This window comes from Oryctolagus cuniculus, chromosome 11, assembly GCF_051225735.1.
Source record: "Oryctolagus cuniculus isolate XC-2025 breed Fujian yellow rabbit chromosome 11, ASM5122573v1, whole genome shotgun sequence".
Taxonomy (NCBI): domain Eukaryota; kingdom Metazoa; phylum Chordata; class Mammalia; order Lagomorpha; family Leporidae; genus Oryctolagus; species Oryctolagus cuniculus.
The window spans coordinates 18293372-18581729 of record NC_142877.1 but is presented as its reverse complement, the minus strand read 5'-3'; the positions used below and the strand labels follow the sequence as shown (position 1 = coordinate 18581729).

The window sequence follows — 288358 nt, the reverse complement described above, 5'->3', positions numbered from 1 at the left end:
GTACTTGGAGACTTTCTAAGACAGGTGCAAGAGTTGGGAAAGCACAACAGTACAGTACCAGGGCACTGTGCAAGCCTCTGGGCCTTAGGGAAGTACACACTGAGGTCTTCCTGCAACCTGCTGCAGAGTTTCAAAGAATCGTACAGGTAGCATCCAGTCTCCTAGGGGAATTCGTGAGATTTTTAGCTTGGTGGCAATGATTGAGCCCTACTTTTACCCTTCCCCCATTTCTCTGTGTGTTTCTTTCTAGGCATTTGGGTACATGAAAGGCATGTGAAAGATTCGTTAAGTAAGAGGCAGAAATGCTTGCAAAGTTTTACTGCTCCTCCTGGATCTATAAACAGTTCCCCTCAATCCTTCTTCCAAGGCAATAAAAGTTAGGAGGTGAGCCCCAGGATTCCAGGGCTGATGGTAGATCTGCTCCCAACCTGACCCTGAACCCAGGGTGACATCAGGACATCCACCTTAGGAAGGAATGAGAGGGGGAACCCACAGAGCTGGACTGCAGGAAGGCAAGAAAGCATGATCCCCTCAAATTGTAAGTTAAAAGCTACAGAAGGAGGCCACCGCAGGAAGGCTGGATACAGCATGGGGACCCAGGCAGCATTTCGGAGCGGCTCTGCAGGCAGAATACTTTGGGAGCAAGAAGGGAGAGATCACAGACAATGAGTCAGAATGCTGCGTCCTGCTGTGGACTCTGCGCTTCCCAGCCAAGTCACCCTGGGTAAGTCATATGCACTCTTTTAGCCTCATCTGTCCCTGCAGGTAATGAGACATCCAGATGAATGCACACAGCCATTCGTGTAAAGCAACTGACGCCATGCAAGAATGACATGGCAAATTGCTCCTTAAACTAAAGCTCAAGCACACAAGCCCCATAGGATTATTAACACGAAGCCATACAGAGTTAATAATTGTGATCACAGAGGTCAGTTCCTAGAAGCCTGTGTTGGTGACACCAGCTTCCTCTTAGAGTTAGCACCCAGCTTCAAATAGCTCTGATTTTGCCCAATGAGCCTGGTGAGCCTAGAGCCAGCAGCGTTGAGCCTAAGACTGGGATGGACTTAGGGGCACTTCTTGCTCTGCATGCTATAGCAAGGAGGACTACAAGGGCCACACCTGGGCCCTGAAATACACCGATGCAGAGAAAATGGAGCATGTATTTAAAAGAGTGACCCCTGCATAGGACATCAGGTTTCGTCAGTGATTTCTTACATGGTTTGTGAATGATTTGAGTTCTCTCTCGAACTTCCTCTTGGTTAAATTTAAAATCACCAAAATCTATTAAGACACAGATAAGACTGAATCTTTGTTTTCAACTTAGTTGTAAAATGATTTACCAAAGTCAAAATTATTTTTAAAGTGTTCCTATTTGGGAGAAGCACCGTGGCACCTGCTTGCCACATCAGCCTCCCATATTGGAGCTCCCGTTCCAGTCCCAGTTGCTCCACTTTTTGGTTCAGCTGCTTCCTAGTGTGCCTTGGAAGGCAGTGGAGGATGGCCCAAGTGCTTGGGCCCCTGCCACCCATGTGTGAGACCCAGATGAACTTTCAGGCCACTGGCTTCAGCCTGGTCCAGCTTTGGCCATCACAGCCATTTGGTTAGTAAATCAGCAGATGGAAGATCTCTTTCTCCCTGTCTCTCCCCTTCTCTGTGTCATTTTGCCTTTCAAATAAATAAATAAATATATTTTTAAAACAGTTAACATTTAAAGTATATAGTAACAAAACGTAATGATAACAATAATTCTATACCAATACTTTATATGTAATATTAAAAAGTCTGTTAAAACTGCACATGGAAGAAGGAAATGGGTGGATAATAGAGAAGAAAGCAAAACTATGCTACAAGCCTTTGTTCAAACTGTTAGAGCTAAGTTTAATGTAGGTACATAAATTCCAAAAAAAAAGTTTTTAATACAATATAAAGGTATTAAGGATATCTTTTAAAAATGGCAAGAAACCAAGGAAAAGAGGGCATGTTAAATAAATTCTAAATCAAGGTGATAGAAGAATGAAAATCAGTTATAATCTTAGATATAACTGTGAGTATAAATATATAAAAACAAAGATTCTTACATTTAATCAGAATCAAAATTTAAATAATCAGCAACATTTTTAGAAGTGGATTATCTCGGGAATGGGCCAGTGGCCTGAAAGTCCATAAGGGTCTCTCACACAGGTGGCAGGGGCCCAAGCACTTGGGCCATCCTCTGCTTCTACAGATGAGAGAGCAGAGTGTGCACCTCTCTTCCCAGCAGTGTGAAGCAGCATCAGGGTGGTAACTGAAATCTGCAGAAAGGGAAACATGGACACCAAGGAACCAGGCAATCCTGCAGATCAAGGCCTCCCCTCCCCAGCCAGGGCCAGTTGTTAAGCATCTAGTAGCACACCGACGTCTATGCTCCCAGAGGTCTGTGCACGTCCTCTATAATGTTTATCATCTTCCACCAGAATATTTAACTTGGTTGTTTTCCACCACTACTTCATGAACACTTAAGAGGTAAGACAACTCCTCAGTTACCTCTTATCCTTACCACGGCACCTAGCACAGGTTGGTGGGAGGAGAGAGAAAAGAAAGGGAAGGAAGGAAAGATCACAGAGAACAAGAGCAGAAGGGAGGGAGGGAGAGGGAAGATCACTGCTTTCTTCGACAAATGAAACAGAATTGCTGATTACTCCCCAATATCAACCACAGTCTTTGGAGCATGAAAGTCTCCAGCAATGTCCAAGAGAAAGGTTAGGCCTCCTCACTCTTGATTCCTAAAAAGGAAACGGATTCAAAAAGCAGTTCCTAACCTTTGGAACCTACAGACAGCATCATGTCAGGAAGGTTACTACAAAGCTTTTATTGAAAAAGTATCCTTGTGTGGGGAGCAACTCGGACTAGACTGTTACTGGAATTAAGACTTATTCTATGCATCTGCTCTCCCACAATATGGCGCTGAGAAGGGAGTAACAACTTCTACGCAGCTGCCTCTCGCCAACTTGAGTGATGACCTGCAGGAGCTGATCCTGCTCCTGATTGGAGGAGAGCAGCGTACTCGGCGTGTTGGTAGCAGAGTTGGGATTGGTGGAAGAGGACTATAAAGGAGGAGAGAGACAACATGCACAGGGAACATCTAAGAGGAACACCTGAGGAACATCTGAGGAACATCTGAGCAGCCCCGAGAGAGCCGGCCGGTGGTGTGCCGCTCCCCCACGGAAGTGGGGAAAGTGGCAGGGGGAACCGCCCTTCCACGGAGGTGGAAGGGATAGTAGCCAACCCGGGAAGAACCAGCAGCAAACCCGGGGAGGGCCGAGCAGACAAAAGAACAGCGCAGGGTCCTGTGTCGTTCCTCCACGAAGAGGGGGAGCGACATAATGGTGCCGTGACTCGGATAGGAAACCTAGGCAGGGTTTAGTGTCGTTCCTCCACGAAGAGGGGGAGTGACACCTTGAGTCCAAATTATGATGACAAATCCCAGTTTTGTTTAGGACACTTCCTGAGGATTAACAGTTTTGAAGGTTGCTTCCTTCAGCCCATGTCTTCTTCATAGCTTCTATCACTTCACTGAAGGACCCGGTACTGAGAAGGGGTTACAGAAACCAAAAGTACTTGAAAACTACCTGTCTGGCTCCTACCCCCTTTCATAATGTGCAGGAATCTCTTCATGAATCATTTTATTGTTGTTACTCATTAGGTATCTTCTAGGTAGTTATTTTTGTCCAAATACTGTGCTCATTAAGTTCATATACCACAGTATATCATCATTAATATAAAGTTCCCCTTCTCCATGAATATGTAGAGTTAAGCTAGAAGAAGCATCAGAGGCCAAGGAACCTGGTGAAGTTAAACAAAACAAGACAGAAAACAGTAGCTAGCTCAACTGGCTTAGCCAGTTTTCCTGATGCATGCTAAATACAACCACTGAGCTGTTATTTCCATTGTCCAAGTCAAGCTCCTTCAGGTTGCATGTGCCAGAATGTGTGTATGGCAACTCTGCTTAGAGGAGGAAAGGAAATGGAAACCACTAATTACTGAGTAGCCACTGGCTTCACTCACTGGTTCAACAAATATTGACTGAACTATGTGCCAGACACTGTCCTTGCTCCTGAGGATACAGATGAATGAGACAAACTTTGAGAGTCCTCTATCCATTGGAGAAATGGGGGGGTGGGGTAGAGAGAAGTAATGAGATCACAATAAGCTCCTGTAAGGGGAGTGGGATGCACATATTTAAGAGGGACAGGAGAGATACAGTAGGAGACATTTAAGCAAATGCAAGAAGTAAAGGGTCAAAGTTGGTCATGCAAAGAAAGCAACATTTTCAGCAAAGAAAAAGAGCGAGGGCTATGACCTTCAGGTAGAAAAGAACTCAGCGCCTTCAAAGAACATAAAGGGGTTCTGCTTGGCTAAAGAAACTGAACAGAATGAGTGTAGGAGATTATGTTAGAGAGGCAGACGGGTACCAAACACACAGCGCATGGTAAAGAGTTCAGATTTTGATGGAAGTGCAAAGGGGAACAAGTGAGGCAATCAAAACCGCAGAGAGACATGAGCTGGCTCCTGTAAGCGCTTTCATGTGAGTGTTGCACTGAGAGTGGACCAGAGGGGTCTAGGATCAAAGCAGAAAGACGAGGTGCACCACCGTGTGAGCCAGTGCATGCTCACTGGACCCACTGTTCTAAGGAAACATTGGTAGCTCCCTGCATTTCTCATACTCTTGGCTGTGAAATCTTGGGCAAATTACATCACCCCTGAGAACCCCGCTGTCTTCATTTGTAAAAGTACTTTAGCTAAAACTTCCAGAGTATCCAGTAAATGTTGTACTCCTTGGTTTCTTGGAAAGGAAAATGACTCAGATCTGCTGGAAATAGACCAGGTAACCCCAGGCAGTTCCCTGGGCCGGGCCCCAGCCAAGCTGGGGTGGAGCCTGAAAGGAGTCTGGGTGGAGACGCAGAGGTCTGGGCACCTGATCACCCTGTGCAAAGTCCCACGTCCCAGACTGCAAACCTGGAGCTCAGGAATGTGGCTTAGGTGGGGCCTACTGATGATGGAAACAGCAGAGAAACAAAACAAGAGTACTGGAAGAAAAAAATACAAATGAATATTCAAAGAACCATAGGGTGGGGAAACATTGCTAAACTGGAAAGCAAAGACAGAAAGCTTGAAAGAAAAGACTGACAGAGCTTACTTTATGAAACGTTCAAGGTTATCAGACAAATCAAAAATAAAACCATGAGTAACCCAATTAAAAGCAGGCAAAAAGCACGAACATTTCCCAGAAGAATGTGTGGCTTATAAACCCTTGCAAAGATGTTCATCAGGATTAGTGATCAAGAAAATACAAACCAAGACAACTATGACTCATAATTTACATAGATTCAATTGCAAAATTGGAAATTTACAATACTACATTTTGGAATGGACTTAGACCTACAGAAGTTCTTCAATACTTATAGCATAATGAGAGGTTGCCACCTTAGAAAATAATTGAGTAATGTCTTCTAATAATATTAAATATTTGTATAGTCTATGATCCAACTTTTCTGTTCCTGGGTATAATTATACACATAGATCAGGACTCATGGCCAGAAACATCCAGAGTTTTACTGTTCACGATAGGAAAGCCACTCAAATATCCATTAGTGAGAAAATGAATCAGTAAAAACACTATAGTTATACAGTGAAATGCCATGCATCAGTTAAAATTAATGAACCACAATGGCATGACAAGTAAACATCTGGAGAAATTTTAGCAAAATGATTTTAGGAGAAATAAGTACTATAAGATTGCATACAAGTCCTGTATGCTAGTGGAAATGTCCTATTATTTATGGTATAGGAGAAAGTTACATCAGATTTTTGTCAATAAAAACTAATTGTGTATATGTAATATTTTATGCACCTTATTTTAGGTACATTATGAATTAATAAGTGTTTTTAAAAGAATGACATATACTTTTTATAAATTTACAAACCAAAAAAATTAAAAATCAACCTTTTGAGGCCAGCACTGTGGTATAGCATGTTAAATCGTTGCCTGCAATGCCAGAATCCCATGTGCATGCCCGTTTAAGTCTTTGCTCCTCCACTTCGGATCCAGCTCCCTACTGGTGCTCCTAGAAGGGCAGCGGAGGATGGCCCAAGTGCTTGGGCCACTGTCACCCACGTGGGAGACCTGGAAGAAGCTCCTGGCTTCAGCCTGGCCCAGGCCTGGCTCTTGCAGCCATTTGGGGACTGAACTAGCAGATGGAAGATTCTCTCTCTCTCTCTCTTTCCTTCTCTCTCTGTAACTCTGCCTTTCACATAAGGAAAGAAATCTTTTCATAAACTTACATTTTAATACTATAATTCAAATTTTATTTAATAAAACTAAATAAAAGTGGGTTCCAGATGATAAAGATCTCAGAGGAGAGGAGGGAGAAGGATCCACTATGTGTAAAAGTAGCTTTTGTCAGGGGACACCCAAATTTGGGGAGGTAGTTCACAGAAGTCTATTGCATACTTAAAATAACCAAATAAAAATGATGAACACAAACAAAGCAACCAAACACAAGGATTGTGTTATGACTAACCTTATGTGTCAGTTTGACTGGACCTCAGGGTACCCAGGTGTCAGGATGTGTCTGTTGAGGGTGTTTCCAGATGAGAGTACATTTGGACTAGCAGGTCGAGTAAAGATCACCCTCCCTAGTACAGGTGAGCCTCATCTGATTTGTTGAAAACCAGAATAAAATAAAGACTGTGTATGAAAGAATATTCTCTATCAATCTTTGAACTTGGAGCTTGGATATCAGTCTTCTCTTATCCTTGAATTCACACTGGACTATCAGCTCTCCTGGAACATCAGCCTACCCAGTGCAAATGCCTATAGTTGTATCTATCCATACATAGATATGGATAAGAAATACAGATAGATCTATATATGGATATGTATGTAGGCTGTATATAGTTATATAGATAGAAGTGGAGAGACACTAGATGTAGAGAGATAAATGAAAGTACTTCAAAAAGTTCATGGAAAATGGAATTAAAAAATAATATGCATTTTCCATGAACCTTTCTAAGATCTTTTGGATATCACATTGTTTCTGTTCTTTTTGAGAACCCAGATTAGTGCAGACTCATGCATGAGCAACAGAATAGTGTGTTAGAACCATGGAGTGTGATACAACAATTCTGTATATCTGAAATCTAAAAAAAGAAGAAGAAGAAGAAGAAAAGAGATATGTCTTCCATTGGGAAATCTGAAGAGAATGAAAATTCAAAATCAAATGACTTAGAAGAAACATTTTAATATTTGTATATTTAAATATGCAGGAAAGAAGTTAATGCTCTGAACATATAATGAGGAATTCCAAATCCAAAAAGGAAAGCACAAACATCCCCACTGATAAAGCATGTAACAACAATTGACTGGGTTTTTTTTCAACCATGTATTAGACAAAATTGGAGCTTCAAACCTGAATGATAATCCAGTGAATAAAACAAGAATCCTTGAGTCTGTGGTGATGTAAATAAATAATAAATGGGTAAGACAGCAAAGAAAGGTCTTCCTTACTGATTACTGCTAACTTGTAAATGTAGAAAGAATAATGGAGTTAGCTAACCACAGATTGGCAGTAGAACTGGAGACTGAATGCTTAATGTGAACGAGTCCATTTGTGTATTCTCAAAATATTTACCTACAAAGGGAGTCTAAGTGGAAAATCCATAACTTTGTGGTGGAGTAGCCTGGCAAAAATCCCCTGGGCAAAATGACCAATGTTAATGGCTCTAAAATTGGACAAATGAACACCATCTGCCTCCTGATATGCTGTCTCAATAGTGACACGTTATTTCTTTGGTTTTCCTACTAAAAATGCCTAACCTAAATCAAATCATGAAGAAACACCATCAAACCCAACTTGAGGGACATTTTGCAAAACAATTGGCTTGTGTTTTCTATAGATATCAAGGTCAGGAACCATCAAGAAAAGTAAAGAATTATTCATGAGCAGAGAGGACCAGAGACATGACAACTAGTGTGATTCACAAGTGAGTCTTAGGTCAAAGTGATCTGCATTCCACATCCAAGCACCTGGGTTCACTATCTGATGCCAGCTCCTGTCCAGCTTCCTGCTAGTGCACACTCTGTGAGGCAGCAGGCAATGGCTCCAGCATTTGGGTCCCCACCACCCACGTAGGAGACCTGAATTGAGTTCCTGCCTTCAGACTTCAATCTGGCCCAGCCCTGGCTATTCTGGGCATTTGAGTAGTGAGCCAGTTGATGGGAACTCTCTATTTTCTATCCTTTCCCCTCCCCTCCCCTCCCCTCCCCTCCCCTCCCCTCCCCTCCCCTCCCCTCCCCTCCCCTCCCCTCCCCTCCCCTCCTCTCCTCTCCTCTTCTCTTCTCTCTCTCTCTCTCTCTCTCTCTCCTTTCTGTCTGGCTCTCAAGTACAGTTTTTTTCAAAGTGACATTCATTGGGGCCTACTTTGTGGTAGAGCAAGTAAAGCCATTACCTATGATGCCTGCATCCCATATGGGTGCTGGTTTGAGTCCTGACTGCTCCACTTTTGATCCAGCTCCATGCTAATGGCCTGGAAAAAGCAGCAGAAGGTGACCCAAGTGTTTGGGCCCCTACCACTCACATGGGAGATCCAGATGAAGCTCCTGGTTTCGACCTGGCCCAGTGCTGGCCATTGCAGTCATCTGGGGAGTGAGCCAGCGAATAGAAGATCTCTCTCTCTCTATCTCTTTGATTTTCATGTAAAAATAGATTTTTTTAAAAAGATATTCATTTATGAATAGGATTGTGGAGTACATGTTAAATAGCAGTGCATTCTATCAATGTTAAATTTCCTGATTTTGGTAATCTCATTGTGGTTAAGCAAGAGGATGTCTTTGTTCTTATGAAATATACTTATTAAAAGTTACTTATTAAAAGAATAGAATACCTCCAAATAGGGGATCATATAAAAGAGTGAGAGGTAGAGAAAAACTATGTAAAACTATATATGTATATAGACAAGTACCTAAAATGCTGATACATATATACAACAAAGGGAGAAAAACAGGAAACAGCATCCACTGAGAGCCTGTATAAAAGGTATATAGTAGTTCCTAGCAGTGTGATCACAAAATAAAAAGTTCCTTACAGCAAGTACATATACATGTACACAATTGACTATACCCAAAGGAAGGGGGAATTCCAGGCACTAGAATACACTGCTAGAGGGGAGCAAATAAATTGAAATTACGTCTCTGAATGTAGACAATTTGACAATCTATGTCATAACCATTTAACTTTGACCTGGTAGGATAGAAATACGAACATGGGTACAGATAAATCCAAAGCTGTAACCATCACTAACACTGCAAATCTGGAAACAACCCAAGTGACCAAGAAAAAGAAAACAACTGAACAAATGGTGGAATATTCAGCAGAATAAAGATGCAATTCTTAAAAGTTTGAGTGCAGAAAGCTATTGTATTATGTGGGAACTTTTTCAACAATATATTAAGCAAAAACAAAAAAAAACTAACAGCAGAATTTGTAACTTGAGTCTTTTTTTTTTAACAAAAAATTAGATGTTACAGGAGATTGTTAATGGCCCTCATTTTGATTCCTTTCTGAATCTTCTCCCTTTGCCTGGCTTTGGATCTAGTCTTGTGACTTGCTTTGAGCAATTGAATGGGATGAAAATGTGAGTATGCCAATCCCAGCCCTAGTTCATAAGAGCCTTTGCACATTCCCACTTGTTCTCTTGCATTTCCGCTCCTCTCCGAGAGAGATATAACTGGACTGGGTTTCAGGGAATGAAAGGGCAGAGCTGCCTGGCCAGGTCCAGCTAGAATCAGCCAACTACCAGCCACTCCTTAGATTCATGGGGAAAAGTGGCTGTTATGGTCAGTCCTGAGACTTGGAGTTCTCTGGCAATAGATCTGAAGTACATAACCTTAATCTTCCAAATGCTGCCTCCAGGTTGTGCTGTTTCAGGTGATTTCATTTTATATATATTTTTTTTCTAAGTATTTCAAGTGTATGTACTTCAGAAAGTTTCTGGGAAAATGAAACTAATAAATAAGTTTCTGGGTCAGGTGTTGTGGCGCAGTGCGTTAAGCTGCTGCCTCTGATGCCGCCATCTCATATGGGCACCAGTTCAAGTCCCAGATTCTCCACTTCTGATCCAGCTCTTTGCTAATGCTCCTGGGGAAGCAGTGGAGGTTGGCCCAAGTGCTTGGGCCCTGCACCCACATGGGAGACCTGGATTGAGTTCCAGGCTCCTGGCTTGGGCCCGGCCCAGCCCCAGCTGTTATGGCCATTTGGGGAGTGAACCAGCAGATGGATGATTTCTCTCTCTCTCTCTGTGTGTGTGTGTGTATGTGTGTGTGTCTGTCTCTCCCTCTCTATAATTCTGCTTTTCAAAAAATAAATGAACCCTTTTTTAAAAAAATAATGTTTATGTTGGTAAAAAGCATGAAATTTATGCATGGTTTTCTGTTGCAAGAAAAGGTTTCTATGAACTTTTGAATAATCTTCATTTTTCTCTCCAATTTATTCTCTTTGATACTTTCTTCAATTTATCGACTGTCGATTATGAGCCAACCACTTTAATAAGGGTCTCTACTTCTTTTTGGGGGGGATACGATGTACTATGATCTTTGCTATTCATATAGCAATATAGTTAGATATGATTATTTCCATTTCACAATGGAGAAAGGTGGCATCTATATAGGTTAAGTGGCATGCTTAAGCTGCTCAGCCATAGTATCAGAGTTGATATTCAAACATGTCTCTGCCTATCATGAAGCCATTACCTCTAATAGACAGATGCATACACCAAATCCCTGGTCCTGCCAGAACTGTGCTGTTACCCTCAGGAATTTAACCCTCTGAGTTAGATGGGGGTCTGAATGTGCAGCATTGCTCTGTCGCTGTGAATTTGTGCACACTCTATACCCACTTCCCATAGGTCAGAGATTGTCGATTAAAGAAAAATACAAATCCTTTGCTGCTTTTCCTAATCATAAATGGAGTCCATTCTCCAACCTTTAAATCTAGGCTGGCCAAACCAACTGAATGCTATGGAAATGAAGGCTTGGGCTTCTGTGATGTCCTATGCCCTTGAGCTTCTGCCTGGACTTCTTGGAACCCCATCACCCTGCTCTGGGGAAGTCTGAGCGGCACCTTAAAGACACATCCTTAAGAGAGTTTAATCTCCCAGTTGACAGCCTCTGTTGAGCTTCTAGCACCAATACGTCAACCCTGTGAGTAGACCATCTTGGAAGCGACCCTGCCATACCCACTGGAGCCATCTCAATTGACACTGTGAGCAGAGAGGAACTGACCTTTGATGCCTTTTCTCAGTTGTTGATGCCTGAGCAGAGGACGGGAGGCTGTTCATATCCACTAAGTTTGGTGTGGTTTGCTATGTTGTAGTAGATGACTGGGTTAGTGGTTATCCTTTCTGAAGTAGAGAAAGGAAGAAGGAAAGGAAAACAGGGAGAGAAGGAGAGATGAAAAGAATAAGAAAGAAGTGCTTGTCATTCATTCTGTGCATAAAATTACATAAATGAGATAATTCTCTTGGCGAGCAAATGTTCCCTGACTCTTGGGGTTCTGGAGCCCCAGGGCACAGGGCACTGTTTGGCTCTGCATCAGGTTCCTCTGAACTTCTCTCCTTGTTGTCAGCAAGGTCAGCATGGTAGAGACAGAAGGTAGTGGTACAAACTCACCCTTGTCCAGCTGACTGCCAGAGCAATGTCTACAGCAAAGAAGCACAAGTTTTACTTATGCACTGTGTTGTATATTTATTTATTCTGTGAATGGCATTTTCAAACTTGTCATTTTAACCACAAGGAATTTTTTATCCATTGTGGAATTTCAGTCACCACTTCACTGAGAGGTAAAGGTGACACAGAGGTAGTCAAGCTCTTTTGAGCAGCATAAATTCCATGGTCTCAGCCTCAAGGTAGGCAAGTCCCTGGTGACCTGCTGCCAGAAGTATTCAACCAGAAGAAGATGGACCCTGGCCATGGGGTAGCAGTCTGGTGCAAGATACTCAACTGAATGGTGGTTTGCTTACCCCTGAGCTACAATTAAATCTAATAATATAGATTCTCCTCTAGGGGTCTCTAACTTCCCCAAAGTGGCAAATGGAGTCCTTAGGGTCCATCTGGTCAAGAAACCTGACTCAAGATTCAGAAACAAATAAACATTCCAGTACAACTGGCATCTGTTTGCTCTCAGATCCATTCCCCACCCTTCCTCTGCTCAGCTCTCTATTGTATAGGGCTGAGGGGTCAAATGGCCAACCCTAATTGGAGGTACTAGTGGAAGATTAGAGGAGAGAAAGAAGGGAGAAGCCAGAGTTCCTCCTCACTTCACTCTTTATTTTGGTCCAGTGCCTGGAAATCTTCCCTCAGCCCTGTTGGTGCAGAGTATCACTGACTTGTAGGCTCCAGGCTGTGTCAGCTCCACCTTTTCCCTTTTATTCATGGATACCACGTCAAAGATATTGAGATCCTATTCATGATGCTCTGGTGCCAACATCAGGGTTTACCATAATTTCCTAGGCTCCTTTTCCCACAAATTCCCACAAACTTTAAAGTTGTTGAGGTAAATACAGTATAAAGAGGACCTTTGACCATTCTACTCTTCTTTAGCCATGTATAGTCATGTGTTCTTCCTACCTATGAGCTTAGATCTTCCACTGAAACCCATGAGGTCAACAGTGCTTGAGTCTGAGTTCCTTGATCCAGGACTTACTTAGTTCTCAAAATATCTCCTTAGGTAGGCAAGCAGCTACAGAATAATTTATGTAAGTCTGTGAAGATTTGGGAATGGGATGCATAGGTATTTTTTCTCAAAAGCACCCTGTCATCAGCATGTATAGAAGGAAAGTCCAGGCCCCATCCACCCTTCCTCCTTTCCATCCATCTAATCATCATCCACCCATCCAACCCATCATTGATTCAAGTGAGCTTTCCAATTAAGTATAGATATTTTAGGAACAGAAACAATGAGAATTAAAAAATCTTTCACAATTTATTTAACTGTGTAATAATGGCAAATTATTTTATATGAAATGAGGATACAAACAGGATAGTGTGAAGATTAAAACTCATGATGTATAATGTTCCTTCACTCATGTTAATTATTTTTTTAATTATTCATGTGAATTATTCTGCTAATGTTATTTATTCTTTTGTCCTAATAAACATCTATTCTCTGGTTGTCTCATGTATACCTGGCTTTATGCTGGGTGGTGAGGCATCAAGTCTTCTCAAGATGACCTCTGACAGTATTAGAGAATCAACAATCAGGATGGAATAAGTAATTTTTCTACTCTAAGTCTCAGTCCTCTACTTGTAAAATGGAGTTGATAGTAATACCTACGCACTAATGGCTATTCCAAAGAATAAGTTGGGCAGTCCCTGTAAATTACCTAACACAGGACTTGGAACATGGCTAGCACTAAAAAAATGTTTGTGGTGGTGGTGGTGGTGGTGATGATGATGGAGGGCAAGGAGGAGGAGGAGGAAGAGGAAGAGGAACATAGGAGGAGAAGGTAATGAAGATGACAATGCTATTCCTAAAAGCAAATCACACAGGCATCTCTGCCAGGAAGAGAGTTCATACAAACATCAAAAGTTCCCATGAAGGGGTGGAGGTTTGGCACACTGGTTAGGACATCTCTTAGGATTCCCACATTCTATACAATAGTGCCTGGGTGTGAGTCCTGTCTCTGTTTCCAATTACAGTTTCTTGCTAGTGCACATCCTGGGAAGGTGAAAACTCGAGTATTTGAGTCTCTGCCACCTATGTAGGAGACTCATTGAGTTCCAGGTTTCTGGCTTCCATGCCTCAGCTGTTGTGGGCATTTAGGGAATGAACCAATGGATGGGAAATTCATTCATTCATTCTCTCTCTCTCTCTCTCTCTCTCTCTCTCTCTCTCTCTTCCTTTCAAATATTTTTTTATCTACCCAACTCCTGTGGTCTGAACAATGCCAAAGGCTCATAGAAAGGGCATGCCAACCCTGTGCATGATGAATGCCAAGAGCTAGCTGCCCCTCTCTGAACCTGACTCCTCTCTGTGAAAAAAGGCAAAAGATACCACAGACCCAGACCCAATGTACAGTAACAACACAGATGGATTAGATAACGTCTACAGAGCACTTTGGACTCCTTGGAGAATAGTCATCTATAAATAGCCAGTGGTGGAATTATTAGCAGTCAGGCCAAGCCTCCCATTGAAGCTAATTGCTACTGAGGTTGATGGGACATTTATCTGGGTGTAGCCTAGGAGTCAAGCTCCACAACAATGATCCATTATTTATTCATCATTAGATTAGTGGCCAAGAAAGGAATACAGCTCATAAAAAGCAATGGTATTTATTTTCTATGCAAAGGTACAACAGTGAAGAACTGTCATCTGGTTTTCTGGTCATAAAGACTTGGATTCCAATCTAACCTGCAGCTCTGATCGGGTACATGATAATAAAGTGAGTTATTTAATTTTTCTGAGCCTCTGTTTCCTTATCTGTACAGGGATTATGAAGATGAAATGAGGTGATGAGTGCCTAATCCAAAGCCCACAGCAGGGGTGTGAGGTAACTGTGACAACTTACAAGACTCATTTCAGATGCTTAGGGCTTGACATTTGTTACCATAAACTAAACTGTTATGTCTACACCATGCTTTGCCTTATCAAGTCTGGATTTTTGTAACCCAGGAGTGGGTCCAGTTTTCAGGCTAAAGAAAGAGTAGGGTGATGTCAGAAGCCCAAGATAATATATGCATTGTTCTCCTGTACCTTAGTCTTCTGTGAATAAGGTTGAATGTCCACTCCCTAATTCCCTGTCCAACTATGACTCCAACCAATGAGGAAGGAGTATAAGCAATGGCAGAATTTTCTGTTGCCCAAAATCTAGCCAGTAGCTTCCTTTTTGCTAGTGTTTGGAGGAAAGATAGGCATATTTGTTGGGACTGATCAATGAGTGAGAGTCAGAAGCCACAAGGAGAAACTGCCCTTTAGTTCTGCATAAACTGTAAAGTTGCTGTAAATACTGTCGACCCAGCTTTTATCCCCCGTGAGCAGCCATGGATCCCCTCATCATCATTTTACATGAAAAACTCCGTGGGGCCCAGCAGAGCACAGGTAACAAACACAAGAGGAGGAGGAGGGAAAAGAGGAGGAGTAGAGAAAGGAAGAGAGGAAAGAAAAGTGGGGGAAAGGAAGGGAAGAAAAGGGAAAAGAAATAACCAGAGGGCCAAATTATTAATTCATTGTTTCTATTATAGCAAATAGCCTCAAACGTGGTGACTTGACACAGATCTACTGTCTTAGTGGGTTATGTATATATAGGCTAAAAGTCCAGCATGGAGCTCTCTGGGCTACAATGGAGGGAGGTGTCAGCAAGGCTGTACTCTTTCTAAAAGCTCTGTGGAAGAAACCATTGTCTTCTGGATGCCACTCGAATAGATTTCTCCTTCTCTCACCAAAGCCACTGAATCTCTCTAACCCTTCTTCCAATGTTACATTGCCCTCCCTGACAGCCAGGAAGCTTCTCTGTTTTTAAATGTTTGCATGATCTTATCGGACTTGCCCAGGTAAATCAGGATAATCTCCTCTTTTTAAAGTCAGCTGATTAGCAACTTAATTGCATCTGACACCTTAACTCCTTTTTGCAAAGTAAAACAAAGTTTTCACAGGTCCTGGGATTAGGAGGCTGACATCTTCAGGGGGTCATCACTCTTAACTACCACAACCACTAAGCCCATTACTCCTAAATTATGGTACCTGGGCTATTTTCATCTGAATCACCAGGGTAGGTTGATAAGCATGGATATTCAAAGGCCACACACCCAAAACCTTCAGAATCTGACACTTCTAAGGGTAAGATCTGGGTGGTGGATGTTTTACAAGTTCCCCCAGACACTTTGTATGTGCTCAGTTGGGAGAACCTCTGTTCTAAATAGTCCTCAACAAGGTCATCATCTTCCATTGACAAATCCAGAAGTTTCTACATATATTTGCTTTGTTTGAATGTGTTTCTCTAAGCAAGTATGAGGCTGATTGTGTTTAGAACAAAAAGATTCCAATTTTGGATTGGATATCTAACAATGTATCAAGTGTATACTCTGAAGAAATTGATAACAATTTCAGTCTGCTAAATGTACCATCTGTACCACCAAAGAATTTCTGTCTTTATTTTCTTCATACCTGGAATAAGCATTATCAAAAGCTTTGTGTGGCGGATTCAATACCATGCTTGCTGTTAGGACACAAGTCAATCTGTAGCTTATAGGTAAGGAACTCTACCTCTACCAAATGGATCATATGAGATTGCTATGAGTTTTGAGATTCTGGGCTACAAAGATTTCTGTTGTTTGCTTCCCTTTATCCAGTGTCAGTCTGAATAGGGGTACTAAGCTTGTATTCTTCACTTTTAAAAATGAAGTGCCGTGTGTGCACCTCTTAACTGGCTGCCTTGGAAATCATCAGGACACCTAGGCAGCATGCAGTACTGCCTCTACCCTGTGTTTCCCCACCCCCTCAAGGTTGAAACTGTCTTCTTGCCTGTTGGGGACTCTGTGAATGCAAGAAGACTACAAAAAAAAAAAAATGAATGCAGATGAAGAACCTGCTAATCTGGCTCTTCACAGGTATTACTTCATTCACTTTTCACAACTCTGGAAGGAGGACCTTGACTGTGCAAATTTGCCCCCGAGGGAACTGGAATTGGAAAGGCATTCTCTTTCCCATTAGCAGTTTTTAAAAATATTCTGAGAGTCAAGCAACAAGTTTTTTGTCCTTTCTTGGTGATGGAGAATTTCTGGAGAGTGCCTAAACCCTGACAGTCATCCATCCTCTACTCTACCCCGGTTTCTGAAAAACAAACTCAAAGTTTAAACTAATTGCTTAGAAAACCGGGGAGGGCAAGATCTCTTGTTGAAATACCTAGATTTGGGGAGATAAGATTTTTATTTATTTATTCAAGAGACAGAGATAAACTGAGAGAGCAAGCTCTCACCCACTGGTTCTCTCTTCAAATACCCACAATGCCAAAACCAAGAGCCAGGAACTCAATCCAGGTCTCCCAAATGGAGGAAGGAGCCTAACTACTTGAGCCATCATCATTATTTCCCAGGGTCTGCATTAGCAGAAACCCGGAATCAGGAGTCAGAGCCTGGAACTGGCTATGTGGAACTGCTATGGAAAACAGGTGTCCCAATCAGTCTCTTCACTGCTAGGTCTTATGCCCACGCAAGGTGGATAGAATGTTTTTACTTCCCTTAACCAGCTTACATCAGAGAAAAGTGTGAAATTCGGGATGCTTATACAACTCTCAGCACTTTGGGATATGCATAGTCATATCCCAAACTGGAGAGTAAAAATACAAATGGGTTACAGTCCATCAATTAATTCATTTAATTAAGTTTTATAATTTTAAGAGATTTACTTATTTATTTGAAAGCCAGAGTTAGAGAGAGAGAAAGGATCTTCCATCCACTGTTTCACTACCCAGATGGCCACAATAGCCAGGGCTAGGTGAAGCCAAAGCCAGGAGCCAGGAACTCCATCCAGATCTCCCATGCAGGTACTTGGGGCCCAAGCACTTGGGCCACCCTCTGCTGCTTTTTCAGGTGCATTAGCAGGGAACTGGATTGGAAGTGGGGCAGCCAGGACTCAAACCAGTGCTCATGTGGGATGCAGGCGCAGCAGGCCTCACTTTACCCACTATGCCACAGTGCCAGCCCCTTAATTAATTTTCAAAAGAAAATGTTAAGCATCTACCATTTTCTGGGCAGTATACTAGACACAATACTTCACAGAGCTTAGAGTCTAGAGGTGACTCATCACACTACAATTATTTGTTTGAGTCATATGAAATTGCCAATATTTGACAACCTCACCTATATAGTAATGGCATTTCATAGAGTTCAACCTATAATTACAAAATGGAATATATTAAAATTGTGATACAGCTTAAACACTTCAAAACAGACTCTGTCTGAGGCCGCTGTCTGCTATTTGGGGACCCTCTGGAGCCTGTCCCTACTTCAAACAGGCATCTTCCTCTGCCAGTGGAAGGACCAGGAGTTGGCAGGGCCCAGCCTAGGAGTTCCATGATGTTCTTAGAAAAGGAGAATCATATGCCCCAAACGTCTTTGTGGAGGTCATGTCTGCATGCTGGATGGCTGGGCTCAGGGGTTCAGGCAGCTCCTGGAACGATAAGCCCACTCCACTCCTTGCTATCATCCAGAGAGTTCCCAGGGCAATGGCCAGTGGCCTAAACTCACACTTCTGCACCTTAGTCCATCCCTAGTGCTAAATGAGTGCCTGAGGAAAAAATCTCAATGACTATTGGAGGCTTTTGACTCCTTGCTGTGCCCTTGAGAGCTGTGGGTTTTAACAGGCAGTCCAGGAGAAAGCTGACTTTCACAGGAAGGTGCTGTCACCCCATCTCTGGCTTTGAGTGCCTTGAGGACATGGATTGCTCATCTCCATACCCCACACACAGATGGGCAGGAGCTGGTTAAGGAAGGAGGATCAGCAAGAGGACATCCCACTCACCAGACATTTATTAGATTCAAAGCACCAAGCTGAGCACAGGAGACAAAGATGCATTAGGCACAGGCCTTAACTAATGAAAGAGGAGGAATGAGCAGTAAGCAAATAAGTTGCAATGCCACAATGCCATGATGGCTGTATGCAAAACGCTGAATGGTGGCAAGCACCCACGAGGTCAGACATGGGTTCCCAGGGCTGGAGACAGACATGTGAGCTGGGTGGATTACTGACCAGGTGGACCTCAGGTAAAGGTGGGAGCAGAATCTGCAAAGGCAGGAGGGCTTCCTGCATGGGGACAATCTTCCCTCTGCAGACAGCTCATTATATGGAAATGTGGTACTTTCCCATACACCCCAGATGGCAGAGCAGAACAGACTTTGCAGACACAACAGAGAGGTCTTAAACTATTAGACACTTTTCGTGTCCCACTTCATTTCTTCCTCTTCTCATGCTCTTTGCAGTGAGTGACAACAAGTGGTAGCAGAAAGGGCAGAAGCTGTAGGTTCACATCTTAGCTCTGCTTTTAATGTCTGTGATGCTGGGAATAAAGTCTTTCAAAGGCAGTTGATGATCGCCGTGTTGTGAGCATGAAGCGAGATAATTTATGATCAGGGTAAACAGTGATAATAACACCTTATCTATACTGAGTTCTTACCAGCTTGAGCCAAGAACTTTACACGACTTTCTCATTTGTTCCTCACAACAGAGCAATGTACAATATGGTGTCATCATTTAATTCATTTTAGAATGGGAGGAAACTGAGGCATGGGGCTCAGCTAACTGGGGAGAAAGTGTCATAGCCAGGAAGGCTGATGCCACAAACAAAACATTTAACATGAGCTATGTTAAAGGACACTCTCTTTCTTAAAGATTTATTTTATGTATTTGAAAGACAGAGTTACAGAAAGAGGGAGAGAAAGAGAGAGAGAGAGAGAGGTCTTTCATCCACTGATCATTCCCCAAATGGCCACAATAGCTAGAGCTGAGCCTATCTGAAGCCAGGAGCCTGGATCTTCTTCCGGGTCTCCCACATGGGTACAGGGGCCCAAGGACTTGGGCCATCCTCTGCTGCTTTCCCAGGTGCATTAGCAGGGGACTGGATTGGAAGTGGAGCAGCCAGGACTCGAACCAGCACCCTTATGGGATGCCAGCACTGCAGGCCAGGGCTTTAACCCTCTGCACCACAGCGCCAAAAGGATACTCTTAATTGTTTGTGGATCTTGGGCCCTTTCGAGAATCAATTTCTCCCCCCAGTTAAATGTTGGTAGTTTCATATGCAAATTCAGAGGATTCCCAGAACCCCCCAAAATCCATCTGTAGACTCCCAAGTTCATAACCCCTGGGATACCCAACCATCAGGCCATGCTGCAGAACTCACTCACAGTCTCCTGATGGGTGAGAAGAAAGAACCAGAAGAGCAGCCGGCCCAGGGAAGGTGTCTCCAACTTGCCCAGACTAGTGGAAGATGGAGTCTGCCACGGGAGGGGAGCAGGCACTGAGCCTGCCCCAGGGAGGAGGAGGAGGATGCATGAGATGACAGCCAAGTGAGGGTAGGGCAGGCTGGCCCCCTGCCAGAGCTGCACCTCCTGGGAGCCCAAAACACTCCTCCAACTCAGGGTGGGGGTCACCGAGGCCGTGGCGCCTGCCAGGGGATCACAGGGGAGAAACCCGAGAGGGGCCAGAGCTGTGGGCATGTGGTAGCAACAGCAGAACTCAGCCTGGGCTGCAGGGCCAGGTGGGGCTGGCCCAGCCCAGCCCAGCCTGTGTCTGCAGCCCAGACCAGCCCTGGCCTGGGGAGGTATGGGCGGGGCCTCAGGTGCTAGCAGAACTCCCTCCTAGGAGAGGAGGCTGCAGAGGATAGGATCCCAGAAGGGCTGGGACAGGGATGGGGCTAGGCCAGGGCAAGGCCTGTTTCCAAAAACCAACGGGAATGGGCGGTCCCAGGGTGCCTCGGGAGGATGGATGAGCCCATATCCCGCCGCAGGCTGAGGGAGTTGCTTTCCTTGAACTCCTAATCCAGAAAGGCCTTTAAAGTTTATTTTTTCTCGCAGGGGTTTCAAGCATTCATGAGATTTTTTTTCAACGTTTTTTAAAATTTTGAAATGACTACTCCACTGAAAGTTGTGACAATGGTAATGACAGTAGGGCTGCAACCCTCTGGCCAGCTCTTTCCAACAGTGACATCTTTCAACTGAATCACAATACCAAAAGCAGAAGATGGATGTCGGCAGAATGCTGCTAACCCAGCGATGGTTCTGAGTCAGTTTGCAACCATGTATGAAGCTTTACGTTGGTGGTTTGAGTCTCAGCACTACAGCACCTCCCAGGCTGATGAAGTAAGGTTGGTGTGGGTTTGACTGGGACAGGGGCACACAAGAGACAGAGATGGGTCAGGAGAAAAACAGAGAATGGGCCCCCAATATTTCTTTTTAAATATGTATTTATTATTTTTTTGAAAGGCAGAGAGACAGAAAAAGAGAGATCGTCCATCCATCCTCTCTCTGGTTGACTCCTCAAATGTTCACAACATCCAGGGCTGGACTAGGCCAAAGTTAGGAGCCAAGAACTTAATCCCACTCTCACTTGTGGGTGGCGAGGACCCGAGGACTTGAGCTATCACCTGCTGCCTCTCAGAGTGCCAGCATTTCTGAGGTTGTAATTGGGACCATTCCATCTGGTTCAGACCAGTCTGACTTGACCTGGACCTCCTAAAAACCACCATCATTCTGGCTCAGGCCTGGTGGGATCCATAGCACATACCTGGGGGCTTCCATGCCCCTACCCTTGGCCTATTCTAACTATTCGTTTTAACTATATTCCCCTTAAAACATGTCTACTTCTTCATCCCCAGAAACTATGAACATGACCTTGCTTGGAAAATATGGAGGGGGATCTTTGCAGATATACTTAATGATCTTGAGGTGTAATCATCTTGGACCACCCACATGGGTCTTACAGCCAATGACAGGTGTTTTTCTAAGTGACACCCAAAGGACAGAGAGAAGAAGAAAAGGCCAGGTGATGACAGGCAGACTGGAATGATGCAGCCACAGGACTACAGAAGCTGGAGAGGTAAGGCTGAATCCTTTCCTAGAACTCCATAGAGGGTGGGACCCTACCAACACCTTGACTTCAGACTTCCACCTCCAAACGGCAATGGAGCAAAATTCCCCTGATTTAAGCCATGTTTGTGGTAATGCGTTATAGCAGCCCTAGGGAGTGATCACCTACTAGAAAAAAAAATGGCTCATACGCACAGCCCTTCACCTTCCACAATGCAGGCGAACAGACATTATCGGATCTGTTCCTTTACCTGAACCTCGGGAATCGGGGCATTTTACCAACAAAGAGACTGAGACATGGAGCACTTCCCCGACTTGCCCAAGGATGCAAAGCTGCAAAGGGATTGAACTATGACTCAAACCCATCTTTGGCTCTCACCCCAGCCCATGATCCTCACTAAGGTCATTGAGGGCTGTGGAGAGGTACAATTGATTGCCTGTTGGGGCAAGTTTTTATCCTAAAGCTTTGACCTCACTGTTACAAAAGAAAAAAAAAAGCCAGCCAACAGACGTCAGGAATATGAAAAATGATCCCTTCCCTTGCTCGTGTCTCGATCTGAACAAGAGGTGAAGTGAGAGCAGCCCACACGGTAAGCCCTGGCAGAGGAGGTGGGAGCCCGTATTCCTCCAGTGACCAGCGGACTGTCTGCTGGCTTCCACTGCAGCTGTGGGCTGCTCTGGCCCGGGGGAACCCTAAAGAACCTGCCAAATGTCAAGTTCTAAGCCAGCCAGTCCCCTGTGTGCCTCTGAGGACCAAGTCAGGCCATGCTGTCCTCACAGCCCTGTTCTGACCTGTTAGAGCTTGCTCCTGTTACACCAATTTCCCCTGGAGTCCAAAGACTTTCTGTGTTTTTTCACTTCCCCCCATCCAGGACACCAGTTCTTGACTTCTCCTTCCCAGAAGAAACAACTACTACCAGGTTCCTGAGTTTCCTTCCCACGAGGCTAAACCTACCCACTTTTGTACACAGGAAGGAACCCTACCGTCACAATTCTTCACCTGCTTCCATTTGACACAGCTTGAGGACATTCCCAGAACACCATACATTCTGTACATCAACTCCCCTAGTTGTCTATCCCCCAAGTAAACTGCAATTCTTTTTTTTTCTAAAAATTTTATTTATCTATATAAGAGGTAGAGTTACAGAAAGAGAGAAGGAGAGACAAAGAAAAAAAAAAAGTCTTCCATCTGCTGGTTCATTCCCCAATGCAACGGCCGGAGCTGGGCTGACCCGAAGCCAGGAGCCAGGAAGACAGGAGCCTCATCTGTGTCTCCCACATGGGTACAGGAGCCCAAGCACTTGGGCCATCCTCTGCTGCCTCCCCAGGCACATTAGCAGGAGGCTGCATCAGAAGAGGAGCAGCCAGGACATGAACCCAGCCCATATGGGATGCTGGCACCACAGCGTCAGCCTCTAAACTGTAATTTCAATAGCCTGCCCCCTTTGCTGTCACGTGTAGTGTGTTTCCAACATTTGCTCATTATACACAGAACCGTGAGGCATCTCTTGCACATCCTCTTTGCACATGTGAGTGTGTCTGTCAGATCACTTCCTGAAGGAGAAGTCATCACCTCCATGAGTACATATGCATTTTGAAATCTAATAGACACGGTGAATTCCTCCAAAAGGCTGTGGGAATTTATTCACCCAACCAACACTCAGTATCTGTTTTCCTGCAATTGCGCCATAATGGTGTGTGATCAAATCACTTATCTTTGCACATCAGATAAGTCACAACAAACGTGTGAAGAATGTGAAGAACCTGATGGCGTGATAGGAGTGTGCAAATAGATATGCACTGTAAAAACCACCAGACTACACACATAGAATGAGTGCACTTGCAGCACTTTGTGTGTGTGTGTGTGTGCTACACATAGATAAATAGGAGAATGAAGCCACAGAAGAGGAAACAAGAGGCTGGGATTCAGGAAGGGGAGGGTCTCCTCCTTAAATAGGCTGGTCTTCAAAGGTCTCCCTGAAACTTTTTTTTTTTTTTTTTTGACAGGCAGAGTGGACAGTGAGAGAGAGAGACAGAGAGAAAGGTCTTCCTTTGCCGTTGGTTCACCCTCCAATGGCCGCCATGGTTGGCGTGCTGCGGCCAGCGCACCGTGCTGATCCGAAGGCAGGAGCCAGGTGCTTCTCCTGGTCTCCCATGGGGTGCAGGGCCCAAGCACTTGGGCCATCCTCCACTGCCTTCCCTGGCCAACAGCAGAGAGCTAGCCTGGAAGAGGGGCAACCAGGACAGAATCTGGTGCCCCGACCGGGACTAGAACCCGGTGTGCCAGTGCCGCTAGGTGGAGGATTAGCCTAGTGAGCCGCGGCGCCGGCCTCCCTGAAACCTTAATAAGGGTGAGGCTCCCACACAGGAGACCAACACGTGGAAGAGGGTTTCAGACACAGGGAAGAACATAGACAAGGGACAGGGAAGGAGGCTGACTTACTTGAGGAAGTGAAAACAGCAAGCTAGGGGGACTGGTCCCGGAGGAGGATGGAAAGGTTATCAGGGGGCAGATCAAACAGAGCCTCCTCGCAAGAGGTTATTTTTCTCACTGAAATGGGAAGCCATTGAAGAGACGGAGGCACGTGGGTGGACGGTCCTTGCAGTGCCTTGTTTTGTTTTCAATCACAAGGCTGCTCTGTGGAGAACATGGAGGCAGAGACAAGTCAGAGGCTCCTGTGTTATTAAACGGAGAGACGGCTGTGGCGTGGGTCAGGGTGGTGATAACAGCAGGGGCAGTGGGAATGTTGTGTATCTCTCCTGGAGGGATGAGCTTTGAGACATCCACACAGATCAAGAGGTGGTGAGCTTTCCGACTGGGCCAAGTGGACGGGTCGTGGTGCCATAGCCAAAAATGGAGAAGGCTTTGATAGGCTTAAGCTGAAATCAAGGGAAAAGAATCAGAAGTCTGGTCTTCATCACATTAAGTTGGAGATGTCTAAAAGGCAGGAGGCATTGTGCTGGACTCACCCAAGAGAGATGACAAGGGGGGTTGCAGAAGGTCTGTCTCCACATGCATTTAATCACAGAGCCAGACCACCACCACCACCCTTCTTAGGCTGAAATCCTAAGGTTCTGGGGGCATGTTTTGTTGAGGGGTTTTGTTTTGCTTCGGTTTGCTGTTTTTCTTTGTTGGTTAGCTGGTTTTGTATCTGTGGAATCAGAATGTCTCTGCTTCCCAGGGACAGTCCTGTCACCTATGACTCTAAGCTCTTCAGGGAAAAATCAAGTTACACCTTTTCAACCCCAGGACCATAGCATGTGCTTCCCCAAATGGCTATGCTGCTTTATTGATGGCTCCTCTGAGATTCAGCTCAAGGGGCTGCAGATGAGAGACAGATGAGCTCAGAACATACTACAGGAAGGGGAACACGGGTCTGGCCTTTGGCAAGAGGAGAGCAGAAAGCCCAACTGTCTGCCCCATTGGAAGCTGACCCTTTGTTGCACTGCATCCAGCATCTGCATGACTGGACCCAGAAGAGGTCATTGCTACTGGTGGTGGGCCTGGCGCCACATGCACCAGGTAGAGCCTGTGGAAGGTTCAGGAAATCCCACAAAAATCTTCTTCTTCTGGGTCAAACCTCAGTCAGTTCCATGGCAAATGTGCATTCAAGAAAGTATAGGGGCCAGCGCTGTGGCGCAGCAGGTTAAAACCCTGGCCTGCAGTGCTGGCATCCCATATGGGCACCGGTTCAAGTCCCAGCTGCTCCACTTCCAATCCAGCTCTCTGCTATGGCCTGGGAAAGCAGTGGAAGATGACCCAAGTCCTTGGGCCCTGAACCCACATGGGAAACCTGGAAGAAGTTGCTGGCTCCTGGCTTCAGATCATCTCAGCTCTAGCCATTGTAGCCATTTATGGAGTGAACCAGTGGATGGAAGATATTTCTTTCTTTCTTTCTTTCTTTCTTTCTTTCTTTCTTTCTTTCTTTCTTTCTTTCTTTCTTTCTTTCTTTCTCTCTCTCTCTCTCTCTCTCTCTCTCTCTCTCTATCTCTCTCTCTCTCAGTAACTCTTTCAAATAAATAAAATAAATCTTTTTTTATTAAAGTACACATAGTTCCCCAAGTTGGCTTCTTTTGTCTATCTCCGCAACTATCACCTCTGTTTAATTAGTCCTTTAGCTCTGTCCCCTGAGGGGCTGCAAACACAGATCTGATAGTTCTACCTCTTTCCTTAAAATTTTGGGTGGTTCCCATTGCTTGTCGGTGAAGCCCAAATTTCTTAACCAGGCACTCAGGGACTTTTATGATCTGACCTCTCCCACCATTTCCATCTTTCCCCCTCATGCACCTGCACTCGAGACTCACAAGCTTGCTCCCTAAACACTCCAGGCCCCATAACCTCGTCTCTCATATTTCCTCAAAAGGGCTAGTTCATATTTAAAAAAAAAAAGATTATGGGAAGACACTAAGGCTTGTCAGTGTTCAAGGAAACACAGAGTAGAATAGAATAGTCATTTCTACCTTCAAGTAGGAATAAATTTTGAAAGATTTATAAGGCTTAATGGTTAGAGAAATTATTTAATAATGATTTTTGATTACTGTGTTAGCAAAAGCATAAGTAATCATGACATAGCAACTAAAGGTAGGTGGGGGGCAGCATTTGGCACAGCAGTTAAGACACAGCTTGAGATTCCTGTATTCCTTTTCAGGAAGCCCAAGTTTGAGTCCTGGCTCCACTTCCACCTACAACTTCTTACTAACGTGCACCCTGGGATACACCAGGTGATGATGCAAATACCTAAGTCCCTGTAATCCACGTGGGAGGCCCAGATTGAGTTATGAGCTCCCGGAATCAACTTGAACCAGCTGGGGCTATAACAGGCATTTCACACAGGGGAGTGAACCAACCGATGGAAAATTCATATTCATACTCTCTCTCTCTCTCTCTCACTCTTTCTCTCCCTCCCCCCCCCTCAAAATTTTAAAAATTTAAATAAATGGCAGACATGTTTTTACCTCAGCCATTAAAACCTCCAGGATTTTTCCCTTTGAAGAACTTGGACGATTAAGTAAATAAAACACATTTACTCCAGCTTATTCAACATAGCAAAAAACAGAAGACAACTTAAATTTCCAAGAAAAAAAACAGGACAGCCAAATCATTTGTGGTTCATTCAAGCTGGTAAATTCTATGAACTTGTTAAAAAGAACCAAGCTGAGTTATATGGGCTGATTTGGAAGGATGTGCACACTATACTGTTAAGGACAAAAACAAAGTTATAAAATGTGATAGCATGACCCCAGTTTTGGCATTAACCAAGAGAGGACTGAAGAGAACTACCTGGATTACACATTGTTTCTGCCCATCATTGTCCCCTGGGCAGAAGGGGAGAGGAAATACAAGCAGCCAGGAAAGATTTTCTTTCACATTTTACTTTGCACCTTGCTATACAATCAGCATATTTCCACAAACACGTACTTCTTTGGAAAATGAAAGATATATATATATATATGCATATATATATATATGTATACACACACACACACACACACATAATATAAAATCCTTAAAGGTCCCCCTGTCAAAGCATTAGCATAGACAGTTGATGCTGAAAATTCAAGAATCAAGACTCAGAGAACATGGGAGACTGTTCCCCAAGATGTGAAAGGAGATGGTACAGGGGGAAGAGGCAGGGAGACCTCGAGTTCAAAGGAGCTTGCAGGGAAGACTCTTCCACGTTTGTGCAACGCCGCAGCACGGAGACCACACCCCAGGAGCTAACTAAGATCAAAATGAGAGCAGTAGGTGGGCCCTTGTGAGGATCGCTCAGGATGACTGGTCCCCTAGGACCCAGCATCTGACCACTGCTTATAGCTATCATCCCTGTATCTGGCACCCTGCTGGAGCCAAGCCTTGCCCTTGCTCCTGTGACCTGGGGGAAGCCTCCATCAGAAATAAGTCTTGGATGAATGTGTTGGGAGAGAAGGGACCTCAAACTTATCCTTGAGCCTGCCCCAGTGCTGTCCGGGTCCTGGGAAAGGGGCAGGGCAGGGAGCTTGAGAATGAGTGGGATATTGGTCCCATTTTTCGTCTTGATTTGGGGGCTAGTTCCATGGGTATCTCCACATTGAGAAAATTCAGCAGCAGCGATGCACTTGAGATATGTGCATGCATGTATATTACAATCAACAAAAATTATTTATAAAACAAAATATGATCTGCATCAGCTTTTATTAAAAAGCCACAAAGGATAAGAAGGAAGGATCCTCTGGGCTTGTTGTTCACTGTGCCTAGGCATCCCAGCATCCACCTCAGCATCAGCGGAAGCCACGGTGATGGTGGTACCCCACGCCATGCTTGTAAATACCCAAGCCCAGTTACAGGTGCAGCTGGAGCTACAGATACAAACAAACTTATATGTCTGGGAATTTAATTCATATATTTCATGTTCGCCTGAAAATGTCTGAATGGTCACACAGTAAACACAGGACCCTGGGAACCATTTTTACATTTTATTTCAATTATGTCCTCTCATTTGATTATGTCTACAACAAACATATTTTTGAAATTACTTTAGAGTGTTTCAAGGGCTTTTCTCCTGCTTGTTGATAAAACCTTACGCATCCCTGAAGGTGCCATCTTTTGCCCGTGATGGTTGTTCTGACACCTTGTTAGAGATTTGTTTCAAGCCTTGTCTTCTCGCACAGACCTCTTGTCCTGGCTTCACATGGAGTGAAGTACAAAGACCCCTGGGCCCCTTCCCAGACTTGCCGAAGTAGAATATTTAGGACCCACACTTCCATGTTGTAAGCCAGTTCTGTTGCTTGCTGTACTTTGATCACCTTTGGGTTAAGTGTGAGCTTCTCTCGTTTCTAAGTACCACAGCCTCTTTCTTGCATTCGTTATGTGGCCTAGGTTTTATCCAATCCCATGTCTGCCTCCTCCACTAGACTGTGAGCCCTGGAGAGCAGGGACAGTGCCCAGTTCAACAGAAGACCTGTGATGTGAGGCATCAGAACCTCAATCATCACACAACCATTGGATTCCCAAGAATGAGACTTACATGGTGGACCCAGAGCAGACTCATCACTGGGCTTAGTTCTAAGGTGTCTAATCTCTGGGTGGAGACAGCCATGCATGGCCAGACAATGGGGAAACCCCAGAGCCAGTGGAACCAGCTTAGGAGGAGGAGTGACCCAGTAACCCGGATTATACTGTTCTGTTTCATGAGTTGAGTTCCCTGTCCATTAAGCTTAAAGGAACCATAAATCACAATCTATATGGTAAGCAAGATTGAGGACCCCTAAGACCAGCAAGTCCGAACTCCCCTCATAGCAGAGTTGGGACAAGCCTGTGCTGTGGAGCTAGGGACCTCGGTTCAGTTCCTCATTCAACTTGTAACTACGTGGTTCGGGGCTGTCTCCTTTTTGAGCCTCAGCTGCCCCATTTGTGCATGGAGAAAAAAGCACTCAAATCAAAAGATGTTATGTTGCATTAGATACTCAAGGCAACAAGTGTTTGTGAAATGCCTGCTGTGAGTCCAGCACTGTTCCTTGTGCTCAGGACACAGCAGTAAGCAAAACAAGCTTAAACCTGTTCTCCATGGAGTTATGGGTATAAGGCTGAGCCCCTTGCACAAGGTGCCTGCTGCAGATAGTCAAAGGAGATTCCACCCACAGACCTGGCTGGCCTGAAGAGGAGTCCTGAAACTGACTAGCAGCGGCTGGATCCCAGAGGAAGTTAGCAGAAGTTCCCACTAGGTCCTGGCAGTAACTGAGGATCATTCTCCATAAATGGCCACTAACCAGGAGCCTTCAAACATTGCAGCTCTGTTCTGCTCAACTCACTCAGGCAGAGCACAGAGACAGTGCCTCTTAGGGCCCTGAAGCCCAAAGAAACGGGAGCTGTGTAAACAAACCTCCCGGGAGGAAGGGAGCCAAAATGTGTCCCCAGCCACCACCGCGCGGCCTCAGCAGACTCCCCTGGCTCCACTTCTTGGAAATAAGTAGCTCCCTTTCGCCAGAAGAAAATAACCTTAAACAGGAAAGGGCTTCATGATTCAGTGGGTAACTCGGGGCCCTTGAGGTGTGCCGAGCAGCTCTGCAGCTGTCCGCAGCCGCTTTCCTGCACCCCGGCGCGGGGGAAGAAGCGGGCTTCCTGGAAGTGAGCGTGGCTTGCAGCTGTGTGTTTGCATCTGTTGCCCTGGGATCTCCACGTGACCCATGTGCCTCTCAATAGCGTGTGTGTGCATGTGTGTGTGTGTGTGTCTGTGAGTGCCCGTGTGTAAGTGAGTGCTCCCACATGGGATTCTGGGGACAGGTGCCCACGTGTGGTTTTCCCTGAGGACCTCAGATTGCAGCTTCCACTTGCATTGCTATGCCTGTGTGTGTGTGTGTGTGTGTGTGATGCATATTTTATTTGTGTGTGTCTATGTGTGAGTGGGTAAATGGGCATACTTGATTGCTGAACAGGGAGAGGAAAAGGGAGGAAAAGGACAACAAGGAAAAAGTTCAGAGTCTGCCAGGAAAATGGGGAGCGTGTGCTGAGCAGGGATTCGAAGAGCTGTTGGGAGAGACATAGAGCCACAGACTCCAGAAGGGACCTCTCCTGGTTGCAGGGACCTCAGGGAATAAGGCGGCATTCAAAAGTCCAGCAGATGGGGCCAGCGCTGTGACGTAGCGGGAAAATCCACCACCTGCGATGCTGACATCCCATAAGGGCCCCAGCTCAAGTCCCACTGCTCCACTTCTGATCCAGCTCTCTGCTATGGCCTGGGAAAGCAGAAAATGGCCCAAGTCCTTGGGCAACTGCACCCGCTTGGGAGACCCAGAAGAACCTCCTGGCTCCTGCTTTGGATCAGCCCAGCTCCGGCCGTTGCAGCCAATTAGGAAGCAAACCAGCAGATGAAAGGTTTCTCTCTCTCTCTCTAATTCTTTCAAATAAATAAGTAAATCTTTTTTAAAAAAAGAAAGAGTCCAGCAAAATCTCCAGGGAAGTGGGGGAGCTGGCCATCAAGTCCCACACATCCTCATAAAGGGGCCTCATGAGGCTACCTCTTAGACCCACGCTATAGGATTAAGACTCCAGAAGGGGGGATATAATTTGTGGGCACTGACCAAGGGACCTTGGGAGCAGCCCACCCACCACGACCTCCGGTTCCTCCTCAGCCAGGGAACAGGGAAGTGATGTGGATGACACTGTACATCCTCCAATACCATCGGGCCTACCCCAGGGAGCTGGGCCCAGGCTGGACAAAAGAGAATGAGTGATTCACAGTGGGAGTACAGTGCTGGAGGCGCTGATGGAGGTTAAGCAGACAAGGGGAGGGGGAGCACCTCTTGGGAATGGAGGCATTAAGGACAGTGAAAGGGCCAGCTCTTGCCAGTGGAAAGAGGACAGTGAGGTGAGCGCAAACACCCACCACGAGACCCTGAAGGACCCTCCCCTGCAGGGAAGCCAGGCCTGCAAGGTTTGGGGAAAAAATATCAAAGAAAATTTGGTCCATTCTGATAGTGGCAGCTGTCCTGAGCTTGCCCCCAAGTTGGCAGGGCCTGGCAAAGCAGTCTACAAGGACAGTGACCTAGACACCACTGCTTCTGTCCTGGAGGCTAAACAGCCCTGTGCTGTGACCTCTACTTCCTTTCAGTCTCTTCCGAAATCTTCCTGGATGTCCAGTGGTCATCCTGACCAAGCACACAGGGCTTCGAGAGTAGGATCAGTGTGCTCTGCCTTCCCGCTCCAAGTTCAATGCCTACACATGAGATGACCTTGAGACCTTGTTCTGGTATTTTCTTAGGGACTCAGCCTCAGTGTCTATTTCTAGTGGGAAAGGCAAAGGGGCTCAAGCCTCAAGCTGAATTTTTGGAAAGTTTAGAATAACTATAGTCCAAAACAACCTAGTATATATTTCAAAATAATACAGAGCAGAGCTTGGATTTTCCAACACAGAGAAATGGTAAATGTTTGAGGAGATGGGGATACTAATTATCCCAATCCAATTTGAGCATCACACATTATATGTGTGTATCAAATTACCATGTTGTGTCCCATAAATATGTACAAATATTGTGTGTCAATTAAAAATAAGACAAGGAAGCAGGCATTTAGCCCAGCAGTTAAAACATCTATGTTCCACATCAGAGTCCTTGGGTTTGAGCTTCAGCTTCCGACTCCAGCCTCTGGCTAATGTAGACACTGCGGCAGTAGTGATGCTGGACCCCTGCCACCAACTTAAGAGACTTGGATTGAGTTCCCAGCCCCCAGCTTTGGCTGTAGTCCAGCCCCAACCTTTGTGGGCATTCAGGAGTGAACCAACAGATGAGAGCTCTGTGTGTGTTGTGTGTGTGTGTGTCCCTCTGCATCTTACAATTTAAAAATATATTTTTCAATTTAAAAAAATAAAATAAAAATTTAACTTAACAAAGCTCTATATATCCTTCCACCCCCAGAAAGAAGTGCAGCAAGAATGAGGTTGGGACGGAGACCCTGGCTTCTCCGAGAACACACTCAGAGGATACTAACGAGAAGCTGCCAGCTGCAATTCGGGCTGGTCCTTCACCTGCTGCTCAGCCCTCCCAGGAATCCTCTGTTCCATCCACAGGCAAGGCACCCTTTCTCTCTTCTGTCCAAAGGATGCTTTAGGGCCCTGGGAAGCGCTCCGTGCGTCTGCCTAGGATTCAGAACTCAAATAGAAATGGAACTCAGGCCTGGGCCTTACATGGCCCCAAGCTTTATCCCTGTGTGTGAGTCCCTTCAGAGACAGCCTGAAGCTAGGGACATGGTCATTTCACTCTCATGGAATACCAAATACTGTCATCAGGGAGAGAGAGAGCGAGAGAGAGAGCGCTCTGTGCCCTGGCACTAAGACCAGTGAAGGGTAGTGAGCATGAATTATGTATTACACAAGCAATAGAGATAAGAGTGGAACGGGGAAAATCATAACCCTATTAATAATGGAAGTGCAGTTTGTAAACTCTCCACCAGGAATAATTTGCATTGCAATATAAACAGGGAGTATAACACAGAGCAGCCGGCAATGGTGCTTCAGTAAAATGTAAAAGCCACCATTTCAAACATTAAAAGTCATGATTAAATTATAAGAATTTGTTCAGCAGAATGTACAGGGAAAGGATATGTGCTCTGCCTCTATCTGAGCCCAGGGTCAACCCTTCCTCCTCACGTCTGCCAGGAGCGTGGACCAAGGACTTGGGTCCTTGAGACCTTGGTGGCTACGATTCTGTTTTGTCGTTACTGTTGAGTGCTTTCGATGCACATCATTCTAAGCATGTCCCATGCAATAACTCATTTAATTATTGAAGCAGCACTACGAGAGAGGTACCATAGCATCTCTGTTTCATAAAGAAAACTGAAGCACACAGCTGACTCCTCTCATGCTGCAGAGTTGCAGGAGCTGCAGTGCAAACCTGGGCAGGCTGAGCACTGAGCCCGCTGTGCTCTGAACACAGTGATTGGCAGCTCTTTCACATGCCTCCCAAACAGGGGCTGCTGGAACAGAATCTTGGAGCCATCCATTAAAAAAATGATTTGGTAACATGCTAGAGTTGGATCAACTTTTCATAAAGTTGTCCTCTATGTCTAGGAATCTCTTCTGAAAAAAACTTAATATGATGACTTTTGATATCCGTTGAAGTAGAATCACAATAATGTTATAGTTATGTATAAAAGTTTGGGTACAAAGATGGGCTTTATTATCAAATTATCATGTGAAAAGATTGGGAACCCAAATGTGCCCAACACTCATCAAATGGTTAAATGAACAGTGAAGTCTTATGCATTCCAAAGGGGAGCAGGGTGGGTGACTGGCCTAGTGGTTAGGACATCGGTCAGGATGCCCACATTCCACGTTTGACTCCAAGTTCTGGCTCCTGATTCCAGTTTCCTGCTAATGTGGACCTTGGGAGGCAAAAGTGATGGCTCAGGTAGATGGGTTCATGTTGCCATGGGGGAGACCTGGCTGAAGTTCCTGGCTCCTGAGTTTGGCCTCAGCCCAACTCCAGTCATGGTGGCCGTTTTGGGAGTGGATCAGCGGATAGGAGGTCTCTGACTCTGTCTCTCTGACTCTCTGGCTCTCATATAACTTTTTTAATGAATTGTTTAAATGGGGTGGCTGTTGATAAAGAAATGCAATAGCATGAAAAATACGCCTGTTAAAAAAGCAAGCAAGACATAAAAGGATAGGGCCAACATAAACTCTACTAGGTAAAACAATACACAGACAACGTGCACGTGCGCTTATAAGGCTAATAAATCTGTCAAAAGTATGGGCATTTCTTTTAATATATTCTGCATTTTCTAAGCATGCATTACTTTTATAATAGAGAATTATTTAGCTGGTCATATTGATTGATATATTGGTTCTGGTACTCAATATCCATAAATCTGAGAATGTTGTTATCTCAACTGTAGACACCAAACAGAAAACAGTCTTTTTGTCCTCAGCTGGCCTTCCCCGTCCTCAGGTATGTGTGGTTCCCACCATTCCGGGAGTGGCCCTCACTCTCTGTGAACGCCTCCTTTACTGAGCTGTCAGCTCAGCACTTCCAGAACTAAAGGACTGGAGCACTGTCTTCACACAGCGTGCGCAGAGCCCCTGGTATCAGGTGCTTTCTCCTTCCTCTTCTTTCCATAAGCAGCAGCCAGGGAGGAAGGCCCCGAGCTCTCTGCACTGCAGCAGCCCCACCCATAGGAGAAGAGCATCTGCCTGGTCCTTTCCTACCATCAGGCTGTATAAACAGAGGCTCACAGGCATTTGAGACAAGTCTCAGTGTGAGATGTTGTCATGCAGGTGTAGAGTTTTCCAGTGCACAATAAGCTCACAGCCTGGCTCCCTTGCCAGCCTGGTGGCTCTGGGGAAGTAGTGAGGGAAGGGGCTGGTGTCACGGCACAGCAGGTTAAGCTGCTGCATGGGAGGCCTACCTTCTATATCAGAAGCAATTTAAATCCCAACACCCCCGCTCCCATCCAGCTCCCTGTTAATGTGCTTGGGAAGTCAGTGGAAGATGATGCAAGTACTTGGGCCCCTGAAATCCATGAGGGAGACCCAGATGGAGTTTCAGGCTCCTTGCTTTGGCCTGGCCCAGCCCTGGCTTTTGAGGGCATCTGAGGAGTGAACCAGCAAATGGAGTACTTTTCTCTCTCTCCCTCCCTGGATCAAAGTCAATTAATAAGCATCTTAAATAAGAAATAATGCAGACAGTTGGATTAGAGTAAGATAGAGCATCCATGTGAGACTGAGCGAGCCTCGAGCAGGTCCAGGCTCCTGGCCTCCCTGACTGGCTAAGGCGCTGTCCACTGGACAAGCTGGACTTTGTCCCTCACAACTGTTGCCCCATCCAATGACCTTGTGAGAGACTTTATGACGAAAACCTAGGAGAAAAGGCCTCCTTCTGGTGGACAGTGGACACAGGGAAGACAACTAGATTCTCCAGGAGGGGAGGGACATCTAGAGGCAGGCTGCCCCAGGACTGGGGACTAGGAAGCACCAGAACTGCCAGGAGGCTCCGAGACTCGGTCCAGGTTGCAGACGGGGCAGGCAGCCAACGGCACTCCCCACTGCTCTCAGCACATTACTGACATTCCAGAGAAAGAGGCAGAGAATTAATTTCATGCCGACTTCCTCCCCTATGCGGAGACCTCTCCCCTGCCCACACATTCCCAGCTAAGTCCAACTGAGGGTATGAAATTTGCAGAAAGTCCAGTGATCACAAGTAGCAAGATATTCAGGGGGTCCCCACATTCCACTCCTCCATGCCTCCCTCCTCAGCACCCCACATGAGCCTGGGCATAGTCGCATGCAGCCAGTGCTTAGCAGGTGCCTATTGGCCCTGAACGATGTGGGGGCTCTCTTAGCTCTGCGGCCCTGAGCCCTGATCTTGTCTGCTGAAACAACCCCTTCCCTTCTTTCATGCCTCTTCCTTCTTGCCAGTTTGCACCATCCTTTTGTATCCTCTTTCTCAAATCCTAATGATTTTCTCAATAGTGAGCATCATTCATTCAAGTCATTGTCTCTAGTGACTGGTCTTAGAAGGAACAGAAACATGGGTGAGTTCAAGGGGTTCAATATCTGAATGAGAGAAAAGAAAATTGATAAGGTGTTCTAAAGAGAAGGTAGAGGAAAGAGACAACACCCACTAGGATGATTATGCTCCAAGCACTGTGCTTTGATGTTTGATTTTATTTACCCACGGCTGTAACCTCACCAAGTAGGCATTATTCGCCCCATGTGAAAGATGAGAAAACTGAGGCTCAGGGATTAATGTCACTTGAGTGTAGGCCTCCTTTCCCCTGCCTGGTGATGAATAAGCTGGTACAGTCCTGAGTTTTACTACTCAGAGTGGGGTCCAAGGGCCAGCCTTTGTACCATCCTGAAGTTTGTTTTCAGAATCTCAGGTCAAACCTGAATCAGAGTCTGCATTTTAACAAGATTCCTAGGTGATTCGTGTACACCCAATGGCTCAAGAAACTGGAATCCAGCATGGTGGTTCTCCACGTTCAGGGGTTCCGAGTTGCTGGAAGGGATTCCAGTCCAGACTTTCTGGCCCAGTAGGTCTGTACCTAGCAGGAGGCCGAGAATTTGCACCTCAAGCAAGTTGCTGGCTGCTGCTGCTGCTGTTGCTAAAGGTGGCCTTTGAGAACTTCTGGTCTGAGACATCTCCAGGAACTTGAACCATTCATGCTTTCTCCTTTAACAGGCACTTGTTGAAATACTGCTGTGCATTATTGATAAGCTATTGCAGATTCAAACATGAGAGCGTTCCAGCTCACACCCCAGCAGAGTAAGCACAGATATGACGGCAGTCAAGTACAAACCACCGCTGAACGCTGATGGACTCTGAATGCTGTTGGAGCACTGAGGAGAGTGATAGGAGGTGAGCCAGGGGGCTGAGCAGAGAAGGCCCAACCACAAGGAAGTTCATATTTGTGTTCAAAGTAAGTCAGCATCCCTGTTCTACTTATCCCCAACTCCAGCTACTTGTACTGTGCACCTAGGAAGCAGCAGGTGATGACTCAAATACTTGAATCCCTGCCACTCAAGTGGGAGACCTGCCCTTGATCTTAGCCAAAAGACTGAGAAGCATTAAGTAGGAGACCTGATTAAATTCCTTGCTCCTGTCTTCATCCTGGCCCAGGCCAGGCCATTAAAGACATTTGATGAGTAAACTGACAAATGGTAGTATCTGCCCCCCAAACATACATACATACATACATACATTTTTAAGTCTGCTTCAATGGCGGGCATTGTGGTACAGTGGGTCAAGCCACTTCTTGGGATGCCTATATCCCATCTCAAGTGCTTGTATGAGTCCTGGCTCCTCTGCCTCCCATCCAGCTTTTTGCTAATGTGCCTAGGAAGGCAGCAGGTTTGGACCAAGTAGTTGGGGCTCTGCCATCCATGTAGGAAGACCCAAATAGGGTTCCTGGCTCCTGGCTTCAGCCTGGCCTACTTGCAGCTCTTATAGACATTCGGGAATGAGCCAGCAGATGAAAGATCTCTCCCTCTCTCAGTCTCTTCCTCTCTGTCACTCTGGCTTTCAAATAAATAAATAAATAAATACTCCTTTAAGAAGCTAGCAACAAATCCCTTTCTGGGCAGATCATAAGATGAAGGGATCGATGTTTTATCCATTGGGCATTACAGACCCAGTGCTGTGGACTTAAAGTCTTTCAGAACTAACGACCTGTAAATATATGGATCCAAGAGGTCACCCGAGAAAATGTGGCACAGAAATCAGTGTGTTCATGAAATGTCTACAAAGCTATGTGAACAGCAACTACAGAAAGCGACTCCCTGTGTTACACTTGGTAGAGGAGTGCATGCATTCTCAAGTGATTTTGACTATGGGGGTGAGGACCCCCCAAAAGTTAAAGACCTCAGCACCTACAAACATCTGCAAACCCTGGGAGTGTGAGGGAGCATTCAGCATTGACTCGGTTCTCTCTGTAAAGGGCCCCTCCCCCTCACTGCCTCCACCTGCCAGTGTCCCAGGGGCCCCAAGCAGCAGAGTGCCTGGGGGCTTGCTCACAGCTGCCTTTAACATTTCCCTCTGGTGTCGGCCTTGCTCTTCTAGTGACTGATGCTGTTTGTCAGTCACCACCCAGGGGTCACGCGGAGCACTGGCCCGGGTGCTTGTCACAGTGCAGGCACGGCCATAGGTGCTGACACCTTGTCACAGCATCACCCTGACCTGATCTTATTGGCCTGTACAAGGTGCTGCCCAAAGAGACACCAGGAGACATCGGGGGGGGGGGGGGTGAGAGAGGGAGGGGTGGCTCTGGAACTTTGAGCTGCGTCCCTGAATTTGCAGCAGGAGGGAGGGAAGGGCTCAGCATCTGGGGGGCGCTGAGTACCCTGGGCTTCCGGGGACAATGAGCGTGGCTGAAACGGGAGGAAAGGTCAAGAAGCAGGGTCTCCAGGTAGGAGCACAAGGTCACATGCACATTCCTCTTTCCAGAACAGACCCTAAGGAAATAACCAAGCACACGCCTAAGGTTGATATCCAAAGACGTGCACTTCATTACCGTTTATAAGAGTGGAAAATGAGTAGCTGGTGTTAATATTGCAGTGGGTTAAGCCACCGCCTGCGATGCAAGCACAGAGCACAAGTTTGAGTCCTGGTTGCTCTACTTCTGATCTAGCTACCTGCTAATGCACCTGGGAAAGCAGTGGGGGATGGCTCAAGTGCTTGGGCCCTGCCACTCACGTGGGAGACTCAGATGAAGTCCCAGCCTCCAGGCTTCAGCCCGGCCCAGCCAGCTCTGACTGTTGCAACCAACTGGGGAGTGAACCAGCACATAAAAAAGATATCTCTCTCTCTCTCTCTCTCTCTCTCTCTCTCTCTCTCTCTCTCTAACTCTGCCCTTCAAATAAATAAGTAAATCTTTTAGGAAAACTGAAAAGGGGAAAATCAGAAATGCTATTGATTAAAATGCCACCGTGGGCAAGAAAACTCTCTAAGCCTCAGTTGCATTACCCGTGAAATGAAAAAAACAGCTATAATTTATGAATTTACTGCAAAGACTAAGCAAGACAATGCATGAAAATGCTAGACACAGAGTAAAGGTTCTAGATAGAGATATTGCTAAAGCCATATACAAAAAGATAGCAAAATAATAGAGCCATTTGAAGTTTTCCTTATCAAATTTATTGATAAGGGAGGGGGCAACTTTAGTGTATAATTCCTAATAATACACATTTGTAATTTCCTTATAAAAGTGCATACTTGTAAAGCGGGGCAAGGGGAGGCTTTATTTTCTTTTTGGAACCTCCGGGTTGTGGAAAAAAGCAACATATATGCAAGTTTAACTTCGAGGAGCAGGAAAATCTCCCCTGAGTGCAGGAGTGGCCCAGGAAGTCAAGTGGAACCAGGGAAACTGGTCCCTTGAAATCCTGCTTGCCCTACACTGATTTAGTCTGTGGGGAGGGGGAGGAATGTTCATTGGTGTGACTGTGATTCTGATGAGTGTAGATGTGGGTGCAGTTGTGTGTGAATGTGTGGGTGTGGTTGTGTGTTATTTTCTGTATGAGGCATGTACAGGGATGTGTGCTTGTGTATATGTGTGTGTTGTATGTGTCCATGTGTGTTGGGTACGCTTTGTGCATGTACGTGTGTTTCATGTGTGTTTTGTATGTGTACATGTATGCATGTGTTTGTGTGCGGGTGGGCCTATGCCTCTGTGTGTGTCCCCTGTGGCATATGGAGTCCCGGGGCAGTGTGTGCAGGTTGTTCTCCATCACCATGGGGCCTGTTCAACAAGGAGAGTCAAACTCCAGATGCCTGATGACAATCTCCTGGGAGAGAAGAGGGCATCTGAACTCAGAGTGTGTAGCAAATCTCACAAGGGATGCACAGGCATGGACCATGAAGATGGCAGATACATTACAGGCTAGGATCTTATCTTGCTCATTTTCAAATCACAGTGCCTAGCACTGGACAAAGCACATAGAAGCCTCAACAAATGGTTACTGAATACATGAATCAATCACTCAATCAATCAATCAGTTCATGCTCCCCCCCACCCCCGCCGCTTTAAGAAAGATGCACAGCACTGATATGTACAGACTCTAATTCCCCTAAGGATAAGAACCAAAACCATCCTATATGGAAGGATAGGTGACCAACAGATCTAGTGAATTAATTAATTTTTACCAATATTGATTGGAAAGAAGGCTCTGAGGCTCGTCTTTCCCTAGAAAGGCTGCCTTCCTACCTGAACGCAAGGCCAGCGTAGAAACACTCAGCAGCAGGGAGTCCTCTTGGCAGTGCCTCCACGCCAGGGCAGACTCAGTGGCTCTGACAGTCAGTGGTGTGAGCACAGGGTGCGGTGCACGTGAAAGTGTGGCCAAGTCTCCCTGTCATAGAAAAAGGCTTAGTAAGATAACAAGGCTGGAAAATGCAGCTGCAACCCCACGTCAGCTTACATGGTGCTCCAGAGAGGTCAAGGTGCTTCACTCATCTTGTCCAAGACACTCTGGGCCGGCGCCGTGGCTCACTAGGCTAATCCTCCACCTGCGGTGCCAGCACTCCGGGTTCTAGTCCAAGTCGGAGCACCGGGTTCTAGTCCCGGTTGCTCCTCTTCCAGTCCAGCTCTCTGCTGTGGCCCAGGAGTGCAGTGGAGGATGGCCCAGGTGCTTGGGCCTCTGCACCTGCATGGGAGACCAGGAGGAAGCACCTGGCTCCTGGCTTCGGATCAGCGCATAGTGGCCATTTAGGGGTGAACCAACGGAAGGAAGACCTTTCTCTCTGTCTTTCTCTCTCACTGTCTAACTCTGCCTGTCAAAAAAAAAAAAAAAAAAAAAAAAGACACCCTGGAGTGAGTCCTGCTTTCATAGGTAAGAAGGTCAAATGACTTGTCCAGATTTCTTCAGCTCCTCAGTAGCATCACCAGACCATGGGCTCTAGTTGCGCAGCTCCACTTTCTGAATCCATTGTTAATACTGTGACAAAAATGCCATAATTTTCCTGTTTTCTCAGCCCAGCCACAGACAGTTCCCCACTGCAGAATGCCCCAGCTATCTGTGTCAAACATACCCATCTGAAGATTTAAGCAACAAAGGATTTTTTCGCAGGTGGCAGGGCCTCTGATTCACCAGCTTCTGATGGCTGGACTGGTTTGGCTTGTTTATACTCAAATGCAGAAGCCATCCCAGAGCCCCAGTTCCAATACCATCAGTTTTGTTGCCTTACCAATGTTCCAAAAGACTCTACTAGCTATCCAGAACTTAAAAATCACAAAACAAACGTAAGTTACAGAGAAGATAAAAAATAATAATGGTAATGCCAGAAAGGAAAAGAAAGAAAGACAATATTTTTCAAATATTTCCCCAACTGTCATTTTAATAATGGCCTAACAACAAAGTATGCTAATTTCCCTTCACAGATACCTGTGAATGCAAATGCAAAACAAATAGTAATTAATGTCTCGGTGTGAAAATCAGGCAATTGGCATTAATTCTGCATCAGACCTGAGATTATGCACGTTCAAAATCATCGCCTCTTTTTAGCAGCAACAGTGACAATCTTCACAAAAAAGTGGCAAGACGAGGCTCTGGGCTTAGCAGAACCACATGGACATCCTAACGTGACCTCTCCCAGCTTCACACCAAAGTACTCCACACTCAAATGCTCTCAGAGCCCAGAATCCCAATCAATGACATCTCAAACACTGGGCAAAATTTTACGAACTATGGCATAAAAGAGAACAGATGAAAATAAAATCACTCTTGACGACACATCCTGACTTCTGAAGCTGAGTATCAAGGCAGGCAGGCAGCAGCTCACAAGCAGAGACCCAGGGTCTTGGCTAATTAAAAAGATCAGTCCCCTAGGAGTATACTCCAGGAGACTTGCAAACATTGACGCCACCAGGCATGGGTTTCCATTTCAATGTAGAGGCTGTCATCCGACAACAGCCTCACAGGAGAGGGAAGGGAAGAGATCCATGGTAGAATATGAAGCAGATGTTGGGAAGAGAATGATGGAACAAGGAGGCCTGGATGCGATAATTCTTAACAGTTGTGAGGTTTCAACTATTATTTTAGCAAAAGGAGATGGAGAGATAATCTCTGATAACCAGAAATGAATTATCTGCTTCACACTCAAAGTGGGGAACAAATGACCAAAATGCTCTGTAGCCAATGCTTCAGGATAAAATGAAAGCCCCCACAGTTACATTTCCTGTACAGTAGGTTCTGTCTAGGAAGCAGTTTAGGGGTGGACATTCAGTACAGTGGTTAAGACTCTACTTAGGACACCTACTCCCATCTCGGAGTGCTTGGGTTAGAGTCCTGGCTCCACTTCTGTTTCCAGCTTCCTACTAATGTGCACTCTGGGGGGCAGCAGGTGGTGGCTCAAGTACTAGGGTCCCTGTGGCTGATGTGGGAGACCTGGGTTGAGCTCTGGGGTCCTGGCTTAAGCTCAGCCTCAGCTTTTTCAGACATGTAAGAAGTGAACCAGGGGCTGGAGCCATGGCGTAGTAGGTAAAACCGCCACTTGCAGTGCCAGCATCCCATATGGTGCCAGTTCGAGTCTGGGTTGCTTCACTTCTGATCCAGCTCTCTGCTATGGACTGGGAAAGCAGTAGAAGATGGCCCAAGTCCTTAGGTTCCTGTACCCATGTGGGAGACCCAAAAGAAGCTCCTGACTCCTGGCTTCAGATTGGCTCAGCCCTGGCCATTGTAGCCACATGGGGAGTGAACCAGTGGATGGAAGACATCTCTCTCTCTCTCTCTCTCTCTCTCTCTCTCTCTCTCTGCCTCTGCCTCTCTGTAACTCTGCCTTTCAAATAAATAAATCTTAAAAAAAAAAAGAAGTGAACCACAGGGGAGATCTCTCTCTCTCCGTCTCTGATTGTGTCTTACTCTGTCTTGCTTGCAAATAAAACGATTTTTTTTTAATTTTGTGGAAAATTGAAGTAAAGGATAAATTTATTTCAATGCAAAACATTTTTAAATCGATGCATAGGATTATGTCACATGCATTTTAAAACCTCTCATATAGGACCATTTAAATTTAAATTAATTAGAAGTCAGTAAAATTTAAAATTTGATTCCGAAGTTCATAGATACATTTCCAGAAGTCTGTGGCCTCAGGGAGACAGTGGCTATCATATCAGACAGTGTAACAGGGAACATTCCCATCATCACAGAAAGTTCCGTTGAACAGCTCTGCTCTAGAGCCTGAGAACATACACTGCCCGTGTTGGGATCTTTCTCTTCCTGGTCCTTCCCCACTGTGCCAGGCCCTAAGAGGCAGGCTTGTGTGGCAGGTGCAGATAATCGATCCTCGCCTCCAATTCTGGTTGATTTCGGCACTGAAGGGACACTCTAGAGCACAAGAGTAGGGTGGGACTCCTGCTCCTCTGGCCTCCCCTGGTTCCTGTGGCTTAGGTGCATCTCTCCAGGAAAAGCCGCAACTCCCGTCAAAGCAGTGTTCACCCTGCTGCTCTCCATGGGTTCTGGTAACACTGCCCTCCTGCTCTTCATCCGTCAGTGCAGGTAGGACATAACCTCTTCCCATACCTTTAAAAACAGCCCCCAAATAGCTAACCGATTTCCCAGAACACACCTGCTGTTTCCTGTGAGTACCCTGGTAGGAAAGCCTCCGCTCCCACTTAAGGCTGGAGGGGTGCCCTTATCAACACCCGCAGAGACAGCGGAGGCTACAGCCCACTGGAGTCGGACAATGCATTGAGAACTATCCTGCTTCGTTTAACAATGATTAAGCAGGCAAGGGTAGCACAGGGATTGGCAAAGACTTTTCCTAAATCACCAGATAATAATACTTTATATTTTGTGGGTTATACAGTCTCTGCTGTAATTATACTGTCCTGTGAAAGTAAGCAGCCACAAATGCTTTATAAATGAATGAGTGTGGCTGTGTTCCAATAAAACTTTAATTACAAAAGCAGGAAAAGGGCCAGATTTGGTCCATTGACTGTAGTTCACCTAAAGTTGCAAAGAAAAAGCACACATCTGAATTTGCTTATGCAGAAAGGAAGCATATAAATATATATGTCAAATATACATTTTAAATAGTTTGTGGAAAATATAATTAAAATAGATGGTCATTTTCCATGAACATTTTGAACACCCCCGCCCCCATGTATACATATGATTCTTGACACACTGCAAGAAGGTATGGCTTCCTAAGGAGCAGGGATGGGGAGGAGAGTGAAAACGAGAATAAATGCAAAAGCAAGATACAGACTGAAGTGAAGGAAAGCCTGTAGATACAAAGAAAGCAGAGAAACAATGTGTGTGCTCTTAGAATTGCAGTTCACATGAGAAACAATGCAGAGCAGAATTTGTATCAGAGAAAATTACACTTCAGAGAAATTATAAAAGTACCTTTTAGAATCTAGAGTTGAAAATAAAGAAAAAACAGATGGCATATATGAGAAATGCAAAAACTTAGAAAAAGAATAAAGACTAGTGTTCCCTTAAGAGGTCTTCCAAAAAAGTAATGACACTGGAAAACCACTCAAATCTATAGCAGAATGTTATTTTAATAATAATTGTACATACTTATGAGCTACAATGTGATATTTAAGTGCACATATGCAACGTGTACTGATCAGGACAGGTAGTTTTTTCAGTAGCTTCCGCTCTTTGACATTAGTTCATGAGCAGAGAATTGGAACTGTTTTCTTCCATTTGTTCATATAACACATCCTAGGAAAGGTTGAACTCTGCACTGGGTACTACTAGAAACGTATTCTCCAATACACCTGACCTAGCACACATTCTCCAAACTCCTTCTATCACACACCCCTCCTAATCTCTAGTAATTACCATTCTGGGTAGGATTGTGTTCATTTTTAGTTCCACATATGAGGGAGAACGTGAGGTATTTGTCCTTCTGTGTATGACATTTCACTTAACACATTTTCCTCCACTTCCATCTATTCTGATTCAAATGACAGGATTTCATTCTTTTTATGGCTGAATAGTATTCTGTGCCTCTGTAAACCACATTTTCTTTATGCATTCATCTGATGATGGACAACTTGTCTAGTGCCACATCTTGGCTACTTTGAACAGTTCTGCAGTTAACATGGTGGATGAGGTATCTCTATGATACAATGATTTCATGTCTTTTGAATATATACCCAACAGAGGAATTGCTGGACCATATAGTAGTTCTATTTTTAGTTTTTTCAGAAATTTCCATACTGTTTTCCATTTACCACCAACAGTGTATGAGATACCCTGTATTCTCTAAATCTTTCCCAGTATTTGTTACTTTTTCTCTTTTGGATAATAAGTATTTTAACAGAGGTGAGGTGATAACTCATTGTGGTCTTGACTTGTATTTCTCTGATGGCAAATTTTTGTGTATTTGTTGACCATTTTTATTTCTTCTTTTGGAAACTGTTCTTTCAGGTCCTTTGCCCATTTCTTAATTGGCTTGCTTGGGATTTTTGTTCTTTGTTTTGGTATTGTTGAGTTCTTTGAGTTCCTAATATAGTCTGGAAATAAATCCCTTTTTAGATAAGTAGCTTGTAATTATTTTCTGCCAATCTGTTGGATATTTCTTTACATCATTGAATGCTTCCTTGGCTGTGCAGAAGCTCCTGAGTTTGATATGATCCCGTTTGTCTAGTTTTGCTTTTGTTACTTGTGCTTTTGGGGTCTCATTGAAAAAACAAATCAGTGTCTACATCTATGTCTTGAAGTGTTTCCCCTACATTATCTTCCAACAATTTCATAGTTTTGGACCTTACATTTAGGATTTTGATCAATCTTGAGTTGATTTTTGAATATGGTAAGAGGTAGAACTCTAATTTCATTCTTCTACATATGTAGATCCAGTTTTGCCAGCTCCTTTTATTGAAGACTATCCTTTCTCCAATGGATGTTCTTGGTATTTTTGTCAAAAATCAATTGTCTGTTCCATGGACCAATGTGCTGGCTTTTATGCTGGTACCATGCAGTTTTGTTTTGTTTTGTTTTGTTTTGTTTTGTTTTGTTTTGTTTTGTTTTGTTATTGATAGGCAGAGTGGACAGTGAGAGAAAGACAGAGAGAAAGGTCTTCCTTTGCCGTTGGTTCACCCTCCAATGGCCGCCACGGCCAGCATGCTGCAGCTGGCGCACCGCGCTGATCCGATGGCAGGAGCCAGGTGCTTCTCCTGGGCTCCCATGGGGTGCAGGGCCCAAGTACTTGGGCCATCCTCCACTGCACTCCCTGGCCACAGAAGAGAGCTGGCCTGGAAGAGGGGCAACCGGGACAGAATCCGGCGCCCTGACCGGAACTAGAACCCGGTGTGCCGGCGCCGCAAGGTGGAAGATTAGCCTAGTGAGCCACGGCGCTGGTGGTACCATGCAGTTTTAATTGACATAGCTATGAATATGAGTTGATATCAGTTATTGTGATGACTCCAGCTTCCCCCATTTCAAGGATCATTTTGATTTTTCTGGGGTTTTGGTATTTCCATATTAATTCTGTTATTTCTTTTTCTAATTCTGTAAAAATGTCACTGGTATTTTGATATGAATTGTATTGACTCTGAAGGTTGCTTTAGGTAGCATGGACACTTCAACAACATTAATTATTCCAAATCCATGAGCAAGGAATACCTTTACATTTTTATGTGTTCTTGATTATTTCTTTCAGCAGTGTTTTATAATTTCATTGTAGAAGTTTTCTATTTCTTTGACTAAATTTATTCCTAAATGTTTAATTTTTGTAGTTATTGTGAATGGAATTTCTTTCTTGATTTCCCTTTCAACAAGATGACTATGGTATATAAAAATGCCAGTTTTTATATGTTGATTTTGTAGCCTGTGTCTTTACTGAATTGGTTTATCAATTCTAACAGCTTTTTAGTAGATTGTTTAAGTTTTTCCACATACAAAATACTGTCATCTGCAAACATGGATATTTTGATTTCCTCCTTTCCAGTTTCAATGCCATTTATTTCTCTCTCTTCCCTAATTGCTCTTACAATATTACACTGAATAAGAGAGGTGAAAATGGATATCCTTTTCTTGTTCCAAATCTGAAGAGAAATGCTTTCAGCTTTTCCCTTCAGTATGATATTAGCTGTGGGTTTGTCATATATAGTCTTTTTAATTTTGAAGCAAGAATCTTGCATACCAAATTTGATGAGAGCTTTAATCATGAAGGGATGTTGAAACTTATCAAAAGTTTTTGTACTCTATTGATATGATCATATGGTTTTTCTTCTAAATTCTGTTATTTATTGCACTATGTTATTCAAATGTTATTCAACATTTGTGAACCCTGAACCATCCTTGCATTCCTGGGATAAAAACAACTTGATTATGATGTATGATTGTTTTGAAGGAGTATTTTATTTGTTTTGTTCGTATTTCATTGAGAATTTTTGCATATTCATCAAGGATACTGGTCTTCAGTTTTATTTTTTAGTTGTGTATTTGTTTTTGATATCAGAGCAATAGTGGCCTCATAAAAACATTTTGGCAGTTTCATCCTTTTCAATATTTTGGAATAGTTTGAGAAGTGCTGGAGTTAGTTACTCTTTAAGTGTTTTGTGGAATTTAGTTGTAAAGCCTTCACATCCTGGACTTTTCTTTAATGGAAGACTTTTAATTATTCTTTCAATCTCATTACTTGCTGTTTAGAGTTTATATGTCTTCTTGTTACAATCTTGGTAGGCTGTATTATCCAGGCATTTATCTAGCCTTTTGAGGTTTTCTAATTTTTTAGCATATAGTTGTTCATGGTAGTCTCTTACCATCCTTTGTATTTCTGTGGTATCAGTTGTAACGGCTCCTTTTTCATCTCTAATCTTATTTATTTGAATTTTCTCTTTTTTCTTTTGTTAGTCTGGCTAAAAGTTTGTCTATTTTGTTTCTTTTCAAAAAACTAGCTTTTCATTTGGCTGACTTTTGTATTGATTTCTATAGTTAGTTTCAATTTCACTTATTTCTGCTCTGATCCTTTGTTTCTTGCCTTGTGCTAATTTTGGGTTTGGGTTTTTCTAGTCCTTGAGATGTATCATTTGATTCTTTATTTGAAATCTTTCTTTTTTTGATGTACTCACTTACTATTATAAACTTTCCTCTTAATACTACTTTTTCTGTATTCTGCAAATTTCAGTATTTTTTATTTTCATTTTCATTTGTTTCAAAAAATTTTATTTCCTTTTTAATTTCTTCAAAGATCCATTGATTATTCAGGAGGCAAACTGCTCAATTTTCATGTATTTGTAAATTTTGTATTCTTCTTGTTGATTTTTACTTTTATTCCTTTGTGTTCTAAGATACTTAGTCTGATATCAATTTTTTAAATTTACCTATACTTGATTTGTGACCTCATATATGGTTTATGCTAGAAAATGTTCCAAGTGCTGATGAGAAAAATGTATTTTCTGTAACTGTTGGATAAAATGTTCTGTAAATGTCTGATAGGTCCATTTGCTCTATAGTATTGTTCAACTCTAACGTATGGGATTATGCACTAGCAGGTAGAGGCATGGAGCAGAGGCATGTAAGTGTGATTCTGGGGCTTGTACCCTGGCCACCCACCACCCTGAGCCAAGAAATGCAGAAGATTCCTCAAGTCTAGTCCTCCAGGCCTGGGAATCAATTGCTTCTGACACTGAGTCCCAGGAAGCAGAAGGGTCTTCCCTGGGTTGCACAGGGTAGGTGAGCAAGCATGGCTCTGGGCCCTGTGCCCAGCAGTACCACAGCTGTAAGAGGCAGAGGGGCCAGCTTTCTGCCTTGTGAATCACCCTGGCTCTGGCTCTGGCTCCGAGAGGCTACTGGGAGTGACAGGTTGCTTGCTGTCACCTCAGATAGAATGGAGTTTAACAGCAGCTGCATCACAGTAGCACAAACCCGGGGCTCTGGGAAGAGATGGACACAATATGAGTTCCTCTCTCAGAGCAAAGCAGTTGCTCGGGCACCAGCCAGCTTCCTAGACTGAATTTAAAGACATTCTCCTGCCTTTAGGGCTGCAGATCTGCAGTGGGGGTGGGGGTCCTGGGGGTCTCTGTTTACCTTTTCCAGCAGGATGGCTGTGAGGCATCTTGCTCCTCTCTCAGGCTTTCAAAGTCTCTGTGCTGTCAGAGTTCTCGTCACTTCTTTACTGAAATCTTCCCTCCGTCCGTCTCCCAGAATGCAGTCCTTTCTTTACTGTCCCGGTTCTTCTCTGTGGTGGAGGTGACTGCAGGGCCTCTCTACCCAGTCGTCTTACATCTCAGGAGAACATTCTTCAGCAGAAAAGTCTAAGATTGCAAAACAAAGTGCAAAATCAAGAAGAGTTGATAAAAAAAATCCACTATTTGAAACTAAGGGGGAAAAAAGTGTATGTATCCCAGGCAGAAAACAAAACAAAGCAAAGGAAAAACAATGAAAACTCCATTGTTTATAAATGATTACAAAGAAAAGAAAAGTCAGGCTAGGATGACCTCATAACTCTCCTTGATGAAAAACTGAAAATAAACAAAATGGCCCACAATGTGGAAATGGTTAGATATACGTACAGTACAAACAGATGTTTGAATATTATGCAACCATCAAAAGCAATGTTAAGCATGTGTTCTTAATGAGATTGGAAAGTGTATGATAAAAAGGTTTGCAAAGAACTCTAGTCACCAAAAACACATATAATATGCATGTCTGTCATCTATCACGTTGCTTTATGGTTTTTGTGTACCTACACACACAGGGAGAGGAGCACCGTCAGTGTAATTTCCCTATTCTGTATTGCTCATGGCTTAATTCTCTCAAGAAATCAGTAATAGTCTGTCCACAGCACAGTGAAGGACACTGCAGATCACAGAGGTTATGAGGTTTTCCATCCAGAGAGTAGATGACATAACCAGGATTCCAGTAAAAACCTAGAATGTGTATTTTTCCCATTTCACTCCATTGGAGCATTGAGGGAGGACCAGAGGAATCCACAGCCTGAGGGCAGTTAGGGCCTCAGGGTCCTGGTGCTATCAGCACCAGAAAGGCTGGACAGTTGGGCCTAATTTTCCTTCACCCAGCACACATGGCAGTAGTGACCCAACTCCATCTGGTCATGATCTCACCTCCAGGGAGCCTGCTAGAACAACAGAATTCTGCAGAAACCCAGAGCTGAATAGCTGGGTAAATGATGGGTGTTCCACCAATTTGTTGAGATGTCAGTTTCCTGGTATAATTTCCTTAGGCCTCTGTGATAATTCTCTGTTTAAGGCAAGAAAACCCTAGGGTGAATGTTTCTGCCCACTCTTCCAGAAAAGCAGATCAGGAGTCAATTCACAAGATCATAGCCAGCTCTGAGATGGCCACGTTTTCAGAAGAAACATTTTGTAAAGTCAAATTCCCATGCTGGGTTTGCTGGGGACTCTTCGACTTCAGGGAGTTTAAAGACAGACATTGACAAAGCAACCGAAAAATATACCATCCCCCAAAAGAGTACCGGTTAGAGGAAAGAGTATTTGTTTTGGGCGTTCAAGTTCTTCACGATGCAAGAATCTTTATTCATCTCCTCCTTGACTCATTTATTCCTTTAACATCTTTATAAAGCACCAGGCGCAATGCTGGACTCACAGGGTGCAAAGAAGCTTCAAAACATCGTCCTCTGCTGCCAGGAACCAACCGTCTGGAAAGGGAGGGGGTGTGTGTTTAAAAAGGAAAACCAGTGACATAATCCCCCGTGTGGTTTAGCAAGTTGATTCTGTGAGAGAAGCAAGTGGGAGAACTGTCTTAAAGTGCAAAACCGTTTCTTTAAATTAAAAAAAATCCAAAGACATATAAATATAAGACATGAGCCAGATGTGTTATCACATTGATGACTTGTGGGTTCTTTGATCAAGAAGAAAGAACTAGAAGAATCAGAATATAAGGGTCTTCACATTTATCTTTTAAAATGTCTTTCTTAAAAAGAAGGTCCAAAATAAACACAATACGCAAAATATACACACAGTATGACTGCATTTACGTGAAGTTCTAATCTAGGCAGACAAACCCATGGACAGTCGTTAGCTTTGGTGGGGCGAGGAGCTGTGAGGGATAATGTGAAGGAGGCAACGGGAAGGTTGGGAATATTCTGGTTCTCTTTGTAGTGCTGGTCATATTACTATGTTCACTTTGTGAAAATCCAGCAGCTGTACAATTATGCTATGTGCACTCTTCCATATCTATGCCACACTTCAATTAAAAGATGGTTAGATAAAGATAAGATGACAAGATAGGATGGAATGTGGCAGAAAGCATTTGTTGATTTGGAATGACAGATACACTGATGTTTCTGTAACATCTCTGTATTTTGAAACACTTTCTGATTTTGTAAATAATAAAAGGTTTAAACCTCAGTTGCTCTATAGAGGGGTTAAACACTGGGATCAGGAAGACAGCTAAAGAGTCGGTGCGACAGTTATTCTTAAGTGTTGAAAATTAACTGAAATGTGATCCCTGTTAAACATAAGAGTGGGAATAAGAGAGGGAAGAGATGTATAATTTGGGGCATGCTCGGGCTGACTTGCCCCAATTGGTAGAGTTGGAAACATACCAGGGGATTCCAATTCAATCCCATCAAGGTGGCATGTGCCAATGCCATCTCACTACTCCAAGTGATCAATTTCAGTTCACAATTGATCATAATGAAAGGACTAAGAGTCAAAGGGAGCACATAAACAAGTCTAGTATCTGCTAACACCAACCGATAGAATAAATAAAGGGGAGAGTGATCCAACATGGGAAGTGAGATACTCAGCAGACTCATAGAATGGTGGATGTCCTAAATAGCACTCTGGCCTCAGAATCAGCCCTAAAGGCACTCGGATCTGGCTGAAAAGCCCATGAGAGTATTTCAGGCATGGAAAGCCAAGACACTCTGGCAAAAAGATCTCTGTGAGTGAGATCCCAGTGGAAAGAACAGGTCTTCAAAGAGGGAGGTGCCTTTCTCTGAAGGGAGGAGAGAACCTCCACTTTGACTATGACCGTGTCTAAACAAGATAAGAGGCTGAGAACTCAAGGGGCTTCCATAGCCTTGGAAACTCATAACTGGTGCATAGGGAGATTACTGATGCCATAAACAGGAGTGTCAATTGGTAAAGTCAACAACAGGAGTCACTGTGCACTTACTCCTCATGTAGGATCTCTGTCCTTAACGTGCTGTACACTGAGGCTTAATGCTATAACAAGTACTCAAACAGTATATTTCACTTTGTGTTTCTATGGGGGTGCAAACGACTGAAATCTTTACTTAATGTACACCAAACTGATCTTCTGTAAAAAAAAAAAAAAAAAAGAAAGAAAGAAATTATCAATTCCCAACTTGACTCTCACTGGGATTAAACATGACAATAGGTCTGATCTGATTTCATCATCATTTAAAAAAAAGCATCTATTATTTTTCACTTTATGTTTTTGTGTGGGAGCAAACTGTTGAAATACTTACTTAAGGTATACTAAGCTGATCTTCTGTATATTAAGATAATCGAAAATGAATCTTGATGTGAATGGAAGGGGAGAGGGAGTGGGAAAGGGGAGGGTTGTGGGTGGGAGGGACGGTATGGGGGGGGAAGCCATTGTAACACATGAGTCGTACTTTGGAAATTTATATTCATTAAATAAAAGATTAAAAAAAAAAAAAAAAGAGTCGGTGCGAGAGCCCAGGTTAGAGATGAGACTCAAGGTTAGAGAAGATGAGACTCAAGCGAGAATGACAATAAGAAAGAAGAGGAAGGGTTGATGAAGAATTTATGGGGCCTGGTAACCCCAAGCCATCCCTCAGATTGCTTTGCAGACTGTGATCAATCCATCTGCATGATCAATACTGCACACCAGGATCTCATCCAGCCTTGAGCTAGGAAACAGCCCCCATGATCTGTGAGGTGAGATGCATTTGGCCCTGAAACTCCCTTCCCCAAATACCTCCCTTCACCTGGCCTCTTCTGATCCCAAATGCTCAGTATGTCCCAAGACTTTCAATTGCTTTAAATACTAGATAGGAAATTCCTGGGAGGAGTGATCCATCACCAATTCGGGCAAATCAGAGGACACCAAGTCCACAGCAGCACTTATCCAAAGAGAACTAGAGGAGGAGCAAAGGAGTGGGATGGCCAGTCCTCACCTGTGACACTGGTGGAATTCCTCTCTCCATGCTCTCGTGGGCCCCTCCTACAGAAGAGGAATGACTGATCAGATTAATGAATACAAAGACGTTTATCCATTGTGCCATGTTTCCCAGGACAGGGCTGTTTCTGTCCATTCTTCCCTCTATTCTCTCTCCTTTTGGACATGCATACTCTCAATCAGAGCTTACTTCTCTATATCCTCTGTGAGGTCAGTCCATGGGACAGCTACCTGCCCAGAGCAGGACAAAAGGACCTCTGCTCTCTTGACCTTCTCAGCCTGTATCTGTTTGATGAAACTCAGCCAGCCCAGCACCAAAGACCTAGGGAGAGGGAAAGCTTAATGTTCCCTGGACTGGATGGCACCAGTGGCTCCAGTTCTCTACCCCTTCCTGCATCTATGTCCTCTGTGTGTACCTTGGCTTACTATCCACTAAAGACAAAAGATGCTCATATTTTTCTGCCCCACTGAGGCTGGACTTGCCCATGGGATTTGTTTTGGCTGAAGGAACATGGGTAGAAGTGACAAAGTGCCAGATTCAAGCCTTGATGCTGGGAGACTCAGGTGTTTCCTCTCAAATGCTTCTGCTCTGCTCCAGCCATTGCCATGAGGAGAGCAGGCCCCAGTCGGCCTCCTTGTCCTTGGAGAAGCAGGTCAGCCAACCTGAAGCATGGATTCAAGCCCAGTCTAGATCAGCTTGTCTGCAGATAGATGAGCGATGATAAATGACTGTGCTCTACCAGTTTTAGAGTGGCTTGTTATGTAGCATATTATGGCAAGTGCTAGATGATACATGGCTCTCGCCCTCTGTTCTGCAGGTCCGTCGAAACAGGCATTATTTTGGGTTGCAGTGCTGATATCTTGACCAATCTGGGTGAATTCTTGTTGTTTTCACTCCTTCAGTCAGACCCCCAGGAGGACATGGGGGGAGATGCTGGGGGAGATTTCAAACAAGGGGACAAGTTTAAGGGTCCCTGTCTGGGGCGACAACGTCTCTCCTGGGCCTGGGTAGGTTTGATTTATGACTTTCATCCCAATATAATTAATTGTATTACTCTTCTCCCTAAAATGTTTGGATGAATAAGTAACAGTGACTCCAGTCAAACTCAACAGGATCTGACATGAAACATGTCTGCATTATAATAACTACAGGCATCGCTTTATAGTCAGTAGATAAATACAGGATTTTTTTAAAGCCACATTTCGGAAGGCAGGAGGCCTGGACAATGATGCCCATGAGAGCAGTTGAGGTTAAAAAAATCACTCTTTTCCTAAATGTAGTCTATCTGTATAAGGTTTTATAAAAGTGCTACAGGGTATTTTCTGAGAAATAAACTCCTTAATATGACTTCATAGTAAGAGTTCTATTTCCTTTATTCTCAGGAGTCCTAAGAAAGAAAAATATGCCCCCTGGCAGTGTTCCATAAAACTAATGATGTGGGGGAATATGTGAATAATTGCCTGAATCGCCAGGTTATGTCTCTGTTAGGAAACCTCTTGGCAATATTAGGAAGAGACTCAGGACAGTCAAATTGGAGTCAAGTGAAATAAACTCTTGCTGCATCAGCTCAACAATCCTGGGGGTCAAGGGAACTATGGAAGCCATTTCTACATTTGAGCCTCCAACTATTCTGGGTTCACAGCAACAGAGACTCAGGACAAGGGGTGGAAACGGGGAATGAACAGGGATGGGCAAGATATTGCTAAGGCAAATGCAGGTGAGACACAGCAACCCATGGAGGGCGGTACCTGGGTCATGGCTGTTGGCTACACATCTGAAAGTCAAAGACTGGTGCCCCGAGCTTTAGTTCTAAGTGGCAGAGGGGCCAAATGTGGCATCTGGAGGGTGTACGTGGGGTCTTGTCTAACAGACATCTTCTGCACTGGAGATACTGTGTAGGCTTCTTGCTGATCAGGAATCAGTATCCAATCATAGGCAACGCAAAGGTCTGGGGGGACAGTAAAGAGGAGAAAATACATGATTTTTACAAATTGCCAATTCAAAGAATGGCATGACTTAGCCTAGCTTCATTCCAGTGTGTGATTCAGAGAACTTAATTTCCTGAACCATGGTACCTGATGTTGTTTGAAGAAAACACCACAACATAATTTCATCACCAATTGAAGAGGAGGACTGGGGATCTGGAATGCTTAACAAACATTTGGTGTGTGCATTAATGTATTCTATCAGTATTTGTCAAGGTCTATTTCTGTGCCAGATACTGTGCCTTTGTCACTGGAACCATGGCACCTGCCCTCATGGAGCCAAGTTATACACTGGTCATTTGAAGAGCTTTAATTAAATACTACCCTCTATTGTTGCCTCTCACTCACCCCCAACCCTCCCCGTGATGAGGTGTGGGGAGGCGGTGGAAACAAGAGGTTAGGCCAGTGTGAGGCCATTAGGGGATGCTAATACGGCTCTCTCAGGAACCCTATTAGTTCCTGCGAGAGTGAGTTGTTACAAAAAAGAACAAATCCCTCTGCTCTCCTGTCTCACTCCACAATCCCTCCTGCACAGCTCCCGCCATCATGATCCAACCACCTCCAGGCCCTCACCAGAGGCTGAGCAGATGAGACCAGCCTATCTTAAACTTGCAGCTGCCAAAGCTGTGAGGCTGGCTAACACCCCTCCCATGTGTGAAAGGTCAGAAAAGACAGCCTAGTTCAATCTTAATTGTGAATGACTTTCCAATGCCTCGTTCACTTCCTGCCACAAAGCAGACTTGGGGAAAACAATTTTTGAATGTTGATAAATGAGGACATCTGCTATTCATTCAACACATATTAACAGAGGGCTTGTGTCAGGTACAGTTCTCGGTGTGTAGGATATGTCAGTAAAACACACACACACACACACACATACACACACACACACACAACAACAACCACCACCTCCGTCCAGGGGGTGCTTACTTTCCAGGTGGAGCAACACATTTATTTATGTCTTCAACAAACATTTATTGGGCAAAGACTCACAGCACACATGAAAAAGATGAGGTGGCCTGGCCAAACATGTTCATGGCAAATTAGTGCTGAAATTATTTTATTTGTTTTTGGCTTCTAGTTCGGTGAAGACTATGTCATTGTTCCAGTGTTGTCATCCTGGGAGTTTCCAGGGTCCCTTTTCTGCTCAGTGCTTCTGTCTCACTGTTCACCACTGAACAGAAAGAGTAGCACACAATGTTTGTGCTCCACCCGGGCCTACGGAATACATAAATGGGCCAATATTTCCTAGAGCTCACTCAACAAAACGTGGAAACAAGTAAGAAGATAAGCCTTAGGAGGAGCGCTCTTTCAAAGCAAAAGAGAGGAGAAAGAAGCAATTTTTCAAACAGCCCTTCAAAAGAAGTTGGGTGCGGAGGGTAAAACATTTGCAAAATGCGGAGAAGCAGGAGTTGTGGCTGATCTTGATCCACTACAGAGACCCGAGAAAATGGCCGCCTGTCTCAGGCTTTCATACAAGGTGATTGACATCATGCCTAATTTTTATGTCTCATTACAGGAGGAAAAAGCAGCACGTTTTTTTCTATTCTCTATTTGCCTTAAAGTTCTGAGGGTAATAAACCTCTTAGTTTGATCCTGAATTAGCTTATGCTTCTTTCTATCTATTTCCTTTATAAAAAAAAATCAATACCAGGTCTGTGCCACCTTGAATGGAGAGGAGAGCTCTGACTGGGTGTTGTCTTTGCTACTGGGACAATCCGTCAATCTGGATCATCTCGGGGGCCCCAAGTGTGGCAGAGCCATAGTCAGTTTTCAGCAGTAAGTGTTAAGTTATTCCAAGAGTTAAAGTTTTATGAAAAATCTAAGTGTGTCAAGCTACACTTGACAAAAGGCAGTGCTTCTTTTGCAAAAACCGTGGGCTGTGGGTCCAGTCTCCCATCATCTTGGAAACTCTGTGCCCAGCCAGCCACTGCCCGCTGGCCTGGCCCAGCTCCTGCCCCCACCGAGCTTCGGGAAGTGACTGCGGCAGTTCCCAGGCAGTCTGACCAGAGGCAGAGGCCCCTGGTAACCTTAACCCCACGTGGGCAGGCTCTCCTCAGAGGCTCTGTGCAACCCTGAAATTAACCGACAAGTTTCTGCAAGGGGAGGTGGACAGACAAGTGTGGGGGCTGTGTTTGCTACTCAGAGCCCAGAGGACACGAGTGCCTGAAAACTGGCTCCCCAGGCCTGGCAAGCAGCGACCCTTGAATGCAGCTGGCAGTGGCCCCAGTCTGCAAGGCAGGCTTCTTAAGAGCCAGAACAGGTATATAGCATCCTTCTCACTCTGCTGTGCACAGGCGTCACCGTCACCGGGGAGGGAAGAGGGCAGAGTCGGCAAGTGACTGAAGCCGGGCTCTGGTGAGGTCACAGGTGCAAATCTCACTCACAGTCCCCATGCACCTCATCGTGTTCAGGGGGACCAAACAACGTGCCCCAGTTTAACCTCCGCAAAGCTTGTATGACATGTGCATTTTTCTTTCTGTTGTATAGATAAGGAAGTCAAGAGTTCAGAGAAGTTAACTAAATTCCCAAGTCCACACAGCTAAATGGCTTAGACTCACATCCTATCTGTTGTAGGTTTCATGCTGTCTTTACTGTGCCAAACCGCACAAGCAAGGACAGTCAGATGTACTGAAGAGCATGGGCTCTACAGCCACACGACCTGGGGTTGAGAGCTGACTGTGCCGCTTCCTGTCTGTGTGACTTTGGGCAAGCTTCTTACCCTCTCTGTCTCAGTTTTCTCATCTGTAGAAGAGGAACCTTCACCGTACCTTCAGTGCTGTGTGAACAGGAGAATTTAAATGTGTTAATGTTTGTCAGGTACTTAGAAAACCATCTGGGACATAATGAAGACGTTATACACATACTAAAACTGTACGTTCTAAATTGTTAAATAAATAAGCCAAGAGCTCACTTTCCAATCGCTCAATTCAGAACACGACTTACAGTTCCCTCACGTCGCAGTGTCCGCAAAGTGCTTTGGCTGCAGTGGCCCCGTCGGCAGTCACAGCAGCTGTCCAGAAAAGAAAGGGATATTAGAACCACATAACAGAAAGATACACTGAGACCGGACAACGTGAGAACCTCTCCAAGGTCATTTAGCCGGTGAATAACCAGTGAGGTCTCCAACTTGGTCTTCCTCACCCAAATCCGTGCCATGCACACACTCTGAACTTCATGAGCTCCCGGACTGCGTATGCTGCAAGGAGTTTCCCCAGCCCTCCACAGAAGCCACGACTCCCGGTTCCAAACTCTGCTGTGCACTGCCAGTAGATCTTGCCTCTGCATTCAGGAGACAGAGGATTCTCAGGTTGACACACTCATGGCCACTCTGAAGCAAAGATGACAGGCTTTTGTCTTTTTGCACACGCCCATGCCCCAGATGGAAACTTTAAGAGCATCAGTGACTTATGCAAAAGTCACATGAGTTCAAAGAGCAGGGAACTGCATCAAGAGGCTTCATTTCTAGTTAATTCTATGAACCTTCTATGTGTTGCTCAATAGGAGTGTTCAACATCATGGTTCCCTGTTTTTTTTTGTTTTGTTTTGTGCAACCAGTGATCAAAATTCTAGGGAAGTTGGGGTAGGACAAGTGGGGGACGGGGGAAAGAAAAAGAAGCAAAATGTGCTCAGTTCAGTTTGGAGAAGAGGAGAGGAAGCTGGAAGCAGGTGGAGAAAAAGTGAGGAAGGCGGAAGCATCACAAGGAAGGAAGTGGGACCGCATGTGAGAGGTGAGTGGGGAAACTGGGACCCAACAGAAGGGCCTGGGGGCAGGGGAAAGCAGGATGGAGGGCCTTGGGAAGAACTGAGGACCAGTGTCTCTGGGGACGTGGAAAAGCAGCTGGTAGCAGTGTTCACGGATGCTCCACTGAAAAAAGCACTACTGGGGCTCAGGGACCAACGCTGGCGTCTCAGTGTGGGTGATGGTCTCAGATTAAGGTGTGCTCTCTCCGGGAGTCACACCATTCTTGTGATGGAGAAACCGGCCAGCCGGCGCCGCAGCTCACTAGGCTAATCCTCCGCCTAGCGGCGCCGGCACACCAGGTTCTAGTCCCTGTCAGGGCGCCGGATTCTGTCCCAGTTGCCCCTCTTCCAGGCCAGCTCTCTGCTGTGGCCAGGGAGTGTAGTGGAGGATGGCCCAGGTGCTTGGGCCCTGCACCCCATGGGAGACCAGGAAAAGCACCGGGCTCCTGGCTCCTGCCATCGGATCAGCGCAGTGCGCCGGCCGCAGTGCGCCGGCCGCGGCGGCCATTGGAGGGTGAACCAACGGCAAAGGAAGACCTTTCTCTCTGTCTCTCTCTCTCACTGTCCACTCTACCTGTAAAAAAAAAAAAAAAAAAAAAAGAAACCAGCCAACAGGTGTGTGCACTCCAGAGCCCACCCTGGGCCTTGACAAGCCCAGCGTCCGCACCACCAGCTGATTCTGCTCCCCCTGCCACCCCTAGAGGCGGTGGCAAGCCCCAAGTTCTCCCAAGGAGGGTCAGGACAGGCTATGTGAGCAAGTCTGCCTCTCGAGGCGTTGACAAAATAAATGCCCACATTTTAAATGCTTGCATTCTACAATTTTCTGATTATAAAATCAATACAGACTTATTTGAAAAGAACTTGGAATCTGCTGGTATACATACATACTTTCTTTCCCAGTGAATCAAAGGATTTATTATCACTGGACTCATCTGGGAGGATCATAGATGGGGAGCAAGCGTTTTTGATAGTGTCTCTGTACTTGTTTGTGCTATTTTGAGTTGAGAACCAGGGTCATGTGGCCCTGTGTGTGTGCGTGTGTGTGTGTGTGTGTTTGTGTATGTTTCAAAAAGAAACTGATGGCCGGTGCTCTGGCTCACTTGGTTACGCTCTGGCTCACTTGGTTAATCTTCCGCCTGTGGCACTGGCATCCCATATGGGCGGCGGATTCTAGTCCCGGTTACTCCTCTTCCAGGCCAGCTCTCTGCTGTGGCCCAGGAGGGCAGTGGAGGATGGCCCAAGTGCTTGGGCCCTGCATCCCATGGGAGACCAGAAGAAGCAGCTGGCTGTTGGCTTTGTATCAGCACAGCACCGGCCATGGCGGCCATTTGGGGAGTGAACCAATGGAAGGAAAACCTTTCTTTCTGTCTCTCTCTCTCTCTCACTGTCTGTAACTCTACCTGTCAAATAAATATATATATTAAAAAAAGAAAAAAAAAACTGAGATGTGGAATGTGAGATTTGGGGCCACATTTTTTGCCTTGTTTTGTTGTCATCTACCTACTTCTCTATATTGAGAACAAGAGGAAAGACCTAAGTTAATCATAATCAACTTTAAATAATTTGAAAAGAAAAAAATTAAACTCAACAGCAACCATACCATCCAGACATGAACACTGTTATCATTTTAGTGCGTGTCCTTGGGGCTTAAATAATGAGGATGATGCTCTATCTAAACTCTAAATTGTTTTGTATTTGTCTTTAGTTTTTACTCTATATCATGCATACTTTCACTTATCATTAAATAGTCTTCAGAAGCTAATAGCTATGTAAATGCCTTTCTAGAACATAATTTGTCAAGTCTATAAAAGCTCATGTTCACTGAGTGCCTCGCAGGTACTCCTGCCCTGCACAGCTTCCGTGGTGAGGATTAGGTGGGAAGACACACACACAGCGCTTAGCCCCTTGACAGATGTGCAACCCCATGGATTGGTGCCAGAGGCACTGGGCTTAAGCACCTGACCTCCAGATGTAGCATGATTTCATCAGCCAACATTTTGCAGATTGTTTATATTTGTCCCACTTTGTTACTGCTGCATAATGATGTGAGGAACATCTTTGTCCATAAATCTTTATGTTTCAGAATATGTCCATAGAGAACACTCTTCGTGAAAGAACTGTTTGACTCATAGGAACAAAAAGTTTTAAGGCTCTCGATACATTTCCCTAAGTGACCCACTTAACACTTTCACAACAGGGCTTGAGAGAGTGAAAAATAGATCTCATATTTTTACTTTTTGTTTTACTTTATTACAGTTGAAGTGACTTTCCATTTTTTAGCCATTTGCTTTTCTTACTAGCTAATTCAGTTTCACAATAACTCACCTTATTGACAATAATAAATTTGATGTTCCTTTGACATAGGGATGATAAATCTCTTGTAAAATCAACATGTTAGAACAGCAATTTTGTCTAGTGGTTAAGAATCCGGTTAGGATGCCCACATCCCACAGAGTGTCTAGTTTCAAGCTTCCACTCTGGCACCTTCCTGCCAATTGAGACCCTAGGGAGCAGCAGAGATGGCTCAAGTGGTTGGGTCCTGCCACCCACATGGGAGACCTGCATTGAGTTCCCATCTTGACTTCAACCTCCCACCATTGCAAGCATTTGGGAAACGAACAAATCCACCGAGAAGCACTCTCTCTCCCTCTCAAATAAACAAAGGGTTTTTTTGTTGTTGTTGTTTTGTTTAAATCAACATTTTCTGGAGACCTGAGTGAACTGGTATTTTCTAGAATGCAGGTGCACTGTTTCAGTGAGGGTCCCGCAAGGAAACAGATGGTGGAGTAAATGTGCATAATCAAGAAGTGTTCGTTAAAAGGAATGTTTACAAGAGTGTGCACCTCAAAGGACTGATGCGCCTTCCTGGCCCTCCCAACAGTGAGGCACCACTGTCTCTCCTCAGCTTTCAGGAGGAGCAAGGAGCTGCAGGGGCAGGAAGAAGGCAGCCACGGTTGAGGAGAGGACCACTGGGCGGCTCAGGAGCTGTGCCAGATGGCCGCAGCCAACCTTTGGAAGGGGGTGTCCTCTTCTCTCTGTTATCTCTTCCTCCACAGGGAAGGGGGCAATGCCAGGCCATCTCCCTTGAGACTAGCGGTAAAGCGATAGACTCCCAGAGGGAGCCTCAAATTAGCGGAGAAGGAAGCCACTGACCCCTTATTTAGTGCAACAAAGTCATCCATCCATACAGACAGGCTCCCAGGGCCAGAGTGCTCTATCTCATTGGCTTGGCCTCGTCTGTGCATTGCCTTCCTTTGGGGCCCTCGAAGGGTGGGTGGGACTCAGTTCTTCAGTGTCGTCTGTAGTAAAATCCTCGGGGAGGGCCAGTCCCCCATCTCGGCATGCCCCTCGAGTCACCTCCAAATGTCATCCATCTCCGATCACAGAGACCCCAAGGGGCTGGCGCAGCAACTCCACCTGCTCTGAACCTGCTCCTCCTGGTGGGCCAGAGGCTCCTGTGCGTCTGCAGAGGGAGCCTGCCAGAAATCACCACACTTCACCCCAGGCGTCTGTACCCCGTCTCTTCTGCATGCTGAAAGGCAGCCCTGTGGAATAACAAGGGCTCGCACTTGGTGGGTCTTAACAATCCAGCGATGGAGACACTGAGTTTAGTCCCATTTTACAGATGAGAAAACAGGGTCCAAACAGGTTAGAACTTGCTCCCATTCATCCTGGTGACGTGTGAGGGACAGCTAGACCCCAAATCCTCCACACGTGGCCGTTGTAGTGCCTCACTCCAGAGACAACCGTAGGACTGCATCCACGCTTGGCCTCAAGCCATTTCAAAACTCTGATTTTAAAAACCCTCCTCTGTTAAAAAACAAAGTGACTTCTAAAAAGGCACTCATGGCCGGCACCGCAGCTCAATAGGCTAATCCTCCACCTGCAGCACCGGCATACAGGGTTCTACTCCTGGTCAGGCACTGGATTCTGTCCCGGTTACCCCTCTTCCAGTCCAACTCTCTGCTGTGGCCCGGGAAGGCAGTGGAGGATGGCCCAAGTCCTTGGGTCCTGCACCCGCATGGGAGACCAGGAGAAGCACCTGGCTCCTGGCTTCGGATCAGCGCAGTGCACTGGCTGGAGCGCGTTGGCCGCAGCAGCCATTGGAGGGTGAACCAACGGTAAAGACCTTTCTCTCTCTCTCTCTCTCCCTCTCTCTCACTGTCCACTCTGCCTGTCAAAAATAAATAAATAAATAAAAATTAAAAAAAAATAAAAAGGCACTCATGTTATTACTGCCCCCAAGATGTTGTCAAGGCCATAAGCACTGCCTGTGTTTCCCCCATCGTCACGTGACTGTCATTTGTCAGTCTCTGCTCACATGTCGGCTCCTGCAAGAGGGCCCCTCTGGTGACCCCATGGGAAAGGGAAAGACCTTCACTTCCCTGCTCTAACATGCGCTCGCTCACTCCTTATCCTATTTGTCTTAACAGCCCTTAACACTACCTGGCCCCACTATATGAGCGAGTCTCTCTGTGTGTGTACTGTGAATGTAGTCTGTGCATGTAGTCTGTATGCAGCATATGACACGTGTGTGCATGTAGAGGAGGTATAGGTGGTGTGCATGCAGCATGCATATTGTACATAGTATATGTGTAACATGGAATGCATGTAATAGGTGTTTAGTCTTGTGGTATGTGTATGTAGTGTGTGTGATGCTTGCGGAGTTTGTGCAACATGTGTATGTAGCATGTGTAGAAGGTGTGTAGAATATTGTGTGGAGTGTATGCAGCATGTATGTACTGTCTGTGTGTGTCATGTGTGCATACATGTACATATTTCAGTTGTAATGTCTGACTTCTCACTACTTGTTGAGCTCCAGGAAAGCAGAGACTTTGCCTGGGTTAGCCTGCAGTGTCCACAGCACTTCTAAAGACACCGCGCCTCTAGGAGGTCCTGAGCAAATATTTGAGAAGTAAACAAATAAATAATGAATGGAGAGTGAATATGAAACTAATTGTATGGTACTTGGCATACACTAGCCACTAAATATTATTTATAAAATTGATTTTATCTCAATCTGAATCCCAAGTGACTTATCATAAGAGTTCAGATGAAATTAAAAATTTTTAGACTTATCCTAAGCAAAAGACAGGAATTGATATATGGAGGATGAAGAAGTAGAAATATTCCAGGAACTTTTTGCAATGAGTTATAATTGAGTACAAACTTCAGTTATGAGCATCCTAGTAGCCAAGGCAAGGAGGTAAGCCAGATGAGACACTGCAGTTCTGTCATCTGCAGAAAGCAACACACTGTCACCCAACTCTGATGTCTCGTCGAGTGCCTCGGTGAGCAGAAAGGGATTATATGCGCCCGCCCCCGCCTGCTGGGCCAGACACCCCGAGGCTGCCATGCAATCTCCTGGCAGGACTGGCAGGACCAGGACCGACCTACAAACATGGCAATGTCCTCAAGAGTGCAAGGAGCTGCAGGGAGCAATCCCTTGGGAATCAGGAACTGGGGAAACAAGAAACACCACAACCGAAACAAGCGCCCAAAGACGGGCACCCTCGCCCCCCACGGAGACCGCGGACCGCTCAGACCAGAAGGCCCAGGAGGAGGGTGTGTGTGTGCGAATACTTAGTGCAGAAGATGAGAGGCAGCCCCAAGCAGCAGAGATGCTGCCCAGGTGTCCGGCTCTAGGAGGGGCCACAGTGCCATGGGAAGGAGCTTGGGAGCCCACCAAGCCTGGACTGCAATCTGCCGCTCACTCATCAGAGGGTCACTTGGCAGAGGGTCCCCTCTGGCTGACCCGTGCAGCCTAGTGGCTCTGAACGCAGCTCTGGAGTCCAGCTGCCAGCCTTGGACTCCTAGCTCACACCACAGTGCCCCTGGCCAAGCACATTTTTTGTTCCTGCCTTGATTTTCTCATCTAAAAAATGAGGGCAGGGATAAAACTACATCTATGACTACAGTAAGGACGACATGTGATCAGCCGTAGAAAACCTTTGAGGCAGCGCCCAGCATCTGGGAAGTGCACAGTAGGTGCTACTCTTGATTCTGTAGTAGCCTGGTGAGGCCAAAGAGCACGGGAATACCCCGCCCCTTCCTAACATCCAGGGTTTGCAGCCCTTTCCTGGGGAAAGTCAGACTCAGAGTTGGGAGGGTGGGAGCGGGGCTCCCCCTGCAAACCTGGAAAGTGTTCTCCGGGGGGTAGTCCGACGAAGAAGGCCCAGGCCCAGGCTCTTCCTTGGGTGTAGTCAGGGGAGGGGGTGCGCCGGGCAATGGCTGGCCGGTGCCTGCCCCCCAGGGAGTCACTGGAGCCGAAATAGGAAGCCCTGGCTGGGATTTACAGTAACTCCTCAGCCCCTGACCACATTGTCTTGTCTGTGGTGTATTTATTTTGGGGACAAGCACTGAAGTCATTGCTGCCCGGAAGTGCTCCAGGCAGGCCCGCCTCGCCTCTGCTTTCCCAGGAGAGCCCCGGGGTGAGGGAGCCAGACCCGGAGGCAGGCTCAGAGGGGCCTGAGGCTGGCAGGGCCAACCGCAGGAGTGAGAGCAGGCCCAGGCTCTGAGAGGCACCTCGGGCAGGAAGCTGGGAGGAAGAGGCAGAGGGAGGGGCCGCCCCGTGCGGCCTACCCCTGCTCTGCTATGCTCTCACTTTCTTTTTCCTCCAAGCGTTGCCTTCCCAGCCATTAGGGCTCCTGTTTCTCCATTTCTTATAACTCGGTGGCAGGGAGGAGTGCGGTCTTCATAGCCTCTGCCTTGCCTGGATGAGCAAACCTGAAATCCCAGGCCGGGACAGGCCTCTGCCAGCCACCCCTGCACCTGCGATGCCTGCGATCCCGACACCTGGCCGGCAGCAGGCGCTGAGCTGTAAGGGAGGCAGACCTCCCCCTCTGCTGTGATGGGAGACCAGACTCCTCCAAGACTGCTCACCAGGAGGTCGCCCTGACCACAGCCCCCTCCTCTGGTCCTGGCTTGTACCATTCTTTCTCTTTAAAGAAAATCTTACACAAAACCCTACTTTATCACATAGAGGTGTTTTGGGGTTTTTTATTTGTTGGTTTGTTTGGGTTTTTGTTGTTGTTGTTTTAACAATTTTTATTTATTTGAGAGGTAGAGTTACAGAGAGAGGCAGAGGCAGAGAGAGAAATCTTTCATTCTCTGGTTCACTCCCTAGATGGCCTCAATGGCCAGAGCTAAGTCGATCTAAAGTCAGGACCCAGGAGCTTCTTCCCCCAAACACTTGGGCCATCTTCCACTGCTTTCCCAGACCACAGCAGAGAGCTGGATTGGAAGAGGAACAGCCGGGGTACAAACCGGCACCCACATGGGATTCCGGCGCTGCAGGCGGAGGCTTAGCCTACTATGCCACAGCGCCAGCCCCATAAAGCTTTTATGAAGGCAAATGTGCACCTGCAGCCACATGTGCATTCCATCTTCCATACCCTTCTTTCAAGCCCAACTCCACAGAAACCCTTAGGAAGAGCTGCCATAGACAGTTGTGCAGCTTATACACTGCACAACCCTAAGAGATGCAGTTCACATTGCAGACTATGAGGATGGCTCTTCCTAGAGTTGTCCAGCGTAAAAGCAAACATGGTGGCTTCACTGTTAGAGCTTCAGGAAGCAGGGTTTTAAAACCACTGGACTGATGTTTGCCAGACTGGCTTGGAGAGCAGACACTCCTCTACCATGTTAGCATTCATGGGGAACCTCTCTGACTCTTACTAGAATGTGAATTCATAAGGGCTCCACCCACTAATGTTCCTTGGGGTATCTGCACATTCACTGGACACAAAGGCTTTGCAAAGCCCAGGTTTAAAGGAGAGAGTTGAGAAACAAGAGTTGTGGTGTAGCAGGTAAAGCTATCACCTTCAATGCCAGCATCCTATGGAGGCACCAGTTGGGGTCCCAGCTGCTCCACTTCCGATCCAGCTCCCTGCTGATGCACTTGGGAAAGCAGCGGAAGATGGCCTAAGTGCTTGGGCTCATGCACCCACAGGAGAAAAACTAGAATTTCCTGGCTCCTGGGCCGAGCCCCAGCTGTTGTGGCCATCTGGAGAGTGAATCAGCAGATGAAAAATTCTCTCTCCCTCTCTCTACGTGTGTGTATGTGTGTGTGTGTGTGTGTTGCCCTCTTTCTCTGTAATTCTGACTTCCAAACAAATAATTAAATAAAATTTTAAAGAGGAGAGTATTAGAGAGTTTGGGGCACTGTTTAAGACAGGAAAGGGATACTAAGGCCCAGGGTCTTCCTGTGTCTAACTATTCACCCAGAAGGGCCAATATCTCGCCTGTCTGTAGCTGGTGCTTCCCTAGGGGCCAGGAATTGGGCTCTCAGCCATTTTGACTTTCCCAGAAGATGCCTGTCATTGTCATTAAACCCACAAAGAAAGGGAACTCGGATCTATGCCACAGCTACTTTGAACCGCAATGGCATTAGCAGTGGGATCAACACCATCTCATTTCTCGACCCAATTACCCTCCAGCTCGTTAGTACCGCATTTTGCAAATAAATAAGGTGAGGCTGAGAACAACTAAGCATAGCTCCTAAAATGAGAGAGCAATCAGGAGGCAAATCAGGGATCCAAACCCAGGTCTGTGCAGGCCCAAAGCCTCTCCCACCTGTAGAGCAGGCAGCCAACTCCTTTGAGGAGTTTACCAAAGTACACATTCCACCCAAAATCTGAGCTTCTAGGAGGCAGCACCAGCAATGTCAATCTAATCCTTCCAGGGAATTCTGAATGATAACCTGGTTTGGAAACTAATGTCTGGGAAGGCAACTTGGTATTTGGTAGTAGAGAAACTATCTCACATAGACGGCTGATTGTGCCTTTCATGACACATTCTCCTCTACTTTGGGGGATGTCTTCTGTCTCCCATCCTGGAAGGCCCAATTCTAACAACCTCCTCCAGGAAGCCTTCTGGGACTGCTTGTCCAGCATATGGCCTCTCCTCTGTTTCCTGCAAAGATCTCCTTGAGTCTCTATAGACAGACTGTCTGCATGTTTCTCCCTCTCTTGGACCTGAAACTCCTCCTGGACAAAACTGGAGTCTCGCACGTTAGTCTCTCTTCGCTCTCACAATCATGAAGGACTCAGACCACTGGAAAGAGGCCTAGGCATGAGCCAAAGCATTAACTGACTTGGGCTGGATGGACTGAGCAGGGCCCTGCGCTAAACGTGTCCTTCCGTGAGACATCGGCGGACCCCTGGAAATCCCCAGCTGTCTCACGTTTCCTTGCCTTTCATCACCCAAATTCTTTCACCAGAAAAAAAAAAAAAAAAAAAAAAAAAAAAACTCTCTCTCCAACACATCCACCGGGTGAATTTTTCCTTCTACACTAACCATCATTTCCTTCACCAAATCATTCCTACCCAAGAGAGTGTGAATTAAGACCTGCCTCAGCAAAGCCTCTGACGGCACGGGACCCACCAAGGTATCATGCATTCTCTCTCTCTCTCTCTATTTTTAAATAGCCATTATATTGGTCTGGGCACTGATTTTTTTCTTTTATTTTTCTTTAAAATTTATTTACTTGAAAGGCAGAGAAACAGAGAGAGAAGGAGGGAGAGAAGGAGAGAGAGAGAGAGAAAGAGAATGCATCTTCCATCTGCTGGTTCACTCTCCAAATGACTACAATGGCTGCGGCTGGGCCAATCCGAAGCCAGGAGCCAGGAGCTCCATCCAGGTCTCCCTTCCAGGTGCAGGGACTCAAGGACTTGGGCCATCCTGCATTGCTTTCCCAGGTGTGTTAGCAAGGAGCTGGATTGGAAGTGGAACAGCCAGGACTCGAACCAGCACCCATATGGGATGCCGGCACTGCAGGCGGAGCCCTCGTATTGTAAATTTTCTTATGTGCCTTCCCCACTGGGCCACGGGGTTCCAGAGGATAGAACTGTGTCTTATTCACATTGTTTTTCTATGAACTTAGCCTGAGCACAGGCACATATCAGAAGCTTGTATGAAGAATGAGTGAAAAAATGGAGAAAGAATTTGGTACAGGATCTGGGTGACATCTTACTAGATGGGTCAGTCTCTCTCCCAATGTCAGTGTCACTATTAGGACATGAGTTGAAGGTGGCCATCCCACCACCAGGATCTGGGCTAGGCAGACTTTCCTGGGATTCAGCAGGTGGTTCTGCATGGAAAAAAAGAATACCCTGAAAATCAGCTGCCTCTCTGCCCTTCAGAGGCTTGGTGACCTTCAGCCTGCTGTCCAACACTTAGGACAAGGCCAGGAACGTGGTAGACTGCCCAAGCAACTTTATTTCCCTCCCTCCCTCCCTCCCTTCCTTCCTTCATCATAATACATGCTCCTGGGGCCGGCGCTGTGGCACAGTGGGTTAATGCCCTGGCCTGGAGTGCCGGCATCCCATATGGGTGCAGGTTCTAGCCTCGGCTGCTCCACTTCAGATCCAGCTCTCTGCTATGGCCTGGGATAGCAGAAGATGGCCCAAGTCCTTGGGCCCCTGCACCCGTGTGGGAGACCCAGAAGAAGCTCCTGGCTCCTGGCTTTGGATTGGCACAATTCTGGCCATTGCGACCATCTTGGGAGTGAACCCACAGATAGAAGACCTCCCTCTCTCTTGCTCTGTCTCTCCTCTCTCTGTATAACTCTGACTTTCAAATAAATAATTAAATCTTAAAAAAAAATACATGCTCTTGCCTATTGGAGCAATTCCCTGATTTAGAACCAGGGGTACCACAAGAATCCCTCTCCAAGCCACTGTACAACAAAACAGTGGCCTGGCACAGAACTGCTCACCCTGCCATCCCAGCCCCTGGCTTCCCCTCCCAAGTGCCACAGGCACCAGAACAACGTCCACCAAGGTTGCAGGGGCTCCGTCGGCACATTCAGATCCAAATCACAAGAGTCAATATCCTTCCCCAGTTTTGTCCATAATTACTAACAAATGCAGCAAACACTCCAAAACTTGCTTTTCTAGTACTTTTTAGAGGACCTTTAGTCACAGAATTTTTATTAGCTCTTTTTTTTTTTCACCATTTAACAAATGAGTAAATCCCTACAAATTGAAGCCAGACGCGTCTGTGCGGCTATCAAGAGCCGCTGTATTTTTATCGGGCTTGTTTTTCTTTCTGCAGTCTCCTGGGCTCTCCAGTCATGGGTTCCATGTTTCCGTGCTGGTGGGAAAGCCAGGAGAGTCTGGTGTGTCGCACAGCATGATCTCGACGCTCCACCAGGGCCAAGTGGCCTAAATAAAACCTTAGGATCTTCTTTGTTAGGGAATGTATGAGAGATGTATAAAGCTCCATCCCATTTTCATGTTCTCAGTTGCATTTACCATCCTGTGCCTGTAATGAAGCTCTGATAGATGTTGTAATTGTGAAACTGGCACAATTGCATATCACATTAAAGTAAATGGTAGGATGAGGCCTGGATGGCACCTACCATACACCTTCTTGCTCTCAAGGGTCCACCAGGCCAGGTCTTTTTTAATGGTGTCTCCAAGCTTTTACATAATCAGTCTATCCCAGGCCAGCCACAAGCTCCTGGCCTCTGCCTCGGTGGGCAGAGTCACAGCACTTACTCAAGTTGGCACCACACCTACCTGCTTGCTGATCAGACCCAACAAGATGCCATCAGTGCCATCCCAGCTGAGAGAGGAGAAAAATCAATATTCCTAAGTGGAAAATGACCCAACACGTTGCTGAAAAAGTTACTTCCATTTATATCTTTGTTGCTAACTAGGCACTCCCTCGGGCAATAAAATGGCAAAGTGGGCAAAGAGCAGAAGCAGCAGCAGCCAGATCCGCCTCCTTCTCTTAGCCTCACAACCCCAGAAACCCAGCTCGCCTCTCCAGTTCATTAGTATTTACTTATTTGATTTTCTGAAGCTTGCCCTTTGTGGTTAAAAAATCATTTCAGGCCACAGGCACAAAAGAGTAACAGTTCATTAAAATACATAACACAGAGCTGAGATGACTACCACCTCCAACTTAGAGACGTCTACACAAGCCTTTGGACAGACCTATCCCCTCCACTCACCAGCACGGGATGGGGAGGCCAGGGACACAGCAGGAAGAACTAAACAGGAGAAGTCTTCCACCTGCAGAGTAGAAATGCTAGCAGCCACACCCTGGCTAGGGGAACACACAATAGTAGCAAAACCTATCTCAAAAGCATGGAAGGTTCTTCTTGGCTTTGAAGTCAATGTTGGGGCTACTGAGAATCTGGAAGTCTGGTTGAGAATCTACAAACCCAAGCAAAGGAGCTCGGCACTATCAACATGAGTGACACTTGCGCCAAGCCGGAGCCTGCCACCAAGGGTTAAACAGAGGCAGAAGGGCTCAAAATAAGAAATATCCTCCAGAGAATGAGGATCGTCCATTAAGGGAAATGGGAGGACATGCTCCATCCCTGGCAGAGTGTAAGCAGCGATGGAGCCCTACTATATTCCAGGAACTTCACAAAGTTCCCAATGAACCAGAACACTCGGGTCACTCAGGTCACTGTCCTGAGCAGATGAGACACCGTTCAATCTAACACTAGCTCCCATGGTACTCTCAGCGTGCAAACTTCTTAGATCTTTTCATACGGCAGTTAACCATGCCTACTGTGTCATTTCACTGCCCTCTGTCTTTCCCACTGAATAATGTATCTTTGAAATCATTCCATATCAGTGCATGAAGAGTGACCGCAATTATTAGCATCTAAAATTTATCATATTTTGGCCGGCGCCACAGCTCACTTGGCTAATCCTCCGCCTGCGGCGCCGGTACCCCGGGTTCTAGTCCTGGTCGCTCCTCTTCCAGTCCAGCTCTCCGCTATGGCCCGGGAGTACAGTAGAGGATGGCCCAAGTGCTTGGGCCCTGCACCTGCATGGGAAACCAAGAGGAAGTACCTGGCTCCTGGCTTCGGATTGGTGCAGCGCGCCGGCCGTGGCGGCCATTTTGGGGGGTGAACCAATGGAAAAGGAAGACCTTTCTCTCTGTCTCTCTTTCTCTGTCTAACTCTGCTTGTCAAAAAAAATAAAATAAAAAATTAAAAAATGTATGATATTTTAATTTTAACCATCTCCCAATTATATGCATTGAGGTTATTTCCAGTGATCTATCATCACAAACATTAATTCAATAAGCAATTTTTCTCTCTACGCTACATAAAAGTAAGTCTTTAGGTCACTTTTTTAGAAACAGAGTTGCTGAGTCAAAGAGACCATATGTATGGAATGCTGATGGACACAATGCCTTCCTCAGGGGTTGTACCTTTACTGAATGTTCTTATGAACAGAATAGTGACATGGTGTCACCACACGCTGACTGCTAGCTGTGGTTCTTTGGCTGTCAGTGGCCCCTTCTGATAGAAGTCTCTCAAGACCATGAGCTCACACAGTGCATGGGGCTGTACCCACAGGTGCTGCATAGATCCCCTTCCTGGAAGTCTCTGAATGCATTCTGAGTCTGAGCTCAAGAGGACAAAGCTCAAAGAGGGAATCTCTCCAAAGTGCACCTTCCACTTTCCCACTTACTTTGTAGGATCTGTCTCTTCTTGAGCTTGTTCTTACCCAGAATATCCATTCCTTTCTCTTCCTCAGATGCAACCCTAGACTCACCCACTAGACAAATGCAGCTGAGCACACTGCACCAGCATCCCTACAGATCTACACATGCAATGCTTCATTCTTACTTTTTTCTCATTCTAGTGACTGCAGCCTTCTAAAGAAGGTGCATGAGGGCCTGGTGTTGTGGCACAACAGATAAAGCCACCACCTACGATTCCAGCATCCCATAAGGGCACCAGTTCAAGTCCTGGCTGTTCCACTTCTGATCCAGCTCCCTGCTAATGTGCCTGAGAAAGCAGCAAACAATGGCCCAAGTCTTTGGGCCCCTGCACCCACATGAGAGACCAAGATGACACTCCTGGCTCCTGGATCTTCTCCCTGGCACAGCCCTGGCTGTTGTGGCTGAGAGTGAACCAGCAGATGGAGGACTCCCTCTCTCTCTTTCTCTCTCTCTTTCTCCCTCCCTCCCTCACTCCCTCCCTCTCTCTCTCTTTCTCCTCCTCCTCCTTCTTTTTCTCCTTAATTCTGCCTTTCAAATAAATAAATCTTTTAAAAAGGAGATATGTGCCATCTAATAGAAGGTTTATGTCTTGCTGAGCAGTTGATACATTTGCATATATAATACGAATATTGGCCAGAAATAAAATTGGAGGTGGGGAAAGCCAAATATTCCTGCACTATCAAACCAGAGGAATTTAGAGATTTCAAGAGCATGAAGGAGAAGACAGGGAGGTGCAAAAGAGGAAAGAAATGAAAGAGCCAACGTGACACCAGGAGCCTGACGATTGTGTTGCCTGGGAGAGAGCCCAGCGAGGATTCCCCAGAGGTCCCAGGGCCCAGGTACATTTTGAACAAGGAGATTAGCTAGTGCTCCCTGTGAAGCAGCAGTTTGTGATGTTCTAATGTAAGCATTATCTTGATACTTCCCCGTAAGATATTTCTAAAGGCCACCAAACTTACAAATGCTCAGGAAAATCAGATTGTATGTGTGTGTATCAAAGCATATCTAGTCATAGACATGACCTATGACATAGATTATAAACTGCTGTTTCAGAGGTGGAACCCAGAGCCCAAGTAACCACATTAATATAAGTCCATGAGGATTCCCAGGTCTTAACAAGGGCCTCCTTTGATCTAGGGGTCCAGAGGCTGCAGCTTTCACCCACTTTCAGAGCAGTATCACACTGTGCATCTCTCCATGAGGGCTGGCCAAGATATCAAATCCTACCACCACAACTCTTTTGTCTGGTAGCATACAGCTTTCTCCCTTACTTCACTCAGGTCTCTACTCCAGTATCTCCTGGTCACAAAGTCCCTCCCTGACCACTAACTACAATCATACCCCTTGCCCCTTCTTTTCTACCCCAACTCTGCTTTATTTCTCATCACCTGGTGTTGTACATTTGTTTTTCTTACTGTTTCTTGCACACACCCCAAAATATAAGCCCAAGAGAAATTTCTCTCTCTTACTTCTTTATCCACACTAAGAACTAAGTCTGGCACATAGTAGGTGTTCCATGAATATTTGTAAAATCCACTATGTAGGCAAAGAATGGTCAGAGTAGTTGGAAGAGAAAACATTAAGGCATTTGGATATTGTTTAAAACTCATCAGATTAAAATTTTAAGTGTCTCAATGGAGCTGAGAAAACAACTATTTTATAAGGAACAGAGTGAAATTAATGTTTGATGGTTTAATTTATGAAAAAAGTCCCGTTATTCTCATGTTCCACAGACTAACAGCAATCACAGACTTTGGTACATAGAAAGATTTTATGAATTGCACATCTTCTAGCAGCATATGACTGCCCATTGTGAAAGGAGGGCATGAGTCCTGCTCCAGATAACTATGAACATTCATGAATAACTGTGACCAAGATGCTGTTACCAAGCCAAACTTAGCAGTAGGAATTAGGCATGTGTCGCTGAGGTCAGCAGCTGGCTCTCCCGTCTGCTGTTTTGTATCAGCCCAGACAACTTACACTCCTCCAGCGATGATACAAACTGTGCTATTACTTTTTTTTCCAGCTGCAGAAGTGCAGAACATGTGGTGGTTCACAGGGACAAAGAATAGAGCCCTGAGCTTAATCCAAGAGCTGCGTGCATTCCCATCAAGACTAAGCCACTCGCCACTGTCCCACACAGAAGAGCAGGGGGGACAATGCAGCCTTCGGAAATCACACTCACGAAACCAAAGGGAAGAGAAGGTCATCGGCAATTCAGGGTGGCAGAATCTCTGGTCCAAATGTCCAGGGTCACCCAGAGAGGAGCAAGGAACTGACCAACCGTGTCAAAACATAATAGGCAAACTTCCTAAACTACCTAAGTAGTTTAGGAAACTACATAGCCTAAGTTACTTGAGAATTGTTCTCTTAGGGGTCACTGATGCCATGGGAATAAATAGTGTAGATGGAAAAGCTATCGTAGAAACCCAACCCAACACATAGATGTTCTCCTTAGAAGGATAGCAATAAAGTCAGGATCACATTCCTTGATGGCAAGTATTGGCATTCTGGCACTGTTTAAGTGAATTTGACACATATCTGTTCAAATAAATTAACACTCATTTTGATTGACTTTTTGGCAGGAATAAACAGGTTGTCATGCCAATTTATGAGCTGACCTACAAGATCCCTTCTGAAAATAATAAAATATAAAAGCCATGCAAAGTACTTCATTATATTCTCACACCAAATTGAAAGCAATCAGCTTGTTCTTTTCCCTTTCTTTCTAATCACCTAAAATCCTATGGCCTATTACATGCTCTGTAATACAAATGTGCTACTGATAGCAATTGTAGGAGGAGAAAGAAACGAAAAGGAAATGGGTCAGGGGCAGAGAGGAGATGCATTTTACAATTTATCAAGGGAAGAGAATGACACCTCATTTTCTATATTAAGAAGTACTAGAAATAAATCAATCAACCATTCACTTATTCTCTCTGAACATCCAATATTATAACATGTATCTTCCCATACTTCCACGCTATCTTCTATGTGAATAGAATTGAAATTAAAAAAATAATCAATGGAAAAAATTTGAACATGAGAAGTTTGATATTTCTCCTATCTTTTCTAGTAAATTCTTTATTTTCTGTTTTTTATTGAGATTGAGCCTATAAACAATAAAATCTTAAATATATATGACTTAAAAATATATTGAATATCAATGAATTTTTGCCTATGTACAAATGACTACCAAGGCCCATAGGTTCAGGGAGTTTACTCAGACTTATTTTTGGCAATTTTACCACAGAGGTAAACATTTTGTGGCTTCTTTCTTCATTTAATTTTCCTCATTATTGAAATTCATGTACTAGAAGCATGTATTATGTTCTTTTGCATCTGTCTTTATTAGTTCAATGTGACCCTTCTAAGATTCTTCTGTGTTGCTGTATGTATCATTGGTTTATTGGTTTTTATTGCTGTGTAGTACTCCATTATAGGAAGATGTCACAGTTTGATTATCCATTTTCCTGCTGATGAGCATTGGGTAAGTTTTTGACTATTATAAAATAGATGCCATGAACATTCTTGTAACATCTTTTTGTGGACATATAGACTCATTTCTCTTGGGAATAACACTTCTAGGTCACAGGTTAGGCAGCTAACTAAGTTAATTAGAAACTACCAAATAATTCTCCAAGGTGGCTGGCATTATGGTTAAGCCACCGCCTGCGACACTGGCATCCCATATGAGGGCTTGCTGGAGCCCTGGCTGCTCCACTTCCGATCCAGCTCCCTGCTGATGGCCTGGGAAAGCAGTGGAAGATGGCCCAGGTACTTGGGCCCCAGCACCCACATGGGCGATCCAGATGAAGCTCCTGGTTTCAGCCTGACCCAGCCCTGGCCATTGCAGCCATTTGGAGAGTGAGCCAGCAGTTGGAAGATCTCTCTTTCTCTGTTTCTCTCCTTTTCTCTCTGTAACTCTGCCTTTCAAATAAATAAATCTTAAAAAAAACTAAATAAATAAAAAATGTTCTCCAGGGTGGCTCCTAGTCGCTCTTAAAATGACCACATTTTTAACTAAATACAACGCACAAGAACATTTCCTGTTCCGCCCCCTCCTGTGAATAGTTTGTGGCTGTACAGATGTTGAGGGCTAGCAGGGTACCACTAGAGAACACAGGCTTTGGAATAAGCTTCAAATAAACTTCAAATCCCGGTCCCCCCACTTATTACTTTGTGGACTTCAAGCAAGATATTATTTTTAACCACAATGGCTCTGTGCAAAATAGCTCCGTGGTGCCTACTGATTCTATAGGTTCATTGTGAGGCTGAAACGGGGTGATAAAAGCATGAAAATGTCTAGCACAGGTTTGGCACAAGGCAAGCCCTGATAAAAGCGAATCCCCCTCTCCTCTCACTCTCTGAGCTTACCAACACCTTCCCCTTCTATTAGGCCTTTGGGTCCTGCAGAATGGTCCCTATCTGTGTCTCTACCTCCTCCTCTCACCCCCACCCGAACCCCAGGCAGTGAGGAGGCAGTAAGTCTGGAAGACAAAACCCTGGGAGCAGAAGGTCAAGTGCCGAGTGAGGATGAGGCCCGGCCCTTCCCCGGCAGAAGGCAAAACTCCCTTTACAGTAGGACCCAGATGGAACTGATTTGTTCAGAGCCATCTTATTCCTGAGTGTGATATTTGTCCACATCATAAAACCACAGGCTACAATGTGTCTGACATTATACCAAGTGATATAACCCTTCCTAATGATATTATAATAAATCCCAAATGAGGCAGCCATCACTGGGCAGCCATTTCAAAGTGTTCCTGAAATAGTTTTTACAGAACAAGGAGTCTGCGTGCCAAATGCAGACGCTCACATGAGGCCGGAGGAGTCAGCTCAGGCACACACATGAACACAACTGTGGCTTTGCTCTTGGCTGGGAACTTTTTATATTAATCTATTGACTTTTATGAAAATCAAAATGTTTCCCTTTTTTTATTTTTTATATGAAGGATGAAATTGGACATTTTTCTAAGTGCAATAAAATGTCCCCCAGGGTGCTTTTTTATTATTCTTCTTTAAATCAGCAGTTTCTGCGCCTCTTCATTAGTAAAAGCCCATGACCTCTTCCCTCGGCTTCACCTCCCTCGGTGTGCAAAGACAGCTGACCACATTTCCTGCCATCCTGGCAGTGGTTTGTTTGGCTCTGCTTTTCTGCTAACATGCATAGGTGTGCTTCTGGGATGTCACATGATCTGGTTCCACAAGAGTGGGGCACTGCTGACTCAGGAAGTGGTGAACTTCTTGTAGGACAAAGGCACAGCCCTTTCTGCCCTTAAAGGTAAGAAACACGAGGAGTCGTGCGTCTCTTCAGTGGAGCTGGAGGCACCATCCTGTTGGCCTTGGAATCAATGGCATCTGGAGCAAGGAGTATCTATTCCCCTCACTCACACAATGGCAAAATCCCACCACTGCCATAACCACCATTACCGCCTCCGTGACCAAACTCACGGCAACACAATTGGGTCGGTCGGTCGGTGTCTCTCTCTCTCTCTCTCTCCTCCCCACAAATTATCCTCCAGCCCTCTCCACTGCAGGGGGTCATCTACTACCATCATCTTCCCAACACCACCCTTCCCTTCCTTTCTCTTATACCGTGTGGTTCCAACATTGGGCCAAAGTCTGGGCCCAAGATTTAGGCATGTTTGTTTCACCGACTGGGAAGGATGGCTATTTTTGAATTCTCTCACTGGGACCACAGATTGAACTGGGTAAGCCTAAAACTGCTAGAGATCACTTACTGCCACCATAGATAAAAGAGCTTTCTTCAACGGAAATACACACAGAAGGCATCAGGACAGAGAGCAGGAAAGCAGAGGAGCCTGATAAAGCGATTGCACCCTCTGACTCGGTGGGGCCTGTATTTTCAGGGATTTCAGACTGCTTCGTTTAAACTGGGTTGGGTTTCTTTCCCTTGAAAAAGAAGCAATTCTGACCCAAACAAGAATCCTTGTCACCTGGTCTGTGTTACCCACCTTGCCCCCAGATTCCTTCATTCCATATCAAAGCGTCAGCTGGTAAGCCAGAGAGTATACGTGGTTATACGGAATTTAATTAACATGGCTCCGTGCCATCCACGTAAGACGCCTTGTGGCAAGACGGCCAAACGGACTTTGAAGAACAGGAATGTCTCATGCGAGGGTTCCTAATCCAGTGCCTGTGGACTCCAAGTGTTTTGCAGCTGGAGCTCAGCAGGTCTTTGAACAGAGATGGCAGAAAATGCTCATGTTTATTTTCACCAACCTCTAACTGGAAATTAGCATTTCTTCTATTAGGAATGCAGACGACCCGTCACAATAGCATGGGTAATTTTGTGGCTGTGTGGTCAGTAGAAATCAGAGATTTCACAGCACATTACATTTGTTGCATAAATGCATACATCACTTACACTCATCACTACTTTGATGTTATATGGATTTTCTGGCCAGTCACCATGTTGTGTTATTTAATACATGATTAATTAAGAAGTGCCCTAGAAACATGTAACACATGAACAGAAATACTAATAATTACATACATTTGAATTTTAAATACATGCATAGTTATATTTATAATGTATGTAAATAAATAAATGAAATTCCCAAATCATGTTATAAATTTAAAATAATATCAATTAGTATACCCCCTCAAAATACAGCAGGACAAAATAATTCTAAAGTTTGTTTTAAAAAATATACAAGTGAGGGCTGGTGCTGTGGCATAGTGGGTAAAGCCACTGCCTGTAACTCCAGAATCCCATGTGGGCTCCAGTTCGAGTAACACTGCTCCACTTCTGATCCAGGTCCCTGCTAATGGCCTGGGAAAGCAGTGGAGGATGGCCCAGGTGCTTGGGCTCCTGCTACCCATGTGGGAAACCAGGATGAATCTCCTGGCTCCTGGCTTCGGCCTGGCCCAGCCCTGACCATTGAGGCCATCTGGGGAGCAAACCAGAATGGAAGCATGTTCTCTCTCACTCTCTCTCACTCGTGCTCTCTCTCTCTCTCTCTGTAACTCTGATGTTCAAATAAATAAATAAATCTTTTTTTAAAAGAATATACAAGTGTTTCCATGGCTCAGTAGGCTAATCCTCTTGCCTGCAGCACCAGTACCCCAGGTTCCAGTCCCAGTTAGGGCACTGGATTCTGTCCCGGCTGCCCCTCTTCCAGTCCAGCTCTCTGCTGTGGCCCAGGAAGGCAGTGGAGGATGGCCCAAGTGCTTGGGCCCTGCACCCCATGGGAGACCAGGAGAAGCACCTGGCTCGTGGCTTCGGATAGGCGCAGCGCACAGCGTGCCAGCCGTGGCAGCCATTTGGGGGGTGAACCAACGGAGGGAGGACTTTTCTCTCTGTCTCTCTCTCTCACTGTCTAATTCTGCCTGTCAAAAAAAAAAGTGTTTTTAAGTAAAAATTTTAAAAATTAATCAAAAAATGGGCTCATACTTTATGCTAACAACCACAGCATATGGTAAAGCCATAGTAATTGACATAATACAAACAAGGATAAGAATCAACAAGTGCTTCAACAAAATGCACTACCTAGAAATATTTTAGTATATAAAATGATAGATGATAAAATTAATGTGGCATAATGGGTTCTGCCTGCAATGCTGGCATCCCATATGGATGTCGATTCAAGTCCTGGTTTCTTCACTTCCAATCCAGCTCCCTGCTAATGCACCTGGGAAAGCAGCAGATGGTTCAAGTACTTGAAACCCTGTACAAATGTGGGAGGCCTGGATGAAGCTCCTGGCGTTAGTTTGGCCCAGCCCTGGCTATTGAGGCCATTTGTGGAGTAAGCCAGCAGATGGAAGATCTGCCCCCTATCTATCTATCTATCTATCTCTCTCTCTCTCTCTCTCATGCTTTCTCTCTGTAACTCTGTCTTCCAAATTAAAAAAAAATCTTTAAAAAAATTAACATCACAAATAAGTGGGGACTTAAAACATATTTTTTTTGACAGGCAGAGTTAGACTATGAGAGAGAGACAGAGAGAAAGGTCTTCCTTTTTCCATTGGTTCACCCCCCCAAATGGCTGCTACAGCTGGCGCTGCACGGATCCGAAGCCAGGAGCCAGGTGCTTCCTCCTGGTCTCCCGGGCAGTGCAGGGCCCATGCACTTGGGCCATCCTCCACTGCCTTCCCGGGCCACAGCAGAGAGCTGGACTGGAAGAGGGGCAACCGGGACAGAATCTGGCGCCCCAACCAGGACCAGAACCCGGGGTACCGGCGCCACAGGTGGAGGATTAGCCTAGTGAAGCCAAGGCACTGGCCTAAAAATATATTTCTATAAATAATACCAGAACAATTAGTTATATAGAAACCATACAGTCTAATAAACTTAAGATTAGTTATATTTTTATTGTGTTGTAAGAAAGTCATTAAAATGTTTTTTTAAAAATGCAGATCTGGGTGGGCATTGTGGCCCAGCAGGTTAATCTGCTCCTTTGGGTGCCCAAATTCCACATCAGAGGCTTTGGGATCAATTCCCACCTCTGCTTCCTATCCAGCTGCCTGTTAATGTGCCTGAGAGGCAGCAAATGATGGTCTACGTACTTGGGTTTCCACCATCCACATGGGAGACCTGGATGGAGTCTTAGCCCCCGGCTTCAGCCTGGCCCAGCCCTTGTTGTTACAGGCATTTGAGAACTGAATTAGCAACTGGAAAATCAATCCATCAATCTCTTTCCCCCTCTCCCTCTCCCTCTCTCTCCGCCCCCCTCTCCCTCTCCCTCTCCCTCTCCCTCTCCCTCTCCCTCTCCCTCCTCCTTCCCACCCGCCCTCCCTCCCTGCCCATCCCTCTCTGCTGTCACTCTTTCAAATAAATAAATATTTTTAAAAAATACAGATAAAGGTACAGGTGAAGAAAAGGTCAGCAAGTATTAGATAATGAAAGACTTTCCTAAGAACATAGAAGTAGAAAGGAAGATTGTCCACATTAAAATGCAAATTTCCTGAATATTACAAAACGCCATACACGAAAGTACTTGATATTTTCTTTAAAAGTCATTCCTCCAAAAGACTCTTTTGACCCCTGAGTATTGGGCAATTGCTCCTCTATAAAACTCTCCATGCCTGTAATTAATGCCCAGTGTCTCTTGCCCTGACAGATCACAAGCGTCCTGATGACAGGCAAAATACTTGTCATGTTCCCTGCTATGATTCCATGCAGCCCAGAGCCAGTTCATAATTCAGTCCAAAAATAATTTTTATTGAATGAATAAAATTTAAAAGGCGATGACAAATTGGGAAAAATAAGTTTAGCAAGCACAAAGACTAACATAGTACAAAGGTAAAGAATTCTTACAAGGAATAAAACAATGACTAACAAGACAATATATAAAAGTAAATGTAGATGGCAATAAATTTATGAAAATGATGAAACTGCTACTAAATAAAGAAGTTTACCTTATGCATATGCTGCTAGTATATAAAAGAAACTTTCAATAAACCTGGCAGCATATGTCAAATGATTCATATTCTTTAACACAGCAAGAATATTTCTAACAAATCACCTAAAATGAACAATATTCAGAGGCATATAAAAATGTGCATGTAAATAAATAAACAATATTAGTTAAAAAATAAAACTATATAGTGGATAAGCAAAGAGTTTGATTCCTTAAATTATAATGTTTCCAAAAGGTAAAAACCTTCTAGTCATTAAAAAGATCATGTTTAGGGACTGGTGCTGTGGTGTAGTGGGTAAAAGCCACCACCTGCATGTGTGTGCCGGTTCCAGTCCCGGCTGCTCCACTTTTGATCCAGCTCTCTGCTGTGGCCTGGGAAATCAGTGGAGGCAGGCTCAAGTCCTTGGGCCCCTGCACCCACGTGGGAGACCCAGAAGCAGCTCCTGGCTTCAGATCAGCTCAGCTCTGGCCTTTGCAGCCATTTGGGGAGTGAACCAGTGGATGGAAGACCTCTCTCCCTCTCTCCCTCCCTCCCTCCCTCTCTCTCTCTCTGCCTCTCCCTCTGCCTCTCTGTAACTCTGCCTTTCAAATAAATAAATCTTTTAAAAAGGGGGGTGGGATTTGGAGAGTGAACCAGCAGATGGGAGACATCTTTAAAAAAAAAAAAAGATCATGTTTTTAAAGACTTGCAGAAAAGTCAAAATATAAAGTAAAAAAACTCACGATACCAAGTACTATGTGCACTATCACCTTGAACATGGGCATGTGTGTAGTGGTATCTTCCTCTGCTTCTAAGAACAGGTCAGAGAGAGAGGCCTGAACAGAGGCTGAGCTGTCACCCTGCCTTTCTCATTAGAGCTCACGGTGCCGATGAGATGTGACGGCTTCTACTTGACTCTGGCAGAGAGCCAGCTTAACAAGTCTCTGAGGTCCCTGCCACAGCTGGGGTCCTCTTACTACAAGGATGGTCCCTGGCCCTGACAGAACAGGTCTGCAAGGTGCCAGGTCAGCTGACTGGTGGTCCACCAACAACCCTGCACACCTTCACCACGGCTGGAGACCTCATCAGCATCACCCCCAGGTCAACGACACACATCAGGCTCCCGAGAAGGACCAAGGCACTCCGCGTTCAAGCACAGGGGGCCGCTTGCTGAGGATGAGCCTGATTCCAGGAAGGACTGCATCCCCAGGAGGAAGAACTAAGACATCCGTGACATAAATAAGGTGAGAAGAGCCGATGGAAGGTCACCGGTTGAGTTGAAATCCTACTTCTACTTCCTAGCTCTGTGACTTTGGGCAATTACTGAACCTCTCTGAACCTCAATTTCTGGTAAGTTAAGAAGAACAATATGTACCCCATGAGGGCTGGTGTGAAAACTGAAAAAGATTTCAGAGGTCTCTGAAAACTCCCGAGGCAGCAGTGGTGGCTTAAGTAGTTTGCTCCCTGACACCCATGTGGGAAATCGGGATTGAGCTTTGGTTTCTGGGCATTGGAAGATGAGAGCACTCTCTCTCCCTCTTTCTCTGTCTCTCTCAGTCTCTCCCTCCCTCCCTCCCTCTCTCTCTTCCTATCGCTCCCCCATCTCTCTCTCTCTCTCTCCCTCCCCTCTCCCTTTCCCTCTTTGTATGTGTATCTGTCTGTCTCTCAAATAAACTGTGCTTGTGTAGGTAGGTCTCTCTGCCTCTTAAGAAAATATATTTAAAAAGTGAAGAGGAAATAGTCATAGTTGTTACAGTCTTCATTTCTGCAACTGGCCACGTGGTCATAGCAGTTACAGTGTACTCCTGCTGTCTTTTCCACACTGTCCTTGTCATGAGCAGGTAGCTTGGCTCATAATGGGCCTTGCCTAATGTAAATGTATTCTTAATGGATCTGTGCTGTCCTGCCTGTGTTAGGTTGTTGTAGTTTTCCAACTTCTATCGAGGCCTTGGGAGTACTAAAACATGCCCCCAGGAGGTGTCCTACGTTCCAAAATACTCCAGATCACCCCCATTGTAACAAGCCAGCTTCTCCTTGGTAGTCAGGATCAATCACCCCAGCCAGCATAGTGATTCCTTCCTGAGTTGGTTCACCCACATGAGGAGTCTCAAAATCCACCTAACTGCCTTCTGCTGACAAGTGCTCCTAGGTGCACTAGATTTTCTTAAATCTTCCGGATCAGAAGATTTAAAGTCGCAAAGGGAGAATGCAAAATTTGGCTCTCAGGTCTTGGGGGTCATAGTCAGAGGAGTGTGTTCCCAGATGTAGGAAACCTGTATGAAGAAAACCACCACTGGTTTAGTGCATCTCCCACATCACAAAGGACATTACAGCAGCTCCACAAGGAGCCACCACCCAGCTAGAGCCATGACATCTTCTAATAGCCCATTCCAGAATCCTATCAGGCCAGCTGTTTTAGGATGATGGAGAGCAACACAATGCCAATGACTTCAATGGATTCGAGCCCATTGCTGATCTTCATTTGCTGTCAGATGAGATATGTGGGCAGAAGAATTGCGATGTGGCATATGGATGGTGAATAAGGCCTTCTGCTCTGGTAGAATCATTACAGGCAAAGAAAGCAGATGTGTAAGCAGAGAAATTACCTATTCCAGTGAGGGCAAAATAGTTCCCATTCTATGATAGAAAGGATTCTGTGGAATCACCCTGCCTAGGAGTGGTGTCAAACTGAGGACACAGAGTTGGCCACTGCTACTGGCAGGTAGAGCACTGAGCAGTCACTACAGCCAGATCAACCCTGGGCAGTGAAATTTCATGCTGCTGAACCCATGCAAAATCTCCACCCCAGCACCATGGCCGCTTAATTGACAAGACCCAGACCTGCAGGTGGCAGGGAAGGCTTTCAAGACACTCCTGTGTACATCTTGTGCTGTGAGCACAAGTTCAAGGCAGGAAACAGGGAGCAAGGCTAATAGGATCGGAGAAGACCCAGGGCTTTACAAAATAGGTTCAAGCTTATGATTGGAGTTTACGATTGTGCATGTGCTTCAGGAGAGTCAGGATAATATCATGATCTTTGTCTGCATTCTGGAAGCAACTCAGACAAACACAGAATTTATAAGTGATCAGCCACAAGCATCTGCTTGGACATCACACCCAGTGGGCATTCCCCAGAGGAACATGATTTTGGTAAAGACCCAGAGAGTGTAGAGCACCAGAGCTGACGGAGCCCTTCATGGCCTGGCCCATGCTCTTCTCTTCTCTGTGAAATATTGATAGTCCTTCCTAATGGACCTCACGTAATACTAAAACAAAGCCAAGATGAGATCCCACACCATGGCCTCGTCCACCTTATCCAAGCTTTACCTTTAAAAGCCTTCTTCTTCACTTTACACTTCATCCCATGCTCCTGACATGGCACCTAATTAGTACTTCTTGAGAACACAAAATAGCATCGCAATTAATGAGAGACCCTCCCAGCCCTGCCCCAGCCCTCACCTGTCTTCTCTGCAGTCCATAAGATCTCATAGCTTGAAGGCATGTACTAAAGTCCTGTGATTCTTCACACACATCACACTGGCCCCTGGACACTCACAGTCCTGCAACTCCCTGACATCAGGCAAATCTAATTAGGGTTTGAGCAATATTGTACAGCAGAAAACAAACTCTACTTGAAACTGGAGAGCTGGATTCAGACTCCAGACTCTCTTCCACTGGTTAGCAGTGAAACTTCTTTCACTCTGCTTCTCACTCTGTGAAGTAGCGACAAGAATAGCCTACTACACAGGACGGGGTCGGGGGAGATGGTGTTTGTGGGAGGGCTTGTAACGGGTAGAAATGAATCATTCACACGGTGAAGTCACTCTTCTTCAAAGAGGGGCAGGAGAGACTGTGCATAAACTAGAGCAAAGCCAGGCACCATGAGCAACTACTCTGGCCAGCAAGGTGGCGATGGCCCAGCCTCAGGCGGCTTCTGCTAGCCTCTCTGGAGCATCAATCTCGTTCTTAGGACTTTAATTCCAACAACCTCTTGGCAAACAAAGTTTGAATCCCTCCCCACTTCTTCAGAGTTATTATTTCCAAGGGTTTTTATGTTAAGCAGGGGGAAAAGATAATTTATACCCTAAGATCCACATCATGATCACCAAATACTCTCATTCTTAAAGTGTGGCCATGAATCACTTTTATTGGAATGACCCGCAGAATTGTTTAAATGCATCGTCCCAAGCTCATCCTTGAATCTCACTTAATTTTTCTGAACCTCAATTCTCAAGTCTGAAAAATAGCCTGAACAGTAGTTCTTGCTAAAAAAAAAAATAAAAATTAAAAAAATTAAAACTCAGCAAAAGAGCCTGAATGGAATAAGTGAATAGGTTAAAGTATGAATGGCTTGCAGAAGAAAGTTGCAATTTGTACGCAGACAATATGAACCTTAGAGTCTTGTCCAAATAAGGTCTCCATGAACCCAGGAGTCCACATAGATGTCTTGGGCCTCACCCAACCAACAGCATGGTCCTCATTCCTGTCCATGATGCATCCTGGTCACATGCACAGTAATAGACCCTTTGGCTAGGCACCCAGCCAACACGGGGGCTGTTAGGGAGCAAGAATGTGTGTATTTATTGTGGAAAATTAAAATGTGCCTGCAACTTTGCACAAAGACAATTTATGAGGTTTTATGGATTTGTCACCAGAAGTCCCACTCAGTCACTGCCAATGTCAGTTCTGCAAATACCCAGGAGCTCAGGCAATAAAGCTCCCAAGGAGAGTCAGGGGGTGGGACATACACATGGGAGAGGGGGCATGTGAACTGCATGGTTCAAGTGCCTGCATCTGCAGGCGGTGTAGGGCCAAGTACCCTTGGTGCATTCGTGGGACAAGATGAAAATAAACACATACATACAGGTGTATGTGGACAAGAACATGGGCACAGGGAGAATACACAGTGTGGATGACCCCGGGTGCAACTGGGAAGAGAAGCTGAGGCACAATGCAGACAAGCCCCCACTGCTCATGCTCTCTTCAAAGGACAGCAGAATTCTCTCTGCTCATGGGACGGGGTTAGTCATCACCTACTGCTAAGACCAAAGGCCTTGAGGATGTCAAGAAAAGCAGATCTCGGGGGAAATGCCTGTGTGCTGAGCATGCAGGAATGGAGAGTCTGGCCAAGAAGGCAGGGCCTAGGGGCCTGACCTGCTCACCCCTTCCACCCCTCCTGAGCCCAGACCTCCCATCCAGGCTGTGGCCTGTTTGTTCCAGGTTTCTGAGCTTCTCCAAGTGCTGTCTGTGCTCTCCAGTCGCCACTCCAGTGCAAGCTACAGAACCACCCAGCCCTCCTACCACTCCCACTTCACTGTATTCTGAGGGATACTTTCTGTGAGAGAAGCTTCAAGAAAGAACAATAGAAGATGCATTGTTAAAAAGAAAAAGGGGCCAGCGCCGTGGCTCACTAGGCTAATCCTCTGCCTGTGGCGCCGGCACACCGGGTTCTATCCCGGTCAGGGCGCCAGATTCTGTCCCGGTTGCCCCTCTTCCAGGCCAGCTCTCTACTGTGGCCAGGGAGTGCAGTGGAGGATGGCCCAAGTGCTTGGGCCCTGCACCCCATGGGAGACCAGGAGAAGCACCTGGCTCCTGGCTTCGGATCAGCACGGTGTGCCGGCACACCAGCTGCAGCAGCCATTGGAGGGTGAACCAACCGCAAAGGAAGACCTTTCTCTGTGTCTCTCTCTCTCTCACTGTCCACTCTGCCTGTCCAAAAAAAAAAAGGAGGTGAAATGGAAGAAAGAGAAGGAAGAGAATGAAAAGGAAGGAAGGCTCTCAGGCCAAGTGCCTGAATCACCCACAGTCCGTCCTTGTGAAAATGGCTCTTCTACGACCGCAAAGTCAGCACAGACTCATGGCAGAAGGAGTGGTGCTTCCTGCCTCCCCGTCATCCCTCTGCAGCAATGAGGTGATGCTACATTTGCAAGATCCTGTTGATGGCCCAGGGCACACCATCGTGTGCATGCATCTTCTCAGGCATGTGAGAGAGGTCACTTCCCTACAAGACAGAGGGGAGCCTGGAGCAAGTGTGGTTTGTGAAATGAAATGAGCCTCCTGCTAAGCCAGGAAGACTGGCCCAGCTCACAGTCTGAGGTTAGGAGCCAGGATTCTGTGACACCTGCCATGTGCCACATCCCTGCCAGTATGCTTCCCTGGACACTTTTGGGTCCTCAACCAAACCTTGAAAGGGGAGACTAGCATAACCCTGGCGTAGGCTAAGACTTTGGTATCCAAGAGGCTGTGGCATTTGTTGGCACATGTTAGAACAGTCTTCTCTATGGACCCAGTGGCCCCTTCCTCTTATGCCCCTAGCACCACTGCTACCCCATCTCAAAGCCATTAGAACACTGCATTGTTTGTGTCTCTTCACACCATAGAGGATTCTTCTGCAGCCCAGGTCAGGCTGGCAAAGAAAGGGGAGAGCCTTACGGAATGGCTTACAGAGAGAAGCAGAAATATCCAGGCAGCTATATTTCTAATCAGCATCAAGACTCCTGACTGACTTCAGGAGCTGGTGAAGCCTCTCTGAGGACCAGGAGGGGAATGCAACAGCCCAAACCTCTGCAACCTGAGCCTTCCAGATTCTCACTCCCCAGTCTGCACCTACTGCTGCCCAGGAGTGTCTCAAGGTGTGCAGGGAAGATGACTGCTAAAGGGATCAATTTCAGGCCCCACAACTCCAACGTCAGCCCAGAGCAAAAGCCCCTGCCCTGTTCAGTCTTGGCTGGTAGTTCCATGAGTATGGGGGTCTGTGTGTCTCTGTTCCTGCCTCACAAGAACTAGTGCCCTGCTAATCCATTACTCAGTGGACTCAGGAGTGGTCCCAGCAACCCAGGACGCCTGCCAGTGCCCATAGAACTGTATTCCTGGCTGATTTGTAGAGGGCTGGGTCCCATGGCAGAAGGTCCAGGCTGCAGTCACTAGACCAGCCACAGGAAGGTATCTACCAGAGCGATCACAGTCATTGATGTTACTCATCTCTGACCTTCCCCAAAATCTTTTGCAAGCCATTTCTTGGGTTTTCAAAACTGGAACCTATCAGTGGAAAGCCCTGACTGTGAACAAATACCAGTTGGGAACTGCATTGCAATGTGCTAGGAGAGGGGTCATCAAACGTACACGTGCAGACGAAGCAACGGGGGATGGCAGACGAAGCAGGTAGAGATTCTGCTTCAGGAAGTCCAGCCTAAGGCCTGATGCTGCATTTCTAAGCAACTTTTTTTGGGGGGGGTGCTTCACTGCTGGTCTGCAGATCCCCCCCCAGGACAGCAGCAGGCCAGAGCCCAATATGGCTCATGCTGGCTAAATCTGACATCCTAGGCCCTTCCTTGCTTCAACACTTGTAAGGAGCCCTGGCACCTGCTGGGAAATATCCAGCCTCCCTAAGTTACAAGATTCTTCCCTGGGTAGGACCTCACTGGGCCCCGTACACCCAAACTATGCTGAAGACACACCAGAGAGCTGCCTGGATCCCAGCCTTGCCCAGCGCACCTGCTCTCCCTTGCTACTGCTGGGCCCTCCACTAAGATGCCTCTTCTTGGAAGCTCTAGAAAGTTCTCCCCATTCTTCCACACTCTGTCCCCAGCACCTGTTCTGCTTCCACTACTTCTTACAATGTGAACATCAGCAAGCCACTTCCCCTCTCCCAGCCTCAGTTTCCTCGTCTGTAAAGTGGTGATCATAACAACATGCACCTCCAAGGGGGATTTTTAAGTGTTGAATGAGATAACACACGTAAAAAGCTTCCCAGGGTGTCTGCCTCAGATCAGGGCATAGGACAATAAATCATGTCACGTTCCCTCTGCAGTCGTCCTAGACTTTTTCAACGTTCGTGTTTTCTAGTGCTCCTGTGCCACGTGGCTTTTACTTCTGTGTGGCCCCGATCTGTCAGCTTTGCAATGACCTATTGTCTGGACCGAGTAGCCCAGTGAATCAAAAACATCTAGAGGTCAGAACCATGCTTCACACCGGCCTTCTCAGGATGCAACTTGGAGTGAACCTGCAGCAGTTGGGGCCAGGGCAGCCACAGCCAGCAGCGTTTTGGGTGCTTCGTGTCTGAAAGTGACATACCCATGGGAGTGGTACTTAACTAGAAGACTCAGGAAGGCAAAACTCTGTCTAAATGAAGTGAAGATGATTAGATGATTTTATTACTAGGGAAAAACATACTTTTTGTTTTTAAATAATTTATCAGATTTTCTTAAGAGGGTTCCACATGGGCCATCAAAAAAGGAGGTACCTCTTTCTCTGAAGGGAGGAGAGAACTTCCACTTTGACTATGACTTTGTCTAAATAAGATTGGAGTTGGCAAACTCAAGAGGCTTCCATAGCCTTGGCAACTCATGACAAGAGCCTCAGGTGATTACTGATGCCATAAACAAGAGTGTCAATTGTTAAATCAACAACAGGAGTCACTGTGCACTTACTCCTCATGTAGGATCTCTGTCCTTAATGTGTTGTATTGTGTGAATTAATGGTATAACTAGTACACAAACAGTACTTTATACTTTGTGTTCCTGTTTGTGCAAACTGTTGAAATCTTTTCTTAGTATATACTAAATTGATCTTCTGTATATAAAGATCATTAAAAATGAAAAAAAAGAGGGTTCCACAAGCAGAACATTATGGTCCTAATATAATCTGAGATATCAAAACGACATTGGTCATTGCTCCCAGGAATAAGGTGACTGCATACTTGGTCTATCTGGGACTCTCCTGCTTTGCACACATTATCTGGTAATATTAAACATAACATCCCCTTTCATTCTGTCATGTCTCCTAGTTTAGAGCAAAATTAACAGGTTATCCTAATCAGGGATAGGTTATGTTAGATCCAAGTGATAGTCCAAGAGACTTCCTAAAGAACTACCTATATTTGTTACATGTTTTTTTTTTTTTAAGATTTATTTTATTTATTTGAAAGAGTTACAGAAAGAGGTAGGGACAGAGAGAGAGGTCTTCCATCCAATGGTTCACTCCCCAGATGGCCGCAATGGCCAGAGCTGCACTGATCCGAAGCCAGGAGCCAGGAGCTTCTTCTGGATCTCCCACACGAGTGCAGGGACCCAAGGACTTGGGGTATCTTCTACTGCTTTCCCAGGCCACAGCAGAGAGCTGGATCGGAAGAGGAGCAGCAGGGACTAGAACTGGCACCCATAAAGGATGCCAGAGCTTCAGGCCAGGGAGTTAACCTGCTGCGCCACAGCGCCGGCCCCTGTTACATGGTTTTTAAAACACTGCCCTGACGCCGATTCGAGTCCTGGCTGCTCCACTTTCAGTCCAGCTCTCTGCTGTGGCCTGGGAAGGCAGTGGAGGATGGTCTGGATCCTTGGGCCCCTGCACCCACGTGGGAGACCCGGAAGGATCTCCTGGCTCCTGGCTTCAGATCAGCGCAGCTCCAGCTGTTGCAGCCAATTGGGGAGTGAACCATTGGATGGAGGACCTCCCTCTCTCTCTCTCTCTCTCTCTCTCTCTCTTTGCCTTTCCTCTCTCTGTGTAACTCTTTCAAATAAATGAATAAATATTTAAAAAAAAAAAAAAAGAAACAAAGCACTGCCCTGAAATTCTTTGGGACTCTTCCCACTGAGAGATGGAGCCTCTGTCCCCTCCCGTGAATCCAGGCAGCATTCTGACCCCTGGGCCAACAGCACAGGACAGCAGGGGCTCTGTGGAAGGTCCCAGACCGAGTCTTTAATCGATTGGCAAATGCTACCTCCTGTCTCTTCAGAGCCTGCCCCCCGCCCCTCTAACTCAGCACCACACTGTGAGGAAGCCCAAGGCATGCTGTGGACAGGCTGCCTGCCATGGGCTGGGAGTGTACCCTCAGCCTCGCCAGCCCAGCCCAGCCCAGCTGAAGCTGTGTGGCACAGTGTGTGTCCCTTCCAGGCCATGCTCAAATTGCAGATTTGGGAGCAAAGTAATGATTATTGTTTTCAGTTACTGGTTTGTGAGTATCTTCATGTGACAACAGACACAGAGAGCATTGGCCCAGAAAGAAAAATGCTGCTGGAACATTAGGCTTCTAACAAATGTTAGAAGAAATAAGCCTCCTGCCTTTGCCTCAAGGTCAGACTGACAAAGTCACTTCCAGTACAGCACACAAGAAAAGGCCCCGGGTCCTCGGGGTGGACTCTGGGTTTGAATCTGTGAAAATTAAGGAAGTTACTTCTCCTGTCTGAGTCTCAGTTTCAATATCTATCAAATGGAAATTATAATACTGAGGCCATGATGCTTCCAGTGACTATAAAGCAGAGACTGGCCAGCCTCATTTGAGAAGGGCCACAGAGTAAAAAATTCAGACTCTTAAGACCACACCAATCCTGCCACTACTATTCAACTCTGCCATGGGAACAACAAGTAGACACACATGGATGTAAGCAGATCGGCATGGCTGTGTTCCAATCAAACTTAACTTACAAAAGTAGAATTTGGACTGGAAGATCCCTGAAATAAAGGAATGGGATAATAAGTGTTCCTGGCATAAATAGTAGCTAACATTAGCCCAAGTATTATTATTGTTGTTGATATAAGTACAACTTTTTTTTTTTTTTTTTGACAGGCAGAGTGGACAGTGAGAGAGAGACAGAGAGAAAGGTCTTCCTTTGCCGCTGGTTCACCCTCCAACGGCCGCCGCGGCTGCCGCGCTGCGGCCAGCGCACCGCACTGATCTGATGGCAGGAGCCAGGTACTTCTCCTGGTCTCCCATGGGGTGCAGGGCCCAAGCACTTGGGCCATCCTCCACTGCACTCCCTGGCCACAGCAGAGAGCTGGCCTGGAAGAGGGGCAACCGGGACAGAATCCGGCGCCCCGACAGGGACTAGAACCTGGTGTGCTGGCGCCACGAGGCGGAGCATTAGCCTAGTGAGCTGCGGCGCCGGCCTAATAAGTACAACTTTTTTAAAGCAGAAAATTTTTGCTAGGAATTTCACACACACACACCCCACATACCCAATAACCATAGAATTCTCCCAAAAGTGTTCACCCTGTGACAATTAGCAGCAAAGCTACTAACAAGAGGAGTCACTCTAAGAGGGAGGCATGCAGGATCTTCACAGAGCTCTGCCGTCTTTCTCCTGCACTGTACCCACCAAGTAGGCTACCCTACCTCTTGAAGCAAGGCCCTGCGTCTGTATGGTGAGTGTACGTGTCATAACCCTTCCTGGGGACACTCAAGTCTCAGACCCAGAGCTCCGAGATTTTCTCAGGAGTCCAGCGCTGCTTTCATATGAGAGGCCCTGGGCAAGGAGTTTGCAGGAGCCCAGCTTTAGGGCAGAAAGGGGAAGTGAACAAGGGAGGAGGAGAGGCAAAGTCAGGGAGGTGCAGCGAGGGGAAGAGACAAGTATCTGCCCTTTCCAGATCTATCTCTCACTCATTTGTTCATTCAGCTCTGGGTCTTGTCTGCCAGTCATGTGCCGGATCTCAAGCTGGGAGGGGCAACTAGTGGTGCCCACGGCACGCTTGGTCCCTGACCTCGTGGATGGGGCCCACAGCCAGGGAGGGAAGGGACCATTAAGTAAGATGTAACAGGAATAGTGCGCATTGTGAAAAAGGAAGCAGAGGGTGGGGAGCCATGGGGGTGGGGGGTGGAGGCCTGGCTCAGTGCAGGGTCAGAAAAGGACTCCCCAAGGAAACACCATGCAAGCCAAGACCAGAGGGTGAGTGGGGATTGGCCACCCTCCCAGCCTGCTTCCTCTACTGGAGGACAGCCTGCACTCAGACAGCCGTCTCCTGACACCCGTCCGTGCACACGGCCGCTCCTCCTGCAGTGAGCTTCACCTTAACTGCAGGCCTTTTAAGAACCCTTTTCCTCACCAAAACCTTAGCCGGAAACTTCCAAGCTCTGGGATAAACACCAAGGTCTTTACATGGCCACTGACTCCGCCTCTCCTTGGGGACCCCGCTCCAGCCACCCCGCACCTTCCCACCACCGACCCTGTGTACACGCTGTTCCTTCTACCTGGAAGACTCGTCCTTCCTCCATTTACCTACTCCTTCTCGCCCCTCATATCTCAGATCACTGAGAACCCCGGGAAAGTTCTCTGTGCCCCCCAACTCAAAGTCCCACGGACCACTCATTCCCAGCAGTTACTGCACTGTGTGACGTTCTGACCGCTGCTCGTCTCTCCAAGGACACCACGAGCCTGGCGTGGTCAAGCAAATGAAGTAAATGCTGGACACTAAGTGCAGGTGCCACAGCGTTTCCGCCTTCACACCCTTCAGCACCAAATTCCCCACCCACGGAACTCATACGCATTCCCTGGTTGGAGCTCCCAGTATCAGCTGTGGAATGACGCGGGGGAGGGGGAAGGGGTAGATAAAGAAAGGCCACCGTGGTGTCAGGGGAGCTGACACACACCTCTAGCTGTGCTAAGGTTCCTTGTCTGTAAACGGAGTGAGAGAACAGTCTTCTCCCCAGCCATCTTGCTGTGTACAGATGAACCTTCAAGCACGTGCCCTTAGGAGTTTGTTAAGGCCCAGTGCCCATCGGAGAATCCAGGAAGGTGCATCGATTCCATGGAGCCCGCTGCCGTGTGCAGACAGCACCTGGGGCAGCACCCACGTGCTCTGAGGGGGACATCAGAAGACGTGGGCCGGCTGATCCTTGCGGTGCCACCGGGAGCCTTGCAGTGTCGATCCACAGCCTTGCAGAGGGAACATTTGCCTTTCTTCCCCTACCAAATAATTAAAGTACAATATTTTATAGCCTGATGAAATGTACTGGGACCCTTGGCACGTAATTACAGTGCTTCTTTAAAGGAGACCCCATAAAAGACGCATGATTAGAAAGTTAAGGAGCTGGGTAGAATTGCAACGATGTGACAAATAATTTACAAGCGATAAACTGTCCAAGAGGAAAAAATTCCAATAACCTCTGATGAAGGATAACAATTAAAATAATAAATCCCCCCAGGGCAAGGGTAAACCTTTTTCTTAGTCAAAAGCTTAGGCTCAGTGAGCCCAGGAAGAGGAGCAAGGCTTCTTGTCAAAGTCAGGTGCAGGTCTCCCAGGACATCTGTTCTTTGTTTCTGTAAGTACTCACTTTTGTACTTAGCCATGTGCTGATTCTGTCTCCTTAGTAGTTTATTCATACACTGGTTCATCACTTTGTTTTCATCACTTTCGTTTTCTAACAGTCTTTTATTCCACCATTCTATTCATTTTTCTCCCATCCATCTATCCACCCGCCCCATCTATCCATCCATTTATTTACTTACTAATGTACCTATCCACTCATTTATTTCCACTTGTTGATGTATACAGTTATAAATAATTAATTAATCATTTGTCCACCCATTCATTTACTTTTATTTTTCCTTCACCTGTTCAATGACTCATCTAACCCAGCCACATGGATTGTTCACTTGTGCTAATCGGATTCTATACTGTGTTTATGAGACTTGTGTATTTTAAATTTTATGTAGCTACATGTAAAATTCACAGAGAAACAAGTAAAATAAATCTAAATAATAATTTTATATTTAGCAATTCTTATTATTTACTAATTATTTTAAATGTTTAAATATAACATATATTTCATGTTAATTTTAATATAAAATATAAATATGATTTGATAAATAAATGTTCATTAACTTAATACAGCCAAAATATTATCAATTCACATGTGATTAATATAAATAATATCAAGAAGCTATTTTAAATTTTTTTGGCAATCAGTCTTTGAAATAAAGTATGTATATTATGCTTCCAGCTCAGCTCAAGCCTGAGCCACATTTCAAGAGCTCAATAGCCACACATGGGTCATGGCTACCACATTGGACAGTGCAGCTCTGGGGCTTGGAAAATGGATCAGAATAAGGTGGAGAATGCATTATCACTTTAGTCTTCACATTTAAGCTCTAAGTATATGATGCTTTCGTTTTACATTTGGGGAAGCGAAGGCTCAGAAAAGAGTAGTTTGAAATTCTAAAATTAAAATAGATTGGACATCCCAAAACATATGGCCAATGCCCAGATAGAGTGAGGGCCGTTCAGCTTCAACATGAAGAAGTGGCCACGCAGTCTCCCCAGGGGCCTACAAGGGCCGAGAGCCGAGCAGGACACCACTGGGAAGAAACAGGAGGGTGGGGCGAGGGGAGAGGCCACCTGACAGACAAGGTCCTTCCAGGCAAAGCAGAGGGAGAGGAGAAGGTGCTAACTCCCCTGGAACACTTGTGCTGTTCACGCTGGCCTCTGAGCTCTTTAAATGTCTCTGCACAGAGAGCCAGAGCAGGAAACAGCATCTCTGGGAGAACAAGTTGTCTGTGCGGGCAGACACTTAGCCGAGCAGTGGAGATGTTGGTTAAGATGCCCACAACCCATGTCAGAGAATCTGGATTGGATGCTTAGCTCAGCTCCTGATTCTGGCTTCCTGCTAACGGGCAGCTGTGACGCAGAGGTGATGGCTCAAGTCCTTTGTGTTCCTGCAATCCACAAGGGAGACCAGGAAGGAGTCACCAGCTCCTAGTTTCAGCCCAGCTCCAGTCATGATGGGCAATGGCAATGGGGGAGTGAACCAGCAGGTGAGATTCATCACTTGCTCGGTCTCTCTCTCTCCCTCCCCTCTCTCTCTCTCTCTCCCTCACTCTCCCTCCCTCCCTCTCCCTTCCTCCTTCTCCCTCCCTCTCCCTTCCTCCTTCCTGCCTTCCCTCCCTCCCAAATAAGTGAATAAATTTTTAAAGTCCACACAGACTAAAACTAGCCTTTTACACCAAAAATTATAGTCTCCCTGCCTGTGCATAACTAAGAGAGCAAGGATTCTGAAGCCGGACCACTCTCCGGTCCCCAAGCCTGAAGAGGCTGATGATGACAACCGCAATGCAATTAACAGGAACAGGAGTTCACATTACTGAGCATTTGCTACTGTGTCCCAAGCTCTTGGCTCACACCAGCTCACTGGTTCTACCCCCTTCCAACCGCCTCCTTTAGAGGTAAGGAAACTAGGGCACTTTCCATCGCCAACTGCCTATTCCATGGATGCAGCTTATACATAGACACCCAAAATGACGTTTAGCACAAACTGACCCGCTAGACGGCACAGAGGCTGCAGGGTGCCCACAAAGGGTGTGGAGCTGATTCCCCTGCATCAGTTTCCAGGAAGTGCATAGTCCACTGAGAAAGAGGAATCTGTCGGGGAATAAAGGCCTGAAGTGTCCCAGGTGTTGCACTAAGCATCCATACCTGGTCCAGCGGGGAGGAGGAGGCTGAGCTGTCACTTCTCTGTAGAGGTGGAGAGGCAGGCAGGAAGCCTATACAAAACAGGTGGCACTTGAGTATCAGGAAGCTGTCTCTGATGCCCTCAACTGGAAGACATCTCCCTCCCTTCCACAGATAAAGCCACTTTGTTCTGCTCCTTGGAGCACAGGCTCTGGGCAGGGATTCCCTGTGCCAACTCCTGCCCCCCTCCCCCCTCTCCCAGCACGGCCTGTTCACTGGGTAATTGCCCCCTAGGCACCAGGCGAGCCTGACACTTACTCAACGTCATCATGGATCAATGGAGAAATACAATCACTCAGGGTTCTGAGAATGTATATATTTGTTGAAAAACCACTGTCTTTCTTGGGTACAGACAAAGCACTGCAGGCTTAGCACCTCCCAGAGATGCTCTGTGGGAATGATCTCAAGGCTTCAGCTGTCAGCAGCAATATCCATCAGACGGGCTTCCCGACAGCCTCTGCTCGGGAACAGAAGACCCATCAGGCAAAGGAGCGGAAAGAAGAAGGGAAGGCGGGAGTCCAGGTTGGTGGAGACAGAGAGACGGAGGAGAGGGGGAGAGCGTGAGAAAGTGAGGGGTACAAAACACAGCAGAACAAACGACAGCAGAGACGGAGGAAGAGTGAGTGAGAGAGAGAGGGACGCTGAAAAGAGTCAGGAAGGTGAAGAAGAAAAGAGGGCAGACTCAAACCAAGGAGATCAGAAATCAGAATACAATGGAGACCAAATGGTCAGCTAAAGAGAGAGAAATCCAGGGACAGACAGAGTCAGGAGAGAAAGAGGGAAGTGAGAGAGACGGGATGTGAGTCCAGCACTCGGGCGCACGCCCAGCCTCTGCCTGTCTCAGCTTGTTTAGAGGGATCTCCCCCACCCACGGTGGTCCTCTCATCACTGCCTTTGCCTCCTCTTTCTGCTGCTTCCTAGAAAGGGCTCCCAAGGCCACCCCAATGGAACAAAGAGAGATCTGCTCCCTTGCTCCGCAGCCGTCGCTCCTCATCGGAATGGAACGTGCAGTGTATCTTTTCCCAGAACTGATGGCATGTGTTGTTTGGTTGGCTTTCTGTTATTCTCTCAGGGCCACCATGGTCCCGTCCTGTCACCTATGGCCTGAAACAGTGTCTGGCCAAGAGAAGGTGGGCCTTAATGATTCCTTAATTAGGAAGGGCTGGATGAATGAACGTGAACACAGAATCGTTGCGAGCCAAAGCACTGTAGGAGCACAACACTGCGGCAAGGTCGGGTGCGGCCTGACCTCATCTGCTGGGCAGAGGTTGGCCATCTGGGATGAAGACAGGCGTGGGAGCCGTGCACAGGAGCCTGGCCCTGAGGATGGGACTAAACCTAGACTAAAGTGGATTCTGGGGAAAGGATGGTTGGCGGGGTGGGGGGGGGGGTGCTGAGCATTTTCTGCTCTGCTTTAAGCTCCCCCTGGAACTCCTTTCAGACAGAAATGGCTCCATCCACAACTGCCGGGTCTAAAGTTGGAAATGATCCTGGGTGCTGGAGAGCACAGTTCGCACGTGCAATCCAAAGCTCTCCACTTCACTAGGCTCCCATCAGCCACACGAGGCCTAAAGCAGCTCCTCTCCTGCATGGGCTCTTTGCTCTCTGGAAAATACTTTCAGGAGCCACTGAGCAAGATCAGCGCATGCTGGGCCAGGATGCACTCGTGGGGAGCCTTCCAGGCACAACCAGGGTGCGTCCGCCTCCTGGAATTCCCTGGGGGAAAGCCATTTGGCCTTGTAGAGCCAGGCAAGAGGCAGTGACGAATACTTGTATCTTAAGGCCAGTATGGAAGCTGTGCTGGGGGAGTTGCTGGTGAGGTGTGGCTTCAAGACATGCAGGAGTCTACACTACCTGGTGGAAAGGACACTGAGTATGAAGCCCCAAAGTCAAGTGCCCCCAGGTCACTTACAGGGTGACCCAGGAATAGCGGCTCAGTCCAAAAAAGCATTAGAGGAAACCCAGGGTCTCCCTCCCACCAAGACCCCTTTCATTCTGTCTTTGATCTTCTCATCCTTGTGCACGGTTCTCCTTGCAGAAGTCTAACACAGCTGCATTCATAAACTCCACTTCACGCTCTGCTTCCCAGGTCCTGTATAACAAACATCTTGTATGCTCCTATGAGACCCTCACCACCAACATGGCAGGCTATGATCTGGTGCACCCTGATTTGATTTCCTACACCCAGACAGACCTTTAAGGATTATATACGGTTTGCTACTCACGACGTTTATGTACTAAACAGCTTCTGCTTGTGGCCAGTCCTTGCTTCAAGATTATTTTCTCAAGATAAGTGTCAGGGTCTGTTGGTGTTATCCTATTATCCTAAGAGTTGGTCCAAGAGTTGGGTGGTCCCAAGTAGTATTTCCCTGATTGGTTTTTCAGTGCAACCTCACCAGCATTGGGCATTTGTAGCATTTTCCTTTTTTTTTTTTTAGTTGGTTGACGTAACTCATTTTTATCTCCTTGGTCAGAATTAACATGGGTATATCAGAAGGCTCATAATACTAGTATGCTCTGTGTACCAGGCACTGTACAAAGCATTTACTGTCGCTCCCCCTCTTCGTGGAGGAATGACACTAAGCCCTGCCTAGGCTTCCTATCCGAGTCACGGCACCATTATGTCGCTCTCCGTCTTCGTGGAGGAACGACACAGGACCCTGCGTTGTTCTTTCGTCTGCTCGGCCCTCCCCGGGTTTGCTGCTGGTTCTTCCCGGGTTGGCTACTGTCCCTTCCACCTCCGTGGAAGGGCGGTTCCCCCTGCCACATTCCCCACTTCCACGGGGGAGCGGCACACCGCCGACCGGCTCTCTCGGGGGCTGCTCAGGTGTTCCTTCAGATAGATGTTCCCCTTAGATGTTCCTGGTGCATGTTGTCTCTCTCCTCCTTTATAGTCCTCTTCCACCAATCCCAACTCTGCTACCCACACGCCGAGTACGCTACTCTCCTCCAATCAGGAGCAAGATCAGCTCCTGCAGCTCAGTCAATCAAATTGGCGAGAGGCAGCTGCGTAGAAGTTGTTACTCCCTTCTCAGCGCCATATTGTGGGAGAGCAGATGCATAGAATAAGTCTTAATTCCAGTAACTTAGTCTAGTCCGAGTTGCTCCCCACAATTTACTATAAATATTTTACCAATCCTTACAAGAACACCAAGTAGATAATAGAATTTCCATTTTACAGATGAAGCTAAGGAAAGTAAAGGAATTGGCCCAACATCACCCAGCCCAGTCAGGATTCAGATCCAGACCTGTATGTCCAGGTAACTATGATGTCAATACCCCATGAGCTCCTGGATGGAAAAGACATGAGGAGATTTAAAAGAACTGAGAAATACAGCGCTATCTCTACACTAAATCAGCTCTCAGTGCCCTGAATAGACACCGTAGGAAGAGCTGCAAAGCCATGTGTCAGTAAAGACACACATGGGCACTTCAAAAAAGCCCAAGGGATCATGGGATTAAAAGATAAATTCATCGGGGCAAGTGTCTGGCACAGCAGTTGGGGCCTCTCTCGGTCCCACGTGAGAGTCCCTTGGGTTTGAGTTCAGGCTCTACTCCTGATTCCAGCTTTCTGCTAATTCGCATCCTAGGTAGCGGCGATGCCTCAGGTAAATGGGTCCCAGCCACCCATGGGAAACATGAATTGAGTTCTGGGTTCCTGGATTCAGCTCAGCCCAACCCTGGGTGTTTACAGACATTAACAGTATGAACCACCAGATGATATTCTCTGTGTGTGTGTGTGTGTGTGTGTGTGTATGTGTGTATGCATCTGTTTGTGTGTGCCTGCCTTCCAAATAAACTAACTTGTTTTTAAAAAGTTTATTTTGGTGCACAAAATTTTGGAAATACCTGCATAGGATTTTCCATAATACACATTCCCCCATGAGCCTTTCGAAGAGCCTATGCATGTATGCATTTCAAAGTTTGAGGCACAGAAATGAGCTTATCTTTCAATTTCACTTTTTTTTTTTTTTTGACAGGCAGAGTTAGACAGTGAGAGAGACAGACAGAGAGAAAGGTCTTCCCTTTCCATTGGTTCACCCCCCAAATGGCCGCCACAGCTGGCATGTTGCAGCCGGCTCACTGCGCCGATCCGAAGCCAGGAGCCAGGTGTTTCCTCCTGGTCTCCCATGCGGATGCAGGGCCCAGCACTTGGGCCATCCTCCACTGCCTTCCCGGGCCAGAGCAGAGAGCTGGCCTGGAAGAGGAGCGACCGGGACAGAATCCGGCACCCCAACTGGGACTAGAACCCAGGGTGCCAGTGCCACAGGCAGAGGATTAGCCAAGTGAGCCGTGGTGCCAGCCAATTTCACTTGCAAGAACTTTTTGAGGTACGCTCTTGTATGAGTGCAGGAAGCCTTGGAGACGTAGGTGAGAATTTCTCACTGAGGAGCTCAGGAGGGCTTCAGGGAGGAAACGATGCTTCATGGGTATGGACGCACTGGACAGGGGTCAGGCTGAAGACAGAAAGGATGGCAAGAACAGGACCCGCAGTGCCCAAGGTGCACAGGGCTTGTGAGTGACTACAAAGGGCAGGCTTGGAAATCAGACAGACCTGATTTTGAAACCTGCCTTTTCTCTCTAGCTGTGTGATTAGATGGCCATTTTATCTCAGAGCCTCAATTTGCCCATCTGCAATACAGAACGATTGCTTTACCAGCTCTTGAGAGGATTAAAGATCCCAGTCTGGCACCTGGCAGAGAAATAGGATCTCTCGTCGTGGCTGCCATCTCTGAGAACCTCCCACTTCTCCCACCTCTCGTTCCACTTCCAGCAGCGCACCTGAGTGCATGCCCAGGAGAAGGGGCCCCCAGGGCACCCACCCGAGAGCTCAAACTTGCTGACCAAAGCAAGCAGCCAGAGTGCAAGGAACGTGGCCCAGGGCTTTGGGTCACCTGCACCTGGCTTCCAGTCCCATCTCTGCCCTTTCCTAGCTTGGACCTTCGAACTTAGACAAATCTCCTGGTTCCAGTAAGGCTCGACTTCACCATCTGTGTCATGAGGCTAGCCTGTCCTGCCTCACAGATAACTACACTGCATAAATGCACAATCTGCACCCCACGGTTGATGGAAGCCCCCCCATTCTGCCTCCTGTGTGTGATCACCACACACAAGCACTGACTGGTGTGAAAAGGATGTCCCTTGTTGTGTTGATCTGCACGCCAACACAGCAGCCCCCATCAGGGGCTTCCCCAGGAGCCCCCGGGGCCCTTTGGCCTCCAGGGTGACCAGCCCTGCTGGGACTCTGGGTAGTGGCTGCACCTCTGCCTGGGAGACCAACTTGTCCACATCCTCCCCCAGCTATTGCGGGAAGAGGCATGACTCATTCGAGGGAAGAGGGCTGGCACCATCTCCCGGAGCCGCATGGGGCCAGCCAGCAGGCTTGTGGTTAAAGGACCTGCCTGGGTTGCAAAACAAGCCAGTTTGCTGAATGCTGGGATCACGTGACGCAAGCGGGCGCTGTGGACGGCCTCCCCCACCCGCTGACTCACACTCCCTGCAGTCACATGGACTCGCTGGGCCTCAGTTCCCCCGAGTGTTCTTAGCTGCTGAGCTCATTTGGAGAAGAGCTACATTGGAAGAACGATTTCCTTTGTTCCCTTTTTTACCACGCCGTGAATGTACTAAAGCATTCTCTATCAAACACAGAAAAACAGCAATGGAAACTGCGCCTGCTTCCCCCAGCACACACCAGTAAGTCTGGTCACTATTGCCTTGAATATCTTAAAGGGCCTTATCTCATTTTTTGATTAATTTTAGTTTGCAAAACACTTCCATACATGCATTCTTCCTTTTAAAAAGCTTAGAATGCTACCGAGAAGGGAAGAGTCGCCTTTGACAGCTGTCACCTGCAATCCTGATCTCCATCCAGCAGCCACTACTATTATCAGCTAAATATTTCTCTTCCAAACCTCTGTTCTTTGATAGATACAGATTACACAAAAGCTCAAGCAGGCGCTCCTGTACTTATGTTTCCGCCTGTATATACTGTTCTATGACTTGGTTATCCAGGCATCAGTATATCTCAGAGATCGCTCATTGTGTTACAAAGAGGATGCACTTATTTCCTTTCATGGCTGTTTAGTATGGGATATTATGAACGAGCCATAATGTGGAACAGTTGCCAGGTAGTAGGCCTTCAAGTTCTCTCATTTTTGCCATTATTTATAAACAATGCTAAAATGAACATCTTCCTGCATGCCTCCCACACACAGGTGTTTCTTGAATGCTGATGCCAAGGAGCAGGACCTGAGCACCCCCGAGGCACGTGTTTAGGTCTGGCAGACACACCGCATGGCCTCGCCAGGACAGCAGTGTCCATCCATGCCCGTCCCAGGTTCTCACAGGTACACACCCAGGTGTGCACAGGAACGCACTCTCCTAGTGCTCGCGTATTGCACGCTCATGAGGAGGGTGGAGAAGTACACAGACTTTCTTCTCCCCAGGACTGAGAGAGAGGCAGCAGAGAGAGAGAACCACAGAGTATCTGAACTAAGCAGAAAGCACCAATCATTGAATCCAACTCACAGAGATGGGAAAATGGAAGCTTATCAAACAGAACGCACTTGCCAAGAAAAGGCGCCAGGCTTTCTCGTCATGCTTCCTCTCAGCTTTTAGGAAGAATGGTATCCTCTTACACAGGAGCTGGGGCAGAGTGGGGGGATATTTTTCAAATTCAAATATGATCCTGCATCTACTTTGATTACAATATTTCCGTGATTGCCAAGGCTCCAACATCAAGACACCACCTTGGCTTCTACACTGTTTTTCAGAGAGCAACAGGATCTCTTCTGCCCCAGGGCCTTTGCATGTGTTTTTGGCGGTCTCTGAAATATTTCTTCCCCCCACACCCCCACACTCACACTCACCTTGCTAAGAGCTGCTCCTTTTGAAAGCCTGGCTGAAGCATTTATTCCTCAGAAACGCCTCCCTGTCCCCTGGCCATGCCAGACCCCGCCTCCCACAATATCTCCTAGCATTTGTTCTTTTCTTTCTAAGTACTGTCACACAATCAGTGCAATAGTTGGATAATATCTGACTCTTCTTCAGAATCCACAAGGCCGAAGTCTGGGTTTCTTTCTGCTGTGATCCCAGCGTTTAGCCTAGAATGGAAGCCCAGTAATATCTGAATGAATGGTGGCTTTCCTCCTCTCTCCTAACCCCATGGCCTTTGGGCCACACCCTCCAGGTCTCTTCCTTGGGCCTTCCCCTTCCATTGCCAAATCTGAGTGTGCGGCAGCCTGGGAGGGTGGGTGCCTTCCTGACCCAGGAGGCCCTGAGGCTGGCTGAAAACCTCTGGGGCTTCAGGCACAGATTTCAGACCCATGCAGTCTCTGGGACTCTGACTTGTCACTTTGTCCCCTGAGATCCTGTCTCCTCACCTGTATAATGCAGCAACTTCTGCCCTGCAGGACTGTGTAAGGCACAAGCACAAGACCTATTCTAGCCTCCTGAGAATCACAGGGGACAAGTGTTGGGGGCAGCCCCAGAATGCCCCTGCTCAGGACCACCCCATGGTTTGCCATCTGCAGCAGGGGTCCATGCTGATGCTGACCCAATGCAGACACTCTGCATGTCTTCTGGTCTTTGTCCTGAATCTGATAAGAGGAGTCCAGCTCCAGCTCCAACAGAAGCAACCACTGGCAGCACCTGTTGCAGCTGCTGAGGGCCAACCTGGGATAAGCAAAGGTCCTGGGGACCCTCTGCACCCTGGAACGTTTTGCTGATGGGCAGGAAGGAAGCTGACCACTGTGAGCTCACGTAAGCCTTGCCCTCCCCAGAAGACCACCCCGTTTTTCCCTAAGAGCACTTGCAAGCCTCCTGCAGAGAAGTCTTTCCGGACTCCTGGGAGAAGAGTTGGCCACTAGGGGAGAGAGGGGGCCATGGGCCGAGTCCTGCCTCGGGAATCAGTAGTAGAAGCTACAAGAACATTCCTCAGCCCTTGCTGGGGCCACAATCACAAGGTCCGGAATGTCCCAGAACTTGAGACACTGCCCCCTTCGTTTCTCTCTTACTCTTCCACGTGGACCCATGCCTCCAGTCGACTTCACTCCTGGCCTTTGTCATTCATCCAAGGCCAGGACCCTGCCAGGTACCCGAGTTCCCCTGGTGGGCAGAACAGACACAGCCCCACCTTTTCCGGAGCTCGCGGCCTAGTGCCTTGGCTTCAGCCGCAGCGGGGAAGAGGACCCGAGGGGCAAGGGGTCTGCTGTGCCAGGTCTGTGATATCTGTGGCACTCAGGACAATGGGGAAGTTTTGGGGAATCCCTGGGGAGCAAGAGGGAGCCGAGGTCTGACTATGACAAGCAGCCTGCTGTGGGGGTCTTCGCTCCAGCGCTCTGGGGGTCTGGGCAGCTCCGAGCCTCTCACTCTTCTCCAGCTACTGCAGCAAAGGCAGATAATCTTCAGCCAAAACTTGTCATTAATTAATTAGCACACAACAGACCCATTCTGTTTCACTATTGTAAGTCCAAGCCCTAGCATATCGCCTACGATAATAAATACTTGGAAGGAAGGAAGGGAGGGAGGGAGGGAGAGAGGGAAGACACTCTGAATACCCTGCGTTCGGTTATTTACTTATGTACCCAGTATTTATTGGGCACTCATCACGTACAAGACTTCAGGGATATAAACACAGCAGACAAGGTCCCTGCCACCACGGAGTTTGTCTCCTGGCACCTGCAGGGCGAATACTCGTCAAACAGCATTCTGTGCACCCTGCAGAACACCAGCCCCACAAAATGCTGAACAAAATCCTCCCCTGGCAGACAAGCTGGAATCTGCTGCACCCCTGCCTCCCCCCTTGGACTGCCACCTCAGAATATTAAAGCTTTTGAGAAGTTTACCATTAAAAAATAAACTAATTAGCCAGGTGTCTTCCAACCTCTTTCAGCCTGCTCTTTCTCAGATTAACATCCCAGGATCTTAAAGGAATCAGGCGAGGCTGCCTTCCTGCTGGCTCCGGGTCAGCCTCCCCATCCTGCTGGGCCAAGCTCCTCCCCACCAGAGCTGATTCCCGACATCACACCCCGAGCCTGGGCCCTGCCACACCGTCTCCAAGCCTCGGTTTTCCTGGCACCTTGAGAGCTGCTGCTCTGGCAGCGCTCCAGGAAGCCATGTTCCGTGCCATCTTGCTCCCACATGTGACAAGCTGTGGAGATCCCTCCTGCCGTTGTGTCCTCAGGGCTCGAGGGCAGGAAGGAACAGCAGGAGAGGCCGCAAGGGGCCAGGCCTCTGATCTGAACAGCAGGAGGGCAGGAGGCCCGGCCTGACCTGAAGGCCGGCCGGCACTGTTATGCCAAAGCCCCAGGTTTTGGCAGGGCCGGGATCCTGCTTGCCAAGGGGACTTGGAAACTGCCAAACCCCTGTGCAGATGAAGACAAACATCAGCCTCGTGTTTCTGATTCACTATGCTCAGCTCATCAAACTGTCGCTTGGTGAAAGTTGCTTACATCTCAGGGAGTCCAAGAGCCTCCTTTGGAAATGTGATTTAGCTTTGTCCAACAATCTCTTGGCCATGATGGAAGGATTCGGGCTGAGCCTTTTCCACCACGGGAAGAATGACAGCCAGCAGATGTGCTCAGAGCCTCAATTTCCTCCCTGGAGAATCTGGGTGGCGTGAAACTGACAGAAGTGCTGTGAAGATTAAATGACTGAATGTGTAAGTTAAAGCTCCTGACCCCTCATGAGCACTAAATAAAATGGTATTTTTTAATAACAGCAGTGTGATTATCACCACCAATATATGGTTTGGTGAGGTTAAAGTTATAAATCTTGAAAATGTTGCTCTGACTGTTGCAATACATTGTTATAATAAAGCCCCATAATGAACCGCTTCTCAGGATCCATGTTTCCCACCAGTGACTTTAGGCTTTGATCAGTGACTTTTTTTTAATTTATTTTATTTATTTGAAAGATAGTGTTACAGAGAAAGGTAGAGTCAGAGAGTGAAGTTTTCCATCCACTGGTTCACTCCCCAGATGACTACAACGACTGGAACTGCTCCAATCCGAAGCCAGGAGTCAGGAGCTTCCTCTAGGTCTCCCACATGGGTACAGAGGCAGAAGGACCCAGGCCATCCTCCACTGCTTTCCCAGGTCATAGCAGAGAGCTGGATCAGAAGAGGAGCAGCCGGGACTAGAATCGGCTCCCATATGGGATGCTGGCGCACCAGGCCAGGGCTTTAACCCGCTGTGCCACAGCGCCGGCCCCCGGTGACTTGTTTTGAGCAATGAGATCTCTGCTCTGAGACTCCTTTGCTGCAGGAAGATCAAGATGACCCCCACTACCCCAGCTGAGACCAGTTCCCCATAGCACGGAGCCAGAGACCAGCAGAAAATTCACCCAGCCAAATAAACCACTCAATTTGGGGGTAATGCTGTCCACAACAGACAACTGACACAGTGGTGTAGCCTGCAGCTGGTCTACCTTCTTGCCCATCCATCTCTTGCTACTAGTCACACATTCTCGCCTCTTCTGCTGAAGCTAGACTTCTTGGATAGGAGAAACACAGATCCCAGAGCTGCATCAGAAGAAATCGCATATTTACCATCTTCATTCACATGAGCCGCTGCTCCAGACCACCTGGAACAGACACACAGGGTGCAGACAGAGCATGCCTCTCAACACGGGCTCTCGCCCCATCTCAAACCAGCTGCCCATTAGGACCATGTGAGCTTACTATTTAGAACCAAAATAGAAGTGAGTTCAAAGTGATTCCAGACACTCCATTAACGCAGGCTGGCTAACAGGAAGAGGACCAATGTGAATAGGGGAAAGTGAAATGCATTTTTGAAAATGGATTGCAATTTTATTGCCCCAGAACACACACAATAACCCAAACTAAATGCTGAAGTGTGACCAAAAACTAGTTCCCAGGAGACTCTGATGAGTGTAGGGGCTTGGTTTTCAGTTGGCATATTAATTGTTTGGATGCAAACACTCATACCTCCCTCCTAAGTATTAGAACCTGCTTGTGAAGGATTAATTCTCTGAAATATTTTAATTTTTTTAACTTGAAAAGTCATAGGATGGGGGGGAGAAAGTGAGAGGGAGAGAGAAAGTGAGAGAGATCTCCCACCCTCTGCTTCACTACCCCAGATGACCGCGTGGCCAGGGCTGGGCAAGGCTGAAGCCAGGAACTTCATCCAGGTCTCCCAGATGGGGGTGGCAGAGGCCCACACTTTTGGGCCATCTTCCACTGCTTTCCCAGGCCATCAGCAGGGAGCTGGATGGGAAGTGGAGCAGCCAAGATACAAACTGGCACCCATATGGGATGCTGGTCTCAGGCGGCAGCTTTACCCACTACACCACAATGACAGCCCCTGAAATGTTTCAATATTAACCATGTGAACATTTACTCTGTGGACAGGAGCAACAACCCAGGAAAATGATTTTCCTATCTGCCTTCAGTCAGGGCTTCCTCCCAGCCCTCAGATCCATGGTAACCACATGGTTGTCAGAAGCAGCCCCTGGAACAGATTTAACCAACATTGCCATAGAGCTTGCACGTGCTAATCAGTGTACTAAACACTACTCACTCAATCCTCACAACCATCCTGTGAGATGGGCATGGTCTGCGCCCCACTTTACAGATGAAGAAACAGAAGACAAGAGCGGTTAAGTGACCGGCTCATGGGAGAACAGCTGTGCGTTTCCAAGTTCTTCATTATCTCAAGCTCAACAGGTTCCAGACTCCTCCCTCACCTCCTTCCCCTCCCTGCCTCATATGTGGCTTCCTTAAAAAAAATTCTTTATTTATTTGAAAGGCAGAGTCAGAGAGGGAGGGAGGGAGAGAGAGAGGGAGAGAGGCAGAGGGGGAGAGGGAGAGAGAGAGAGAGAGGGAAAGAGATGGAGAGAGAGGGAGAGAGAGAAAGAGAAAGGGAGAGAGGGAGAGGGAGAGAGAGAGAAGGAGAGAGGGAGAGAGAGGGAGAGGGGGGAGAGAGAGAAGGAGAGCGGGGAGAGAGGGAGAGAGAGAGGGAGAGGGGGAGAGAGAGATAGGGAGAGAGAGGGAGAGAGGGGGGAGAGGGGGAGAGAGAGATAGGGAGAGAGAGGGAGAGAGGGGGGAGAGGGGGAGAGAGAGATAGGGAGAGAGAGAGGGAGAGAGGGAGAGAGGGGAGGGGAGAGAGAGGGAGAGAGGGAGAGAGAGGGGGGAGAGAGAGGGAGAGAGAGAGAGAGAGGGAAAGAGAGAGGGAGGGAGAGAGAGAGAGATCTCCCATCCACTGATTCACTCCCCAAATGGCAGTGACAGTTGGGGCTGGACCAGGCCAAAACCAGGAGACTGGATCTCCATCCAGGTCTACCACGTTACTGGCAGGAGTCCAAGTGCTTGGGCCATCACCCACTGCTTTCCCAGGAAACATTAGCAGGGAACTGGGTTCAAAATGGAGAAGCTGGGACTCAAAGGGGCACTCATATAGGATGCTGGTTGTTGCATGTGGGGGCTTAGCCCTCTGAGCCACAGGGCTAGCCCCCTGCGTTTCTTCTTCCAGGGACTATGCCCATCCATAGATTCCAGGAAGCCACAATCAAACTTCAAAAGATCTGAAAAGCAGTTTCAAATGCATCCACTCTGCCACTACCCCAGCCCCAGACGACCACAATGTCCCCTCATAGGTCTCTCTCCCTCTGTCCTATCATCCTCCGATGCATTCTCGTCTCTGCATACGCAAGCCTGAGCACTGTGCTTTGAAGCTTCATACAACAGAAGGGGTAGAATTTTCCAAAGACAGGCAAGAGGTACCCCAGAGAGATACCCGAGAAGTGATGGGCTAGAGAGGCAGAGGAGGACACCTGGGGAGGACAGGCAGGCTCTGAAGTGCATGCCTTGCCTGCAGAGATCACTTTCCTTATGCAAGAAAAGCACAGGAGAAAGGGGAATTAGCCAACCCTTCCATCTTTTTTCCTCCTCTGCAATAATTTACCTCTAAGATTGACATGACTCCAGTAAAATACTTTATAATGCAAAAAAAAAAATCCATTATGGTAAACAGAGCCTACAAAATCTGGACATCACAGGCTAGAGAATTTCCGAACCAGATCCTTACACACACATCCTCCTTTGCACACACTCCTCAGTCCATACAAGCTCTTTGAGATTCCCCATGTACCCCATGCTCACTCCTGCCTCAGGGCCTTTTATAGGCAATGTCCAGAGAATGGAATTCTCTCATGAGTCTCACCACAGCTCAGTCACTACTTAACTCTCAGCATTTAGGTCATGCATCAGCTCCTTCCAAAAATCTCACCTGGGCCTCAAGTAGCAGTTAGTGTCCCTCAGAAAAATCTCCTTTGCTAGTACCCCTCATTAGCTGCCATCTTGTTATTCTTATCTTGGTTGATAGTGGTTCTAATAATCACTGATTGATGGGGGAATAAATGAATGAGGTGTTTGTCAACCTTCATCTGGTCTTGCCCAATGTACACAACCTGAGCCAAGATGTGCCCAGTGCCCCAGGGCACACCACATCAGAGACACACAGGCCTCTGTCTGTGGAAACCATTTTCTGACCTCAAAGTTGAGTAAGACTGCGTGTCCAAAAGAGGTCTTTGGCTTCTTGGCCTCAACTGTGGAGCATTCTGGGAAGACAGCAGTGAAGGGAGACAGGAGGAAAGCGTGGGAAGAAGCAGAAGTGGGTAGATGAAAGATGATTGGGGCCAGGATGTGGGGAGCTGCCTCCCCTTGGTCCCGGTTGTGTGCTCTGCTGGGCCAGGGGCATCTCAGCAGCTGGGGAGAAGCAAACACCTTCTGTTTACTGCATGAACATGCCAAGCTCTCTGTCCTGCCTCATGACCTTTGCACTCACTGTCCCCTGCATTTGGTGTGTCCTTCCAAGACCCTTTGCAGGGCTGGAATCTCATTCAATTGTCACCTCCTTGGAGAGAGGTATCTAACTGACCTATCAATCCCACCCGCCCCTTACTCAGTCACTCTCTGCCTTGCTTTGTTTTCTCCATGGCACTTGCCAACACTTTAAGTCATCCTCTGTGTGGATTTACTGAGTCCTTCCTGCTGAAGTGCAATATTCCCAAGGTCAGGCCCATAGTTCCTTGTTTGCTGCTCTATCTCCAATGCCTAACACACACCAATATCCAATAAGTAGCTACTGAATAATGACTGAATACTTTGAAGAAATCCATCAATAAAAGAAGCCAGGGGGAAGTCCCAGCCTTTGGGAACAGGAGATGAAGATGGCAAAAACGGAAACTGAGTAGCAATTCAGGGACCCAAGGGCACTCAAGCCAACCTGGAGATCTCACTTGGGTAACAAGTCTCACTCCAGCACCCCCACCCCCACCCTGGGATTCCCTAATCCCATCCCACCTGTCAGATAGGAAGTGTGGTAAGTCAGCTGAGAGGAGCAGGGCTCTGTCTCAGTGTCTCCTTCCTCCAGGCTCAGATACTGGCTGGTAGTTTGCTGCTTCTCAAACTGCCCCGAGGCTTCCCTCCCACTTCCTTTTCCTAGCCCCTTTTCAGCCTGGTGTGTCCATCAGCTCAGGGGGAGGGCTGGGAAAACAGCCTGGTTTCCTAAGGAATGACTGACAACCCTGCATATCGACTTTGGGAGGACAACATTCCATCCCTCAGCCTCAGAGGCAAGAGAGTGGTAACACGCCTTCAGCCTGGTGTGACACAGGAAGCACCAAGCCAGCTGACCCTTCCATACACCTGTGTTCACCGTGGTATTATTTACAACAACCTAAAGCTGGAAGCAGAGGGTAAAAGGAAAAGCTAAATGTGAGATAGATAGATAGATAGAGACATACATACATACACAGATGGATACATACATACATATATACATACCTAGATGAATAGATACATACATACATAGATGAGTAGATTGATATATACATAGATACATAGATCCATCCATACATATATGGATACATACATATATACATACATAGATGGATAGATACATACATAAATGGATAGATACATACATACACAGATGATACATACATACAAATACACATACATAGATGGATACATAAATGGATACATACACAGATGATAGATACATACATAGATACATACATACATACATAGATGGATACATACATACACAGATGGACAGATACATAGATACATACATATATACATACATAGATGGATAGATACATAATACACAGATGGATAGATACATACATACATATATATATACATAGATGGATAGATATACATACATAGGCAGATAGGTACATAGATACATACATACATAGATGGATGTATACATACATACACACACAGATGGATAGATACATAATACACACATACATATATACATATATATATACATAGATGGACAGATATACATACATAGGCAGATAGGTACATAGATACATACGTACATATATACACAGATGGATAGATACCTTCATACATAGATAGATGGATAGATACATAGATGGATAGATATAGATAGATCAATCAATCGATACAATGGGATACAATTCAGCCTTAGAAAGAAAGGAGGTTCTGACACACATTATCACATGGATCTACCTTGAGGAAATGATGCTAAGTGAAATAAGTCAGTCACAAAAGGACCACTATTCTGTGATCCCAACTGTATGAGACAGCAAGAGTAGTCACATTTATAGAGACAAAAAGTAGAGCTTTCAGGGAGGAGAACAGGGAGTTAGCTGTGTAAAATGAAAAGAGTTCCAGGGCTACGTAGTGCCAATGACTCCACAGTCGTGTGCAGGTACTTAATGCTGAACTCTACGCTGAAAAATGGTTTCGATGCCAAAGCCAGGAGTCCAGAACTCCCACGTGGGTAGAAAGGTCCAAGTCCTTGGGCCTTCTGCTGCTGCTTTCCCAGGTGCATTAGCAAGCAGCTGGATCAGAAGCACAGTAGCTGTGTTCCAAAATGGGATGCCAGCATTGCAAGCAGCAGCTTAACCCACTGTGCCATGGCATGCTCCCTAATGTTTTTTTTTTTTTCAGTTAAAAATAGAAACACAGGCCCTGGAATCTGACCAAAATGGTATTGACTCCCAGCTGCACTTGTTTATAGTCCTAAGCAAGTTTCAGGTCTTCCATGTCAACCACGATGCAGTCCAAGACACAGAAAGCACTCCAGGCTGGTGCGGCGGCTCTCTTGGCTAATCCTCCACCTGAGGCACTGGCACCCCAGGTCCTAGTCCCGGTTGGGGCTCCGGATTCTGTCCCGGTTGCCCCTCTTCCAGTCCAGCTCTCTACTGTGGCCCGGGAAGGCAGTGGAGGATGGCCCAAGTGCTTGGGCCCTGCACCTGTATGGGAGACCAGGAGAAGTACCTGGCTCCTGGCTTCAGATTGGTGCAGTGCGCCGGCCACAGCAGCCATTTGGGGAGCAAACCAACGGAAGGAAGACCTTTCTCTCTGTCTCTCTCTGTCTCTCTGTCTCTCTCTCTCACTGTCTAACTCTGCCTGTAAAATAAAATAAAATAAAATAAAATAAAATAAAATAAAATAAAATAAAATAAAATAGCATTCCAGGCACCTCTCACAGAAAGGGGCTTCATTTAGGGCCCCAGATGCTTACAAAACTTCTGGAACAGTTGGAGGAGCAAGAACCTGGGTTTGTCCTAGCGTCCAGGTCTGCAGTCATAGTTGGAGTTCAGACACTCAGCTGTTTCTTCCTGGTGCAGAGGTCAGGGGCTCCAGGAATCCACTCTGGCTGTTGCACGGCCCCTCCTTGCAGGCCAGGAGCAGGCAGTAGGCAGGACTCACAGATGCTCACAGTTTGAGAATGGCTTCTGGTCACCCCCTGCCCTGGGAAGCTTGCATGAGTCTATCTGGCTGGCAAAACACAGATCCTATGTGGGACTCCAGAGGTCAGGGCACCTTGCCAGAATGCACTGCCCCAACGTCAAGTCCCTGAGATTCAGGGGAGAGCAGAGAAGAGGAAAAGAAATGTGGAACTTCAAAAACATATATCTGGTATACCTCCCTGACCCTACCTTTTCTCTTCTCTTCCATGAGGGCACAAGCATCCATCTCCTAGAGTTTTATTGGGATTATCAAATGGAATAATGCATGGAAAGAGCTTAGCAGGACTCTCAAGTGTCCCTGACTCTTTCCTGCCACAGGGTCGGTCCCCATGTGGGACACTCAGCCTCCAGTCCTGACTGCTTCTCCTTATCCTTCAGAGAGCTGTCATTTTCCTTGGGGATTTCTTCGAAATTCAGGCTTGGTCTACACTGTCTCCCTCTCCTGATGGGTCACAGCATGGTGTGTTTCCTTCACAGCACTGAGCACAAATCAAACTTGCACAGCTGTGAGTGCAATCATGCATGTAAGACCTGTTTTGACTGTCAAGGGTCTCAGGGCATCCTCCCCTTCTCACCCTGAGGTTGGTCCCACCTGAGGGGAGCAGGTTCAGGCTGGGAGGACAGGACTACAGGACCACTCAGTACATTTCTTCCCTCTGCAGCTGGAAGGACTGATGTCCAGGGAGGGGAGGGACATATTTAGAGTCACACATGCCCCGCATGGCACCCCTCAGACACCCAGAGAACTTCCATTCAGGGCAGCCCCATGACCCTAGGGAGGGAAGAATTTCCAATTTATAGCCACGGCTGCATTTCAGAGATGCTGAGACAAGGGCTTGAAATGACTCAAACAGGAGTGGAACTTAACACCTGTTTTCTCTTCTTCCTAGCTGACCCCTGTACATATGTCTGTAAGACTTGCACAGGGCGAGGGGAGGGAGGTAGAAAGGAAGACAGGTAGCTGAGGACCCTCGCCTCCCAGAGGAATCATTTGTGAAACCATGCACTACGGTTCCCTCCTGTCCTTCCCTCCTTCCCTCCCTCCTTCCTCCCTCTCTGCCCACCTTCTCCCACCCTCCCTCTCACCCTTGTTTCCTTCCTTCACGATTTCTCTGTGCCACCCTCTGCCCCATAAGTCCCCGTCTCTCTGATTCCATCAGTCCATGCGTCTCCTTTTCCTCCTGCGGGTTGGCTGACAGTCAGCCTCTGGCCCCTAGAAGCCATGTCAAATCCCAGAGAGTGGTGATTTCTGGCCCAAACCATCAGCTTGGTCATCATCAGCCTCTGCTCTCAGGAAACAACCATCCCATTTTGGAAGGAAACCAGGCTTTCACTTGTATTTAGGCCAAAGCAGACCAGAACCTCCATCTGCATCCAGAAGGATCCAGAACACACCCTTTGCTCAAGCTTGCAGGAACAGCTAGTGTTGGCCAGACAAGTTGGGATATCAGTAAGTGAGGTGTCACCATTCAGAGCAGAAAATCAGTGGGGTGGGGCAAGAGAGAAAGCAAGAGGTGGATGCTCAGACCTAATGGTGTCATTAATGCCAATTAAGGAAATGGCTCATTATCACCATCTAGTCATTGCCATTACAGGTGTGCCCCCAGACGCCCACCAGGACGCAGCCATTAAGTGCCCACCCTCTCCCCTCCTCCTACTCTCGCCACATCCCCTGGGGTTAAGGCTGTTCCTCTGCCTGCACCTGTCCTCAGGTACAGCTCCCTGAATCAGATGCCTGAGTACAGCCTGAGAAAGACCTGCCTTCAGATGTGGGATATCATGGGAGATATTCAAGAGGCTGATAAATTCCCAAGTCTAGAGTAGACAGGAGCATCACTGGACTATCTTCTAAAAGTAAGGTCCAAGAATCTTCAGGAAGGACACACACATTTGTTAATGCTTCTACATATAACCACAATTCTTACCTTGGGGAGGTGGGCACCATGATTCAGACAGATTAAAAGGCATAGGCACAGGGCTCAAGGTTTCAAAGTCATGTCACTGTGACTCCAAAGATTCCTGAGCCTGTCCTTCCAAATTTCACTCAAAAGAGGCAGGGGGCTGATTGGAGTTTAAAAGCCCAGGCTCAGGAGCCAGACAGGACTGGGTTCAGATCTACCCTTTACAACTGTGCCAGTCACATCACACCTGTCAGCCCCAGGCTCCAAATGCAGAGAAGAGCCTATCTTAGGGTGGTAGAGAACCAAGCAGGTTCCTGGCACCTAATGAATACTCAATAAATGGTCTTCTGTGTGGAAAAAACAGGGTTTGGCCCCAGAGAAGAATCCAGGGGTGGCCATGGTGGTGGATGACAGTCCCACAGCTACATGACCCAGATAGGGTAAGAGTCTTGGCTTCAGCCCCGGGGAGGCACTGCCAGAGCCTTGGTCTCTGCCCTGCCCTTCTATGACACAATGTCCCTTCTTTGCTCTGAGTCCCCGGTTTCTCCACCCTGCCCTGTGCCAACAACCCCCCAGTCTCCCACTCCACTCCAGACTTGACGTGAGTCCTATAACCATTAAGCACTTAACATCATGTTTCCCACCTTCAGAGGTTTCTAAACAGTAATTAGGCAGTGGAACACCCCGCCAGGGTGGCAAGAATAAATATCATTAGTGTAGGAGGCATTGTGGAGTAAGTGGAGGTGCTTGGAGGCTTGGCACACAGCACGGACAGAGCTGGCCTGAGGGTGGCCAAAGCCCAGCAAGCCAGTTCCATCACCAGACCCCCAGCTGCCCAGCCCTGTCTCTTGGGGGACAAAGCTCTGAAGCTGCAAGGGCAGGTGGTGATGTAGGAAGAGCAACTGGTTTGGATATCATAAAGTCTGACTTTAGGATCTGTCCCTGCCACAGTGGATTTGGACAAGACGTCTGACCACTCTGCTCATTTTCTCATCTTCAGAATGGGAATTATTCTATCATTCTCACAGGGTAGTGGTAGTATTTTTTTTTTTTGGACAGGCAGAGTTAGACAGTGAGAGACAGAGAGAAAGGTCTTCCTTCCATTGGTTCACCCCACAAATGGCCACTACAGCTGGTATGCTGTGCCGATCTGAAGCCAGGAGCCAGGCACTTCCTCCTGGTCTCCCACACGGGTGCAGGCGCCCAAGCACTTGGGCCATCCTCCACTGCACTCCCTGGTCACAGCAGAGAGCCGGACTGGAAGAGGAGCAACTGGGATTAGAACCAGGCGCCCATATGGGATGCTGGCACTGGAGGTGGAGGATTAGCTAAGTGAGCCACGGCGTCAGCCCCAATTTTTTTTTTTTTTTTTTTTTTTTTTTTTTTTTTTTTTTTTTTTTGAGACATAGCATGTGAAGTAGCAAGCATTGTACTTTAGACAGAAAGAAGATGTTTGCTTGGGCAGCACATGTACTAAAACTGGAAAGATACAGACAAGATGAACAGGGCCCCTGCACAAGAATGTTATGAAGTTCCTGATGCATTCTGTATTTATAAAACAGAATTTGGCTGGTGCTGTGGCTCACTAGGCTAATCCTCCACCTGCGGCGCTGGAAACCCAAGTTCTAGTCCCAGTTGGGGCACTGGATTCTGTCCCGATTGCTCTTCTTCCAGTCCAGCTCTCTGCTGTGGCCCAGGAAGGCAGTGGAGGATGATCCACATGCTTTGGCCCTGCACCCACATGGGAGACCAGGAGGAAGCACCTGGCTCCTGGCTTCAGATCAGCACAGTGTGCCAGCCACAACATGCCAGCCATAGCGACCACTTGGGGAGTGAACCAACGGAAAAAGGAAGACCTTTCTCTCTCTCTCTCTCTCTCTCTCACTGTATAACTCTGCTTGTCAAAAAAAAAAAGAAAGAAAGAAAGAAAAAAAAAAAAAAAAACAGAGTAAGATTCTGTAAGTCGGAGCCCTGCTACTGCTTTGGTGTAGTCACAGAAATGCAAATTCCAAAGTCATAGGGTAAGTGCCAATCATGTGTACCCCAAACTCCCCTTTAAAAATCTCTGTATTGGGGCACACATTTGACCTAATGGTTAAGATGCCCAGAGCCTACATCAGAGTGCCAGGATTTGAACCCCGCCTCCAGCTTCTAAATCCAGCTTTCTGCTACTGCAGCTTCTTGGAGGTAACAATGATGGCTCAGATGATTGGGTTAGGAGCGTCCATCCTTGGCCTGGCCCAGCCCTGGCCATTCTGAGAATCTGGGGAGTGAACCAGCACATGGGCATTCTGGATGTATATGTGCACACATGTGGGTGCATGTGCACACATTTCTGCCTCTCCAAAAAAAAAGAAAGAACAAAATAATAAAGTTTTTAAATCTCTGTATCATGGTGGGTGGGGTCATACTATTGTGACAAATAAAACCAAAATCTTAGCTAAGACCATGAAGATTTCTCTCACACTCAGTGCCACATGTTTCCCATCACATAGGCAGGGTGGCTTGGTTTCCCACAGTCACTCAAGATCCCCGGCCTACAAAGCAGCTACCAATGGTTACCATGCCAGAGAGAAAGACAGCTTGAAGGGCTCATGCACTAGCAATTGTGTACTTTTTTTTTTTTTTTTGACAGGCAGAGTGGACAGTGAGAGAGAGAGACAGAGAGAAAGGTCTTCCTTTGCCGTTGGTTCACCCTCCAATGGCCGCCGCGGCTGGCACACTGCAGCCGGCGCACCACGCTGATCTGATGTCAGGAGCCAGGTACTTCTCCTGGTCTCCCATGGGGTGCAGGGCCCAAGTACCTGGGCCATCCTCCACTGTACTCCCGGGCCACAGCAGAGAGCTGGCCTGGAAGAGGGGCAACCGGGACAGAATCTGGCGCCCCGACCGGGACTAGAACCCAGTGTGCCAGCGCCACAAGGTGGAAGATTAGCCTAGTGAGCCGCGGCGCTGGCCACAATTGTGTGCTTTAACCCATGCTGGTGCCCATCAGTTCTACTCACAACTCATTGGCTAGAACTTGTCATATGGCCCACCCGAGCTTAAGATTGTTCAATCTGGGGCTGCTATTATAGTGCAAAGGGTTGAACCACCACCTGGGACACCAGCATCCCATGTTGGAGTGCTGATTTGAGACCTGGCTGCTTCACTTTCAACCCAGATCCCTGCTAATGTACCTGGGAAAGCAGCAGAAGAGGGTCCAAGTACTTGGGCCCCTGACACCCATGTGAGAGATGCAGAATGAGCTCCCGCCTCCCGGCTTGGGCCTAGCCCGGCCCTGCCTATAGTGGCCATTTGGGCAGTGAACCAGCAAATGGAAGATCTCTCTATCTCTCACTCTCTGTCACTATGCGTTTCAAATAAATAATCTTTTTTTAAAAAATCGTTCAGTCTTCTCTGTCCTCAGAAGGAGCAAAAGGACCAGGGACTAGGGAGCATCATGAATCACTATCAGAGGAAACTCGCGCCTCCTCTCAGCTTGTCGACAGACAGATTTTCACTCCACTGCTGGAACAAATCCCCACTTCTTCACCTGAGCACAAGAGACAGAATAGAAGCACACCTGGGGTAATGTTGCCTAGAAATACCCAAACTGTTAACTCCCAGAATCACACTCAGTGCTGCAAGGCCCACACGCGTGACATCAGAAAATTCCCTTCTCCCCTACACGCCCATGCTGTACCTGAGCTCACTGAGAAAAATAGCACTCAGAATCGTCTGTGCATCTCAATGTTTGCTTTCCTCTCATTTTTTTGGTCTCAAAGCTGAATCGTGTAAGTTAAATGCCTGTGAGATATAAAGCACTGTACTAACACAGCCTTCTGGATCTCAGCGGACTCTAATGGTGGAAAGAAGAGAGCCTTCCAAGGCTGTGCACATTAAGTCCCCAGCCTGAGAGCTGTCCCCCTAAGGCTTCCTGTGTCTCTCTCAGAGCCTAGAATACGGTCCCTTCCTTCTCCTCCTCTCTCTCTCCTTCTACACTGCAGTTGCTGCAGAGAGGTTTGGCCGAAGCTTCATGGAAGACCATGGTGATCTCATGGAAGACCATGATGATAAGACCATCATGATATCTGTTATGGATCAGGTTCCTGTTGAAGGTACCATTTGGCCAATCACTCTGGCTGAGATGACGGAAGATGGTCTTGATGCCCAAAGAGTCAGACTTTCTCTGGAAGACCTTAAAATCCGTCTTCCCAGCTCCTTGGTCAACTAAAGCACTATGTGTCATGAACTAAAGTACCATGTACTTGAGAACCTTGGTTCTGAAAGTCCTCTGGAGTCCGCAGTTGCAACCCAACTTGAAGTGGTGCAAGTCTCAGGTTCCAGGTAAAAGGAGGGCAGAGTTCTGGGTCTAAGCCAGTGTCAGCTGTAGGCTACCACCTGTGGGAGCCAGAGTCCTCACCTAACAGTGATCAGTTACTTCTCCTAAGCAATGACCTGGGCTTACGTCAGAAGTCAAAATTCAATGGAAGGATATGAATCTTGATTGGGCACCTACTCTGTGCCAAGCATAAGACTGGGGCTTTACCTGGGCTATCCCAGGACCATTTAAGGACGGCCTTCTTTTCCATTTTACAGACAAGGAAACTAAAGCTCTGAAAGGCGAAGAGGCTTGCTCAGCCCATGGAGTTTAGACTTCAGTATGGCGCGTCTGCCTCAAGAGGTCTTAAGTCTTGGTCTCCACTCTCCTGGATCCACCTTGGGAAAGAAATTCTCATTGCCTCCACCTAGATTTCAAACTAGGCAGGGAGGAACAATGGGTTGAGAAAGAGAGCAATACTGCCAGGCTGGTCCTTGGAGATAAGAGGCTATGTGGTAAGCAGCCAGGAAAGCTGGAAATGCGGATAAGCCCCACCCACCCAGATGCTTGTTCTAAGTCTACTGGTCCATGTCTTCCAAAAGAGGCTTCCAAGTCTGGACTTGTGATTAATCACAGATGCAATTACCCTCCTGCACACACAGATTGAGTGCTAAGACACAGACTCTCCGTGTGTGCCTTCTTTCACGACCACCTTGACACTGGTGAGCCTGTGAAGCCATTTCCCCTGCTTGTTCCACCTCGAAACCATTCCGACATCCATCCCCCTCCTTCTCATCTCCATGGCTGCAATAATCCAGGTCCCATTTTCCAGGATTTTGCAACAGTTTCCTAACTGGTTTTCTGGCTCCCAGCCTCTCCCATCATCCAACTCAATCTTCCTGTAAGCTATCAGAGCCATCTTCTTAAAATGCTGATCTGACACCGTCGTATCCAAATTGAAAGCAAGCAAACAGAAAACTGTCAATGGATCCCATTACTCTCAGGATTGAGTCCAGATTCCTGGTCATTGGCCTCAATATTGCTTCATAATCCAGTTCCATTCGCCTCACCCACCTAGCTCCCTCCACTTCACGTGCTTCCCCTGCTCTACTCATCCCTCACTGCTTTCTCATGCACATCATTTTCTTTCATGGTTCCAAGCCTTTGCCAGGGAGGCCTTTCTCCAAATTCTCATCTTCATGCAACTCCACTTGGCTGCAAATACATAGTAACAGTCACTAAAATGTGGATATTCAGGATCTTTTTCTCTCATACTTCCCCAGGCAGAATCAACGTCCAATGTCCCTCACCAGGAAATCTAAGGAGTGCAGTCAGACTGAGTTACCTACTTAGCAAAGAGATGTATGTGGGCAGAACACAATTTTTTAAAAATGCAAGAGAATTAAGAGTAGGGGAGGCATATAGCATTGACAGTTGATGGGAAGTGGAGGAAACTTAAGGGAGCTTCCATGTAGAGGATATTGAGGGGGAGACTATGAGGAGAGTATCTTTAGAGTAATCCTCTCCTATTTCACACTTTCTACAGAAGCCGTATGAAGGCTTGAACCTCTTTCAAACATCACGTTTACCTGTTTTACTCTCTTATGCTACAATATAAAAATGAGACCGAGCCATATGAGATGTCAAGATTTATTTGGGTAACACGTTCTTTGGAGTTTAAATCAAAGCTCTTGAGTTTTCTGACCACCTCCCTGATTCAGCAGAATCGGTTACTCCTCCCTGTGTTACCACAGCACTTTATATTAGCCCTGGCTTTAGGTCTTCACATTGGCATATTTCATTTGACTAAATATTCCCTTCATCATCATTCCTTGAGGTCCTAAGAGATCAAGGATGACTTTATCTTCATCATCTCCGAATCTCCAGTTCCCAGAACGTGTCTCAGCACAGAAAAGTAGCAATCCATTGTTGACGAATATATGACTAAATAAATACCAGGCTGTCTTAAGGATTCTCCACCAAACTGAACCAGAACCCGGGTCTCATCTTGGCCAGTCCAAGACAGGAGATTCCACTTAAGGGAGCCAGCCTCACGCCCAGATGCCACCACCTTCAGTTTGGGTCCTACTTCTAATTGAAGAGAGAAAACTGACATAGGAAATTTGAAAAAGGTCTGAACATGCAGAACCACAAAGTGGAAGAGTTGTATAATTTGATTCCAAAAAGGTGCCCCATGCTTCTCCTCCTCATTGTTAGGGATAAATTTGCTCAAACTTCACCCTGCCTGGAAGATGCCAGTCATCATGCATGCATGCATCACTGAAAGGTTGGGAAAGAAAATAACTTCCAACAAATGCCTTTATCCATTTTCAGTTGCTAATAACAATACCACAGGCTGGGTAAGTTTTAAAGAAAATGGGTTTATTTTAGCTCACAGGTATGGGTCAAGGTCAAGGCACTGCATCTAGAGATGACCTTCTTGCTGGTAGAGTCCTGAGGCAGTGCAGAGCATCATGTGGGAAGAGATGGGGAGCCTAGTCCAACCGGCTTTTATCTGAGAGAACCCATTTATCCATTAACCACAGGATTAGTTAATCCACTAATCACCTCTTAAAGGTCCCACCCGGCAACACTGCTTAATATCTCACCCTGGGGGTTACATTTCAACATGAGTTTCTGAAGGAACAAACCTTATTTAAGCCATAGCAAATACCAAGTACCCTTCTAGTGGGCAGGATTCATGCTATCCCTAAGTTCTGGGAGATTTTAATGATGAATCCATTCCTTCTTCCACATGGGCTTCAGGCTTTATCTAAGTATTGGAAGGCTCTCAGAAATCTGCTTCCTTTTCATGGACTCACTGACTTGAGGGGTTGACCCCTGGAGTATTCCACAAAGGCCAAGGTGGTCAAACGGAGAGCTGGAAAACAAGCAACTTCTTTCAGCCCTCCATCTCCAAAGGAATAACTCTCAGGCACTTCCAGAACCTTGGTTAATGCCAAATATAAAGGAAAGTTGGAAACATATCCATGGGAGACTTAACTCCATGGGTGCTATGAGCTTCCTGGGGGAAGTGTGTGCTCAGGAAGGTTGAATGAATCCAGAGAGAAGGTATCCCTGGAGGAAAGAGACAACAAGGCCACCACCCAAGGGGGGAGGTGGAAACAGTCCTCTCTTAACTTACATCCTTCTTGTACTTCAGTTCCTTTTGCCTACTTTTCCAAGGTCTGCATGCCACATCTTATGAAATCCTGTGTATGCCCTTGAAAAAGAGTACAGACAGAGGCCAGGGCTGCTCCTTGGTCACACCCAGATTGCCAGTCTCTAAACAGGATAAGCTGAAGCCCAGGGTTCCATGTGTCCATGCCCTGTATATCTCTGAGGTCTTGTACACAAGGCAGACACCAACACTTGATGGCAAAGTGACCATAGCATTCATTACTTTACCTCCCAGAGTCACAACTCCTTTAAAATACCTATTGGATGGCTTGCTCTAGAAAGTTGATGAGATCATGTATGCAAAATGCTGGCAGTGAGCCTTCAGTAATTGTTAGTGGCTTATTATTGCTATTATTATTATTATTATTATCAATAACACCAACATGCTCCATTTTGGAAACTGCACCAGAGTGTGCTGTATTTCCTTGTATCCATCCATTCTCACTTCAGCAGCACATATACTAAAATCCTTGTATCCACTCCTCTTGCACCCTGAATATCTCCCTTTGTAGCTTTCTCCATATTTATACTTTTCACTAGTGTCTGTCTTCCCTCAAGTTCTGTAAGTTCTATGAGTCAGATTTTTTACTATCCCAAATGCCTAGAATGTTAGTAAATACAAAAAAAATTAATCTGATTTATTCACATTCTACTTTTCCCTCCTTGGTATATTTTCTCTGAATTTTATGTTTACTTCCATGTTAGCCTCGTCAGCTACCACCCCTCGAAATTTCTGCATAGTTGTTCCACTTTGTTCAACTCTTCCCACCCCTCCTTTTGACCTATAGCCTGTTCCAGGGCTCTGCTCAGTGTCCTGGGGTTAAAGGAAGAAAAACCCAGACTCTGCATTATGCCTTATAATCTTCATTGTTATTCTGGGTTTGAAGATTTCTGGAATTGTCGTCCTGATTTGAATGCCATCAAACAACAAAGGATGCTACTTTCTGTGCCTGTCTATCGACTGAATAATACATGTCTGTCAACCCAGCAAGTATACAAACTTGAGGACCTTGAGGGCCTCTACCTGCCATGCCCTGCACATTCTCTGATTTACTCCTGACGCTGATTTTACTGTTGAGGTTGACGTTATTGTCTGCCTATTACACAGCGGAAGCTCGGAGAGGTTAAGTCAAAGATACCCAGTTCATAGGTATCAGAGCTGGGGTTGAAATGAGGTTTGCCTGACTGGATCCACACTTTTTATTCCAGGCAATTCTTCTCTCAAAGACAAACAAGTGTGGGTGCCAGAAAAGGGGAAACTGATCTTAACAGCATCCCCCTGCCCTCCTCACCCAATCAAGGCTTGTAGAGAAGGGGGCCCCTATCTCTCTGCCAGGCTTAAATCTGAAGAAGGCTGACCTCCTTGGGAGTGGGTGTGTTGGACTCTACATGTGCACATGGTGACAGACGACCCCAGAGGGAAGGGTTTAGGATCCAGAGATCCTTCCGGCCCCAGGCAGATGCTTGGAGAGGAGGGGGAATAGGGGCAGATGGGCTTCTTGGAAAACTTAGACACACAGAAGGGAAGCAAGTGTGGACATCAGTTCTATGCGATATCGGCAGGGTAGGGAGAAGAGGGAACCAGGTACTCAGTCCTCCCAGTGAGATGTGAGAGCCAAGGGTCATTATGCCCCATTTGGAAGATGAAGACACTGAAGCTAGGGAACTGAAGTCACTCGCCCAGGGCAGTTACAGCTCCCAGGGCACTGACTGAGATGCATCTGGAAGAAGCACCAGGTGGGCAGGCACCTGAGCTCAGCAACACACACCCTACCCCCAGCCCCACCTTGGCCCAGCCCCTGATGGCGCTGGGAAGTGTTTTGTAAACCCCTGGGGTGTGGTTCACCTGGCACAATCTAGTGACATCAAATGACAGACTGAACAACTCAGAACCCCTCCAGCTTTGAACTGAACCCCTTTATTCTGACGTCACCACATCCTGCTGCTCAGTGGCAGCCAAGTAGGAGGACAGCACTTGTCTGTAGAAGGAGCCCTTCCTTCCCTGTGACCCCAGAGGAAAGGCGAGGCTCAGACACCTGGTAGCCCTGTCTTGCACGTCCCATGCCTGGAACCGTGAGCAGGTTTCCACCTGCATTAGTGGGCAAGTGGAAGCCTGAGGTACCCCAGGGCCTCCACCTTGAGTTCAGTCAGGGACCAGATAGACCCTCCCCCTGGAATCTCTCCCTCCATAGCCCATGTCCCTTCTGACCACTCCAGGCTCGCTCGCTCGCTCGCTCTCTCTCTCTCCTTCTCCCCAGTTCTCTCCCCCTTTCATTTCCAGAGCCAGCAGCATCAAACCTATGTCACTTGGCTACCTAGCCTGGGTGTGCATTTAAGACTTTCAACTCAAAAAAATCTCATTATACAGATGAGAAAACTGAGAGAGGCACAAAGAGCTTACAATCACTAAGGTCACTAGTGGGTGACACCCCCAGAGTCTTCCCTGATAACTGCCCTTCAGCAGTGCCAGGGAGAGTAGAGGGAGCCCCTCAACAGCCCTGTCCTCTGCCTTTAGGATGCCTACCCCCACCAGGTGTAGAAGCCAGGTGAAAGCAGGTGAAAACCAGGGTGATGCAGGTCAAAGCAGACTCAGGTGTGTGGATATCAGCCCTCATCACAAACTAGGCCTCCTTGCCTGCCAGTGGTTTGTGGGGGTGGAGCTACTGCCAGGGCAGGTGAGGGCAGCTCTGAGCCCTGCCCTGTCCTTACTTGACCTGGTAAGGGCCAGACCTCCCTTACAGTAGGGGGCGGGCGGCAGGGTTAGGGGATGCCTAAGCTAGCTACATAGACTCCTCTACTTGAGACTGAGAGTCTGCCATGCTGAGGGTACACATGCACACACGCATACACCCACAGACACACAAATACATGCATACATTGATGTGCACATACATACATATGCCCACGCATGGAAGCACACAAACACATACAAAGTTATGCATATAGATACATACACCCACATAACACATACAGACACACACAATGCTCTGAGAGACTGGGGGCAGTGAGCAGTCAAAGGAAGATGGACATCAGAAAGGAAGGAGAGACCTTTTTAACCACTGGGGAGTGAGCGTTTGTGCTGTGCCGTCCTCGCTTTCTGTCATTCAGCCCTCACATCCCTTTGAAGCACATACATTCTTATCCACACCTTTCAGATGGGGAAATAGAGGCTCAGAGAGATGACGTCAACTCAGAAAGACTCTGAATAATCATCTGAGAGATAACCCACTTTATCCTACAAAAACACTTGAGAATGTAACTGCCGGGGTCTTACTCAGATGAAGTCCAGCCCACTCTGAGACTCTTCCCGTCGGAAGCCGGCCACTGTGACTTGTGTAGACACACAGGCCAGCAAGAACATCACTGCCTGGGTGAACAAGGGTCCATTGGGCTGTACAAGACTGGTGTTCAACAGCAACCCCACGTGGACAAGATCAAAAGGCTCTCTGGTGAAAGAGGTTCTGGAACCCTTATCCGACGTGCAGAACAGAACTGTAGAACAGAACATCAAGTGGGACTTGATGTCTCATTCTAGGTACTGGAATTCATGATAATAACGTAAGCGGGGGTTCAAATAATGGTGAGAAAAAGACAAAGGAGCAATGACCCTACTATCTTTCAATGAGCTTCTGAGATGTTCTGTAGTGCTTTCCAAAGATAATTTGCCCCCTTCTTAACCTCTTAGGATGGCTAGCCCCCTCCCACCCACTCTGCTCTCAGTGTCCTCATCCATAGAACGGAAAGAGAAGGAGTCTGGCGTCAGACAACCTGGTTTTGAATCCCCAGCCCAGCACTTGTTAGGAAGATAATCACAGGTACTTTGCTCAGCCCCCACGAGAATTGATTTTCTTCTAAAAATATCTCCACCATAGGTTGTCATGGAAGGTATGTTAGTTCCCAGGGGTTGTTGTAAGAAACTACTACAGGGGCCAGCGCTGTGGTACAGCAGATTATAGCCCTGGCCTGAAGCGTCGGCATCCCATATGGGTGCCGGTTCTAGTCCCAGCTGCTCCTCTTCTGATCCAGCTCTCTGCTATGGCCTGGGATAGCAATAGAAGATGGTCCAAGTGCTTGGGCCCCTGCACCCACGTGAGAGACCCAGAGGAAGCTCCTGGCTTCAGATCAGCCCAGCTCTGGCTGTTGTGGCCATTTGGGGAGTGGACCAGTGGATGGAAGACCTTTCTCTCTGTCTCTCCCTGTCACTGTCTATAACTCCACCTCTCAGATAAATACATAGAAGAGAGGTACAGTCAAAGCCCCTGTGAGATCTGGGGCCAGTTCAGGCCATTGAGGAGAGCGGAAGCTGAATGACTAAGGACACCCACATTTTCCTCCTACATCTTCCACCCCTTGAAAACTGTAACAAACCTCTTAACCCCTCCATACCTCAAGATGCCCACTGGGCATTGTGAACTAACACACTGTGTGCCCAGAAGGGCTGGGCATGTCAAGAGGTGTCACAGCCATGCAGCTACTTGTACATTAGGTATCTGGTTTCCATTTTACAGCTGGGCACACTGAGGCCCAGGGAAACTGAGTGACTTTCCCTCTTCACCACCGCTAGTATGTAGCAGAGCTAGGATTCAGACCAGCCCTCAAGCCCTAGCCTTTACCTCCTGACTCACTGTTTCATTCGAATAAACCTTTATTGAGCATCTACTGTTTGCTTGGCACAGTTCCAGACTCAGTAGTGACTAAAACAAGCAAAATTGGTGGCAGTTACCTTTCCACGACCATGCTGCCACTCCAAAACTGATGACACAGAGTGACGAGGGAGATAAGCATGCAGTGGCCAGGGAAGCCTGCTCATACACACCAACTGCAGAATCTGGGCAGCTATAGAGTAGCCAACGCTGACCCCCACCCACTGTGGAGATGGAGTCCCCAAGGGAGGCCACTTCCTGCTGAAGTTCTTTTCTTCAGCACCTGCAGCAGGACAGGACAGAGAGGGGAGAGGCAAGCTGGCAATCACAGGCCACAAATCTCCTCCCCGCCCCACGGTGCCTCCTTCCCATCCTGACTTCAGCCAGGCACCAGAGCCATCGCTCATGTTTACGATGCGCTGTGTGCAGGTTGCAGACCTACCATCATCGTAATGGGCTGTTGTTTTTATTTTCCATTTATAGGAGAGCCTGAGTTACTACCTATGGTCACCGCAGCCATTAAACTGCTCCAGGCCTGAGATTTACATATCGGCCCCACGACCTGCCACAAGCTGGGGGGGGGGGGGGGGGGGCAGGGAGGGATAAAAAAGACATTTACAGTCTAATTAGAGCTGGTGATTGATACCCAGAGACAGGAGAGAGCAGCTTTGTCAAGCCCAAAATCTTGGGGAGCCCTGCCGGCCCATGCAGGCCCTAGTGATGAGAGTGGGGAAGCCAGGCCTTGCGGGAGATAAGGGCAAGGGTTCAGAACAAGTGAGTTCATGTCCCCACCCTGGCACCCAGGAAGACAGGGCCAGAGAGAGGGGAGGAATCAGGGAGGGGAGATTCTCCACTCCTTACACCACTATATCAAATTACTGTCATAATTGCTTCTATTACCTGAACAAAGGTCCCTGACAACCAGTTAATAACCTGCTGTAGCCTCCACAGCTTTCATCCTAGTATCTCAAAACACATCATAAATAATTAAATGCTATTAGTTGGTGATTTGTGTAATCAAACAACTTTATAACTATCTTTTTTTCCCCTTTCGCTGTGCCTAGAACATGACTCAGCACTATGTTCTCAAATGAGGAAACTGAGGCACAGAGAGGCCTCGTGAACTGGCCGAGGTCAGCTGATCCTCACCACAGCTCTGTGTTCCCACCACACTCCCAGTCGCAGTTATCTGAATATTCCCTGTGGAAAGCATCCTCAGGCCCACTGGGGCAGGTGCAAGGATCCAGCAAAACAAATCAGCCACCTGCCTTCCTGGCCTCTACCTTGGTCCCCTCGTACCATCTGGGTCCCCCACCTTGAACTCGCTCACAAAGTGTCCCCCTTTTTCGTGTGGTTTGGCCAAGGGACAGGTTTTGATGCTTACAAGCATAGTACTTGTCAGCACCAAGTGTGCAAAGCCCATTCTCTCTGCATCTGTCATTTAGCTGAAAGCTATCATTTTCCATTTCCTGTGACTAACGCCCACTGGAAGTTAAATTCACATGTGGGTGCAGGACCCTCCATCCAAACAGACATTTCATCATCATGTGCTGACAGAGCTCCAGAGCCCTAGCCAGGATGCGTGCAGGCCAAGGGCTGTGGGGAGCCCAGAACAACGCACTTACACATGTGTGGGCAGGATCCCTGGCAGCCCCTCTGCCCTGCACAGGCCAAGGCACAGGGTGAGCACTCAGAGAATGAAACTGGCGCAGTGGGCCCAGGACTGACCTTTACCAGGGTACAGGTATGGTGGAGCAATTTCTGGTGAACTATCTGTCTCCCCCATCAACCTGAGCTCCCTGTCTCTGGATCTTTCCCTAATTCCTTTATATTCTGGACTATGCTATGTGGTAAATATGCTTATTCTTGTTGCACAGGTGTGGAAACTGAACTTAGAAATTTATTCCAAGTTACATAGATAGCAAATGCCTTAATATGGAACTCAATTTTTTTGGCCCCCAAGTTCCGTGTTCTTATAATTCCTCAGTTAACTCACTATCCAGTCCAAATAAAGAATAGATGCACCATTTGACTCATTTAAACTCTCGAATGCATTTCTGCACCCATATTCTGGACAATCAAGGTCATATCCACAGAGCAGAGAAGGAAAGTAGAATTGGCCAATATCCGTTATCTTAGACATCCAAGCCACAGTATTTTGGGGGTGAAGGAAAATTCTTGCTATGAGCATTGGTTATTAGAATTGCCAACACAAATAAACTTAACTGGATCATGCCAAATTTCTTCACTGCCTTGAGAATATTTGACTGTATCTGCACCTAAGTGAAATTATAGCAGTCTTACCCACCATCTCGTCTATAAAATGAAGCAACTATGTCTGGTCTGTGATCTGTGCCTCATTTTCATCCATCAGATATTTAGTGGGTACCAATGTTATACCCAGTCCTAGGCTGGATGTCAGGATGACACAATGACTGAGAGTGCCCTAGAGAAGCCATAGAGAGCAGCTCCCAGGCGGAGGGCACTAGGGCAGGAGAAGGCTGGAAATTCATGTGTGCCTAAGGCAGATCAGTTGCAACTGCAATGGGAAAACAGCTAACTACTGACTCTGCAGCCACAGAGAGAATAAAGGGGACTACGAGGGCTTAGTGCTCCCTTTCCCCTGATCGGGATCTGGGGCGACCACCACTTGGATCATCCTATGACGACCAGGTGTTTCTGTCAGCTCAGGTTGTTATAACAATTCACCATAGGCTGTAACCCCAGGATCGGGGTCCCTAGCTGACCCAGGGTCTGATGAAAACCCTCCTCCTGGTTTACAGGTGGCTGACTTCCAATTGTATCCTCCTGTGACCAGAGCAGAGAGAAGGCTTTCTTGTGTCTTTTTTATAAATACAGTAATCTCACCACAAGGGCTCCTAAAGGCTCCACCCCCTAGTGCCATCACTCACACTGGGGGTTAGGAGTTCAGTACACACACTAGAGGAAGACACAAACATTCAGACCAGAGCACTCACAGTCTTCGCAGGCAAGAGGCTAATCATGATACTGGCCTTTAAAGTGCCTGCTCTATTGACCCTGCTCCCAGCCAGAGTGGTTTACACTGGGCCTTTAATCCATTCCTCTTGTTTTCCCTGGGCTGGGGAAGACACCTTCCCAGGAAGAAGTGACATTATGAATTCCCCTTCAAACAAGAGGATGTTCTTCACTTAGGGCAAAATCTAAGTAGAATCTTGGAGACTTAGGTAAGGATCTTAGGAAGCTACATGAGCTGACAACCAAGTGGTAGCAGACATTGTCACCTCCACTAACACTTAGCCCATGCCTCTGGAACTTGCCTACCTTGGGAGGAGTCTGTTGACTTATTTTCCAGTCTACAGAAATCTGAGTATAAAGGGTAGACAAAAGCATGTGATGCATACATCTAAGAACATTAGTCCTAGTGCACAAGGCCACTGTTTCCCTGTTATCTTGGAAGGCACCTCAAGGTCTCATACAAATTAGAGTCCTTGCAGCCACCCCAATGATGACAGAGAGTATCAGATGGGCACAACAATGAATGCCATGCCATGTGATGTTTGGACCCTCCCAGACAACCGCTTTGACACCAAATAATTCCTTGCATTGAGACAGCAGGGGAATAGAGCTGAGCTACAATGGGGAGTGGAGAGTAGAGGCAATCACATGGTCCCTACACACAGGAAAATACCTACTGCTGACTCTTTGTTAACTAGGTGAGCACTTCTGCTCACAGGGTGCTCTTGGTCATCATCACTTCTCTGCAATGACAATTGAGAGGATTCGAAATCAGCAGCCAGTTTTACGGTAGGAATGCATTGGTATGGACTGAGAAAAATGATTGAAGGTTTCCAGCCCCACTAGTCATTACTTGGGCCTTAGGAGGAACAATAAGCCAATCCTTTGCAATAAACCTTAATACTTATCTCCTACTAGTTGTTTCTCTGGTTGAACCCTGACATATACAGAACCTAAACGGACTTAATATTAAAAAAAAAAAGTAGCTATCCAAACAGATGGAAAGTCTGCCATGTGTGACAACTTGGATAGGCCTGGATGATATGTTCAGTGCATGACCCATGAAGTATCTAAAATGGTCAAATTTGTGGAAACAGAGTAGTGAACAGTGGTTGCTGGGAGGCTGGGGGCAAGGAGAGTCGGGAGTTGGTGCTCAATGGGTATGACGTTTCATTGTGCTAAATGAATACATAGTAGAGTTCTGTGTACGACATCCACATATAGCTGTGATATAGCACTGTGCTCTTACACTTTTGTCTTGAGGCAAGTCTCATTTCAAGTGTGCTTACCACAAAAATAGAGGGAAGGTCACAGGGAAACTTTTGGAGGTGATGGACATGTTGTTGACTTCATTGTGGTGACGTTGTCACAGGTGCATACGCCCAAAGCATATGCTCAAAGCGTAGACATTAAATGTAGGTATTTTAAATATCAATTATACCTTCACAGGGCTGATTCTTTCAATGTGAGGGGTAAAGAAACCACATCAGTTCCTACAGAGCCTTCACAAAGCCTTGGACATAGGGGTTCCTGCCTCATCCTTGTGCCAAAGTCCATAAAAATCTCCCTTTTATGCGCTGCCATTTCTGGACAAGGCAACATTCCTGCCTCAGTTGGCAACTCTGTAGAGCGGATCACAGACATGTGGACATATCGACTCTGACATATGGATCACGCTCCCGGCTTGGTTTAGTTTGGTTCCTCATATATACAGTTTTATAAGGCTTCTTTTATGTTAGGCTAACTCTTTGATCTCCCCAGGAAAAACTCCGCCTACCCCCACCCCACTCCGGAGCTTCTTTTAATCTACAAAAATCACTGACCACAGCTGCCGGCCGGGAAAGATTCTGAAGAGACAAGCTGAGCAGTGTGAGCGAGTGCGTTGGACACAGGCGGCAGTAACTGGAACAACCGTGAGTGTCTGCGGTGTGAATGCTGAGTGTGAGCCCTACACAGGCATCCCGAGCCTTGGAACGGGAAGGGGAGATCCAGCCCAGTGGTAGGCTTGTCTCAAATAGTAGCTACTTTAATCTGGTGAAGTAGAGACCATGATCTCTGTTTAGCAACTAAGGAATCTGAGGCTTAGGGAGAGTCCTAGGTTGGGTTTGCTGGAAGCAGCCTCTGAAGCAAAAATTCTCTTTATTCTGATACAAATTCAAACTTACAGAGAAGCTGCAGAAATAGCACAAGGAGTTCCAATATGCTCTTTATCCAGACCACCGAACATTCTACCCACCTCTTGCCTTATCTTCTCTTTCTCTCTCTCTCCCTCCCTCCCTCCCTCCCCTCCTCCTTAAATGCACCATTTGAAAGTAAGTTGGAGACATCATTGTCCTTTGCCACTAAATATGTCAGGATTGAGGACATTCTTGAACATAACCATGGTACCATGATCAAAATCACAAAATTTAACAAGGTTAACAATGTTATTATCCTTGCATAGACCATATTCAAATTTCATCAGTTGTCCCAATAATATTCTTTATAAGCCTTTTGTTTTTCATAGTTCAAAATATAGTCCAGGGCCAGGCATTGCATTTAGTGACTGCGTTTCTTCAATATCCATTAAACTAAGATATTTTCTCAGTCTTTCCTTGCCTTCGTTGGCCTCGACATTTCTGAAAGTTGTTGGCCAGAATTTTGCTGAATGTTCATCAGTTTTGGTTTGTCTGAGACAGAGATTCTGGAAAGCATTCCCAGGAATAGGTGGTTAGGTAGGGAGAAGTGGAACCTTTAAAGAAACAGGGCCAGGAGGGTGCACCAGCAAGCAAAGTCCCTTAGAGGGGAGTCTGGCTTCCCCCCACGGGGAAGTTCTGCATAGTGTGGATTTTATCTCAGAGTGAAGTTGGAGAACTTATACGCCCTGCCCCCAGCATTCACTTCCAGATTCTACTCCCCAGGCTCCCAGGCTAAGGGGATTTCTACAGCTGCAGGGCACACTTGCTGGCTGTTGTATGGCATGAACAAAAACAGTAGAAGGGGGAATAAAGTTGGGACATGACAGTGCATGCTACAAAGACTTTGACTTACACAGAATCACACAGCTTGTAAGTGACAGAGCAAGAATTCTCACAACCTTTGTGTCATGGGCCCACTCTCCATCACCTCCCTAGAGAACTAGAACCAACCAGAACCCTGGGTAATCTGGCTCTGTCTAGTAAATTCTTTCTAAACTGACCTCTCACTTGAACACCCACTGTGTGGCCATAGGATTGACTGCAGACCCAGTGTAGCTGGGCTTTCCTGTGCCTGGGGCCACGCAGAGTAGTGAAAGACTCACAGATTTTCAGAGATAAGTTAAAAGCAACAACATCAAGACTGGAAACAGCAGGGTTTAGGTTTTTGGGAAGTTTGGGCCAGAGGGAGCAAAGGTGAGTGTCCAGGTCAGAGGCCGACGAGCCTAGGGTGAGCTGCCGGAGTTCAGAGTCCCTGAGTCACGTGAGGACAAAGCTAGGGGTTGAGAGTTGGAGACAGTCAGCTGAGAGACCCCACTCCTCCAATCAACCCCGCTGATTTCACTGGGAACCTACTGCATATCAGGTACTGTTCGGGGCCAGGAATAGATCATACAAAAACCTTTGTCCTTGTGAATTTACACTGTGGTAAGGACAGAGAGGCAGACAATTAAAATGAATAAGCACATTACGAAGCAGAAGGTGTTAAGGTCTATGCAGAAATAAAGCAATAAAGGAGGAGAGAGGGAGGCCTGGGTGGGAGGGGAGATGTGGACACGTTTAGTAGGAAGATTATCTCACGTGGGAAATGGATAGCAGTTAGTCTGATGCCTAGCTTCCATGCAATATAAATGGGAATGTTACAACTCACACTGTGAGAAGGGGGAGAAAGTCTTAATTAGTCCTGAAGTTAGTTCAGACAGCTTTCATGGGAAGGAAGCAGTCCCCTCATGTTTAATATCAGGATTCCGTGAATCACGCTCATGGCTACTGACCTGGATGTGTTCCACAAAAGACAGATTTCTAAGCGACATGGGAACTCTGGTAGGATACGGGTCTTCTCTATGGGTACAAAGGCCAGGGAGCAGTAGCTATAAAGTTCAGAGTTCCAACTGACTTCCAAAGCAGCAGCTGGAACTAGATGTGAAGGCAGATCCAGAACCCAAGCTCCGAGGCATCCAACAGGCAAGGAGCTGGACAACGTCAGGGGCAGAAGCTGAGATGTACAGATGGACACACGGGCTGAGAAGAGGAATTTCAAGGGTATCCTGACCAGAGTTATTTGTGGTGTTGATGGGCTCAGCATCCAGTACTCTTAGCCTGAAATCATGTCACGGATAAGTCTAGAGCTTAACGGGAGCTATTTATCCATCCCAGCCAACACCATTGAACAATGAGGTATGGCTCCCGAGGCAGCCACAGACTGCCAGGCTTGTCTCAGAAGCACTCTTCCCACTGTTGACCCTTCTGTTCTTTCAGACTCCTAAATGAACGCCTACTAAGAGCTGTGTATGGCGGATACACAGTCCTCCGAGCACCTTTACCCAGGAAGTACATTATCCATTTCACAGATGTGGCAAGTGGGGCTTCAAGACAGTAAGTGTACTACTGAAGGAAGTAGGCACCCAGAATTCCCACCAGGTCCATGTGGCCCCAGCCCATGCTCCTCCCACAAGCCCATGCAGCCTACAGGTCATGGTTTTCATCTGTAAAATGGGCTCAAAATTGCCAACCTCATGTGGTCACTGTGACACCTCAGTGAGAATCCATAAACCCTTCAGCACCTGGAACACTCAAATCCTACCTAATATGTAGTAACAGAAGTAGCTTCATCCTTCAGCCCTCCCATGAAAATCTGTTCATTGCTCTGAGAAAAAACAGAGTGGAACAAAATGGGTATCCTAAGAAATCCTTAGCTCCTTCTCTCCAAAGAGGAAGCCGTTCCCCAGTTCCTGGTCCTCGTAATTCTAACCAGGCAGGTGCTCACCGGGTAGGAATCAGGGCCACACACAGGCCAGGGGCATTTGTTCAAGTATTAAAAGTCAGCCTGGATGGCTCTCCCATTAAACTCCCTGTGGGTGAGCTAGGTTAACGGTGAGGCCCCACGTGACAAGTCATTAATCTCTACGTGTAATGCAAGAGCCGTACAACTTACTCCAGCCCTAATCTCTCTTGAGTTACAGCCTCTTCTGTGATTCATAAAACAAATCAATCACACCTCCCAGGCGCTCATCTATTTATGAGTGTCTTTTAAACGCTAGGAGAGGGAAAGCCTGGCGGATGTTTTCATCCCTTGTTTCACTGGGTCAACCTCCACAGGCTGCAGAAAAATGGACTCTTGCCCCAACTCAGCTCACAGATCAAGCATAGAATGCAGAAGTTTGCCAGGAGCCAATGATTTTGCATCCATAGGGTCTGGAAGGCACCTCCCTATTGCTCAGAGTGGGGATGGGGTGGGGGAGGGCTGCTCATCACCACCTTACATCTGCAAGGCTCTTGGGTGCAATGGCTTTAAAGCACAGCCACCCATTCATTAACACGACCCTCTCCTTGAATCTGGGTGGCTGTGTGGCTGCTTCCATAGGATGCAGCTGACAAAACGCAAGGTGGCTTCTGAGGTTTGTCATGACACACCACAAAGTTTCCACGTCTTCCTCTGGGCCTCTGTGCTGCCACAAATGGAGTCACACCAGGGTGGAACTGTGAGGCCACAGCTGAGTCCAGCTTCTGGCCACCCCCACCCTTGCTCAGACACCAGGTATGTGGGATCAGACGCCCCAGTCCCCAGCCATCCATGTCACCTCCAGTCCTTTGAGTCTTCCTCGTGGAGGCCTCAGAAAGCTCTCTGGACAGAATTGTCCTGTTTGTATGGATCTTCTCTGAATTTCCAAACCACAGACTCCCTGAGCATAATAAAATGGATATTTCCTCTTTTTAAATTAATTTATATTATTGATTTTGAAAGGCAGATAGAGAGAAAAACAGACAGATGTCTCTTTGGTTGGTTCATTCCCCAAATGCCTGCAATAGCAGAGGTTGGCTAGGCCTGAGCCAGGACCCAAGAACTCAATCTGGGTCTCCCGTGTTGGGGACAGAGACCCAAGGACTTGAACCTACTGCCTCCCAGGGTGTGCATTAGCTGGAAGCTAGAATCAGGAGCAGAGGTAGAATACAAACCTGGACACTCATATGGGATACAGGTGTCCCAAGCAGTGTCTTAATCATTGCCCCAAATACCCACCCCAAAATGGTAGTTTTCTTTTTTTAAAAAAAGATTTTTATTTATTTATTTGAGAGGTAGAGTTATAGACAGTGAGTGGGAGAGACAAAGGTCTTCCAACTGCTGGTTCACTCCCCAAATGGTCGCAACGGCCAGAGCTGGGCTGATCCGAAGCCAGGAGCCAGGAGCTTCTTCTGGGTCTCCCACATGGGTGCAGGGGCCCAAGCACTTGGGCCATCTTCTACTGCTTTCCTAGGCCATAGCAGAGAGCTGGATCTGAGGAGGAGCAGCTGGGACTAGAAGCGGCTCCCACGTGGGATGCTGGCACCACAGGAGGAGGATTAACCTACTGTGGCCCCAGAATGGTAGTTTTCTATACCGCCAAGCTTGGAGTGCTGTGTTGCCTACTAGCAGGAGCTGGCATGGACAAGAAGGCAGAGCAGCACAGTGCAGTGGTAACAACTGGGAAAGCGCTCACCAGGTGCTTGTTCCTAGCCATATTTTAATATTGTAATCAGTTCTTTGCAAAACCCTACCAACTGGATACTGTTGTCCCTACTTCAAAGAGGAAACAGTGGTTCTGAAAGACTAAATGTCTTTTCCACGACAACAAACCATATGTTCAGGCAGAAAATCATTCCCAACTCCACCTCACCCTGTTCTGCACTCTGACTAGTCAGCCGCACTGACTACCCATCTTGCCTTAATTCTCTGAGGGTTTCAGCTATTTTGCCCAACTTTCTTGTTTCTTTAATAATGTCTACCTAAATAATCTGTTGAAATGGTCCCATTAACAGTAGTGGTGAGAGTGGTAAGACCATGGGACTGTAGCTTCTTGATCACAACTTTAGGAGCTAGAGAGGGGGTGAATACCCCACAGCAGCTCCTGAACTTGGGGGTCTCAGGGCTGGGCCTGATGGTGGGAAGAACCTGGGTTGGAAGGCCCCTCAGCTACCCACTCCCAAGACAGACCACATATAAGAGCAATAAGAAGGTGAGAAAAGGCAGCTAGGCCCTCCCTCTGAGCCCCATGAAGCTTGGAAGGCACAGTTCCATCTTCCCCCTTCCAATAATGTCAGTTCCAAGACTTTGTGGGTTCCATCTCCTAGTCTTCCCACAGGAAGCTGCTCAAGCACGGCTCTGTGCAATTCCATAGTCCAGCCTCTTAGCTCTGTGCCATGTGACCCCTGCAAGTAGAAGCCCAGGGGTGGGACTTTGAGTGGGCAAAGTTCACTCACACTGGAAGGCGAGGCAGACAGCAGATGAAGAGCACAGGAACTCCAGCTGTTAAGTGATAATATGGGCCTGACTTGGCTAAGAGCTTAGACTCTAGGTTCTCACAATCCATCTGCCTTCCTTCCAGAGGGATCTTCGGAAATAAATAAATCAGATCACAGTCCACCCCTGACTTAAACTCTCTAAAGAAAGGTTCTCCCGCAGAGGAATACCCAAACTCTGTACCTAGTCTAACAGAGATTCGCAGCTCATCTACAGGCCTTGTTAAGGAACACCTTGCTGGGCCCCTGCACCACAGTTTCCAACTCAGCGGATCTGGAGTAGGGCCCAAGCATGCATATTTCCTACAAGTTCCCAGGGGATGGCTGGTGCTGCAGTCCAGATGCCACTCCTGAGAACCACTGGCCTACAACAGCCAGAATATTTTGTCACCTGATGCTCTCTTAAGCCTCACTTTTTTCCAACCTGTTCACCAAGCCACAAAACCCCCATTGGGGTCCATAGACCCATCTGACTGCTGCCTGCTTTCAGGGCCTCCGTGCTCAGGAGGCCCTGCTGTGCAACCACTGCCTCCCAGTCCTGCATCTCCTCATCTTCTAGGGTTCTGGTTGGTGCCATCTTCCAAATAGTCTCTTCTCTGCCTACCCCTTTAAGGATGCCCTCATACCAATGCTTTCAAGCATTGCTTCCTATCCATGTGCATCTTAGCAACATCCAATATGTGTTTATCTGTTGGGGTTTGTTGGTGTATGTGTGTGAGTTTTCCTTAGCTGTAGGACCCATCAAAAGACTTGGCCTTCAGCCCCACTGTAAGCTCAGCACCCAACTCAGTGCCTGTCACATCATAAAAACTCAAAAAACATGTGCTGGATGGGCACATGGCATTATTTCATTCTCATTACAATGCTGGAAAAAGGGATTATTAAGCACATTTTACAGATGAGGAAAACAGAGCTCCAAACAGGGAAATCACTTATCCAAGATCAAACAGCCAGCAGTGAGTCCACATCTGTGCACTGCCAAGGTCTTGACTAACACTTTCCACGCCTGGTAGTACAAGAATAGAGGAGCAAGGCTAGTGCAGGAAAGCAATGCTGATGCAGGAGGCTGGGAGGAAAGGAGGCAGGCCAGAGGGTGGGTTGGCATACTTACTGGGCACCCTCTAGACACTCCTGGGCCTTAAAGGGACAGAGAAACAAATATTCCCCATGTAGTTCAGGAAAGGGCTACCTGGAACATGGTGGAATTGTTGTATCTGTGTCCTTATGCCTGGAGGTTTTGCACCCCCATCTCTCTGTCAGACCTTCTCCTCTAGTCCCTCATTGGTCCCAGGAGTAGGTGGAGCAGACCAGAGACATTGGGAAAGGACAGGGTTCAGGGCAAATGCTGATGTGGGGCATAAAGGGGGTGGAGCAGGGGGAGGAGCTGAGGCAGGCTGGGAACAGGGACACAAGACAACACCACCACTAGCCTAATCCACTTCCAGATCCCAGGTTCCATGGTCAAAGGTCCTACACTCAGTGGCATGGATTTCATGGATTTTGCCGCTTCTTGTGCAATGACTGCCCTGGGGTTGCTCCAGAGGGCTGTGGGTCAGGGTCAGGCCACCTTTAGGACTGTGCCCTGACTTCAGACCTGTGGCTGTGTGCTGTCTGGGCAACATGAACACTGTAACCCATTCATTGTAGATGGAGAATCCAACAATTATCAGTAGGAGCAAAGACTAGCTCATACCATTAATCACTCCATTGATAGTTACTGAACTGTACTATGTGCCAAGCACTGTTTGGGACACACGGGAAAATAACAGACATTTGGCCCTGCCTCCTTGAAGTTTATACTGTGGTGGGAAATGCAGGCAATGGATTTTCATACTGCTGGGTATAATAAGGTGAATACAGGGAAGGGACAGGGTACTGTGGGAAATGCATGCTGGAGGATTTACCCATCTGGGGAAGCAGGGGGCCCTCCCCGCCTCCAAGAAAGCAATATTTAAGAGAACAATAAAAAATGGTAGAAATTAAGTAGATAAAGTGGTAGGGATAGAGGACAGAGGGGCAAAATTTTTCTCATGAACAGCAAGGAGTAAGAGAACATTAGATAGCCTGAGATGGAGCCAAGACACATTAGAAAGCATCGCGAAGAAATAAAAGAAGTAATTATTACTTTAAAGCACACACTCAAACTAGTTTAACAAAATGTTGTGTTAATTATATCTACCTTAATGAACAGATAAAAAGAGTTTGCAATTAGTTCTGTAATTGGTTATGTGAAAAGAGACGCTTCTTTGAGTTCTAAAGCATATGTCCCATAGACAATTTGTAAGAAAAAAGATGTCGCTCCCAGTCCTAAAGCATGCTGCCCTAAAGAGCTGTCACATTCCAGCATCTTGTAGACATCTTCCCTCCAGGGCTCTGCAAAGTTAAACTTCATCCTAGTCGTCCCTGGATCAGAGACCAAAACAACCACAAAGCGTCCTTACTCTAGGTGTGACTGACACTACATTCAGTGTAACTGCCACAGAGGAAGCTCTGTGACCTTGGGAATGTCCTCACCCTTCCAAGATTGGACCTTTAAAATGGGAATATTGGTAGTGCCAGTTTCATGGAGTTGCTGTGAACATTAAGCAAGGACCCTGCTTAGTGCATAGCAAACAGGAAAATGTTTGATAAATACATGCAAAATAACATGTATGGGCCTATATGTGTCATATTAATTTTCTATTGCTGGCATAACAAATTACTATCACTTAGGGGCTTACACAATGCACTTACACTCTCATTATCTGAGAGTTCTCTGGGTTAGAGGTCAACATGGGTCCATGGGTCTCTTCCAGCGGCTCTGGGGGAGAGCCTACTTTCTTGATTTTCCCAGCACATGCCATGGCTCTGGACCTCTGCCTTCATCTTCAAAGCCAGCATCATCGCACCTCTCAGACCATTCTGTCCTAGTCCCTCCTACCTATGGCCACAGCTAGAAAAGGCTCTCCAGTGTCAAGGACTGATGTGATTAGATTGGGCCCAACTGTATAATGCAAGATAATCTCTCCATCTAAGGTCCCTAACCTTAACTACACCTGCAAAGGACTTTGGCATTGTAAGGTTATGTACTCACAGGGTTGGGGTATGGACTTCTCTAAGGACTTTTTTTTTTTTTTTTTTTTGCCTCCTACAAATGTTTATATGTACCTGCATGCAATCAAACACAATGAGTGTTTCATAGAAAGTGAGTGAGGTATGTTAGTCTTCATACCTGTAAATCCTTCTACACCTTATCCCACTTCAGTTCCCCACAAAAGAAAGCATGAATCCACTGTATAGTTGTTTTAAGACCTTGGGAATACCTTGTCCTTACTTTTCGAGTCCTCCCCTCCACAGTCATCATTTGGCTACATTAAAATGTGCCCAGAAGTAGGCGTCTGGCCTAGCCGTTAAGACACTGCTTGGATACTCACATTCTTTATGGGGTGGCTGGGTTCTAGTCCAGCTTCCTGCTAATACAGACCTTGGGAGGCAGCAGACAATGGCTCAAGTACTTGGGTCTCTGTCACCCATGTAGGAGATCTGGATTAAGTTTCTGGCTCCTGGCTTCAACCTAGCCCAGTTCCAATTGTTGCTGTAATTTGGAGAGTGAACCAGTGGCTGGGAAATGCCTTTCTCTCACTTTTGCTCTCACTCTCTTTTTTCAGATAAACAAATGAAAATTTTTAAATACAAGCACACACACACACACATATACAGCCATGTCTTACTTTGAATATAATTCCTATACAACTTTAGAAGTTGAAATGAATTAAATTTGTTAACAGGGACCAGCATTGTGGCACACAGCACATTAAGCTGCTGCCCAGAACACTGGCTTCCCATGTGGGTGTCAGTCCAAGTCCCAGATCCCTGATCCAGATCCCTGCTAATGTGCCTGGGAAAGCAGCAGACAATGGTCCAAGTTCTTGACCCCTGTGGCCATGTGGGAGACTTGTATGAAGTTCCTGGCTTCTGGCTTCATCCTGACCCAGCCCTAGCCATTGCAGCCATTTGGGGGAATGAACCAGCAGATGGAAAATTCATTCTCTCTCTCTCTCTCTCTCTCTATCTCTATCTCTATCTCTCTCTAACTCTGCAATTCAAATAAATAAGTAAATCTTTTAAACAATCATTAACCAAGTGTTCTGTTTCATGCACATGTCAATACAAGTCATTCTTGAATTTGTGGTTTCCTTTGCTTCTTCAGAACTGAGCTGTCTACACAGGTCTCTGAAAACCTTGTAGGTCTACAGACACAGTGACTCAAGAACTCAGCAACTCCAAAGGTCCCAAATCAACAGCTATTTCACCGAGGTGAGGGGTGCAGAGAAGACATGGAAGGAAAAGCTAGGAGGAAGTGGAAGGAAGTGAACAAAAGAAACAAGACGGAGGGAAGAAGGAAGAGAGAAATAATAGTAGATAAGGAAGAAAACAAGGGAGGAGGAAGGAAACTGGACTGCTCCTTAAGGATCTCTGGCATGAAATCTCAGCAACACACCTTCTCTCCCGGGTCAGGACCATGCTCAGACTGCCCACGCGTAATCCAGTGCAGAGTCATTCATTTGTTCACTTATACAGCAAATAGTTGCCTTGCACCCTGACACAGGAACAGTGCAATGAACAAGACCTTGTCCCTGTCCTCAAGAATCTCCCTGAGAATCCTGAGAAAACAAGGTTGGCCCGTCATCAGGGAACACACCACGAACAAGGATGGCTATATGTCCCCAGGTCTTTCAATACCTTGAGAAAAATTCAGCTCCTTAGCTAGATTCCTGTGGGGAGCAACTGGGAGCAACTGGGACTAAACTAAGTTACTCGAATTAAGACTTATTCTATGCATCTGCTCTCCCACAATATGGCGCTGGGAGAGGAGGAAACAGCTTCTACACAGCTGCCTCCAGTTCAACCAATAAACAGCAGGACCTGCTCCTGATTGGAGGAGAGCAGCATACTCGGCGTGTGGGCAGCAGAGTTGGGATTGGTGGAAGAGGACTATAAAGGAGGAGAGAGACAACATGCACCAGGAACATCTGAAGGAACACCTGAGCAGCCCCCGAGAGAGCCGGCCGGCGGTGTGCCGCTCCCCCGCGGAAGTGGGGAAAGTGGCCAGGGGGAACCGCCCTTCCACGGAGGTGGAAGGGACGGTAGCCAACCCGGGAAGAACCAGCATCAAACCCGGGAAGGGCCGAGCAGACGAAAGAACAGCGCAGGGTCCTGTGTCGTTCCTCCACGAAGAGGGGGAGCGACATAATGGTGCCGTGATTCGGATATGAAGCCTAGGCAGGGTTTAGTGTCACTCCTCCACGAAGAGGGGGAGCGACAGATTCCTTCCTATTTTTTAGACACAAAGTGAAATATGCAGTTGTTAGGAGCTAGTCTTTGACTGGAACCCATGGAATTTTCCCAACAGCCTAGAAAATTCCCTTGTGCCTTTTCCCAGGAAATATCCCCTCCTCAACAGCAGTCATTGCGCGGTTTCTCACCGCGAGCTAGTTGTGCCCGTTCTGGAACATCGCATGTGTAGAATCGCACAGATGAATTCTTTTGTGTCTGGTTTCTTTTGCTCAGCATGATTTTATTTTAGATTCACTCATGTTGTGGGTATCACTAATCTATTTATTTGTACTGCTTGCTTGTATTCCACTGTATAAATAGACCGTAGATTTTCATCCCTTCTCCTGTGATGGATATTTTAAGCTATTCCTGGGTTTAGGCTATTGTGATTAAAGCTGATATGAATGTTTTTGTAGATCTGTGTTTTCTTTTCTTTCAGATAAATACCAACAAATGGAATTACTGTTATAGGCTAAATGCACATTTAAGGTTTTAGAAGCTGTTTTGCAAGGCAGCCATCCTGTGTACTCTCCCACACACACGGCCTGGTTCCTCCGCGGCCTATCCAGCATTTGGGCTTGCTTTTCTCATCCTTTTTGCTCTAGACACTCTGGGGCAAAGTTTACATGAAAACACTTAACCCAGAGTGCAAAGAACGCTTCAGGGAGCCTCAGAAGAATTGTATCTAAAAGTGTACATACAAGCTGCTGTCTGCTTCTTCCGAGAGAAATTTACACAACTTTCAAAACTACAGGAGCACTGCTCCCAGAAAGACTGATGTTGGAAAAACACCAGGCCCATCAGAATGGAAGAGGGCTCCAGACCCAAAATGCAGTCTGCACACACCCCCCCACCAGTGGGAAAGGTAGTCACAGTCTCCTAGCTGAAGCTTCTTAGGGCTTATTGCAGCTTGTTCCTTTAAGGGAAGGCTGGCAAAGACAGCAGTCTGATGATATCCTTCTCTGAGAGTAAGAAAAAGCCTGTCCCTGGCCACATTCATGGAAGTTCTCTAGCAATCACCAAAACCAGCTGTTCCCAAAATGACCCAGAGCCCCCATCCGATATCTTCAGACAGCCTGGGTGTCTCTTCAGAGACAACTGGCGACCTTGAAACTCACAGATATGCCTTCATCTGTAAGGACCCCTCCAAAATGGACTTGAAGAGACCTTGGAAGCCCTGTCTAGCTAAAGACCCCCTTCCCTCACTGTGAAAGTGCCAAGCTCTACACCATCTGATACTGAGCCACGAGTCACATGTGGCCATGGGGCACTGGAAATGTGGCTGGTCCACACTGAGATGTGCTGACAGCACAAAATACATACCAGATGTGAAACTTAGAATGAAGAAGGAAAGTTGTGAAAGATCTCATTAATAATTTTATATTGATCACATGTTGAAAGGATAACATTGTGAGTTAATTGGATTACATAGACTATACAAGGGTACTTCAAAAAGCTTGTGTGAAACAGAGCTAAAAAATATGTATCTGGGGGCTGGTGCTGTGGCATGGTGGATAAAGCCGCTACCTCCAGTGCCGGCATCCCATATGGGCACCAGTTCGAGTTCCGGCTGCTCCACTTCTGATCCAGCTCTCTGCCATAACTTGGGAAAGCAGTAGAAGATGACTCAAGTCCTTGGGCCCCTGCACCCATGTGGGAGACCCAGGGGAAGCTCCTGACTCCTGGCTTAGGATTGGCACAGTTCCAGCCGTTGTGGCCATCTGGGGAGTAAACCAGCAGATGGACGACCTCTCTCTTTCTCTCTCTCTCTGCCTCTGCCTCTCTGTAACTCTGCCTTTCAAATAAATAAATAAATCTTTAAAAATATTTTTAAAAAGGTGAGTATTTTTGGTGAAAATTTATTTAAATCCATGCACAGTTTTATATGCATCCTCATGGACTTTTTTTAAAAACCCTGTGTATCATTAAAATTTATTTCACTTATTTCTTTCCTTACTATAACAACTTACAACTTTTTAATTGCTCAGGTGCCTTGCTTCATATTTCTGTCATAGTCTCCAGTCTAGCTTATTCTGCTCCTTACCGACATATCACATGAAAGTAGTCACCATCGTAGCCCAGCAGGTCAGACCCCTGGATCCCTCAACAGCAGAAACCTCTTAGGACTTCCATGGTCTTTAACACTGAATCTAAAGGGGCCAACACCAGCAACTGTGGCCTGGTAAGACTCACAGTCCTGTCCTGGCTACTGCGTGTGCCCCAACCCAACCACGAGCCTCAGAAGAAGCCAGAAGCATTGTGCTGAAACGATGCAGAGCTGGCCAGCAGCCAGAGAGGCAGCACCTGGTAAAAGGGACCCAAGTGGGACGACCAACAATCCTGTTTGCCTTCAACACAGCAGTTTCTTGGAAGTGGGACTTTGAGTTTATGAAAACAAGACAGACTCAGAATGAGCAGCCCATCCTGGACCCAGGTATGTGCAAGAGACCTGAAAGCTCACCCTCCCCACCTCCCCAGCACCAGTTGTGCTCAGGGGATGTGCTCAGAAGATAGGAAAACTCCAACCACCTTGGGTTTCACCTGCCACTGAGCTAGGTGAGAACTGAAATTCTATAGCCACACCCATGGAGGCAGTAGGAGAAAGAACAGGAGAGCCCACTGGCTATGACTAGGGAGCAAACTCTTCCAATAAGTGTGCCCTCCCTCTCTGTGTGTTTGTGGATGTGTGTGTGTGTGTATGTGTGTGTCTGTCTGCTCAGCTCACTTCCCTCACTCCCTGGGGTAGAGTCAGGGTGGGGAGTCTGACTCACTGCCCAGGCCACAGGCCTGTCTGCTCGGCTCCAGACAGGGCATCTGCCAGTCCCCCTCTCCATTGGCTGTGTTGTCAGCCACAGGCAGTGCCCCCAAGAGGGTGCATAAGGGGAATGAGACTGAGTAGTTTCTTTGGCTGAGGCTGAGGAAGGTGCTTTCTGCCCCAAGGGCTGCTGGCAGGACAGACTTCCCAGGTGTGCACTCATTGATCTCTCCTGGTCTCCTTCAGCATATGCCAGTGTCTCCAGCCGTCCATCATCCAGGGAGCAGGGCACAGGGACAGAAGCTCTCTGCTTTCCTGCCTCTCTGTAGAGGAGCCAAGCAAGGCTGAGATCGAGCAGAGTTCCAACAACCCCTTCAACTATTCACCGTGCAGCCACCATGTGCCAGGCCCCCAGGAAAGTGCTAGAAACGCCACAGTGAACAAAGGCCCTGCCATTGTGATGCTTACAGTATAGTGTGGGAAACAAATGACAAATGAGGCGTTATACAAAAAAAGAAAATGTAGTAAGAGCTATGAAACGAGAATACTTGGATATCGTGAGAACACACATCTGGGCTCTATCCTAGTCTGGGCAATCACGGAGGACTTGCCTGAGGAAGCAACACCTATGTCAAGATCCAACAATGAAGAAGAGTTTAGTTGCACTTAACTCTGTGTCCTGAACTCTCAAAGGTGGGAACTGAGAGCCTCTGGAGCAGTTTCCACACAACACGGCTAGGTTATCACACCACACTTATCTCTTGGCCGACAGACTCGTGCCTCTGAGCAGGTACCAGGCTGTCCCCAGTTAGGACAGATTCTAGGGCCTGGGGTGGAATCCTCGCAGGAAGAACTCAGGGGGCCCAGGTATGCGTGAGTAGGAAGCAGCAGAGTTTAGATGAAGGCTTTGGGCCAGAGACTCCAACCAACCTGAATATCACTTCAGGACCACTCACTCACTATTTCTCCATCTCATCTCTGAAGCTGTTTCCTCCTCTGCAAAACTGGAGTAAAATGGTACCCAGTTCATAAAGCTACTGTGAGGATCTTGAGAGACAGCTTAGGAGAGAGCTCAGAGTGGTGTCTGGTACATAGTACATGCTGGATGCAAAGTGAGACTTTCTTCTTTAAATGATTCGTGCTGCAATGAAGAAACTCACCCAGTGCTGTGGGAATCTCCTATCACTTATCTTCCAGTAACAATTATTTAAAATAAGCTGTACAGCTGGCAAAATGCCACGCTGTGTCTCAAGGAAGAAATATTAGAAATGAGTTTCAAAGGGTGGGTGTCTGACTTGCAGAGAAAGACATGAGGCTGAGCAGAATGGGTGGGGTGCGTGCAGGAGCAGCCCGGAGCACTGCAGGAGATGGCAGAGCACCGAGCTGAAGGGCGGGCGGGCTGGGCAAGGCCACGCCGCGAGCTCTGACTTCCTCCGACAGGCGAGAGCCAGGCAATCGCAGATGCTGGAGCTGTCAGGGATGCATCAGGGTCTGTGTAGGGCAGGACGGAGGTTGCCTGGGAAAGAAAACCATGAGTCCAAGGACAAAAACGAGGCTGCCATGGGTTCAGGAAGGGCCGCCCAGACATCTATCATCAGAACTCTCGGCGCTGTTCCCTGGCCCCACGTCTTCACACACACTCTTCCTTTTGCTTGTAATTCAAACGAATGGACCTACCAAAAATTAGTGAAGGGACTCACTTACTCAATGGATTTTCTTTATTTGAGAGGGGGAGAGACCGAGAAAAGAGCTCCTGTTGATCTACTCCACAAATGCCCACAACAACTAGGGCTGAACGGGGCCAAAGCTAGGAGCCAGGAACACAATCGAGGTTTCCCATGAAGAAGAACTTGAAGCATCACTCAGACCTCTCAGAAGCTGGAGTCAGGGCCAGAGCTAGAGTATAGTGAAACCCAGGCACTACATACAGGATGCTGCTGTTCCAAGTGGTGCCGAACTACTCACCACACAGCCACCCCCGTCAAAGAATAATCACTATGCACTTATTCTCTGTGAATCCCATAATCTTCATTCTCAATGAAGTTGATAATCTAGTGCAAAGGTCAGCAAATTTTTTTCTGTAAAATACCAGTGGGTAAACATTGTAGATCTCTGGTGCAAATCTGCCACTGCAAGGCAAAATGACCCATAGACTATGCAAACGAATGAGCTTGGCTGTCTTTCAATAAAACTTTATTTACAAAAATAGACTGTGAGCCAGATTTGGCCCAAAGGCTGGTTAATGCTAATTAAAACACGATGTGAAGGGCTGGTGTTGTGGTGCAGTGAGTAAAGCTGTCACCCGCAGCACCAGCATCCCATATTGGTGCTGGTTCGAGTCCCAGCTGCTCCGCTATCAAAGCACTCTGCTATGGCCTGGGAAATCAGCAGAAGATGGCCCAGGTCCTTGGGCCCCTGCACCTGCGTGGGAGACCTGGAGGAAGCTCCTGGCTCCTGGCTCCAGATCGGTCTAGCTCTGGTCATTGCAGCCATCTGGGGAGTGAACCAGAGGATGAAAGACCTCTCTCTCTCTTCTCTCTTTTTCTCTCTCTCTCTCTGTAATTTTGCCTTTCAAATAAATAAATAAATCTTTAAAAATATAATTTAATGGTCAGTGCCATGGCTCACTAGGCTAATCCTCCTCCTGCGGCGCCAGTACACTGGGTTCTAGTCCTGGTTGAGGCACCGGATTCTGTCCCGGTTGCTCCTCTTCCAGTCCAGCTCTCTGCTGTGGCCAGGGAGTGCAGTGGAGGATGGCCCAAGTGCTTGGACCCTGCACCCACATGAGAGACCAGGAGAAGCACCTGGCTCCTGGCTCCGGATCAGCGCGATGCACTGGCCATAGCACACCGGCCGTAGAGGCCACTGGGGGGTGAACCAACGGAAAAAGGAAGACCTTTCTCTCTGTCTCTCTCTCTCACGGTCCACTCTGTCAAAAAAAAAATTATATATTTAAATAATTTAAAATTTTCCAGTAGCCACATTTTTAAAAAGCAAAATTAAGTGGATGAAATTAATTTTTATAACATTGTAATCCAATATATTTAAAATATTTAATGGACAATCAATATAAAAATTGAGACATTGCACTGTTTATACTAAGTCTTTGAAATCCAGTTTATTTTACATTTACAGCATATCTCAATGCAGATTAGCCTTGTTCCAAGTGCTCCGTATCCACCATTCTGGACAGCACAGGCAGATGGAAATCCGCGTGGGTGCTGAGCAAGGAATGAGGACATGGAGCAGCCTGGCATCACCTGAGGCACAAACTATGGTCCAAATCCAGCCTCTCACCTGCTGGGCAATTTTGAACATAGTTCTTAACCAATCTGTGTCTCTTGAAGGCCCAAGTAGCAAATGAAGAGTTGGCTAGGTTCCTAACAGCTCTATAACACGGAGCTTCCAGATTCAGGGGTTGGTGGATGGGGTCATCAAATTGAACATGCTTTGCTAAAAAATACCTTGGATAATACAATCATCTTCTGGAAATGAGGGTGAGCCATCTCCACTGCCCACTGCTCCAGGGACCTTGAGGATAACTGTCTAAGTGATAGGAGAAATGTATAAGTTGAGGAAGAATAGGAGAGCCATCAACCCCACCTCCCTGGGGGCAGTAGGCTCACACACATGCAAGAAGCCACATAACTGTGCTATAGACACACATACACACACAAGCACACATAGGCATGTAATACAGGCACATACATGTACAGAGGGGAGAGCTGTGATCTCCAGCCCACAAGGAGCAGGACGTGGGAACAGAAATAGACTCCACCTGAGTCAGAGGGTGAGTCAGAATATTCTGGAGAGCTTCAGAAGGGAGCAGCAGGAGGGGCCAGGGGTGGGGAAAGGAGCCAGGCCCCCAGGGAGAGTGAGGGAGATTGGCAGGTTTCCCAGGCACGGAGGCAGGGAAGAGCAAAGAATGGACGTCCTGGGAGGAGCGGGGTCCACCGCCTCACCCACTGTGTCCTGAAGGGGTGCACACTGGAGGGGCATCGGAAAGAGGAAGCGGCCCTTTGGGGCCCCGAGCTGGGCAGGATTGAGACGAGGGTGTGCACTGCCTGCTCTGTGAGCACATGAGGCACACACACCCTGGTGCCCTCTGTGAAAGCTCCATCCCAGACCCTCTCCCTGCAGTCGCCCTGCCTGCTGAGTGCGTGGGATGCGGCTGCTCACCCTGTCTCTCTGGGAAACTGAGGAAGAGGCAGTGCTGAGTGTCCTAATTAGCCCAGGCTGGGACAGGTGAGGCTAACTCCCCATGGCAGTCCCTGAGGGAGCTGCAGAGTCTAGGTCTGTGTGGCCCACCCACTTCCAGCACGTGGCCGGCCCCGCCACCCGAAGGGACTCTCGGAGCTCAAGAGAGTCCAGGAAACCATCAGATCCAGACAGCAGACTTTCAGAAAACTGGGAGGGAGGGCAGGAGAGGGACACCCTCAGGAGGAGACAGGCCAACAGGAGGAGGGGGCAGGATGGGGCAACACTGTGACGCCAGTTTCAGTTTTCCTCTTGGTTGCTGTACTCAAGCCTCGGAGCAGTGCTAGGCTGTCCCTGGTCAGGACTGATTCCGGGATCCCAGAGTAGAGTGGGAGCCAGACACAGCCTGAGGGACCTCCATGGGTAGAAGTGACCACTCCAAACCATCCCCATCTGCCAGTCCTGCACTCACTGTGTCCACATCACCCCGACAGACCCCCACCTTAGTGTATGTTCCCCCAAAAGCTGAGCCTGAGACAAGACCTTTGGTGCAGGTAGTTGATCTGGGAGTGATCCCAGGAAGAATGAATGAAGGAGCAGGCAAAGGGAGCTCAAGTGTGCCAGGACTGCTTGGGAGTGGACAGGGCTTCCCACCTGATAAACAGGACCAGAGCATTTATCCAAGGCCGTATGGTTGAAGGTTGCCCCCAAGATAGTTACTGTCCAGCCACCTTGTGGCCTTGTTCTTTTAGAGAAAGCTGTGGAGCAGAATGAAGAAAGGAGCAGAGTGTGTGGAAGTGGTGGGTCTGGCAGTAGCGTCTCCCTCAGCTGTGTACCACTGCTGGAGCTGCAGCTCACACCAGGCTCCTGAGAAACCCACCATGCCTTCCCATGGCTCTCAGCTACCCTTCACGTAAAATGCAAACTCCTTCCCATAGCCCAAACATCATGTATGGTCTGGCCCCACCTGCTTTGCCAGCCACATCTCCCTCTTCTCACCCCCTTCCTCATCACCCCATAGCTCCATGGACTCATGGGATGCCCTATTGGTCTCCTCCCCATTCCAAGAAGTGACCACACCTCAGAGTGTCTGCCATTGCTCCTCCCTCTTCCGTGTCCCTGACTACGTGGCCAACTCCTTCTCACCCTCAGGGCTCAGCAAAAGGACCCTCCTTTGAGTTCTCCCTGCCTAATCTTCCTGAGGTCAAACCTCTGTACTCATCTCATATCCCAAAGGAAATCAAAGGACCTCAAAGGAAAACCAAGGCCCTCATCTGATGTGCTTGCCAGTTCTCCAGGTACAAATACTCCTATCATGGTCAATGTCAGGTGAACAATGTAAGGGCACTGACTGTGGAGTTAGAAAAAAAAGCAGTCCAGTAACTTCCTGTTAGATGGTACAGTATTTCTACCATATGCACACAAGAGACATAAATAACCTCAAAAGAATAGAGGTTGGTAAAATGAGAAGTGACTTGTTGTCTTCTTTATTTTAATATTTAACTGCAAATTTACACAATCTAATTTTTTATGGTGATGTGCCTCACCACCAATTCATAGAATTCCTAACAATTTGACAGTTGGTTCTCATGAGATGATACGAGACAGCTCCAATTCCTATAGCCACTTTATTTCCCCATGTGCATGTTTGAAAATACGTAAATACTTTTCCTCCTTGTTTTACTAGACTTATGTTAGCCCTCCAGAATGTGGGTCTCTTGATGGTGGAAACTATGACTGACTTATTTTTAGTGGTATCTTTAGAGCCCAGCACAATGCCTAGATCAAAAAAGGAATTCAACAAATATTTGTTGAATGAATGTATCCTTGTGTGAATGCATGAATGAGTGTGTAAATGAGGTCGATGGATGTCATAGGGTTGGGCATCTCCGCTGAGAACCGGAGAGGGAACATCCACCCTAAGTGACCCACATTGCATCCTACATGGCTTGTTGGGAGTGCTGATGACAGTGTGGAGACAAGGTACAAGAATGCCAAGAGCCCCAGAGGTTCCAGGCCAGAGAAGCCAGGCAGTGCCAGGACAGTGGATCTGAAGTTATGGCTAAAAGTTCTGGGACTCCTAAAGGTGGCTTCTGCTGGGGCTTTATCCACTCTGCACCCTTAGGAGGCCCACTGGTGGACAGGGCTCTCAGGCACACCCAACGCCAGCAGATCCTCTGCCACTGCCCTCCATCTGGGCCTTACAGGCCACCCCTTCACAAAGGCTGGCTTGGTCTGCTCTGGTACATCTGGGGCCCCACTCGCGGCACACTCCATGGAGCAAGCTCCCCAGGAAGAGAAAGGTTAGCAAGTCTATGGTCATCACCTCTCAGGTGTGTGCCCCTCCTTATGCCAGCCCCTCCACTCTGGACGCCTGCTTCCTGATGCACAGGCAATGCCTGACTTCACCTGTCTGTCTGCAGCACTTAGCATGAAGCTCATGTAGGAGGCGTAAGCATGAACGAGTCAATGAGTAAAGCAGCTTCCCGGCAGAGCAAATGTGAATCAGCGGCTTTTCCCACTCAGGCCAATCCCGGGCCTGGCACGAGGGCAGAGCAGAGAGAGGCCAAGCCAGCCCTGCCCCTAACTGCAATCCAGGACAGTGGCCAAGAGCACAGCCCAGCTCTGCCACACTCTAACTTGGGCCTTCCTTTCCCTATCTATAAAATGGGAATAAATCATCATAGCACTATCTTATCAGGTGATGGGGAGGATTAAATGAAAGGATATAAGCAAGGGGCCTACAAATATCCTGGAACAGCGAAAGAGCTCAAAAGTTTACTTTTTAATTTGCAAAACTTACATAGCAATTTCTTTGTAACAGGACCTGATCTAAGCATTTTATGAATAGTCAATCATTTAATACCCTACTTGTATTGAGGGCTTAACACTTCATGACACCACCTCTCACTGTGGTTTTCTTCTTGTTTGTTTCATCAGTTTTACTTGCTTAGGATGTTTGCTGTTACTATCACTGTTACAGAATCAGTTTCTGCCCCTCTCTCAGCCTCAGCACCCTTTTCTGTAAAATGACGCATTGGGTTAAGTGGCCTCTAATGTAGTTCCCACCAACTATTCAGGTTTTTCTACACTATGTCTGCAGAGCGGATTTTTGCTGCAGGGACCGGATCAAGGAGAATAGGCTTGAGGGGCCCATCCCTGGCCACCAGCCCTCCACTGCCTCTGATGTCAAGGGAAATATAGGAATGGCGACCACCTTGCTCAGCGGCAGGGCTGTGGACCCATGTGACCATTCTCAACCCCTCACCTACAGTAGATGATGCCAACTCTGCCTGCAAGTCCCAGAGCACCAGCATTTGAAACGAAAATGCCAGCACTGCCAATTCCATTCACTGTGCAGGTAATAAATATTTACTAAGCACCTCCTATGTGCCTAGAGTGTGCCATGCTTTGGGAACAAGACAGGAAGATCACTGCCCTTATCAAGTTTAAGATATTGCAGGAAACAGGGACCACGCTGTGGCGTACCAGGTAAAGCCGCCGTCTGCAGTGCCGGCATCCCATATGGGCATTGGTTCGAGTCCTGGCTGCTCCACCTCCAATCCAGCTCTCTTCTATGGCCTAGGAAAGCAGTAGAAGATGGCCCAAGTCCTTGGGGCCCTGAACCCACATGAGAGACCCAGAAGAAGCTCCTGGCTCCTGGCTTCAGATCAGTGCAGCTCTGGCCGTAGCAGCCAATTAGGGAGATGAAAGACCTCTCTCTCGCTTTCTCCCTCTCCCTCTTCTTCTCTCTCTGTATAACTTTTTCAAATAAATAAATAAATCTTTTTAAAAAAGATAATGCAGGAAACAGAAAATAAGCAAGTTAACAAATAAGCAAACAAGCCCCTTTCAGAAACCTTAGGGGCTGTGAAGAGAGCTAAGAAAGCAGAGTAGCCTGGGAGGGTGGGCAGCAGAGCCTCGCTGTACAGGTGATCTAGAAACTAACACAGCAATGAGGACAAAGCCCACACTGGGATGGGCTTTGGTGGGAGAAGAGGGCTCAGCCTGTTAAATAAATAGGCCTGGGTGGCTGGAAGCCAGGGGGATTACAGTCAGAGATCAGCAAAGCAGACTGGAGCAGGTCAGATAGCACCTGGTTAGTCACATAAGGAGCCTGGATTGTCTTCTAAGCATAATGAGAAGTCAATGGAGAATTACAAGTAGGAAATTATGGCCCTTCTCACACTCAACAAACATTTTTCTATCTGCTGGTTCCCTCCTCTGATGGCCACAATGGCCAGGGCCGGGCTAGGCCAACTCCAGGAGCCAGGAGTTTCTTCTGGGTTTCCCACATGGGTGTCAGGGGCCCAGGCACTTGGGTCATCTTCTGCTGCTTTTTCCAGGCCATTAGAATGGAGTTGGATCAGAAGTAGAGCAGCCAGGACATGAACCAGTGACCATATAGGATGCCAGTGTTGCAGGAGGCACCTTTACCTGCCACTCCACAATGTCAGCCCCCTCAACCAACATTTATTTGCCTGCACACAAGACCCTTTATGTGGGGCCGGCACTGTGGCATAAAAGGTTAAGCCTCTGCCTGCAGTACTAGCATCCCATATGGGCACTGGTTCGAGTCCCAGCTGCTCTGCTTCTGATCCAGCCCCCTGCTGACGCACCTGGGAGATCATCAGAAGATGGCTCAAGTGTTTGAGCCCCTGCACACATGTGGGAGACCTGAAGGAAGCTCCTGGCTCCTAGCTTCAGCCTGGTCCAGCCCTGGCTTTTGTGCCCATTTAGGAAGTTAACCAGTTGATGGAAGATATTCATATTCTCTCTCTCTCTCTCTCTAACTCTCTCTCTAAAATAAATCTTTTAAAAAAAGACCCTTTATGTTATTTGTGGAGTTCCATGCAAAATGAAAATGAAGGGTCCTTGTTTGAAGTTTCTTAAGTTTAAGATGGCACAAGGCCCTTCTAAGCATGGGGTTCTGCCCATGGAGCCCGTCCAGCCCACACAAAACTCCGCTGGTGTTAACAAAGCTTTGTCTTAATTTGAAAAATATATACTGAGAGCCTGACATAAGCTGAGCACTGGGAGTATGAAAAAGTAAGTGACCAAATCAAGAAAGTCAAGACAGGCATTGTGGTGCAGCAGGTTAAACCACCACTTAGGATGCCCATATCCCATATCAAGGTGTCTGAAACCAAGTTCCACTTCCACTTGATCCAACTCTGTAAATGTGTCTGGAAGGTCACAGATGATGGTCCAAGTACTTGAGTCCTTGCTACCCATATGAGAGACCCAGATGGAGTTCTAGGCTCCTGACTTTGATTTAGCCATCCCTGGCTCTTGTAGGCATTTGAGGAACAAACCAGCAGGTGGAAGATTTGGGGTTCTTTCTATCTCTCCTTCTCTCTATGTCACTCTCCCTTTCAAATAAATACATACACAAACAAAATCAAGCAAGTCATTTTTAACTTAGCTTTTCTTTTTGATTTTCTCCACACACATACTCATACAAGGCCAGAGGACTGGTCCACCTTCACATATTTGGTGGTGCTCTGACTCCCACAGGTTCAGAGCAACTGCCAAATGGATTTAATTTGATTCCCTAGTAATAATGGGAATGTTACTGAACACCCACCATGTGCCTGGCACATACATACACTATTTCACTAATCCCTCCATAACCAGCCCTCAATAAGAACCATGTAAGGCAAGCATGAGATGAGAAGTCACGCTTAAAGAAAGAAAAATTAAGTTTTCCAAGCTCACTGGTAATTCCAACCTTACTGGTAATTAGTAGAGCTAGAATTCGAAGCTTGTTCCCATTGAATCCAGAGTCCATTCACTGTAGGTAGGCAATCCTCATATCCAGTATGTGTTCCGACGACTGATCAAAGTAAGGATTCAGATACAGTTTTCAATAACCTTGAGAGCAACTGGTATCTATGGAGTACTTACCACAAGACCCTTTAAAAAGGTCATGGAAATTGCATGTTACATGTTAATTTCACTTGTCCCAGAACTTTTACAGCCCTGCTATATGTGTCAAAGCCTACACTAAGCTCTCCTCATAGGTGGTCCCATTTTTCTTCTATAAGCAGTCCCTTGTGCATACACCATTATTTTCTCACTTCTCCAGTGGAGAGACCAGGAGGTTAAGTATCTTGTCTGAGGCCTTCCAAATAATAACTTATAGATCTAGGCGTCAAGGTGGCCCCAGAATTGGGGTTCCTGCCTCCTGATGTTTCTCCCTCTCCTCTAAGGTCACCCAAGGTTCTTGCTTGCTGTGGTTACTTGGCCATTTTCCTGTTGGAAAGGTCAGAGCTCAGAAGTCCAGAGAGTCTGACCCAAGGAGAAGGTCTGAAGGTTTGACCTGATGTCAACATCAGGACAGAAAGTTGCTTCATGCCCAGCCCAAGAGGAACAGGAAAGTCTGACTTCTCCCCCTGACCATGGGAAAGAGTTCCTTTTCTAAAATAAGCAAGGCCAGAACCATGAGAGTGGCATGTCAGACCCTTTCTGTCACAGCCTTTCCCTTTATCTTGTCCTTCTGGCTAACGGGGAGAGCTGTCTTGAAAGAGGAAGATTTGCTCACTCTTGGTTTTCTAACCAAGGATCTGAGGGACTTCCCTAAAGTAAAGCACCAAGCAGGAAGGTTCTGGACCCCTGCTCTGTAGTGCAACCTTACAGCAACCACAGAGTCGGGACTCATAGCCTCACTTGGGTACTGCCCAGAAAGAGGCAGCGAAGAAAGCAGAGGTTATGAATACCTCAGTTAGCAGAAAATCCAAGCAGTCAAGGAGAATAGCAGCATCAGTTTGGGGCCCTAGGTCAGCCCCAGTTCTCTGTGTTGTGGACTCTGGTGTGAGGCAGCTGTGTCTGGTCAAACACAGCAGGAATCCCACAACACCACCCAATAGTTGTGGGACCTCTGCAAGTCCACTAACCACTTAGGGTTACTAATCCCTATGGTCTTGAATTAAACAATGTGACTTGTATAAAAAGAACAGATAAAAATAGAGAAATATATTTCTTGGTCTCAGTGAAGTTGCAGAATACCAGCTGAGGCAAGTCATAAGAACTAAGCGCAAGTGTGCAGAATTACCAAGCAGCACAGCCTCCAGCTGGATTTCCAAGTTTGGGGTCCATGTCTCACAAAAGAACTACATGTCTGTTTGTACAGAATTCCTGCATTTTCATATGTCCAATGTTGATTTGTCTTATAGCTCCAGAGTGAGTCTATTTTGAGTCCTTAGATCTCTAAGAATGTCTACATATTGCTTTTTACCATGAAATATTCAAAATTCTTGCATTCCCAACCCTCTCCCTTCAAAACTCAGTAAAAGGCTCCATCACTTAAAAAGGTAAAGGAAAAATTGACAGGCAATTTAATTTTTAAATTCTTCATAAGGACTCTTTTTCCTTCTTTGGTGCTTACAATATAAAAGAAATTATCATTGTAATTGAAAGTTTTAAGTGAAATTCCTTTTTTAATTTTTTGCTTTGGGATGTTGTGAGTCTTTTCACTGAACATGTTTGATAAAGTTTCCTTTAAGCATAGAAAAATACCATGACTTAGAGAGTATTTATGGTCTTGCACTAGAAATCCTTTTTCATTAACTCATGTAACCTTAGGAAACTCCTTATTGGAAAGGAAATAATGAGTACCACGACCGAAAGGAAAGGACATGAAGTGAGGCTGCTGAGTTTCCAGCCAGACTCAGAGCTTCCCCAATCAGGTTACTTTGGGTGTATTACCCAAATACTCTGATGTTCAGCTTCCTCCTCTCTAAGATGAGGGTGATAACAATGCCTACCTCATTGGATGGCTATGAAGATTAGATGAAATAACACAGGTAAAACATTTTAATTTCCTAAAGAACAAATCCAGCACACTTACAACACACAAGGTCAACACAAAAAAATCAACTGCACTAATAATTAATGAAAAGAAATTAAGAAAACAATTCCATTTATAATGTCATTAAAAAGAATAAAATATCTAGGAATAAACTTAAGCAAGAAAGTGAAAGATTGTACAGTAAAAACCACAAAACATTGGTTAAGAAGTTAGAGAGGACATAATTAAATGAAAAGGCATCCCATGTTCATGGACTGGAAGACTTCACATTGTTAATGATACTATCAAAAGTGATTGGCCGGCACCACGGCTCAATAGGCTAATCCTCCACCTGTGGCGCCAGCACCCCGGGTTCTAGTCCCGGTTGGGGCGCCGGATTCTGTCCCGGTTGCTCCTCTTCCAGGCCAGCTCTCTGCTGTGGCCTGGGAGTGCAGTGGAGGATGACCCAAGTGCTTGGACCCTGCACCTGCATGGGAGACCAGGAGAAGCACCTGGCTCTTGGCTTCGGATCAGTGCAGTGCGCAGGCCACAGCGCCCCAGCCACAGTGACTACTGAGGGATGAACCAAGGGAAAAGGAAGACCTTTCTCTCTTTCTCTCTCTCTGTCCACTCTGCCTGTCCAGAAAAAAAAAAAAAGTGATCCAGAGATTCAATGTAAAATCCAGTGACATTATATTTTGTAGAAACAGTAATACACAATCTAGAGTTCATAATAACCATAATAATACTGACAAAGAACAAAGTCAATCGTCACACTACCTGATATCAAAACTTATATTACAAAGCCAAAGTAATCAAAACTGTGTGTTGCTGACAGACAGATAAACAAACCAAATAAAATAAAGAGCCCAAAAGTAGCCACCCCATGTGTGATCGCATGATCTTAGACGAAGGTGTCAAGATCACTCGGTGAGGAAAGCACAGTCTCTTTGACAGTGTTGTTAGGAAAGCTGAATACCCATATGGAAAAACGAAGCTGGGCTCTTCATACCTTATTTATAAAAATTAAATCAAAATGGATTAAAGATCTAGACATAGGATTTTCTTCTAGAAGAATACAGGGAGAAAACTTTATGATACTGGATTTGACAATAATTTCATAGCTAGGACACTGAAAACATGGACAACAAAAGGAAACATAAATAAATAAGGCTACATAAAACTTAAAAACATTTGTGCTTCTAAAGTCACAGTAAACATTTATGGTAGGGGACAAGCTTTACCTTTATGTGATCATTACACAGTGTGAACATGAATCAAAGTATTGTGAGGCCGGCGCCGCAGCTCACTAGGCTAATCCTCCGCCTAGCGGCGCCGGCACACCGGGTTCTAGTCCCGGTCGGGGCGCCGGATTCTGTCCCGGTTGCCCCTCTTCCAGGCCAGCCCTCTGCTGTGGCCAGGGAGTGCAGTGGAGGATGGCCCAGGTGCTTGGGCCCTGCACCCCATGGGAGACCAGGAAAAGCACCTGGCTCCTGGCTCCTGCCATCGGACCAGCGCGGTGCGCCGGCCGCAGCGCGCCGGCCGCGGCGGCCATTGGAGGGTGAACCAACGGCAAAGGAAGACCTTTCTCTCTGTCTCTCTCTCTCACTGTCCACTCTGCCTGTCAAAAAAAAAAAAAAAGTATTGTGAATATGTACAATTATTTTATGTACCTCAGAGTAATTCTGAAAGGCTCCTGTTATTGAAGTATAATAAAAAAAATTTAACACATAGCTTTAAAAAGACACAATGAACGGCATGAAAAGCAACCTATAGGATTGGAGATAATATTTGAAAATCACATATGAGATAAAAGGTTAATATTGAGAACATTGAGAACATATAAAGAACTCCTAACCCTCAAGAAAAACAAATAAACCAATTTTTTAAATGAACAAAAGACTTAAACATTTATCCAAAGAGGATTTTACATAAATGGCCAACAAGTATATGAAAATACATTCAGCATCACTAATGATAAGGGGAATGAAAATTAAAACCACGTGAGGTATCACCTCACCCTCGTTAGGATGGTTACAATTTTTAAAAATAAATTAGTGAGGGGCTGGCACCATGGCACAGTAGGATAATCCTCTGCCTGTGGCACTGGCATCCCATATGGGCACCAGTTCTAGTCCCAGCTGCCCCTCTTCCAATCCAGCTCTCTGCTGTGGCCTGGGAAAGCAGTAGAAGATGGCCCAAGTCCTCGGGCCCCTGCAGCCACATGGGAGACAGGGAAGAAGTACCTGGCTCCTGGCTTCAGATTGGCGCTACTCCGGTCTTTGCAGCCATTTAGAGAGTGAGCCAATGGAAGGAATACCTTTCTTTCTGTGTCTTCCTCTCACTGTCTGTAACTCTATCTCTTAAATAAATAAATAAAATCTTTTAAATAAATAAATAAAATGAATTAGTGAGTGCTGGTGTAGATGTGAACATGCTGGAATGCTTCTACACTGTTGGCTGGAATGCAAGAAGGCATACTGCTATAGAAAACATCATGGCTATTTCTCAAAAGATTAAAATTCAGTGGCCATAACTTGTCCGGCCCTGCAAAAGATACTTAAAGATGTGCTACACTCAGAAACACAGAAACACGGCCATCAATATGAAAGAAGGGAAAGGAAGAACACCTACCAGTAAAAGAGCATGGGAAGCTCAAAGCATATACTAGAAAATATTTCCGGGAAAATGGCAGGGCAAAGTCACTACGTATCAATAGTCACATTGAACATTAATGGTCTGAATTCTTCAGTTAAAAGACACCGTTTGGCTGACTGGCTCAAAGAACACAACCCAACTATTTGTTGCCTACAAGAAACACATCTCTCTAACAAAGAGGCATGCAGACTGAAAGTGAAAGGTTGGAAAAAGATATTCCATGCCAACAGAAACCAAAAAAAAGCAGGTGTAGCCATATTAATATCAGACAAAATAAACTTTAATACAAAAACTGTTAAGAGAGACAAAGAGGGACACTATATAATGATTAAGGGTTCAATTCAACAGGAAGATGTAACTATTATAAATGTATATGCACCTAATTACAGGGCACCGGTCTATTTAAAAGATATGTTAAGGGACTTAAAGGGAGATTTAGATTCCAATACAATAGTACTGGGGGACTTCAATACTCCACTCCCAGAAATAGACAGATCATCCAGACAGAAGATCAACAAGGAAACAGCAGATTTAATTGACACTATTGCCCAAATGGATCTAACAGATATCTACAGAACTTTCAACCCTACATCTACAGACTTCACATTCTTCTCAGCAGTGCATGGAACCTTCTCTAGGATTGATCACATATTAGGCCATAAAGCAAGTCTCAGCAAATTTAAAAGAATTAGAATCATACCATGCAGCTTCTCAGACCACAGCAGAATGAAGCTGGAAATTAGCAACTCAGGAAACCCCAGAAAGTATGCAAACACATGGAGACTGAACAACATGCTCCTGAATGAACACTGGGTCATTCAAGAAATCAAAAGAGAAATCAAAAACTTTCTGGAAGTAAATGAAGACAACAACACAACATATCAAAATTTATGGGATACAGCAAAAGCAGTATTGAGAGGCAAATTTATAGCAATAGGTGCCTATATCAAGAAATTGGAAAGGTACCAAATAAATGAGCTTTCAGCGCATCTCAAGGACCTAGAAAAACTGCAGCAAACCAAACCCAAATCTAGTAGGAGAAGAGAAATAATTAAAACCAGAGAAGAAATTAACAGGATTGAATCCAAAAAAACACTACAAAAAGTCAGCCAAGCGAGAAGCTGGTTTTTTGAAAAAATAAACAAAATTGACACCCCATTGGCCCAACTAACTAAAAAAAGAAGAGAAAAGACCCAAATCAATAAAATCAGAGATGATAAAGGAAATGTAACAACAGACACCACAGAAATAAAAAGAATCATCAGAAATTACTACAAGGACCTATATGCCAGCAAACAGGAAAACCTATCAGAAATGGATAGATTCCTGGACACATTCAATCTACCAAAATTGAACCATGAAGACATAGAAAAACTAAATAGACCCATAACTGAAACAGAAATTGAAACAGTAATAAAGGCCCTCCCAACAAAGAAAAGCCCAGGACCAGATGGATTCACTGCTGAATTCTACCAGACATTTAAAGAAGAACTAATCCCATTTCTTCTCAAACTATTCAGAACAATCGAAAAAGAGGGAATCCTCCCAAATTCTTTCTATGAAGCCAGCATCACCTTAATCCCTAAGCCAGAGAAAGATGCAGCACTGAAAGAAAATTACAGACCAATAGCCCTGATGAACATAGACGCAAAAATCCTCAATAAAATTCTGGCCAATAGAATACAACAACACATCAGGAAAATCATCCACCCAGACCAAGTGGGATTCATCCCTGGTGTGCAGGGATGGTTCAACATTCGCAAATCAATCAATGTGATTCACCACATTAACAGACTGCAAAAGAAAAACCATATGATTATCTCAATTGATGCAGATAAAGCATTTGATAAAATTCAACACCCTTCCATGATGAAAACTCTAAGCAAATTGGGTATAGAAGGAACATTCCTCAATATAATCAAAGCAATTTATAAAAAACCCACAGCCAGCATCCTATTGAATGGGGAAAAGTTGGAAGCATTTCCACTGAAATCTGGCACCAGACAGGGATGCCCACTCTCACCACTGCTATTTAACATAGTTCTGGAAGTTTTAGCCAGAGCCATCAGACAAGAAAAAGAAATCAAAGGAATACAAATTGAGAAGGAAGAAGTCAAACTATCCCTCTTTGCAGACGATATGATTCTTTACTTAGAGGATCCAAAGAACTCTACTAAGAGACTATTGGAACTCATAGAGGAGTTTGGCAAAGTGGCAGGATATAAAATCAATGCACAAAAATCAACAGCCTTTGTATACACAGACAATGCCATGGCTGAGAAAGAACTGCTAAGATCAATCCCATTCACAATAGCTACAAAAACAATCAAATACCTTGGAATAAACTTAACCAAGGACGTTAAAGATCTCTACGATGAGAATTACAAAATCTTAAAGAAAGAAATAGAAGAGGATACCAAAAAATGGAAAAATCTTCCATGCTCATGGATTGGAAGAATCAACATCATCAAAATGTCCATTCTCCCAAAAGCAATTTATAGATTCAATGCAATCCCAATCAATATACCAAAGACATTCTTCTCAGATCTAGAAAAAATGATGCTGAAATTCATATGGAGGCACAGGAGACTTCAAATAGCTAAAGCAATCTTGTAGAACAAAAACAAAGCCGGAGGCATCACAATACCAGATTTCAGGACATACTACAGGGCAGTTGTAATCAAAACAGCATGGTACTGGTACAGAAACAAATGGATAGACCAATGGAACAGAATTGAAACACCAGAAATCAACCCAAACATCTACAGCCAACTTATATTTGACCAAGGATCTAAAACCAATTCCTGGAGCAAGGACAGTCTATTCAATAAATGGTGCTGGGAAAACTGGATTTCCACGTGCAGAAGCATGAAGCAAGACCCCTACCTTACACCTTACACAAAAATCCACTCAACGTGGATTAAAGACCTAAATCTGCGTCCTGACACCATTAAGTTATTAGAGAACATTGGAGAAACCCTTCAAGATATTGGCACAGGCAAAGAATTTCTGGAAAAGACCTGGGAGGCACAGGCAGTCAAAGCCAAAATCAACTATTGGGATTGCATCAAATTGAGAAGTTTCTGTACTGCAAAAGAAACAGTCAGGAGAGTGAAGAGACAACCGACAGAATGGGAAAAAATATTTGCAAACTATGCAACAGATAAAGGGTTAATAACCAGAATCTACAAAGAGATCAAGAAACTCCACAAAAACAAAACCAACAACCCACTTAAGAGATGGGCCAAGGACCTCAATAGACATTTTTCAAAAGAGGAAATCCAAATGGCCAACAGGCACATGAAAAAATGTTCAAGGTCGCTAGCAATCAGGGAAATGCAAATCAAAACCACAATGAGGTTTCACCTCAGCCCGGTTATAATGGCTCACATACAGAAATCTACCAACAACAGATGCTGGCGAGGATGTGGGGAAAAAGGGACACTAACCCACTGTTGGTGGGAATGCAAACTGGTCAAGCCACTATGGAAGTCAGTCTGGAGATTCCTCAGAAACCTGAATATAACCCTACCGTTCGACCCAGCCATCCCACTCCTTGGAATTTACCCAAAGGAGTTTAAATTGACAAACAAAAAAGCGGTCTGCACCCTAATGTTTATTGCAGCACAATTCACAATAGCCAAGACCTGGAACCAACCTAAATGCCCATCAACGGTAGACTGGATAAAGAAATTATGGGATATGTATTCTTTAGAATACTATACCTCAGTAAGAAATAATGAAATCCAGTCATTTGCAACAAAATGGAGGAATCTGGAACACATCATGCTGAGTGAAGTAAGCCAGTCCCAAAGGGACAAATACCATATGTTCTCCCTGATCGGTGACAACTGACTGAACACCAAAAAGGAAACCTCCTGAAGTGAAGTGGACACTATGAGAAATGGTGACTTGATCAGCATAGCCCTGACTGTTAATGAACAACTTAATACATTATCCCTCTTAGTATTTTTTTTGTCTGTTCTACTTAATATGACTGGTTTAATTCTGTAATTATCACACAGTTATTCTTAAGTGTTGAAAATTAACTGAAATGTGATCCCTGTTAAACATAAGAGTGGGAATAAGAGAGGGAAGAGATGTATAATTTGGGACATGCTCAAGCTGACTTGCCCCAAATGGTAGAGTTAGAAACATACCAGGGGATTCCAATTCAATCCCATCAAGGTGGCATGTACCAATGCCATCTCACTATTCCAAGTGATCAATTTCAGTTCACAATTGATCATAATGAAAGGACTAAGAGTCAAAGGGAGCACATAAACAAGTCTAGTACCTGCTAACACTAACCGATAGAATAAATAAAGGGGAGAGTGATCCAACATGGGAAGTGAGATACTCAGCAGACTCATAGAATGGCAGATGTCCTAAATAGCACTCTGGCCTCAGAGTCAGCCCTAAAGGCATTCGGATCTGGCTGAAAAGCCCATGAGAGTATTTCAGGCATGGAAAGCCAAGACACTCTGGCAAAAGATCTCTGCGAGTGAGATCTCAGTGGAAAGAACAGGTCTTCAAAGAAGGAGGTACCTTTCTCTGAAGGGAGGAGAGAACCTCCACTTTGACTATGACCTTGTCTAAACAAGATAAGAGTCGGAGAACTCAAGGGGCTTCCATAGCCTTGGAAACTCATGACTGGTGCATAGGGAGATTACTGATGCCATAAACAGGAGTGTCAATTTGTTAAGTCAACAACAGGAGTCACTGTGCACTTACTCCTCATGTAGGATCTCTGTCCTTAATGTGCTGTACATTGAGGCTTAATGCTATAATGAGTACTCAAACAGTATATTTCACTTTGTGTTTCTATGGGGGTGCAAACTGTTGAAATCGTTACTTAATGTATACTAAACTGATCTTCTGTAAAAAAAAAAAAAAAAAGAAAGAAAAAGAAAGAAATTATCAATTCCCAACTTGACTCTCACTGGGATTAAACATGACAATAGGTCTGATCTGATTTCATCATCATTTTAAAAAAATCATCTATTATTTTTCACTTTATGTTTCTGTGTGGGAGCAAACTGTTGAAATCCTTACTTAATGTATACTAAGCTGATCTTCTGTATATTAAGATAATCGAAAATGAATCTTGATGTGAATGGAAGGGGAGAGGGAGTGTGAAAGGGGAGGGTTGTGGGTGGGAGGGACGGTATGGGGGGGAAGCCATTGTAATCCATAAGTCGTACTTTGGAAATTTATATTCATTAAATAAAAGTTAAAAAAAAATTCAGTGGCCATATAATCCCACAATCCCACTTTGGGTATTTATCAAAATAATTGAAAGCAGGATCTCAAAAGAAAAAAATTGTGCATCCATGTCCAACATGGCATTGTTCACAACAGCCAAGATGTGTAAGCAACACGTGTCCAAAGACAGATCAGATGGACAAGCAATTTGTGGTCTATGTGTGCAATGGGCTATTATTCAGTCTTAAAAAGGAAGGAAATACAGATACTAAGGATGAACCTTGGGGACAGTGTGCTAAGTGAAATAAGTAGTCATAACAAAACAACACTGCATACCCAACTTACATGAAGTAATAATCTGAGACACATTCAGAGACAGAAAGTAGAAGGGTGGGAGAAAGGGAAAGGGAGTTTAATGAATATGGAGTTTCAGTTTTACAAAATGGAAATGTTTTGGAGATCTGTCTCACACAATGTGGATGTCTTATTGCTAATGAATAGCGTACTTAAAAATGGTTAAGATGGCAAAACTTGTTAGGTCTATTTGCAACTATCAAAAAAATTGTTTCAGTTAGTGCACGTCATTTAACGAGGCTCCACAGAAGCTGAATCTCCTCTATATTTTTAAAGACTTATTTATTTATTTGAAAGAGTTACAGAGAGAGAGAGAGAGAGAGGTCTTCCATCCAATGGTTCACTCCCCAATTGCTGCAACAGCTGGAGCTGCACCAATCCAAAGCCAGGAACCAGGAGCTTCCTCTGGGTCTCCCACATGAGTGCAGGGGCCCAAGGACTTGAGCCATCCTCCACTGCTTTCCCAGGCCATAGCAGAGAGCTAGATCGGAAGTGGAACAGCCGGGACTCGAACCGGCGCCCATATGGGATGCTGGTGCTTCAGGCTAAGGCATCAACCTGCTGCGCCACAGCATGGGCCCCTGAATCTCCTTTATAATTAAGGAAAATGGAGTTTTGAGAGCTTGTGTAACTTGTCCACCTCATACAGCTAACAAGTGATGGATTTGGGATTCCAACCCAATCTTTCTCAATCCAAAATCCACACCTTTAACCATCAAGGTACCGTGCCTCGTGTCCAGAATCTGTGTGGCACAGAGCACACTGTGAATAAAGAGAATTTCCTTTTATGTGAACCTTGTAGCACAGAGACCAGACCGAGGCTGGAGGTCAGCTTTGGTCCCCTTCTCCACCCAAAACCTTGAAGTCAATAAGCTTCAGCCCCACTGAAATGGCCAGGCTTCAAATTCCAGAAGACACACACACACACACACACACACACGATCTTCCTTTTATTAGTGACATCATGTTCTTTAGACTCGCTGCTGCTGAGGCAATGAGACAGCTCCGTCTGACAGACAGGAATCAGACAACTTAAAGATGGAAATTACACTCAGAATCTAGCTCAACACTGTTCCCAGCAGCAACAACAGGCACAAGGAAAGTGTAAAATGAAGTCTACTTGCCATCCCTGGAAGCAACAAATAAGAAAAAGACACATAAGATACATGAAGTCTTGACTCTTGTGTGCACAAGCTATGGAAGCATGGAGGAAGAAGTGAACAACCCACCTAGGCTAGGAGAGTCAGAGAAGACTCCCGGGGGAGTTAGCATGGCCATTGGATCTTGAGGGATAATAGGAGTTAGCCATGTTTTAGAGAAGAGAAAAAAGAGGAGAGGAGAGGAGAGAAGAGGGGAGAGGAGGAGAGGGGAGGGGAGGGGAGGGGACATTCACCAGCAGAGACAGGGTGGTCTAAAGCACATGGTGGGCCACAATTAAAGAATATCCTGGTGCTGGCACCATGGCGCAGTAGGTTAATCCTCTGCCTGTGGTGCCGGCATCCCATATGGGCACCAGTTCTAGTCCCAGCTGCCCCTCTTCCAATTCAGCTCTCTGCTGTGGCCTGGAAAAGCAGTGGAAGATGGCCCAATTCCTCAGGCCCCTGCAGCCAGCCACATGGGAGACAGGGAAGAAGCCCCTGGCTCCTGGCTTCAGATCGGCGTAGCTCCGACCATGGTAGCCATTTAGGGGGGTGACCCAATGAAAGGAAGACCTTTCTCTCTGTCTCTCCCTCTCACTGTCTGTAACTCTACCTCTCAAATAAATAAATAAAATCTTTTTTAAAAAATCCTATCATTTACACCATTACACCTTATCCATCCATGAAAGCTAATAGCTACTGAGAAAGTAAAGCTTGGTACAACCTTGCATCACTCCCTGTAGGGACAGACCAGTGTGGGAGATGGGGCAAAAGTGTTTCTGATGGGTAGAGGTGAGGAGAAGGGATTAACTCTACATGGCAGATAAAAGAAGATGGATTTTGAGTTCCATTTTTGGAGACGGAATATGTAAGATTCTGAGACTGGTTATTTCTCAGGGATGCAGGAAAGGGAGAAGTCTGGGAGATGGTCAGTCTCCAGCCTAGCAGACTACTGACAGGATGAGAGACGATAAGAAAGTTGGGAAGTGAAACATTAATTGAGCCTCAGAATACGCTTTTTCAAAGTCTTGTCTAGAAGCCTTCAGAAACTCCACAAGGGCAAGAAGCAGAAATGGCGCCCCTCCTGGAGGACCCAACAGCGCTCTGGGTACACACAGGGAATAAGGCGCCATTGGCAAGTTGACTCATCTCATACACACTGTGCTCAGCCCAATCTTACTTAGCAGCTGCCCTGCGGAACACCCACAGTGGGGAAAGCCAGGTTAGCACCCCCGCCTTCATCCATACCAGACCTGAGCCATTCCTCCATCCTGGTGGCACCAGAAGCTTCTCGGGGATCCAGGAATAACGCAAAACCATTTGTCTTTTCAAAAACTGAAATGCTCCCAAGAGCAAGCGTGCGGAATGCTTGTGCAGCTATAATCTCGGCAAACATCTGCCACCTTTGTGTGGCAAACGCAGTCTCTTCAGAGCGCTGCCTTTGATTTCAGGGAAAGACAAATCAGACCACACGTTTTGTTTTGAATGTGTCTCATCACAGGAGGAAATTTTCAGCAGCTTAGAATTCTGAATGTATGAAAAATGATTCTTTTAAACAAAGAGTTCACAATAAAGCAGCAACAAGGTTCGTGAAAAAGAAGAAACCCATTCCCGAGTCCTGCCCCCTTCCCCTCGTGTGTCTCATCTTTTTTGGGATACTCCAAGGTCTGCCTCTGGAGCCGAGTCTCCCCTGCCTTGCAGGTTGCAGCTCTCCTGGCCTCAGGGGATCAGATCAGAGATGCCAGCGGCCTGGGTCACCTCTCTGTATACAGCGAGCTGCAGAATGCGCCATGGGTTCTGAGACCTCTTAGTTCAGCCGACGCTGGGTGTGTTTATGGACCATCAGAATGGAGGGTGTATGGAGCGGAGTTCAGGGATGTAGTCCTGCCCTTTCTGGTCCAGTAATTAACAAGGAGCTGCTCTAGCTTCCCCAGAAGCAGGCGGTGTGAAGGAACAGGGTCAGCCATGAGCATTGGGCTGACCTTTGTCCAGCTCCTTTCTTCTCTGCCTTCAGCTGATGATCCTAGGTGGGGGCTTGACCTCTGGCTCTCAGATTTACTGTAGAAAACAGGCAACAGCTAAGCCTTCCTCACTGTCAGAAGCCAGAGGGTGAATGCAGGCACACCTGACGTGCAGACAGCAAAGTGAAGTGGTGTGCAGTGCCCGGCCATCCCAGCTTGCCCAAGACTGAAGGGCTTCTGCAACTGAGGGGTTTCCAAGAGAATCCCAAGAGCCAGTCACCTGCACAACCGCATGTGACAGTGACAAGAACTGAAGCCACCAAATATCAAAAATTCACTTTCTGGGAAAATGTACACTGACTAACACATTAAACAACATATTCTGAAACTTCATGAGCTGGTTAATCAAGAGGATTTCTTGTTCTAATTCAGTCTGTGGGGAGCAACTGGGAGCAACTCGGACTAGACTAAGTTACTGGAATTAAGACTTATTCTATGCATCTGCTTTCCCACAATATGGCGCTGAGAAGGGAAACAGCTTCTACACAGCTGCCTCCAGTTCAACCAATAAACTGTGGGACCTGCTCCTGATTGGAGGAGAGCAGCGTACTCGGCGTGTGGGTAGCAGAGTTGGGATTGGTGGAAGAGGACTATAAAGGAGGAGAGAGACAACATGCACCAGGAACATCTAAAGGGAACATCTATCTGAAGGAACACCTGTGCAGCCCCCGAGAGAGCCGGCCGGCCGGCGGTATGCCGCTCCCCTGCGGAAGTGGGGAAAGTGGCTAGGGGGAACCGCCCTTCCACGGAGGTGGAAGGGACGGTAGCCAACCCGGGAAGAACCAGCAGCAAACCCAGGGAGGGCCGAGCAGACAAAAGAACAGCGCAGGGTCCTGTGTCGTTCCTCCACGAAGACGGGGAGCGACACAGTCCTCCATGGATACCACAGTGTTCAGTAAGGTTTATCTAACAGAATGGTGGTACACACCTCCTTGATTGATTTTAGTTCTATATGTATCTCCCAAATATCAGTATCTTTTCTCTATCTAACAAGACACCCATAAGCTTAAAACTACAGCCTTCAGTTTTGCTCACCACTCTGTAGATGAGCAGTTTGGACTGGGCCCACGTATGGGTGTTCAGTCAGCTTGGGCTGAGTTGGCCTAGGATCACCTCAGATGGAAAAGCTCCATGGGTCTCTCGTCGTACCACAAGATACCCTGGGTCATATCACAGCTGGGCAGGGCCCAAAGACATCTCTTGAGTTCTAGACTCTTTACCTTGAATACCATCATTTCCATCCCACTTGGTTGACCAAAGAATGTCACAAGATCAGTCCTAATTCAAGGAGTTGGGAAATAGACTCTCTCTTTTGATATCAAGAGCTGCAAAGTTACATCTTAAAAGGGCAAAGATACAGGAGGGGGTGGAGAACTGAGTAATTTTTACAATGTAAATATCTCTTGGCCTGTGACCTACTTTGTAAAGCATAGAAACAAAGTACTTCAGTAGCTCTAACAATCTACTTCTATTATCACCATCCTTCCAATCTAGCAAGCGAGAAAGCTTGGAGTCTCCCAACTTGTCTTTGCCCCTTTGCTGCCCCCCTCATCCAGCAGCCACCAGCTTCTTCCACCTTGTCTAACTATCCATCACATTCTTCCCTTTCTCTCCATCCTCAGGTCCGGGCCTGAATCCAGGGCCCAAGCATCACTCCTGGGATCCTGGTGGGAGCCTCCCTATCATGAGCCCTGTCTCCAGCCCCACCTCCCTAGTCCATTCTCCTAGCAGCAGGGTTAACTTTCTAAGGGATACATGTAAGCAATGTCATTCTGTTGCTCTAAAGCCTTCATTAGCTCTTAGATGCTGCCAAGTTTTATCTAGCAAAGACTTTTTCTTTTTTTTTTCCTAGCAAAGACTTCCCACTCTCACATCCTAACATCCCCCCCCCTCCCAAATCACTACTCCAAGAAGGAAGCTATGTTCTACACACAATTAATTACTTGGCTTTCCTAAACAAATCATGTTTTTCTATGCCTTCAAAAGTACAGTTGAACCTTTAAGGAATGTCTCCCAAAGCCGATTTCTGTGACCAGCTAGGCCTAGATTGCCAACTTACCTTTGTGCCCAGAGTGGGGTCCATTTGTACACATTTCTATCTCTGCAACTGGATCTCCCCAAAGATAACTTAAATCATTCATAGTTGTTTTTTAAAAACCTACAACAATGGGGCCTGTGCTGTGGCACAGCAGATTAAAGCCCCAGCCTGCGGCTCCAGCATCCTATGTATGCTCCAGTTCGAGTTGCAGCTACTCCACTTCTGATCCAGCTCCCTGCTGATGTGCCTGGGAGGGCAGTGGAAGATGGTCCAAGTCCCTGAGCCCCTGCACCCAAGTGGGAGATATGAAGGAAGCTCCTAGCTCCTGGCTTCAGATTGGCTCAGCTCTATTGCAGCCATTTAGGGAGTGAGCCAGTGGATGGAAGATATCTCTTTCTTTCTCTCTTTCTCTCTTTCTCTCTCTCTCTCTCCCTCTCTCCCTCTTTCTCTCCCTCTTTCTCTCTCTCCCTCCCTCTCTCTTTCTCTCTCTCTCTCTCTCCCCCTCCCTCCTCTACAACTTTTTCAAATGGATAAGATAAATCTTTTAAAAAAAAAACTAAAACTATGCTAAAAGGCAAGAAAAGTCAAGCTTATAAATTGCTTAATGGAGATAGATACACTGGTCACTCCTCTTGGTTTTGGAAAATAGCTGTAGTGCTAGTTAGGGTAATCAATGGATGAAAGAAATAATTATAGAGTCCTTCATGGCAGGAAACACTTGTCATTCACCTAAGCTCACAGAAAACTAGTACTGAGGGCCAATGAACACTATTATCATCTTGGTCCAGAGCTTAGCACCTCTCCCATGGGCAACTGGAATATCTTCCTCACTGGGCTCCTTCTACTCTTCTCCTTCAAAAAACCCATACTCTGCACCACAGCTAGAGTGACTTTTTTAGGTAACAAATCAAGGTCAGTCACTACAATGCCTTAGAAACTCCACTACCTTCCCAAAGTATGTAGAGCAAAGTCATCCATAACCCACAAAGCCCTACTTGAACTCATCTGCCAACACTCTTCCCCTTGCTTTCTGAGCCAGCACTCTGGCCTTCTCTCTGTTCCTAAACCATCCCTAAACATGCACCCTTGAGACTAACATGTGGCTGATTCCACAGCTGCCCCAATTATCATCCAGCTCTTCTCATGACTGGCTGGCTCACCCATTAGGTACCGTCAAATGTCACCTCTTAGAGAGAACTTCCTTAATGTCATTGAAAGTCACCTTGCTTGCAAGTTGGTTTCCTTGACCACTGCCTATACCTCCAACTGGAGTACAATCTAAAAGCTGAGACTCCATCTGTCTTAGTCTTTGTGTATCTTCAACATCCAAAACAGCATGCTCAATAAAAGTTGGCTGAGTGAATTGATAAGCAGATGAATGACACCACTGAAAACTCTCAGAGAAAGAGATATGTCGATTTGATCATTTTTACAAAAAAAGTTAGATGATACCCTCTGACTCAATAGAACCCTTCCTCTTCCCACTATGTGGTTGAGATAAACCTCTCCCAGTCCCAGGCTCAGGGACCTCTTCCTAAAAGGATACAGTGACTCAGGACTCATGTAAAGCCCTTTTAAGCTGCTGTCTCATTCTTTTGGTTTTTTAAATATTTAAGTATGGGTGTATGTATTTGAAAGGTAGAATGGGACACAGAGAGAGAGAGAGAATGTTCCATCTGCTGGTTCACTCCCCAAATGGTGGCAACAGCCAAACTGGGCTGAGCTGAAGCCAGGATCCAAGAACTCTACCCTGGTCTCCCACATGAATGGCAGGGACTCAAGTACTTGAGCCATTATCTGCTGTTTCCTGGGTGCATTAGAAGGGAGCTGAGTGGAAAGTGAAATAGCCAGAACTAGAACCAACACTCCGATAAGGGATATGGATGTCCCAAGGAGTGGCTTAACCCACTGTACCACAATGCCCACCCTCTGATGTCTCATTCCATATCCTTATCAGTAGTGGTAAATATAAACAGCTTTACTTCTTATTGGAAGGAACTCATATTTTCACTCAAAAAACCTTATTATGAAAGAAAAGGAACTACATACAGTCCCTTCACCATAATCTGATCAAACTTGACAACATCAGATAAATTAAAATTGGCTTAAATGAGTTCCAGAATTGGTTCTCTAGAGATCTGAGAGTTGGAGGGGCATACACATAAATCTAACTGCCTACTAGCATCCACACTCAGATGTCCCACAGGCCCTGTAGCTCATTGAGCCCAAGGCTGGGTTTATCATCTGTCTTATTCCGCTGGTGCAACCTCCCCTTCATCTGTATCCTCAGTGGCTCTAGCCACCATCCTTCCCATTTCCAAACCAGAATCCGGAAGTTTCCATTGGCAACGCCTTTTGACTCAATCCTCATATCTTCCTCCTAATGCTGCCCCTTGAGACTATGTTTTGGCTCCTACCTCCACTACCCTCATTGAGTCCAAATAATCCTTAATTCTCCCTGGACACTCAGAAATCCATAATTCTCCCTGTGGCAGTGAGCATGATCTTTAAAAAGATGAACTAGGGGAGAGAGTTGTGGTAAGCAGGCTAAGTCACCACTTGTAACACCCACACCCCATATTGAAGGGCTACTTCTGGACTGGCTTCCTGCTAATGCATCCTGGCAGGCAGCAGATGAGGGTTCAATTGCTTGGGCCTCCATCACCCCCATGGGAGACTTGGATGAAATTCCCAGTTCCTTGGCTTTGGCTTGTCCCCGCCCTGACCGAATGCCCTGGACATTCAGGGAATGAACCAGTAGGTGGAAGATTTCTCTTCTCCTTCCTCTCTTTCTGTTTCTATGACTATCACATGGATGGAATCAATAAATAAATATTTTAAAACTAAGTATTATGCCACGGATTCCTAAGTCCCTGCAATGCCCTTCACTTTTCTTAAAATAGAAGCCAAGTCCTCACCAAGGCATCCAAAGCCCCGTACAGTCTGCTTCTGCAAGTCTGCTCATCTTGTCTCATACCCTATGTGCTCTAATGTCCATGTGCTCATCCAAATGGCCTTGAGTTTCTACTCTCTACAGAGACTTCGCGCATGCTCTCCCACCACCAACCACCAGTTACCTCATACCCATTCTTCAGCTCCCTGCTCAGTTTTACTTCCTCAAAGAAGTCTTCTCTAACCTTCAGCGTGGGTCAAGTCCTCAAAGAATGAGGTATTTTTTCTCCTCTCGAGAACCAATATCTATTTATAGTCATGGATTCATTGATGTTGCTACAGGACTTTGTCCCACAAAACTAAATTCTAAAGTTCAGGGACTTGTTTCCCATTGTACTGCCTTTTATGTCAGTACTTAGCACAGTACCTGGCACAGAACAGGTGTTCCAAACCTTGAATGTGTGAATCTGTCAATCAATGAGGAACAGCTATTCTATGGAGTTAAGTTCACCCTTCAGCAGCTGCCCAAAGACCTACACTCAGTATTCTTCACGAGACATGGGAGAACTGAATGAGGCTAGGAACCAAAATTAGAAGAAATAAAATGAGTCATTGAAAAGCTTAAAACCCTTTAGTGAAATCAGCTATTGTTTTCCAGTAACTTGCAGGGACCCCTTGTAATTTACAAATTTCCACATCAAGGATGTGTGTAACTGACTCTGATCACTTCTGGAAGGATGGCACATTTGCCTTCTCTCTTTGGGAATCTTGGATTGTGTCCTGGATTCCTTCAAAATTGGTGGAGAGGGACAGACAGAAAGGAAAGTGAAAATAGGCTGGGTTTGACACGGATGATATGCCTAAGGGAAGAAACCTGGTCAGATTTAAAGGATACCCCTAACCACTGACTTTACTCACCTAAGAAAGCACACACATGTGCATGCACACATACACAAACACATTTTCCCTATGAAAAATGAACCATTCAAAACAGTGGCTTAAATGATCTTTTACTACCTATCAGTCATCCCGTGCAAAACACTGCTGGGTGCTAGCAAAGAACAATCCCGTGGGCCCAGGGCCTCTGTTCACGGACCTTCAGGGTGTGGGGGCTGTGAACAGGCACTTAGAACAGGCACTCCGACACATTTCAATCAAAGCTGAGAAGGGAAGTGCAGGGGCCGGGGGCAGCACAAAGAAGGGGCACTTGACCTGGCCTTGGAGGTCAGTGGAGACTTGCTGGAGGAACTGAGAGCAGAGCTGCATCACAATAACCCCCTGGGCTTCCTCATCTATGGCATGAAGACAATGAGTCTTACCTCCCAGTGTTGTTGAGCATAGTGTGTTAAATTTGAAACAGTAATAGTGTTTGGTAGTTTAATAAGTCCTTGTTTGTGCCAGGGGCTGGACTAAGCACATCTTGCACATTTGCTCATTAAATCTTCATCACAATCTAAAAAGGTGGTATAAATATTCCACTTTAGGAAGGTTAGATCACAAATCGAAGTTTCTGGTATCCCCAGTCTGCCAAACACCGTGTTTTGAGGCAGGGCCCTCCACCACCTCCCTAATGTGACCGTGAAAAACTCTCAACTCAAAACAAACCATCTATGAATTGAAGCTCCCTTTCTCTGGTTGTCCCTACCTCCCTTTTCCCTCCACAGAGGAAAAAACAACAAACTGTTCCCAGAGTTGTGTGACTTACGCTGTTTCTCTGGATTCCATGAAGTCATTCCATCTATATCAATATAGTCTTTCAAAGAGTCTAAAAAGGGGACAGCGGAATATTAAGGATTACTTCTGCCTCAAGAACAATAAACCGAATTCCTGAGTCCATTCATGGAAGGTCCTGGGGAAGAAGGCTCCAGGCTCCCGCTCTCCCTGGAGCTAGCAGTCACTGAGTTTAAAGTTTTATTGCCAAAGCATTCCAAAGATACTATTCAAAAGTTAGTCAAGCCCCCAGGCCCCCAAGGTTCTTGGAGACTAACCTCCCTGCAGTCCCCTGTGGCTTGTATTCCATGAGATGAGGCACCAGCTGCAGCTCTCCTGGCTCCTCTTGAGAACTTGGCACCACCCTTTTGGCCGAGCTCTGCCTTCCCCTCTTTGACCCATACCCAACCTTTTCCCAGCGTTCCAAAGTTTGACCTCATAGAAGATGTATTTATTCACCCATTTGATTTATTCATTTACTCCTTATTGGGAGCCTACTGTGTGCCAGCCCTGTGTCCATGCATTTGTCAACTCCCCATTGTGTTGATAATCTCAGCATGTTGCAGATAAAATCAGAGGAGGAGACCTGACTTCCAGCCAGTTGCTGCATTACGCACTTGACTGTGAACATGTGCCTCCAGCTGTCAGCTTGCCGCCTCCCTGCCTGCATTCGATTCCAAAGCTGCAAAGGTCAGAGTCAGAGAACTGTGATGATAGAGTCATTGAAATGGTCTCCCTGCCTTCCCCAGCTTAGCTCAGCTAAGAATAATCAAGGTCTGCCCCTAAGTCAATCCACAGATCCCAGGAGACCCTGTGTCTAGCATGTAGGAATGAAGCTTGCTGGCTCTCTTACAGCGGTGGCAAGACTTGGTGGTTCCTGAGCCTTAGGGAGCCCTGGACTCCTCGGGTCTTCTGTCCATTCTCCTTTCCCTGACCTACACTGCACACTGATCTTTCAGTGTCCAGCAAAGGATCAAGTGCAAAAGCTTGGGGTCAGCCAAACTTGGAAGCGAAGCTTAGCTCTGTCATTTCTAGCTTGGTGAACTTGGACGAATTGCTTCACGCATCTAATTTCCAATTTCCTCACCTATAAAACTGATGTAATAATAATAATTGTTTCACAGGATTGTTTTGATGATTAATGAGATATCACACAAAGAGAGTTTGATCTGAAATTACTGACATTTCAGTGCCTGTGATATTTTTTTGTTGTGTCCTGCGCATTGCAGACATTAAGCAGGATCTCTGGCCTGCACACTCTGGAGCTCAGCAACACACTTCCTCTTGAGTTGTGATAACTAAGTATCTCTAGACATTTCTAAATGTCTCTTGATATCATTCCCACCTGAGGTCTCTGGTTTAGCCCAACTCCAGGAAAACACTAAGTGTTCAGTTAATAATTTTGATGAGTTATTTTTAGTTTGCATTATACTCAGAGGTTTAATGGTTCTACTAAAGAGTTCAACAAATTAAAAGCTTTTTTTTAAAAAAGACCCTATTTCAGCAAGAAAACAGACAACAATCACATGAAAAGTTGTTCATATTCAGTGCATACTAACCACTATAATTATTGGTCACTTGGATCTTACCAGCTGCATCCTCTAAGGTTTATTCCTGATTCCAATATCCTGTGTAGTAAGAAGAAAACTAATTCAAGATAGCAGACCTATAATATAGCCAATAGCCTAACAGTGCCTGGTAATGTATCTGCTATGCCATACTGAACAGATAAGATCTGTCCCCCTGGAAATATCATAAGGGAAGGAATTGGAGGGACACAGTAGAATCAGGAAGAGGAAATTTGGACCTCATAAATAGAAAGAAAATTGGTAGTAAGAGGACCTGAGTATACTAGGAAGAAGATAATATTCAAACAATGCAATAATACAGAAGGGGAGAGGGAGTGGGAAAGGGGAGGGTTGTGGGTGGGAGGGACACTATGGGGGGGGGAAGCCATTGTAACACATGAGTCGTACTTTGGAAATTTATATTCATTAAATAAAAGATTAAAAAAAAAAAAAAACAATGCAATAATACATAAAAAATCAAAATGGCAATATATTATAGGTACTACCAACATGAGACTCAGAGTTCCTGGACTGTAGACATGTTCTGAAGATCAATTATGTTTATTAATGTAAAATGCCTACCCCAGGGCCGGCGCACTGTAGGCCCTCAATAAAGCTCATCTCAAACCATCATTTGACTTATTTTTTGTCAGGGAAAATACTGAGTCAGACTGAGTTGGTTCCAGAATGTCAAAATTGGAAGAGATCATAAAGACAACCTAATCCAGGTCCTCAGTTTACAGCAAAAGACATGTATATGGAAAACGATTATACAAAGTTACATGATGTTTTCACAGCAAAAACTAGAAACAAAACTTGGTTTTTTAGACTCTCCAAATGACTGAAATGTTCATAGACATACAAACCTGAACTGAGTCCATCTTGAGCCCAGCACACTTAGATGACCTAGAAGTCAGATTCAGAAGTTTCTAAAATCATAGACAGGTGCATCTAAGTTAAAGTGGCCTTGCTTTCTGGTGTTTAAATACTCCAAACTGGGGCTGGTGCTGTGGGTAGTGAGTTAAGCCTCCACCTGTGGTGCTGCATCCCATATGGGCATTGGTTCAAGACCCTGCTGGTCCATTTCTAATCCAGCTCCCTGCTAATAGCCTGGGAAAACAGCAGAGGATGGCCCAAGTGCTTGGCCCCTGCACCCGCGTGGGAGACCAGAAGAAGCTTCTGGCTCCTAGCTTCGGATCCTCTCAGTTCTGACCACTGTAGCCATTTGGGGAAGTGAACAAGTGGTGGAAGACCTCTCTGTCTCTCCGTCTGTGACTCTGCCTCTCAAATAAACAATCTTTAAAAAAACAATCCTAATTGTCATCCCACTCCCCCTTGATCCTGCTCCTCGTGCTCCTGAATTCACTTCCATTTTTTTTATGCCTCTATCTCCTCCCTCACTTGCTGCCCACAGAGCCAGGCATGCTTTATCTGGACCCTCAGATCCCTAAGGATAACTGACTCCTCACCAATTGGTTTAGAATCCCTTTTCTGACAACTAACCTGTACTGTGCTAAGAATTTTATATGAACAACCTATCTGTATAATACTGGCAATTACTATTATCTCCACCTTACAGATACTGAAACTGAGGCTCAGTTTCCTGTATGGGAAAGGAGAGCTATGCTGTTAATGAGATAGAATTAAAAGAAATCAATCAAAACACTAGTACAGGGTTGTCCTAGAGTAATAGGTAGACATGGTGAATATCTGGGGATAGTGGACTAGTTTAGTGTAAAGACCAGAAAAGGTGGTGACTAGCAATGGCTTTCTGGGAAGAGAAGCAATCTTACAGAATTGTGTTTTTCCTTCACATGTTTTAAATACGGAGTCATTGAATAGATGGGAATGGTGCAGTAATGGTGCTGGACTTCCTGGTCAGTGGGGGATTCATAACCAAGCAATCTCTCTCTATCTCTGTCTCCCTCCCTCCATCTCTGTCTCTCTCTCCTGCTGCTGCTAATGCTGCCTATAGCCCACCAGGGGCCTTATCTCTCTCAGAGCCCAGGCTCATACTATGGCCAAGGTCTCACTTGTTCTCACCTGTTCCCTAAATCACAGGTGGGGTAGGAATTATGGGCTCCACCTACTTTTATGCCTGACCTCCAGTCCTGACCCATTTCTGACTAATCCATCTGTGGAGTCATTCAAGACTATGACCCACTTCCCACAGGGCTCCTCCCCAGACATGTTTCCCTGGGGACCTTCTTGTGCCCTGGTGTTCCTGCAGCCTGCAGGCACCAGCACCACCCATTCTGGACAGCTCCACCCTGCCCAGCCCTCACCTGGGTGTTGGCCTGGACTCCACCCTCTCCTTTCCCTTCTCAGCCCAAGTCTTCTGGCTCTGTCTGCCCTGGCCCAGAAATGTGTCCCTTGCTCCTGAGCCTTTGTAACAACTATTCGCCCTGATCTGATTTCTTCCTCTCTGATAATACTGACCTCTCAAAAATGCCAATTTGGATCAGGTTTCTGCTTAAATGGGTGCTCTAGGTCCCCATTATCCCTAGTATAAAGCCCAAGCTCCATAAAGTTGGGTGTCCCATTGTGCAGCTGAACCTATCAGCCTGGAGTTTCTTCTGCAAAGTGAATCTAGGGAAGATAAGGTCTCTGAAAGTTAAATGCTAATGTTCCTTAACATTTTGCCCTACACTAAATAATTAGAATCTTACATCTAAAATGGATCTTAATCAACTTTTCCCCTACAAAACCAGCTCTTTTCCTGACAGTTACCACTGATGGGGAAAATAATAACCCGATTAAGTCTTTTGAAATATCCACACATTGTTGCAATTGTGTTTTTTTATTTTTTTAAAGATTTATTTATTTATTTGAAAGTCAGAATTACAGAGAGAGAGAGAGAGAGAGAGAGAGAGAGAGAGAAGGAGAGGCAGAGAGAGAGTTCTTCCATCTGCTAGTTCACTGCACCAATCCAAAGACAGGAGCTTCTTCCAGGTCTCCCACGCAGGTGCAGGAGCCCAAGGACTTGGACCATCTTCTACTGCTTTCCTAGGCCATAGCAGAGAGCTGGACAGGAAGTGGAGCAGCTGGGACTTGAACTGGCGCCCATATGGGATGCCAGCACTGATGGCGATGGCTTTACCCACTACACCACAGTGCTGGCCCCGCAATTGTGGTTTACAATCAAACTGCAGGCTTTTGGTTCTTTCCCAAATAAGTATCATTCATTGTACAAAATACATGTAGTTTCTCAACTGAACCACTACAGTGATACTCCAGTTAGCTCTTTCTAATCAAACGTTTGCTCCACTTGCTTGAGAATGCAGACTGTAGAACTGAACTGTGGAAGTTAAAATGCCACCTCTGCCACTTAGAAGCTGTGGGACCTTAATTGACTTACTTAAATTATCTGAACCCCAGTGTACTCATCTACAAGGACGATATCAATTTCTTATAGTTAGGAAGAAGACTAAGATTAAATATATATAAACTACAAGACAGAGTGCCTGACATACATAAGCACTCAATAAATACCCTCCTTATAATTAATTCCCTTATCTATGAAGTCATTGATGGTTTTCAAACATTCCTTAGGGTTGAGCATTTGGCACAGCAATTAGGACACTGTTTGGGACACCCACATCTGATATCAGAGTGCCAGAGTTTGAGTCCCAGCTCCACTTCCCATTCCAGCTTCCTGCTAGTGCTCGTCCTGAGAGGCAGCAGGTGATGACCAACTGCTGGATCCTTGCCACCCACTTTTTTTTTTTTTTGACAGGCAGAGTGGACAGTGAGAGAGAGAGAGAGACAGAGAAAGGTCTTCCTTTGCCGTTGGCTCACCCTCCAATGGCCACCAAGGCTGGCACGCTGTGGCCGGCGCACGCGCTGATCCGAAGGCAGGAGCCAGGTACTTCTCCTGGTCTCCCATGGGGTGCAGGGCCCAAGCACTTGGGCCATCCTCCACTGCACTCCCTGGCCACAGCAGAGAGCTGGCCTGGAAGAGGGGCAATCGGGACAGAATCCGGTGCCACGACCGGAACTAGAACCCGGTGTGCCGGCGACGCAAGGCGGAGGATTAGCCTAGTGAGCCGTGGCACCGGCCACCACCCACTTCTAATACACCACATTCAGAGTGTAGAACAAGTCAAATGGTCTAGGACCTGGATTCAGTTACAGGTTCCTGGTTTCAGCCTTGCCCAGCCCCAGCTATTGCACTTCTTTGGAGAATGAACTGGTAGACTGATGATCTCTTTCTGCCTTTCTGTCTCCCCATCTCTGCCTTTCCAACAAACAAATCAAATGATGAAAGTACAGCTAGCTATTTAAACCCCATTTTTCTTAGCTCTCATCTAACATGAATAAAAGCAGCATGATTCTGATCTAATCAAAGGTGGGCACTATATTGTGTCTGTCTTTCCCTTCCTCACACTTCCCCTTTTTGGAACCCTGGACACTCCATTGGAACCTCAGGACTCTACCATGTTCTGTGAAGAAGGATCAATTGCAAAAGACTTGGAGCTTATGGCTTAAAACATACAAAAGTATTATCATATACGTCTGTAACCAGGGGCTCAACAGATCTCCCTAGGTGATCCTAGGTGTCAGCATGGCTGTGTTCATTCTAGAGCCTTTAGTAGACAATATGTTTCCCTGCTTCACCCAGCTCTCAGAGTCCAGCCACATTCCTTGCCCCATGGCCCTTTTCTCCACCTATAGCCTCCCATGGACCTGTCTCCATCATTGAATCTCCTTCTCTGATTCTCTCCCAGCCTCCCTCTTCTACTCACAAGAGTCATGTAATTACACTGGCCCCACCCAGATAACCAAAAAATAGCTTCCTATTTTAAGGGCAGGTGGTTGGCAACTTTAATTCCATCTGCAACGTTAATTCCCCCCTTATCATGTAACCTAACGTCCACAATTTCAGGGCATCAGAACATGGACAGCTGTGGAGTAGCTTGCCACATAATTCACTAGAGACCACTCTACATTTGGGGATGTAGCCATCCTATCCACCTCACTCCAATACCTTAAAGCCAAGTTTTCCATCTTGTTCTTAATTTTGACATAGGAAATCTTTGATAAACGCCTGCCACAATCAGGATATACTGTCTGTGGTATTACCCAAACTCACAAGATATGGCTGCATTTCAGGGTTATTTGTTGCAAGCAACAGAAAATTACTCTGGCTAATTTATGCCTAGAAGGCATTTGTTTAAAGCTTAATTTGAAGCTCACAAGGCCCCGGGGGAAGAGGAACTTGTCAGAAATCATGCAACCAAGGACAAGTCCCAGAATCTGACAGCAGAACTGATCTGAATGGAAGTTGTTACTACCACCCTCCCATCCCGTCCAATTGTCAAGGATGCCAGATTCTATTCTGAGTGTTGTTACCACCCCTGGAAACTCGATCAACAGAGTTGCTCCTTCACCCACCATCTCTGTTCCTTGGCTTTTCTGAAACCCAACTTCATGTCATGGGTGGCTGCCTCTGATTGGCCAAACCACAGACACCTGCCAATGCCCTACTCCAAGGAAGGCTGGGAAGTCACACATGTGGCATTTTCAGTTTTATGGTGAAAGAGAGGCTCTGCATCTCACCAAGATCCATAAAGCTGAAAATTCCCTCAAATTAGTTCAAATTATGAGGAAATAAAAAAAATAACAAACATCCTCAACACTAGTCTGGGAAGATTATGTTTTGTTTTGTTTTGTTTTGTTTTGACAGGCAGAGCAGACAGTGAGAGAGAGAGAGACAGAGAGAAAGGTCTTCCTTTGCCATTGGTTCACCCTCCAATGGCTGCCGCGGCCAGCATGCTGCAGCCAGTGCACTGCACTGATCTGAAGCCAGGAGCCAGGTACTTCTGGTCTCCCATGGGGTGCAGGGCCCAAGCACTTGGGCCATCCTCCACTGCACTTCCCTGGCCACAGCAGAGAGCTGGCCTGGAAGAGGGGCAACCGGGACAGAATCCAGCACCCCAACCGGGACTAGAACCCGGTGTGCCAGTGCCGCAAGGCAGAGGATTAGCCTAGTGAGCCACGGCGCCAGCCAAAGATTATGTTTTAAAAGAGAAATAAGAATATTTTGGAATTATTCATTCTTAGTGAACATACTATGGCTCAAAACTAATTTCTTCCCTCCTAAGTGCACATAATGCCAATACCATTCAAAGGATCATTTCTAGCTAACTGACAAAAACTGGCCTTCAGGCCGGCACTGTGGTGCAACTGGTAAAAGCCACCACCTGTAGGGCCAGCATCCTGTATTGGGCACCAGTTTGTGTCCCAGCTACTTTATTTCCCATCCAGCTCTCTGCTTTGGCCTGGGAAAGCAGTAGAAGATGGCCCTAAGTCCTTGGGCTCCTGCACCTGCATGGAAGACCTGGAAGAAGCTTCTGGCTCCTGGTTTCGGATCGGCACAGCTCGGGCCATTGCGGCCAATTGCAGAGTCAACCAGCAAATGGAAATCCTCCCTCTCTCTCTCTCTCCCTCCCTCTGTCCCTCTCTCTCTGCCTCTCCTTCTCTCTGTGTAACTCGGAATTTCAAGTAAATGAACAAATAAATCTTAAAAAAAGAAAAAAAAGAAAACTGGCCTTGAGCCCACGATTTCTAGAACCCAGGTTTGAAAATCAAGATAAGATGTGCCCATCCCCAGTTCTTTGGTGTCCCACCCCTGTCAGTTTCTCAAATAAGACTGGAGGATCCCACAAACACTTGTGCAAGTCCTTTCAAGACTATGGACTATAATTCATGTGAGATTGGGACTTGAATTCATTAAGAGCAATGAGGTGTGCCTCCTGCTCTCTCCTATCTCCTATCTGAAGTTGCAATCTTTCCAGAATAAAGTCCTCTCACCTTGATGAATTGAGCAACTTGGCACTCTCTCCAGTAACTGTCAACACTGTACCCTTGTCCTAACGCCGTGGAATTCCCATCTTTCCCCATCATCTATCACCAAGCAGCACAATAAAAATCCCCATTTGTATTTTTGGTGGTTTTTTTCCAAAAACCTTCTCTCATCTTGAGTTTAGCCTTTCTGACACAGTTCTCACATGGGTCATTTCTCCAGATTTCTTAATATTTCTACTTTAAAATCCATGCCCATCAGATAGGATGCAAAAGAGCCACATTGCTTTCTAATTCACCAATATCAAGATTATACAATGAAAGGAACATGCATTTTGGGATCAAGTTCACAGAGACATTTCTCAGTATCTGCATGAGATTTGCCTCTAAAATTGGGGTAATGGTATCTAGTTACTGTCATAGAACTGTAAATCCAAGTAGGCAGGCCCTTGTAGGCATACTTTTATTGGATCCCTTGGGCAGTTTCCCTGCAGTGAATATAGAACATTGCCTGTTTCTCTCTGAACTCGAGATCTCACATACTTTAAAACAGATGAGCACATACCCACCAAATTTAGATTTAGTTCTTTGTGGTGGCCCAACATAAAATGTAGATTATGAAGCAAATATAATATTCTCTTTGAAAACCCAGGGGCCTTTTCAAAATATATGTAAGTTGCCTTCCAGAGTAGAGATACCCTTAGGGTGTGTGGAGCCATAATTAAATTGTGTTGATGTGGCTTTATCAAATAATCAATTTAATTTTAAAACATAATACAAAATTCATTGGCCCACATGAGATAGAGACTTACCAATGAAGACCTAGGATAATGGGTGGGGAAGAGGTTAATAGCGTACTTGTTTATTTTCCAATCGATGCACATGAACCTTCTTCATAATGTCCAGGCGCTGTCTCTTCTTACTTACGTCCAGGAGCTTTCCAGTGTTGGTTTCAGTGTGTCATGAGGTGTCCTGACATCTGATTAAACACTACTTCATGGTATGTCAGAGTGTTTCTAGACAGTTTAACATTTGAATAGGTGGATTCAGGAAAGCAGATGGCCATTCCCAACACGAGTGGGCATTGTCCAGTCCTTTTGAGGGTATGATTTTAAAAAAAAAAAAAAAGGTGAAGGCAAGAGGAACTCAGCCCTTTTTCTTTCTGCCTTCTTGGTTGACATGGGGCATGGGACTTCTCCTGCCCTTGGACTGGGATTTATACCAACAGCTCCCTGGTTCTCAAGCCTTTGGACTCAGACTGGGATTATATACCTGGTTTTCTTGGTCTCCATCTTGCAGACAGCAGATCAAGGTACCTCTTAGCTTCCATAATCATGTGAACCAATTCCTCATAACATGGAGATACTTTATAAAGTTCATGGAAAATGGAATTAAAAGATAGGCTTATTGGGGCCAGCAATGTGGCACAATGGGTTAAGCTACTACCTGCAATGCTAGCATCCCCTTTGAGCATGGTTTCAAGTCCTGGCTGCTCCACTTATGATCCAGCTCCCTGTTAATGCACCTCGGAAAGCAGCAGATTATCACCCAAGTGCTTAGCCCCTGTTACCCATGTAGGAGACCAGGCTGGAGTTCCAGGCTCCTACCTTCAATCTGACTCAGCCCTAGCAGTTGTCGCCATTTGGGGAGTGAAACAGCAGATGGGAGATCTCTTTCTCTCTTTGTATCTCCCTCTCTTTCTGTAAGTCTTCCTTTCATATAAATAAAATAAATCTTAAAAACATTGTTTAAAACTTTTTTAAAAGTTTTAGTGAAAAAAACTTGAAATTCATGCATATTTTCTCATAATACATTTTTATGAACTTTCTGAAAATCCCTATGTATATACATTTGGATATGTTTACATACACCCAGAGAGAGAGAGGGAGAGGAAAGAGAGAGGGAGGGAGAGGGAGAGAAAGAAAGAGAGAATGCTTAATAGTTATATTTCTCTGGAGAATCCTAACCACTACACTTTGTGTATTTTATTTTCAAATACACTGTTTCTGGCTAGTTCTATATCTCCCATGAGATACAAATGCAGTAACTGTTTGCTCACAATGCCACAGCATTTCAGACCCTGCTTGTTTGGAAAGAACATAGATCTCTGTGCCTATGCGGCTTCCTATAGTATTTGTAGTGCTAGTGGCCTCATTACTCATGAATCTGCATCCTCTGTCATGTCACCTATGAATACCAGCTCCCAGTGACTCAAAGGTTGTTAACATGCTCGTTGATGAAGACTATGAATGCACGTCTTACTCAGGATATGCAGGGAAATGTGAATAATTGATTTTTCATCTCTGCCAAACTTGCCACCCAGACGTTTATAACCTACACATAGAAAATTCTTTCAACCAGTCATGCCTAGAACTTTTCATCTGTTATCACTGCCTTTCTAGAAAGTGATCTTTTCACTGTTAACCACATTACTGTGTTCCACTCATAGGCATTGGTAGAAAGGATAGGTGAGGGGCCTATGGTGAAAGAAGGGTGGCCCCATTTATGAATGCCTGCCCCTCTTCCACCTAGCTGAAGACCAACACCAGAGAGCACATCACACAACCATCTGTGCACATCAGTGCAAAAGGCCCATTAGCCATCTCAAAAGCATGCAGAACAGAAAATCATGGCCACCTCTAGAGGACATTGGAGGACATCCTGACATGTGGTGAGGAGTCTGTCTGGGAGGTAAAGTGACCACCCTGGGTGTCAGCAGTGAGGGCTGCGTAAAGGCAAAGCAACAGTGGTAAGAGATGGAGTTTGGTAAGTCACCAGGGGTCATAGGTCAGCAGACCCAAGGAGAAAAATGCTGGAAGATGGGAAAACTAAGCAGCAGGAACAATACACAGAAAGGCATGGAGCAAGCACCATATGGTCTCTGTGACTGAAATCACATATATGTGTGGAAGGGTAGGACAGGAGGCTGAGCCCAAGAGCAAAGCCAGAGCTTATTGGCTTTGCAAGGCAAGGTAGAGACTCCAAACTATAAGCCATGAGGACCTCATATACTACCTCAAGTGGAAGGATGACATGAATGGATTAGAATTTTAGGAAAACCATTGTAGCAGCACAAGGACAGTCAAACCAGCAGAGGGAAGACTGGTAATTGAGAAACCAAATAGAAGAAGATTATTTTAATGATCCAGCAGGATATGAAAAAAGATGGAACTAATTCGGATAAGGAGTTGTTGGGCTGGGGAGAACAGGGTAGATTATAGACATGTTTCCGAGACAAACAGGGTGTTGTGATTAATGGACATAAGAGTGAGGGTCAGGGAGGAGACCAGGATGATTCCCAGGTTCTACCCATGGTGACTGAATGAGTAATGATGTCATTCCTGAAACAGGGAACGGAGGAGGAGCAAGTTTGGCAGGAAAGAGTATCAATTCAGGCTGGGACTTGCTGAGGGAAAGAGCAGCAAGACACAGAAGAGAAGATCCCCCAAGACAGAGAGCGCATGCAAAACTCACGTGAAGTTTGAGTTGGAAAGGATCATAGAGCCTGTAGAGAGAATTCTGGAAAAAGAAGAGAATTCTAGAAAATCTGGAAACTATGAAATTAATTTTTTGTGGCAGTTAAAAGTCAGAAGACCGAGGGACGAGCATGTATCTTCCAAGTACTGGAAACCACACCCAGATCCTCGGCCAAGTTTTCATAATCAACTATCCACACACACCCTATTCCTTCTTTTCTTTTCCAATGATGACAACAAATGCAACCTGCATCAGGACTGCATTTACAAAGCCCCTGTATGAAACTTCTCTTGAGCCTAACATGGGTGCCCTCTTGAGTCAGCGAAAATGAACCCAGCACTGGGTTTATAGAAGGCTGACCTGAGGAATATAGCATAAGTTGTCATAGAATATTGCCAAGGGATTGGTCCTGGGGGAAAATCAGTCACAGCTGCTAGCCCAGAAGAGGGTGATTCCAGGAGCCTGGAACTTAGACCTAAATAGGTAAACAAGAGCTGGCGCTGCGGCTCACTAGGCTAATCCTCCACCTTGCGGTGCTGACACACAGGGTTCCAGTTCCGGTCGGGGCACCGGATTCTGTCCCGGTTGCCCCTCTTCCAGGCCAGCTCTCTGCTGTGGCCAGGGAAGTGCAGTGGAGGATGGCCCAAGTGCTTGGGCCCTGCACCCCATGGGAGACCAGGAGAAGCACCTGGCTCCTGCCATCGGATCAGCGCGGTGCGCCAGCCGTAGAGCGCCAGCCGCGGCGGCCATTGGAGGGTGAACCAATGGCAAAGGAAGACCTTTCTCTCTGTCTCTCTCTCTCACTGTCCACTCTGCCTGTCAAAAAAAAAAAGTAAATTCATATATAATTGTTTAAAAAAAATAGGTAAACGAGTACAAAGCCTTTAGCTTTCCTTTTGTCTTCCCTATTTTCAAATGGAGAAACAGGCCAAGTGATTGGAAGGACCTTATTCAAGGAGAAACTCTATTCAATGAAACCAGCTGGCCATATTAGTGTGACTGTATTTTCTGAACGTGGTTAAAATATCTTACTGGGCAGAACATTCCCAAAGCTTCTCTGCTAATTCAACCGGGTGCCTCGTTCAGTCCACAGTGCCTTCAGCTCATCTGGAAGTCCTAGAATAGCATGGGAAGTAGAGAAGAGATAGAAGTCATCACCCGTCACAGGGATCTGTGGACTGTGATCGCCACATATCCCCTCCTCCCTGAGGCCACCAGGATTTATCAGTGTCCTGGAAGGGAGGTTTGGGGTCATTTAATGATCATGATAAGGGAACCCAGGGGGAGAATCCAAACGTGTCTTACAAAGAAGCTTTTTCTTGAAACTCGCTTGTTTGAGGATTCTTCCCCCCCATGAAAACAGCTGCTTTGAGGCGGGCAGCTTCGTAGCTTCTTCCCTGACATCTCTGCCTCGAGTCTCAGACCTTGTCTCAGACCTTCCCTGTGACAGCTACAGGAAGAATCTTGCTAAGGCAACCTCTGGACCACACCACTGTCTGCTGTGGTGCACCCAGGACACTGTCATCTGCACACAGCTTTGCAGGGTGGACAAGACCCCCGCCACAGCCTGACCCTTCAGCCCTTCCAGCCCCTGCTTCTCCAAGGCTCCCCCATGGTTCTGTCACCTCGGGTATCTTCTAGTTCCCTGAACACACCAGATATTTTCATGCTCCATTGTCTTTGCAATACTTCCTGGAATGTCATTCTCTCTGATACTGATTTAAAACAATACCTGTCTATTCTTATTTGCTTAAATATTTTGTGCCTAGATTTTGAATTCCTCATGAACCACAGGTGGTGTCTCACCTTGCTGTCCCCAGCAGGTACTGCAGAATTCATACATGTGGTGGATGAATGCCCGTGCACTGATCAGACCGCTTGTCACAGGGAGGAGGGGGAGGAAGAGGGAGAGTGGCTGTGAGTAATGCGAGATGAGCCTCCTGGCTAGAGTGCAGGAGAGGCACACTTGACTGTGACAGTGAAGTTCTGTAGGGGTTATGCTTCCACCCAGTGAAGCAATCCATCTTCAGCTCAAACCAAACTCTTCCTACCAGGCTAAGACCCATCCCCTTCATGCAGGGAGTTTAGAAGGCTAGGTCACAGATGGTAGGTATAGGAGGAAGTCCATTAACTAAACAGCCAGGACAACCACTTTCCAGAACACATTAGAGGAAGTAAAGCTCCTTACTTAGGACTATCACTGATGGCCCATAAAATAAAATTGGGGCACAAACTTAAGCAGAACCTGGGAATTTTCTGCAAATAGTGCTGTAAATCCAAGCATAGGTGAGAAGAACAAGGCATCTTCACACTGAAGTCAGAACAAGTGTCCCCAGGGAGAAAAAGAACACAGCCCATTCTCTTGCCCGTTCCTAGCCTTGAGTTTTCACCAGGTACTTACTGAGGGTGAAATGGAAGCTTATGCAAAAAACTCACACTCTAGCATGGGTAATTTTTCTACACAATTATCTATGAGTTACCAATAGAGGTTTATCATTCTAGAACATGAGCTCAGTATTCTCCACAAACACTTTTGTTGACTACATAAGGTCGTAAGTTGTGGAGTATCTCCAGTTACTACTTCAAGATACCCAAGTTGAGTGTCTTCTACCTGACACATGAAAACAGGATTTGGATGTCCACATGGGACATTCATTTAACAACTATTTGTTGAGCACCTACATGCACTTGATACTAGGAGTATAACAACAAATGAGCGGGGTCCGGCATTGTGGCATAGCAAGTAAAAGCTGTGACACTGGCATCCTATCTGGGCACTGCTTCATGAACTGGCTGCTCCACTTCCAATCCAGCTCCCTGTCAATGGCCTGAGGAAAGCAGTGGAAGATGGTATTTGGGCCCCTGCCACCCATGTGGGAGGCCCAGAAGAAGCTCCTGGCTCCTGGTTTCAGCCTGGCTCCAGCCTGGCTCATCTCTCACCATTGTGGCCATCTGGTGAGTAAACAAGAAGATGGAGGAGCTCGCTCGCTCGCTCTCTCTCTCTCTCCTTGTCTCTCTGTCTCTCTGTCTCTCCCTCCATCTCCATCTTCCCCCTCATCCTCACACTTCTGGCTTTCAAATAAATTAATTAGATATTTAAAAATAATAGTAATAATAAATGAGAGCTCCTATTTTCTGGGAGTTGATTGCCTAAGAAGGAAAGAAGACACTAACAAGCAGTCAAACCTGCAATACAGCACACTCAGTATTGTAGTGGGGAGTTAGAGGAGCTCCAGAGACACAGGGAAGAGGCCAGACCAACAGGGCAACAGCTTTCCTGGAGGACTGATGTCCATGCTGAGACATCCCATTAGATAATGTGGAGGGAAGTGGAAGACGGAAGAGTGTCCCTGGCAGAATGCACACTGGATAACTACACATGCTAAGATCTAGAAATGAGAGCAGGATGGCCTCGTTTCAGGGAACCTGAAAAAGACAAGGAAAATCCATTTTTCAGACCAGCAAACTGAGGCCCAGGGAGGAATAAGAAGTTTGCTCAAAATACACTGGATAAATAACAGGGAATTTAAGTCCTGGTCCCCTGCTTCCTCTCACTCTCATCTCCAAGAGCCCTGGTAAGGTTGGCAATATTAATAGTTTCTGGTAAGAAAGCAAACCTCAGAGAGGTGGTAGAAGGTACTGGAAACACGTTTGGGGTTGACAAGATTGGACAGGTCAGCACATTTTCTGAGGCAGCTCCCCCTGCTGAGCACCACCTCCCACAACCTCATTCCAAACTTTTAATGAAAAATAAACGTCCCCAGCCCCTGCCCTGTTCACCCGGCCAGACCAGGCAATTACACAGTGTTTGTGTGGCAAGTGGGCTGATGCTGAGAGGCCGGGGCGGCAGTGAGGAATGATGGCAATGAGAGCAGCCAGCTGGCCTGGCGGGGTCTTCCCAGGCCCCCTCCGTCCCCTCTCCCACCGCCCTGTCCACTCCCAAACCAGCCCGCCCAGTGCAGAACTGGACTGCACTGCCCAGGGAAGGCTAAGCCACCAGCAGGCCCCTGGGCTTTGCAAGCAAGGATTGTGAATGCTTTCCAGTGGAATTCCAGCACAAGGCCACAGTGCACAAGGCATAGGGCACCGACCCTCGCTACTCACTGTCCTTGGACAGTGACTCCATCTCTTGGAACTCAGACGTGATCTGTGAAACGGAGGTGACTGCAGCACCCAGCTCAAGGGGCTCCATGAAATCACCCATGTAAAGCGAGTTTACCAGAGCCAGTTACATGACAAATGCTTAAAAACCATAAACATTGGCCTCAATTTTTGCTTTTTATTGAAGTGTAATGAATATACAAAAAAAAAAGCACATATATCATAAGTGCATAGCTCGTTGGTTTTTTACCAGCTGGGCACATCTGTATAGCAGCATCCAATTCAAGAAACAAAATACACCCCAGCATCCTGGGGATTCCCCACCACCACTGCCGCCTCCACCACACACACACACACACACACCCCACACACACACCCCACACACACACACACACAACCACACACACACACCCCACACACACATATACCCACCTCCAGCACACACACCACACACATACCCCCCCCACACACACACACCCACCTCTACCACACACACACCACACACACACACATAGACACACAACCACACACAACCACACACACCCGCCTCCACCACACACACCACACACATAGCCCACACACACACACACCCGCCTCCACCACACACACACCACACACACCCCACACACATACACACACAACCACACACACACCCCACACACACACACCCGCCTCCACCACACACACACCACACACACACACCCCACACACACACACCCACCTCCACCAAACACACACCACACACATACCCCACACACACACACACCCGCCTCCACCACACACACACCACACACACACACCCCACACAACCACAACCACACACACCACACAACCACACACAAACACCACACAACCACACACATACACACACCCCACACACATACCCCCCACACCCCACACAACCACACACACATGCCCCACACACATACCCGCCACAACCACACACACACCCCACAACCACACACACACACACCACACATAACCACACACATACTACACACAACCACACACACACACCACACAACCACACACCCCATACACACACACCCGCCTCCACCACACACACACCACACACATACCCCCCCCACACACACACCTGCCTCCACCACACACACAACACACACACCACACACAACCACACACACACAACCACACACACACATCCCACACACACACCACACACACACACCCCACACACACACCTGCCTCTACCACACACACCACACACACACACATACCCCACACAACCACACACACCACACACACACATACCCCACACACACCCCCCACACACACACCTGCCTCCACCACACACACACCACACACACCACACACGTACACCACACACACCACACACACACACCACACACATGTACACCACACACACACCACACACACACACCCGCCTCCATCACACACACACACTCCACACACACACACACCCGCCTCCACCACACACACACCACACACACACCCCACACACACACACATGTACACCACACACACCACACACACACACACACACCCCACACACACACCCGCCTCCACCACACACACACACTCCACACACACACACCCGCCTCCACCACACACACACCACACACATACCCCACACACACACCCGCCTCCACCACACACACAACACACACATACCCCACACAACCACACACACACAACCACATACCACACAACCACACACACACCACACAACCACACACATACACACACCCCACACACATACCCCACACAACCACACACACACACAACCACACACACCCGACAACTACACACACCCCACACACATACACACCCCACACACACATACCCCACACAACCACACACACACCCCACACAACCACACACACATGCCCCACACATACACACACCCCACACACATACCCCACACAACCACACACACACACACACGACAACCACACACACCCGACAACTACACACACCCCACACACATACACACACACAACCACACACACATACACACCCCACACACACATATACCCCACACAACCACACACACACCCCACACAACCACACACACACCCCACACAACCACACACACACGCCCCACACACATACACACACACCACAACCACACACACACACATACATACACACACCTTTCTGGTTAAGACTGCCTTCCAAAAGTAACCCCAATCCTCACTGCTAGCAACATAGATAAATTTGCTCTGCCTATGTTAAAGATGGTACTATTCGTTCTGTTACAAGCATTTAGGATGTGCCAAGATGCTGCATACGTTCCCTTACTTGTATTATCTTACTTGGTCTTCACAGCAGCCCTCTGAAGTAGGTGTCCCAGATGAAGATCTAGAGAAGAGCTTACGGAATTCCCAAAAATGACAGTAAAACTAAGTCAACTTAGCAAGGTCATTACCAACAAGATCAAAATACAAAAATTGATTACATTTCTAAAAAGACCATTTGAAACTGAAATTTAAATATCATCTATAAAATACCTACGGATACATTTTAAAAATATAAAATACTAAGAGATAGGGGCTGGTATTGAGGCACATCAGGTTAAGCTACCATCTGCAATGCCAGATCCTATACGGGCACCAGTTCGAGTTTTGGTTACTCCACTTCGAATTCAGCTCCCCACTAATGTACCTGGGAAACCAATGGAAGATGTCCCAAGTCTTTAGGCCCCTGCCATCCATGTAAGTGACTAATATGAAGCTCCTGGCTCCTGGCTTCAGCCTGGCCCAGCCCTGGCCCTGGTAGCCATCTGGGGTGTGAATCAACAAATAAAAATCTCTCACTCTCTATCTCTACCTCTAATTCTGCCCTTCAAATAAGTAAATAATTTTAAAAATATACTTTGAGATAAACTTAACAAAATACCAAGAACTATGCAATCCAAATTACAAAGCATTGTTGAAAGTAAATAAAGATTTAAATAAATGGGAAGATACACTGTATTCATAGATTGGAGGAGTCAACATTGTTAAACTATAAATTTACTTCTTAACTGACCTATGCTTTTATTGGAATCCCAATCAAAACACCAGCAGTTTCATTAAGAAATTGAAAAACAGATTCTAAAATATACACGAAAATGCAAAAGATCTAGAAATGCTAAAACAATTTTTGCAAAAGGAGAACATTTTGAAAACTTACAGTAGCTGATTACAAGACTTACAATAAAGTTATCAGAATCCGGACAGTGTGGTACTGGCATAAGAACAGCCCAACAGAACACAATAGAGAGTCTAGAAATAAGCCCCTACATCGAAGGTCAGGTGTTCTTAGACAATATGGCAAGGTAATTCAATAGGACAAGGATAGCCTTTTTCACAAATGGTGCTGGAATAATTGGACATGCATATGAAAAAATTAATATATATAAACAAGAAGAATCTTGGCCTTTGCCTCCACCACATGTAAAAATTAATTGAAGTATTGAGCACAGACCTCACTTTAAAGCTAAAACTATGGGGTTGGCATTGTGACGTATCAGGTTAAGTAGCCACTTGCAATGTGGGCATCTCATGTGGGAGCTGGTTCAAGACCCAGCTGCTCCACTTCCAATCTAGCTCCCTGCTAATGCATGTGGGAAAGCAACAGAAGATGACCCAAGTGGTTGGGCACCTGCACTTGTGTGAGAGACCAGGAAGAAGCTCCAGGCTCCTGACTCCAGCCTGGCACAGCCCTGGCTATTGCGGCCATTTGGGGTATGAATGAGCAGATGGAAGATCTCAATCTTTTGCTCTCTGTCTCTGTCTCTCTTCCTCTCTTTGTAACTCCGCCTTTCAAATAAACAAAAAAATAAATATTTTTTAAAAAAGTTAATTCATCATAGTTCTCTAAGAAACAAGATCTTTTTAACTCTGGGATCTGGAATAGGCAAACATTTCTTACACAGAATCTAAAAAAAGACTCATTTTTTTAAATGATAAATTGGGCTTCATCCAAATTATGAATATCTTTCTTTTTACCATCATTAATATAACAAAAAAGCTGCATACTGGAAAAAAAGTTCATAATACTTGGTCTGCAGCAAAAGACATATCCAGAATATTTAAAGACTCTTTCAGCTCAATAATAATGAAATAGCCCAGATTTTTTGAAATGGGTAAAGCACTTCTAAAGAAAAGATATTCAAATAGCTAATATGCACATGAAAAAAAAAACCAATAGTCATCAGGAAATGCAAGTTAAAAGTAAAATAAGATAACATGGCACACCAATTAGAATGGCTAAAATTAAAAAGACTGACAACACCAAGTGTTGACAAGGAGGTGAAGCAACTGGAATTTTTGCACACTGTTGGGAGTGTGAAAGAGTGCAATGCTTTGGAAAACAGTCTGGCAGTCTCTTAGAAAGTTAAAAGCACATCATACAACCCCACAATCTCACTTCTTGATATATATACCAGGAACAATGAAGACAGATGTGCAGACAACAACTTGTGCATAAATGTTTACACCAACTTTATTCATAGTAACCAAGAACTGGAAAGAACTCCAATTCCCACCACCCAGGGAACAGATAACATGAGTTGTGGTCTAACCCATACAATGGCATCATATTCAGCAATAAAAAGGAACACTGACATACACCACACCCACCTTGCTGAACAGAATGAACCAGAACACAAAACAGTCAAGACTGCATGGTGTTAGTTATAAGCTCTAGAAGGGACCACTTTAATCTAAAATGTTGGAAAGCAGATCAGTGGCAGCCTGGGGCGAGGGGCAAGAATGACAGAAGAGTCATGAAGACATTTTGGGTGATAAGAAAATTTCATATATGATTATGGTGGTAATTGATGGGTGAATGGATGCATTAATTGGTCATTTAAAATGAGAATATCATGCTATATAATTATGCCTTAATTATTAATAATTTTTTAAAAACAAGCAAATAATGAAACTGTAGGTTTTATCATTGTTATTTCCCAAGAGCAGTGCTGAACTCTTCATGTGTATCATTTTGTTTAATCTTCTCAACTTCCCTCTGATGTGCACACACTAACATGATCCCCATTTCACAGAGGAGAAAACAGAGGCTCTTGAAGAATGTGGCCAAAGTTCTACCACTGATAGGTGATCCAGGATTAACGTGTGTTGCCTTCACCAGTGTGTATCCTGCCTCCAACACACAGAAGGCCTCTGTGCACACTGAAGTAGTTTTCATTCAATAAATGGTTGCTACTGATGTGTTCTTGTGTTGTTGTTTGCAGAGGTGGTGTTTAAAATCCATTCCTGGGAGTATCAAGTCATCGGCATGTGGGGAGAGTGTCGGGCACCAGCTGGATGAGACAGATTTCACCAGACAGCTGGGCAGGGAAACTGAGGCAGCAGCCGTGTTGAAGGAAAAGGTGCACACTCAGACTAAAGCATGGAGAGTGTGAGCATCTCACGAATACACACACTAGGCATGGAGCCAGAGGTAACAGAGACAACTCGAAACTCCACCCAGAGTGGGGCTGAGGTTTTCAATGCACTTCCTGTGCTGGTCACTACGGATCACAGATTGGGCAGGGCTGAGTGGGTGGAACAGCCCAGACAGCCTGGCTTGGCCGGTGTGGCTGTCCACACCCCAGTCACTCTAAGACAGGTCACTTTGGGCAGAATAGGAAGCTTGTACATCGTTGCTTCTCCCCTTTTTAATACCAGGAAGGGTTCTCTTTGGAAATTTACCTGCTTCTGTGACTCTGCAGTCATAGAAGGTGAGCTCACACCCTGTAATCATGACTTTGGTCCTGAAACAATTATTCATCCAGTGTACTTAAGATTGGTGGCCCATGCTCACTGGGTGACGAGCTTTCCCCCCAGTCCCTCTCCCCACCAGTTCTCTCCTGGCTCACTACTTTGCTGGTTTTGTCAGGCACAGTTGCATCCCAGTTAGAGGGGCAAGTGAGAGAGAAGGAAACCAAAGGGTGAGAGACCCAGAAACACTCCTTTCTCCAAAGTCTCAGACAAGAGAGGCTTTTTTCAATGCATTGCCATTTCAAGAGTTGTACACAGAATTGCCGGACCCAAAAACAGGGGGCCCTGGTGATGAAGCTTCTGGGCCACTGCAGGAAATATTTAAAGGCTGTCACTTGAATCGGCCCCCAGTCACCACAGGAGTGCCCTGACATGCCCTCCATCAACAGCGTCTTCCCAGCCTCTATCTGGACTCCAAGTAGCCACGGGTACAAGGGAGAAGTCCCCATGTTGTCCTCTGAGGCTCACTGAGAAGGCATCATCCGTGGGCTGTCTTGACTTTCCTCTCTTCATGTCTTCTGGAAGAACGTCAGGAAGAGAGAGGCAGCAAGTGTGGTGGCAGAGGATGAAGCTTAAGACCTATGCGGATTTTGAAGGACTTCACTGGCTAGCTCAAGTGTTAGGACAATATGGCACCACGGAAGAACCCCAGACAGCCATGTCAGAGCTATGCTGTAGATAACGGTCTAGCAGCAGAGTGGGAACTGGGCCCAGCTCAGACCAGGATGAGATGATGAGATGGGCCTGAGACATCAGCAGTCCTGAGGAAGAGTATGAGATGGGGTCCGACGGGAGAAATTAGTCAATTTTATATGCAGTTGTCCATCACCTTCTCAACAGCCTTGTGCAATTTGGTGAATGTATGTTACAATGAGTCCCAATCTCCAAAGTAGAAGTCAAAACTCAAATGATTTCCAGATGCCTAAGCCACTATGCCACCAAGGCATGATCGGTTAGACACTCCAGGTGGCACGTGGACCATGGGAGGAACTGGCTCTGTTTGGGGCTCAGTTGCAGTTTGGCTCCCAGGTTTAGGGTGGTCCAGGTACCGTGTCAAACTGCCAACCCAGAAGCAGCATCAGTACTGATAGCAGCAATGGTTTGCAATAAAGTCAGGTCTCTGGTGTCTGTGCTCAGTGACCATTCAGCAACAGCAATCACGGTTTGACCACTGAGCCAGCTCTGCAGTACGGTTTGGGTTGTTCTCAGAAGCTTGGCCTCGAGTCAATTTCTCTATCTCATCCATCAGTTCTGGGGTTACCCAATAAACCTTGCTGAATTTCCAGATATGTGTTCTGTCATTTGCAACCAAAAAGCTGGGCTGCTACAATTTTTAGCCATGTAGCAGTATTATTAAGAGGATGCAATGACCAAGTGCACCACCAAGTAGACAGGGACACACAGCAGACACTGGGTAAATACTTGAAATGCTTGGTGAACGGCTGCAGGGGAGAAGGAAAGAAAGAAGGGAGGCAAGGAGGAGGAGAGAGAGTGTATGTAGTATAAGACAGGAAGGGGTGCGGAAGGAAACACAGATTTCAGACATGACATCTGCGTGGATGGTGGTGCTATCGCTGAGACATGAAGACAGAAGATGGAGTGGGTTTGAGAAGATAATGATTCATGTTTAGGAGTGCTGAATTCCGGCACATCCAAGTACAAGTTTTCAGTTGAAAGCTGGATATGCAGATTCAGAAATCAAGAGCCAGCCAGGGCAGCAGATGAAGATTTGGGGGTGACCAAGGTAGAAAAGGAAGTGAGCTTAGCAAGGGAAGAAACTTCCTGGTGCGATGAGGAAATCACAAAAAATTGGAATTCTGAAAGAAAAAACAATGACAGTGCTTGAAAGATGGCTTTGGAAGAGTCGCTAACGTAAGAGCCGGAGAGAAACCAGCACCTCTCGAGAGAGTGGAGCCTGGTGAACAGATGCCTTTCTGCTCTGCCTGCACCGTGCATGCGCCAAAGCCCTCACATTCCCAGCCTCCCGTGCTGTGGGTGGCGGATGGTGCATGGTGGTGACCCAGCTGCTCGCACCCACCGACGGCCCGGTGCGGAGCGGGCAACTCCTGTTTGTCGTCTTTTTTCTCCTCTCAGCGGCTCCAAGTGAACCATTAGCTTTGCCCCATTCATGTGCCGAAGACACTGAGGTTCAAAGACGTGAGGTCACGTGCACAACTTCCCACAGAGACAAGTGACCCTGAGACTAGCTCAAGAGAGGCTGAGGTTCTGAACCGGGCGGCAGGGAGGAAGCTCCGAGGAGAGCAGCCAGTGAGCTCCATGTGTCACCAAAGCCCAGAGCTGCTGCTTGCCCGATGTCACCCAGCTGTGACGATTTCTAAGCCCAGGCCGGTCTACTTTCAGGATCTGATGAGGATGACAGTCACAATGCTGGCAACAACACTAGCAACCATGACAACAACCACTGCTGGCCACACATGCAGGGTACTCACCGTAGGCCAAAACCAATGTGCTCCATGCATTATCTCACTTAATCACCAAGGGGGCATCACAGACTTCCCTTCCACCAAGAGAAGGGAGCTCAGCCACCATGTGCAGTGTTAACTCTGCTAGCGCTCGGATCTGGCAGTGAGTGTGCAGGACAGAACACAGGACGGGCTGCCCAGCCCGGCAGCTCCCGGGTCTGCCGACCCCAGGGCGGCCCCAGGGAACAGACAGCCCTGCCCAGCAAGAGAGACATTCTTCCCAGACAAACCGCAGAAGCGTCTGGGAGCTGCCGTCTCCTGCCCTCTGTGACTTGTAGCAGCTTGTGCAGATCTCTGGGGGTGAGGTGATCCAGCTCTGGCCGTGCTGTCCCCAGTGCTAGCGAGGAAGCTGCCCTGGGTGCTGTGGAGTTCATCTCTCCAGGCCTGCCCAGACCCAAGACAGGCACTGATGTACAAGATAGCAGGGTGGGCAGAAAAGAGCAAGTGAACAGCAGACTCGGGAGGAAACTTCAGCACCACTGTGGTCCTCTGTCCTAGGCTTTTCTCAGTCTCTCTTCCTGCTGGGTAGTTTACTGCCTTGCCTTTTATGTCATATTTGAAACAAGATTTCAGTAATCATCTCTGCAGAAGGTACTTGGCTTGGTGGGAATTCCCAGTGCCTACAGGGGTGCTTGCTACAAAGGGGAATACGTATCAAATGTTTATCAAACCCTTACTATGTATATGGACCTTACATTCATCATCTCCATTAACATTCACTGTAACTCTATGAAGGACGTCATGTTATTATCTCCATTTTACAGACGAGCAAACTGAGGTTCAGAAAGACAAAGTGATGCAGTAAATGTCACACAAATAAAAGGTGGCAGGCACAGAATTGGACTGGGGCACATGCTCTTAACTATCCCACTATGATGCCGTGTGGAGAGAGAGAGCAAGAGTTGCCTAACTGGTGGAGACGTTTGGGAACCTTGGCCTTGAAACTTCCTTCTATTGTATGAACAAGGTGTGATTTTGATGAAGGAACTTCAAGTCTCTGAGCCTCAGTGTCCCAATGACAAAAGGTAGCTTTGCAATAGCAAACAGAACGCTGTGGACATGCAACGCATACGAACGCTGCCTGCCGGGTGTCTGCGAAGGGGGAGCTCCCTGGGCAGCTTCGTGCATGTGTGTGCACAGGCTCTTGCACATGCACGTGCCTAGTGGAACTCACGTCTGCCTCGTCTCGAGAGCCCTTGAGTGTGCCCAGGGGAGCAGGAGAGCTACCCAGCGCGTTCACTGCCTCCACCTGCCTGCCAAGCCTGAAGCCCTTGTCTTCCGCGGCTGTCAGTCTGTGTCACCAGAGCAGAGCTCAAGGCTGCTTCCAAGCCCGAATGCATGTTCCGCCCCGCCCCCTGCCCACTGACCCCAAACACCCACCTCAGAGATTTGCTGGGGACCAGAGATGGCCTCTTGAGAAAACACAGCTTCAGACAGGGTGGGGACAGGAGGGAGGGCTTCTGCTCAGAGCCATATCCTACTCTCTCAAGACCCTACACAAGGCAGGGCCTTGGCTTGGCCCTGGATAATGGGTGCTCCATAAGCACGTGTTAAAGACATCGACAACCCTCCCGGGCCACTTTCACAGGCTTCATTTCACAAACGGGGAGACTGAGATTCCTAAAGCTTAAGTGACTTACACCAGGGTACACAGCACATAAGACAACCAAGACAAGATCCTGATCCAGTTCCATCCTACACCAACACCTGCCTTTACTCCCTGTGCCCAAGAAGGCAGCACTCTTGAGGCACCAGGCCAGGTCATGACGGGGAGACCAGCCTCCCTCTTGGTGGGAGAGACCGGGTAAGAAGGCACTGTCTCAGCCCAAGATCACGCTAGAGAGGAGACCGACTCGGAGGCCAGCTTAGCAACGCTCTGAGGAGTGTCGTTCTGCCTGCATGCTCAGCTTATCAGTAAGCTGGCCTAGCAGGCCCCTCTCTCGGGCTGGCGTTCCAGGTGGGGAGCTCCGCACCTGCAGGTGTGTGGATGGCAGATGAGGGTTTGCTGACCAGCAGGCGGTAGGGCTGGAGAGGAGGGCGGCCACTGAGTCCCAAAAGTTTGGTGAAGCCGCCTGTGCATTTCTCACCCAGACTTGAGGGCTGAAAACAGCAGAAGTGTATTCTGTTGTATTTCTCATGGCCAAAAGCCCCAAATCAGTTTCACCGGGCTGATGTCAAAGTGTCACAGGGCCACACTCCCTCTGTTCCTCACCTCTCCCAGCCACTGGAGGATGCCAGCTCCCCCTTCTTCCCCCACATCCCTCCTGCCTCTGCCTCCGTGGTTCTGTTGCTTCATTCTCTGTGTGTGGTCAGGTCCCCCTCTGCCTCCCTCTTATAAGGAGACATGTGATGGTATTTAGAGCCCACCCAGATAATCCAAGATAATCCACTCATCTCCAAATCCTTCACTTAATCACATCTGCAAAAACTCTTTTTCCAAAAGGGGAAAAAAAAAATGTAACGCTTACAGGTTTCAGGGATTAGGACCAGATACCTCTGGGGGCCATTTTCAGCCTCCAACTTCTTCTAGATAAGCCTGTACTTTACCCAGGCGGAGAGGGGAGCCCTTGGAAGTTTCACATGGCACCATGCCACAGTGAGATTTATTTTCTAAAGCAAATGTGGATTTTCTTGTACATCCCATGGCAAGTCCACTCCCTGAAGAGTCCCAGACATTTAGAAGTTTTGGTCTCTTGTGGTTCCCTGTTCCCAGTACCCCCTTCCTGCCTGATGATGATCTTTAACACCTCTACTTAAATCCATCTTCCTTGATCTTCACTCCGTCTAAAGAAATTCACTCAGAGCATCTGTGTGCATCGATGTCTTTCCTGAAGTTGTGCTGTGCCAGAGGGAGTGGACATCGCAGAACACAACCCACTGTCAGTGCTAACACCTGGCGCTTGTGCATCCTTGGGCCCCTCCGGCCACCAGGCCTCTCTTGCTGGCTTCGTTCTTCTTGGCCTTTATCCTCCTGCCATGGTCTCTGGTTGTCTCTATTCCCTGGTGCCACTTCCTTTCTCTCTGCTCTACCCCATGCCCAAATTCCTGTCATTTCTAAGGCTGGGCGGTTGAGAGAGGTCTTGCCCTCTCCAAGTGAACTATTATTTTTCTAAGCAAGAGTAACTACCCTCCAAAAAGAACCTTGAAACTAGTAGTTAAAATAAGAATTTTTCGACTCATTTCATGTATGTGTGGGCACGTTTTAGTTAAATACATTTAGAGGGACATCATATATGCAAAAACGCACATGCACACACACACACACACCCCAGAGGTCACAGCTCAGCTCAGTTCCAACTTGAAGAGAGCATGTTCTAAAGTCATCACTAAGACCAACCAACCCATCTGGTTTCAGCTGTGGTTGGCAGTGGGTAATTAGCATTCAACCGAATGCCCAGGCCCAGTGTTCTACTGTGCATCCCAACAGACTGCCTCACAGCAAGAGGTTCTGCTTTGGTGTAATTACCTACTCCTCGCACACCAGTTGCCCTGGTGTGATGTCAGCCCCTCCACATTGTTTATTTTAATTAAAAAAGAAATTGCAGGTCTTAGGTGCTTGTAATTACAGCCCATGAACTAAATTGACTGCGGCCCCTAATTAACCTGAAACATGTCTACCTGGCTGGAGGTGTAAGTTTGGACTTGACTGGTGCAAGGCACTGTGTCGGCACTGAGAACCGCTGGGGAAGACCAGGTCGAGATCAGGATGGAGTGCTCCCCCTCCAAAAACAGCCACACCACAGACTGCATCCCCCAGACCACATGTGGACTTGGTGTCATTTATAAACATAACCCATTCCCACAGAACACATTCAGCAAAGAGGTATTGGTACCATCTCAAAAGCAACTAATGAACCCATACAAGAAAAATAAAAAGACAATACAACACAAGAGAAAAACTCAGCTCAATAGGTGCAAAAACCACATTGACAAAATCTAACTGGATAAAAACTCTCGACCTGATAAAGGTCTCTGTGAAAAACTCCCAGCTAGCATGATGCACAACAGTGCAGCCATGGATGTTTCCCCCCAAGATTGGGAGTGTGACAAGGATGTCTATGCTCGCCACTGCTATTCAACACTGTCCTGGAGGTTCTAACAAAGGCAATTAGAAAGGAAAGGGGGTATACACATCTAGATTGGGAAGGAAGCGATAAAACTATCTCTGTTTTCATATATCATGTAGTCTTAAGTGCAGAAAATATGAATGAATTCACTTTTTAAAAAATATACCTAATAAGTGAGTTCAGCAAGACCGCAGGATGCAAGAGCAATAGAAATCAGTTGTATCTCTATACACGTGCAAAGAACAATCCAAAAATAAAATTAAGAATTCGTAGCAGCATCAAAAACAGTAAAATAGGAATAATTTTACAACTGAAAAAACTTGTGCTCTAACACTATAAAACATTGTTGAAAGAAAGAAAACCCATAAAATCCAAAAACATTCCATGTTCATGGATTGAAGAATTATTGTCACTACAACAACAGTGTTTCTCAGATTAGTTTGTAGATTCAGTCCCTATCAGAACACCAGCTGGCTTCTTCACAGAAATGGACAAACTGATCCTGAAATTTATACATAATTGCAAATGCCTTAGTATAGCCAATTCAATCTGGACAAAAACAAAGGTGGAGTCTTCCTGAGTCCCAAATTCAAAACTTACTATAAAGTAAGCCATCAAGGCAGTGTGGTACTGTCACCAGAATAATTTAATGTACAGATTGAAGGAGCTGAATTGAGAGTCCAGAAACAAAGGCAAATGGGGTCAACTGAGTCTGACAAGGGTAGGAAAACCATCCAGCTGGGAAAGACCCATCCAACCAATGGTGCTGGGACAACTCACAGTCTCAGACAAAAAAATGAAGGTGGACCTGCCTCATGCCGCATACAAAAATTAAAATAAATACCTAAATGTAAGGGCTAAAACCATAACAAAAAAAATTAGAGGTAATTTTTAGATTTTAAGCTTATAGAATATTATGTCAATTTTTTTAATATCACTATGTGGATGTTTTAAAATTTAATAGACATTAAAATTGTACATACTTACGGGGTACTATGTGATGTTTCATTACATGTCAGCACCGTGTAATGCCTAATCTGGGTAAATATATTTATCTTTTCCATTATTTCACATTTCTTTATAATCAAGGCATCCAAAATCCTGCCCTCTAAGTTTTATTTTTAGATATAAGTACACAGTACATTATCTATACTCACACACAGAACTCCAGCACTTCTTACTCCTATTACCTGATACCCAGAAATCAAACTTTCTCCACTCCTCCCTCTCACGTCCTTCCTCAACCTATTGTAAACACCATTACATTTTTTTTTTTTTGACAGGCAGAGTGGACAGTGAGAGAGAGAGAGAGACAGAGAAAGGTCTTCCTTTGCCGTTGGTTCACCCTCCAATGGCCGCCGTGGCCGGCGCTCTGCAGCCGGTGCACCGCACTGATCTGAAGGCAGGAGTCAGGTACTTATCCTGGTCTCCCATGGGGTGCAGGGCCCAAGCACTTGGGCCATCCTCCACTGTACTCCCTGGCCACAGCAGAGAGCTGGCCTGGAAGAGGGGCAACCGGGACAGAATCTGGCGCCCTGACTGGGACTAGAACCCGGTGTGCCGGCGCCACAAGGCGGAGGATTAGCCTAGTGAGCCGCAGCGCTGGCCAATTATATTACATTTTTAACCTCTATAAAATCAGCTATTTTTTAGACTCCACATATGAATGAGATCATTTGATATCTGTCTTTCACTTAACATAATGACCTCCAGTTCTATCCAAGTAGTTGCAAATGACAAAATTTCAGCCTTTTTACAGCTGAGTAATATTCCATTGTCCATATGTTCCACATTTGTTTTATCCATTCATTGGTCAATGGACGCTGGGGTTGTTTCCATTTCTTGGCTAGTGTTAGTAATGCTGCAATAAACACAGGAGTTCAAATGTCTCTTTGCCAGTGGATTTCATCTCTCATGGATACACACCCAGGAGTAGGATTTCTAGGACATACGGTAGTTCTGCCTTTAGCTTATTGAGGAAACCCCACGCTGCTTCCACAATGGCTACTAATTAACATTCTCACCAAGAGTGTGCCAAGGTTCCTTTTATTCCACATCCTCACCAGCGCATGCTATCTTGGTCTTTTGATATTGATAACAGCCAACCTTACTGGAGTGAAATATCTCATGGTGGTTTGATTTGCATTTCCCTCATGATTAGTGACATTGATCAGTTTTTCACGTTGGTCATTTGTGTTTTCCTTTGAGAAATATGTCTATAGCTACTGACCATCTTTTAATTGGAGCATTTATTTTGCTTTGAGTTGTCTGAGTTCCTTTCATATCCGGGATATTAACCCTTTGTCAGATGAATGCCTTGCAAACATTTTCTCTCATTCTGTAGGTTGATCATTTCCTTTGCTGTGCAAAAGCTCTTTAGTTTAATAAAATCCCACTTGTCTACCTTTGCCTTTATTTTCTGTGCATTTAGGGTCTCAGGTTGAAAATTCTTGCCCATTCTAATATCCTGAAGTGTCCTCCCTATGTTTTCTTCAATAACTTCAAAGTTTCAGGTCTAACATTTAGGTCTTGGATCTGCTTTGAGTTTATTTTCATACATGGTGAGTGACAGGGGTCCAGTTTCATATTTTTCATTCAAAAAGCTTCTACTGTACTAAGTACCATTTTAAACATCTTAAAAGCTATAGCATGCTAAACCATCATGAGCTTAACAGCCAACTTAAAGAATGAAGCATAATCAATACAATGAAGCATGATCAATGCTTTGAACTAGCCTGAGAAACACTCAGAGATGATCAAAGTAAGAATACACAGCTGGCCGGTGCCGCGGCTCACTTGGCCAATCCTCCTCCTGCGGCGCCGGCACCCGGGGTTCTAGTCCCAGTTGGGATGCTGGATTCTGTCCCGATTGCTCCTCTTCCAATCCAGCTCTCTGCTGTGTCCCAGGAGTACAGTGGAGGATGGCCCAAGTGCTTGGGCCCTGCACCCACATGGGAGACCAGGAGGAAGCACCTGGCTCCTGGCTTTGGATCAGCACAGCGCACCCGCCGTAGCGGCCATTAGGGGAGTGAACCAACGGAAAAAGGAAGACCTTTCTAATTCTGCCTGTTTAAAAAAAAAAAAATACACAGCACCCTTAACAGGAAAACACAAATTTAACAAAATTATCTCAGTGAAGTTTTCTTTTTATCTTGGTGAATATAAAAATAAAGTTGTATCTGTCATTTCTGATGCAAATTTTTCAATAATTACAGATTTCAGCAAATTACATGTACAAGTCTTATGGCCAGTTTTCCTTTGCTTTGCTTTTAGATGGGGGGAGATTGATTTAAAAGATTTCTGTGTCTATTAATAGTACTAACTCTTATGCTGAATTTGCTTGAAATATGTTTCCAATTTTTATGTTTTCTTTTACTGCTTATGATAACATTTTAAGACACAGAAATTCTCTTTTTTCAGTGCCAAATATATTATTTGTATCCTTTAGACTTTTTCCATTGCTTTTAGGCTTAGAATGCCTTTCATCATCTGAAAATCAGCTAAAGATTTATTAAACATTATCCTGGTTTTTAATGCAGGTGATCTTAACTTCCTACAACTCTGTATTAAGTAACATTTGTATATTTGTATATAGCATAGCCACCCAAAGAACTGCCTGTATTTTTAAAACTTAAGCTTTTAATCCATTTATAATTTAATCTGGGAGATAAGTGAAGTTCAAATGTGACTTTTTTCCAACATTCATTGCAAAATACATCCCTTTTGGGGCCGGCACTGTGGTGCAGCAGGTTAACACCCTGGCCTGAAGCACTGGCATCCCATATGGGCACCAGTTCAAGACCTCGCTGCTCCACCTCCAATCCAGCTCTCTGCTATGGCCTGGGAAAGCAGTAGAAGATGGCCCAAGTCCTCACACCCCTGCACCATGTGGGAGACCACGGAAGAAGCTCCTGGCTCCTGGTTTCAGATCGGCACAGCTCCAGCCATTGCGGCCAATTGGGGAGTGAACCATCGGATGGAAGATCTCGCTCTCTCTCTGTCTGCCTCTCCTCTGTGTAACTCTTTCAAATAAATAAATAAATCTAAAAAAAAGAAAAGAAAAAGAAAAATCCATCCCTTTCTAAATGACTTTTTTTTTATATTCTATTAAGTGCACAGGTACTCTAGCATGTATTCGAAACCACCTCTTTATTCCATGGCATCCTATTTTAAACTGTGGCATGCCACATTGCTTTAACTAGAATACATGTGAAATACATTTTAAATACATTCTCACTTTATTTTCTTGGGACAGGAGTCAGAGCCTAATGAAATTCAGAATTACTTTGAAAATCAAAAGTCAAAGTTATGCTAAATGTATGAATTAATGATATAGGACTAACATTTTTGAAAAATACCATCTTTCCAATCAGATATGTGGTTGTCTTCCCATGCATTCTTCCTTTTTTATGCTCCTCAAAATATGCAGGTATTTTAATTACTTTACATTTTATAATAGAAAGTTTTGAATATGCAAAAATGTCAAAAGAACTTTATAGTAAACATATATATAGATTCCACTATTAAAACTTTACTTGCTGGGGCCAGCATTATGGTATAGAGGGTAAAGCCACCACTTGCAATACCAGCATCCCCTGTGGGCACTGGTTTGAGTCCCGGCTGCTCCACCTCTGATCCAACTCCCTGCTAAAGCACCTGGGAAATCAGCAGAGGATGGCCCAGGGCTTGGGAACCTATACCCACGTGGGAGATCCAGAGGAAGCTCCTGGCTGCTGACTTCAGCCTGGCCCAGTCCTGACCTTTGCAGCGATTTGGGGAGTGAACCAGTATATGGAAAACTTTCTCTCTCTCTCTCTGCCTCTCTGTAACTCTGCCTTTCAAATAAATAATTAAATCTTTTAAAAAACAAAAAGATTGCTTTGCTTGCTTCCTCCTCATTTACCTGTCCATTTATCCACTCATCGATTCATCTTGATTTTGGGGGTGCACTTAAACTTGATTTCATATACATCAGTACACATCCCCCATAAATATTTCAGAATACATATCATTAACTAGAGTTCCGTATTTGTTTACAGCTTTTTTTTTAGTGATAAAATTTACATAGGGTGAAAGACACAAATCCTTTTTTATTCCCAGATTTATTTATTTATTTGAAAGGCAGAGTTACAGAGAGGCAGAATTAGAGGCAGAAATAGAGGTCTTTCATCTGCTGGTTCACTCTCCAGATAGCCACAATGACCATAGCTGCACCAATCCAAAGCCAGGAACCAGGAGCTTCCTCCGGGTCTCCCATGCAGGTACAGGGGCCCAACAACTTGGGCCATCTTCCACTGCCTTCCCAGGTCACAGCAGAGAGATGGATTAGAAGTGGAACAGCCGGGACTTGAACCAGCACCCATCTGGGATGCTGACACTGCAGGCAGAGGCTTTACTGGCTATGCTACAGCACTGGCCCCAAGGCACAAATCTTAACTGAGTTTGTTGAGTTTTTACAAATGCATACATCGATGTTCCCAAACCTCTACTGGGAGACAAACATTGCATCATTGCAGAAAATTTCTCATACCTCTTCCCTGTCAATGCTCATCACCTTCTCAATCACTATTCTGATTTTATTCACCATGATTAATTTTTCCTGTTTTAGATATATACAAATGGAGTAGGTTCTCTTGTGAATGGCTTCTTGCACATGCCAAAATATTTTCAGATTCATCCATGTTTCCTCGTGGTCAGTAATTTGTTCCTTTTTATTCTAGAGTAGTGCTCCATTGCTTAGATGTACTATAATTAGTTTGTTTGTCTTCCTGTGGATGGACACACAGGCAGTTTCCTGTTTTTTGCTATTACTAGTGATGTCCTACTAGGGCCAGTCTTGTACACACACTTTTGTAAACACATAGTTCCAGTTTTCTTGGATGAGCACTTGAGAGTGAAACTGCACAGTCAGAGGTTATATATGTCTTCAGATTTAGGTAAAATTGCCAAACTTTTATCAAATTCTTACCACAAAGGATGAGAGTTCCAGTTGCTCCACATTTTAATAACATTTGGGATTCATAGTCATTGTAATTTTAGATATCTTGAAGGGTGTTGAAGGATATTGGATTGCAGTTTGAATCACACTGATACTTGATAATATTAATTAAGCATTTTAGTTGAAGGATTGTAGTTTGAATCAGACTGATACTTGATATTAAGCATTTTTGTATGTGTTCATTGTCCAGTTATATATTGCCTTTTGTGAAATGCCTGTCCAATTCTTTTGCCCATTTTATTGGGTTTTTACCTTTTTATTGTTACATTGTAGGAGTCTTCCTATACTCTGAATGTGATACATTGTCAGATAATTGTTTTACTATTATTATTCACCCAGTTTGTGGATGTTCTACTCATTTTCTTAATGGTACCTGTCTTTGAACAGAAATCTTCACAGTATGATGAAGTCTAATTTATCACTTTTTTTCTTTATGTGTTATATCTGAGAAACTTTGCTTTTCCCTACATCATGAAAATAGTCTCCCATGTTTTCTACCGACAGCATTATGGCTTGTGTATTATATGAAACAGGAGTTAAACTCCTTTCCCAGGACGATTCTAGCATGATTAACTCAAAGACTTTCCTTTCTGCCTTGAGTTGCTTTGTTGCCTGTCAAAACTTAGTTGATTGGTTGAGTCTATTTTGAGCTTTCTGTTCCATTCCCTTAATCAGTTTGATTTTTATGCCAGTACCAAAACTTTCTTTGTTATTGTTTCCAAGTGAGTCTTGAAGTCATTTGAAGCTCCAACTTCCCTCTTCTTTATCAAGATTGCTTTTGATATTTCAGTTGCTTTGCATTTCTATATGAATGTTACAGTCACTTCTTCAATTTCTGCAAAAGGCCTCTTGGAATTTTTATTGCAATTATTTTGAATCTATTTGTCAATTGTGGGAGATTTAACTTCTTAACAACACTCTATCTTCATGTCTGTAAATGCTTATTGATTTTGGTCTTCTTTAATTACTCTCAGCAAGGTTGCATTGTTTTTCATTATAGGGGTCTTACACATTCTATTAGTTTTAATCAATATCTTTTGTTTTTCTTTTTGGTGTTCCACAAAGAGATTTTTAATTTTTATTATTTATTTTATTTGAAAGGCAGAAAGAGAGCTCTCATTCACTGATTTACTCCTCAAATGCTCACAATGGCCACAGCAGAGTCAGGCCAAGATCAGGAGCCAGCAACTCAATCTAGGCCTCATGTGGGTGGCAGGGACTCAGCTATTTAAGCCATTACCTGCTATGTCCCAGCATGCTCATTAGCAGCCAACTGGAATTGGGAGTGCATCCAGGACCCAAATCCAGGCACTTCAACATGGGATGCAGGCGACGCAAGCAGCATCTTTTTTTTTTTTTTTAAGATTTATTTATTCACTTTGAAAGACAGAATTACACAGAGAGAGAAGGAGAAGCAGGGAAGGAGGGAGGGAGGGAGGAAGGGAGGGAGGGAGGTTGGTCTTCCATCCGCTGGTTCACTCCCCAGTCGGCCTCAACTGCCTGAGCTGCACTGATCTGAAGCCAGGAGCCAGGAGTCAGGAGCTTCCTCTGGGTCTCCCACGTGGGTGTAGGGGCCCAAGGGCTTGGACCATCTTCCACTGCTTTCCCAGGCCATAGCAGAGAGCTGGATGGGAATTGGAGCAGCTGGGTCTCGAACCAGTACCCATATGGGATGCTGGCAGCGGTTTTACCTGCTATGCCACAGTGCCGGCCCCCACTGGCAGCATCTTAACTACTAGGTCAAACACTCATCTTAGCAGATGAATTTTTAAATGTTACTTTGCAAACATTTGTCACAAGTATATAAAGTTTATTTTTCACATTAACTCTGAGTCCTAAGAGTATGCTAGGTCCACTTATTCGTTTTAGTAGTTGTTTGGTAGATTACCTAGGAGTCTCCACATTAGCAATTATGACACCCACAAAGACATGCAAATTTAGCTTTTGTTTTCCCTGTAAGTATGCATTTTGTTTAATTTTTATTTTTGTTTTGTCCTTTTTTGCAGTGGCTCTGACCCCATTGAAATGCTGGCCAGGATGGTGAAGAGGACATTCTAACATTGCTTCCAACCTCATTAAGAAAGTGTTTAATATTCCAGCATTATTGATACGCTGCTCACTATAGCTTCTCACAAAATTGCCTGTATCAGATTGAGAAATCTGTCAATCAATCAATCAATCAATGCCATGAAATGAGTGAAAAAGCTTCCACTGCCTCTACTTTATGCAAAAAATTGTATAAGAACAATGTTAGGGGCCGGCTCCATGGCGCAGCAGGTAGGGCTGCCACCCGCAGTGCCGGCATCCCATGTGGGCACCAGTTCAAGTCCTGACTGCTGCATCTCTGATCTGGCTCTCTGCTGCGGCCTGGGAAGGCAGTGGACAATGGCCCAAGTCCTTGGGCCCCTGCACCTGCGTGGGAAGACACAGAGGAAGCTCCTGGCTCCTGGCTTTGGATCAGCACAGCTCTGGCCATTGCAGCCATCTGGGGACTGAACCAGTGGATAGAAGACCTCTCTCTCTGCCTCTGCTTCTCTCTCTATGTAACTCTACTTTCAAATAAATAAATAAATATTTTTAAAAAAAAAAGGAACAATATTATTCCTTCCTTCCTTCAATACAGAGAGATCTGAGGCTTGCTTTGCGGTGTAGCAAGTAAAGCTGCCACCTGCAATACCAGCATCCTATATGGGCTCCAGTTGAAGCCTCAGTTCCTCCACTTCTAATCTAGCTCCCTCCTAACTGCTTGAAAAGTACTAGAAGATGGCCCATGTGCTGGAGCCCCTGCCACCTGTGTGAGAGACCTGAAGAAGCTCCTGACTCCTGGCTTCAGCCCAGCCCAGTGCTGGCTTGCTTTAACAATCTGGGAAGTGAACCAGCAGTGGAAGATCTCTCCCTCTCTCTATGTAACTCTGACTTTCAAATAAAATAAATAAACCTAGGGGCCGGTGCTGTAGTATAGTGAGTAAAGCCTCCAACTGCAATGCCAGCATCCCATACAGCGCCAGTTCATATCCCAGCTGCTCCTCTTCTGCTCCAGCTCTCTGCTTATGGCCTTGGAAAGCAGTGGAAGATGGCCCAGTGCTTGGGGCCCTGCACCTACAGGGAGACCTGGAAGAAGCTCCTGGCTCCTGGCTTCAGATTGGCTCAGCTCCAGCTGTTGCAGCCATTTGGGGAGTGAAACAGAGGACGGAAGACCCCTCTCTCCATATCTCCCTCTCACTGTCTGTAACTCTACATCTCAACTAAATAAATCTTTTTAAAAAAATATTTAAAATAATAATGATAATAATATGGAGAGATTCACCAGTGAAAATATCTGGGCCTGAAACTTTGAGGGAACATTTTAACTTTTTCTTTGACCCTACATGTACACAGAGAATTTGATATTTACTTGTATTTTGGGGCAAAAAATTTATTTTAAACTCCATTTTGTTTTCAGTGACTTATCCAACAGAGCCCTTCCCTGCTGAGGTGGAATCTCCTCCACATCCTGCATTCAAAACCAACAAAATATGAGGAAAGCTGCAGTCTCCACCCAGCCCTGTTACTCACTCTGTCCTTCCTTCTGTCAGTTACACAACTTTGGGATCATTCTTCCCAGGATCAGGGTGTTTTGGCCCCAACTTTCTAATATTTAATGTGATCTCCAGGGGCCAGTGCTGTTTGTGCAGTGAGTAAAGTCACCTCCTGTGGCACCAGCATCCCAAACGGGCACTGGTTCAAGTCCCGGCTGCTCCTCTTCAGATCCAGCTCCCTACTAATGCACCTCAAAAAGCAGCAGAGAATGGTCCAGGTCCTTGGGTCCCTGCACCCACATGGGAGACCCAGAAGAAGCTCCTGGCTCTTGGCTTTAGATTGATCTGCCAACCTCTGGCCATTGCGGCCATTTGGGGAGTGAACCAGCAAATGGAAGATTCTTCCTCTCTAACTCTGCCTTCCAAATAAGTAAATACATCTTTTTAAAAATGTGATCTCCAAAGACTATATTGAAGATGGCAAGACTTGGCTGCTGTGAAAAGCAGTTCTCACAGACTTGAGAGACAGCCATCCAATTTTTACCTGCTGCAAATGCTTATCTCCACGCCAGCAGAGAGAGAGGGAGAGGGAGAGCAAGCTCCACTTTCATGATGGTGGATGTACCATTTCTATGTCTTCATTAGAGAGGTTAATTGAAAATTGAGAGAGACTGTGTCAGGGGCAGCTACAGTTAGCCATTTATTTTTTATTTTTTTTTTTTTTTATTTTTTGACAGGCAGAGTGGACAGTGAGAGAGAGAGACAGAGAGAAAGGTCTTCCTTTGCCATTGGTTCACCCTCCAATGGCCACCACCGCGCTGATCCGATGCCAGGAGCCAGGTACTTATCCTGGTCTCCCATGGGGTGCAGGGCCCAAGGACTTGGGCCATCCTCCACTGCACTCCCAGGCCACAGCAGAGAGTTGGCCTGGAAGAGGGGCAACCGGGACAGAATCCAGTGCCCCGACCGGGACTAGAACCCGGTGTGCTGGCGCCGCAAGGCGGAGGATTAGCCTAGTGAGCCGCAGCGCCGGCCTACAGTTAGCCATTTTGAACTAGAATTTATCCAGCTGATTTCATTGAAAAGCTACAATGCTTTACCCTTCAGACACACCGCTGTCTAGCACCAAGGCAGGACTGGAACATGGCACACACTCAGCACATAGTGGTTCATTTTTGCCTTCTGCTGACAGTCTCCCTCAGTGATTTCCTACGTATACTCACCTGCCTGACGGCTCTCTTGAGGAAAAACTGCCTATGTGTCCACCATACACATGGAAACCAGATGATGCTGTCCTCACCTGGGTTCAGAAAGGAAACGGTCCCTTCAGAAGCCAGAAAGAGTTGACAGCGGCACTCCTGGTTACCACAAACTTTTCATAAGATCCTGGAAATACCATTCCACCTGAACCCACTAGGCTCCTCCTGGCTCAGGTGCCTCATCCAGCAGCAAATTAAATCTTGAATGTGAAATGTCATTGAAGGATAGAAAAGCTTTGTCCCTTAACTGCAGCAAATAATGCACACAGAGCTATAAACTTACTTACAGACAGTATGGTTTTAAAGGGTGGTTTCCAGGAAGCTGGAATCAGAAGGCAGAGTGGGCATCAAATCCAGGCCTTCTGAAACAGGATATGGGGTCCCAAATGGAGTCTTAACTGCCACACCAAATATCTGTCCCTGCAACCATTTATTAAGAGTCACATCACACCTGAGAGACATACATTTCATAGTTATCAAAATGCCAGCAAATTCCTTCCGTTTCCAGGATACATAGAAAACACTGACAAATGGAATTCTGCAAGGGGACAGCCTACTTGGTTTAATTCATTTTTGGCCCCAGAATCTTCTCTAAATTAATTAGGCCCAACCAATATAGGTATTCAAACGCCGTGGTGCAAGCTGAATCAGAGCAAAATTTGCCACAATTGATCAGATCCAGGAAACGATCAACTTCTCCAGGGCCAGGGATATTTCCTAAAACAGTGTTTTCTTACGGGAAAAGTAAGACAACAGTGGGGCTCCAAGAACCCTTGGTTTACGTCCTTTTGGGAAACCACACCAATGAGTATGATCTCTGTGAGAGCAAAAGAACTACTTTTCTAAGCTTATTTAGTTTTTCAATTTTATTTATTTGAAAGGCAAAGTGAGAGGGAAAAGTAGAAAGGGAGAGAGAGAGAAATCTATCGGCTGGCTCACTCCTCAAATGCCCACAACCACTGGGTCTAGACCAGGCTGAAGCCAAGGAGCCAGCAACTCCACCTGGGGTGACAGGGACCCAATTACTTGGGCCATTAGCTGCTGCTTCCCAGGGTGCTCACTAGCGGGAGGCTGTGTCCAAAGCAGAGTAGCCAGGACTCAAACCAGGCACTCTGATATGGGATGTGGGCATCCCAAATGGCAGCTTAACCCTCTGTGATCTAATGCCTGCCCCACAAGTAAACTATTATTTCCCCAGTGCAAAAAAAAAAAAATCTAACAAGTAAATGAACCAAGAAGGGAGTGAATGACAGATATAAGCAAGTCCAAGACACAAGTCCAATAGTTCCCTTAGTGATCTATAACTTTGAGCCACTCTCCATAGATCCCAGTTCTTGACCTCAGAGTCTAAGTGGTTTCCAAGTCCTACTTCCATTTTTTTCTCTCTCCCCAGGCTGTACAATTTCTTTCTTTTTACCAGGTCTGAAAGTCCATTTACCTTGCTGACCACAACACGATCATCTTTCTCATCAAGCTGTATTTATCTAGTTCTTTTATCTCACTTAACTGTTTCTCTCTTTTTTGTTGTTGTTTTATTTTACCTTCATTGAGCCCGTTTTGGTTTGCTCTTTTTCCTTAAAAATTTATTTATTTATTTATTTGAAAGGCAGAGTTAGAGAGAGAGAATCTGAGATCTTCTGTCTGCTGGTTCACTCCCCAAATGACCACAACAGCTGAAGCTGGACCTATCCGAAGCCAGGAGCTTTCTCCAGGTCCTCAACATGGATGCAAGGGCTCAAAGACTTGGGCCATCCTTTGCTACTTTCCCAGGCACATTAGCAGAGAGCTGGATTGGAAGTATAGTATCCAGGATTCCAACCGGTGCCCATATGGGATCCCTGCTCCACAGGCAGCAGCTTTACCCACTATGTCACAGTGTCAACCCTGGTTCCTTCTAACTAAATGCAACATAAAACTAGTCCTACACATGCATGCCCACTTACAGATCTCTTCTTTTAGAGTATTTCCCATGCCTGTATCTTTGCCTAATAATTTCTCCCTAGTGATATATAATAATATCTCTTTCTAGGGGGCTGGCGCCGTGGCTCACTTGGTTAATCCTCCGCCTGTGGTGCTGGCATCCCATATAGGCGCTAGGTTTTAGTCTGGGTTGCTCCTCTTCCAGTCCAGCTCTCTGCTGTGGCCCAGGAGGGTAGTGAAGGATGGCCTGAGTGCTTGGGCCGCTGCACCCACATGAGAGACCAGGAGGAAGCATCTGGTTCCTGGCTTCGGATCAGCACAGTGCCGACCGTGGCGGCCATTTGGGGAGTGAACCAACGGAAGGAAGACCTTTCTGTCTCTCTCTCTGTCTATAACTCTGTCAAATAAATTTTTTAAAAAAATCCCTTCCTATGTGGGGAAAAAGGGACACTAACCCACTGTTGGTGGGAATGCAAACTGGTCAAGCCACTATGGAAATCAGTCTGGAGATTCCTCAGAAACCTGAATATAACCCTACCGTTCGACCCAGCCATCCCACTCCTTGGAATTTACCCAAAGGAGTTTAAATTGATAAACAAAAAAGCGGTCTGCACCCTAATGTTTATTGCAGCACAATTCACAATAGCCAAGACCTGGAACCAACCTAAATGCCCATCAATGGTAGACTGGATAAAGAAATTATGGGATATGTGTTCTTTAGAGTACTATACCGCAGTAAGAAACAACGAAATCCAGTCATTTGCAACAAAATGGAGGAATCTGGAACACATCATGCTGAGTGAAGTAAGCCAGTCCCAAAGGGACAAATACCATATGTTCTCCCTGATCGGTGACAACTGACTGAACACCAAAAAGGAAACCTCCTGAAGTGAAATGGACACTATGAGAAATGGTGACTTGATCAGCATAGCCCTGACTGCTAATGGACAACTTAATACATTATCCCTCATAGTATTTTGTCTGTTCTACTTAATATGACTGGTTTAATTCTGTAATTATCACACAGTTATTCTTAAGTGTTGAAAATTAACTGAAATGTGATCCCTGTTAAACATAAGAGTGGGAATAAGAGAGGGAAGAGATGTATAATTTGGGGCATGCTCGGGCTGACTTGCCCCAATTGGTAGAGTTGGAAACATACCAGGGGATTCCAATTCAATCCCATCAAGGTGGCATGTGCCAATGCCATCTCACTATCCCAAGTGATCAATTTCAGTTCACAATTGATCATAATGAAAGGACTAAGAGTCAAAGGGAGCACATAAACAAGTCTAGTATCTGCTAACACTAACCGATAGAATAAATAAAGGGGAGAGTGATCCAACATGGGAAGTGAGATACTCAGCAGACTCATAGAATGGCGGATGTCCTAAATAGCACTCTGGCCTCAGAATCAGCCCTAAAGGCACTCGGATCTGGCTGAAAAGCCCATGAGAGTATTTCAGGCATGGAAAGCCAAGACACTCTGGCAAAAAGATCTCTGTGAGTGAGATCCCAGTGGAAAGAACAGGTCTTCAAAGAGGGAGGTGCCTTTCTCTGAAGGGAGGAGAGAACCTCCACTTTGACTATGACCGTGTCTAAACAAGATAAGAGTCGGAGAACTCAAGGGGCTTCCATAGCCTTGGAAACTCATAACTGGTGCATAGGGAGATTACTGATGCCATAAACAGGAGTGTCAATTTGTAAAGTCAACAACAGGAGTCACTGTGCACTTACTCCTCATGTAGGATCTCTGTCCTTAACGTGCTGTACACTGAGGCTTAATGCTATAACAAGTACTCAAACAGTATATTTTACTTTGTGTTTCTATGGGGGTGCAAACGATTGAAATCTTTACTTAATGTACACTAAACTGATCTTCTGTAAAAAAAAAAAAAAAGAAAGAAAAAAAAAGAAATTATCAATTCCCAACTTGACTCTCACTGGGATTAAACATGACAATAGGTCTGATCTGATTTCATCATCATTTAAAAAAATCATCTATTATTTTTCACTTTATGTTTCTGTGTGGGAGCAAACTGTTGAAATACTTACTTAAGGTATACTAAGCTGATCTTCTGTATATTAAGATAATCGAAAATGAATCTTGATGTGAATGGAAGGGGAGAGGGAGTGGGAAAGGGGAGGGTTGTGGGTGGGAGGGACGGTATGGGGGGGGAAGCCATTGTAACACATGAGTCGTACTTTGGAAATTTATATTCATTAAATAAAAGATAAAAAAAAATCCCTTCCTGATTATATTGTCTACACATAAAACAGTAAAAGAAAAAGCCTTCTCCTCAGGTCTATAAATACTGCTTATAGATAATAACGAGACCACCCTAGAGTATGAGAGAAACACATGTTTCCCATAAGCCAAATCCAAGATACAGCCATTCTTGTTCTGTGTGATTCTTTCCCCTTGTTCACAGCTGTTGGAACCAATGCTGTCACATGACTCAAATCAGACCAGTTACATTTCTCCCAGGAAATGGAATGTGAACTTCTAGGGCACTCCAAGGGAGTGGGGCAGTGTTCCTCAAGATCCCCATACACCAGTTCCTATCCAGTTCCCAGCAAGTACTCGGACTCCTGCCACCCAAGTGGGAGACCAGGTAGCGTTCCAGACTCCTGGCTTTACCCTGGCCCTGCCCCATTTGGAGAGTGAACCAGCATAGAAGATCGATCTCTCTCTCTCTCTCATTCTTTCTTCCTCTCTAATTCCATCTTTCAAATAAATAAACTTTAAAAAAAATACTCACCTTTGGGCACAGAAACATTCTGAATCTGATGCTAACAGTCTAATGCCAGAGAGAAAAACTAATGGGCAAAAAGCCCAACTTTGAAAGCAACTAACCCAGTTATTAGAATTGCTAATGTCAAAGCAAAGACAAGATTTCCAGGAATGACATTCCCAAGCAGGCTTGAATGCTTTATATGTAATGATCAGGTAGTATCTGAATAAAACAGTGAAATTTTTTCTTAACTGCTGTGCAGAAAGGCAGGGATTATCTATACCTGCACTGTCCAACCTGGTGGCCACTAGCCACATGTAGCTACGAAGCTTTTGAAGTGTGGCTAATGCACGTTAATATGCACTGTAATTGCAAAATACAAACCAGATTCCAAAGACTTGATATGAAAAAGAGTGCAAGATATTTTACTAACAATATCTCATGTAGGTTACATGGTAAAATGATTCTATTTAGATTTATTGGATTAAAAATATTACTAAAATATTACTTTTTAAAATTATTTTAATGTGGCTTTAAGAAAATTTAAAACTATATGAGTGGCTTATAGGATATTTTTACTGGACAACTAGGCTCTAGACAATTAAAATGTGGTATAGTGGGGAAAGCACTTAAGCCACACACACACACAGAGAGAGAGAGAGAGGGAGGGAGGGAAGGAGAGGGAGAGAGGGGGAGAGAGAGAGATCAAAATCTCTGGGTAACCCAAATCCCTTAATATAAAACTACACAGTATTTGCACATAATCTACAAACCCCCTCCCATATACTTTAAATTCTGTCTAGATTATAACACCTACTACAATGCAAATCCCATGTAAATAGTTGTTATACAGCACTGTTTAGAGAATAACCACAAGAATAAAAACTTTGTCTGTACATGCTCAGGACAGATGCATTTTCTCCCAAGTGTTTTCCATCAGCAGTCAGTTGATTCTACAAATATGGGACCAGCAGGCACAGAAGGCTAGCTGTAGTTTGCTAGGTAGCACACATTGAGTGGCTTACACAGTAGGATTATTGTCAAATTCTGGAGGCTGTAAGTCTGAAATCAACACATCAGCAGTCAGTTCCTTCTGAGTCTCTCTCTGCTGGACTTGTAGGTAACCATCTTCTCCCTGGACGTCCCCTGTCCAGGGCTATGTCCCAGCTTTCTGCCTTTATAAGGACACCAGCTGTATCTCAAAAGGGCCCACCCCCATGATCTCATTTTAACTTGATCGTCTCTTTAAAGATCCTACCTCTCAGCCCATAACAGCCTGACAATATATCCTGGTTTTGAAACCTGTGCTCAGTGTTTGTAGCTACATGGACTCCAGCAAGAGACCACCCCTCTCTTTCCATGAGATTTCTTGCCTTCATAATAGGGATTATCTACTCATTTCATGAATATGTTCGAGTACCTTCTATGAATGAAGTTCCCTATGAAGTTCTGGAAACTTGAATCAACAAATTGGAATACACCAGACCTAAAGAGTCAAATAAGAAAAAAAAAAATTCAAGGGACAATAGTCTGTGATCAGTGCCACCTGTTGTTGGGATCATTGGAGAGGGCTGTGAGAAAACCACCTGCTGCCTTAGGTTGGGGAGGGAGCAGAGAGGAGTGCACGTCCTACTGTGGTTACCACAAAAGCCCGCATCAGACTCTGCCTCCTTTGAGTCCCAGCTCCACGTGGCTCCATTTCTGATTCCAGCTTCCTGCTAGCATACATCCTGGGATTCAGCAGTGATGGATCAAGTACTTGGGTCCCTAAAATCCATGTGGGAGACTTAGACTGAGTGCTGGGCTCCTGGCTTCCATCTGGCCCTAGCTGGCCCAACCCCAGCTGTTGTGGGCATTTAATGAATGAACCAGCAAATGGAAAATCTGTTTATGTCTGTGTCTCTCATTCTCTTTGCCTGTTTTTCAAATAAATAAACATTTTTGTAAAAAAGAGATCTCTGTCTCTAGAAAGAGCGACACAAATAGGTCAATTCCAATGTCAGTCATTAAAATGAGCCCTGGCTGGGGCCGTGGCTCACTAGGCTAATCCTCTGCCTTGCGGCGCCAGCACACCGGGTTCTACTCCCGGTTGGGGCGCCAGATTCTGTCCTGGTTGCCCCTCTTCCAGGCCAGCTCTCTGCTGTGGCCCAGGAGTGCAGTGGAGGATGGCCCAGGTCCTTGGGCCCTACACCCCATGGGAGACCAGGATAAGTACCTGGCTCCTGCCATCGGATCAGCGCGGTGTGCCGGCCACAGCGTGCCGGCCGCGGTGGCCATTGGAGGGTGAACCAACGGCAAAGGAAGACCTTTCTCTCTGTCTCTCTCTCATTGTCCACGCTGCCTGTCAAAAAAAAAAAAAAAAAATGAGCCCTGAACTGGCGCTGTAGCACAGCAGATTAAAGCCCTGGCCTGAAGCACCGGCATCCCGTATGGGCACTGGTTTGAGACTCAGCTGCTCCACTTTCCATCCAGCTCTCTGCTGTGGCCTGGGAAAGCAGAAGAAGATGGCCCAAGTCCTTGGGCCCCTGCACCCACGTGGGAGACTAGGAAGAAGCACCTGGCTCCTGGCTCCAGATCAGTGCAGCTCTGGCTGTTGCGGCCATTTGGGGAGTGAACCAGTGGATGGAAGCCCTCTCTCTCTCTCTGTCTCTCTCTCTCTCTCTGTAACTCTGTCTTTCAAATAAATAAAATAAATCTTAAAAATAAATAAAATAAAATAAAATAAAATGAGCCCTGAAGAGAAGTATGAGCCAACTGCTTGCCAGGGCAGAAAAAAGGAGTGCTCTGTTCTGCCTGGGAAAATCCAGGAGGGACAGAAATATAACATCCAGAAAAACAGCATTATGGTACACTAATAATCTGCCCACTTATCTCTAAGCACACTTTCTCCCCTACTTAGTCTTCATTCTTTCTGTTCCTTCACATGTCAATATCATCATAGGGTTTATAATATCAGTGGTTGATCAAAGTTTGCTTTTTTTTTTTTAAAGATAATTAACAAAATGTCTCTCTGCTTCCTAACTCTGTCAGTATCTTCTGTATTTTTAGGCTTGTCACCAAATTTCTCAATGCCACTGTAGGCTTTTTCATACCTGAGCCCTGGAACTTGGGAGAATTTTCCAGACTCCACACCTGACCCTGGTCATTTCAAACCTGGCTCACCTCCATACCTGGGGCCCCACAGGACATGCTCCAGTCATGACACCATCTCTGGTCCCAAATCTTCATGTTACAACCTTCTCACTTCTCAAGTGAGTCGGTGCAGCAGCAGACACCTTGTCTTTGGAAGTGATGTCCACACCAGGATGACTAGCGATGACCTAACTCTATGTGCAACTGACTACAAATCACAAGGTCACACACCTCACTAAGTGTGTCCCCAATACAACTGCAGATCCCCAAGGCCACTCTGACAGCCCAGAGAAATGGAGGGATAACATGAATGCCAAAGAAGAAGAGAGGGTGGCCTTGACACCTATATAACACCTATATAAATAAAATATATATAAATATTTATATTTATATAAACACCTATATATATTTGTTAGATTTTATTTATTTATTTGAGAGTGAGAGAGAAAGAGAGAAAGGTCTTCCACCCAAGGGTTCGGTCCCCAAATGGACACAACGGCTGAAGCTGCGCCCATCCAAAGCCAGGGGTCAGGAGCTTCTTCTGGGTCTCCCATGTGTGTACAGGGGCCCAAGTACTTGGGCCATCTTATGCTGCTTTCCCTGGCCATAGCAGAGAGCTGGATTGAAAAAGGAGCAGCCAGGACACAAAGGGTGCCCATATGGGATGCCAGTGCTATAGGCAGAGGCTTAGCCTGCTAAGCCATGACTTCAGCCCCAGTTTCAATATCTTATGGTTCCAAGTTTTGCGACCAACTGACCGACCCTGGGGACACACCGCTAAGACCTCTGCTAGTTATGGCTCTGAAGCTGGAAATCAGTGGCTGGGCAGTGCAGCTGCCTTGAGAAAGGGGCCCAGTAAGTTAACTCTGGGGGAATGGTGAGATCCAGACTAGGCAGGGCTTTGAAAGTGCAGTGATGAGGGTAGCCTTCCATGCACACAGAGGAGCCACTGCACCTCTGCTTTGCACAAGAGAACATTATGTGGCTTTCGGGGGCTGACTCTGACAGCAATGGAAAGTGTGTAGCGGTTTCCTGCTGTTTGTTTTCATTTATTCCTTTAGCTTACAGTATTTTTTTGATTTGTTCATTTTTTTAAAAGCTTTTAACAGACATAAAATTGTATATATTTATGGAACTATGTGATGTTTTGATACCTGTACACATTGTGTGATGTCCAATCACACCAAGTTAATATACCTCTTTCAGACCTTTGACACTTCTTTATGGTGACAATCCTGTCTTCTGATTTCTTTCTTAATGCGATTCTCACACTCAAGAAACAGATTAAACTTTTTAAAGTTTTTTTTCAACTGGAGACAATTTCACCAAAAAAAATTGTGGACTTTTGAAAAGAGATCAAAAAGTTCCCTTGTTCTACCACACTACCCTGTTTCAGACACTTTTAGTCCATGTTAGTCAATAAAATGATTTCAGAACATAAACTGCAAAGTAAACTTTCTGAGTTCAAACTTCAGCTTCCCCATGTCCTAACTCTGTGACCCTAGGAAAATTATTCAAGTTCCACAACCTCAGTTTCATCATCTATAAAATGGGAAAAACAGAAGCTCCAAGTAGAGCAACTGTGGGGACGGAATGGGCTAACTCACTTCCAGCATAGCATGGTTCCTGATTCGATCAGTGTTAGCCATGGGTGTTATTGTTGTCCGGTCCCTTCTCCAAGCAGATGCATTTTATTGAGTTCTCCCCTCTCTGCTGGATCTCTTTCATTCTTCCCCATCATTACGTCGATGCTGGGAAGTGCCGGGCTAAGCTTTCAACTTGAAGCAGCAAGTTGAATGCATGGCTGCTCAGTTCCCAAGAGGATGTGGGGGAGCTGGGAGGTGTCAGAGATGAGTCACTCGCGGGGACAGAGAAAGAAGGAAACCAGGAGAGACTGGGGTAGTCAGGACTCTCTGGGAGACAAAGAGCCCAACTCAAACACAGTTAAGAACAAAGACGCAATATGGGCTCCTACTCCCCAAGGGAAATGGGAGTGCATGCCTCAGGCACCTGTGGATCCCGAAGTTCAGATGGTGATCTCCCAGTGTCTCCACTTCTCTCCCGGCTTGGCCTGCCTTTCTGTGTTTCTCGCTTGGTCCTCTAACTAACATGAAGCAGAGGGAGATGGGCACTGCTCCAGAAAACTCCAAGCTGACTTCACTGCCGTACAGCAAACCGAGTAAAGAGGGAGGATCCATTTATCACAGCTGCAGGAAGAGCTTGCGTTGGCTTGGAGCATGTGGCCAGGGAAGGTGGGATTCTGTCTCAGGCAACCCCATCAGGAACAGGGGAAGACAGGATGATATTCCCAAGAAAAGGGATAGAGGGATTCAAAAGAGAAAACTAGAGGAAACTTCACTGGGGTTGGCAAAGTCAAGGTCAACCATTGTGTCTTCAACCCTCCCCACACCCCCGCAAGTTCTCAATTTCCCTCTCCAGGCTTGTCTCCCATGCATGGGATGTGGGCTTTGCAGACATCTCAAACCATGGGAGTCTCCCACACAGCCTTCACAGCAAGCTGCCACCTGCTTCCTCCCTCGGGGCAGCCTGGCTCAGGGGCCTGGTCTTTGGCTGCGGCACCGAGTCAGGCACTGGGCGTTCTTGGGCTGGGGAGGTTGCTGAGTCAAAGGGCCGCAGGCCAAGGCCTGGGCTGCTCAGTCCTGCTCCTCACATGGGCGGGACTGAAAGATCTCCAGGCAGTGCAGGGCTGCTGTGCGTGTCCACTAATTGGAGACGGGGATGATGAAATGTTCAGAGGAAATTCAGGTGCCAAATGCCTCTCCTAGAGGTGCATTAAAGTCTCTGGTAATTGCCCAACCCAGAAGCAGGCATCTCTGGGGAGTTTCCCGGCAGGGGCCTCCCTGGATCAACTCCCCAGACTCACGGAGGGAGGGTCCCTCTCCCAGACTCACTCTGCACTGCCTCCGCCCCTTCCACCTGCAGACCCTTGGGCAGCTCTCTCTACCTCTCTGAGCCTCAGTTTCCCTATTACTAAAATAAAAACTATACATTTGTTCTGGAATAAAGAAATAAGATGATGGCTATAGGTCTATATAGGCTTTTCCTGAAGTCAGTTTTGGTAAGTTTTATTTTTCTTAGATGAGTCCCCTTCAAAAATATTTTCAATATTTTGATATAAAATTATTCACATATTCTTTTCTTACTTGTAATATCTGTCCACTGTGTACACAATGAGTCATTTCTAGCTTTTTCAGAGAGTCCGTTCTTGGCTTCTTGATCCTCTCTAATATGTTTTATGTTTAGATTATTAACTTTGGCTCTTATTTTAGTATTCCCTTCCTGTGTTATTGAACCTTTTAAAGGTTAAGTTGGTTATTCTTTTCCTATCTTCTTAAGCTTGTTATAAACATTTAAGGCTATAAATATCACTCCAAGTACCACTTTGGGTGCATTCTATAAGTTTCATTATGTAGAATTTTCACTGCTGTCCAGTTGTAAAACTTTCCTGTAAGATATACTTCATGATTTTTCACTGGAACCATGCGTGATTGAGAAGTGGGTTTTATATTTTGAGGCTACATACACTTTTCAAAGCTGTTTTGCCCAACCACTGCCCTGAAGTCACATCCACTCCGCACCCTCCCTCTCACCTCTCCAGGGTCTACACTCTCCAGTCCCTTGTCCTCTGTCTTCCCTGTAGTTTCAACCAATGGGAAGCACTAGGGAATGCTGGAGGGGAGAAGTAGGGTGTGTCTCCCCCTTTCTGCTTCCTCTGGCATCACTTGCCATGGTGCCTTCTCCCACTGGGCACACACCACCACAATTCTGCCTTTTGAGAACTCTGCGGACTCCAGAGACCTGGCAACAGTGCCTGCTCCCATGCTGTCTGCATCACTAAGGGTTGTAGAAGCTTCTAGCTCTCCTTAAAATCTGAGTTCCATTTCAGTTTCTTCAACCAATCACTTGTATAACTAAACTCCCCTATTAAATTCTCTCTGCCAGAGAGACCTGGAGTGAGTTCCATTTCATCACCAGAACTCAACAAACACAAACCATTTTTTATTATATGTTTTATATATAATTATGTATTTATATATTCATTTTCTATGTGCTCTAGGAGTGCCCTTCCTCCTCCACCTTCCCCTACTTCCCCAAAATGAACAACCCTAATCCACTCGTTCTCAAAATGTGAGCAGCATCAACCCCACTTAGGAAACTGTCAGAAATGCAAATCTTGGGCCCAATTCCAGACTTACCAAATCAGAAACTCTGGGAGAGGGTCACCTGTGTGCTAACGAATCCTACATGTAATTCTGACGCATGTTCAAGTTTGAGAACCACTGCCCTGTGTCATTCACAGCCCACGGGGCCAGGTGCATTTGTTTGTCCTTCACAAACAATTGCAGCATTTGCAGCTGGGTGCCAGCTTCTTTGCAGAAAGCAATTTTCTCAGTCTGTGAGAACCCAAGAAGTTTTAGATAGGCCAAGTACGTCAGCAAGATGCCAGCCACCGATTAATTTCTCAATTGATTAGCTCATTCAGTCACTCTTTCAGGATGTATTGAATTCACAGATAGCCAGTAAACGCATGTCCCTGTCTCGCATATTCAGAAAAGGGGAAGGTAAATTTTCCCCTAATGGGCTTGCTCAGGTGCACACAAAGTTGCCATTGTAAGTTCTGTCTGTATTAGACCATCACCTGGAGATGCACGCACGGATGTGATACCATACAGAAAAAATCTGGAAGATGGAAGCAGAGACAAGCTTGAATCCTGGGGCCACTCGTCTACACTGTGTGAGCCGTGGTGCTGGTCAAGCCCACCTAGAGGACTGTTAGTCCAGAGTGCAGTTGGTGGTTCTTCAAGGAAAGGTTGCCTGACAGTCTCATGCCAATGCTTCCCTGTGTCAAGAAAATAAGAGACTGGGGAAGGAATCACTGAACTCTCTTATCCTGCTTCACATTGAAAATCAGAGAAGGTGTCACTGCTGTCGTCTTCTGAATGAGGCCCTGGAAGGCAGGGCCGGGGAGCGGGGTGTGGTGTGATGAGGAGGCCACGGGGGAGAACATAAAATCACCTGTGGGTCCTCTCCATTCTCGACCCAGGAATGAAATGATGGACAGGTTGGGGCAACCGTTTCAAACTGGAGTGTGTATCAGCATCCTCTGGAGTTTGTTAACATGTCCATGGTTGGGGTCCCCTGCTGGAGTTTTCAGATTTAATAGATCTAGGATTGCCTAAGAGTGTGCATTTTTAACATGTTCCCAGGAGATGCAGATGATGCTGCACCAGGGGCCACACTTTGAGAACCTTTGGGTTAGGATCCTGCCAGATGCTTTAATAGATAAACTGCAAACTGTCAATGAGAGGTGAATTCCCACTCAGCTAACCATCCGATCCTGGTAGGCAAGAGGGAGGCTCTGCTCCTCCCAGTCACTCAGAGACCCAGGCCATGGTCAAGATGTGGCTTCCAGTACCTAACTGAGTGTTGATGTCCTCTCTGCTAGATGAGAGAACAAGTGGAGAAGCTCCACCTTGACCAGAAAATGATGCATATCACTGACCTGGGAAACACAGTCCTTGGGTGGCCAGTTGACTCTCTAGAATAAGCTGCTTCTTCCTAGGCTTGCAGGAGGAGCACAGAATCCTTAGCTTTAGTCAACTGCCACTGTCACATGTGACAAGTCCTCTTCCCTCCCCACATCCTGTGTCTGGCCTCTGGGAAGTGGTGAGACCAGAATCATGGAGCAAAGCACACTACGGAAGTAGTGGGAGAAGGGGGAACAGAATCTTTGGAGAGTTGGAGACCTCTTCCCAGCCCCTCCTTAGACCCCTTCTCAACAGCACAGGTGTGAGCTCACCAAAGTCTCCTCTCTCTTCCCTCACCTCTGCAGGTGCCATGGGATATAACCGAGCCACAGACTGTGGTCAGCTGCAAGAGCCATCACTTGCCTGTTCTGTGACCTTGGACCTCTCTGGTGTTTGTTGAGCCCCTACTATGCTCCAGCCCCACGTCAGCTCCCAGTCACTATCAAGGTGGATGAACTGCTCCCATGTCCAGCTGTGCATTAGAATTACCTAGTGAGCTTTAAAAATACACAAAAGTATTTATTTAAAAATATGTTTGCCCTAAATTTCTAAATCACTTGGAGAGCAAAGGAGGCCGGCCTCCAGCACAGAATTCACGCTTAGGCAATTATTAGGAGAAAAGCAAAGTTCAAGAGTTCTGTTGTACAATCTGGTGACTTAGTTAATACCAAAGTATTATATTCTTGAAAATTGCTTACAGAGGAGATTTTAAGCGTTGTTACCATTAAAGCAAATAAAATGATAAATAAGCAAAGTAACGCATGCTAATTAGTTCAATTTAGCCAATCTAAAGTGCACTTTAAAACCACACATTACACTTGACACATGGGGTTTCTGTCAACTAAAATAAATAAATACTTAAGGATATTTTTAAAAGAAAAGAGAAGACACATATTTATAACATATTTCATAAATGATAAAATGGAAAAAAAAAAAGATATTGGAAGCCAAAATATGGCTGGTGGGGGGTGTCGTGGTGGAGGTGCTGTGAGTCAGTGAGGCTGAGCTAGAACTACATTTCCCAGAATTCCTGTCTCTGCATGGTTCTGACAGCCTGGCTGCCGGGAGTCATATTCTGGTTCCAAAGCTCACCCCTATCCAGCACCCTGGAGGCTCAAGGCCTTTGGAGCTGGTCTGCATGCCACCCTGGCTGAGCTGGGGCAGAGCCCAGGCTGCAGCTTGGCCACTTCCTGCCAGGCTTCCTCCTCCCCCTTCCCCAGCTCCTGGACCAGGGATGTATGAGCCCTGTGACAAAGGTCATGCTCATCTCAGAAGGCGGGGACTGGGAGTGGACAAGAGACAGACACGGGTTCCACGTGTCCCCACGTATATCCCAGCTCAGCTCTCCAATCTGAGTCTCTTTCATTTTTTTAAAAAATTTATTTGACAGATAGAGTTAGACAGTTGAGAGAGAGACAGAGAGAAAGGTCTTCCTTCCATTGGTTCACCCCGCAAATGGCTGCTACGGCCGGCACTGCACCGATCCGAAGCCAAGAGCCAGGAGCTTCCTCCTGGTCTCCTACACGGGTGCAGGGGCCCAAGCACTTGGGCCATCCTCCACTGCCCTCCCAGGCCACAGCAGAGAGCTGGACTGGAAGAGGAGCAAAAAGGACTAGAACCTGGTGCCCATATGGGATGCCAGCACCACAGGTGGAGGATTAAGCAAGAGAGCCACGGTGCCGGCCCCCTGAATCTCTTTCCTTTCTAACCAAGCACTGATGCAACAGCACCCAGGACTGCCCTACCAGCTCATCCCACCAAACCCACGCAACAAAGCCCTTAATTACGTCACTCTGAGTGGGTTTCGTCTCTGGTTGCACCTTGGCTGATGCAGGCATTCTTCAAGCATTTTAATTTCATTTTCACAACAACCCCCCAAGAATGGCCCCAAATTAGAGATGAGCAAAGTGAGACTCAAAGAGGCAAAGACCTTCATCCAAAACCCCACGGCCAGCGGGTGGCGTCGGGCCCAGAGGTGAAACCAGGCCCCTCAGACTCTGGAGCTCTCTTCATCACTCTGGTGCTTTGCAAACGGAGTCCCTTTTTTTTTTTTTTTTTTTTTTTTGGACAGGCAGAGTGGATAGTGAGAGAGAGAGACAGAGAGAGAAAGGTCTTCCTTTGCCGTTGGTTCACCCTCCAATGGCCACCGCGGCCGGCACGCTGCAGCCGGCGCACCACGCTGATCCAATGGCAGGAGCCTGGAGCCAGGTGCTTTTCCTGGTCTCCCATGGGGTGCAGGGCCCAAGCACTTGGGCCATCCTCCACTGCACTCCCTGGCCACAGCAGAGAGCTGGCCTGGAAGAGGGGCAACTGGGACAGAATCCGGCGCCCCAACCGGGACTAGAACCCGGTGTGCCGGCGCCGCAAGGCAGAGGATTAGCCTAGTGAGCCGCAGCACCGGCCATGAAACAGGAGTCCCTTAAGATGGTCACCCAGGTTCCCAGCTGACCCTGGGCCAGGACCCTGCCCCCAGGTCCCTGCACCCCAGGCTCACCCACCACTCCAGGGGGCAGGGCCTTCCTTGCACAGTGGCTGCCATCTGCCCTGCCCTTTTGTCCCTTCAGCTCTGGCCAGAGTGTCCCCGTGGGTTAGTGACCCTATTTTTATCCTGAATCAGTAGGAGGAGGAAAAAATACCTGATTGGGAAGATTCAAAACCTGATTAAAAGTCCTGGAAAAAGTTCCCCCCAAACTGCTCTGCTTGCATGGAGAGAAGCACAGTGACAGGAGTGAGGGGACAGGATACTGTAGCGAGGAGCAGAGGACTGTCCACGGGATGGGCAGAGAGAGGCCGGAGGGGGAACAGACAGGAAAGGGAAGAGACCAACACTGAGAAAGTGACAGAGAAAAGATGGGGGAGAGAGAGCAAGAGAAAAATAACCCAGAGACAGAAGAGGGAGAGAGAGACAGTGATAAACAGAAACAAAGACAACATGAATGGGAAAAGGAGGTTTAGAAAAAGCCACCCAGAAATAAAAGTGGTAGGAATAGGAGATAGGGAGAGAGAGAGAGAGAAAGGGGAGAAGAGAGAGAGAGAGAGAGAGAGAGAGAGAGAGAGAGAGAGAGAGAGACCTATTTAACGCTTTTCCACCTGGTCCCAAATTCCTTAGGGGCAGCTAGAGTGGGACTCAAGATGGCAGTGCAGAAGGGAGGTGCCTCGGGCACTGGCCCTGGCAAGCTGGACAGTGGCCACATTCGACAGACGCCCGCCTGAGTCAGCTCCTTTCTCCACGGCCCCACCTGCCCCGCCTCTTGGGCAGCTGTTGCAGGGATAATTACAGAAAGCCTGCTGGACTGGGGGTTTATGAGACCAGGGAGAGCCTGAGCCTGGAGAAGGGTAGAGGCGGAGGGGAGAGGTGGGCACTCAGAGTTTCTACCATCTGGTACAGGCCCACAAGGCCACATCAAGAGCGGCCAAGGCCACCGAGGTAAAGGGCAGCCTGCTGGGGCTAACGCCCAGGTCACAAAGCAAGCTCTTCCTTCACTCACACATTCCCACTCTTCTACCAACCCTAGTGTCTTTCCACGCATACTCTGCCCATCTGCCATGTTTTCCATTCCCCTGCCAGCTGCTCTCCCCACTTGCCAATGCTTCCTCCTATCTGCATCTCCTCCATTTGTCCACCTACCTCCACTCACCCACCTATCATCTAAAGTTCCGTGACCCAGCCCACTCCTTATCCATCCAACTTTTCTGCCAACTCCCAACCTCTCTTCCATTCACTCACCTTCCTGTATAGACCAAATTTCTCACCCTTCTACCAGCTTCTTCAGTCTCCATAAAACTTCAGTCACCACCATTTGCTCTAAGCATCTGCCAGCCACTCCATCCATGAATGAGTCTCTGTATCGGCCAACCCCATCCTCATCTGATAGTCTCTGTCCATGCACCATTCTTGGTTTATCATCCAAACTCCTCCCTCCATTCATTGATCCTCCAGCCACCAGACAACTTCCCCAAACACTGGTCAGTCCCTTCCTCTTTCTCCAGTTTCTCCCCCACAGTCCCTCTATCCTTCTCCAAACCAACCATCCATTCACCAAAATCTCTGCTCCTCTGTATATTCTCTACACCCCTCCCTTGAATCCCTACACTCACAGACCAACTTTCTATTCCATGGGCCGTGCACCCCCCAACACACACCTGTACATCCAACTCTGTGTCCAATCCATCACTACTTCCCCAACCACCATCCCTACCAGCCAGCCATTCAGCAACTCTTCCAGTAACATGCCAACCTCTCCTACACTGCTAACCCCTCCTACCTTCTCTCCATCCACCAAGCCCTCAACGCTCTATCTCTTAATGCAGCCACTGACTTCACAAGGACCCAGCCTAGCCCTTGGGGGAGTTCAGTAAGAAGACGGATTTGCAGAGCTGAGACTTGGGGGCATAATCTTGGTTTGGAACATATTGACAATGTAGCTCATGCTAGTGCTCCCCAGCCTGCTCACAGCTTTGGGAGGCTCCTCAAGTCCATTAAGGAAGCTGGACAGAGTAGAAAGGGAAGTAGGGGAAAGGTCTTCTCACCTCTGCTAAGGACGCTGGTAAAGTTAATTACAACCAGCTCTGCACCCTCCCAGCTAACTGGACAGTACAGAGGAAGCCTCACCCCGCTGATTTCTGCCCTGGCCTGTCCTACCTGCCCTAATGGGAACATCCTGGCCACAGTCTCCTCCTCTGCCTGAACCCCCAGGTTATGAGCTGACTCCAAAGACCCTGAAGAGGCAAAGCCATGCAAGACCAAGCCCTGGCAGTCTTATCAGGCTGGGATTGTAGGAATGTCCCAGCACCACAACGACTCAGTCCTCCATGGTGCTATTCTCTTAAATCCCAGCAAATCTCTTGACTACTTATGGACCAGCTTACATCTGGGCCAGGCAGATGGCCAGTAAAAGAGAGAAGTAGGACCAACATCAAAATCAGATCTGGGTTGTAGAATCAAAGCCTTCTTGTACTGCTTCCTAGTTGTGTCACTTAACATCTCTGAACTATGTTGTTCTCATGTCTGATCTACTCCAGAGGACTGCGATTTTAAAATATACACACTTTAGGGTCTGGCCTGACCCACAGGAGGTCCCTGTAAAGAGATGTGCTCCCCTCATGTGGACTGGCATTGATGGCTAAGGCAAGGTCTATGTAAATCAGGGGAAACAGGACATATATCCTCCCTAGCCCAAACTGCCCAGGTTACAAAGCAAAGACTACCCCCTCTCTAAAGCTCCTTTTATAAACATTTCTACTGAAAAATCTCTGATTTCAGAGAATTATGAATGCCTGGGAAATTTTGCAATAGGGTGAAATCAGCGAGAGACAGGCACAAGTTTCTTCTACAAATCTCATCCCTCCCATTCACATATGCCGGCCCCTGGCCAAAAAGGCAAGCTGACAGGTGAGTGCATGAGTTTCTGTGACTTGAGTTTCCAAAGTGGCGTTCGTTCGGCAAGTGATCCGTCTAATTGCTTTTGATATCTAGAAAGGCTAATTAAGGTAATAATAATACTTGGCACTTGTATAATAATAATAAAAATAATGACCCTTTATATGTAAGGAGTGTCTTTCATCCAAGGATCACAAAGCCTTTACAAACATTAATTAATCCTTACAACTCACCTGCCAGGTGGGTGTAATTAGTCCCATTTTATGGCTGGATGAATTGAGGCACGGATGGAGTGAGGGATGCAATGGAGATCACACGCCGCATCCACGGCCAAGACCAGGATGGCTCTGAAGGTTCTAGAACCGCACTCAGATGTCTGGTAGGATCCTCGTGCCAGCCTCTGTACTGGCTCAGGGATTTCCCCCAGGAGTCCACTCCTCCTTGACCAGCAAGAGAACAAAGCAGAGCCAGGCCCACGCCTGGCTGGGTGCCCTGGAGCCCATCCCTTCCCTCACTGAGCCTCCATGTCCTTCTCCATAAGCCAAGATGACTGGACCCTGGGTGTCTCCCACCCCAGGGCCCAGCCCCATAGCTTGTCATCTTGCCTTTGGCTTCCCCAGAAAGTTTTGGGGGGCCCCAAAGCCATCAACTAAGACCCACGTTCAGCCAGCATCCCTAAGCAGTTGGCTTGTCAGATTTAGCAAATAAAAAATACAAGTCACCCAGTTTAGAATTGAATTTTAGAAAAACAACAATCATTTTTAGGATAAGTATGTTCTAGGCAATCCTGGGGACATGTGAATACTGAAACACAATTAATTCGACTGAAATTCAAATTTAACCAGCTTTCCTGCATTTTATGGGGAAACCCTGCTTATTAGCAACTCTGCTCCCATCCCTGACCTCCCATAGCCCTTAGCCTGGCCCTGGGAGGCAGGCGCTGTGATTCCTATTTTGCCACCAGGACTACCATCTAGAGAAGGGCAGCGGCCTCCACAGGGCCCTGCATTCTTCGTCTGCTTGGGCCTCCCCAGAGCCTCTGCTGACTCCAGCAATTTCCCAGCGTCCAGAGAACAAAGCCCAACTCCTTGATGGCATTGCTCTGGGCCCTGCAAATCTGGCCCCAAGGGCCTCTCTGCTCCCCAACAGGTGTACACCAAGGCTTAGTGTAACCCACAGTGCCCAGCACCCGACCATCCTTCCTTGGGTTTCCATGTCTTCACCACCAGAAGACCCTCCTAACCCAAATGCCGTTCCTCCATCTTCTGGAAAAGGCGACACCCCTGCAGGACCACCCAATTGCAGCTCCTCAGGGACGCCTGCCCTGGCCAAGCACTGTCTCTGCTGTTTAGCCTCCACACACAGACCGCCCCCTCTGTGTGTGCTTGCGTGTGTGTGCGTGCATGGTGTGCGTCTGTGTGTTAGTGTGTGATGTGGTGTGTGTATGTGTGTGGTATGTGTGTATGCATGTCTCTGTGTATATGGTGTGTGTCTGTAGTGTCTGTGTATGTGTGTCTATGTATGCAGCATATGCCTCTCTGTGTGTAATGTGGTATGTGGTGTTTGTGTATGTCTATGTCTATGTGTGCATGTGTGATCTGGGATGTGTGTGAGTGTGTACATGTGAGGTGTGTGTGTATGAGGAGTGTGTGTGTGTGAGGGGTGTGTGTGGTATGGTATGTGGTGTCTGTGTGTGTTTATGTCTCTGTGTGAATATGTGATCTGGGATGTGTGTACATGTGGGATGTGTGTGTATGAGGGATGTGTGTGTATGAGGGATGTGTGTGTATGAGGGGTGTGTGTGTGTGTGTGTGTGTGTTCTCTGAGCTCTGTCCTTTATCACCAGCACACCCAGCACTTTCTTGGCCCCAAGTCTTAGAATGCCTCATTCCCTCTGCCAGGAATTCCAACAATATCATCCTCCAAAACTAACCAAGTCATTCATTTATTCTACTAACATCTACTAAGCCCTTGCTATGTGCCAGGCTTATCATCTCAGCCCTTATGAAATGAGCATCTCTCACAGGGGTCAGCAAGTGTATAAAGGGACACACAGTAAATGTTTCAGGCCTTGTGGGCCATGCAGTTCCTATCCCAACTACTTAGCTGCCTTTGTAGCATGAAAGCAGCCATAGAAAATACATAAACAAATGAGCATGGCTGTGTTCCAATAAAGCTTTATTTACAGAAACGGGCAGCGGGCCCCAATTGGACCACAGGCCATCGTTTGCCAATTTCTGGTCTAGTGTTAGAAATAGTCATGGAACAAATATCGCACAAATGTCAAACAACGACAGATAATGAATGAACTTTCCTGAACCTTATGACAGGAGGTTCTGCTGGCACTCCTCTTCCCTGCAGGGCCTCCCATCAGCAGCCACTGTCCCTGGACCGCTCTGCGCTCATTCAAGGTAGGGACTACCTTTCCCACCAGGGGCCTCCAGACTCACAGCGATGCCACACCTAATCCCGCTGAGACCAGACCCCGCTGGGCTGCAGTGGCCCAGGGTCCCTCGCTAGCGGAGGGCTAGCTCTGTCCATCCTCGCCCACGAGGACTCTGTTGTCACTCCTTTCGGTTGCCCCCTCTGATTAGTAACACAGGCTGAGAAGGAGTGGGAGTCTTGGCGGATACAGGGGCCCAGTGGTCACACGAGTGAGGGAGAAGAATCACAAAACCCTCTCTGGAGACCCCAGGCTGTGTGACGAGCCAGCTGTGCCCAGCACTGTGGCTTGTCACCCTCCTTTCAGTCACTTCATCCTGCCGAGCGATACAGTTGTTTGCAAGGACGTTCCCTTCCGAACACACACATGCACACTCAGTGCAGTTGTGGCCCTACTCTTTCCTTCGCATGTGTGCTCAGCCCACAGGCTCACACACCCCTCAGGCACCGCATGTTCACATGTATAATCACACACATGTGCACATACAACTCCCTGCTTCTCATGTATACAGCAAGCATCCACATGCATGGACTCACCCACACACACACAGGTCCTGAATGCTTGCCTCATACCTATGTGTGCACACATACACTGTAGGCATGTACTCACATACTATACATGTGTGTGCACATGAGGACGATCTCACACTTTGCCCATGCATGTGTACATGTACACCCAAATGCACCATTATACATATATGTGATTATCCTGTGAATCCAGCCTCCTCCAACCCAACCTCCCCCACCCCGCAACCCACATGTCCTGCAGGAGGACCTGGCCATGAAAACCACATCTTTGGTGTTTCTGGACTACCAGCTCTGTCTGGGTTCCTGCTGCCAGGCTCAGCCCTGGGGAGGGCCACAGGAAGTCCCAGTCTCCCTGGCTGCCAAATTCCAGGCACCTCTGACCTCTAGCAAGACAGAAATTCCCGCAGCTTCCTGCAAGCCAGCCAAGTCTGGCGTGCCCAGCACTTGTAACGGGTGTGTGGTGTGCAGAGATAAACCAGCTTGGTGTCCAGCCACCCTGCCGTCAAGGCAGCTTCCTTGGCCTCCCCTGGGGTCAACGCCTGGCACACCGGGACATCCAGAGAAGGGCCTTGGGCTGGGCCCAAGGCTGAAGGTCCTCTTATCTAAAGGACACTGATGACTTCCCTGCCCGCCTTTCCTCTGCCTCTAATACTTCCACTCTTCCAGCAGCCTTGGCGAGCCCACCACTCCACCCCCACCAGCAGCAGCCAATGCCCACTGCTGCTTTAACCCTTGCTGAGCCATCTGACTGCAGACCCTACTGCCTTCCTGGTGGGGAGTCAAAGGCACTGATGGAAGTGACAAGGGCAGGAATTAGAGAGTGATGAACCCCAGCTTCCAGCCTCTCCCCCATTAGGCTGTTTGCAGAATCTGGACCCCCTGTGCGTGTTCTCACATTAAACAATTCATTCATTCAAAACACACTGCTGAGGCTGGCGCTGGTGCTAGGTTGAGGAGTCACTGGCTCCGCAGTGGGCATAAACACCTGGGTGCCAAGGGAACCCATCTGCATGGGCTTCTGTAGTCTAGAAGGCTCCAAAGAGGAAGTGATGTCAGACCTGGTCCAGAAGGCCAAAGAGAAACAGGTATGGAAGAGCAAGCTATACACAACCAAGGCAAATGCAAAGGGCCAAAGCTGAGCGGTACAGATGTTTGCTCACTGAATGAGTGAGTGAGGATCCCCTAGAGACATTTGGGAAGGGCAGTTACCCAAGATTGGCTATAAATGACTCCTCCCACTGGCTGCTGGGGACTCCAGGGGTGCACTTCTGAAAGGCTTCACCCTGAGGGGCTCCTTTGCCCTGGATAGATGATGTGCTCCCAGGGCTCAGACCCCCAGTCCCTGTGTCCACCACACAGGTACACATGGACACAAGTGTATTGCAGAGGGGACCACTGAGGCTGCAGCAGATGCTGGCATGTGGATACTCACATACGTGTGAGCCAATGTGAATCCCGTGTGGTCCGTGTCCGCACATCTGAGAACAATGACAGTGCTGTTACTGCACTTTCCCGTGGGCCAGGCAGCTGGGCACACTCCTAAGTTCTCTGCAATCATTAACTCGGCTAATTTAGCCGCCTCAGGAAGGGACTGTTAGAACCCCTACTTTCACAGATAAGGCGTGAAGATGTGAGCCATTTATCCAAAGTCATATAATTAGTAAGTGGCAGGGCCAGGATGCCAGCGAGGCCATCTGATCCCAGAGACCACAGCCTCCTTCCCACTACCCTGCTTTCACACTTGACCCACTCACACTGTAGTCCAGTCATGCTGAGCCTGCAAACACACAACTCCCCGCCGCATTCATCTCTCTGGCACACGCCCTCCTGTCTCTTGGGGCAGTACACATCTCCCTAGGAGGTCTGTTTTATTACATGTTTACCAAACATTTGTTAAGCACGGGTTATGGTATGAGGCTTTGTGCGAAGCAGTTTATGTGCATCCTCTCAATCAGCCCCCATGGCAGTCTTCCCGAGGTTCTATTGTTATTAGCCTCATTTCACAGATGAGAAACTGAGGCCCAGAGTGGTTAGGTCACTCACCCAAGGCCACAGAGAGGCAGGGCTGGAATAGACTCAAACTGTCTGACTCATGAGCCTCAGCTCTTGACATCTTTGTGCCTTGCTGGGTTTTGGCTTCCGTGACTGAGAATCTTAGAGGGAGGAAGAAGAGGAGATGAGGAGCAAGAGGAGCAGCCTGAAAACCAAATAGGATGGGGCCGGCACTGTGGTGTAGTGGGTAAAGCCACTGCCTGCTATGCCAGCATTCCATATGGGTGCCGGTTCAAGTCCTGGCTGCTCTACTTCCAATCCAGCTCTCTGCTATGGCCTGGGATAGCAGTAGAAGACGGCTGAAGTCCTTGGGCCCCTGCATCCATGTGGGAGACCCAGAAGAAGCACCTGGCGCCTGGCTTCTGATAAGTGCAGCTCCTGCTGTTGTGGCCAATTGGGGAGTAAATCAGCAGATGGAGAACCTCTCTCTCTCTCTCTCTCTGCACCTCTCCTTCTCTCTCTGTGTAACTCTTTCAAATAAATAAATCTTTAAAAAGAAAACCATACTCAGAGTCTATTGGTGACGATGAATCTGATATGTGGGCGAGGTGAGTTGTGGGGGCATAGGGTAGCATTGCAAATTCTATCTCCATTTTATTATGAATATTCTGGAAATATGGAGAAGTTGAAGGTGCTACGCCATGAGCTCTCACAAGCCCACCACCAAAACTTGGTGACTAGAATCCCACTGTCCTGGCATTACCACCTGTGTATTCATCCTCCCTGCCCTTGGCCTGCTTAAAATGCCAAACACCTTGCAGGTTTTGCAAATCTGAAGAGGTCGAAGCTGATTTGAGCTCTCTTGGGAAAAACCAGTGTATCTGACCCAGGTTATGGGGATGTTTCTGGGGCCAGAGAGCCTGTGCAAAGCTCACAGGTACACATGAAGACACAGACATGTACATACACATGTACACAGAGACACACACACACACGGGAACAAGGGACAAAGGAAGAGGGAAGCCCAGGAACTTGGAAGAGGGCCAGGGACTCACTCTGTTGGTCAGTGGGCCTGTTCCTCCCCAGCCTCCATCCCACAGTAGGAGGCAGGTCCTCCAGCCCCACCCTGGCCACCAGGAGCCCCTGGGCTGGGGCCAGGCCGGGGGTGGGGCACTTCCCTAATTGGCCTGCTTGTCCTTCACCCAGCTGAGGAAGCAGCCGCTGGTTTCAGCCTCCAAATGACAGGAAACGCATGGAGGGTTCCTTGGGCAGTAATTACTACTTTGAGAAAGGAGAGGGGGAGAAAGCTGAGGGGAAACAGTTCCAACTCAAATATCTGCTCATTGGGGGATGGGAGAATGTTTCAAGGAAAAGACGTTTTGAAAAGCCGTCAATCAATCTGACAAGCAATTATCTGCTTAGCCGCTGGTACAAATCCCCCAGGAGGGCCAGCGCCCCTCCCAGGAAAGCAGGAAGCCCGGCCTGACTGTAGACCCCAAGTCCCTGCAAGCCACAAGGGAGGAACCTAGAGATTGCAATGCTGCCAGAGGAAACGCAGCTCTGTGGCAGCCCTGGTGAGAGGGGACTGCCTGGCTCTTTCCCTCCACTGTCACACTCAAGTGTGCACACACACACATACACACACTCCACCCCGTGTGAACCCATGCCCCGCTCCACGTGTTACAGAACACGCCTGCTTCCGAAAGCCTCGCCTTTCCCAGGCAACCAGAGCAACCTCCTGTGTCCTAATTCACCCCACAGACATTTCTCCCGACAAGAAAATTCCTCAAAACACCAGGGATACAGGGGAGTGCCAGCTGTGGCCTTCTGAACACAGCAGTGGAAGGAGGCGAGAGTCACTGGCAGGGTGGTCCCCGTCCCGGAGCCCTGAGCACTGGAGACAGGCTGGGGAGAGCACGGGAGCATACTTCAGGCCCAAGTGTGGGCAGGCAGGCCCTGGGCGCCCAGAGCTCCAGGAAGCCAGGCTGGCTGTCCCCATCCCTGCCCTCCTCCTCTGGCCTGGGCCTGGCTCTTGCTTAGAGAATTCTGGAACTGCCTCTGATACAGGCCTGGGGGACGCAGAGCAAGCAGGCAGGTCTGGCCTTGCCTCTGCCCTGCAGTCCCAAACAGAGCCCAAGGATGAGCCTGCAGAAGCGCAGAATGGGGGCGGGCTGATCCCCTTGGCCGTGGCCGTGCGCGAGTACCCGAAACAGGCCAACAGACCAACACCCGTATGGGCTGAATGCCACAGAGAGAAGCTCCTGTGTCTCGTGGGCACACACAGTGGCATCTGCTCAGGCACTACCGCAGATGCATGGGCTCCTCCTCATGCCTGCCCAGACTCTCACACACTTGCACACAATGCACAGATGTCAGCCCTCACTCGGTATACTCACCCCATCACGCACCATGAGTCTCGATGCAGGCAGCACACACGCCACCCCTCCTGGAGCCCTGCCTGCCACACACACACACACACACACACACGCACACAGATGCAAGCCTTCACAACCCAGGGCTCACGCTCCACCACACTCATACACCACACACCCGGATGTTGGATGCCAGCCACAGAGGCAGGCCATGAGCTCGCCTGCACATACATGGTCCACTCGGGCTGCCTCCGTGGCTTCCCATGCAACACCTGCCAGCGCCAACCCGAATCTCAACCATGAGCCCATCCAGGGAGAGTCACGGGTCCTCACCCACACGGAGCTGGTGCGCTCTCTCTCCCCCACACACTGCACCACACACATCACACTGCACACACATATATGCCACACACACACATGTACCACACACACACACACACACACACGTGCGCACGTACACACGGAAGAGAATGTGCAAGAAGAGAGAATCCTCAGGCCTGGCTTGGCAAAGGTCCCAAAAAGGAAATAAATGGCCACTGAAGTGCTGCCCCAGACAGTGGCCATGGAAAAGCTGCTATGGACAGAGCCCAGGTAGCACCAAGGAGAGAAGCCCAGGCCCAAGAAGCTGAGTGAGCCTGGAGACGCCGAAGCCCAAAGCACAAGGAGCAGAGGCAGCGCGCGGGTCAGAAGGAGCCTGGGGCCACAGCTGAGTCTCAGAGGCCTCAGGGCACGTGGGGTCAGCAGCCTGGCGGAAGCCAACACTGACCCCTCCCCAAGAAAACACCAACAATGGGCAGAGGCATGCATCCACGCAGAGGCAGGCCCGTGGGCATCCTGCAGCGAGCGGAGTGCCTGGGTGAAGGCTCGGCTCTGCCCCGACTCCGGCTTCCTTTCACATGGATCCTGGAGGTGGCAGCCGTGGCTGCAGCAGTCGGGTCCATGCCGCCTGTGCGGAGACCCAGTTTCTGGCTCTCAGCTTCAGTCTCAGCCCAGCCCCAGCAGGCACAAGCATGGGGAGTGAACCAGCAGATGGGAAAAGATCTCTCTCTCTCCTCCTCCTCCCCGCTACCCCCTAGGCCCTCTACTCTCAATAGAAATCCAAAACAAGACAACACATACATGCTGGCTCTCTGTGGACCTGTGAGACATGAGGTTTGTACAAGAGAGACCCTCAGACAGGTGAAGTGACTTTCCCAGGGTCACAGTTGTTAAAGCAGAGTGGTCAGGACATAAAGCAAGTCCTCCTGACTCTAAGATCCACGCAGTTAACCTCTTTGAGATATCAGCAACTTCAATGAAATGCTGCAGGCGAAGTGCTTAACAGAGAGCAAATGCTGAGTAAATGCGACCCTTTCCCACTGTCCCTGTCATCTCTGAAGCCAAAGAAGGTCACTGTGGGAAAGCTGAGTGCTCGGATGGAGAGAGACGAGACATAAAGGAAGACTGTGCCCTGCATTCTGCATTTGGACCCTGAATGCAAACTGTTACGCTCCATCCAGGCAGCTGCGCCCCACATGCCAGGCGTCGGCACCAGGACTAAGTGCAGCTCTGTCTCCAGCAGCCAGAGTCTGCTGGCCAGCCACGCAGGCCCTGCCCAGAATGGAGTAAAGAAGCCAACACTGACCCTGGCAGGCCCCAGCTGACACTGCAGCCCCGGGATAGATCCTGATCACCTCCAGGTAGATAGTGAGCCCACTCCACCCACACGCAGGGACCCTCGCAGCCCCCTTGGCATTCACGTTGCTGCTCCCCACACCCTGTGACCCACACAGCACACACTATCTCCCAAGGCCATCAGCAGGCAGAGGAGAGGAATGCATGTGTAGATGGAGCAAAGAGATCCTATTGCCTGGCGCAGGAGGGAGGTGGCTGTTTGCTCTCCCGGGACATTTCATTTTGCCCCAAGTTTGGCAAGACATATCTGATGCACCAGCGGGCAGGCATGTCGCTCACTGTGTCCCCATGAGGACACACCTTGTGTTTTATGACCAGAACAACTTGGGCACAAGATCGGCCCCAAGTTAAACCCAACCCCCACATCCTGACTGCACTGCACAAGAGCAGAAACTCCCCTCATTGCGACAGAGCTGGGGCTGACACCAGCCAGCCATCAGCTCAGCCATTCATCCATCCATTTCACCAGCATTTACTGATACACACCTGTGCCAGCCCTGGGCTTGGCAATGGACATTCAGGGACCAACAAGATGCTGCTCCTTCTCTTTAGACCTTGAGGTCCAGAGACAGAGGCTGAATACACGATGCTACAAGAAGAGGTAACACGGGAGAGTGGGAACTTGGACAACACACCCAGCTGGGGCCAGATTCCAGTCCTGTCTCCTCCCAGCAGCACAACCTTGGCAGTTTACCTGTCCGCAGCAGCCTCATCTTCCCTGCTCCCGCCCCAGTGGAATAAGGCTCATGATGGTACCAACCTCTGTCCCAGGGGAGATCACGTGGGCCAAAGGGCCTGGCACATTGAGACTCTGAGTATCATTATTGCCTTCTGGAAAACAGATGTGCCCATACGCAGCCTATCCACTTTTACCAGGAGGTTGTAGCAAATAAGTAGTGGTGTGGGGGACCATTTTGCAAATGTTAGAGAGTTGATTCTATCACCCGCTTACTCAGCAAATGTGCCTTGAAAGTCTGCCAAGTGCCAAGGCCGGTGCCAGGAATTGAGGGAGGGAGAAGTGAGGGAGACACCAAAGTGGCTGCAGAGCCCAGCTTTTGGGAAGGAGGACCAACCTCTAAACAGACCAATTACAGGCCTGGGGTGATTAGATGGGCAATAAAAGCTTTCACAGATGAGAACAGAGCCTGCATGCTGACCAGAGATCAGGGAAGGCCTCTTGGTAGAAGAGGAGCTGGCACTGGTGCTGCGAGGATACATGGGCAGGGAGGCTTCCCTTTAAAGTCTAAGCGAGGGGCCAGCCTTGTGGCTTACAAGGTTAAGCTGCTGCCTGCAATGCCGGCATCCCATGTGAGTACTGGTTCAGGTCCTGGCTGCTCCAATTCTGATCCAGCTCCCTGCTAATGTGCCTGGGAAAGCAGCAAAGAAAAAAAAATGACCCAAATACTTGGGCCCCTGCCACCCATGTAGGAGACCTGGATGAAGCTTCTGTCTCCTGGCTTTGGCCTGGGTCAGCCCTAGCCATTGCAGCCATTTGGGGAGTGAATCAATGGATAGAAGATCTCTCTGTCTGTCTCTGTCTCTCCCTCTGTCTCTGTAATTCTGCCTTTCAGATAAATAAATCTTTTAAAAATAAAGAAAAACTAAAATAAAGAAACAAAAGTCTGTACGTGTGGCCTGTGGCCTAGTTAGAGAGTCAGCTGGCCTTCAGGGACATGACAGGGGTGGACACAGGCAGGTTCTGGTTGTCACCCATCACGTGTGCAGACAAGTGTTCTCGTGGCTCTGAAGATGGAAATTTGAGAAGCGCGGAGGCAGCTGGACTCAAGGTCAGCCTTAGAACCGGAGGAGGAAAGGCATCCAAGACGGGAAGCTGTGTGAGAATAAGCAAGGAGACAGGGCTGTGCATGCCTAAGCCGGGACAGCCAGCCAAGGCCAGGAACAAAGGGCATGGGGCCTGTCGCCTGGTTTCCTGGCTGCCCCTCAACCCGCAATGACATCTCCCACAGGTCTCAGCTGGGGAGCCAAGCCTAGAAGCCTTGTCAGACCCTCCGGGGGTGCTCATTCAGGGCTGGGTTCTGGACCTGGGTCTGAGATGGATAATCACCACGTGCTCCCACCCCTAACACTCTCAGTGTCTCCCATGCCCCCCTGCTAGCTCCTGGCTCTGCCCCTTTCCAAATCAGTCCTGTTGGGCCCACTGTAGAATCCAGACCCCGCCCACACACCCCAAACCATACCTCTCCAGTCACCCACCCCACTGTCACCAGGACCTCGTGCAAGTCCCAGGGGGATCCCTGGGCTGACATGCACCTGAGGAAGCCACAGCCGAGACCTCATTCATCAGGATCCAGTCTGAGCACCTATTGTCTGCTACAATCCTCTATTTCAGCCTCATGGCAGTCCCAGTTTATTGCACTCATTACCATCTGGCCTAGGACAGGAGACACTTGCCGTTCACAAGCACAGAGAGATGACGTTCCTGTACCTTGGAGCAGGACTCACCTTGTTCAATACCCACCAAAATACCAGGGGATGTTTTCAAAAAGTGAATCAACCTATCAACACATATACTACATGTGGTGAGCCCACAAGTAATCAAAATGAGTTAAAATAAAAAGTAACAGTTTATCTAGTGGCAAACAAAATAATGAACAATAATACCTAATGCGGGTAAAGTTGCCCAGAAATTGCTAAATGGGCAAGCTTTGCTGGAGGCAAAGAAAATTAGAGCAGCCGTTATGGAAAGTAAATTGGAAAATATGTATCACAAACCACAAAAATGTTCCTGCCCTGAGACCCACTGATGCTGCTTCTGGGAACGAATGCAAAGCAAGTGAGACAAAGACAGAGAAACATTTCATAGAAAAACAGAAGTGCTCCTGGGCGCACTCTTTAAAGCAAGAGAAAACTGAAAGTAAAATTCAACAGCGCCTGGCTCCAATTTGATGAAATAACAAGTCGCCCTTAATATGATCCTCGGCGAGGCTGGGCCAGCAGGCAGAGGCAGCCGAGACTGCTCCCACCTTTCAACTTTATTGTCCAGATCGGTTTGCACGAACTGTGCATTAACATAAAAGTCACTGCCCTCGCAACGCCGGGCTGGCAGCGTGATGGGGAAGGTCTTTTCTCTCCTTTTCTAAACTTTCGGTTGGGTTATAGATAGGTTTTATAGTTTCTTTTAACTGGTGCTAACAAATGATCATGCTTCACAAAAGAACTACAAACAGCACTTAATTAGACAGCGCAGCTTTCACAAACCCTCAGCCTGTCTGGGCCACATTTCCGTCTTCCTTAAGATCATCGGCCCCATAAATGTAGTGTGGGAAGTAGACAGACCTGGGAAGTTTTTTTTTTTTTTTAAGCCTTTAAATCCAGTGCTGCAAGGATGAGTGGGTTTGTCAAAATATTGCCTAATGGTTGTTGATCACGGAAGACCCAGGCATTAAGTTGGGTCTGGCCAACAACCCTGCAAGGTAGATAGTAGCATCCCCATTTTCTGGATGGGAAAACTGAGGCTTTGATGAGATGGAAACTTATCCAAGAATAACACAGGTGGTAAGGAGTGGAACTAGGCATTAAATCACATCTCTCCAAACCCACAGTCTCGGTTTTGCTATTGTTATTGTTGTTTCTCAACCCAGGGGAGTTGTTGTCCTCAAACAAGTAATATGAAGCTGTGGCCTGTCTGGCACTCCAGCTAGGCACTCAGCCTGCCTGGGAGGTCACTCTGCCCGGGAAGGAAGTGCAGGACTTGGGGCTGGGCTTGCTTCATTTGGCTTTGTTTGGAAGAGGACCTGGCACAGCCCATGGCTGCAAAACCCACCAGGTATACACGTTCCAAAGGAAAGCATCCACTGTACTGAGAACATGCCTCGATGACACACAAACAGGCCCCAGAGAAGAAACAAGGGCTGGGGGAGCCCCTGATTGGCTGCTGGTGATGTCATGCCCCAGCCCAGAACGCCTTGAAGGGGCCTGCTCAGGGCGACTTTATGGAGGCCTTGGTGTCTGCACACCCCCTTGCTCCTTGTCGCCGCCGCCACTCCACCCACCACACAGTGCCAGCCTCTCCGCCCCAGGGCCTCGTCCGGCCTGTAATTACCCCCGTGCCCAACTTCACGGGCTCCAGAGAGAGGGGCCTGGCGGCAAGAGGACGTCTCCTGAAAGGGACCCAGGCAACCCCATGGGGCCTGCACCCTTCACTCTTCCTCCCATCTCTCTCAGCTCCTCCAAAAGGGCTCCCAGGGCTCACACTCCCCTTCCAACATTGCTCCCTGGGATCCGGGGTCAGCCAAGCCTCCCAAAATTCTCCAGCCCACCCCACCCCACCATCCAGCCTCAAGGGCATCCCCACAGTTCACGCGGGTGCTACTTGCTCGCTAGCCTCAGGGCCTCCTCAACTGCTAGTGCCTGGCTGCAACACGTGTCCCTCCTCTCTCAGCTCCTCTCCTTTAGCCTACCAGCTACCCCGCTCCTACCCTGAGGTGTCAGTTTGGATTTCTCTTCCTTCAGGGCTCTTTCCTGGGCCCCTGTCCCAGCTCAGTGAGGTATCCCCTTTGCTGGGCTCACAGAGGCCCCAGGTTGTCCTTGTGTCTCAGTCATTTGGGTCTCCCCATAATCTTTTACAATGAAGATTCAAGTGCAGGCAGTTTTTTAGAAGGGGGTCCCAGCATCCACCAGCAGGGGAAAGAAGGAGACCTATTAGCATGGATCAGGCAGGCTTCCCCGCCCACAGCTGCAGTTCACTCGGCCTGGAGATCTGGGGTTGAGCCAGTGTAGAACCCACACCCAGGGCTGGCCCTGGGGCATAGTGGGTGTGGGGAGCAACTCGGACTAGACTAAGTTACTGGAATTAAGACTTATTCTATGCATCTGCTCTCCCACAATATGGCGCTGGGAGAGGAGAAAACAGCTTCTACGCAGCTGCCTCTTGCCAACTTGAGTGATGACCTCCAGGAGCTGATCCTGCTCCTGATTGGAGGAGAGCAGCGTACTCGGCGTGTGGACAGCCGAGTTGGGATTGGCGGAGGAGGACTATAAAGGAGGAGAGAGACGGCATGCACCAGGAACATCTAAGGGGAACATCTATCTGAAGGAACACCTGTGCAGCCCCCGAGAGAGCCGGCCGGTGGTGTGCCGCTCCCCCGCGGAAGTGGGGAAAGTGGCCAGGGGGAACCGCCCTTCCACGGAGGTGGAAGGGACGGCAGCCAACCCGGGAAGAACCAGCAGCAAACCCGGGGAAGGCCGAGCAGACAAAAGAATAGCGCAGGGTCCTGTGTCATTCCTCCACGAAGACGGGGAGCGACAGTGGGTAAACTGCCGCCTGCAGGGCCAGCATCCCATATGGACCCGGGTTCAAGTCCTGGCTGCTCCACTTCCAATACAGCTCTCTATGGCCTGGGAAAGCAGTGGATGATGACCCAGGTGCTTGGGCCCCTACATCCACACGGGAGAGCCGGATGAAGCTCCTGGCTCCTGGCTTCGGATCGGCTAGCTCTGGCTGTTGTAGCCATCTGGGGTGTGAACCAGAGGATGGAAGACCTCTCTCTGTCAATTCTGCCTTTCAAATAAATAAATCTTTATAAAAAAAAAAAAAAAAAAAAAAAAGAACCCACACCTGTGAGTCATTTCAGCCCAAGGAAGAAGCCGGGCTATGAGTCCACCCAGCGGTCATGGGTTCAAGGCTATTCCATGTCCAAGCCTATCCCAGGCAGAGGCAGAGAGTCCCCAGGCAGCTGGGAGTCAGGTGGTGAGCACTGCCACTTGAGGTCCGGGGGACACATCAGGGCAGCACCATCCACTACTCTGCAAACCAGCCCCTCTTCCCTGTTGGCATTCCACAAGCCCACAGGCTTCCTGCTGCTGGTGGTAGCTGGCATTTCCAGGGCCTGGGACAGTACTTGGCACATGGGCACACTGGCAAATCAAAACTATATCCTGCTGGTGGTCAAATGCCCTCACTCTTTCAGCTGGCAGATCCAACAATCCAAGAGGCAGAGCAAGAAGAAACTTGGAGTGCACCCCATGCAAGATGCCCCGGACAACCATAAGCAGAGCCAGAGGCCTGGATTTGAATCCCGGTTACTGTGCAGTCTTGGGTGGGTTGCTCCTCCTCTCTCTATGCTTTAGTTGTCTCAACCACCCTAACCCTGTAAGGGAAGCACGAGTAGTAGCATTACTATGAAGTTCAAGTGAAGCAAGGTATGTAAATGCTTGGTCACCATGAAAATAATTCTCACCTCTTTAGCATACAAGGAGCTGCCTGGATCCTAAAGTGATTTTGAGAGAAGCAGAAAAGTCCTAAGCCCAGACCTTGGGGGCATGGATCGAGCTAGATGCTTTAGACAGGCCTGCCTTCGATCGCTCTGCAAAATCACCGTGGCTTCCACACCTTCAGTGAGAGGACAGACACTACATCACAGGGGGACCCCATGGACTTCCAGACACTGTGCGGCCAGTAGTGCCGCAGGGCGAGCATGAAGCTCTTTCCCCGTGGCAGCCCTCCGGAGAGACGACGGAGTAGCCCTGTCCCGGCAGCCTCCCCTCTCCCATGTCAGAAGAGCGTTCCTCCCCTCCCCCCACCATAAAACATGGCTTTGAGGTCCTCTGTCTCTTGCCCTCCCCTGGATGGATGCCAACGTCTCTGATTGAAGCGAGAACCTCCCCCTGGTGGTGACCTAACCAGCACAGAACAGTGTGTCTCCCTCCCCTGCTTGGAACACTCTGCTTCTGTGCACAGCCTGGCGTTGCATTAGCATTTTGGCAGCTCTGGCATACTGGGCGGCTCTGGGCAAACCTCTTGGCTTCTCTGGGTCTCTGTGCCTGCCTACAAAGTGGAGACAATGCAGGCACCTACCTCATAAAGCTATAAGGGGACTAAATGGAACAGTACATGAAAAGCATTTAGCACAGTACTAGATATGCATGAGGTAGTATTGGGAGCCAGCTCAACTGAGTTTTTCCCCTCTCTGTCCTTCTGAACAAAGACAGCAGCTGAAACAGTGATAAGCACATTGAGTAAGATCAGGCCAAAGGAGACCCCAAGGAACACCCCCGACACCTCCGTCAAGAGTGCGTGCATCTGCTGTCACACTCCACAGCAACGCTCTGCACCCAGCCCCTGGCCCCGCCTCCCATGGCGCCCGATGTGGATGCTGCAAGGGCCGGTAGCTCTGTCATGTTCCCCATCTCCAGACCCTCACTGAGCAACTCTCCCAAGAACACGTGTTGAAATCCTCATCCGTGAATGCCTAAAGCCAGGACCACCGCGCGTGTGCAAGGCCTCTGCGCTTACTCTCACTCCACGTATCAGTGCAGTAACGGGCACAGGAGGCAGTCATCGCTGAGCACCCACCCTGCAGCGGAACCTCCTCTCTGAGCTCACCGGGTCCTCACCACGGCATCAGGCTGCTGCGCTGTCTTCTCCATCGTTCAGAGAAGGAAACTAAAGAAGCTGTGGGACTTGCCCAGGATGCCATGGACACTAAGCAATAAAGGCAGGATTTGAACCCAGGCCTCTGAAGCTCCAAGCCTCTCTCCTCCTCTGCCTGGAAGATTTTAAAGTGTTTTCCCAGTGCCAAAAGATGAATGAGAGCCATACTTGCTTATCCAGTTCACCGTCTGCTCGCTGCCCTGCCTGACCTCAGAGAGCTGCATGTCATAAACCACCTATGACAGTTTTAAAACCTAGCAGTTGATAGTCCCTTGAGATATGGGATCAATGTTCCTTCCCCTTTAACCAGATGGACTTGTGACAGCCTTGACCAAGAGAATACAGAAGTGACGCCACATGACTTCCTAGGCTGTAGTGCAGCATGCCGTGTGGCTTCTATTGTATTTAATGGAACAATTGCACTTCAAATCCTGAGCCCCATGACCCTTTGAGACCGCACAACACCAGAAGCCATATGCAGCCCAGCCCAGCCCAGCTCAGCCCAGCCCAGGCACTGAACCTGGGAGTTAAGAAGCATGTTGGAAGTAGCTTCCAGCTCCAAGCACTGGAGTCATGCAGCTGAGGGCACAGACATCGCAGGGCAGCGAAGAGCGCTCCGTGCTGTGTCCTTTCCTAGCCCACACTGAAAGGGATGCTGCCAACTGTGGGATGGGGAGATCACCAGGTCACAGCTCCTCGTTTCTCCATTCCCTGAACGTGGTGGTAGAAGTGCACGCTGCGCCCTGGGGACCACTGAAATGTCACGGGTGGCCCAGGTTTCTAAGAGGCCAGACTTGCTAGAAGCCAGGACTTGAGCATCCTGCAGATCCTGGCAGCCCAGTGCTTTATTCCTCAGAGACTGATGCATTGCTCCACAGTGCCTGGCTCTGTGCAGGGGGTGGGGCCAACGATAAACAAAGCAGACACAGGGCCTTGCCCTCAGGGGCTCTCGGTCCAGGAGGGGAGACAGACAGACATCAGGAAAGTCATTTTCAGTTAAAAACAGAGAGGCCCAGCCTTAGGGTCACCCCACCATGTCTGGTAAAGGGAGCGAGACAGACCTACAGAGGTGACCCCCAAAAGGATGACCAGCAGAGGCAGTGGACATGGAAGAAGCAGGAACTGAGGACTGGGGGCCCAGGTGACAAATGTGTGGGGAAGCCCCAGCTGTGAGAGCACGTGGCACATTCAGGAGCACAACCAGTGGCCAGCATGGCCAGCAGGAGCAAAGGTCCTGGGGCCAAGTGGGAGAGGCCAGGCTAGGCAGGGCTGCAGGGCTGAGTGGCAGCAGGATCCCAGCCCAACAGCTGGACCGCTGACCACTCCCCTGCTCACATCTCCTCTCCTTCCTCACCCCGACTCTCCCCTCCCCTCACCATTCCTTTGGTCTCTTCCTCCTTCTCTGGTCACTGCCACATGAGCCTTCCCTTCGCTCCTCACAAAGCATTAGTCCTTCTCAGTTGCCCGAGCACTTTTCTGGTAACCCCAAAGCATTAGGCTGAACCATGGCAAATGGTGACTTTCCATCACGTTTGCCCTAAACAAGCAGCAAGTGCAATGGTCCAGCCTTGGTTTAAGCCACTGTGCTTTGCACGACATCTGCAATATCCCAATCCACAAAGCCAGGCTCCACGTAACCTTCTGAAGTTTACCTTTTTAAAGTAATTTTCCAAACCTGAAACTATTTCATTATTTCAACTAAAATCATGGGTTATCACACTGCAGACTCCACCCTGTGCCTCCAATTGCACCTCCAGAACCCTTGGTGCCCCATACCCTGGCCTGAGACTCACTGCTCTGTTTTGCTTCCCAGAGTTCTCACCAGACTTCTCCACGTAACCCGGAAGGTCCCCAAGGAGGGTGGCATGTTAGGGAAGTGGCATCTCAGAAAACAAATGGGTTTGGAGGCAAGTGCACAGAAATGTATACAGGCCGACACTGTGGCATAGCGGGCTAAGCTTCTGACTCGCACCGGAATCCCATGTGGGTGCTGGTTTGTGTCCTGGCTGCTCCTCTTCCGATCCAGCTCACTGCTGGGAAAGCAGTGGAAGATGGCCCAGGTGCTTGAGCCCCTGCACCTGCGTGGGAGATCACGTAAAAGCTCCTGGTTCCTGGCTTTGGATCGACTCAGCTCCAGCCATTGTGGCCATCTGGGGAGTGAACCCCGTGGATGGAAGACCTTTCTGTCTCTCCCTCTCTGTAACTCTATCTCTCAAATAAATAAAATCTTTTAAAAAGAAAGAAAGGAAATGTGTGCAGAATCTAAGCCTGTCCTGCTCCAAATCCAAGAATTTCACAGAAAAATAAAGAAGCGAAAAAGGCTCTAAGCCTTGCTTCTCCAGCCAAATGGTCAGACCCTGATACAGACAGGGAAACTGAGGCCCAGGGCCAACAAGAGATGTACACCAGATCTCACCTTGAGGTTGGAGCTAAGGGTAGAGCCAGACGTCCAGATGCTCCATCTTCCCCCCACCCCACTGTAGAAAGGGGACAAGAGTCCAAAGGGCCCAGCTGTCTATGTCTAGGCCTGAGGCCAAATACTGCTCCCATGCAGTGCTGTTTGCTCAAAAGAGGGCCTGTGGCTGTCTGGTCACATGTCACGGGCATCGGGGCGTGAGTGGCCAGACAAAGGCACGGGGGGGTGGTCCTTTCATCTGCCCTGCGTCACTAGCCCCAGGGATTCTGAGAAATCGGGTGAGTGTGCCACCTCTGGGACCTCAGCCACTTCGGGTCACAGATTGGGCACATCTTGCCCCAGGACAACCCTGCACCCTCTCAGACCTGAGACTCCTGGGTTTTGCTGGCATTCTGGCTTGCCCCTAAACACTGGCCTACTGCACAGGGAAGGACAGCCCTGGACTTTGGAAGATGCCTGTGGTCTGGTGAGGCCACATCTGACCACGTGGGGCAGGCAAGAGGTGTGCGTGAGAGACACCAAGAGACAGGCCTAGAGGGTAGCTCAGACGTCCTTGGCACCAGCCAACTTTCACTGTCACCTCCTCTATGCCCAAGGTAAGAGAATGGAAATGGGAGCCCTCCCTGGTCCCGAAGAGGAGCTCAGAGCCCACCAAAGGAGCTGAGGTCTGGGCGAAACTTCTTGAGCACCTACTGTGCTCCACGCTCCTTAGTGTGACTCCTAACTCACCTGCCATCAGCCCCCATGGAAGGCGATATCACCCCTGTCACAGCTGAGCCGTGCAAATGTTCTCAGTCAGGCTTGGTCCGAGTTCCAGGAGAAGGAGGCTCCAATCTGCCTTTGCTTGCAATTTAATTCCCAGCGATTGGCACCTAACAGGTAGAGGCCTAATAAATCTTTGTTCAGGGAATAATTAAAGAATGAATGAATGAATGAGCAGATATGCCTACTCCATAACCCTGCTCCCAAGGCCAGAGTGCCCCTTCCTTGCAGATGTGTGAAAAGTACACCAAAAGAAGTCAACACAACACAGTATGGAATCACAGACTGCAGCGCCAGTGCCCGCTGGGGAACAGCGTGGCGCAAAGAGCAGAGAACACTGGGTTGAAGTTTTGGAGCTTAACTAGGAGTTTACTAGGCTGGTCATTCATTCTCCAACTGTTTAGCACACGTTCTTGGAATCCAATCCTTCAATGAAGGACACCAGATTTCCACCCTTGGGGAACTTACACGTAAGAGGACCAAGGGGAGAGGGTGTTCCAGGCCACGCCAACAGTCCGGGGAGGGCGGGGAAGTGCATCCTGGACACGAAGATCATGGGTTCCTTGGGTGAAGGGTGAATTAGGAAGCAGACACTGGGGCGGCAGTGTCAGGTCCAGAGGGTTCGAGTGCAGGGGAGTACTCAAGAATGAGGGAGAAGTTTCAGATTTGGCTGAAATGGGTGAAACAGGTGAAGGGGAAGAGGGGAGTCTCCAGTTTCAACTCATGGACCCAGCGTCTTTGACCGCATCAGCGGTTTTTTTCTTCTATATGCTTGCATTTGTGTTTTTCTCCTCTTTGAAGCCATAGATACAATTGCAGAAAATTCAGAGCTCCAGGAACAATTTTTCAGAGCCATTTAAGAGAAAATAAATTACTTTGGCTCATTATTCTTCTTTTCATATCTTAATATTGATTTGGGTATTGAAAAACATTCATTTCCACATTTAAAGCCAGAATCTTTATGTCAGGTAGGCAGGCTCCGGTACAAGTAGTTAAGTTGCTTATAAAATATGTGACATGTTTTAATTTCTTTAAAGCAATCAATCAATCATTCATGATGCTTTTGGCAGGGAAAAGATAGAAAACAGGCTTTTATTTTATTAGGGAGCTGATGTTGTCAACATTTCAAATGGGACCTGGGTTTCTGCAGATAGCTGGGAAGAAGTTAAAGTCGACAGCTCCAGGGCTGAATTTGGATGCGGCTCTGTGGAGGAGTGGGAAGCCGTGGGTCTAGTGTCCAAATGGAATCAAATGGGTCCTGGGGATGTGGGTAGCACAGAGGTTGATGGGACATCTCCTGCATCAAACAAGAGATGAGACAACAGCTGACCTCCACTGGTCAGTAGGGGTGCTGCCTGGCCAGGTGCAGAAGCAGGTTCCAAGAACCCAGTGACAAGGAAGGAAGTGGAGGGAAAAGAGGCCAGGAATGGGCAATGAGTGATGGGGATACAGGTAGGAATAAACTGGGGGCCAGGATCTGCAGAGACAGTGGAGCAGGCAAGGGCCAAACAATTAGGGTTCCCAGAAGAGCTTAGGCCGTAGCAGGTGCTCAGTAGATATCTATTAAGAGAACAGAATGCCAATGCCTTTATTTTTTGGTGGCTTCTTGATCACTTTGATAAGCTGGATCCATTCTACGTGCTAAGAAGGTAACTTTGCTAAAGGCTTCTAGTCATCCATTAGCCCATTAGCCCACTGTGCAGATGGGGGACTGAGGCTCTGGGAGGTGGAGTGGCTTAGGCAGAGGCACAATTCTGCTAAGGAGTAGAATCAGGGCTCGAGCCCTGGATCCAGCACCTAAGTTCTTTGTCTTGGGATTTTCTCCTGGAGAAGAAAGCACGTGGACTTTGCTTTTCTGGATCCCTTTGTCTCCAAAAACATATTTAAAATTCTAATTTATGGCTGTTGATATAAAGACAAATACAATGCAGGATGGAGGGTGTTCATTTTCCTTCTTCTGATTTTAGAAGAATTAAAACAGTCCCGGGGCCCCCTAAAAGCAGCGTGAGGCCCACCGTGTGTGATGGCGAGGTTGGCCCTAGCACAGTGGCTTTGGGGTGTGATCTTGGAACCTAATTGATCCCCTTCAAACTAAGCACAGCCGCTCTGAGGGGTAGCCTTGAGGACCACTCGGTGGGTCAGGGGTGACCCTGGCACCGGCAGGGATCTCTGCAGGAGGCCATTCCCCTGCAGGGCCATTTTCCTGGAGACATTTTCACCTCTTCAGTGGGCCAGGCAGAGAGGAAAGCTCCTGGCGCTCAGAGGCTGGGGCCAGGCCAATTTCGTGCACGCAGAGAAATGGCAGGAAAACTGCAGCTTCCCTCCCAGTCCTGGTGGACAGAGGCTTGAGCTGCTCTCAGCCCTCCCCCTGCAGACGTGGGTCCCACAGCTTCCTAGAGGGAGCTGGGCTCTGCAGGTGACCCTTGGAATGTACCCTCATTCCCCCCCCCCATCACTCCCCCCGCTCCTCAGGATAGCAGGCGCTCACACTCTCACCCCTGGCAGGGAGACTCCGCCACCTTAGCCTCCCTGGCCCCAATGTCTCTTCTGGCAACCAGAAAACCACTCCTCCTGGTGGTTCCCAGTCCACACCTCCGGCCAAGGGAGCCCCTGCTGTTAGTTCTCTGAAAGAACCTGAATCACTGGTAAGCCTTTCTGAGGGCCAGGTTCTCAATGTTTATAACAACTCATCAAGCAGCTGCAAGGATTGCCCGTTAGGGAGCACTATGGGGTCAAGAGGCTTGCTCAGGGTCATACAGAAGGAAGAGGATAAGTCAGGACTCAAACCCTTCCTGTCTGCGGAACCCAAACTCCAAGCACAAGGCGAGTGCTGCCCGTGAGGCCGCTGCTGCTTTCTACATTCAATTCCCCAGTGCCTCCCAATTGGCCCCCCGATGAAGCCCAAACTCCCCATTCTGACTCTTCAGGCCTGTCCTAACCTGGCCTTTAGCAAACCTCATCACGGCCCTGCACACCCACACACTACCCTCATATACACTCACACACATACACACACACACAATAGATTCATAGACTCACACAACGTGCCCCCACACATATACTCACATGCATATGTTTTCTCTCTCTCTCTCTCTCTCTCTCTCACACACACACACACACACACACACACACATGACCTCCCCATGATGGCTGGCACCAGACACCCTCCAGCCATCCTGAAGCCCACTTTTTCAGACAGCTGGTCCTGTCACCCCCCAGGCCTTCCTGCCTGCAGGACCCTTGCCGGAGGGATCTCTGCCAGGTTAGACGCAGGCTTTGAATCAGCTGTGCTGTGTCTGAATCCACCGCTGCCCAGGTCCATCTGTGGGACCTTGGAAAAGTCTTCGCCATGCCCCAAACACTGGAAATTGGAGCCACCATGGCCAGCTGTAGCCTGGGCCAGGAGTGAGGAAAAGCAAAGCCCCCGCACCTCCCCCCTCATTTCTCCCACCGCCTTGCCCCCCATACACACTCTTTTCTCTGTCTTCTGCAGCCCAGAGACCCTCCCCCAGTCCCTCCTCCTCCTCCCTTGGGTCTGGATCCCCTGCCAGAGAGCCTGGTAATAACAGCCTCCAAACCTGCCCAACAGGTCCAGGGACCCAGCCCAGCCCTGCCCCAGAGGCAGGTAAGGAGGTGGGGCCACCCCCAGCTGCTGGCTGTCTGAAAACACCAATTATCTCTGCAGTCCGCTGGGCTGCCCAGCCGGCCCAGCTTGGGCCCCAGGGGTAGGGGCGGGGACCACCTTCCCAGACCCTGCTCTAGTCTGTGAGGCCCCCTGCCCTGAGAGCTCACAGGTCTGAAGAATTCTGCCACTTGGACCCCTGCTGGGTTATAGATGAACAAACCTGGTGGAAACAAGCGAAGCCTCCTGAAAGGAAATGTGGAACCGAGGGGGAAATGGCCATCATTTTCTCGATGAACACATTGAGGCTTTGACACGACCCATCCCTAGAGACCCCTTTCGGAGGCAAGGTTTCCCAAATCCACTTTATCCACCAGGTCTTCCTATGCCCCTTGGTCAGGGATGGGGGCAGCAGGGGTGGGGGTGGGGGGTAGGGCAGAGGATGGGAGGCTGTTTGGAAGTGTGGAGTGTGTGCATTTAAGGTGTGACCATGAGTGTCTACGGGTATGAACGAATACATGCGACATTCCAGCCCTCACTCCACTCCTTAGCTATGTGGCCACAGGCGAGTTCTCCAGCCTCTCTGTGTCCTAGCTTCCCACTGGTAAAATGGGTAAAGGAAGCAACGCCTGTCTCCTGGGGACTGGGTGAAGGGTGAGGTTTCACAGATGCCAGTGGTGGGCGCGGATGAGGTGTTTGCTGTCACTAGCACGAGTCTTAGCAGAATTCACGTTACTCGTATTTTTTTTTTTTTTTGACAGGCAAAGTGGACAGTGAGAGAGAGAGAGAGAAAGGTCTTCCTTTTGCCGTTGGTTCACCCTCCAATGGCCGCCGTGACCGGCGCACCGCGCTGATCCGATGGCAGGAGCCAGGTACTTCTGGTCTCCCATGGGGTGCAGGACCCAAGTACTTGGACCATCCTCCACTGCACTCCCTGGCCACAGCAGAGAGCTGGCCTGGAAGAGGGGCAACCGGGACAGAATCCGGCGCCCCGACCGGGACTAGAACCCAGTGTGCCGGCGCCGCAGGCGGAGGATTAGCCTAGTGAGCCAAGGCGCTGGCTTATTTTCATTACTGCTGTTATCACTTAGAACTGGGCCTGCCCCGGAGCACCCACTCTGGGTTCCCAGCAGCTCTGGCCAAGGGTGTCCTGCACAGGGGCCCTGCAGGGAGCAGGTGGATCTGCCTGGATGAGTGGCAGTTCCAAGCTGCAGTCTTACAGTTCTAAAGTTTGGGAGTGGATTTCACAGGGCTAAAATCCAGGTGTTGGTTTCGAAGGTTCCAGGAAGAACCAGTTTCCTTGCCTTTCTGGAGTGGAAGCCCCTGGGTTTCTTGGCTCCGGCTCCCTCCCCTCCTTCCATTTCCAAAGTCAGCAATGCTTCCCTAGTCACACACCCCCCATGGACCATTGTGATGCCATTTGCCTCTCCCAGATAACCTAGGTAATTGTCCCATCTCAATGTCATTAACATTAGTAGTATCTGGAAAGTTCGTTTTGCCGCAATAGGGCATCATATTCACATGTTCTAGAAATTAGGACTTAGACACTTTGGGAGACTTTTATTCCATCCCTAGCCCATGGCAATGAGGGGAGAGGCCCACCTGGTTCCAAATGTATTGACTCACATTAGGAAGCATCTATCCTGGAACCCTTGGGTACTGGAAGAGACAAAGGCAACTGGGCTGGTGGTGGACAAACCACAGTCCCCATAGACAAGAGCAGCCCAGCTCAGGGCCCTAAGTCTCACCCCTGCCAGGTATAGGTAACTTCTCCCAGTTCCAAAAGGGCAGCCAGCTATGTACCTGTGGGGATCTGCTGTGTGTCTGTGGGGAGGACACTCCCTCTCTGCACCTCCAAGTTTCCTCGTGTGTAGAGGCTCCGGGGACCCACACAGTGACAAGTGAGGTACCGATCGATGACAGAGCTGGGTGTGCAGAGCGGGCTCTGCAGATGCCTCAACATGCCCACTCCACCATCTGGAAGCCAGGTTGAAACCTCTGACAGCAGCTGGGGCAGGCAAGGCTACCGGTGAGGGGTGGGTAGGGGTGTGTGTGTGTGTATGTGTGTGTACACAGGCACAGCAAAAAGTTTGAACCTGTGAGCAGAGTGGAAATCATGGAAATCAGCATGCAAGATACGGCTTCCTAGCACAGAGAGCCCAGCCCCAGGCTCCTTCCCACAGCCCAGAGCTTCTTGTCCGAGCTCCCCCAAGGCCAAAGCCAGCACTCACAGGCCCCTACGCTGCTGGGATCTGACCACAGTGGGGCCGCCTCAAGCAGGACATTTCTTTGAAGGCTCCTGCTGTGCACATCCTATGCCCAGGGTGCCTGCTGTGGCTGGCCAAAGGCAAGCCCTGGAACGCCACACAGCTGTTAAAATATACAGGGTCAGACGCTGCACAGATACCATGGCCAAGCTGCACCATCAGACACACTGGGTACAGGCTGGACCCGTCTTTGTTACACAAAGAAAAAACTCATCATGCCAAGTTTCAGGACACAAAAGCTTTCCAGACACACAGTGGGAAGAAGACACCAGGAGAAGTCAGGGCTGTGTCCACTGCACTGTGTAAGTGCCATGTGCAAACTGTCAGACCCCAGTGCCCAGTGCAGGCCGACAGCCTTCGGCCTCTGCAGCTTCCCAATGGAGTGTGGTGTGCTGTGTGAGCAGCAGGCAGTGTGACGTACATTGGAGGAATGGGTGATGTATGGGTGATGTATGGGTGATGTGTGTGTGTGTGTGTGTGTGTGTATAAAATCATGGTGGTTGGGGACTAAGTTGCGGTGTAGCAGGTCTAAAGCTACCACCTGTGACACCAGCATCCCATATGGACATAGGCACCCGTCCCAGCTGTTCCACTTACAATGCAGCTCCTTGCTAACACACTTGGGAAGGCAACGGAAAAGGGCCCAAGTGTTTGGGCCCCTGCACCCACAGGGGAGAGCCAGATGGAGTTCCAGGCTCTGGGCTTTGGCCTGGCCCACCCCTGGCTGTTGCAGCCATTTGGGGAGTGAACTGGTGTATGGAATATAGATAGATAGATAGATCCCTAACTCTGCCTTTCAAATAAATATTTTTTGTAAATAAATAAATGAATAAAATCATGATGATTTTGCAGTGGGAGAAAATTTCAGGGCCACTGACTCCTTTTAGTTTCTGTTTACCTTGCACATTTCCTTAATTTTCTTTAAAGACTTATCTGTGTATCTGAAAGGCAGAGTTAGAGAGAGACAAGGAGAGCAGAGAGAGATCTTCCATTCACTGGTTCACTCCCCAGATGGCCTCTGGGGCTGGGCTAGGCCAAAGCCAAGAGCTTCTTCCAGGTCTCCCACATGGGTGCAGGGACCCAAGGACTCGGGTCATCTTCCACTGCTTTCCCAGGCACATTAGCAGGGAGCTGGATCAGATGTGGAATAACCAGAACTCAAACAGGCACCCATAAGGGATGCTGACTGCAAACAGCAGCTTTACCTGCTATGCCACAGCACTGGCCCCTCCTTAGTTTGTTTTTTTTTTTTTTTTAAATAGATGATACAGGTATCCAAAAGGCTTAGTACAGTAGTAAGCTTAAAAGCTATCATTTCTCTAGTCTTAAAAATAAAGACAAAGAAGGAAATACATAACCAAATGTTTGTGCAAACACGGCACCCCAGGAATGTAGGCAATGTCTGGCTATTAATTTTTTTTTTTTTTTTTGACAGGCAGAGTTAGACAGTGAAAGAGAGAGAGAGACAGAGAGAGACAGAGAGAAAGATCTTCCTTCCATTGGTTTACCCCCCAAATGGCTGCTACGGCTGGCACGCTGCACTGATCCGAAGCCAGGAGCCAGGTGCTTCCTCCTGGTCTCCCATGCGGGTGCAGGGCCCAAGGACTTGGGCCATCCTCCACTGAACTCCTGGGCCACAGCAGAGGGCTGGACTGGAAGAGGAACAACCAGGACAGAATCCGATGCCCCAACCAGGACTAGAACCCGGGGTGCCGGCACCACAGGCGCAGGATTAGCCTAGTGAGCCATGGCCCTGGCCTGGCTATTAGTTTTAATACCACTGGGTACAGCTGATATTGGCCAGGCCAAGGCTGGGCAGGGACCCCACAGGCCTGCGCAGGCCACAGAGAAAGCAGCATCTTAAGCCTAAACACAGGCTGCCTTTGGAGTCCTGCACACGTGCAGGAGCGCACAGAGTTCTGGGAAGACACCCGCTCTGGTGCGTGTTTTCCCTCACAGCAGGCACTTGCCTGGGCCAGGGCAGATCAGGCTTCCGTGGCTGATGCTGCCCCCGAGCGGCTGACTACCCTCATGTGGGCCGCTTTTACTCTCTTCTCTGACCCCTCATTTCTCTACCTGCAAAATGAGGCTGAGATAAGAGAGATGATGCATGCAAATGCCTAACATGGTACCGGGCAGGTTCATAAAGAGGAGGCCCCAGCCTGTCCCCAGTGCCTGGCCTCGGGCCAGGCGGGAGTCTCTGTCGTCAGAGGCACCCTGTCTGCCAGGAGAGAGCAGAGTCCACCAGCCTTATCAGCCAACCCCACTGTGCCCCATGCAGGGCTGGCCTCCGCTCTCTGACCACACCTGGACCTGGCTAGTCCCAGGACATGTGCCACTTGATCTAGTGGCCCCAAGGCCTAGAAGGAAGGACAATATTCCCAATAAGCAGGTGGAAAACTGAGTTCAGAGAGGTTATGCAATCTCTCCCTGCATCTGCTTGCATCCAGTCACTCATCTGACATTTCAATGAGATGCTGAAGAGGAGCAGGCACTGCGTGAGGCTTGAGGCAGGAGGAAGCGGCAGTCACCAGCCCTGTGATGTAGCTGCCACCACATCGGACCCTGCGATCAGGAAGGGCAGCACCTGATTCAGTGCTCAGCCATTGCCAGCTTGATTGTCTTGAGAATTTGATTACCACAGGGTCTTCATTTTCACTTTGCACTGGGCCCTACAAATTATGTGGAGAGTCGAGAGGGCTCTGAAACCACACACAGTTCCCAGCAGATGAAAAAATAGGAAGAGGGAATCTGAGAAGTAGGGTGAACTGTGAAGCAAGGGGAGATGCCGACCCAGTGTTGAGCTTTCAAGCAGTCTTCCTACCTGTGTATCACGTTGGCTGCTTAATGAGTACAAATTGGCACAGCGATAAAGCGAAAGAAGATGTGAAAATTCAGTTTCCTTAACTCTAAAATGGAGATCATGATCCTGACCCCACAGGACCAGTCATCCCAAAATTTCATTGAATCCATTCATTCATTCCACTCATTCACTCACTCGGCCAGTGAACGTGCAGCACCTACTCTGTAGCAGGTGCTAAGACGACCCTGGAGAGACCCACATAACAATAGAGGCCAAAACACCCAGAGCACCTGCGACACAGATGCCAGCTGGGACATGGAGGTTACCATAAATGACACACAAACTACCATCTCCATATTTCTGGGATGGGCATGGGGAAAAAGATATACATGATGCTAAGGGAGCCATGCTGGGGCCTGGGCTGACCTGGGGGAGGGGGAACAGGTCCACAAGAGGCCCTGGGAGAATGTGGCGGGCAGGTCAGCTGCGGACACAGTCCCAGCAGGGAGCCATGGGCCTTGCTGATTTCAGCGGGCACCCTGCCAGGAGCTGCCTGGCCGTGCCCTGGTCCCAGGGACAGAGGGAGGAGCTGGAGCAAGGCAGGAGAGGGCAAAAGAGCAATAAAAAGTTTAATTAAAGGGAGGTAGCTTTTGGAGGGAGGTAAGGAGGGAGGGAGGGAAGCAGGCTTGCCTTACTGACCAGCTACTGTGTGCCCGGCACTTCCCCTGCACCTGTCAGGCCACCTTCAGGGTTACTCTAAGGCAAGTGTCCATGTTGCCATGGAGGAAACCAGGATGCAGAGAGGTTAAGCAGCTCCCAAGGTCATGCATGATACTTCCCATCTCCCAGAATAGACAACTGCCCCCCCCACCTCCTTTCCCACCACAAAAATCTGCCTAGGTATTTGACAATCCACCAAAGAAATTTTTCTCCAGCCCCAAAACCAGCAAAACTTGTGTCGCTCCTTAAGCAATATGCTTGCTTTCCCTTGAGAAGCATTATGAGCCTTAAGATTGATCTTTTTTCCCCCTCCCCCCATTGGCCACTGGGGGGACCAGAGTCAACACACGGCCCATGTCAACATCAACCTCATGTCATAACATCACTTTTGGTTCAGTCTTCTGCTTTTTTTTTTTTTTTCAACTTTTAACTAACTTATACTATGGGTTGTCTGGCTCTATTATATCCAATTTCAACTAAACCACCTTAAACCTTTTCAGCATTCTCTGCGTGTCTGCTCCTTCTTCCTCTCCATGGAGAGCTTCTCTCTGGCTGCTCACACACAAGGACCAGGTGAATGTGAAGTCAAGACCGGCTCCACATTGAAATCCCAGCTCACACACAAGGACCAGGTGAGGCTGCCCCGGGTTTTCATTCTTGCCTTATACCTTTCAAGCTCCCACAATGCTGACCAGCATCTTGGAATCCAAACCTCAATTTCCCAGGAAGCAGATGGTTGTTGGCCCTGCTTGCTCCAAGCCATGGGCTGGGCCACACAGCAGAAATATGGCAATAGATCCATCGCTGCAGGGTTACCCCCAAACTCCACATCACGGCATTCAAGGCCCCTAAGGCCTGTGTGCAACCTCCTCCTCCTAATCCTATCTGTCCTTCTGCACCTCATTCTCCAGCCAAAAAGGATAACCTGCTGACCCCCTTGCTGGTCTGGAAGCTCTGTCCACGGCCACCTCCGAGCTCGCTCCCAGGCTAATCTCTCCCTCTCCTCCAGCACCGGCCCAAGTGTTGCCTCCTCTCCTGAGCCTGCTCCATCCCCTCCACTCACCTCCCTGGCTCCCATTCTTGCCACTTGTCCACCTTCCCGACCCTGCACCATGAGGTTGTCCAAGGCCCTAATCTCCCTCTCAAGGTGCTGGACTCCATGAAGGCAGACTCAGGAGCATGGAAACCAAGACCAGCTCCGTATTCAAATCCCAGCTCAGCCACTTAGAAAGAGGACTTAGAGACTCTCTGACTCTGGGAGCACCCTGTCGACCCACTCCATGCAGGGTTACAGGAGAATCTGCAAGGTGGGAGCAGCGGCTGAGTGGGTGTTGAGTGAATGAGTAGGTTCAGGCCAGACCATTAGCACGGTCGCATTAGTTCACATATGTTCCACTCTTGGCTACTGCAAGTGGCTCATATGTCTTTCCATGACCCTCAGTTTCCTGGACACCAGGAAGGGTGTGGTAGGGACATGTGCATGCCCTAGAGAGAGGGACAAGCCTTAACACCCTGGGCTCAGACCCAGCCCAGCTGCAGTCTTGGCCTCAAAGGAATCCACACTGTTTCTGCTTTTAGGGGAACAGGTCAGAAGCATGAGTCCCCTGTAAGCTTCTCACCATCTCCCCCTCCCCCACAGCGACCACCCCCAGGATAAGGAAGGCACTGGAGGGGATGGAGAGGGGAGCCACATTGGCTGAGGCACCCCCCACTCCAGCCACCCACAGGGCTTAGCACTTCCTGTGCATTTTCTTATTCCGTTCTCTTTTCTTATTTGCTGCCTTGCCACATTAATATGATCATAGCCCTGTTACAAATGGGGAAGATGAGGTCAGAATGGTGACTGGGTCTCTCCAGCCAACACAGGCAGTGGAGCCAGTTTCAGGTCAGGAATTTGCAGAAGCTGAGGTCTTCCCAGCGTGCCAGAGCAAGGACTCTACCTGCAACCTCTGTAAGAACCTCTGCCTGGGTCCGAAGAAGTTTGAAATAGAGACCCTTTGCAAGGAGGCAGGAGTGGGCAACAGTCAGCTGGAGAGGGCCCCGGAGGTTGGTCCCACCAAGCTCTTGCATCTGTGCTGGCAGGGGATGGAGCCTGGTGAGGCTACCAGGAGGCAGACTGGGAGGTGGAGGGCCAGCTCTCATGCACCATCCAGAGTACCTTGGGAAGGACAGGCTACAGCCGAGAGCACTTTGTGGACATAGAGACCAAGGCAGGAAGCAGAGGAACAGGACTTAAACTCGGGAGACCTGAACTTGACGCCAGGAGACTGCATCAGATCTGAGCATGGACAAAGTATCTGTTGGTGAAAGGTGATGACCAGGGGAGTGAAGATGTACAGGATGGTGGTGACCATGGTGTCAACAATGACACCCACACACAGCACCCAGCAGACACCTTGGAAGCGCTTGCTGACACCACAACCCTGTGAAGCAGGGGCAAGCATCATCTCCATCTTACAGATGAAGAAACTAAGGCATGGACAGTTAAGATCACACAGCTGCAAAACATCGCAGCCGGCACTCAGGTTTCAGAGTCTGCACAACACCTATGCTATCGTGACAACGCAGTGCAACCCACAATCACTGTTACCGGAGCATTGACTGAAGACCCAGAACTGTGCTAAGCACCTTGCATTACCTCATTTACTTCACACTAGAGCTGTAATCCCTGAGGTTGTTACAGTTCCGTTTAGAGGATACAAATTTGGAAACCCTCAGAGGGGAAGTAATCTGCCAAGGTGACCAAAGAACCCAGCCCCTCATCCTAACCACACTGTTTTCTGTGGCTCTGTACATACGTGCACACAGGCTCTCCAGGAGCCCACGTGCACACACGCGCGCGTGCGCATACCAGGACACACCCCACAGACTCATACACAGACACCGAAACTCGGCTCTGTTGTCAGCAAGTCAGGGACCCAGGCCCTCCATCTGCACACTCCGTGGCATTTCTGCAAAGCGGGTCCCCAGAGGGGAGGCAGTTTTGCACTGTGACCACGCACATACTCCTTCCCCAGAAAATGTAGACGAGCCCTGGCGGCCAAGGCTCCGGGAGCTCTGTGGACCTCAGAAAAACCCGTGGGGTGGAATATTTGCATTGGACGCTGACCATCCCGATTCCCACTGCAAATCCCACTTCCCAGGAGCTCCTGCTGGGGTCTGCACACCGCCTTCCAAGGCTTCTCTGACAACTTCAGGGCAAAGGAAGCCAGAGCTCTGGCCCGAGGAGGGAACCGGTTAGACCTGCTTGACCAACTCTGCCCCTTGCAGCTTTGGGCTAAGTCTGAGGCTTAATTCCTCCCCGCCTGCATCCCGGGTCCCTGCTGCTTCCTGCCCAGCCTGGCCTTGGACACTGCCAGGGACCAGAGCTGACTCAGACGCAACCCTCTCCCAAGCACTCCCTCCCTTCTGGGGAGACACCGCCGAGCACAGCCATGCCCGCGGCAACCACAGCTCCCTGTACCCACACTTCCCAGACCCACTGAGAACTCGACCTCAAGTGCTCCCTCCTGAAACCAGAAGTGGGCAAGATGGTCCCCATTTAACCAAGAGGCATTTGAGGCTCAGAGAAGCAAAGCCAATGGCCTGAGTCCCCACAGCAAACCCAGGTCTGCCCTACCTGGCTCCACGACCCAAGTGTCTCCTGGGTGCCATTCCAGCTGCAGTGAGGAAGGAGGAGGAATCAGGGCAGGCGGTGGTCCAAAGAGCCAAGGACGGGGGCCAGCGCCACCAAACTGGCAGCTTCTAGTCCCGGCTGCTCCTCTTCCGGTTCCGCTCCCTGCTAGCGCACCTGGGAAAGCAGAGGAGAGAGCGGGAAAAAGCTCCTGGCTTCGGCCTGGCCCCATCCTGGTTGTTGCAGCCATTTGGGGAGTGGACCAGCAGATGGAATATCTCTCTGTGTGTCTCTCCTTCGCTCCGTAACTCTGCTTTCAAATAAGAAAATTCTTCTTTAACAAAAAAAAAAAAAAAAAAGAGAGAGAGAGAGAGCGCTCCAAGGGCTTGGAAGTGGCAGAGAAAAAATAACTTCACAGAGGGCAGCACAGGTGAAGGTGCGGAGGCCAGAGCACAGGATGAGGCGGGAGTTGGGAGGCGTGCGGCGTGGGGGGGGGGGGGGCTGGCGTTGTGGCGCAGTGGGCTGAGCCGCCGCTCCATGGCTCCAGTCCCAGCCACTCTGCTTCCAAGCCAGTTCCCTGCTAATGCGCCTGGGAAAGCAGCAGAAGGTGGCCCTCGAAGCCGCGGACAGAGAGACCCCTGGCTGGGCGGACAGGGAGCAGGGCCCTTCCCTGCCCGCTGGGGGAACTGAGGAAGCCAAGCAACTGGCTTCTGCAAGGACGTTGTGATGGGGCTTTCTGTGCTGTTGTAACTGATCTACGTAGCCAGGATTCCACACGTCTTGGAAATTCCATGTGTTTTCTGTCGAGTCTCGATTGGCGTTATCATCCAATTAACCAATCAAAGCCACCTGTCTCCTGGACCAACCACGAGAAGGGCCCCTTTGACACCTGTGAAAACCTGGACGATCAGCCTTCAAATCAGCTCTCTGCTTCACAGCCCCTCCTGGCTTTGCCGGGAGCCGGCTCGCTCACTCGCTTTCAATTTTGCTCTAACTTCTCTGCTTTCTTTCCATAAACCACTTCTGCAGTACCACCTCTGTGCTCCTCATTCTTGTGGATACCAGACAAAAGCCCAGTGAAGAGAAAGAACTGTAGTAACCACAGACTCCCGCAACACTGCCACCCAAGTAGGAAACCCAGATAAAATTCCTGGGTTCTGGATTCTGGCCTTTGTCTGGCAAAGCCTTGGCTATTGTAGCCATCTGGGGAGTGAACCTGTAGATGGAAGATTCTCTCCCTCCCCCTCCCCCTTCCCCTCCCCCTCTCCCTTTCCCTCTCCCTCTCCCCCCTCAGCAGGGCCCTGAAGGCCAAGGTAAAGAGCCTGGGGACAGTGGGGCACTTGCCAATAGTCAGAAAATGGTGTCCCAGTGAAACACCTATGCCTTAGGAGGGAGCACAGTGGTCCGGGAAAAACGCTCATCTGAAAGTCAGGTCTCACCAAACAAAATCTCAGTTACAAAGTCACCTGCCTCACCTATCATCCAGCCCATGGCCTCAGAAAGTATGATGTCTGGAAACAGAGACTCTGGATTCAGACCACCTGGGTTTGAATCCCAGAGCTGCCACTCACCAGCTGTGCCTCCTTGAACAAGTTGCTCAACCTCTCTGATCCTGTTTCCTCAACCAGATGATAATATCCCCCTCCTGCACAGAGTTACCATGAGGGTCACATATACTAGTAGTTGTAGACCATAGAATGCTGCTGGGCACATGGGCAGGGTTCATCAAATAAAGATCTTGACATCCACAGCCCCTGATCCATCTACCACAGATGACAACTGAAGGAGTCTGACGTGATGTCTTCTTGTGGTGGATTCCAGGCCCCAGCATCACCAGTTCCTTTGCTACCTACAAACCATGACTTTAACAGCACGCCCTGGAACGTGCGGGCTCACGTGTCTGTGACCTGCAGAAAGAATCTATAAACATCAACAGTTCCATAAGGTGCTTCCTGAGGGCTGGACTTTGAGACCTGTTTTGCTCTTCTGCTGAGCTCTCCTCCCTTACGGAGCAGCGACAGGGAGGTAGGCACCCAGGAGCACACACAGGGCCGTTCCTTCCTGGGGGCCTCAAGCGAAAACAAAGCTTTTTAGATGTGCAATACCTACAACCCGAGTAGGGAACTTCCTTCCTAACAGAAGCACAAACCCCAAGGTCACTCTTGTTGACCTTGAAGGAGACAGAGTCTAGACAGGCCGACGGGCAATCAAATCTGAGACCCCTCTGTGAGGTCATCTGAGAACCAGGAGCCTCTGCACTTAGCTTCTGCCCTTTGACCCCCCCGAATCACCCCAGTCTGAGCTCAGCACATTGGACTGCCTAAGCCACAGCCTAGGCAGAACTGCAAGTTTGAAACCTTGCTCTCCACCGGGGCAAAGTCAGACCAGTGACTTGTTGATCTTGCAAACAAGGCAGTGATGTGATCAGAGGTAAAGTTTTGAAAGAGGACCCGGTGAACTTGGAAGGGTAACGTGGAGTCTGGGTGATGTTATAAGACTCTGGGAACTGACCAAGTCCAGAGGGGGACATTCCAGACCAAGGCATCTGAGAGGGGCTAGGAAAGCAGCTTTGTCCCCAAGAAATCAGCGCATTTCTCAAGAGGGAACGACCAGAACTTCGAGGCCCTGGCCCAGTGACAAAGGCAGGCACCTGCAGACACGTTCTCTTCCGGCCCTGCTTGGAGATGAGGGTGCCTTGACTCTGTTTACCTAGCCGTGAAGTGGACCTGGAGACACTCCTGCCTGATCCCTTCCAGCACGGGGGTGAGAACCAAAAGGCTTCATTGGAACAGGCGGCGATGAGGAGGCTGCTCACCGGCCCGAGCTGATTTTTCAGCCATGACCGCGCACAAGCAAGTTCGCCCTGGCAGAGCCAGCCAGGCTCTCTGCACCCCACCTCTGCGTCGGCAGCGTCTTTCTGTGCCAGCGGAACTAGGAGCTGCGAGAGGGTTGACTTTGACTTGAAGACACTGCACATGGTCTTCGCTGGGTGTTTGCAATGTGGGTTTCCGCACTGCCTGAACTCCGAACCCTAGCAATTGCTTAAAACAAGAGAGCTGCTGATTTGTGGAGTGTTCCCTCTTTAAAAAAAAAATCATCACAAATGTCAGATTTAGAGATATTCTTTTAAAAAATAACTTGTAAGGAGAAAAAGGTATTTAAGAGGCTTTCTTAGCACAGAAGCAACAGGGAAGCAGAGCGGTTTGGTTTTTTTGGGCAAGAGTGAAGTTCGAGTGGGGAGGATCCAGAGGGGCTCAGAGAGCAGGTGGGAGGCTCACTGGCTCTGAGCCCCCGGCCTCCACAGAACCTGGTTGCCCCCACCCTGCTGTGTACTCTCCGAGACCTGCAAGGAATCTAGGGGAAAAGTCTTGAGACCAAGCCCAGTTCCACTCCCACACACACTGGCCCTCCTCCCACGACACCCCCCACACTGTGTTCTCCCACCTGCCTCTCTTTTCTCCCACCAGAATGGGACCCCAAATCCATGGCTGATAGTATAAGAGATTTTGGAGAACAGTATACCAATATGCTTTTTAAAAAATTTTTAGTGATATGTACTTTTTAAAAAAGATTTTATTTATTTGAAAGGTAGAGTTACAGAGAGAGGGAGAGACAGAGAGAGGTCTTCATCTGCTGGGTCACTCCCCCAAATGGCCACAACAGCCAGAGCTGAGCCCATCCAAAGCCAGGAACCAGGAGCTTCCTTCAGGTCTCCCACGTGGATGCATCTTCTACTGCTTTCCCAGGCCACAGACAGGGAGCTGGATCAGAAGAGGAGCAGCCAGGACACGAACCAGCACCCATATGAGATGCTGGAGCCTCCGCCTGAGGCTCCGCCTACTACACCACAGCACCAGCCCTTGTGTGTTCTTTTTAAAGAGGACCAAAAAAATGGAGATATAGACAGATTATAGATAATAGATGATAGATGGATAGATAGGTGATGGGTAGATAAATAGGTAGATAGATGATTGATAGATGGATAGGTGGTAATAGATAGACGACACATAGCTGAATAGGTAGAGATTGGGATAAATTGGTAGAGAGAAAGAGCCAAGATCTCAACCCTACGCTTTCACAGACATTGCCTCTTTAGGAACATTTTACTCAATGACAAATCCATTCAACCATCGGGGCTTCTGAAATCCCACTAAGTCCCAGGCACCACTCACAGAGTGAGGAACACCAGCAAACCAAGCAGTCCTCGCATCCTGGCCTCACAGAGTGCATGTGCGGTGGGTCCGTGGAGGCAGAAAATCAGCAACAAACCAGCAAACAATCCAGTATTCCAAGGCCATTCATGCTGGGGGGCGGGGGGGAGGAAAGGAAAAGAACTAGCGGAAAGAATAAGGCAGGTGGGAGCGCCCGCCCGGGGGAAGAGGAGGAGGTGGGTGCCGGTTACACAGGTGGTCACGGAGGAGGTGAAATCTGAGCGAGGGCCGGGAGGAGGTGAGGGAGTTTCCAGCAGGTTCCCCCGGAGGAAGAACCGTTCCTCAAGGGCCCAGAGCAAGGACGGCGCCACTGTGTTCCAGAAACAGCAAGGCTGCCGCGTGACCACGGCAGAGTGAGGGAGGTGAGTAAACGGATCAACGAGGAGCCAGAGGTCCTGCTCACTTAGGTTAAAATTCCAGAGGGCCTGTGCTTCACTGAGCAGCTCACACCGGGGAGGGCACCTGTGTCCCAGGAGGAGCTGCGTGCCCAACCCAGCTCTGGCTCCTGACCCCAGCTTCCTGTCACTGCAGACCCTGGAGGCGCTGATGACTCAAGTAGTTGGGTTCTTGCCGCTCCCATGAGACCTGTATTGAGGTCCCAGCTCCCAGTAGCCCTACCCAGCTCTGGCTGTTGCAGAAAAAAATGAAAACTAAATGAAATTTAAAACTCATAGTCTCAGCTACAGCAGCCATATTTCAAGGGCTAGTAGTTACTTTTTTTGAACAGCATAGAATTAGAAAATTTCCATCATCAAAGAAAGTCCTATTTGACCTACCATATATTCCCCATGTGACCCATTTGAATTGGATAACTTCTGCTCAGACTTTAGATCTCTGTTCAAACATCACTTCCTCCAGGAAGCCCTCCCAGACCACTCTTCCTCCTGCATGTCAGCTTCATTGTCACATGTACAGTCTCAGAGAGCCAGGTTGCTTTCCTCTGTAGCAATCATCTCGTTTAGAAATTTTATGCTCATTACTAGAACAGCTCACTGGTGTGTGTCTCTGCTGTTAGACTACAAAGTCCATGCAGGCTGGGATGGTTTCTGGTGTTACTCACTGTCGGATTCCACCTGGCCCTGTGTGTGGCACACGGAGAGCACACACACATACTTGCTCAACACCTGCGGAACAGTGCGAGGTGGCAGGACCGGAAGCAGTCTTCACTGAACACAGGGCCACGGCACCTGTGCAAAACTGCAGTTTAGCAGGGCTCCGGGGCCCTGAGCTCTGGAGTGTAGGAGCAGCTCAAGTCCCTACCACACGAAGCCTGGACTCCGCCCAGGACCCCCACCCCATTCTCCCACCTGGCTGCCCCCCAAGGCCTCTGTGTACTGTCAGTTCCCTGGAGAAGCCTCACCTCCGATGCTCCCCGGGGTCCCTACCCTGGAGCTCCCCGTGGCGGCACTGAAGCGCTCCTTGGCGGCTCAGAGTCCTCCGAATGGAGACGCATCCTTGCGCGTTTGCTGGGATGCTGGCAAGGCATGCAGGGCGTCGTGTGCTCTGGCACGTAGGTGGCCACCCTCACAGAGCACATCCTGGGACTGCGCGGCCCCAGATCTGACAGGTAACACGCCGCGGCTGCGTGATTTACAGGGGCTTGTGGGAAGAGGTTTCCTCCCCACTCCAAGAGCTTGAGTGCTGCCTATAAATATTTATGGGAGTCTGGGACCTCCATTAACCTCACCGGTGCCATGTTTCACTAGTCACATGGTGCCCATGCGTGAATGAACCTGAAGGCCAGGGTTCAATTATGCATGCATGGACATGTATGTGCATGTCAGGATATACATGGACCCACATCCACTTTGTGAGAGCATTACACACATGTTATCAACTGAGTTTCAGTTTGAGTACAAAACCATCCAGCTGTGTGCAGACCTGTGAACATTGCATGTATACCGTGCAAATGTATTGTGTGAGCTTTTGGATATTCATGCATACAGACAGGGACACATACATGTAGGTATAGGCGTAATGCATGTGTATATATGTATGTGTTCACATGGACATGAGAATGTGTAGACAGCAAATGGGCATAGGTGGATTCTGTGCTTCAACACAGGTAGATATGCACAGCTGCCTGCATGCAAGTATGAGTGTGCACATGTGTGTGCATGCATGTACCCAACCTAAGAACACACGCATATCTGCGTGTAGGTCCAAAGTGTCAAAATCACCCCAGAAACGTCTTTCACTAAACCGTGGAAGACTCCGGCGCACCGCCTCACCTGGAGGCTGCCGCGTCTACGAACACTGGCTCCGGCAACGATGCTGCCCTTGTTGGAAAGCTCCACTGAGAACACGTGAGGGGTAAGAGGTCTGCACACATGCACACACATGCACACACACGCGCGCTTCATCACTGACACCCTCTGTCGGAGACTGAAATAAACAACAGGGCTGCATTACCCTGGGTTATCCGTGCCACCATTTGTCCTGCTGCACCTCCAAACCCCACTGCCCATCGCCTTGCCTGGCCTGGAGCCTGGTAGCTGGAGAGCACGCAGTGCACCACACACACACACACACACACACACGCCGCAGAAAATGACTGTCTGCAAAGAGGACTAGAAAGGAAGCTGTCCCCAGGAGGAAAAGATCTCACCCCTCCATGCTTCCTCCGCCCCAGTGTTTCAGATAAAGGGTGAGGACTAGCAGAGTCTGGGGGCGAAATTACCACTTTCAGCATCAGAGAGACGGGAATTCACGTTGTGGTCCTCCCGTGGGTGGCGGATAGGTACCGCAGGCCTTGTTAATCCATCCCTGGGGTGTGGAGAACAGTATAGGGCAAGGCCACATGGGATGAACCCCGTGGCTTGGCCTCGCTTCTGCTCTGGGACATGTGTGCCAGGCTCTGGCTTCTGGACACAGAGGGGGCAGGGGCCGAGCGGGCTGGGAAGGGCTGCCTTCCCCCAGGGCAGGGCTCAGCCCCGGCCTCTCCTGAGTGGGGCTCCTGGAGTCAGGGCAGTGAGGCCAACAGATCAGAAGAAACAAGGGACTAGAGGAGTGGTGCCTCAGCCGCTGAATCTGCCAGAGTCCCGGGCAGGATGAATTCCAGTGGCCCTCCTGCTCCAAAGCGCTGAGGCCAGCACCCTGCTCTGCCTCCACCCCAGCCTGTCTACAGGGAGAAGTCCAAGCCCTGGTAAGATGCACAGAGCTGCAAAACAAGAGAATACAACATAAATACTGCACTTGTGGACTTCATCTCTCTTCTGCTAAAAAAGTGACTTCCCCCAGGGGCCAGCACTGTGGCATAGCCAGTGAAGCTGCCGCCTGCAGTGCCAGTATCCCATCTGGGCGCCCATTTGAGTCCCAGCTGCTCCACTTTCATTCCAGCTCTCTGCTATGGCCTGGAAAAGCTGTGGAGGATGGCCCAAGTGTTTGGGCCCCTGCACCCACGTGGGAGACCCGGAAGAAGCTCCTGGCTCCTGGCTTTGGATCGGTGCAGCACTGGACATTGCAGCCATTTGGAGAGTGAACCAGCAGATGGAAGGCCTCTCTCTGTCTCTGCAAAAGTGGCTGCTTCCAGAAAGTTCCAGGCCTCTCCCACTGCCTCTGTGGATGTCCCTTTGGTCCAGAGACAACACCCTTTTTGATACAAATAAAAAAGAATGTGTAACGATTGTGATCGGCTGCTGTTTCACATAGAAGTAAATTCAGAGACCAAAGATGCAGAGAAGTAGCTGAAACCAAGTTTTGCTTTAGAAAAAATAATCCCATTTTAGGCAGCTTTCCACATTGGAGCAGCAACTTACACATCTAACTTCTCCCAAATGAGATCAGCTAGCTTGCCTTTCTTAACTAAATGCCTCTTTCAAGATAATATGTGTAGGACAAGGAGAAAGGTACCGGAAGACTGACAGGTATAAGGCCTGGAAAATCCCTGCAGGGCATGGAAAAGGGGTTCAGAGACCAGGAGGAAGCCTATGAGGGGACCTCAGAAAGCTCATGGAAAATGGATTTCAAAAATAAGTTTATTGGGATGGGCATTGGTGTCGTGGTTAAAAGCCTGCCTGGGACACTCACATTGCAATTCAGAGTGCCTGGGTTCAAGTCTTGACTCTGCTTCCAGTGCCAGCTTCCTGCCGATACACATGTTGGGAGTACTTGGGTCACTGTTGCTTATATGGGAGACCTGGATGAACCTCCTGGCTCCCGGCTTTGCCTGGCCCAATCCTGGGTGTTGCAGGCATTTGGGCAGTGAACCAGTGCATGGGAAATCTGTGTCTGTCTTCCTTTTTGTCTCTCCTGCCTTTCCAATGAAATGAAAATAAACAAAATCCTTTGCCCATGATTTGGGTCATTAAAAAAGAAAAGATAATGAAACTTTTTTTTAAAAAAAAAGTTTATTTTGGTGCCCAAAAATGCTAAGCCATGCACAGATGTTCAGAATACTGCTTTGCATTTGAAGACTCTCCCTTGGATGCGTGCATTTCAACATTTTTTTTTTTACACCAGAATAAAGTGAGACTTCAACTCCATTCTCCAAGAATTTTTTGAAGCGCTCCTGTAGAGTGAGGAGGAAGCCCGGGAGGGCGGGGAGAACGTGTGCTCCTAGCGGAAAGAACTGCTCTCACGGTGTGCACACTGCTTGCAGGAGCAGCAACTTCGCAAACAAGGCGATTTCGGCAGCGGCTGCTGCTACCGCGAGGCTTCCGTGCCAGGAGAGCCCCGTCCTGGGAAGCCTCCGCGGCGGCCGCTGCCGCAGACCAGGTAACCCCAGGGCACAGCTCTCTCCTTTCACCGCTGGACTCTCTGCCCAGGGTACCGTGCTGGGCACCAGCGTGCAGCAGCTCTTCCAAACACACTGACTTCTCTGGGCAGGGCTCACAGAATGCACCCGTCCAGGACTTTTATTTTGGTGGGGGGAGAGGAAGCGCAAAGCAAACCTCAACCCTCCCTTCCTTACATAACAAGTCCAAACACAGCTAACTGTCCCGGGGACGCGCCTCCCGGCCCTCGGACTGCGGACTGCCGGGGGGAAGCGTTGCGCAAGACGCCGGTTCAGGGTTTCCCCTCTGGAAAACACTCGAGCCCAGAAAGGAGGTTTTGCATCTGAAAGGCGGCGAAGGAGTCGCTAGAAACCCCCGGCGGCTCCTTCCAGGGCCCCGCCGAGGTCGCGCCCGGGGGACGGGAATGGCGCGTGAGGGAGTAGCGGGCTCGCCCGGGGCGGCAGGAGCTGCGACTCGGGGTCACCGAGCGGGCCGAGTGCCCGGCCGGGTGCACGGAGTGGTTCCTGGCAGCTGCCCCTAGGAGCCCGGTCCGGGAGGCCCCTGGGCGCGCGCGAGCGTGTGCAGGAGTTGGGGACCGTCTGCCAGCCAGGGGCGTCCTTCTCTCCGCAGAAATGCCCGGAGCCCGGGGACCGGGGGAAGCCTGGCTGGGCCGGACCCAGGGCCAGCCTGCCCCGGGATCCTCTCGAGAGCCCCTCCCGCCGCCGGGACACCGCTCCCTGGCAATCCACAGCCTCCTCCGTGGCCGCGGAAACACGGACGGGAAGGGAGGCGAGGTGAGCGCCGCCGACGGCTGGCCCCGGCGCCCGTGCCGCCCGACGGCTCGGCGCCTGCAGACCCTACCTCTCCGACCCTCGGGAGCCCTCAGGAGCCTTGCCCACCAGGCAACGCCGGGAGAAAAGCGCAAGAGAAAAGAAACCGGGAGGAAAAAGGTTTTCTGAAATGAAAGCGGGTATGAAGAAAGGGCGAACGGAATGGGAAGTGGCGAGGAAGGGAGAGGCGGAAGGAGGAAGAGAAAAGGAAGGAGGGGGAGGGGGCGGGGAAGCAGGGACAGAAGAAGAAAAAAGAGAAGGAAAGGAAAGGGAAAGAAAAGAAAGCCAGAGGCAAGCACAGGGGACCGACGCCTCCACCCATCCCGCACGCCTGAGTGCCCAGGCTGCCGGGAAGCCGCGCCGAGCGCGTTCCGGAACCTGTCTCTCTGCCGGCGGCGGATCCAGCTCCCGCACACCCGGGATCTCCAGAAAAGAGCTTCGCACGGGACCGGACCGCTGCCGCCCAGACAGAGGCGCGCCAGGAATGGAGCCACACTCCCTGGGCCCGTCCGTGCCCCCTGCGTGCGTCCCGCTGTCTGTGCGTGTCTGTGTTCGCGTGCGTCTCTGAGTGCAGGCGCCAGCCTGTCTACGTGGGACCCGTGCTGGCTCGGAAGACTCCTGGCGCTGGGAGGATTTTCCCCTAGGGACGTGGACGATCCCGAGGTGCCCGCGAGCCGCGGGGAGCGGTGGGAACGGTGGAGGAGGGTGAAGGTTGCCGAGCGCCCCCAGAGTGGGATCAGCCAGAGGGACCCGGCACCCCGTCCGCTTTCCCTGAGCCGTAGGCGCCGCGTCTGGGGGCGTCCCGGCGGGTCAGGACAGCGGGCTGCCGGCAGAGACGTGGCCGGAGCTTGCCTGCTGCACGGGCCCGCCCTGGAGCCTTCCTCCAACGAGCTGCCGGCTCTGGCCCCAGCGCTCGCCTTTGTGCGCCTAGGGCGGGTTGGTGCAGGCACCGCGTGAGCATCCGTGCGGCTGCAGGGTGTGGGTGTCTGTGTATCTGCGTGTCAGTGTGCCACGAGGGCTGTGTCGTGGGATCGTCGTCTTCTCCACGATGCAGTTGGTCTCTCAGAACCGTCCAGAGCCCCCTTGTCGCTCTGCCGCCGGGGAGATGGCCATGGCTGGTGTGGGTGTCTCTGTGCACCGAGGAAGGAAAATCAACCCGCTGGAGACGGCAACCCTCCTGGTGCGGAGCCTTTCCAAAGTCCAGGTGGAGGGTGCCAGTCCACCTGGGAGGATTCCAGAAGGAGTCAGGCCGGGTCCGGGATGGGAGGGCCACGACCAGGACTCGGTCTCTCTCCCACTCTGAGCCACGCTCTGGGGACTTCTTCCAGTATTCCATGAGGCAGAGGTCTCTTTCGCCCCATCAGGGATGCATTGGCTCACGAGGGTACGTGCTATGCAATTGCCCAATTATCAGAGCCCCCTTCTCCTTCACCTGCGCACAAGTGGACAAGCAACCCTCAGCCGGGCTCGGCGGCCTCCTCCTCCCGCATTACAGCCGAAGCCTTCCTTGCCAGCCCCATTCTTTCTGTTGGTGAAGGGAACCGGGCCTTGGAACTGAATTCCAGCTACAACCAAACTTCCCTCCTACTGAACAATGTCAAAGCTCTGTGGAATTTGAAGTGTAAATTCGTGTTAATAGTATGTGCATCCTCACCCTGTAGCTCCCTCCTCCTCCTCTCTTCCCAGGACCCCACCAACACCCCCCAGGTGTCCAGGCACCCATGCTCTTCTTGCTAGTTTCACTCTCCCAGGCTCCATCCAGCGCAGGTCCCCTGCAAGGACTCCACTTGCTTGGGTCTTTCCAGTCCCGAAACACAGCCTCAGGAAACCCCAGGCTGCAAGACTGAGGAGATGGGAAGCCCCTAGGAGCCAGGGTGTGGGGGTCCTGTTCCACCTCCCAAAGGTGTCTGAGGCCTGAGTTACAGAAGGGATCCCACAGAGACTAGGAAGGAGACTGGAATCTTCAAAACTAGTATTGCTCTTCCAAGAACCAGGAAAAGATTCTGGGGCCACCTCCCAGTAGGGGACAGGGACACATCCAGGCTGCAGTCAAAATGGCTCCAAATGGAACAATGACCCCAACCTCTGCAACCCTGAATTTGAGAAGCCCCTGAAATCCAGGATGAGCCATGGGCAAGGTCCCTCTGCATGACTGAGGGCTCCAAGGCTGAGACACTAAGTGCACCTTAGGCATATTTTTAAAGGAGGGGGGTGGCGGCATTGTGGCACAGCAGGTTAAACCACGGCATGCAACACCTGCACCCCATATGGCACCGGTTCAAGTCCCTGCTGCTTCACTTCAATCCGGCTCTCAGCTAATGTGTGTGGGAGAGCAGTGGAAGATGACTCAAAAGCTTGGGTTCCTGCATCCATGAAGGAGACCCAGATGAAGCTCCTGGTTCCTGTCTTAGGCCTGGCCCAGCCCTGGCCATTGCGGCCATTTAGGGAATGAACAAGCAGATGAAAGATTGATAACTCTCTCCCTCTCTCCCTGTAACTCTGCCTTTCAAATAAATAAGACAAATCTTATGGGGGAAAAAAAAGTCGGCACAAGGGGCTTCTTGTCTAGAGGATCCTGCACCCCAGGATCTGGCGCTGGGTTTCCCCTCCTTCTACCAGCCTCGGGCGGAGGACGATGGGCCTCCACTCAAAGCAGGTGAACAGGCACTGGGCAGCTGTGGTTGCTTCCAGAGAGAAGCCCCTGGGCAGGTGAAAGTCAGGAGACCTGAAGCCCAGGCAGGAGGGCAAGGGCGGCTACTCAGCTGCGCCTGAGCACCACAAAGACCCTGCCTGTCCATCCAGAGGGCAGCTCCCGAACAGGCGGCACAGCAGGTCAGTCCATGCAGCCACGCCTGAAAGTCAAGTGGTGCCAGCCCCGTGTGGCCAGGGACTCCAAGGCCTTTTGGACCCACAGCCTCTCGGCTTACAAACCGACTCAGGACCGGGGTCTGTACCTAGGGTGGAAGCAGAAAACACATTTGAGGCTCACGCGCACACACGCTCACTCACACACTCCAGGGAGAGCTCTGCCTGCCCTTGGTTTGCTTTTCCATTGGTCAGGGACGTGAGAGTTCCCCAAAGTTGGTGCAACTCTTGAAGAAACAAGAGAAGAAAGTCGAAGTCATGAGAACGCAGTCTTCTAAATAAACACCATTTCCATGGTTTTAATAAGCAAAATAGGAAACCATTTTAATAACCAAAAAACAGAAACCAGTCTGAATAAAACTACAATAGACTAGGTTTTAATATTTTCATATCATAAGCAGGGTTTGAAATTGATCCCTTATTTTACATGAAATAAAAACAATTTCTGTTGCAATAAATTTGATTTCAACACAGTTGAATCTGTAAAAACCGAAGCTCGTTTCTGATGCAGGACGAATATCCACAATATTTAAAACTGCAAGCACCATGCGGTTCATACAATCTTGTTATTACTGTTAATTTATCAACTAATACAAACTCAAAAATGCATCTGGCCAGCAGCGCCAGCAATTTCAAATGGGAACTTAAAAATACGTTTTCATTTTGGTATTTTTTTTTGTCAGTGCAACTTAAATCCTTTTTACTGACCTGCAGGAAAAAAAAAAAGTAATAATAAAGAAAAACACCCAAATCTTCCCTACAGCTACTATACAACCAAGGGGGGGGGGCACCACTCTTCCTCCTATCTCAAAGGCAGGGAAAGAAACACAGACCGTGTGGGTCTAAAGAACGCACTTGAAAGTTGCAAACTTACTTGCAGCGCTTGGGCTTCTGGTACATTCTGCGGGTGGCGGTTGGTTCTCTACAAGCTCTGGGCACTAGGAGCCAGTGTGGAGGATGGCAAAGCCACTCAGCCTAGGAGCTACCCCTGGGATTAGCACGGGCCTAGAGGTTCCCAAAGGGACCCTGACTGTGCTCATCATAAAAACCGGAGAAGATCCATTTTCCTTCCCTTTCCTTATCAGGGGCTAGTCTGTTTGGCCGCGAGACAGGTGGGGAGCGGGGTGCAGAAACCCCGCAGAAGTGCGCGGCTGCCCTGGCTCTCCCGGGCTGAGACCTCCGCTCTCCCCTTCTCTCAACACCAACAAAGTTGAGGACAAAAGCAGAAAAGGGGCAAGAGCTCAAAAGGGCACAGAGGAAGGGGAGAAAACATGCAACTTCCAAGGGTGCCTCAAGACACCGCTGTGATGCAAATACAAGGAACTTTTTTTTCTTTTCCTTTTTTTGTTTGTTTACAAATTTAAAAAAAAAAGCCATCATAATAAACCCAAACAAAGACACCCAGCTTGCTGCCGCGTTCCGTGCGCGGTTTGGTGGGACAGGTATTTACAAGCCGACCGCCGAGACTGGAACCCCGGCCCGCAGCTGCCACAGTTTCCGAGCTGGGATCCCTTCTCACCCAAAGAAACCAGGGGGTCATGATCCATGATCAACAACATGCTAAAGTTAAACAAGAAAAAATGGTACAAAATAGAAATTATTACCATACATGTCCAGCATGCAGGATTAATATTTTTAATGCAGATTTTCGTATTTTTTTTTCTATATAATCAAGCAGGCAATAAAACTGATGAGATTTGCGCGCCGAACGTCCTAACTGAGGCCGGCGTCTCAGGGCTGAGAGCCAGTGTTCCCGGACTCCGGACACACGGATCCGTCCATCCTCCTCGCTTTCGCTGAGCCTCGCCCGGCGCCTGCTGGGACGCCAGGGTCCCTCTCTCCTCTCTGCTCGCCGCTGTCTTCCTGGGGCGGAGTGCGCTCCGGACCGCCAAGCGGCGGCTCGGGCTTAGTGCGCAAAGTTCAGGACGCCAGGCGTCTCCGGCGGCCTGGGCGACTCCTCCGCACTACGCCTTGCGGTCCTCCAGGATGGAGGAAAGTTGCTCCGGGACCTCCCACCCCCTTGTGTCTCTCTGGCTCTGCCCGAGTCTAGGAGGCGGCGCTGGCGTGCGCTACTCTCGCCCTCGCCAAGGTCCCCTGCTCGCCCGCACTCCCGCCCGTCGCCCGCGCGCCCTTCCTCCCTCTAGCTCGAGTCAAACAGGTCAAGGCTGGGGCCGCGGCAGGGACAGGGTCCGGGGGAGTCCAGGGCCGGGGACACGGAACGGGGAGTCCGGGCCAGGGCAAGGGCGGGGGCCGGGACCGGCCACGACTCACAGAAAGAACTCGGGAGAGGAGGGGCTGTCGCTGGTGGAGCCCGCCTCCCTGAAGCCGGAGTTGGCGAGTTTCTCGCACTTGACCTTGTAGGCGTCTCTCTCGCGGGCCAGCCGGGACACCTCCTGCTTAAGCTGCTCCACCTGCTGAATGAGCTGTGTCTTCTCATTCTCCAGGTGGTGTTTCTGCTGGACGCGTTTATACCTGCACGACTGGGCGTAGCCCCGGTTCTTCAGGGTCCGCCGCTTCTGCTTCAGGCGGATCACCTCGTCCTTGGTGAAGCCTCGCAGGTGGCGGTTCAGCTCGCGCACGGACATGGACACGAGCTGGTCGTCGGAGAAGCGGTCCTCCACGCTGCCGCTGCTGCCAGCCGCCGTCGCCGCCGTCGCCGCGTGCGGCCCGGGCCCGGGGTGGCTGGTGGGCAGCTGTTGCGCGGGGCTGGTGGCGCTGGACGGCGGTGGCGACGCTTGGTGATGGTGGTGATGATGCGGGTGCGCGTGCGGGCCCAGGTCGTCGTGGGCCACGCCGGCGCCGGGGTACGCGTGGTGCGGGTGAGGGTGGTGGTGATGGTGGTGGTGGTGCGCGCCACGGAACCCGTCGAAGCTCTGCAGCGGCTGTGGCACTGGGTGCGAGCCGATCAGCGCCTCCACCGCGTCCTCGGGCGTCAGGTTGAGCGCCTCGGGGTTCATCTGCTGGTAGTTGCTCGCCATCCAGTACAGGTCCTCCAGGTGGGTCTTCTGTTCGGTGGGGCTGAAGCTGGGCGAGGAGGGCACCGAGCTGCACGGCGTGCTGAGCGGTGTGGACGACACCGAGCCGGCTGGCTGCAGGCGCGTGCAGGGCCGGCCCGGACGCTCCGCGCGCCCCAGCGGCTCCTTCTTCACGTCGAACTTAAGCAGATCGAAGTCGTTGACGTACTCCATGGCCAGCGGGCTGGTGGGCAGCTCTGGCCCCATGCTCAGCTCCGCGGCCATCGCTGAAGCGAGGCGCAGTCGCCGCTGCCGCCCGGGAAACTTTGCGGCCGGCCGGGGCGCGCCGAGCCAAGCGCGGGGGCGAAGCGCGGCGAGCCGGAGAGGCCGGGAGCCGAGGGCGCAGCGGGCTGGGGCCGCTGGCCAAGCCTTTGTCTGGGGACGCGGCGGCGAGCCGGAGAGTCCCAGAGCTGCCTGCGCTGCCCCAGAGCTCGAGGCTGTAGCTGCGCTGGGACCGAGCCGAGGCAGTCGTGCAGGGCGCAGAGGCAAGCGGGGCGCGTAATGGGGCGGAGGGGAGGCGCGGGGCGAGCGCCCGCCACTCGCTCCCTAGCTCTCTCGCTCTGGGGTCCTCTCGCTCGCAGCCGCTCGCAGCCCGGCTGTGCAGCTGTGCTGGATCCGGCGCCGCCGCCGCCTTTTATCGCCTCCCTGAGTCACCGGGGCGCGGGGGCCCGGGCGGCCCGGCGCGCTGGCCAATGGCTGCTCGGCCCCCGCGGCCCGCACTGGGCGGGGCGCGCCTGACAGCTCCCCCGCCCCCCGCGTCAGCTGACTGGCGGCCGGAGCAGCCCCGGAGCCGGCGAGGCCTGGCGGAGGGTTGGAGCCGAGCGGGACGGCTGGCCCGGCCCAACCCCCCACACCCGCCAGGTCCCGGCCCCGCACTCTCGTCTTCGGAGCGCGCCCTACCTCCTAGCCAAGACGACGCTTCCACTCCCCCGCGCGCTCTCCTCCCTCCACACCCTTTGCTCCACCCTCCAACCCCCCACCCCCAGCCCGTGTCACCCCCTAGGAGGCTCAGAATGAGCGCCGGGACGACGCCTCCCGGGCCCTTTGTTCCCAAGCGGCCCCCGCCCAGTGGGCGACGCTCCGTGTCCTCGCAGCCGCGGGGCCGAGCGACGGTGTGCGGTGCGCGCCTGTGTGTCTGGAGGTCGGCACGTATCTGTGTGTTGGAGGCAGGGTTGGGGCTCAGCGAGTTGAGTACAGACCCAACTCTTAGCCTCCTGGGATCGTTCGGAGACTAAGAGGGGGCCGATCCCCTCCCGCGGGGTGGCCGAGCCCTGACTCCGCTGGCCCCGCCGCTCCCCGCGCTCACCCCACCCGCAAATGCTCACCGAGAAGGCACCGGGGGAAAGAATCGGCCCGAAGGCCCTGAATCCCCGTCCCCAGCCAGACGCACGCAACCTTGAGCGCTCCGAGCCTGGGGCCGAGGCCAGCCCGGGACGGGGCTCCTGTGGCTCTCTCTCGGCTTCTGGGGAACCGGCCCTGTTTTTGTTTGAACGTTTTGTAACCATTAAGCAGATCACGGAATCTGCCCGCCGCGGAGAGGCTCAAACAGGCATAAAGTGCGACCCCAAGTGGCCACTGTGCGCAAAAGCGACGCGAGGCGCTCCTGCCCACTGCCCGGAGGCTTGGACCGCGCCTCGGACCCGGCCAGGTCTCCGAACCCGGGCCAACTCTAGCCAGCCCGGAACACAGGCGTGTGTGCGCCGGGGCCTACCACAGGTTCCCCTTGAGCCATACGCAGGTCCTCCGGTCCTATCTTCAGACTCAGCCGCGAGTCCTGCGCCAGTCGCCCCTGATGAAATTCCATGCCCGAGCCTTCGAGAGTGGCCGTCGTCCTGGGCTGGGGACGGGCGGGTGGCCGATATTGGAAACACCACGGTGAGGAGGACCAGGACTGTCCGGTGAGAAACCTCCCTGGAGCGCAGACTGGGAGACGGGAGCGCAGCGCAGTAGGCGTCCAAACGGGGCTCTCCCGAGAAGCGCACCCTCCCCACCCCAGGCCGGGATGACCAGAAATCTGGGGTCTTTCCGGAGGCTCTGGCGGGGGCACCGAAACCGGATACGTGGCGAATTCGCTGGACCCGGAGACCCGACCCGCCTCCCGCGTCGCCTATTTCTCCAGCTTGGGGAGCACGGGGGAAAGGCCAGCGAAGCTTGCGCTGGGTGAGTGCGTGCGTCCCGACCGCTGGCTGCACCGGGCCAGCACGACCGACCGACGCCGCGCAGGGAGGTCTAGGGGCCCACCCCGATGCGGACGCGGCCAGATTTTTTTTTTTTGAAGTGTTATAAGATAAAATATTTGCCTCCAATTAATCTGAAAACCCTCTATTCTCTGGCGCCCTCGGGAAGGCTGTACTTGGGCGTGCGCTTGGGTCGCTTATTTTTAATGAAATCAGTGCGCTCTAACTAAATCTTCAACTTTAAGGTCCCGATCAGCTATTGTAATGCTGGGAAAACCCGTCTGCAACCCTCTGGGAGAAGCGCGTTCCCGCAGAAAGGGGGAGAAAGCCCGGGGCGTGCAGCTGCCCTGCTCCTGTCCGCTGCTGGACCCTAGGGACTTGCATTGGCCCTGTAAGTGTCCCCGTCGCGTTTGCACGCGGTGACCGCGGCCCAGTGAGGGATCATTTTCGATGCCACCCCGGCCTGGTTCCCTTGGGTCTGGGCAAGCTTTGGCTTGGGCCTCCAGGGTCCGGGCCCGAACGAACACACTGCGGTCGGAGGCATCCACTGAGCCGGAGCCGCAGCTCCCTCCCTGCGGGCCGGACAGTAGAAGACCGCGCAGCTGGCAGACTGCGCCCAGCGCTGCGGCCCTCTGCGAGCGCCAAAGTGGGCAGGCCGGGCTGTGCACCCCACACTCCGCGTGCCCCCTTTGGATCTGCCTGACCCTCGCCGTCGCAAGAGGGTTTTGCCTTCGAGACTCCGCGGTTCCAAATCTCGCGTTCTTCTTCGCGCCTCTGCCGCCGTCGCAAGCAGGGTCTCCGGCATTCAGGCTTTGTCTGGGCAGTCTTCCTCCTCTTTGTCCCCGTACCTCTGCCTCGGTCGCAGTCACCCCCTTCCCATGGGCTTTGAGCTGAGATATCTGCACCCATCCCTAAATTCACCTCGCGCCAAAAGCCGCTCTGTTGCGGCTCTCCCAGCCTAAGTCCCTTCCTCCTCTCCCCACTCTCCAATTCCCCTCCAGAACAAAGTGGGAAACAGCCTGACCCCCTGCCAGTGGCCAAGACACGCAGGCTGCCCGGAGTGAAGGCCTTGAAGGCCGCAGCCAACCCCGCTTCGTGGCCGAGCGCCCTTTCCTCCGCGGCGTCGTGTAGCTCCAGGCCCGGTAGCCTCTGGCTTCCACTGCCACCGCGGGCTCTGGCTCTGTGTGCCTGGCTCCCGGCCTGGCCACGCGGCAGTACCTGGGGGCTGCTCCCCATCCTTAGAAGATAGGCGGGGCCGGAGATGCTGTGTGCCCATTACCTCGGAGTCCCGCGCCCTGCAAGAAAGGTAGGGACGGCAGGAGATTTGGGGGCGGCGGTGGGGAGGCAGGGTCTCAAGCCTCCTGGAAGGAAAGCCCCCCCCCCCCCCCCCCCCGCTACCGAGCAGCACGGAGTCGCTTGCCATCAAAACTCCAGTGTGAAGTTGTAACCCGAGAGCGACGCCCTCTCCCTACCCACCCGAGTTGGGCCGGAGCCTCTACGGTCCCAGACGCGCCACTTCGGGATTCTTTGGCGGTGATGAAGGAGGTCTGCGCGGGCAAGCCGCCATGTAGCCTTCTAGGCGCGGGGCCTTGGGATGCGGGGTTATTCCCTAAGGGAAGAAGCCCATTGCCCGCTGCAGAGCGCGAGGCTCTCCGCGCTGCCCCCGCCCGCCTCCGTCAGCCAACGGGAGAACTGGAGCGAGTCCGGGCGCCGCGCCCTCCCGTGCGCCTCCAGCCCGGTGCTGAGCTCCTGGCCTCGGCGTTCAGCCCGAAGGTGCGCGGGGTTCGCCCGTGGTTTTCCGGAGGGTTGCAGGTGTTTGGCGAGAGCGAAGGCGCTTCTGTGCGCCGGTGGATGCGGCTGGAGGCATGCGGGAGTGGTGTGTGTGTATGTGGGTGTCCGCGCGCGCGCTTGTGTTGGGTGGGGAGCCGCAGCACGCGGGACGCGGGAGCCGGAAACTCAGGTTCTCACCCTCCGAGGTCGCCAAGCAGAGACTGGCGGTCACGAAAGGTTCGGACGGCTCCCGCTTACTCGGAGCCTCCCGGAGGTATGAGGCTTCCAAGAAGAGGCAGGGGGTTTGTGCCCTTCCAATTTGCTCTTTCCTCAAAGCAGCTGTCACTTCTACATTCTCCTGTCCCACACAATGGCCATCAGGTTCCAACCCAGTGCTTCCAAAACTCTTCTTCTTATAGTTCTGGGCCCTGGTAGCCTTTAGGCAGTCTGAGGATTCAGTGGCCCCAACAGGGAACCAGAGTCCCTGTGTTGCACAGCCCCCCACACGCAGACACACATACTGCAGTGGAAATGTAAGCTTAAAATCACCACACATTTCCTTCTGCTTTGCTTTATTGTGACTGCTAGAAAAAGCACCCATGTGGCCCACCCTGTCTTTCTGTTGAGCAGCACTCAGCAGATAACCACTGGGCAGCATTACCTTCCATACAGACAGACTGTCTGATGATGTGCAGAGCCTTGCAAAAGCCTTTGAGCGTTCACTTTTGCATTGAATTCTCACGACCCTGTGAGCTGGCAGTTTTTACTACTGTCTTGCAGAGATGGGTAGGCAGGCAGGTGCAAGATTGCTAGGCAGATCCAGATACATAGAGGTGGCCCAAGAGCATGAAGCACAGCTGCTCATGCACTCCTATGGCACAAATGGGTAGCATGATCCCCACTTAACACAAAGAACGAAGCTCTGAGACGGTAAGTGATTTCTTGCAAGTTCCACAGTGCTGATGAGCTGGAGCTTTCGGTTGCAAGCCCAGAGCACTGAGTTCTAGGAAGTGTGTGGGCTCCATCTTGAGTGGGCAGCATGCTGGGGGGGCCTGTTCTCCAGCTGCTCTCTGGGTTGGGACTTCTAGCTGTCCACAGGATTAGTGGCTCAGCTCAAGGCTGAGCTTCCAGGGGTGCCACGTCCCTGCCAAGAGGGCTCCCTTACATCAGGAGCATTTCCTGTGCTTTCTTGTGGATTGTGGATGGCAGCCTCACGTGCTTGGGCTCCCCCTTCCCTCTCCTCCTCCCTGACTCTGTGGGGCTGGGCTGAGGAGCCAGGCAGGAGTGCAAGACAAAGGACAGACATTTTTGGAAAGGCGTCTGCTCCTGTCCTTCACCTCTGATCCTTGGTCCTGCCTCTATCCTGAGTATGTTCTTCAGCTTCAATTAATCCAGCTCTTAAATATCAGGCCTGGGGAGGTGGGGGGAGGGAGTGAGGTAATGATGGGGAGTTCAGTGCCAACAGGAGCCACCATACATCGAGGGACAGATAACCAGGGCCTTCCCTTCCCATCACTATACCCACTCCCATGACTCAAGGCCAGCGTGAAGGATCCTGGGGCCTCATCAATGCTCCCAAGAGCTAAGGATGTCACCAGCCCAGCCATCCTCTGTCACCTCTCCTCCCACCTCTAGACCTCTCTGGTTCTCCATCCATGCCTCCTCCCTCATCCAAGCCACCTGCACCCTTTGCTTAGATGACTCCAGAGGCATTGGCTCTGGACTTTCTGTCCACAGGGCAGTGGAGCCGGTTTTCATTTTCTCTGAATCTGATCATTCTCACTTTCCCCTGTACCCCTGGCTTAAATTCCTTTGACACTTGGAAAAAGAACCTTTAGCATAGCTTTCAAGGAAGGTCTTGAATGGCCTTCCCTGGCAACTTCTCCTACCTGTCTCTTCACAATACTCCAGGCACAAGGATTTCTTGATGTTCTTCTGCAGCCTGAGCTGGGTTCTGCATGGGACTTTTGCACATGCCATCTCCCTAGAAACTGAATGAGCTCATCTTATCTCCGATGGCCTTGGAGAGACTTGGATATACCTGGGTGTGGGCTGGGGAGAAATGTCTCTTAGCAAGGATGGAGTCCAGTCTGGTGGTAGGGCTTCTTCCTCTACCCCTCTCTTCTTCATGCTGGACCAGGCAGACCTTGATTTTTGGAAAGCCCTTAGGAAATAACTCCAGGAAGTTCAAGAAAGTGGTTGTTTAGCTAGTCCAAACACTTCTCACTTGAGAAAACGTGTTACTAACAGAGACTCCTGAGCCACAGTCTGATTTTATAGGGCTGAGTAGAGCTCAAGAATTTACATTAGTAAGTTCCCTCAGTGATCCTGGTGCACAGCGTCCACGAGACACACTCTGAGAAAGCAGCTGGAACACGTGAGTCCAGAAGCTCCTGGAGGGCGTGTCCGGGAGCTGCAGCTGTCGCCATGTGCTCAGAGCCAGTGCGATGTCCGCACCAGGAGGAACTCAGTTATAGGTGTGGAGTAAGTAAGTGAACAAATGAAGTTTACGACTGGACAAACTGATGCTTCCTCACAGTGTGAGGTCTCAGAACCCTCTGGCTCTTCCAGCAGATCCTGTGGCCCCAAATTAACAAAGGAAAATCCTTCCTCCTTCCTCCTGAGACCAAGGACCAACCCAGGGAGCCTGAAAGATCCCACCCAGGTGGCCTCCCCACTCCCCTCCTCCCTTACCTGGAGGCTCTCCTGGGGC

The 288358-nt window shown here is 47.9% G+C and overlaps 1 protein-coding gene, 2 long non-coding RNA genes and 1 other non-coding gene across 11 annotated transcripts; 2 read left to right on the top strand and 2 right to left on the bottom strand.

Annotated features, from left to right (window-relative positions):
* Positions 1–49963: 49963 nt before the first annotated feature.
* LOC108176599 (uncharacterized) lies at positions 49964–268181 on the bottom strand. 8 transcript variants are annotated; one of them, XR_016215835.1, is made up of 6 exons: positions 267539–268181; positions 266070–266240; positions 57556–57622; positions 54373–54572; positions 52622–52668; positions 49964–50146 (listed from the first exon to the last, which is right to left on the bottom strand). It is a non-coding gene; the product is annotated as an uncharacterized LOC108176599 (long non-coding RNA). The 8 variants fall into 8 exon arrangements; XR_001793240.4 differs by lacking the exons at positions 266070–266240; positions 267539–268181 and adding an exon at positions 57754–57937; XR_016215838.1 differs by lacking the exons at positions 49964–50146; positions 52622–52668; positions 54373–54572; positions 57556–57622; positions 267539–268181 and adding exons at positions 127218–127479; positions 134952–135014 and having other exon boundaries at positions 266070–266395.
* Positions 58059–72387, top strand: LOC149123362 (uncharacterized). Its single transcript, XR_016217095.1, has 2 exons — positions 58059–58340; positions 71970–72387. It is a non-coding gene; the product is annotated as an uncharacterized LOC149123362 (long non-coding RNA).
* LOC127491199 (U6 spliceosomal RNA) lies at positions 116524–116625 on the top strand. The gene has a single exon (XR_007919790.3). It is a non-coding gene; the product is annotated as a U6 spliceosomal RNA (small nuclear RNA).
* Positions 268182–278956: 10775 nt separating the features above from the next.
* On the bottom strand, positions 278957–284692 carry MAFB (MAF bZIP transcription factor B). The gene is made up of 2 exons (XM_089307108.1): positions 283024–284692; positions 278957–282851 (listed from the first exon to the last, which is right to left on the bottom strand). Exon 2 carries the CDS (start codon positions 281921–281923, stop codon positions 280952–280954), a length of 972 nt encoding a protein of 323 aa, XP_089163234.1. The 5' UTR covers positions 281924–282851; positions 283024–284692; the 3' UTR covers positions 278957–280951.
* Between the last annotated feature and the right edge of the window lie 3666 nt (positions 284693–288358).

What these genes read in the sequence shown, in the direction of transcription:
- MAFB (XM_089307108.1), bottom strand. Translation starts at nt 281,923, where the DNA reads ATGGCCGCGGAGCTGAGCATGGGGCCAGAGCTGCCCACCAGCCCGCTG.